The sequence below is a fragment of the Dermacentor albipictus genome, unplaced genomic scaffold (assembly GCF_038994185.2).
Source record: "Dermacentor albipictus isolate Rhodes 1998 colony unplaced genomic scaffold, USDA_Dalb.pri_finalv2 scaffold_31, whole genome shotgun sequence".
Taxonomy (NCBI): domain Eukaryota; kingdom Metazoa; phylum Arthropoda; class Arachnida; order Ixodida; family Ixodidae; genus Dermacentor; species Dermacentor albipictus.
This window is the reverse complement of record NW_027225585.1, coordinates 2935751-3214367: the sequence shown is the minus strand read 5'-3', so window position 1 is coordinate 3214367 and position 278617 is coordinate 2935751. Positions and strand designations below refer to the sequence as shown.

The window sequence follows — 278617 nt, the reverse complement described above, 5'->3', positions numbered from 1 at the left end:
GTTGTTCTTGTAACTGATGAAATATGGCATCAACTTCTATGGTGGCATCCTTTTGAGTGGCCATGCTGTTTTGATGTACTTGGCCACCAACTGTAGCGTCTCATCTACAGCTGTTGCCACTTGCACCTGCTCTTTGGTGATGCAAGATGAAACAAATGAAATCACTTGCTCTTCTATATCAGGTGGTGTGGCTAATATTGTAGATAACCTAAACAATGTGTATGCCATAACATTGCCACACGCTGATTGCGACACTCTTTGATAGAAAATGTCGAAGTTATAGTACCGCAATCTGGCTGACCATCTTACGGTACGCAATGGCTTCCTCCCATTGCCTCTTGATGAAAACAGGGTCACAAGTGCTTGGTGGTCAGTCCTGAAAATAAATCGTCTCCCAGAGGTACACTTGCTAGCGTTTGGAGGCAAAAAAAACACACCAGTGCCTCTTCCTCCCCAGCAGAGTACTTCCTTTCTGCAGCTGTAAGTGATCTGGATGCGAAAGCAATCATCCGCAGCTGCTCTCCAGCTGGCCGCTGTAAGACAGTGCCCAGGCCGGTGTCAGAAGCACCTGTTGTTACCACCACTGCAATCTGTGGATCAAACAAATGGATCACTTCACATGACAACAACGAGCGCTTGACCTGCTCAAAGCTCCTTTGTGCATCGTCATTCCAATTTAATGCTTGCCCTTGACGTAGCGGTTTCCCAAGGGGTTCCACCACCCCAGCATAATGTGGCACAAAATGAGAGTAATACCCTGCGAGTCCCAGGAATGAGCGAAGTGCTATCACGTCCTTTGGCATGGGTGTTGGTTCAATAGCTTTCACCTTCGAATGAATAAGAGTAAGGCCTTCCTTGCTCGCTACATGTTCTAGGAAAGTCAACTGGTCAACGCCAAACACACACTTGTCATTTAGCTTCAGCCCGGCATTAGAGATGTGCTGCAGAACCTTTTTAAATTCTCGTCATGCTCACTGACCATTCTTCTCCACACGATGATATCACCAATGTAACAAAGAACTCCTCTGCATCCCTGCAGAATAGCACGCATCATCTTCTGGAAGGCTGCTGGCAATGAAGCGAGCCCAAAACAAATGCGCTTGAATCTAAAGAGACCATCGTGTGTGATGAACGTGGTGAATTGACAACTTTCAATTGTCAGCTCCAGCTGGTGTTATGCCGCTTTCAAATCCAGCTTCTAAAATCTTGTTGCCCCTGCCAACTGGTGCAAAACTTCCGAGTGCGGGAGTTACCATCTCCAACAATTGGTTTGTTGACTTCTCATAAATCAACATACAGGCATATTGTACCATTTCCTTTTTTTGCACAAGCATGATGGGAGATTACTACTCAGCAGTGTCCATGCGTTCAATGATGCTGCTCTGTTCCAGGTGCTTGAGCTCCTACGACAGCTTGTTTCATAATGCAAACAGCAGCCTACGTAGTTTTGCAATGACAGGTTTGCTGAATGGACCAGTCTTGTTTTGATGCACAAAACCTTTGGCCAGGCCTACTCCTCCAGAGAAGAGAGATGCGAGAGCTTGTGCAGTCTGGCTGGCAGTAGTGTCCGTGATTGCCCATTGATCTGAAGACAGCCGAGTGTGTCGCCTTGAATTCGATACACTCAGCTGTCGACATGCCTCGAATTGAATGTGTTGCCGACACTCCTCCAAGGCATGGAGAACAGTCAGCCTCTTGCCACATCTACTACAGTCGCCGCCAGTCAGCAGGTAAGAATACGTACCGTATGCCTATTCTCAGTCGATAGAACATGGCATCAGTCTGTTGTGCTTCTAATACTGAAGGACAATTTCGTAGGTATGGCTTCATTAAATGAAGTTTATTCGAGCTTTCAGTGTCCAAGATGGATTGCCAAAAGTTTCTCAGCTTTTTGTGCAAGAAAGGCTTCAAGTCTGCGGGAGCGATAGTTATGGTAAAGTTACAGGCTCCTGTTGTTATGGATGTAGCAAATTTGCCTTCAAGCAAATTGCCCACTATGCCTCTGTGCCCTGGCACCCAACATATTACGGTATGTTTCACATATGTTGGTGCACAAAACCTTTGGCCAGGCCTATGTTGGTTAGATATGTTAGACACATGCATAGTACATAGAGATGAGTGGAGGTCATTGTCTGCTGGATTGTTATGTCTGTGTAGAAACACTAGAGCTCTTACTACGCTATAGAAAGTCTGTAAATAAACAGCCTTTTATAGTTTTAATGTCTTTATAGGTTTTACAGCCAAGAGCAACACATAAGCCTCTGCTGTAAAGATGCTCATCTCTGCGTGCAGAACATTGCATTCTGAGAAGGATGGCCCAACTGCCGCGTGAGATACGCCAACATGTGACTTTGATGCGTCAATGTAAAATTTGGGACCAGAGTACTTCGGCTGGAGTACCAAAAAGTGCATACGGATGTGCATCTCTGGAGCATGTTTTGTGACTTCGACAAATGACGTGTCACATTCTGTGAGCTGCCACAGTCATGGTGGTAACAGCCTTGTGAGAACCATCACTATACGCATATGTAGTGGAACATTCATTTCATCACTCAGCTTCCTCGCATCTAGTCAGAAAGATTCTCTTATTGAAGGTCGATATTGAAATAATGTAACAGACATGAAATCGTTAACGGTTTTATAACACAGGGGTTCAGGATTAGGGTGCACGTTGAGGAAATATGTGAAGCTGATATATGTTCTTTGCAGGTGGAGTGACCACTCATTGGATTCTACGTATAAACTTTGTGTAGGATGCAGGCACATACCCAGGATTTTTTTGGGGGTGGGGGAGGCAACCCAAGGTAACTTTTCTATGCAAATGGGAGAGGAAGTGGGGGGGGTACCTTTAATTACTAGTACAAATGTGAATAATGCCCACCGCAAAAAAGAAATAAACTAAGGTGTATCTCACAGGTACGCCTGTGAGATACACCGCACCTTTACTTGTCAAACAAGCAACCACATCAAGTGGACTCGTGCAGGAAAGAAACGCAGTAAGAACACTGCCAAGAACAAGTAAACAAGCGAAATTGTAAAATGAAGATTTCTGTAGTAGCATTTTTTTAATTTGCTCTGGAAGGATTATAGAGAAATATATATTTGCGGTACAATCACTTTTTTTTTATCCCTCGTTGGCTGCTCTACCAAGTGAAGTGCCAAAACTGACCTGTAATGTTATTTGGGAAGTTGCGTAACGATGCGTGGCTGCCACTCCCCTACAACCGAGTAGAGTGCAGGACACTGTGGTTCTGGACGTACTGCACCCAACCACGTAAGGTTAGAAAAACACCCACATTAGCACAGCAAAGAAGGCTACGTCAGGCGGCTCGACTGATAATTGTAGAAGCGTCATTCGAAACGCACGGAATCATTCTCCACTTCAGGCGTCTTTTCTCTTCTTCCTTTTTAAATAAAAAGATGTTGATCCATAAATATTTTCACAAACAATGGTTAAATTTGTTAATTTTCACTTTTCCTTCCTGTTTGGCTGTTGCCTCAGCTCTCTTCCTTAGTAGATCGCTTAATTTCTCAGCTCCTTGCGGCTCTTGTTTCCAGTTGCCAATTTTGCATAAAAAGTGCAGTTAGGAAAAGACCAGACGAGGTAATGGGTGACATTCATATTGCTTATGGGTTTAACGGTTATTGCAGGGTTTGATGATGGACACTGTTTTGCATGATTTTATTTTCCACCATATCACGGGTATGTGGTTCCGAGGATCTGCCAGCATCGTGGTGAGCTGTCACTCAAGGAAATAATGAAGCAAAAGGAAAAGTTAAACACAACTGGTATTTTCTTTGGCCACAACTCATTCCACGAGCATACAGACCAGCTCACTATGAACTGAATCCCTTTCCTTGTCTCTGGATTCATCTAAACAAAGAAGGTTGAACTAACGACACAACAGTGATGCGCATGACTGTTGCAATAGATGGTGACAACTGAACACATCTCGAGTTAATTGCGCGGGCACCCAATTGATGAGAAAACTGGCCTTCACACCCCGGGAGATGCTGATAACTACCGCCTTCCAAAAGTAGTGAAAAAGGCAGCAAAATGTTAACCACCAAATAGCTGTCAAGTCTCAAGATTGATTTGGCAGTGCTTTAGGAATGTGTGAGGAGTGGTGGCGTGGGCAGGGGAGGGGGGTGGCATGCCACTTAATTTCGGGGGAGGGGGAGAGAGACATGCAAAAGGATAGACAGCTGGGCGAGTTGGTACGGTAACATGATATTGGCTTCTAGCGCGAAGTGAAACACGGACACAGAAAGGAGCAGACAGGACGAGCGCTAACTCTCAACTAAATTTTTATTGAAACGAAGAACATATATATAGGTGATTGCAAAAACCGTAGCATCAGAACATGACAATGTAAAAGCGTCAGTTAAACATGTCAGTGGGTAAGGAAGTCAAAGAACAAAATGAAAAATTATTTCAGATTCGTACACGTATTGCGAAGGTACTGGAATTCGCAATCTAACAGAGACAACGAAGCATGACTGACACAAGTGTCTCCTAATCTTTTTATGTGGAAAGCTTCGATAATTTCCCTCGTGATTTGGCATCTGTGTGTAGAAAGAATTTTTGTGTCTTTAAAGAAAGGCTTGCATCCACAATCGAAACAATGTGCGGCTAAATGTGATGCGTTAGGGTTGTTTAGTGAATGTTTGTGTTCTTTTAGTCTAATGTTAATGCATCTACCACTCTGTCCAATGTAAGCTTTCCCACATTCGAGTGGAATCTGATAAACTATGCCCGTGCTGCAAGGCACTAAAGGGGACACATGTTTAACTCTGCAATCATCTTTTCTTTTTTTGCCTTCCTGTTCAAGTCTCCTATTTATCAAAGGGCACATGCTAGCCAACTTTCGTGGGGCCGAGAAAACGGTACTGACGTCATACCTATTGGCCACATTCCTTAGACCATGTGATAATCTATGAACGTAGGGTACTACAGCAAACTTTGTATCTTTTTTCTGTTTTTCTTGTTTCTTACCAGGGCTTTTAACCCATTTTACAAGTTTTTCGCAGGTTAGTGATAATAGATGCACGGGATAGCTAGCCTTTCCAAGCCTTTCTATCTGTTGTGAAAAACTTTGTTGCATATTGTGCGGACATGATTTAGTAATGGCAGACCTAAGAGTTGAATAAGTTATCCCCTGTTTTACAAGTTTAGAATGGCAAGAAGAAAATTCAAGCAGTGGCTTCTTGGCCCTAGGCGAATAATGCCAACAGACATGCTCATCCTGGAACGTTAAGCACAGATCTAGAAATTGTAATTTGTTTCCCTGGATAATTTCTAGCGTGAAACCTAGACCCCCACCACATTCCCTAAAAACCTTTAAAATTCTCCTTTCTGTGTCCGTGTTTCACTTCGCGCTAGAAGCCAATATCATGTTACCGTACCAACTCGCCCAGCTGTCTATCCTTTTGCATTACATTTCTTGTACACAGGGCTCTTTTCAATGTGAACGTCTTAACCTTTCTAGTGAAGCCAATGTTGCTTCTTTGATTGCACTAACTGTTTGCAAAGCCAGAACTGTGGCATGGTACAGCAGAACCGGCATTTGTCCTCCGGATATTCAAGCAGTCTTTGGAAGCATGAAACCTTCAACAGGACACTCCAGAAGGATGGCCCGGATCCTGAATTCGGAACTCTGGCGGCAGGTCCGTTTCTTCAGGGACAGGCTACTGGTTTTGTGCGGGAGAGCGCCATCTCCGGAAGGCCAACGACGATGTTTTCGAGAATGGATTAAGATCGCAGAGCAGGCCACGGAATTCCTATGGGCCCATGCTCGTCTGTCGTTACCGAAGAAGGATAAGACTACACGGGACCAAGGAAAAGTGCTTGTGCTCGGCGGTCAACAACTCCCAGCTAACATCGAAAGCACTCTGCGCAAGGGACCAAAGTTTGCCTGTGAACCTGAACTGTCACCTCCGGAAAAGGTCAGCTTGTCTAGATCCATTTCTCGTTGGGTCACTGAAGACTTTCGACCAAGGTGTGTGACTGAGTGCGTTGATGTGATCGCGAGGACTGTACCTCAGCCCTGTAAGTCAGACAACCTAACTGGTGTGTCGCGTTTTTTCATCAAGCACGAGCTTACGTTGGTTACTGCGGACAAAGAAGGTTTCTTTGTTGTTGTTCCTGAAGGCTTGTACGCACAAAAAGCTAAAACCGCTATTGACAAAAACTTTGTTCCAAAAATTGCCAATTTAAAGAAAGTGAAAAAAACTGCAATTGATTTGCTTGAGAAATTTGGACTGGAGCGCCTCGCGTCGGGAGTTAAACGTTCCAAGGGTCTGCACCTCGAAATATTTTTTAGTGCCAAGACACATAAGCCGGAAGTTCCCTTTCGAGCCATTATTTCTGAAAAGGGAACTTGGCAGTACGCTGTCTCAACTTTTTTGCTTAATGTATTATCTTCAGTTCGTCTTAACGACCCCTTCCTGATAAGACATTCGGAAGAAATTGTGGCCTTTCTAACAGAAAATAATCCAGGTAAATGCTCAGCGATCAGTGTTGATGTTAAAGACCTTTTTTATTCGCTTCCGCAATCTGAACTACTGTGTAGTGTTAAAGAAGCACTGACGCTCAACAATGATGAGTTCCGGTTTACTCAGGACTGTGGAATGCCTGTGGAATCTTTTTTAGAACTGTTGTTGTTTTACATAGGGAATACTGTTGTAAAATGGGGTAGTTCTATATACGTACAAAAATCGGGAGTTTGTATTGGTTCTAAAGTTGCGCCTGTTTTGAGTGACATTTACCTAAGTCGCGTTAATAGAAAACTACAAAACAATATTAAGGAATTGGCCGTGCATGTGTTTAGATACGTAGACGACTATCTGGTGTTTTGTTCTCGCGATAACTATACCAAGAAAGCAACGAATTTTAAAGGTTTTTAGGGAATGTGGTGGGGGTCTAGGTTTCACGCTAGAAATTATCCAGGGAAACAAATTACAATTTCTAGATCTGTGCTTAACGTTCCAGGATGAGCATGTCTGTTGGCATTATTCGCCTAGGGCCAAGAAGCCACTGCTTGAATTTTCTTCTTGCCATTCTAAACTTGTAAAACAGGGGATAACTTATTCAACTCTTAGGTCTGCCATTACTAAATCATGTCCGCACAATATGCAACAAAGTTTTTCACAACAGATAGAAAGGCTTGGAAAGGCTAGCTATCCCGTGCATCTATTATCACTAACCTGCGAAAAACTTGTAAAATGGGTTAAAAGCCCTGGTAAGAAACAAGAAAAACAGAAAAAAGATACAAAGTTTGCTGTAGTACCCTACGTTCATAGATTATCACATGGTCTAAGGAATGTGGCCAATAGGTATGACGTCAGTACCGTTTTCTCGGCCCCACGAAAGTTGGCTAGCATGTGCCCTTTGATAAATAGGAGACTTGAACAGGAAGGCAAAAAAAGAAAAGATGATTGCGGAGTTAAACATGTGTCCCCTTTAGTGCCTTGCAGCACGGGCATAGTTTATCAGATTCCACTCGAATGTGGGAAAGCTTACATTGGACAGAGTGGTAGATGCATTAACATTAGACTAAAAGAACACAAACATTCACTAAACAACCCTAACGCATCACATTTAGCCGCACATTGTTTCGATTGTGGATGCAAGCCTTTCTTTAAAGACACAAAAATTCTTTCTAGACACAGATGCCAAATCACGAGGGAAATTATCGAAGCTTTCCACATAAAAAGATTAGGAGACACTTGTGTCAGTCATGCTTCGTTGTCTCTGTTAGATTGCGAATTCCAGTACCTTCGCAATACGTGTACTAATCTGAAATAATTTTTCTTTTTGTTCTTTGACTTCCTTACCCACTGACATGTTTAACTGACGCTTTTACATTGTCATGTTCTGATGCTACGGTTTTTGCAATCACCTATATATATGTTCTTCGTTTCAATAAAAATTTAGTTGAGAGTTAGCGCACGTCCTGTCTGCTCCTTTCTGTGTCCGTGTTTCACTTCGCGCTAGAAGCCAATATCAGGAGAGAGACATGCCTGGTAGGACACTTTCTAAAGGCACCTGTGGCCAGGTGCCTTCAACCTAAATGGTGAATGCGATCCAAAATCTTGAATGCACTTGAAGCGGCAGAGTGAAACACCACGGAACCATAATACAAACATGACCATACGAGGCTCCTGTGCAGGTACGTTAAACAACATCTGTCACTGCCCCATGTTGTGTGGCCACGAATTCTAAGAATTTTCATTGTTTTCAGGCATTTAGTTTTCAGATACTTCAGATGTGGAATGAATGTAAGCTTAAAGTTACGTATGAAATTTATGCTGCGTGCTCAAAGGTAGGCACTGACCATGGAGCTGGATACTCAGCTCTGGGACAAGGTAGCTCTTCCTTGTAAAGAGGACACAGGAGCTTTTCTTGGGATACAGCTTAAAGCCATTCTCATTTGCCCATGTTGACACTTTGTTCAGCCCAAGCTGAACATGTCGCTCACGGGCTGCAATGCTACATGATTTAAATTCAATAAGCACGTCATCGACATATACAGAATAAAACATACTTTGTGGAACACACAAACGTAGATTGTTCATTTTAACAATAAAAAGGGTACAACTAAGTACTCCACCCTGTGGTACCCCAGTTTCCTGTGTAAATGATCTTGACAGAGCATTACCAATTCTAACACGAAAAGTATGGTGTGAGAGATAGCTTTCAATTATGCTAAGCATGTTGCAACTGATATCTATTTCCAATTGATCTCTTGTAATACCATAACACCATGTGGTGTCACAGGTCTTTTCCATATCTAGAAAAACTGACAGAAAGTATTGTGTATGGGCAAATTCATGGCGAATGTTAGCCTCAATGTGCACAAGATGGTCGGTAGTAGACTGGCTTTCTCGAAAAGCACATTGGTAGGGATCAAGCATTTTGTTTCATTCTAGGAAATGCAAAAGACGGCGATTTATCGTCATCTCGAAAAGCTTACATAGGCAGCTTCTGAGCTAGCACTATTGGACTAAGGATGGATCTTTACACAGTTGCTAAATTAGGACAATGAGCTTCTTCCCATGAAGCTGGAAGGTGTATGGCTGCCCAAATGTTAAAATGTGTGACCAACGTAATTTGTGTGTCCGTGGGCATGTTCTTCATCATGTGGTACATAATCCTGTCTCCTCCCGGCGCAGAGCTTTTGTAGACTTTAAATACTGCTCTAAGCTCAGCAAAGTTGAAAGGACAGAGATTGTTTCCTCTGCATTTGCAGTCCAGTGCCTTGCATTCTTCTATTTCTTCAGGGAATGTCTGTAAATAGTGCACGGAGCTAGATACATACCCAAAATGTTTGCCCAGAGCGTCTGCCTAGTCTTGCAACCTGTTTCCTTGATTATTTACCAAGGGCAGTGAATGCGGTCGCTGCCCCTTTATCCCTCCAAGCATATTCCACCTCTCCCAGCTTGCTCTCCTAGCCTGCCGTCGTGTGTGCCTTCCCTGTGATTTACTTTGCTTAAATTTAACAATAGTTTCTGCAGTTGTGTATCGGCACAGAATGTCTCATGCTTTGTTTTGCTTCTTTCGAGCTTCTTTGCACTTAGGTCGCTCGACAAGCGTCAAGCTTTTCGAGGGAGACACGCTACCCGATCGGGCTATGTGAGACACCCGGTGCATCCTTATGTGCCCCAACCGCTGCAGTGTCACAAGTACCTAAAGCTAGGCCATGTCAGCGCTCTCTGCACAGTCCAGATGGCATGCCTCTGCTGTGCCGGTAGCCATGATGTATCTTCATGCACAGTAAAAGAAATGAAATGCTCGAATTGCGATGGACCCCACAAGGCCAATTTCAAGCATTGTCCTAAACAGAAAAAGGAGAAAAAAATGCTGAACCAAATGAGCAGGACAAATATGTCCAGCAAGGAGGCGGCAGCGTCAGTGCAACACCGGAGGAAACGAACACGTCGTCGGGGTGGACAAGCTGTAAATCCAAACGAGAGCCTCCTGGCTCCAATTCCGCAGGTCCAGCATAAGGTAGCTAAATCGACATAGAAAGATCTATCCAAACCATTGCTTCAAGTCAGCCGCGCAAGCCTGAAATCGAATGTATGTCCACGCTTGCCGCTGCACACAGACTGTCAGCGCGAGCAAGGCCAGTGCACTCAGATATCACCACAGGACTCTGTTATCAAAGCCATGCTGCAACAAATAATCGAGGCCCTGCAGCTGCTACTGTCCGGTTTGAATACGCCAGTGGCGCTAACAGCGGTCTCCTAGCTACACTGCAGTAACTTGCACCTTTGTCCGCAAAGATGACTGCGCTGTGTTGTGAAGTGTATACACGTACGCATTGCACAGAAACAGTATGCTGTGCAGCCCTCATCATATTCACCATACCACCACCCTCCTTCCTCTTCACATTCTACCTCCATTATTCTCCAGACCCCTTCCCCAGCGTAGAGTAGCAGGCTAGAGGCACTTCACTCAGGCCGACAGCTCCACCCTTCTGCCATTATCTCTCAACTAGATGTGTTCCCTGAACACACAGCACATTCGGGGTAACTTATACAAGATTTCTCTGCTATCGTCGAGGTTGTAGAGAAGTCCTCTGACATTCCATCGCAATATCTGTGTGGCCATGATGCAGAAGATGTTTGTGCTGTGTGTGTCAAGTATAAGAAGACTAATTTACAGAGCTCCTGTAATCTCCTGCAACATTAATTATACACTTATAAGAATTTCCAGCACATGTGGAACCTCACAAATCCGAACGTGTCATATGGAAAATAATAGATTGACGATTTTACAGGCAAAACTATAATCTCATTATGAGGCATGCCGTAGTTTGGAAATTCCGGGTTAGTTTGAAGCGCCTGGGGGTCCTTTGACATTCACCCAAGGCAGAGCGCATGGGAGTTTTTGCGTTCCGCCCCCAACGGAATGTGGCCGCCGCTGCCGGGAGTGAACTCGCGACCTCGTCAGTTGGTTCGATCTTTATTCTATGACCTCGTGCGCAGCAGCACAGCACCCTATAGCCGCTGAGTTGTTGCCTCAAAATTTATATTTCACTCTATAGCATAGGAAACACAACGCAATGTGATAGTAGTGTTATTGATATTCTGGAGCAACTTTCAGTTGTGGAGTGTTCAGAAAATGTATTACTAAATAATTATTTATTAGCCTAATTTTAAACTTTTGTATTATTTCATTATTTTCTATATTATTTTATATAGTATATTATTTGTGGGCAGAAATAAAGGCGAAGAAGTTCTAGTTTTTCTTGATTTAGCTTTAGCTTTTGGGGGATATGGAAGCTAAAGCAAATCCCGTACTTCATCCACTCACTTTAACCTCTGCGCAAAGCATCAGCCTTAATTTTGCCAACATTTTCGCGAAATTTAACCTCGGTGGGTGTTGTATTTCCACAAAAGAAGCCGGCTAAACAATGCGTCATTTGCAAAACATTTGAGTTGGTCCAATTCATATGTGTGTGCACCATGTACGTTGTTTGCGCTGAGACTGGTCAGTGCCAGCTACCTCAATTTAGCATTTCTAATTTCACTACAATGGCTTCCAGCACCATGCTGTCTTGTTTCAGTGCCCTAGAATAAGCCGATGCCGAAGGTTGTTTTGGATCGAGTTGGCTCTCCGTTGTCCACGTCAGTACAAATATAATAGGCTTCATTTCTCGCAATTGTAGGCAGTGCAGTTACAAAAGTCATAACGATTTTCATATGGTGGACGCTGAATACTCCAGTCTCGGAGCTTATGCAAAGCCAAATAGAATCAGAACCACGAATTCCAGCCCCCAAAGGCAACAAAGCGCTAAATGCTAATATGTAGCAATTAGTTGGCGTTGGCTCCGCATGCAGAACTGACCCTCATTGAGAATTATGGCAGAGAAACATTGTTGGTCCATTATGCTAAAGATTAAGGCGGATGACATGTCCGTCGTAGGGCAATTAGAGCGCGGCTTAGGTACGAAAAAATGCGCTGCCTCAAACAGTTCTAGCTGTTGCGAGAAAGCCAAGAGATAAAGCAGCATGACCTAACTATAGTCAAGTTCACTGTGAAGCATGGCATGCTAATATGTTGGAATATATCCCGTGAAAGAAACACCTGTGTTCTTCCAACACATGCCCCAGCGCAGCCAACCAGCACTTCGGCAGCAGAAGAAATGGACATGTCCACAGTGTAGACACTTACAAAAATACCCCCTCACCTCACCTCTACTTAGGCGACAGCCAACACAGGGGGGCAATGGCATGTCACAGTGTAGGGCTGTGCATGGCACAGTACACAATTTGACCCCCTTATATACCCTCACCATTTATAACGATGTAGAAAGCAGATGCTGCCGGCATGGGCACCACTGCTCTTATGAGTAAATATGCAATTTGAAGGAAATAGTTTTTATTTGGCACACAGACAAATACAGAAAAAGCACACTTTGGAGCAAAACTTTTGCATCTCCTTTTGCAAATTCACCGGATCGACTTCCACAGGTGATGCTCTTGGTGTACTGCAAACACACTCACACAAAAAAAAAGGTAGTGAAGGCACTTCAGCTGCTGGCTGACGAAGGTACTGGTGGCTTAACAAGCAGGATCCTGGCTCATGGCAGGTTGCTAGCCAAAACAGCAGCAGCAGTACACGCCCCATGTAGCCTTATGTGGTTAGTTGCTGGGCTTAAAGAGGGGAGACATGATGTGCAGCGCACATTTAGCAAGGCTGTTGTGAATGATCACAATCTGTCGTTGGCCTGTGGTCAACAGGTCCCTGCGTGGACAAAAATCGAGCATTAGCCATCATCGCGACCAAAGCTGAATACAAACGCTTTTACAGACACTGCACAGAATGCATTCTAGAAGGGGGTGCTGCACACTCCCACCCAGTCCATTTGCAGTGATCAATGCATTATACTGCAACCTTGCGCTGCTCATTAGCGAAGACAGTACAGCTTCATCAAATATTACAACAGATTGCGTGAGCTCTGAGCAAATTGATACTATAACTTTCAATAGAATAAGCGCCAAAAAGTGACAGCACACAAGAAGAAAAACGGACAGGACAAGGCGCTACTTGCAACTGTTTATTGAAATGACAAGTGGCTAATTTTATAGCCATGAGGATAGGAGAATGAAAAAAGAGGGACACTGAATATCTGAATGCGCACGTGCGAGAACACTGAAGGTGTGTGTGTGTGTGTGTGTGTGTGTGTGTGTGTGTGTGTGTGTGTGTGTGTGTGTGTGTGTGTGTGTGTGTGTGTGTGTGTGTGTCACTTTTTGGCACTTATTCTATTGAAAGCTATGCACCAACTAGCCCCACAACATGTTTTACTGATACTATAAACTCAACAAGCCCACCTTTTGTGATGGACATTTCAGCTACAAATGTCTTGAGAGACAAACTAGCTGTCAGTACAAGGTTTAATTTTTTTTTTCATTTCTCCTGCAGTCGCTGGCCATTTCTTTTTGTTTTTAGCCATGGCATTCTAAAGCAAATGTTGGTTTATTGGGACTGCAAGCACTGCCTCTGTTTTCTGAATTCACAACTGATTTATGATGTCAGAGATTGTCAAAAAGCAAAAGCTTCATGAACAAGTTTCACAATAAACAACTCGGTCATCTCGTATAGTAGTGAAGTTATGGCTTCTATTTTGTTCACCATATTATATTTTGCCACAAGATGCAAAACGCTGGCATTAAATGCATATGCAAAACTTCAATAGTGCCTATACATTGTGCATGGAATTAGCAGGCCTGCCTTTTGCTGAAAGAATGCCACCACAGTTTGCGAATAAATCCTTGCCTTTTACAGCATACACAGTTTAAACCAGTTTCCATGAACAATGCAGTTGCTTGTTTTTTATTCCCCAAAGTAGAAAACCTTTTCCTCTATGCACATTGCTTGTGTCAATCCTTGTCATATTGTTTCTGCCATGGATATAGCTTGCACGTGTTTATTGAGAGCTTGCTTGAAATAGTGCTTGATAAATTGAAAGTTCCTACTGCATGAACCTTTAGTGCCCTCTTACCCCTGATACATGGGAACGTTAAAGTCTTGAAGCAAACCGTCTTTCTGATCCTTATATTTAAGTGCTGCTGACACATGAGGAAATGATGGCACTGCATGCTTCTTTAAAAGGAAACTGACATAGTGGAATATTATATGGTCAGTGCAAAATAAAAGGAAATAAGAGGATAATTTTAGGCCTGCCAGCATTGTGTGCACATAGTATTTGCTAAAAGTCACTTTTTCTTCGTAGCAAAATAATTTGGTTTTAAAAAAATGGGCATGGGTATTTGGTGTCCGTACGATATGCCACTAGGTGTAAATCTTTTCTGTCTGTGTGTTGCTGGATTTGATGCATCCCTCCTGCAAATCAACTGCCCACGTGATGAAACAGAAAACTAGACCAAATGAATCACTGCACAACCCCGACAAAGCTAGAAAGTAACTACACTGCCGGAGGCTATCAGTGACCATAGTGCCGAAAGCTATGACAGTGCCATTAGGAGCAAAGCTCCAGCAGATATAGTGCATTATAGCAAGGAAGGCTGGTCTCTATGCCATCAGAATATATGTACTACCATTCAAAATGCATGTGGGAGCCAAAGGGGTAAGAATCATGAAGTGAGGAGTGCAGTCCTATTGAAAAAATCATCCATGCCTCTTTTGGATGGCTTCCTGCAAGGCTTGCTGTGTGCCACTGAGCCCCGATCAACAGGCAGAAAAATGGAGAAATTACAAAGGGCAATGTGGCTCACCTTGGAAATGCCGTCTGCACCCTTACGTGGCATTCTGAGCCCTTTATGTGCCCCGCGAGGGCAGGTCCGAAACGACTAAGATTGCACTCCGAGGCAGGGGGGCATTCTTGCTTAATTGCAGAGTTGGCTTTCTGGTCTAGATTGGCCTATTGTGGCTGCCTTCTAACCTGTCCATCGCATACGACTTGATGGACAATCCAAGGAGAGGCATGCGGGAGGTCGCCACAGAGGCGTCGCGGAGAATGGCTCGAGCCTAGCGACAGTGACCAATTGCAACCTCAGCCTGTTGCATATATGCCTTTGCGGTAAACAAGATCATCTAAGTAGAACTTTTTAGATAAAGTTTCAGCAGTGCCTTAATTGTTTTTGGACCCTTGGACTCTGTGGCAAACCAAGGCCAAACCAGCAGCCAATCAGTGGACCAGAGTGCTCACCGTCTCTCCACGAGAGGTGAGCAGAAGAACCTTGTATTTTACTGCTTCTCGTACTTCATACTAGAGAAGCATGAAACAGTTCATACCGAAGCTACTGCACCATCCTCATGGTGATAGACCACATAGTTTCCAACAAAAATTACAACAGGGAACACTGGCAGTGCAATCACTGAGCTACCACGGGAATTACTGGTAGTTCATACATTTGTACTAGTATCTTCGAGCTTATGGCTGCAGAGATCCTGTTACCTTTATTACGCTTTATTTTTCTAAACACGTGTAAATTTCACGAACTGTTACATTTATATAATGCCATGTTTCATTGAAAATGACGAATTTGCAAAGTCGCAAAGCTATTTAGAGCCAGACAGTCAAACTATCAGCAAATCCATGCATACAACTCACCATTACCACGCTGGCTGTACTGTCATACCTGCAGCTCCTGCAGACACTAGCAACAGAGTTCGCTCTAGTATTTTTGTAGGACCACTGTGGCCACAGACCACCCTCCTATTCATATCCTTCACAAAGGGGAGTTTACACTGATAAAACACTGGCGCATATTCCATGAACCCATGTATGTATGGCAGTCAAATTTAATTGGGTCTGTCTCAATGTGATCATCACTAACATGAAACGAATTTACAATCATCAGCTCTCTCTGGTCATGCACTCATTCTATAACTAAGCACTGATCCATTACCTTTTGCACTGCTAATTGCTCAAATGGCAAGTCCACTTATACAAGCTAGCACTTGGCAAATGATCGACTAACTTTAATAAGCTAATGCTTTAATTGCAATCAACTGGTTTAGGTCACAAGAGAAGTGAGATTAATTGGATTAATCAGGTTAAACTCCTTATTTATTGACCAGCCTTAAAGGGAAGCTGAAAGTTTTTCCAGAAAAAATGAGTGAACATCTGTACATAATGGTTTTCAACCCTCCGAATTCGAATATCGTATCGGAATTGAGCGAAAGAAAGCGCAAATATATTTTATTTCGACGAAAAGTGCAGCAGCGGACACGCCCAGCTCGCGCGTCTCGTTTCCGCCTGTGACTGGTCGGGCGCCTCGTGACGTCAACACTAGTGTTCGTCCGAACCGACCGCTGCCGCTACACATGAAGCGCGGTGCCAGGTAGTTTGGTGCTGTTTTTCTGAGACTGTAATGGAAAATTTAGAGAGACTGCGTTTTTCTGAGGAGTTCGGCGTTACTCCCTACATGTACGAGCCGATTGCGAAGAGCCGGCCTCTCGAAGAAGCAAACGATGCTGGTGCGAGCAGTGCTTTCGACGCGAACGAAAGCGAAGTCTTGGGATCTCCTCGTGTTGGAAATGCTCTTTGGTGAACATGTTTTTTGCAAAGCGATCTAGTGATCTCGCCGATCTTTCGCCGATCTAGTGAGCTCGTTTCCGGTCAAACAAATGTAGTGTTGTGTTCCTGCATGCCTCCTCGTGGAACGTAAGCGGGGATGCGATCGTCGGGATTTGTGCGCTGTCCACAGCTGTCGGTAATCTACAAAGGCGGTTTAAACGCGTGAAAAGCTTCCCGGTTCATACAGTACGTGTAGTGACCTTCATCTGTGCGCCATCCGCACACTACTCGTAACCGAAGTCGTAAAGGCGGCGAATTCCGTCGGTTTCTCGCTGTGCGCGAGAGAAGGGGGTAGCGTAGCGTCCTGGCGTGTGCCGGCGTTCCAGCACATGCTAACTCTACATTTGCATTGCGTTATGGTAGCTGCATGCAGGCTGTTTTACAACACGCGTGCAAATAGAAAATTCACGGCGCTTTGCAACGAAACCTGCGTCAAGGGCGGGAGATAAACATGCACCTTCCGTTCAGCGTGCTAACACGAAGGAGCTCGCAGTAAATAAAAATCCAGGTTTGGGCGAGTTCGTGTATTCATAAGGCCTTTCAACACCCGTTATCATCAGTCAGTCCGCACACTGACGGCACTGCAATGGTCCTTAGACAAGCCGACTTGACTGGCAAACCCAACGCACACATTAATGATAAATTCTGGTGATAATCCTTGTCACGGAAGTGGTTGGACCACAGCACTGTTGTTCTTGAGGGCTTGAAATTCTTTCGCTTCACAGCAGCCTCCCACTTCGTTAAAAGCTTCTTGTCTTGTGGGAAGTAATGGAAGACAACATCGTCGCGGCGGCTGGTGTTCGTGCAACCGTAGGCTGCACAGAAAGGCGGCATGATCGGCCCAGCACTTCAGTTGATGCTGCGCACATTGACTACCATTCTACATACACGCAGACGCACCAACAAAGAAATGCAGGGTCGATCGAAGCAGATTACGATGGCACGCACGCAGAAACAAGCATGGTCAGGCATGGTCGCGGAGGCTGCGAAGGAACGGAACGCTAGTGTTGACGTCACAACACCGCGGTTTGACGTCACAACACCGCTCGCATCGTCAACGTCAGCAGCAGCGCGTGGCATTCGACGGGGGGGCGGAGCTACAGCGCAATTTTAACCGACGATTACGTCGCTCGTAATTGAAAAAAAAACCAAATTTTACCTACATAGTTTATAAGGTTCCCGCATCCGTATACGAGAGTCTTATTGAATTCGACAGACTCTTCAGCTTCCCTTTAACACCACAAACTCAGATGTATCATCTTTGGTACGCCGAGTTTAAGAGCTCGAAATTTTAACTTGCGTGCAAGAAACTCGGTGCAAAGCTCACAATGCCATTTCTGATACATTGCAGCAAATTTTCAGCTGTTGATACTTCAGCTAATTCCTACCTAAATATTAAAATAATTTTTGCTCCAGTATGTTTTTGGTCAGAAATAAAGTTAGCAAATTGTCATAATTATCTATGATGTGGAATTATGATTAGGCTTTATGGGATTAATACAAACTCTGATGGCAAATGCATTTTGTCCCCCAAGAGAGTGTTGCACTCAGGCGAAATTTTAATGCAACGAGAATACCAACTTAGATACAATATTTATACGTAGCAAGCAGAGGAGGCAATTGATGCCACGAATCTCACCTGTTTTCAGGTCCCGTGATGTACTGCTGCATTTCAGCCGCATCAACTCGCCAGATTTTTTCTGCTTGCATGCCCTGAAAACAAGAAAAAAAGATGGCAGGATCCCATGCTGTCTATTTGAATTTATCCCTCCAAGCTTGGCACATGCAAAAGATTGGCTTCAATGTTGTGACATTCGTTAAAATGGGCACAACTTTATTTCTTGTTCATGTGGTTTGTACAACAACGCAATCGGGCAGAAAACAAACAGAAGGGAACATTTTGTTTTGTGCATTACGATGAAAGTCTCTATGTGGCAGTGCTCATGCTGCAGTTGTGTTAAATTGTTTTTGCAGCCACCTAAAAGAAAGCAAATTAATTGAAGTATACCTCTGCATTTGCAGCTCCACAGTGACCACATTTAATGTATATTTTGCAGAACTGAGACAATGCATTGAAGTGGTACTCTTTTTTTCTGTTATTGCTTCATCAGAGGAGGTATTCGGTAAGAGTCCACCTAGTGGACATGTCCATTTCGTCTGCTGTTGATGTTTTTTATTGGCTAGGCTGGGATGGGCGCTTCCGCAGCAGCGAGCCAATCAGCACTTCAGCAGCTAACGAAATGGACATGTCCGCTGGGTGGACTCCTACAGAATACCTCCTCAGGTGTCAGAGTGATGCTCCATCTACACTATCGCCAACATCAGCTGGTCATGAGCGGTGAACAATTAAGGGAAAGGAACCGAGTGAAAAAGAATCTTTATAATATACATTACAGTGACCTGGCTTCCCACAATGCTGCCAGAAATTGGTGCACATATTCAAACAGAATAATTTCTCATATACAGAAGCCTGAATGGCACCATGTGGGTACGCAAGACCAGCCTACCTGACAAAAGCTTATTAAAAGCGCAAAACGCAGACGTGTGTGTGGACATCACACACCACATGCACCTTTGCACTATACAGCGAGGCAGAGCGACAAGCTAAAAAAGAGTGGACATAAGACCATACCTCATGACGAAGAGTGTTTAGGAGCTCAACGAGAGCCTCAATCAAAGCTTCACCCAGGCCGGACACGTTGGGTTCATGTTTGTCGAGCTCAATCACCAGGCTGCAGAGGGAATTAATGGGCAACAGTAAAGCACTTGCACGGCACAGCATCTAGCTTTGTGCGACCTGCACCTGTGAGAAAATCTCTTCAAAGTACAGAAGGCATTCTAAAAGTGTAACTTCTAGAGACAGGCAGGAATCACTTGCTTCATTTTCTTGTGTGCAATGCAAATTTCCACGTGACAACTCAAACAAGACATTTTGAATATAAATATGCTTTCCGGTATAATGTTAATGCTGGTAGTTTTATGGAAACTGCACTGGGCAATGTGCACCACAGAACAATTAACATTCAAAGGTAAACATGCAAAAACCATTTGCCAATTATCAGCTGTAATACAAATTAATAAAACCAAAATGTAATGTCTATAGCACGTGAACAAGGATTGCAAAATTTATACATTTCCTCAGAAAGTTTGTAACTCCATTTTGGCCTGCGCCCAGGACTGGATCTGTGCTTTTTCAGAGGTCTCGATGATAATGTATTCTGCCCTTCTACATCATTTGGAACATTCGGAGAGAACGGCATTTTTTTCTAAGAATATACCTCTCTGATCTGGATAAAGCAGCTGCACAAAGCTGCAAGTGGAACACCTACTGTCATATGTTGTGGTGCATCACTAGTAAACAGATTGCATACATTCAGATTGTGCGAAACACCCAGAGACAAGTAGGAGATGAAAGTGCTCAATTTATGCTCCTTGTTTCAGGGTGTTTCACGTGGCGTGTTGCATGTGAGTTCACCCTTGACACCACAAAGTACAGCCACAGTCTGCAGGTGCAATTGCTTGCTGGTTTGTACACTTTAAACATTTTTTGCAGTACCCTGGCATAGAGTAATGGCCCCTGCACTACATCTATATTGGCATGGTGACAGAGATCCAGTGACCCTATAAACCATTCATTCAGCTGCGATACAATTTCGTTGATTCGGTGCAACTCCTTTTATAGGAAACATTCTTATACAGTCTTACTTGTATATAAACTAACTAGGCCAGTCTCTGGTTTATTTCAGTGGGGTATTCTCCCACTATAACGAAACCAAAGATGTGGGGTTGGGCACTGTACCGGTTATAGTGAAGCAAATTTTCTTTCGACAGCAATTATATGAACACTCCAAGCAAATTTGCGCCGCTGTCATTGGCGTCGCTGTGGGACTATGCATGTATTTAGGTATATGTATGCTATATGCTCATACATGCTATATATGTGGGAGATATTTCTACACTTTTCAGTCGCTAAAGTTGCTCATACCAGGTCTTACGTTCTTGATTAAATTATTCCTCAGAATTTTGAGAATTGCAGCCCACAAACAAATGTCATGAAATGTAACACTCGCAGCACATGCCTTGTATCTTAAATCTTCTCAGGCTATTAAATATTAAAAGTGCTAAACAATATCAGTGCTCAAACCTAGAAGACCTGTAATTTCACTGGTGCAGCTCTTTAAAGGCAGCATAGTGGCGTGTCCATGTTAGTTGGACCCGAGTTTATTTAGAACACCGTTCGAGAAGTTCAAGCGCTACACTAAACCTTGCTATCGCAGTCAGTGCTTCGCCCTTCGGGTTGAACTGCAATTTTTTATTTGTCTGCATGTAGCCTGTAACAGATATTCTGCAGCTAAAAAGTAAAATACAGTGTCATCAGAATTTTTCAAAATATTGCACTTATGTGGACTTGGCACCTCTGCATTTCCCTAGAACCAATGTATAGCAGGAACCGAAATTTTGGACACCGATCAACTTTATATATACGTATATGCGCGATGCTGCAAACATGTGGTTGTAAACAAAGTTGTCACCACGTTGACTCAGCGCTCAACCGCAGCTTTTTGTCACCAGCTCCCGACGAAGAGCTGCTAGTTGCAGTACTATGGCTGATGAAGATTTTCAGATGGCCGGCAGAATGGCTGATCAATTAGCCGTCGCTGGAAGCTTGCCATCAATATGTTCTTATCAGCATCATCAGTAATCTAGTGCGAGATAGCACACATGGGTAGACTGACGACGGTAGTAGGAAAGCCGTGTCCAGAAAATAGGCAACTGTAGTAAGCAGGAGCAGTCTGAAATGACACATGCTGGACATGCATGAGCGTTTTAATAAGCGGTATTGCTTGGCTGGATGACAACCGGCAAGCCATTGTGGTCATCCCACGTAATCACATTGATCGCATGGTTGCATATTAGCGGCAGTGCAAACGTGTACACAATTTATTCTTCCTGTGCTACATATCGGCATAGCAGGCTGCCAATGGGCCATCAAAATCTACAGGAGCCCCTTTTGGCACTTTGGAGGTATAGCTTATTTTGCACAAGCCTTGTGTATGCTTATAGCGAATATTGAATACATACAATTATTTGATCAGTATTTGTCAGATATGCGACTGTTATAGCGAGCTGCTTCAGCTGTATAGCAAAACAAAAAACAGTAGTTACGCAAAAGCTTTGGCCATTATGTGAAAAACGTTAAGTGAAAGCCCGCTGGCTGAAGATACGACATGGACGAGTTGTGCATCCGTGAATGGAGACTTCATTTTGCAAAGATTAGAGTGCTGTTGTATGCAGTTGTTTCTGCGAGTTATACGTGCAGATAATTTTTTTTTCTTTCCGGGCTGCTGTAATTGAGGGTGTGGGTTATATGTGAAAAAATATGGTATTTATAAAGAGCGTACCTGTACTAATAGATTCAATCCTCACAACAGTAAGTAGTGAATAAAACAAAGAAATTCTTGAAGTACTTGAAATGCTTCACTGGCACTGTTATAAAGGCCAGAAATTGCAACAACTTTATACGCTTAAAATGGCATTAATAAAAAAATATATATATTTATGCGAACTTCAGCATGTTCTTTGTCCTCATGAATGAGGACAACAAGCGCACTCTGTCTACCTTCTAGCAGCCATTTCTTTTTTGTCCTTTGTGAATTTCTGTGCTGATATAGCTACTAAAGACAGCAAGCTTTACAGGTCAATTATCAGTTGCCCATAAAGTCAGTGTAGCCATGCAACGCTTCTATTTACCCGCCGTGGTTGCTCAGTGGCTATAGTGTTGGGCTGCTGAGCACGAGGTTGCGGGATCGAATCCCGGCTGCGGCGGCCGCATTTTGATGAGGGTGAAGTATGAAAACACCCATGTACTTAGATTTAGGTGCACGTCAAAGAACCCCAGGTGGTCGAAATTTCCGGACTCCTCCACAACGGCGTGCCTCATAATCAGAAAGTGGTTTTGGCACAATAAAGCCCATAATTTAATTTTTAACGCTTCTGTTTGAAGTGCTACTCTGTGCCCATTTGCTTGACACCATGCTTAATTCATGTATCTTTACTTTTGCTTGCACAGCACTGTAGGTCAAGCTTCTGTCCAATGTGTTCTCTGCCACCCAAAATTTTGTTTTACCGGACTGGTATAGACAGCAGTAGATTACATAGTAGTATTTTAGCACTTACGCATTCATGTAGTCCATGACACGCACAACAAGTCCATAAACCTTGCGCACAGTTGCACGGTTGACACGGTAAGCAGATCGCATGACGTAGGGGAACTCATGGGTCTTCCCCACCTTGAAGCACAAAAATCCACTGCAAAAATAAAAATTTATGTTTCAGCTCACAGGAATGAACTTGCACATATTGCTATATTCCCCTCAAAATAATATCCGTGCACTAAGGGGGCATGCACATAAAAAGAATACTGAACATCCTGGCTTTTGCAAACCAAGAGGTGAATTTTTAACTGTAATGTTACGGTAACATTCAAAACACTTTCTGAATGAAGTTAAGAAAATTGTCTGTAGAAAATGCTGTCCTGAACATACGAGCCAAATATAGATCCGTGACACGCAGAAGGGAGCTTACGATCTCGCAGAACAGAATTCATTGCTCTCTCCTGCAACTTCAGTCTATTGCTCTTTTCTGGCATATGTTACGTCGGTGATGACGACCTACAATGTTCCATAGATGTCAGCCACTGGGCGATTTTTCATTACCACGAATTACAGGCAAAAGCTCTCACATGCATATATGGTCTGCCCTTCCAGATCCTCTAGGAAATGGGCAGACACTTGTGCATCACGCCCATCCTGTCATGACTACTCTGTTACGCTCGGGTGCCTTTTCCAGAAGCCAGCCAAAGAAAGGAGTGGTAGGAACGCTACGCTACGAAAGGAAAGGAGTGGTGTGTGCGTGTGTACGTGCGTGTGCGTGTGTGTGCGCACGTGCGTGCGTGCATGCGTTCGTGTGTGTTTGTGTATGTTGGGGGGAGTGAGTGAGTGAAAACTTTATTTGGTCCACTTAAGACGTAAGCAAACTCAACGTCACCTAGCTGGCTAGGCCCACTTGGGGACCATCAGGTGAAACCTAACTGCTCTCTCGCGAGCCCTCTGGACTGCCAGGATTTGAGAGCTCTGATCCTGGGCCCTAATTAGCCTCATCATTTCCTCTTGGGTGAAAGGGGGACCGGCAGAGGCGCAGCCCCACAGGACATGTTCGAAGTCCGCATAATCACCACAAAGGGCAATTATGTTGGGGGGGGGCGGTGAGGAAAAAAACATGGTGAAAGCATTATAGCTGCCAAAGAGTTCTTGGAATGAATCAGCCAAAGAACAGAAGAAATATGTTATAAGGACATACAACAGCATGCAAGTCTTTGCCTAACAAATCTGTTTCATAAAGTCAGCACTGTCTGGCATTTATGGGACCAAGGCAGCTTCGAGAGTTGGCTACCAGTCTTTAGCACATTCAATATGTGCGGGCATCAACATTGCAGAAAAGCTAATTTTCCATAGCATTTGACAACAAGGGTGAAAAACAGCTTAACTGAGTCTAACTACACAACAAATTAAAGATCAAATTACGATTGTAACTTATTTTTTTTAATGATGGTTGTGTCTCACATGAGTTCTAAAACAAAGAGCACCCAGAGGTGATCTATCTGGTAACACCTGCCCAAACAGATTAGAATTACACTTGATCCCACAGCCGATATTTCTAGTTAAATTGCATAGACGGCCTGGTTTATATGCACCCTAATGTTAAAACGCCTGAACAAAAACAGCGTGGTTTTCATCCTAGAAGGAAACAACTACAGCAATGAATTATGCTTACTCGAGTACTAGCGTCAGGGCAAGCTTGCATGTGTGCTGCATGCATTCTTATGCGGGCAGCAGTCTTCACAACTGCTTAACAAGCATATGTTATAAAAAGCTTAGTCCTCTACCATTAACGCACAAAGACATACCTTGCCATTTGCTGCAGAATCAATGCAAGTGCGATATTTCTCCCGTATGACTTCAGCTGGGAATTGCTGTTTATATACAACGAAGCTGGGCTGAAGCTATTTCATATTTGTCGTTTGGTGAAGGAAGTCGTACAGGAGGTTATATATATATAGCTTTCATTGATTACGAGAAAGCGTTTGATTAAGTCGAAACCTCATCAGTCATGTAGACATTACGGAATCAGGGTGTAGACGAGCCATATATAAAAATACTGAATATCTATAGCGGCTATAGATACGATCTCTATAATGCTATTCACAGCGTGTTTACAGGAGGTATTCAGAGACCTGGATTGGGAAGAATTGGGGATAAGAGTTAATGAAGAATACCTTAGTAACTTGCAATTCGCCGATGATATAGCCTTGCTTAGTAACTCAGGGCACCAATTGCAATGCATGCTCACTGACCTGGACACGCAAAGCAGAAGGGTGGGTCTAAAAATTATTCTGCACAAAACTAAAGTTATTTTTAACAGTCTCGGAAGAGAACAGCAGTTTACGATAGGTAGCGAGGCACTGGAAGTGGTAAAGGAATACATCTACTTAGGGCAGGTAGTGACCGCGGATCTGGATCATGAGACTGAAATAATCAGAAGAATAAGAATGGGCTGAGGTGCGTTTGGCAGGCATTCTCAGATCATGAAGAGCAGGTTGCCATTATCCCTCAAGAGAGAAGTGTATAACAGCTGTCTTGCCAGTACTCACGTGCATGGCAGAAACCTGGAGGCTCGCGAAAAGGGTTCTACTTAAATAGAGGACAACACGAGTTATGGAGAGAAGAATGATGGGTGTGACATTAAAGGATAAGAAAAGAGCAGATTGGGTGAGGGAAGAAACACGAGTTAATGACACCTTAGTTGAAATCAAGAAAAAGAAATGGGCATGGGCAGGACATGTAATAAGAAGGGAAGATAACCGATATTCATTAAGGGTTACAGACTGGATTCCAGGGAAGGGAAGCGTAGCAGGAGGCGGCAGAAAGTTAGGTGGGCGGATGAGATTAAGAAGTTTGCAGGGACAACATGGCCACAATTAGTACATGACCGGGGTAGTTGGAGAAGTATGGGAGAGGACTTTGCCCTGCAGTGAGCATAGCCAGCATGATGATGATGATGATGATGGTGATGATGATGATGATGAAGAAAGTCAGCTGTTTGATTTCAAGCACCATACTGACATAGGTGGCAAAAGCATCAGCACAGCTGAGGAGAAAAAATATATAATCTGGGCAGTAGCCAAGCTTATTGCCTCCAATGTGCACAGTTGTAAAGAAAGCTGATGGAGCATATTTCATCATTAATAGAACATGCTTCAGTGGCCGCTTGCGAGTATGTGCCACTGTAAAACAGGATCGTCAATAACAGCTCACCGAAACATGGTGAATACGACTGCCAATCTGTAGACATTGCTGCTGTGAACATGTGGGCCAAATACAATTAAGCCTCAACATAACGAAGTTGGTAAAACCTGTAATTTGCTTCTTTATCTATGGAAATTTTGTTATATTGAAATTCAATTTTTTATGAAAATAAGTATATTCGCCGGTGGATTTTTTTTTACATGGAAGAGGCCACAAGATTTTGTGAATAATTGGCCAATCGGAGAAAACAAACTTGAATTAGAAGGAAGTCATTTTGATGAATTTGGGAGTCTGCAATGAAAGATCTGGTTTCATGCCGTGTCGAAGATATCTTCAATGACGACGCAAAGCCAGCCACGCTTTCATATCTGCTTCGCTCCCGCGGCTGATTGCTCCACATGCAGTGGGACGACGCTACCATGAAAAGTGCTGGCATCGGGGAGCAATACGCTTCATCTACCTCTCAATTCAACTACTCAAAAGTGTCCGCTAAACTTGAGATTACGCAACCTCCAGCAGTAACCATGCGGGAAGACTGCACGGTGCTGCACAATATTTGCTCACCCGTCTTTGCACACGCAGCACATAACCCGTAAAACAGGGCACACGGGCAGCGTGTGCACTCAGCGACACTGATATATCCATGCCCAACCACGACTGCTCTAGGATGGGAGACGCACGCCATGGAGGAAGGAGGAGGTGCACAACCTTGACGCGCATCAATCTACTCCCCACTCCCGTCCCCGCCTTCGCATGCACTTGATCGTATTACTGTGATCAAATGCCTTGAATCACTTTACACATTTTGAAGCCTAAAGGTGATAAGCATGGCAGGAGCAATTGCCGTCACTATTTACGATTTATTTCGGAAATGATGTGCGTGGAAAGAAAAAGCTAAGCGAAGATATCTGCAATGCATTTGAAACAGTGATCAATGGTCTCTGGTTACGAGTGTGTTTCAGTGTTGCTAACCGTATGTTAATTACCCTGCTGTACGTTATTTTCAGCATTTGACCTTCTAGGAGAACTTGCTCCAAGAAATTTTTCCGGTTCTCAACCATCCAAAAGCAAGTGCAGCGAAACATCACACAAAATGCACAGCGATAATAAAAAAGATGTACTGGCGAACACCCAGACTCGCCAGCTCATAGCAATGATGATAAAATCAAAGTTCTCATGTTTTCTTGGTGAAGGTATTGACATTTCTAGCACTAAGCTCCTCTGCTGTGTTTTGCAGCACTTCTCAATAAAAAAAATTGAGGCACTCTTTCAAATTGGTTCTCTTCGACTCCACTAGTTGTTCTGCAGAGTTGCTTGCAGCAGCAGTTCATAACTGCTTCAAAACTCCTTAAAACATAGTTGGCTGTGTCTCTGGCAATGCCAGCCTAGTGATCTGCCAACACGTACAATTATTTGAAGCAGATATTGTTGGAAAAGGCAGATCGAAGTTTTGTGGTCACACACTGCAGGTGCCACTCGGCCCATATCACTGAGTAAGCTGCAATGAATATGCCTAAGTATGTTGAAGATTGCCTGCACAGTATTGCCAGTTACTTCAGCCATAGCAGCAAGCTGCAAGCTCCGCTAGCTGCTTTTAAGGAATATACCTGAACGGCAAAAGGAACAATTCTGCCTTTTAGTGAGACACCATGGCTTGTCCTAAATTCACAAATGCATTGAGCATCTATTAAAAGAAAGGGATACGCTGAGATGTCTATTCTAGGAAAAAGCTATCCATAATCGTGTTGTCACGGCTGAGCAGATTCCAAACTACATGAACTGTGTCACCAAGGCCTATTTAAGCTTCACTATGATCTGAGAGGCACACATGAACACCCGCCGTGGTTGCTTAGTGGCTATGGTGTTGGGCTGCTGCACACGATGTCGCGGGATCAAATCCCGGCCACGGCGGCCGCATTTCAATGGGGGCAAAATGTGAAAACACCTGTGTACTTAACTTAGATTTAGGTGCACGTTAAAGAACCCCAGGTGGTCCAAATTTCCGGAGTCTCCCACTACGGCGTGCCTCATAATCAGAAAGTGGTTTCAGCACGTAAAACGAAAATTTTTTTAATCAGACAGCTGACATCCAGATTTTTTTTTAAAGTTCGTTTCTAGCCTGCTTTTTCACGCAGTCAAGTTCATAGTGCAAGCCACTGCTCTCAGTATGGAGACCAGAATAGAGTTGTTAGTCCTGCATGCTTTTCAGAAGCATTATACTCACTTGCTGCAAGACCCATGAAAGAAGAATGGAACAGGTGTGGTAAAGTCTACATCTTTACATTACCAGCTACGAAAGAGCGACACTAGAAGAAAAAAAATCAGGCCATTCTGGCACAGAAATTGGAGATATAACAAATGTTAATGCTTGGCCTTTCGTGCAAAGCATCAATTGCAATAGCAAATTATTAGACAGCTATACGAAGATAGTAGATTTATCAGCTGCATAAACTTGTAAAACATTCGCTTGCTAAATCAGAATTAACAAGCACACTGTCACGCATGCACGGGCGAACACAAATACGTCTCACTCAATGACCGCAGACTATGGCTGCCAAAACACTGGCGTGAGGAAGAGCGGCAGCAGCTGCGAGCAAACTGCCCTTTGTGCTGCATCTCGCTACAACTTCAACTAAGAGGCAAGAACACAGCGCACACAATGCCATCAGCCATCTGCGCTCCTAGACTCTGTACCCACCGCACCTCGCTTTCAAATAGGGTCCGCACGGCCGTGGTCCGCCGCGTCATGTGCAGCTGCCACTGAAGTAGAGTGCCCCTGCTGCCTTGAGCACGATGGAAGACGGCACGCTTCCTCCCTATCTTCTTTCCTTGCGCGCGTGAGATCGAGCCACCATCCGGCACACCCTCGCACGCTTTCACTCGCACCCACAGCATACGACACGAGGGCGCGATTTTATCGCACTTGGACTTTATATGGAACATCATGGCGATGACGACGGCAGAAATTCACCTGGAGTATCCGTATAATTGATATCGCAATGAAACATGATATTGCACGCAGGAGTTCGAGCATGCCTCAACATTCGCCCAGTCCAAATCATTGCGGTAGCAATTATGTGGACACTCCAGGCGCATTCTGTCCCCGTCGCCATGAGGTTCGTCGCTGCGAGCCGTATGCTGTATGTGCGAGTGAAGCATGGGAAGATGAGGCCGGCGAACACCGCTCAATCTCGCGTGTGCGAGCGAGGAAGGCGGGCCGGAAGCGCGCTCTCCCCTTTCGCGCGCGAGGCACAAGGGTGAGGCAAGGGAGGGGGGTGGTCCTGTGGTCCGGCGGATGCTGCGGCGTGGCTAAAGCAGGGGGCGGACACTTCGTATACATCCCATTGGCCGTTTTCGAGCAGACGCTCTTTCGACGCTAGCGCCAAGGTCCCCTTCAGTTACGGCCCTAACCAACGGGCGACACATTAGGCAAAATGGCGGCGCACATGATTGTTTACGTTGTCATGGCAACAGCAACAGCAGCGGCGCGGCACCTCCTCTCCCAAACGTTTTTTTTCCTTTTTGTTTTTATTATGCCGACCCGCTCCACTCCCTTTCCCCCTTTCCCCCATGCCGCGCGCGCCGCTCACTTTTTTTTTGTTTTTACCCATAAGCGGCGCGTTTTTTCTTCTTTTTTATTGCGCGCTTGTTACCGCGTGCCACGCGCCAGCTCGCAAGCAATGCGCGCGCTACGCCACGCATTGGCATTGCTTGCGAGCTGGCGCATGGTGCACCGTGGGCTATGCGTTGGCAGGCACGCAGTCTTGCCCATACATATATTATACCAGCATGTGCCGGAACATAAAAAAAATTCCACTTCCAGCACAACAGATGTTTAGTCTCGCTTTATTGACTTCGTTTCCGAAAAGCGATTTTTCTTACAACGTGGTGTGATACACGCTCAAAAAACGAGCAAAAGTGAGAGGTGCATGACATATACAAGAGTACTAAAGACAAAAGTTCACAGATGGTGAAATAACAAAAGAAAGCGCTAGAAAACGCGAAGGCCATTTCATGTACACACATATAAAAACAAGATTTTTATATAACGTCTTCAAGACCTAAATGTAGACGAGCTCCTGATATGTGCACTAAGATATTGCACAAAATTGGGCGACGTGTATGACATAGTCATGACAACTATAAAAAGGGAAAACTCACTAGTAATGGCAAAAACAATGACACGCAAAATACCTGAAAGATAGAATAAAATGCTAACATGGTTTGATTGAGAGCCATACCGAAAGAAAGCTTACTTATAAATCTGCACGAAAGTATATGAAATGCTTGACATGTTCATTACTGCTGAACAAATTGAAAAAAAAAACATGGCAGAAAAAAATAACATTGTACTAAAAACTGAAACACACATTATCACATTTTGCACTTGGCCACAACTTGAGTAACGGTGGCAAGGCGAACAAAAGATAGTCGGCTTTTGCAGCAACACATAGAAAACATTCGCAGAAAGGCTTATTCCTCAATCAAAGACCAGGTAAAACAAGCCAACACGACTTTTCTTTCTACCCGAATGCAATGCTTAGCAATAAAATGACGTCACTTAATGCACTAAGTCGTACCTACTGGCCTCTCCCTTGTATAATAAACACGAACTGCAAAAATCTGCATGCAGGACCCTTGCAATGCTCATGCTTTCCAGAGGAAAAAAAAAAGCGTATCATGCCTACACATGAAGGTTGTTCGCGCGGTTTTCCCATCGGGCGTTACTGAGATAGTACACAAACACTAACAGTAATTTATTCAGCTGTTAGTTGGTTTGTAGAACGCGATACACAGAAAAAGCACTGAGGGCGGTATGGAAAGCTGCGCAAGTTACTGAAGTTGCAGAATGAGACTTGCCACAGAAAAACACAAGTCACAGACCAGGTGACAATGAGGAGGAACATCTATTTGTCAGCTTTCTCTACCGGGAAGAGGCAAGTGTAGCACAATCAAGGCGCAACGACGTCCGGAGCCTCATGGAGTACACAAATGGACAGGGCTGTGTTCGTGTACATGCGCATTCTGATGTCCTTAGGTCTGAGCGCTCACCTGTTGTCTTTAGACACCCGGAACAACCTTGCAGAACTTGTTTTTGAGGTATTTGTGCACTACTGCACGATGCACGAGCGGTACGAGTCGTGAAACGGGTGAAACATCGCGGAGCACAAGCACACAGGTACCGAGGACCACAGAACTGACGAAACTAACCACGTCGGTCAACGCACAGCAGCGCACGCATCTCGATGACAGTAGATAACAAAAATAAAGCATTACGTAGCGGACTAAGCAGCAGCCGGGCCGGCGGGGATGGCACGGCGGCGCGGGCGCGTAGACAGTCGAAGGTGAGGGAGTTGAGAGGGTGTTACGAGAGAGGGCGTAGGGAGAGGAGTTGAGCGGGGGGAAGGGCTTGGCCACCTGGATCGGCGCGCGTGCGCGCGACGATCTACGAGGCCATGCAAGGGAAACGGATTTTCGCGTCGCCCGTTACAGAGATGGCGCCAATTTCCTGTGCCACCGGAACCGGGGAGTGTCCCCCCCTGGCTAAAGTGCGCGCCCGCGCGGGCATCTTCAAAGCGATCTGCGATGTTTGCAGAATGCACGTAGTGCAGGTAGCTTCGTACATGTGCTTGCGACGTTTCGTTCGCGATGAAGCGAGAGATGCACGAACGTCAATTCGATCGCTGCTGCTGCCGCGATTCCTCCCTCCAGCATTTTGACAGTGAGTTTCCGCGCACACCGAGCAAGACCGTGTTCATGTTTATGTGCGCGCGCGTGACACATGCCGTGCTTATTTAGTCAAGACACGGCGGGCTAGTTGGTTTAAATCCATGACAGAATGTGTAAGCGCGCCTGAACGAAGACTTAGAAAGAATAGACACAAAGAGATAGCGCTGTCTTTGTGTGTGTTTCTTTCTACGTCCCCTCGTTCAGTCGCGCTTACATATTATATCAATGTTAATTTAGTTAGTAAGCGAATGTTTACAAGTTCATACAGCCGATAAAGCTGCTATCCTTACTTCGCATAGCTATCCAATAATTTGCTATAGCAATCGGTGCTATCGGTGTTATAGCAATCGGTGGAAACGAAAGCAGAATAGACCTGGAACTTTAGCAGTGACTGTGTAAACATTAGTGTCGAAGAACGACCAATTGAACTAGATTTGAAAGGAAATGTACTGAACCGAGCCATTTCATGGTGTAATGAAGATCTTAAACCGATGTTTTCGATTTCGTTGTCCGTGTTCGTTAGCTGTGCAAGACAGCACAATAAATTATCTATCCGGGGGCTCTGTCACTTGTTACCATACCAAAAAAACTATTCGTCTGTACTCGTGTATTACAATGTACAACAAAACATTTAATGCATTACCTTGCAACGGTTTCTTCACAAGTTCAATTTCAGCTACGAAAGATTCTTAAGCGTACACGTGGCATATACGTTACATAAAACTCCTTCAGATGAATTGGTTGTATCAATTATTTTATGGTTTATATATACTGGCGCCCCTTTATTTGTTTTTAGCATTAGTCTTACTTTAAGATGTATTTGAACACGAAATTGATGCGTAGGGTGAAACTTTGGTCATGGCGAATCCGCGAAGGCTAATATAGGGTATTTTCAGCCGCCCTGTAGGGTCTTTTTAAAAATTTGTCTGGCAACACCGGTGTGTTTCTCGTGCTTTACCTGTGGTGATGACCACTCATGCATGGGTATACTTCCCAATATTTGGCAACAGCCTCAGCTTATTAAGTGTATTGGTTTGATAATTTGTAGAAATAAAGTACTTGGAAGGGAAAAGAGCTGTACACGCACGAGGCATTCGTAGCAGCTTATTGCTCAGTCGAGTATTCAGCATTCATAGAAGCCCTTGTAGAGCGCAGCTGGTAACCGAGCGAACGAGCACTGGAGAAATATGAAAGCGAACGCGTGAAAGAAAGAAACGCGTGAAAGGTGAAAGAGCGCGCGAGGACGAAACTGGATGAGGAGGCTACAGGGAAAGCATGAGTGGAGGAGGGGCGGAGGGGTAGCGGCCTGCGCATGCGCTGAGTCGCCGGCTGCACCGGCATTCGCCACCGCGTGGGCGATCTCATCTGAGCTCCCGAGGGAGGGGGGGGGGGGTTGCGGCAGAGTGGTGTGAGGTGGGAAGGGCGACGCTCGTCATGGCTGGTCCGTGGCGTCAGCTAGCTGAGCTGAGATCAGTCCACGGTACCAGCGGGTGTGACGTGTGTCGCTGCATGGCGAGTGGCTATGTGACGCTCCCTTGGGTGTTGTCGCCACTGACACTAGTCGCACGATTTCCCGGCGACGAAGGGCCGCTCTCCTCGTTGGTGGAAAGAAAGCGTGAGAAGGGTAGTGCCGGGTGCAATGTGCGGCGACGATACGATATGGCGCCAGAGTAGCGCGCGTCGCATGTATGGAAACAAAGCGCGCTCACAGCGTTCTCTTCCTGATATAAACCGTGTAATCATAACACAACATATTGACACACGAAATGAAAACACGTATATAGAGCTGCGCTCAAATTTCGCATTATGGAGTATCGTATATCAATCGGCAGTAAATTTTTTTCATATCTCACTCCAGCCATTTCTTGAATGTTTAGAGCACTGCGTATTCGCAGCACCCAGTCATTTTGCAGCAGTCACAGCAAGGCATACGACGACTACCGATTTGAAAATGGCGGGGCATGCCGGGGCAGTGCCTCCTCTAAAGAAGCGGAGGCACTGGCTGGTGAAACTTGTTTTTGAGGGGGTTATTCTAGTGCTAGGGGTAAGTGGTGGTGCCGCTGGCAATTGCGAATAATCGCACCATTCCATAAATTAGGGCATTTGAAAAATCGGTCGGCGATTGTACATTTTTGTTACCGGAACATATATTTTGAGGCCCCTGCAAAAAAAAAATTGCTTTTGCTATCCGATACCGAGTTGGGTTCCACATTTACGATTTATTTATAGCACTAGAATACTTAATTGAAATAAAGCATGGCCAAACAAATTTTATGTTACAGCGAAGCTGTTTATGGCTGGGGTTCCGTGCGTTTTTGTTATCCGTGTGCAAATTAAAGCTGTGGGCCGATCCCGAAGATTGCGATATATACCGGGCCAACCCGCGGCGGAGGTGAATCAGGCTTCAAGTACTCCACCAACTTGCAAAAATGTTTAATACCTAGGGTCCAAATAGAACCCTTATCAGATATTAAGCTGATATGAACTGATACTACACTTTGAGCCACGTCGGCAATGTCTACGTTCGCACCGTCCTCTCTTTGTCGACATATACCAAGCATTTGTGTATCTAGTTTCTTTTCCTTCCACTCTGCCGTGGTGGCGGTCCCGTCATCCACGTGAATACATATATATATATAAAAACCTGTGTTGTGAGCCACACAGTTTCGCTGGTCATCCACCTTCACAGTGGAATGGCTCGATGACTTCGTTTTTTACTTCGATCGTTACATCCGTGTTCGTCATATCGAGGTTCGACTGTACAGCAACGAGCGCTAGCAGATAGCAGATACCGCGATTAACGATACACGTCTAAGGCAATTATGCTGAGTGAAAAATGCTTGAATCATTTTCAAAAAATCTTCCGTGCTTTGCGGTCAGAATCATGAGAAGTCATCACAAACCAGTGGAACATCTAATGGGCCTAATACTAACATCTTATAGATATCAAAGAGCCGATGTGTCTTATTAAGGTTCATTATACTTTGGCAGTACACTGTTTATGGACATTATATAATAATGTTGTAAAGATGTATGTGCTACGCTAAGTTGGTTGGCTACGTGTTTATTTTAAAAGTTTTCTTGATGTATTTCAGATGTCATTTCGGTTGGTCTACTAAGATTTTCTCGTGAAATTTTCAAGCAACTTGATCTTTGAAAACACTTATTTCGCCGAGCTTTTCTGCGCACGAAATGCAATTTGCAATGAATGTGGTACTTAAATTTTGGAGAAGTAAAATGCGGAACCATAGGCTCAGGTTATAGAGTGAAGGCTCGTATAAAATGTAAGCATTTTCGTTTCCAACTGTGGATAGCCAGTGACTATATATAGCACTGCACTGCTGATAAATACGCTTTTTTCGGACCACACATCAATAAATGTCCTCCAATAGACCTTTTTTTCCAATTTCCCTATGACAGAATTATGCTTTCTCATTCATTCGAATCATAATTAAAAACTATCCTTTCTGCTTCATATGTGTACATCTATAGACTGTTTATTTTCGGGTACAGTTTACTTTTACAACTTTTGTTAATTTAGTATCCTAATTGTGCCGGGCGGTAGGTCCAGGAGAGTGAGTACACTGGGCTTCCTCGACTCTGACATGTGCATGCACTTACGCTTAGACATGACATATCTAATGTAGTTGTACCTGCCACGACATCACATTCAATGCAGCGAACACTCTGCTAAAGGCGATGATATACCAGGCAGTCACGCAAGATTTCATTTTTCTCAGCAAGCTTTGAGATTTCATGTGTAATGCACAATCAACCAATAAAAAGACATACTATTCTCACACATTAAGCGTAATGTACAAAATTTTATCTTGGCAACGTATTATAATATCTATTCATGGTTATATGTCCCATCAGCTTCCTTGTGCAACGTACCTGCAATACAACATGGCGGAGCTTTCTATAGTTGTGAGTACGTCGATTATTGGTAATCTCTTATAAATAGACAGAATGTCCAGGATAATTGTGCCATAACTGTCGAGACAATATTTGTGGTTTACTGGGAATGTGCATTTATGTTGCTTAATGAAGCGAAAATCCACTATGTATCGTAAAAAATCAGCTAAAATACCAGTACGGTCCTCATGTTGATTCGTTTTATTTTTACACCCCAAAATTATACTTATTTAACATACTAGCAAAGGGCATCTTGGCCGGGATCATGATGATCAGATTTGTTATGCAACATAGTTAGTGGAAGGCTCCAAATTTAGGCTGAACAAAATCTTGTGCTCAGCAGCAAAATGCCACACCGCATTAGCTATCGCAGATATGTTTGAAACCAGTCTCCTCATAGGACAATACTTTACTGACTTTATGAACTGTACTCTATCGGATGGCACTTCAGCAGCTAGGGCAAGCTAGATCAAGTCCTTAACTTGTCCCAGCTAGTAGCAGCTGAAAGGACAAAATTGCAGTACATGACATGTATGACATGCACAGGTTTAAAGGGAGAAATGGCAACACTGACCAGTAGTCATTGACGACACTCCATGACTCCTGGAACAGTACTACAGGGAGAGTCTTCGGCGGGGGTGGGGGCGGGGGAAGCGGCAGAGGTTTCTGCCGAAGCAGCTCTAGACGGCGCTTCACTGCTTCCATGGGTGGGCGCAGGGGAAACCGGTTGATGATGTGCGGACGGCCGGGTGGGATGTGGGGCGGCAATGGAGCATCAGGATTCCGCTTCCGCTCTTCTTCAGCGCGGTATTCAGCTTGGTACCGAGCCTCATTTATCGATGCCATCAGAATCACGTGTGGTGGGCGGTGTACGTAGTCCACAGTGGGCTCTTTATTAAGGTTGACAAGCCTATGGTTCATGGGCATCCAGCCGCCTGGGTTGCGTAATGAAGGGGGACGTGGGCGAACCGATGGTTCCTCCTCACTGCAAGAAGAGCAAAGAAACAAACTGTGATGCAGTTCTCAATGTTCATAAAACAAACAAAAGCTTGAGTGGCAAAACAACTTAGTGAATTTCGGATCTATGTTCTGCTGTTGAGCTAGTACGCGAATCATAAACGAACAGTCTCTGCAAACACACATAGAGGAAGAAGTACCGACGAGGTGATCACTTTGCACGGTCTTTCAGTGTGTGTCTCTTTGCAATACTGACACGAGTCAAACCACAATATTTGATCTGATAGCGCTCACGTCACTCATGTCAAGACATTTCTGTCACCAGAGGGCTCTTAACATGGCAACTTTTAAATGCATGGACATTTCTGCAAGCATTACATAACACAATTTTTAGCCGCAGCACAAATTCTCATTAGCAAGTGCTTATTTGCCCGACTCCATCGATTATTTCAAAACCGTTCCCTGAACACACCAAGAGAGCAGAAGTGACAAAGCACGAATATAGTAAAAGTGTTTGACGTATAAACATGCACAAGTTTTGCAGCAATTATGGTTTATGGCTGTGAAAAAAAAAGAGCTTTTCTCAACGCAGCCTGTTTCCTCCATATATGGAAAATTTAATGAAGGAAGAAAGAATTAAAGTTCACTGTCCCAGTGCTTCGAATTCATTCGGCCTCGCATTGAAATCTGCAAGCCTCCTAGTTGACTCGCATGTTAGAACCGCCCCGTAAAATGTTGGTCTAGGGTTCAATCCCTCAACCATTACAAATTTTTCTCCAACTGCAAAGTTTTTCTTTTTGATCGCAAAACCCATATGGGTTTCCTTGGTAGCTTCGTGCTAGTCACGTGGACAACTCTTCCTTTCATGCATGGTATTTGTCGCAATGTTCTACATGAGAAGATCGACATCCTGGAGCTGTTGTGCTCAGGCCACAAAAATATATGGCACGAATGGAATTTCTGAACAATACGCAGACGAGTAAAACCAAGCCTACATTTCTGTTTGTAAGACACGTACCAGCAGCCTAAAAGTTTTGTAGCAACACTCAGAGTTAACAGATCACAACCTCTGTCACGATTCCTTTGCTCACTTCCACCACACTAACATTGACGAGGCACAATATCTGTGCGGACTGATTATACTGCTGTGACAACTAAAGTTGTACGCACTAGCCCAAAACGAAGTGCCACTCAAACACCAACTGCAACGAAATGCTGGATAGCGGAAAAGCCTAGTTTCAGATACTGTACATGTAGAGAAGCCTCGGTTGAGATTTGAAATACGAACGGATGCGTCACGAAAAGCTCGTCACTAAATACACGTTTTGTTGCCAACCCCCCACTGATGGCAAAACCCGAGCGTGCCAGAAATCGACCGTGTCCATGTATGGCTCCACGTTTAAACGATGGTGCCGTCTGCCACTTGTAAATTTTCTGTTTAAAGCCGTTATCCTTTCGGCCTTACCTAGCAGGTGGCGGTCGTTCCGACAGCCGGGCAGGTTGACGCTTATCACAGCCGCTCGACACACTGTCAGCACGCGTGATCTTGGTAATGCTACGCCTTTTATTGCAATAGCAATTATATGGACACTCCTGGAGCATTTCTGCCGGCGTCGTCGGCGTGAGGTTCGGCATAAAGCCCAAGGGCGATAAAATCGTCGCCACGCGCCGTACGCTGTATGTGCGAGTGAAAGCGTGCGAGGGTGAGCCGGCGATCGCGGCTGAACTCGCGCACGCAAGCAGGGAAAATGGAGAGGCAGCGCACAGTCTTCCGTCGCGCGCGAGGCTCCTGCGGAAAGTAGGGGGCGGATTCTACTCCGGGCAGCAGCGCGCATCCACCCGAGCCGCTGTATCTTGAAAGCCATCCATAGAGAAAGAGCCATCTGCGACGGGGACAGAGTCCGCCCGGGCGCCGTGTTTCCGCGGCTTAGTTCGCGTTGACGCGAGATGCAGCACGAAGGCCAATTCGCTCATTGCTGCTGCCACGCTTCCTCACTCCAGCGTTCTTGCAGCGAGTTTCCGCCGTCGTGGAGTGAGATGTGCTATGTTTGCTTGTGCGCGCGTGACACCATGCTTGTTAATTTAGTTAGTGTGCCTATGTTTAGAAGTTTATACCGCCGCTAAACCTACTATTCTTACATCGTGCACTTGTACATGTGCACTGATTTGCTATCGCAATCGAATTTCTTCGGCTTTCAGGCGGAACTGCGACCTTTTTGATACCAAAGCTGAAGGAAAAAACGTTGGAAGGCTAGTAGCGATTATCCTCTCGACAGAAATGGTCACTACGCTTCATTGACACTCTAGAGGAATTCTTGAGAAGTGTAGCGTCTTCTTCAGTCGTGGGGCTGCGCTGTGCTCAACTCGGTGAAGCGGAGGCCTCAAGAGCTTAGAGTCTATCATTCGAGAATACGGGAAGAATGCCTTTCTTAGCGCGTTGGGGGTGACAGTGGGGTGTGAACCATGTAATTTATTTTAGATACCCGCAGCATCTCAAACTACGACGCCTGCGTCTTCGACCAGGAGGTGCAGCACCTCAAAACGCTAGCTGTTGAATGCGAAAATGCTCCCCCCAAAAATACCGCCACTACCACTGCATGCTACACAGGTACCACCGACCGCACGGTGATACCATCAGTCCTAATACCACCGACCGCACGGTGATACCATCAGTCCTAATACCGCCGGTACCGCCGCAGTGGTATCACTGGCACCGATGCCACAGGACCGATACCCACGGCACCAAATCTATATATATCTTCGGGATCGGCCAAAGAAAGAGGCTAGAAACTTGCATAACAGATTCGGAAAAGTGGGAGTATAGCTCCCAAAGAAAGCCTTCATCTTCAAAAAAAAAAAAAACAGACGTCATTACCGTTCGCTGGAAGCTACGCACGACCGAGAACGCACGGTTCCTCGGCATGAACTACGAGATTAGGCCGGGCCCTCAGCTGCACGCGGTGGATTGAAAAGCCTCGAAGGCGACGTGCTGTGGCGTCATATACGCTAAATACAAAGTGCACGCATCGTCTGCTTAGGTGCTGCTTAAAGGATAAAAATTATCTAATCCCCAGACCTGCAGCTTCACCAAGATTGCTTCAGTAGCATAAACTACTCACCTGTAAACAATTCAGCCAGACCGAAATTTTGTTGCAGTTCGAATACATGAAAGAGTGCTTGATCGAGTGCTTAAGTCGATCAACAAAGTGGTGACAGCAGTTCACTCTTTCAGGTTTCACCACAGCCAATGCCAGGTGCACGCCCACCACATAGTCCTATACATAGTTTAAAACTATGCCAAGGAGGGGCTATTTCATTCGCAATGAAGCTTGAGTTAACTACACGCGACAACGCACTCACGTAGTATCAGCCCTATCAGCGTCAAATGAAACGTTAACAGCGGAGCGCGTGGCCCAAGCATAAGTGGGAGTTGTAGTGCGCGCCGTCCAGTGACAAGCGCACACATCCGATTTGGCACGCACGGCGCTCGTTTGGGAGTCAAAGAAACGGCCACGCGCGCTCGACACGCCCACGCCGGCCACCGTCGCGGCTGCCAGCCATACCGCGCTGTGAAAATTTGCCGATTGAAAGAATGAATGTGGCGCACAAGCGGCAAACCGCATGAGCGAATCTATAATGACGGCGCAAACTGCACTACGCGCGCCGCTGTTAGCGCCGATAACGGTTTCGGCGACCTGCGCTACAATACTCGCCGCAAACTGCAAAATTTCAGCTTTTATTTCATTTTTATTTTCTCCCTTTTAAATATAAGAACCAGAACAGAAGCGAAAATATCGCGCGCTGCTGCCAAACCGGATGTGCGTGCCTGTCAATGGTGATGACTGGACTACACCTTCACTTATGCTTGGACCACGCGCTCCGCTGTTCACGGTTCATTTGACGCTGACAGTACAACTGTATGGGTAGTGACCACAGCCTTAACTGCGTATTACCGCATCCAAGGTTGCAGATTGCAAGAATATATTTTTTTTTAGTAAGCTTCAGCATTCTCACTGGCAAACAGCCTTGAATGAAAAGGCTGTCGCTCATTGTGACAGTGGAACACGAACACAGGCACTGACACAAAAGGCAAATATTAAGTCAACGTGGACTGTTAAATTCCATTCTAGAAACCTCGCAGCGCTTGTTTCGTGCAAGGACTTATATTAAGCGAAAATTGCGTCTGAATTAACGCTCCGCATACAGCGCCATTCAAATCGCCCGCTTACGAACGGGGAATCGTGACGTTGCATACGACGGCGGTCGACAGCCGGCGCTACGGTTTCTTGCGCAAAACGCAGAAACGCTGCCAGAAACCGAGCCAGGACAGAGCCGACAGTGCGAAAGGGAAAGCGCGCGCCGTACCATAAACACAATCTTCGACGCTCGTCGCGATGGGCCTCGTTCTCTGCTACTTGCAGTTTTGAGTTCGCAAAACCTGCGCAGCACTACGCGATAACGAAACTACTTTAATGCGAAAGCGCGGACGGCGCAGAGTCGAGCGAAAACGAAACCTTTCGTCTACCCGCGTCGTTGTCAAAGGTAAAGTCAAAAAGTTTTTTTTTTTCCCAAGAATCGAATGGAATTGAGCAGGATGCGTTGTTGGGCAAGTTGGTTCATTGTAATTGGAAACATTGGTTGCGCTTTCTAGACAATCAATGTCCTGTCTTCTTACATGTGATTGTCTAGAAAGCGCAACCAATGTTTCCAATCGAATGGAAGTAGACAAATAGCATTTTCTTCCTTCTCATAATGCAATGCAGTTATATTTTTATTATGACTGGTTGAGTACTAGTGGCAGAATTATGACGAGGCGCTATGTCATCGGGCTAGTACTAGAATGTCCCGGTGGAGTTTGAAATCGTGTCCTGCATTTACCTCAATTTCTCAATAGAGCTCTGGCCTCGGTAATACTGACGCCTCGTGCACTAGTATATCACCTAAATTTAGCTTGACAATATTTGCCTTTAGTGTAAAACTAAAAGGACATGCACTTTGGCACTGCTGTCCGATGCGCACCAATTCTCAGTGAAAACACTGAGTCCGCATAAATATAACATCGAAATAATGTGTCCCAATGTCCGTGCACAAGACAAACAAGACATCCGCCATAAGTCTAATTTTGGATATCCTACCACGGACGTCCCAAGGGCAATGCACATGACATTTTTCAGTTTACACATGAATAGTGGTCTTCCAAGATGAAGGCTTTGTTCGAGTTTTCTATGAAAAAAAATTGTCTTCTCGTATTTTCTCATTACAATCCGAAGCTATCAAGTCTGTGGCTTCTTATTCTGACGCAATTTACTTTGAAAACATCAGTATATCACGCCACTTCTGCCCGGTGTAATTAAGGCCTAGAAGAAAGAATTAGGCACACAGTACGTGCACGCGCGCGTGTACACGCGATGTGTATGATCTTGTTGTATGGGCTTTATGTCCACTGCATATCTGTCACAGAGCATACTGTGCAAAAAGGCCCTGACGTGTCCACGAAATGTACGCAGCATGTTTCCAGACGCACTGCACTAAGGAACGCAGCTGCGTACGCGGCTCGTACAGCGATGGTAAGCAAAAGCTATCGAGAAAACTGGGCACGTATTATAAATACCGTGACGCATGTAACCTTGCTTTTCAAATAACGCCAAGTACGTACTGCGCCACAGATCATGTAGCGCGTAGTGCCGGCTCAACACCATTGTTCGCTACGACACCGACAGGCCGATCGTGGTGACAACAGCGGAAATAAATAATAACAATAATTATTAAATTTAAAAAGTCGCAGTTTGGCCCGAAAGGCGAAGCATCGATAGCTTATTAGTAGACAGCTATACGAAATAAGGATAGTAGTATTAAAGGCCGTATAAACTTGTAAACATTCGCTTACTAACTAAATTAAGCATGGCGTCACGCTGGAGTGAGAAAGCGCGGCAGCGGGCGAATTGACCTTCGTGCTGCCTCTCGCTTCAAAGCAAACTAAGCGGCGATAATACAGTGCACACAAAGCTATCAGCACTCCGCGCACTCTGTCCCGATGGCAGATCGCTCTCAATATAGGGCCCGCGCGGCGCCATACGCCGTCGCCGCCTCCCCCCGGTGCCTTGCGCGCGACGAAAGACGGCGCGCTTCCTCCCCATTTTCTTCCCTTGCGCGCGCGAGATGGCGCCACCATCGTCGGCTCACCGTCGCACGCTTTTACTCGCGCATACGGCGCACGGCGACGACGTTATCGCCCTTAGACTTTATACGGACTATCACAGCGACTGCGACGGCAGAAATGCGCCTGGAGTGTTCTATAATGGCTATTCCAATAAAAGGCGTTAACACCACAGCATGCGCGGTAACAGTAATGTGTCGGGCGGCTGCGATAAGTGCCATCCTTCCAGGCTGTTGGAACGACCATCACCTGCTACGTAAGGCCGAAAGCATAGCGGCCCCATCGTTTAAACGTGATCAGAGCCATACATGGACGCGGTCGATTTCTGGCACGCGCGGTTCGCGCCATCAGTGGGGGGGTTGGCGACCGTTTCTTGATTGAGGGCACGTCCTCGACAGTGCTTGTGCCCAAAATATGATCGCATAATGAGCGCTTACGATTAGACGAGAGTAAAAACAGACGGCGCTCACATGGCAACCCGTGCTCGACTCACCCAATAAATGGAACCTTGGTTAGCGTTTAATCGAGGACACGTCCAAGACTGCGCTTCGACGAAAAAACATGATCGCATGACGCGTGATCATGATCTCGTTATTGAGAGGACAACGCGAAGCTCGACAAAGCACCCGTAGCGACAAACCTAAAACAGAAATCGTAGACGCTACGGAGTGGCTCGCAAAGGTCACGACCCGTGCGATCAAACTTGCAACGCCGCTCAACGTCTCATGTAGAGTACGCGTGCTGTAAAGTGATTTTGCGATGTCCGGACATATAATTCGGGCAGCAACGGAGCTCGCGACGAAGGCAATATGGGGCGTAAAAGTGCACGAAGTCCCATCAGGGCTACCGCGACCATGCGTCGACCAATTTCGAGCGTCCGATTTGAATAAGCTATGTGCCGACGCAACAGCTGAAAAAGAGACCATACCTCACGCTGGGTTCCTCTTGGAGTTTCTTTCCGTCCATGACAAAAGGGCAAGGGCAGCAAGGGGACCAAAGCGCTGAGCTCGAGCTAGGAGGACGACTCCCGATACGTCCGCCTCGATCACCAGCCAGATTCGAATGTCGACGGGGACGGAAATTTTAATGCCAGGGCAGCTGCAACCACGAGCAGCTCGTGCCGAGCGCGAGCTGTTGCTGATGATGATCTCAAGCATTGGTACACAACCACAAGGGCAGATTGACCGAGAAGCGGGTGATAGAACAATAAGAAAGACGCGATAAAGGGCGGGGTAATAGTAGCATAGTAGAATGAGAATCATAAAGCTAAAAACTCTTGATATATTGTAACCTATGAAATGAACTTATTTACAATGCGATTATGGTCAGCGTAGCGCAAGAGACACGACGGTCAGCCAGGCAGTGGCCAGCTCCTCACGCGCCATTCCATTCTACTTCCTCTTCTGCGTCGGCGTGCAGCGCGGCCTCTACTCCGAGAGCAAACGAAGCTCTCCGACTGAGCGGCAGCCGTACAGCGAAGTGACCAATCAGCGACCGAGGAGTGGTCACTCTGGCGTAGAGACTCTGGCACCGACGGCAGCCACACTGCCGCTGATCGATTTTCGCCTTTAAAATCACTCGCACACGGCGGCACCGAAATCGTCGCTAAGCTTCTCCGGTGCACTTCAAAGCTGAAGCTGACGGCGCTTACACGCCGCAATATTTTCTTACCGTTGTCGTCGCTCTTGGCGATAATTATACACAAAAAAGAAAATACGCAAACACTGGCGGCGCCGTCGGCTGCGATGCGAGCACAGCCGAGCCGCGGTCGCCTGCCGTCGGTATCCGTGCACTGCAGCTGAGCTCGACAACTATCGGAGCTCTCGTTAGTGTTTAACGTTTGACAGTGGCTACTGTTTTTCACAAAATATACGATTTGCACATCACTTTAAGAAGGGGAAATTATTTTTCTCGGAACAGAAGCTGCAGCCTACGTCCCCCCCCCCCCCTTTTCATAAAATGTACAACCTACGCAATCACTTTATCTAGCGGAACTTAGGTTGCTTGCAACAGAAGCTGCAGCTTATGTTTGCGTCGCCGGTGGCGGAGGCGCGCACCTTCGCGGCCGTCGATTGTCCCGTCGGTCGTGTGGTGGGCGGTGCGCCAGCCGAACTGCTGTCTATACTTTGGACACCTCTCGCGCAGCAGACGTTCTACGGCACTGAAGGCCGGTTCGCAGTTACATGTTTGCCGCTATCGTGGACGTGCCTTTACATAGCCCGATGGTGGTACAGTTTGTCGGATAATGTGCACGACTTGTATTTTACGTGACCACCGGTTGTGAGAGGTCGCTCTGGCGATGACGTACGTCACGTCACTCAAGCGTGAGTATGACGTATCTACGGGTCTGTGTATCTTTAAAAAATCGCAGTTTTAGAAGGCGAAGCATCGATTCTGATAGCAAATTAGCAAATACGAAGTAAAGATGTATAGTAGTTTTATTGGCAGTATATACTTGCAAACATACACATACTAACTAAACTAGCAAGCGTGGTGTCACGCGCGCGCAAACCAACATGAACACCTCTCACTCGATGACCGCGGAAACTCGCTGTCAAAACGCTGCAATGAGGAAACGCGGCAGTAGCGGCGAGCGAACTGACCTTCGTGCAGCCGCTCGCGTCAACGCGAACTACGCCGCGAAAACACATCGCATCGCGCACTCTGTGCCCGTCGTAGATGGCTTGCAAGATACAGCGGCCCGGCCGGGCGCGCGTGGCCGCCCTGGAGGACATTCTTAAGAGGAAGCTTTAGCTCTGGTGTTCCTATCTTAATACTTGTGAAAGGATAATTCGTTTTTCTCGGCAACCACTGCACCAAATTTGACGAATTTTGTTGCACTTAAAGGAAAAACTTAAAATCTAGTGACTGTTGGTTTCGGATTTTTCATTGAAGTCGTCAATGTTTTATTAAAAACTGGCAAAATAAATCAGAAAACAAAACTACGAAGTTTACAACTCTCCAACTCAGCAAGGAAAAATGATACAATTCTGTGAATTGTATCTCATAGTACATCTAAAGCGGACAAAACTGATACGTTACACATTAACCTAAAAAAATTAGTACTATGGAAATACAGCTTTTGCAGAATGCTTGTACAGAACGTAACAAATTCACGTCAGATATAAATTGACATATAGAATTTGTCCGCTTTGAATGATCTAATGGATGTTCGTCGTCTATATTTTTTCAAACTTCCGAATTTTTGAAAATCCCTTTCATAAAATTCAGGCCCTAAATTGAAATTCCGGCGCCAACAGTCACTACAATTTAACTTTCTCTCTTAAATACAACAAATTTCATTAAAATCGGTCCAGGGGTTATCTCAAAAAAGCGTTTTACATGCATTTGAATAGGCCGCGTCGGAGTTGGGCCCGAGCTAAAGCTTCCTCTTAATGGAAGAGGGAAGTGAAAAGATTGGATAAGTGCAGGGCAGTAACTGTCCCTCAGGAGAGGACACCTAAAGACTGTACAGGGGGCAACGGGAGTGAAAAGAGGGGGGAGAGAGCCGCCCCAGACGCCCGGTGTAGAACGCGCCCCCTTCCCTGCCCTCCCCCGAAACCTTGCGCACGACGGAAGGCGGCGCGCTTCCTCCCCGCTTTCCGCCGTTACGTGCGCGAGATTGATCCGCGATCGCCGGCTCACCCTCGCAGATGCAGCATACGGCACGCTGAGACGCCGACGGCAGATATGCGCCAGAAGTATCCATATAATTGCTATCGCAATAAAAGAATTCGTGTAAAGCCCTTTTTTTCGAGCTGCTGTCCAAGGCCAAAGTCCTAGAAGCAAATGTGACGCGCATATGTCGAGCGTCATAACGAACCTGGGCACAAACTTGTTAGGAAAGAATGCCGAGGCTGGTCAGTTGACACGCTTCCTCGGCACGACATAAAGACTGTACTATAGAGTCTTTGGCGATCAGGGGAGGGTATCGATAAAGCTTTGGGGATGGGAACCGTAAAGAAAGGCGCATAGCCTGTGACTTCTTGCTTGGTCGTGTGCGTACGTAACAAATGGTAAATAAAATTCCAATTTTTCTACCTGTGGACACATGGCGTGGTATGCATGTTGGTCGGGGTATAATTCGTGCGCTCAGCGAGGCCATCTGTGTGCGGGTGGGAAGGTGTTGAGCGCCGATAATCAGGTCCACACAGACGCATATAGTAGTTCCTCGACGTAAATGTGTCGGTCACTGTAGCCATTTGGTTGTTCCTCAGTGAACTGGCACAAACCACTATGTAGCAGGGCAGTGAAAAGCTCTTCGCGCGCCCTTCTACTTCCTCTTTTTTCGACTCCACCGTGCAGCGTGACAATATTATTACGGCGAAAGCCTTAAATCTCCATGTTAACACGATAGCGTTAAGGGCCCCGTGTCACAGAAAATCCAGCGTTGGCTTACCGCGTCCAGCGTCGACTCGGCAAAAATAATCCCTAACCACGCATACCCAATCACACAGACCCTCCGTGTAGCGCAAAGTTATTGAACTATTTGAATATCTCGAAGTAAAATACGTCAGAGAAATCGTAAAGTACGACTGACAACCTACAAACATGATGACGTCGGATTGTGATTTTAATATACGAGAAAACAATTCTGTTACGCAGAAACTGAAACACAAGCCCCTTCTTCAGCGTTTCTACCATGCATAGACATGCCACGACGTCCGAGATTTGCGCCCGCCGGCGCGCGCAAATCTCGGCGGTCACGGAGCAGCGATTCCGGTTCCTGGGGTTCGCCTCTGCCGCATCGCCGCCCACGCAAGAGGCCGCGTTGCTGCCAGAAAGCTCACCTTTGTGCATAGCGTGCGCCGCCAGCGCCTCCCGGTAAACATTACGGTTACATAAGCTGCAGTTGCCGGGAAACGTGAGAAGCTGTCCGGGATCTTTGAATACTATCGCGTTCCACTCTTAAAGGGGAAGCTTAAGTGTCCTCCAGTTTTTTTTTCAAGGTGGCGTTGTGAAGTAGAGAAAAATATTACGTGACTCAAGGAAGGCCAGGAGCGAAGCAAGGCATGTCCAGCCATGTATAAGAGATGATTAATGCTTAGCAAAGTTCATGATTGTTTAGTGATTTGATTAAGGTCGATTAGGGTGGATGAAGATATATTAAGGTCGATTAAAGAGGATTAGGGTTGAATAAGGTGGATTAAGGTCAATTAAGGTGGATTAAGATGGCTGAAGGATTGAGGTCGGTTAAGGTGGATTGTAATCTACCATAATGCAACCATATAAAACACGGCACCCCAACCTCTGCTTTGGTGCTTGGAACTCCCTTCAGCGGCGTCATGTAACCCAGCCACCAGCGTAGAAAACGCAGGGTGAACTGGTGAGACTTCCGCTTCCGAATAAACATTCTATGTTTTGCCTGATGTTGCAACGAGCTCGTAGCACTCTCACGCAGATGCAATGACGACTCAAACGAAAGAGACAATCAACCAAGTGCCGACGTTAAAGAAGACAACGTCGATGTGCACTCGGCCACAAGATATTGCGGGGCGCGCGAGCGCTGGGCGGTCACTGGAGAAATTTTCGAAATTTTTTCCAGCGACTCTAGGCGAAAATAAAGTTCATTATCAAGGAGCTTTAAGCGAAAACGGCCCTCCGCGCCTTCTACCGGCGCACCCTAAAAGGGACCTTAGCGCACCCTAGGCCTGTTGTCGAGACAGACGCCGGCGCGCATGCGCGTCCCTCTGCAAGGGTGCGTTTCCGCGCTTTCTCCTTGCGATAGCCGAGTGCAGCCGCGAGATGCCCCTCTTGCGATTGGCGCTGTGGTGGCTTCGACGGGCAAAATTTGGTTCATGCAACGGAAATCAAGAGTTCATTATTTTCGTCTTGCCTGTCTTTCCTGCCACGCTCTTCAGCGAGAGAACACCCCGTACGTGAAAAGAAAGGAAGAACGAAGATTGACCACGAAAAGGCGCAACGCAGAAAAAAAGCCACGACGCGTTCGCGACCGGGCCCTATGCGTCCGCGCTCGTGACTCGACGAAAAGCGGCTGCTGCGGCGCACGCCAGACCACGCCTCACATAGTTTTGCCCGTCGAATCCGCCACAGCGCCAATCGCAAGAGACGCACCTCGCGGCTACACTCGGATATCGCCGGCGCGCAAGGAGGAAGCGCGGAAACATGCGCGCAGGCGACGGTCTCGACACCGCTAGAAGGGGAGGAGGGCTGTTTCGACATTCGCCCCGCAGTATTTTGTGGCAGAGTGCACATACATGGTGGTTCAAATTATTCGATAAATGGTGATTATCTCTCTCTTCTTTTTTTCATGCTCATTATTCACTCATTCTTATATTTGTATCGTATTTCACGGAGACAGTGAAGTATATGGTGGAATGGTGTTAATCTTCGAGTATAATGGGGCTAATTACACCCTCACCGTTAACTTTACCCACGCTACGACTGATTCTCGCTTCTTGTGGGCACCAGCAAGGCCGCCTTCCAGACACCGTTGCCTCGCACGAGCCCTGCTTAGTCCAAGCGAACTCGCTCCATTTCCTCAATAGTGCCCTACGGCCGCTTCGCCTCAACACGTTCGTATCTATGGCGGTGCACACTTTACAGGAGTACACTGCAATGTGGTTAATTTTCGACTATATTGACGCTAATCTGGTCAGCACTGTTAATATCACGTACTCCGCGTCTAATTCTCTCCTGTGTCATCGAGACCTACATTTTTTCGCACCGCTTGCAACTCGCTACGACGCTCTAAAGAAGCAAAACGGCAGTTTTTTTTTTTCTTTCTGGAAGTGGCTTCGAGATAACCAGATACTCCAAACACGCGTTTGAAGTCCTCTAAGATGACGGTATCTTCCATGAGATACCGCACTTTCGTCCTATATTTGGGACAACTTTCGTGGCGTTTTACATCGCTGGGAACAGCCAGACGGAATGACTCCTGTACCGGATGATCATATTAAAGGTTTACAGAAATCTTAAGAACCATCTGTGCCAGATAGCACAGGTCTAGTCCCTGAGCTGGATTATTCAGGGGCTGGAATTACGTACACGAGAAATCGAAACATAACGGACAAATTTTAAAAGTTCACCAATTAACTTTAATGCACACGTTGCACACTGCACATGCACACATTGCAATTTGCGAATTGCAGGCGGTCTGCTGGCAAGGTATATAGACTTAGAAATGAATGCCCAGACTGACACGTTTCGAGATATTGCCAAAGCGTGCGAGACAAATTACACGGGCGTTCCAGTTTTGTGCGTAAATGCATGAAATCGCAATTTGTAAACTGCAACAACTGCATTTTTACCGCTAGTTCGATGGCCTACGTGTAGAAACCCATGCCATCCTCAAAATTCTTACGAAGTGGCTATGCCTTACAAATTACCCGTCAACAAATCGTAAATTTCAATATGCAACAAAAATTAATTGGTGAATTTTCGCAAATTGTTTCAATTCCTCGTGCAAGCAATATGACCACCTCTGAATAACCCATCTCACAGACTAGAAATATGCCATCTGCCACAGGCGGTATTTAGAAATTACGTAACTGAAAAAAATGATCACATCGCATAAGTGTGCCCATATATACCAGAATGCATCACAGATACATGACGAGACGAAATTTCCGATAATTCTACAAACATAAACACTGCGTTCATTGAAGCTGCTGCTGAACGTGTCCACAACATACCAGCATAAGCCAATTGACCGTCCGCTACATTTCTCGCTCTTCACGCAAAAGGTCGCGACTCGCTATTGGACGCGGTTTCATTGCAAAGCCGGCAGCAGTAACCACAACACTTACCCAGGAAGAAAAATTCAAGGGCCATTTCAAATATTAAGTTTGCTTGGATATTTAGCCCTAGAAAAACTTATCAAGCTTCGAGCTTTTATTTTGCACAACTATATATTTTATTGAATGATATCGCAGGCCTCCATCCACTTCTGATATCGAGTGGGCTCTGTGGTAATCAAGCATAGTTGGAAAGGTCACAAAAAAAAAAAAAACGTCGTGCCCTTCCACTCTGTGAAGGGTGTTCAGCGAAGCTGTCTATGTGGGCCCCTTTATGGCGAATTGCACCTCCACCGCGAGTCGACCCGGCATTACACTATCTCCGGGATCGGCCCACGAAAATTTTCTTGGATGGTAGACGTATACACGATGTAAAATTCAGATTCACTGGCCTTTTGTCATAACCAAAACGTACACTGCAGCCTCTGTAGTGGAGGGCAATGACGTTGAGCGTGGTGCATGTGCACTTCTGCATTTTAAACCCATAACATACATAATAACGTAGACAGCAAATGCTGTCAACATGGGCTAACCTTTGACACTACAGCTCTCGCAAAGAATCTGCACAGGCAACAGGAGGGTGACTGTTCTTTATTTAGCACACAAACACACACGCAAAAAAAAGTACACTGAACAAAATTTTTAAATCTCACAAATTTGCCGGATTGACTTAAAAGACGAGGCACTTGGCCCACTGCAAACGCCGCTTGAGAAGGCACTTCATCTACCGACAAAGGAACTGCTGGCTTCACAGGATCCTGGACTACTGCAAGCCAAAGCAGCAGCAGCACATGCACCATTGTAGCCTTATGTAGTCAGGGGGAGGGTTTAAAGTTAGGAGACATGATGTCCAGTGCACACTGAGCCAGACTGTTGTGAAGTGTCATAATCTGTAGTTTGCCCACAGCCAGCAAGTTCCTGCATGGACAAAGACAAGAGCATTAGCCACCACAACCAGAAATGAATACGAACATTTTTGCAGACACTTCAAAGAATGTAGTTTAGAGGTGACCTGACACCCCCAACTGGTGTCTGTGGTTATCAAGAAGGCATTATAATGATACCATGCACTGCACATTAACGTATTCAGTACACCTTCACCAAAATACAAAACCTGCATGCGCGGTTTTAACCAAGGGACACGCAAGCAATGAGAAGGAATTGACAACAGATCGCAAGAGCTTTGAGCAAGCGATGCAATCAACTCCAACCACAGTGGTTAATTTTGTATTTAAATTTTCAAGCCCACCTTGTATGATTGACATTTCAGCACCAAAGTCCTTTAGAGAGACCAAGCAGCTGTCTGCGAAACATTTTAATTTCTTTAATTTCTTCTGCAGCCTCTGGCCATTGTGACTGCAGGCACCGTCTCTAGCTCTGCTTTCTCAATTCACACCTGATTTACAATGTCAGAAGTTGTCAAAAGACAAAGGCTTCACAATGAAGCCTATCAAATACCGCTAACAAATATCACAGGTGCATTAACAGCGTAATCTCATACAGTAGTGAAGTTGTGGCTTCTATTTTTGTTCCGCATATTACGTTTCTGTCACAAGATGCAAAACACTGGCATTACATGCATATGCAAAATTTCATTAGTGCCTGTACATTGTGCACAGAATCAGCAGGCCTGCCTTTCGCTGCAAGACTGCTGTCACAGTTTGTGAATAAATCATTGCCTTTTACAGTATACACAGCTTCGACCAGTTGCATGAACAATGCAGTTGGTTTGTTTTCCTTCTCCAAAGTAGAGAACCGTTTCCTCTTCGCACATTGTTTGCGTCACTCTTCTTTAGTCATGGATATAGATTGTGTACATTTACCAAGAAATTGTGCTTGATAAATTGTAAGTTCCTACTTCTTGGCCCTTCAGTGCCCTAATATCCCTGATACATGGGAACAACAAAGTCTTGAAGCACACCCATTTCTGCACCCTTATCTTTAAATGCTGCTGACACATGGGGAAAATGATGGCATTAATTTTTATAACAGAAATTGACTTGACTGAGATATTAAACAGTCAGTGCAAATTTTAGAATGCAAGGACCTCAAAGGTCCCTGGCCAGGGCTGCGTGCCACATGACCAACAGTGCAACAAACATTTCTAGAACTAAAACTATTGCTTGCCTCGCATTATGAACAAATTAAGTGGCAAACTAATTAATAGCTACATAAACTAATGGTTATTTCACTAGCGGTTACTTAGCATGAACTGGTTTCTGTCAAGCATCTGAAGGGCCTACCACAAACCAAATGTCTGCTAGCTGCTGAGAGTAACAAGACCGAGTGGTCAGCCATGATCATCTGAATTAAACTTGAAAAAAAAAAAAAAAGTCGCAGTCTTGCGTTATGGATATTTCAGCACTAAATGCTGGTCTATTGACACTGCTGCTAGAGCTCATGATGTGACTGTCTTTTTAAAGTGGCCACTTTTTTAACATACTATAAGAAAACAAACATGTTAGCCTGCAAGTTAAATATTATTGAACTGCATGCATAAGGGCATTTACAATCTCATGCGAACAGCAGTGAAAAATCACTTGCTATCTCCTTTGTAATGTCATAATTCAGCGTCATTGCAAGCAGCGGAGCCCACAACAGCTATGGGCCAATTCGTGACCACGAGGCCGTTCTCGGTAACACAATTAGTGCCCATTGGAGATAAGTGAAAAACATATGTCCGCGATCTCAAAAACGCAGAAAAGCCATTTCATCTTTGCACTGCCGGTCTACCCACACGAGAGTTGCGCATAGCTGCACCTGCTACGTGCGCCTCCGAGATGAAAAGCACGGCATAGATATTGCAGATCCCACGCAGTGCTTCCACGAGCCATCTCGCCGCCTAGAGATCTAACCTTTGGGCGGAGCCAGTGGGGCATTGCTCCATTGTGCCTCCTTGCCACCTTTCCCTGGGAAGCTTTCAGCACTAGTGTAAACAAAAGGAGAAAGCCGCTCATCGGTCTGATAGTAACTACCGTATTTACTCGCATAACTTTGTAAAAAAAATTGACGCAAATTCAGGGGTGCGATCATTACGTGTGTTAAATTTCCCACGAAAAGAACATTTTATTTTTTCATCCCACATTTGCTGCGGGATGACAAGCAGGCAGCTGCTGCTGTCAGTGCGGGACACCAAAACAAAAATGGCGGTCGGCGGAGCAAGTTGAACGCACCGAACAATTATTTTTCTTCTCGTGAGTACATTACGCGCACTGAAACATTTTCTTCCGTATCAGTAACGAATAATATCGTTAATATCGGCGAGTTTGCAACAATGACGTAGCCACGTCCACTTTGAGGGGACAGAAACGGAGACGGGGGCACTTAGCTGCCAATGACATAGAAACACATGGCGGGCATGCTGCGGCAACTGCGGCATTTGTCTTCACTGCCATCCTAATATGGCACGTTTCCACTAAGAGTGGGCGAATATCTTAGCTGCGTTACAAGCGTCGGCGTATGAATAGGGTACACTTCTAACGTATCAGCCTAAACGTGGCCACTATTGTTGCCGGTCGTGATTTGCTGCGTGCCGAGTGCAGACGAGAAGAATCGAAAGGCGCCCTTTATATTGTTGTTGATCAAAACCATTATGAAGCTTACAAATAATAAAGCTGAGGCAAGTTTGGTTGTAGCTTTTTTTTATGGAAGTGCGGAAAGGAATGAAATGGGGCATCTGCTTAAGTATGTTGGGTGGGGTGCGTGCAGACTGCTTGGTATGTCTTCAAAAGTCGTTCGCGTAGCATTCGACAGATGGTAAGCGCAATCATCATTACCTAGATTTGGCACACAACATATCGCCACGATAAGTTCAGGGTGTGATCATTACACAGGAAAGAAAAAAAGTTGAATTTTGACAACAAAATTCAGGCATGTGATCATTTCGAGAGTAGAAACGGTATGTCCAAGTATGATTAGAAAAACTTTTGCAGCAGGAAATTCATGAGGCTACAATTTAATAGTGATGTCATTCTATGATTAGTTAGAAAAGTGTTTCAGGGCCCCTTTAATTCATACCCAATGTTCTATCAGGGAGTGTCAGAAGGTAAGCAGGTGCTTCACGGAGTTTCACAACAAAGCAAGGCCTATAATATACTTCTAACGAGTCGCTTGCACAATTGGTGCTTTCTGGATGAATCAGCCGAGGCATCTAGAGAAGCAGCAAAATTTTCGCTTAATTTTTTTTTTCATATTATGCCTTTGCCACAAGCAGTGCAGCTATTCAAACGATTGCCGAAACGCCAGCATTACACAAATGTGCACAACTTAAATAGCATCTACTCTTCACGAAACTAGCAGGCCTGCCTTTTGCTGCAAACTGCTACAGCTTAGCTTCAACCTGTTGCTAGGAACAGCATGCAGTTCATTCCTTCATATTCCTTTGATATTAGCGTTTATTCCTTAATACTGCATCTGCATTATCTCCCTTACTGCTCCGTCGTCGCACTGCCAGCCTATCGTTATTTCCCAAATTGTTTCATAGCCCTATGCGCATCGCACCTTATATCGTTCCCCCGACACGCATATCTTGCCGAACCAGCCATCAGCTACAGGTTGGCCGTTCACGCTCAGGCACTGTCATGTTTTCAAATTCTTATTTTTCCTCGCACCACTGCAGACTGGAATGGCCTTCCTAACGACATTGCTGTCATCATGTGCCCAAAAAACACACGGACAAGGAAGAGCACAAGACCAGCGCTGACTGCCAACATCTTTAATGAAGCCTGCGCATATACGTACTCTATTCGCAACGGGCTGAAAGAGAAAGGAAGATAGGGAAGGAGAGTCATTGTCAACTCCTGCTGTGCATGCGTCAAGCGTAAAACTACACAAATATGAAATACAGTTAAGCAGCTTCGATTGTGTACATATGTACACAATCGAAACTGCTTAACTTCTAAGGAACTTAAATCGCAAAGAGCTATAGAAGGGGCACTTGCGCAAGTGGCTCCTAACTCGCAAATTGAAGGGACCTCAACGATTAGAAATCTGGCTGCTGTATCTTCTCAGCACACGTGTGTTTTAGGCGGGGTGAACAGCCACACTTCTTTGCACATGGAACAGCTAGTTTACTACCAGTCTTATCTTTACACAGTATGAATGCTCATGTAAACGTTCAATTAAGCATCCTGTTTGCCCTATGAAGTGCAGTTGCAAAAGGTGGGAATGGCATAAACTACATTAGTATTACTACTTTACTACATTATAAATCTATGGGCTTGGTGGTACGTCCCTTACTACACAGTCCAGGCGTTTGTGCAAAAAAGTCAATGATAGCAAGCAACCTTCCAACTTGTGAAGAAGCCAAGACCATAGATTGTAATACTAGTGTAGTTTCGATTGTGTACATATTGTGTATTTTACATTTGTATAGTTTTATGTTTGACGCATGCACAGCAGGAGTTGATTGACAATGACTTGCCTTCCCCTTCTTCCTTTCTCTTTCAGCCCGTTGCGAAGAGAGTACATATATGTGCGGGCTTCAATAAAGATGTTGGCAGTCAGCGCTGGTCTTGTGCTCTTCCTTGTCTGTTTTTTTGGTGCTGTTTAAAATGAATGACCCATACCTACTAGCTCACACCCAAACCCCTCTAAGTAATTATTTTAGACCTGCCACAGCATTATGTGTGCATAGTATTTGCTAAACGTCACTTTCATTGGAGCAAAATAATTTGGTTCAAAATCAATGGTCATGGTTGTTCGGGTGTGTACAATCTTCCACTGGGTGCACCATCTTTTCTGTCTGCGTACAGCTATGCGTCCACGCTACACATGCAACTGCCCACATGAAGAAAGAAAACTACGCCAAATAAATCATTATACTCTAACGAAGTCAGAACTGGGCACAGCCAGAAAGAAGCAGCCAGAGGCCAATACAGATAACAATATATCGGATATAACAATGAGTCGTGGATGCACGGTTAACTTATGTATATGCGCGATGGCAAAGTAAACCTCTTACTACGTACAATGTTCCCATGCTGCATTGTCAGTTATAATGAAATCTGGCTACGAACGATACGTGATGCATACGCGGCTGCTGCATGTGCACGTATCCGATTTTGGCGTGCGTATGTAGGAGCCTTGCATGCTGCTCTCGTGGTTCTTACTTGTTCAAGAGAGCACAAGACAAAAGTTTCCCAGAATAGAAGCATCGAAGGCGACTAGCGGTAGGCTGTACTTTTCAAGGGCCTACAATTTGGCTTTGCTGCGTGAAGTAAACGCGCAGAAGCCATTCCCGGATCCTGCACGGTGGGAATGCATAGCAAAAATAGCAACTTTGTTTTTGAGAAAGTGCTCAGTGTGTGCTGTTTTTGCAAAAGGCTCGACTAGCTTTTGGCGCAGTTCGTCGCAAATGACTGTGCCAGCTTCAGAAAGCAAGTACTTGGCTTTTATTTTGCTCGATACGATTCATGTATTTCATCTGTATTGAAAGTAGAGTCTCTTAAAGGCCTAAATATAGTTCGACGAAGCGGGAACATGCCCACACATTACTTCACGTTAGCGAGATCAACAGCGTCTAGTGCGACCGGGGGTTCGACATACTGGCGGACGCGGCCAATGTGCTGGAAATGCCACCTAGGAAAGTATGGAAATGCCACCTAGGTGGACAGAACCAAGGTAATGTTTGACGTCGCTTGGAAATACTTAAGATTATTTTTTTCATTCCGCCTAAGATAATTAGTTATAATTATCTAAGCTCGTGAATACACACCAAGTTCCTCGAGTGGCCAGTCGCACGTATTTGCAGGCTTCTTTCACGTTCGGAAATACACTTATGCAGCATGTATTGAGCAACAGAAAGTTGTATCGGGAGTTTTTCATGTCACTCATGTCATCGCCACTTTTCATTTAATTATATATTTGAGAAGCAATTAAGAGTAATTATCTATTAAGGCAGAATGAAAATAATCCTAGTATCTCCAAGCGACGGAAAACATCACCTTGGTTCTGTCCAGCTACTTGGCATTGGCATATTTTTAATGTTTGGCTGAAGTTACACGGGACACCCTGCATAAGAGAAACTGCGAGGTAAATGTTCAAGACTGAATATTATATCAAATAACATAGCGTGTACCTATTAACTATCTTTCTTTCATATGTGAATTGCAACTCTTTTGGTAACGGATGTGAACAGTGAGATAAGTATCTAAGAGGCTTTGCAACGTCGCCTCCAACGTACATCACGAAGTATACTAGTTACAGTAAAAGCTCGTTAATTCGAGAATTCTGATAATTCGGACAGCTCTACTGGTCCCGGCCACAGTGCATGTTATTCTATGGGACCAAACCTTCGTTAATTCGCGAGAATTCGGCCCCACACCGCATAATTCGGACAAATGCTGACGGCTGCCGCTACATGAAAGCGTGGTAAAGCAGCGCTGGCACCACTGGAGTGAAACCAAAACCCGAGTGGCATAGCCATCGTCATCGATTAGTGGGGGCGATCGCACCGTCATCGAACTTCGGTGTCTTCTTTCTTCCCTCCACTGCGCCTTCGATGCCATTTTCTCTTGTGTTGTCGTGTCGGCATCATCTCTTCTTGAGGAGTTTTCTTTTTTCGTTGTGACCATGTTTTGAATGCCACCACCATCATGTGCTACAGTGATGGCAACATTGGCAAAGCGGCAGAAGTATGAAGCCAGGAACTTCGCGACTAAGGTGGAAATTTTGCAGGCTTTGAAGGACGGCGAATCGCGACAGCACGTTATGACCAAGTACAATGTGAAGCAGAGCACGTTGGGAACGTACGTGAAAAATGAACATTCTTCAAACCTTCGAAAGCAAGAAGTTTCATGCATCAAGAAAGTGGTTGCGAACCGCAGCTCATCCCCAGCTCGAAAAAGCACGAAGCAACGCGCATCTGCCTTTGAGCGGACCTCTCATCATGGCACAAGGCGAGAAGTACACTGCAATGATGAGCACTGAATTGTGCAGAACTTCAGAAGGGTGGTTTGGAGGTTTTGGGGAGACACGAACTTGTCTTCAGAAGTGTGTGCGGTGAAAAGGCCAGCGTTGACGAAAGCGGGACCACCCAGTGGAAAAATGCGAAGCTGCTTGAGCACGTCGCCGCATATGAACCAAGTGACGTGTTCAATGCAGATGAAACTGCTCTATTTTTCAGAGCTCTGCCTGACAAGACCGACTTTCAAAGGGGACCCTGCATTGGTGGCAAGAAGAGCAAGCAAAGGATAACTGCTTTTTGCTGCCAATATGACTGGCATGGAGCGCTTGCCACTTGTTATCGGGAAGGTGCATAAGCCACGTTGTTTTAAGAACATCAAAAGCCTTCCTGTCGAGCACAGAGAGAACAGGAAGGCTTGGTTGACCACGGACATTTTTCGAGGTTGGCTGCAGCAGTTAGACTGGCACTTCACGTCCGAGGACTGCAAGATAATTATGGTTGTTGACAACTGCAGTGCACATAACTGTACAATAGAACTGAAGAGCATCAAGGTAGTTTTTTTTGGCGCCGAACACTACATGCGCCCTTCAGCCGATGGACCAGGGTATCAGTCACTACGAGAAGTCGAAGTACCGAAAGCACCTGCTAAAGCGAATGATCTTATGCTCAGAAGTTGGAAAGCTGTATGAAGTGGACTTACTTGGCGCAGTGCACATCATCGCCCACATGTGGAAAAATACACCTCCGCAAGTCATTGCCAACTGTTTTCGGCACAGCGGTTTTGTGAGGCCCGAGCATGCGGCAGTAGCCGACTAGGTGCCAGCCGAGTCCACCGATGATGACTGTCTGATCTTCGATGCTGTCCTTCCCACAGATGTGACCCTTCAGGACTACATCCCGACTGATGATTGTGTCGCCACGACTGGTCTCCTGACCGATGAAATTATTAATGATGTCACGAGTGCCCGGGAAGACCATGATTCAGACGAACAGTCATGCGAGGGGGTGCAGCCACTACCTCATCGCACCTCACGAGAAGTCACGGAGGCGCTTTTGATATTGGAGGACGCTTGCCTGAGCACTTCCGACAGTTTGCGGGCTGTTGGCCACTTGGAAGAGTTAAGAAAAATTGTGATGTAATCTGGAATCTGTGCGAAAAAGCAGACAACTATTGCAAAATAATTCAGTAAATAAAGGTATGCTTCTCCAACTTGATTTTAATATTTTTCCTGTGAAATATTTTGTCCCGTGAAATCTGAATCAACGAGCTTTTACTGTAGTGGCTATGACGCAAGTCCTAACACATTGCCTTCAAGCTTTTTCAGTGCGTCACGGCACTGCCTAATCTCCGAGCTTGTGCCGAGGAGACGCATTCTAGTTCACGGGTCACTTCTGACAAGTGGTAGTGGCTGTTTTTAAGCTTCCACTCTTACTTCAAATGGAAAATTTTACACGAAGGCTTCCCTACATGTACACCATCTTAAACTACGCTTTTTACACTAGCAAAAATGAAGTTGCAGAAGCCTTTAATTGCAGTCAATGAAAAATTAGGTCGATCATATTAAGCTCCCTATTCAATGCCCAGCCTTAACCACACAAAGCCTAACAATTCCAAGGCAGCAGCACAGGGAAAATGACACAAGAAGCCTAAAACAGTATGGTGCTTGTGGAGCCAGTTATGTTTTTTGCTTTCTCATCTTCCTTGCAGTGCTGCCTCAGTGTGTTGAACCAACTAGCCAATCAACTCCTGCCTAAGGTTTCATTTGTGCTAGACTGCTGGAACAGAAAAGGTTAACATGCTTTTCTACTCCAGCCATGGTTGTGCATGGCATGGCTGAGTGCTGCCGTACACATCTTGCAATTTGTAGTGGGTGCAAAGGTTAGGCAGCCCGAGATAGCCGACGACTTCATGTGTGCTTCGTTCTCACTGAAGCGAACGGCAGCACAATTTGCTTGCCGCTGCTACCGCTCTTCATGTCGGCATCGTGACAGCAAGTGTCTGCACTCATTGAATGAGATTTGCTCATGTTTGCCTCTGCGCACGACACTACGCTTGTCAATTTCATTAGCGATTGAATGTTTTATTATGGCCAATAAAACTACTACCCGAAATTCGTATATTTGTACAGTAAAACCTTGTTTTTTGATCCCGTGAAATCCAAAAGAACATGTCCACCAAATGATGAATTATCGAGGGTATCGAGGCAATAAGCAATCGCTTACTACATCAGCACACATTTACTGGAACAGCAGATCCTGTTTCTATTTTGCACAAAAGCAGCGTGGAAGCTGCAATTCTTGTCATCTCGTGACTTCCTTCATGCAGCTGCGGCATAAGGCCCACATTTTCACCCTACACATGCTTTCACTATCTCGCGCACATTGAGTGAGCCGAGTCAGCAACAGATCCATCCATCGCGATGTAGCTGGCGGGTGAAATCACTCTTTATATTCAACAGCATCCACAATGTTTGTGACACTGTGCAGGCAATGCTCTTCAAGATGTCAGCACTCCTAGTCGCAATCGCTGCAATCGAAACCGTGGTTGCATCGACATGATCAGAGATGGCGACTGTGCAGTTCTGAAGGCACGTGGCCAATGCACACCCAGTCAAAACGAAACTACTGTTTGCTGTAATCGCAGCTACTATCGACACGATCATGGATGGCAAGTACACAGTTCTGAAGGCACGCGTCCTGTGCACCTGTAAACGCAGGAATAACGGTAACAAAGGCACAAATAGGCATGATGCACTCCTGCGTTCCCGTCATTCTCATGGACGACTATGCATTCCTGCCAACCTGGCGAGATCACAAATCGGGAGACTTCTTATTCGCGTCAAAGGGGGGGGGCATTCACTGTTTCAACTTCCGGTGGGACCGGGGGGTGGGGGGAGTTTCAAACTTTCAGGCAGTGTTCGATGAGCCCTTTTGCAGGGACCTTGCAGTAGCAGGCTTTGCTCACTTCAAAAATTTGTCCGAGTAGCTTAGCTCAAAACATGGTTTAGACTTCACTAGCAGCAAGTGTTGGAGGGTTGTGTTGCACATTGATGAGCGGAATTCAGTCCTAGTTTTTCACGCCGTGCTAAAATCCTCTCACACTCTGCCTTGCTATGCGGTATCACGAGTAAATCGAGCGTCGCCTTGGCAACTTGGTGAAACATGTTTTCCCTCAGTGTTTCATTTTTCCAACCATAGACCACTGCACGTCCCACCTTTCTTCATTCAGAATGTGCTCTTGAAGACTGTATGCCTGTAGTGTGGCAAACTCAGCTTCGAGAGCATCTAAAGCGTCTTCAGCAGATTCATTGGTATCTCGGGGCAGCAGCTGAAGGAAACTCCGAATAAAAAAATGAAGGCTTGAGAGCAATACCTGCGAAATGAATTTCAGGTTGGCTACCTGCACATTCTTCCGAGTTGCGTTTCAGAGTTGCGTCGACATCCATAACGCTTCGTCTCGTCACATTTCCGAAACATTTTCCATGGTCGCCGACACTAAGGGGCAGGTTGTGTTCGACGAGGAATCCTGTAAACAGGCACTCCACACGTATTACACTGCCGTCGCCGTTGTTCCGGAGAAAGTTGACTATGTTTTCTTGCTGCTCAGCGGTGCGCCATAAAAACGCACAATTTCAAGTTGCCTTTGCCACCGTGTGCTGACGTCGCATCCACAAGTTGTACAAAATGCATAAGGTTCTCCTTTTCTTGATGTCAAAAAGCACCGAAATTCAGAAGCATAAGATCGCAAAAACTTCTGCAAATACCTTTTCTTGGGCTTTGATAGCGCCATGGCATCAAGCACACGAGGATTGTAGCTTTACACAGTGCACGGCCTACACACGGCCTAGCCAACACTAATCATACACAAGCAGCAACGCCTTGCAAGCAGCAGCAACAAGATGCACCATGGAGGAAGGCCTGCATGAAATGCAAGAGCTACATTGGCTCTGGCTTTGGTCGGCTTACTAGGCACCGTGGCCGGCTGCTTAGTCGATGATACCGATGGTGCCAGTGCGGCTATGGTGCGACAGCTGTTAGTGACGCTGACAATTGCGATGTGGCTTTTGATTTCGCAGTGCCGGTTTCGCAAAAACTATTATTGCACGAACAGAGACCACTTTTCGGGAGGTATAAGGCAGTGATCGTACAATCGGAAAGTTCAGTCAAAAATTGGGAGTCTCCCGGGCGAATCGGGAGGGTTGGCAGGTACGACAATGGCAATGTGGACTCCATCGCTTCGTTTCAGTTGAAAACTAGCTCCGCTTTTGCTCCTTTCCGTCACACATTTGCAGTGCATTCTATGCTCGACGTACTCCAAGGGCTGTCCGAATTCACTGGCATACAGCCAAATATGTCTGAATTAAATTAAATTAAATGAGTTAAATTAACCCCTTTTCCAAATTAAAGAGGGTCGAATTAAAGAGGTTTTACTGTATAACAATTTATTATTGCAACCAATGCTTTGCCTTTCGGGCAAAGCTGTGACTTTATGCAAGAGTCTGCTCTCTGGGTAAAAATAAAGGTGGGCCAGTTGTGGGACAGCGTTCTTCGTAGACACCAACAAAAGACTCGTTTAAGCCGATACACACTGGATCAGTACATTTTGTTCTCTAACTTTCTGCAATATGGAATGATGTTTGGGCTTTGAAGGATTAATACAAAATCTGATGGCACACATTTTGTGCCACAAGGGAGTGTTGCACAGAGGCTAAATTTTGCTGCAGCATATACACCAGCCTAGATGAGATTACCTATACTTTTGTGTAAAGGCCACGCTTGTTTCTTTTTCATAAATTTGGCTCCAAATTTTCAAGTGCAGCCCATACACGACCAATAACAGTATTGAAAAGTGAAACTTGCCAAGGTTGACGACTGGGCGTGTTGGTATAGCATATTGGAGGTTGGAATGCGCAACAGTTTGACGATACACACAGAAGAGACACACACCACGTGAATGCCTGCCACCCACGGTTAGCCAATATTTGCTGGTAAAAGGGAAACTGCATGTTAGGGGTGGGGGGGGGGGGGGTGGCTGTGACAAGTACTGTATGTGAATATTGTATATAGTCGCATAATGAATGACCCTTGTAATAAATGCACCCCTGACTTTTTTCTCGATAACTTTTATTTGTTTTCCCCTGCATAATAATTTCACCCCCAACATTAGTCCGGTGCAGTCCCACAATCAAAGGCTATGCATAGTTTTCTTTTGAGAAACTGCAATCCTTTTACTCTCACCACATGTGTCAGAGCAATCTCACTTAATCTCGAAGCCCGTTGCTTTGTTAGAAATAAACTTCATTGATACGTTCCTGTTTCGCACTATTTCCCGGCCCCAACGTTGGCAATCGAGGGCACCAAAAATGACGCACTACGGTTATGCTGCTTTCTTACCGCATACTATGTTCCTGGAAAGCGCACTTTTTCGGCACTAACGTTCCCTAGATCGCCAAACTGATTTTATGAGAGGTTTTTCAGCGACCAGATCCCACGTAATATAGAAAAGGCTCTATCGCGCCCCATGGCTCCATTGCTTGAAGCAGCTGCCCGCACCGGTAGCTTCGCCACATTACTTGCGTCCCGTGTCATGTGGGAACGCTGGTGCATTCTCGGGCTCGTAATATTGTTGTGAATCTTGCGGCGCATCACATGTCGGATTCATTGCAGTTGCTCTCTTGCGTTTGTGTGTCAAGAGCTACGGTCATGGCGTCGAGGAAGCGCAAACCTCTGACCCCCAAGGAGAAGCCCAATGTACTTACAGTCACTGATCAGAACCGTACGAAAAAGCGGACGGATATAGCCAGTGAGCTTGGCTTGCTGGCCTCAACTGTTAACGCAATCGTATCAGAGCACAAGGAAATCAAAGCAAATGCCTTAGCGTTCAGCGCCGGGAGAAAGTAAGCCCATGGAGCAAGGCACGGGCAACTTGAAGCACAACTGAAAAACAACTCGCCGCAGGAGGGGAACGATCCGACAACCTTCGGTGGGATCGTTTCCCACCTGCGGCGAGTTGTGTTTTTTTCATCCACTTTCATTTCCATTATTTTTTCGTTTCTTTATTTCATTTATTAAGCACAAGTAATTTCCCCTATGTTGTCCTTGGTGTCAGTGTTTGTTGGCTTCTTATGATATGACTAATAAAAATCGGGCCCCTCAGGTAACCCCCTTCTTATTTAACACGAAGGCATGCATGACGCAAGACATCTTCGAACAGATCCTTCGATAACTCGATGGACGACTGGGGTGCAAAGGGCATGAAGGTGTTTTTTGTAGGTAACTGCTCAGCTCATCCAAAATACATGTCGTTTCTCCATAATCCGTAAACACGACAAGCCGGTTGCAACCACTGGATGCAGGTGTTATAATGTACATCTGTAGGAAGAGCATCGTGCGTCACTTGCTTGCGTGTCCAGGGGCGAGGATCCTGGAAAGCTATCACTGTTGGATGCAATGCATTATCTCAAGCAGTCATGGGAGAGCGTAAACCGTGGAACGGTTCAGTATAACCCAGCTGAAGTGCAGCCCCGCATTATCGACTACACGCTTGAAGATGAAATAGAAATAGAAGTTCTGTTGCACTGACAACAAAGGCGTGCTTGATTTTGTTACAGTAGACGACAATATCCCAACATGCGAGCCAAAAAGCATGGCAGAGATTGTGGAGGAGATAAAAGTCAACGAAGCACAATTGCCAGAAAACAATGACAAGGACGATTGCTTGCATCTGCTGGTTACTTTTGTCAAAGCCCTCGCCGGACTAGATGAAGTGCGCAGGTTCTTTCGTGCCACGGACAACGAAAATTCAGAAAAAGGTCTGCAGTGTGTTGGAAAGGAACTTCTCCTTTTTAAAGGTCAGGTATTGCACCAGCAGAACATTCCAAATTTGTTTAGCAAGAAATAAATGCCCTCGCATCTGAAGTCTTCTTGTTCTGTTGCAATTCTTTCGATTTTTCCTGAATTTGGATCGTACGTTTTCCTGGATAGTACGTTTTTTTCTCATCTTCTTTTAGGATACCATAAAAGCCCGCATATATTACGAGGTTTTTTTCCCCCTATTATTAGCGTCCCAAACTTCCGCCTCGTACTATATGCGGATCCGAACAAAAACTTCGGTCAGAAAGTTGGGTTTGAAGTTTTGGTTTCGTTATTGCTGCGTGGTGTTAGGAATGGCCGTACGGGGTGACAATGTGCCAGCTATTTCAGCCCGCTGCACGTGCTCCTGTCCAACCGTACGGGGCACACTTCAGAGAACTGCGAATAAACCGGCAGCCATGTGGCGCGGGGTCAGCTCAGGAATGTGGTACTCGGCCGCGCCACCCGGGACAAAGCAGAGTTCTACAAAGCCCTCTGTCGTCGGCTTCGGACCTTTACACCTTTGTGTGTGTGCAACACAAGTATGTGAGCCTGCCTCTTCCAAAAGGGCGGGTCATCTTCGGTGACGTCGAATGATGACTGGACGAACGTTTCTGTTCGATTGGAATCAAGGGGGGGACAAAGTGCTTATAAGCAGCGGTTGCCGGCTGCTAGGGTGTGCTCGTCGTCGGGAGCTTAGTGCTCATTTTCATGCTAGAAATGTACTAGTGAGCTGTGTGCTCGTAAGCTGTTTGCTGTATGTTGGTCTTGCGGGATCCATATGGGAGTCACGCTAGACTGTCGACATGTCTTGTCTAAGATGTAAATAATGTAAATAAATCCTGTTCACCGAGTTCCTCTCTACGACCTTCAACTCCTTCAAATGGTGGCAGCGGCGAGATCGTCCGACGACTCCTACATCTGGTTGACAGCGGTGGGATCGTCTGACAACTCTTACAGTGGCTATTGCATCCTTTATTGAATGTGCACCTTGGCAGCACACATGAAAACTATGCTTCACGATGTGCATCTTTTTTATTCCGCAGTGAAGGATCAAGATGTCAGGCAACAGAAACAGTACTCTGCCGGTTTCAAGAGAAAAGTAATTTTAGCCGCACAGAACGTCGGCAACAATGCGGTAGGGAGGCAGTTTGATGTCAACGAGGGAAGCATTCGCAGATGGTGATGACAGAAGGAAGCCCTATTCGCGTGCAGCGGAATGCCAAGAAGCTTTCCCGGCCTGAAGAAGGGGACATTCCTTGAAATTGAACTCGCCCTGGAGGAGTTCGTACGCCATCAGCGAGCTGCACAAAAGCTAGTGAGCTTGCAAGAAAAAAATGGCTACCGACCTCCGCCTTCAAAGCGAGCAAGCACTGCATTTATCTCTACATGTGTCGTGCTGGATTTTCCTTACGCCGCCGAACTTTGATTTCGCAAAAGCTGCCCGAATGGTTCAAAGAGCTGCTTGTAGCTTTCCAGCACCACATTATTTCGCTGTGCCAGTCGAAGAACTTCCAGTCAGAGCAATTCAGCAATGCTGACCAAACGGCGGTTTATTTGTACATGGCCTCGCTTCTTGCCGTACACAGAAGGGCTCTAAACAAGTTTATGTCCAGTCCACTGGCAACGAGAAGATGCGAGATACTGTCATATTGTCGTGCGCGGCAGAAGGCTGAGAGCTCCTGCCCTATGTCGTCTTCAAGTGCAAGATGGTGCCTAAAGGTGAGGAGCTGCCAAAAAATGTTGTGAGATGCCATGAGAAAGGCTGGATGAACGAGGATCTTCTACTCGACTGGATAAAGTCCGTGTGGTGTAGGCGGCCCGGTGCACTGTTGTCGTTCCCGCCCATCCTCGTACTGGACGCATTTCATTGCCATTTAGCCGACTCAGTGAAGAGGCTGTAGCGCGAATCCGGTACTGAACTCGTTATCCCGAGTGGGACGACGTCTCAGCTGCAGCCTCTAGATGTTTACGTTAACAAGCCATTCAAGGACTTGGTCAAGTGGTGCTACACAGAGTGGATATGCTCAGGTGAGCTTGCATTGATGTCGACCAGGCGGCTGAAGCAGGCACTGCCAGCCACTCCATGCAAGTGGATTGTGGACGCATGGGCAAGCATACCAGAAGACCTTGTGCGTCGCGTTTTCAAGAAGTGCGGCATCTCGAACGCGCTCGATGGCACAGAGGATGAGTACATCTGGGAAGATATGTCTGACAAGACACTATCCGAAGAGAGTGTAGCGAGGAAGACAGTGATTGAAGTGTGGAATGCAATTCAAAGAAATGTTTTTCCTCGAGTTTTCCACACTTGTATTATACGCGGATAAGACTTTTTTTCATTTTGCGTTCCAAAAATTTCCCATCATATTTGTTCTGTATCGGCCAGGTGGTCTGAAAAGATTGTACCGCGAATGACGTGTGCCTGACCGGCATGCAGCGTTATCTATAAAAGTACGCTGCTGCCTTGAATAAAGAGCTTTTTGCGTTGCTGCCACCGAAGCGTCTGTCTGCTGCTTAAAATAGAACATCTGGCGACGAGGATGGGATCCGGCGCGCAGCAAACCACCGCCGGCCAGCAGCAGTCACGAGGCTGAACCGCCTACGGTGCAAGGCGACACGGAGCCCTTGCAGCCACGACTTCATCGACTGGAGCAGCGCAAGAACGTCAAGAAGCAAGGCGTCACGGAGCCCTTGCATGGACTTCAGCGGCTGGCTGGAGCAACCGAACAAGAACCGACACTACGGACAAGGCACACCAAGGAACACGACTGGGCAGATAAGTGAAAATTGCTCATTATGGCAGAACCGGGACGTGGTCCGAAGCTCTGCAGAATGACAGAATATGACCAAAAAATCGAAAACATACGCTCGTATTTTGAACGCTTCGAGAACTACGTAGACATAAATGATGTCCCTGCAGACAAGAAACTCAAGTTGTTTCTGAACGTACTCGGTGCGCAAGCGTATGAAGAGCTAAAGAAGATAACTGTTCCTCATTTACCTTCTCAGAAGACTTTCGAGGAAATTAAACAGCTTCTGGAAGCTCATTTCAGCCCAGCTCACTCAATTATCACAGAGCGCTGTAAATTTAATCGCCGAATGCAGCAAGAAAATGAAAGTGTCAAGGATTTCATCACTGAACTGAAGCATCTCGCTAGAGATTGCAATTACGGCACGTTCTTAAATGATGCCTTAAGGGACAGACTAGTGGCTGGTTTGCGTGACGAGGAAACGCAACGGGCTCTTTTTGCACAAGCTGACTTGACGTTCGAACTGGCGTGCAAAACAGCGCTAGAAAAAGAGCTAGCTGCGCAACAGGCGAAGCAAATGCATGAGTTTGACACAAAACCATGCAGCGTCAGCGTCATTTAGGGCGAACGTCACCATGATAAGCAAAAGAAATCGACGACGGTTGCGTGGTCGAAAGATAAGCGAGAGGGAGAGCAAAGAAGTGCGTGCAGGCACTGCGGAAAGCGTCATGCGCGAGAAAAATGTTGGTATCGGAACCACACTTGCAGAAATTGTAAGAAAAAAGGGCATTTGCAAGCCGTTTGCAAAAGAGGAGAAAAAGCTGTCGGATATGTTGACACCACGGACGACGAATCTGAAGACGAATTGTCACACTGTGTTTTACTCGGGCAAAAGTTCAAGGGGCTACAGCGTCGACCTAAACATTGAAGGGAAGACTGTTTCGCTGATAATTGACACCGGTGCAGCGGTCACGATCGTACCAGAGCAGTTGTATAAGCAGTATTTCCCGCATGTAAGATGTGTGGAATCAAAGGTGTCGTTGCGCACCTATACAGGAGAAAAGCTAAAGGTACTTGGAACAGCAAACGTATTAGTCAAACAGGAAGGAAGCGAGATCTCTTTGCCCATAGTGGTAGTGCAGGGAAATGGAACGCCGATGCCCGCTCTCATGGGAAGAGACTGGCTGGAAAAACTCCAGATAAACTGGAAAGCAGTATACAGTCTGTCCACGGATAAGACACCGGAGCAGAGGGTCGAAGCTTTACGGAAGAAGTATCCCGAGGTTTTCAAGAGCACCCCGGGTGTCGTCAAAAACTTCGAAGCTCGCATCTTTGTTAAGGAAGGGGCTCAACCAGTATTCTCAAAAGCACGGCCAATACCGTTTGCTATCAAAGACGAAGTAGCAAAGGAGTTGGAAAAGCTCGAGCAAGCCGGAATACTAAAGAGGGTCACGAAAAGTGACTGGGCAACGCCTCTGGTGGTGGTCGCGAAGAAAGGCGGCACAGGATTAAGGTTATGCGGTGACTACAAGGTCACGGTTATTCCTGTTCTAAAAACAGACCATTACCCTTTGCCATTGCCGGAAGATTTGTACTCCATGCTCGCGGGAGGCAAAATCTTTTGCGTCTTGGTTCTATCGCAAGCCTATCAACAAGTGCCGCTTGCTGAGGAAAGCAAAGCGTTGCTAACGGTGAACACTCATCTCGGATTATTTCAGTATCAGCGCCTTCCATTTGGTATCTCTAGCGCACCCGCTATCTTTCAGTCTTTAATGGACAAAGTCTTAAAAGGGATTCCAAAAGTGGGTTGCTATATCGACGACGTCATCGTCGTAGGCGACAACATAGACGACTGTCAAGAAACGGTGGAAAAGGTGCTTCAACGACTGTCACAGCACGATATTACCCTGAAACAACAGAAGTGTGAATTTTTCAAACCATCCGTTGTTTATCTGGGACACAAAGTGACATCAGATGGCATTTTTCCAACCGCAACAAAGATAAAGGCAATCACGGAAGCACCTCAGCCAAGCAACGCAATTGAACTGCGAGCCTTTTTGGGCCTGCTGAATTTCTATGCAAAATTTATCAAAGATTTAGCCACAGTAGCTGCACCAATGTATGACTTGCTCAAGAAGGACACGACTTGGGTGTGGACGGACGCATGCTTAAGATCATTCGCGGAAGCCAAGCAGCGCCTCATCGACAGTCAAGTATTGACTTTTTACGACGTGAAAAAGCCAATCGGGTTAAGCTGCGACGCGTCGGCCTACGGTCTTGGGACCGTAATTTTTCACGTCATGCCCGATGGCTCAGAAAGACCCATCGCATTTGCCTCCAGAACATTAAGTGCAGCGGAGCGCAACTATGCGCAAGGCAAGAAGGAAGCCCTGGCCCCAATTTTTGGTCTAAGCAGGTTTCATAGATACTTATACGGGCGCAAATTCATGCTGTATACAGACCACCAACCGCTGTTGGGGATTTTGGCATCGGATAAACCAATTCCTTCTTTGGCCGCAGATTCAGCGTTGGGCTATCACCTTAGCAGCTTATCAGTACACACTGCGCTACAGAAACGGCAAAAACATGGAAGTTGCCGACGCACTTTCAAGGCTTCCACTTTTGGTCAAGCATAAAGACGACACTGAAGAATGTCTTGCAGTGTTTGAGGCAACGCCTCTCACTGCGAGCCAAGTTGCTGCTGCGACTAAACGGGACTGCCTGCTTTCCAAAGTCGTGCAGTTCACCTTATCTGGCTGGCCCGCGCACTACGATGATAAATTTCAGCCCTTTTACGTTCGTCGCAACGAACTATCGTACGAGCAAGGCTGTCTCACGTGGGGCCAGCGAGTGATCATTCCGGACGAACTTAAAGAAGCAGTATTGACATTGCTGCATGAAGAGCACCCTGGAATGCAAAGAATGAAAATGCTTGCTAGGTCGTTTGTTTGGTGGCCATCGATTGACAAGAACATTGAAGACACTGTCCGTCGATGTACAGTGTGCCAAACGACCATGCCTGCGAAGGCACCAGGGCCATTGCATCCATGGACTTATCCAACCCGCGTTTGGCAGAGAGTCCATGTTGATTTCGCCATGAAGGATGGTTACAACTTGTTCCTTCTAGTAGACTCTTACTCAAAGTGGATAGAAGCAAAATGCCTCCGCACTACAACGACGTCAAAAACAATCGAGTGTCTCAAGGAGATATTTGCAGCGTATGGCTACCCAGAGGAACTGATCAGCGACAACGGACCTCAGTTTACTGCGCAGGAGTTCGCCAATTTCACCTCTTCTCACGGGATTCGACACACACGTACGCCACCGTACCATGCTTCATCGAACGGGGCAGCAGAAAGGCTAGTCCAAACGACAAAAGCCACTCTACTCAAGCAAGTGCTTCACGATAACCTAACAGGCCAAAACAGAACTCTGCATCAACGACTTAACGACTTCTTGCTTGCTTACAGGAACACCCCGAATTCCGTAACAGGAAGAACGCCGGCTGAGCTGTTCCTGAAACGACAACCTCGAGTGAAGCTTTCACTCCTAAAGCCAAGTTTTGTGCAGGATATGCGCAGCCGTCAAGACAGAGACACCACCCATCGCAACGAGGGCCGAGCAAGGGACCCGTAGATGGAAGCCGGTGACACAGTTCTCGTCAAGACTACGAGAGGGGAAACCCTGTCGTGGGAGGAAGCTGTCGTAGTGCAACGCGTTAGCGACTCTACTTTTGTAGTCAAAGTCGGTGACCATTTTCGTTTTGTGCATATCGACCACTTGAGACCCAGCTGGATTACGGGATCAAAGACTTCATTCCATCCGGACGCCGCAAAAAAAGCGCATCCTGAGTCCACTCCAAGTGCCTGTATTCAACGAGATTTTCTACCAACACCCTCCGAAGAAAACACCCCTGCTGACTCCATGATTGGTGCTCCTACTGCGGACCAGCTTGAGGATGTTCGCTTAGATGACTCTACTTCAACTAAGGAACCGGCATCGCAGCCTGAGGCAAGACACTCAGCAGCGCAGCCTGCAAGTATCACCCCATCAACCATGGCATCACCTGAAGAGGTCCATCTGCGAAGAAGTAATCGCGCAAGGCGTCCTCCTGATCGCTATCAAGCCTCCAACTATGAGCGCGGAAAGAAACGCGTGTAGCTTTAATTAAGGAGGAAGGAATGTTCTGTATCGGCCAGGCGGTCTGATAAGATTGTACCGCGAATGACGTGTGCCTGACCGGCATGCAGCGTTATATATAAAAGTACGCTGCTGCCTTGAATAAAGAGCTTTTTGCGTTGCTGCCACCGAAGCGTCTGTCTGCTGCTTAAAATAGAACAATATTATATGCGGGTTCGTGTTTTATGTGGTTTTTTTTGGGTATGCATCAACAAGGTTCTAGTATGTGAGAAACAACGTCACGTCACCGAAATTTACAGCAGACTTATGTAGGCTGCACATTCACACTAGTGAAACATGCTGTGCTGGCCCACTGGTAGGAGGTGGTATGACTAGAGCTGACAGCGAAGCCATGACTAGAGAACACTGGTGGCCGGCATGCGGTAGGAACAGTCTGTGCATTATCACAGTTGCTCGGGGCCCAACGGAAAGAGCGACCACGGTAATCCTAAACCTGTTATTAGCTCCTGCTTGCCATCAGTGCTGGCGTAAAGGCACCTGGAAGACTCAACAGGGCAGACACACAACTGCTCTCCGCAACAGCAACTTTACTCCAACGTAATAGCCGTGGCCAGACATGACGCCTGGGAGAGTCCAAGTAAAGCAGGGGCAGGCAGCACTTGGTCGGTTAGTGTCGCATTCGCGTGCCTGTAGCTCACTTTTCTAGCTGTCTTTGGTTCCGCTGTGTGCAATGGGCTGCAAGTCAAGTTATACAGCTCCTGCGACAGTTTATCTGCTCAGAAAATGGGAACGCTGATCACACCGATAAACTGACATGTCGACGAGCAGGATGGTCGAGGAAGAAGGCTTAACGATCTGGACGACAGGTCTAGCAATTCCGATACAGAGAGAGATGCAATTAAAGTGTTACGATTTGCAAATAGTGCACATTCATTTTTACTGCAAAGTTATCCAACGCATTTTTCAAATCATTACCGTGTTTAATGTATATTAGAATTTTGGCTGTTTTAAAAAAGTTTGCATAAAATTTAGCCCACATAATTTTTCAGGACAAGTGCGTTCATTACAGGAGTGTATAAGGTATAGAAACAAAATGGACCAAAATAGTGCTGATACCTCGAGTGGAAAATTTTCACAGTTCAAATTTATTGGTAGGCTTCTAGAAAATTTTGAACTTTAATATAAAAAATTAAGGGCAGCATGTAAAGCATATAGCCCGCTAAGCATAGTTTTTTGTATTCCGGGATTGTGTAGGGGCAGAGGTAAGAACAACATGGGTTAATTCTGGTCATGTGGCCCAAACTGGTAGTGCCAGCTCATGCCTGAAGCACCGTCAGTGGGTGGTCGCCGAGAAGACTTATCACAGAAGCAGAAGTGTTGCTTGAACTCATAGAAGAAAGCTCTGAAGAAAGAGTGGACCACTCAGTCAGTTAAGACAGTTTCCCAACAGTGAACAGTACTACTGTATTTACACAGGTAACGAATGCATTTCTCCACTAAAAAACGGAAGCAAAGTTGGGGGTGTGTTTATGCAGGGTAAATTTTATGGGAGCTTTTATGAAACAGCAAAAATTGAAAAGCAAGATGGTAATTTGAAAAATGCATTACATAGCTTATCCTTGCGGTAAAATTACACATGTACTATTTGCAAACCATAACAGCATTTCTATTACATTTCACTCCGTATCGGAACCACCAAACCGTGATCTGCCGTGATCGCAAACATCCTGTTGAACTGCTGCTTTTCGGCCCGTTATTTTGAAGAGCACACTGTGTGTGCCTCTTTCCTCGACCATCCTGCTCAGTGGCATAGCAGTTTATCGGTGTAATCACCGTTTCCGTTTTGCGAGCAGATAAATTTCGTCTAGCAGAAGGCATACAAATTGACTTGGGCCGATCACACAGGCAGCAAAATGAGCTACAGACATGCAAATTCGACAGAACACCAGACTATGCCGACTACGCTCCCATGAGCTGTGCTTCCACGCCCGCTCTCTCTCCTATTATGTCAGAGTATGAAGTCCGTAAACTGTAGAAAGTTGCTTTTGCAGAGAGCCAGTTGCTGTTTCTCTCTCTCTCTCTCGAGTATGAGAGGCACCTGTGCGCCAGCACTGGCGGCAACAGGCCGAGTGTTATTAAGTCGCTCTTTCCGTGAGGTCCCAACTGATTGTGATGATGCACGGCGTGTTATTACAGAATGCTTGCCACCAGTGTTCTCTCGTCATTACTTTGCCATCAGCTTCTCAGTCATGCAACCCAGCACCCCTGCGGGTCTGCCACCAAAGCTACTAGAGTGGATGTGCAGCCTACCCAAGTTACCTGTACCATTTCCTTGATGTGGGCTTGGCGTTTCGCACATGGCATCATTACTGAATATTTCCAACACAGCGACGGAATTCGAAATTAGGTGCACTTGCTTTAAACACGTGTATGAATAAAAGGTTCTAGTCATTCAAAAAAAAACTACAGCACAGCAGGCTAACTGACAAACTATCAATATGTTCGTATCAGCAGACCTCTTCAGCTATTGAGTACAAGATCACAACAGGCTAGAACAATGGCTGTAGTAACCTTCTTAACCATTAGCATTGTCATGAAATTCGAGAAACGAACACTGCAATGACGCTTGCAGTTGAAGTAAACGAGCTTCCACAGCAAGATGATCAGCTGCGATTACTAACGAAGGGACCGTTAGACATCTGTGTACCAGCTGCATCGGTATCGTGTAGATACCATGTGGAGATTCTGCTGAATGGCAGTGTCTGACGAGATGTATGCATGGGAAAAAGGGGCCGCAGCCGCATATTCCAATAATTTTTTGTCTGGAAATACTTCAGCCCAAACTTAGTGTTATACGCAAGAATACAGTCCACATAGAAAGCAGAGAAGGAAATATGATGCCACAAAGCTCACTTGTGACGAGGCTCCATCAGGAAGTCCAGCATTTCATCCAAGTCAACTCTCCAGGTTTTATCCGCTGGTATGCTCTGCAAAAAACGAGGGGAAAAAAGAAAAACATGGCAAGATCCCATGCTGTTAACAATTAATCCTTCCAAGTTTGGCTCATGCAGCAGCTGTGCTTCAATGTTGCGACATTCATTAATATGGACAGTTTAAAATGACTGCACTCCTTGTTTATCTTGTCTTAACACTAACCCATTCAGGAAAAAAAAAATGCAAGAATTTTGTGCATTATGATCGAAGTGTATGTGACAGATTTCATGCTGCGTCTGTGCTAAACAGCCTCTGTAAACACCTCACAAACAGTTTTAGCACTGACAGGCACAGACATAGAAAGGAGGGTACAGGATACACTACTCTGTATCCTTTCACCCACCTTTTCGTGTCAGTGTGCCACTGCAAAAACCATTTCGCAAGCCATAACCAACTCATCCTAATCGCCACTCTGACACCTAAAAGAAAGCAAACGGACTGAAAGTTCAACTCTGTGTGCACAGCTGTGCAGTGAACCCATGTAATGTACAGTCAACAGCAAAAGTTTACGGGACGCAGGATCTGCCAAGAAGCTGAATTCTCACGAAGCGGGGTCACACAGCCTCAAATTAAACGTTCCAGCATGTAGTAGCCTTCGCCACCTATGCAGTGATTCATTGAATACAAAGTGTCATGGTTTAACAGTGCAGGAATTCACCTTTTAAGGGGAAACCGCATCCCGTAAACTTTTGCTGTTGACGTACATTTTGCAGGACCGGGACAATGCAGAGAAGTTGTCCGAGTGGTGCTCCACCTACGCTATCACGAACAGCAGCCGGTCACAGAGGTGGACAATGAGAAGGAAATAAAACTCGAGTGAAAAAAAATCGTTACATTATGCCAACCTGGATTTCCACAACACTGCCAGAAATTGGTGCACACATTCACAGAGGACAATTCCTCACTGATAGAAACCCGAGTGGACTTGTGTGTTTACGCAAGACAAGGCTAGCTGACGAAAGCACAGAAACAGCACAAAAGAACGTGTGTAGACACCATACATAACATGCACCTTTGCACCATACAGCGAGGCAGAGTTGCAAGCTAAAAGAGCGGAAAAAAGACCATACCTCATGACGAAGAGTCCTCAGAAGTTCAGTGAGAGCCTCAATCAAAGCCTCCGCTAGACCGACAAGGTTCTCTCGACCTTTGTCAAGCTCGTTCAACAGGCTGCAGAGAGAATGGGCAACAGTAAAACACTCAGAAGCACTGGTATGGCACAGCATCTAGTGCCATTGCACCTAAACCAGTGAAAAAGCTCTCTTTAAAGCTTCGAAGGCATTCCAAACGTACCATCTAGAGACACGCAGAAAGCACTTGCTTCATCGTCATGTGTGCGATGCACATTTCCACATGATAACTGACCAAGACATTTCGCATATAAATGTACTTTCTGGCATAAGGTTACTGTTTGTAACCTAAGGAAACTACACTGTACAATGTTTGCGAAACATTCAAAAACCACCACAAGAGAAAGCTGCAGCAGGAATTGAAATCAAATTGTAAAGTCTACACAGCAGGAGCAAGAATTGCTGAATATATAGATCATATATATATCTCCGATCTGGATAAATAGCCCGAGAATGGTTTAATAAGCCGCAGCTGCAAGTAGAACAACCAGTGCCATACGTTGTAGTACCTCAGTAGTAAACTAACACAGCACATGTTCAGGTTATGTGAAACACTCAAGGCCAGTACAATATGCATGCACCATTTTTACTGCTCAGAGCTTTTTAGTGCACAAGCTCGCTACAAAACAGTTGCAATTGTTAGCAACCCTTGATGGTTTGTACAAATTTAACACTTTCTGGTCCAAGGATTCCTGCAGGAATCTCAACACTTTGTGACAATATCTGACATGAAGAAAAACAAACACCAAGGCTAATTTTAAGCATTGGAAACACTAATCATCGTATTTACTTGCATAATGCTTGCACACAACCCCCTTAAAATTCCCATAGAAAGCTATGGATTATGTTTCACTGGCACTGCCCAAAAAGCCAGAAAATAGATTAAGAAACTTATACAATAGAGTTTGCATAATGAAAATGCAAACCTTAGCCTCAGCAGGATAATAAGCTTCATGGTGCAACTATCGCTGGCCCATCAAAACCAGTGCCATGCAGTGCTCCTTCCCTGTGCTACTCTGTGCCCAATCACTGGACATGATGCCTTAATACCTGTACTTCTGCTTGCACAGCACTGTATGTCAAGCCTCTGTTCAATGGGTGGTCTGGCGCCCTAAATTTTTGACAAAACTGGTAGACAATGGATTACAGCAGGGGTTCCCAGACTTTCTGACCTTGGGGAACAGCACGCGCCTTCCCAGAGTGCGAGGTCCTGCAGAACCCAGTTTCGGAGTGCCCAGATTAGACAATGGCATAGTAGCACTTACACAGTCATGTAATCTGTGACATGTACAACAAGTCGGTACACCTTGCGCACGACTGCACGGTCAATCTTGTATGCGGCCCGCACAGTGTAGGGGAACTCGTGAGTCATCTCAGTCTTGGAGCACAGAAATCCACTACGAAAAGAGAACACATCGCCTTTAAGCTTACAGGTACAAACTTGCACCACATCACTCTATTCCCCTCAACTTAACCATTCTCTCTCTCTCTCTCTCTCTCTCACACACACACACACAAGAAATGCTGAAACTCAAGGGTTAGAAAATCGGGATGCACGTTTTTCAACATACATGATATTGTCCCATGTAACTTGAGCCAAACATTAAAAATAGGCAAATACCACGTAGCTGCACAGAACCAAGGTAGTGTGTTTGCCGTCGCTTGGAGATACTCAGATTTCTTTCATTCTGCCTAATTAAATAATGTCTTAATCAACTTCTCAAATGCTATAATTACATGAAAAGTATCAATGAGAAAATTGTACAGCGACATAAGAAACTCTTGATACAGCTTTCTATTGCTAGATACGCACTACATAAAAGTTTTTCCGAGTGTGTAAGAAGCCCGCAAATACATGTAAAATAGCCGCATGACTGGCCATTCGAGGTACTTTGCGTGTATTCGCGGGCTTCTTTCACACCCGTAAAAACACTTATGTAGCACGTATCGAGCAACAGAAAGCTGTATCGCGGGTTTTTCATGTTGCCCTACAATTTTCCCAGTGACACTTTTCATCCAATTATAATATTTCAGAAGTTGATTACATAAAGATTATCTAATTAGGCTGAATGAAAAATAATCTGAGTATCTCCAACCAACGCCAAACAACCTTACTTTAGTTCTGTGCAGCTCCATGGCATTTGCATATTTTTAATGTTTGGCTTAAGCTAGGTGGGACACCCTGTATAAGACGCACACAGATTCAAAGGGAAATGGCGTCACTGACCAGTAGTCATTGATGACACTCCATGAGTCCTGGAACAGTGCCACAGGTGGAGTGTTCTCTGGTGGGGGCGGGGGCAGCGGCAGAGGTTGCTGCCGATGCAGCTCCAGACGGCGCTTCACTGCCTCCATGGGCGGGCGCAGGGGAAACCGGTTGATGATGTGCGGACGACCGGGAGGAATGTGGGGTGGCAGTGGAGCATCAGGATTCCGCTTGCGCTCTTCTTCAGCGCGGTACTCAGCCTGGTACCGAGCCTCATTTATCGATGCCATAAGAATCACATGTGGAGGGCGGTGTACGTAGTCCACAGTGGGCTCTTTATTAAGGTTGACAAGCCTATGGTTTATTGGCATTGAACGGCCTGGGTTGCGCAGAGGAGGGGGGCGAGGGCGAGCCGAGGTTTCTTTCTTGCTGCGAGCAGAGCATGGAAACAAACCGATACAGTTCGCAATGTTGTCAAAACAAAGAGAAGTTTGTGCGGCAAAAGACCGCAGTGAATTTCGGATCTATGTTCTGTTGTTGAGCTAGTACGCGAATCATTTATAAACGGACAGCCTCCGCAGAAACACATAAAAAAGCGCCGACGAGGTGATCACTTTGTACGGTCTTTCAGTGTGTGCATCCCTTTTCAATGCTCACATGAACCAAACCACAATATTTGATTTGGATGGGCTTGTGTTTCCAAGATTTTGCTGCCACCAGGCGACTCTTTAACATTGCACCTTTCAGGGTATTTCTTTGAGCACTCCCAAATACAATCTTTAACTGCTGCAGAAGTTCTCATGACAGTGTTTATTCGCCCGGCTCAATCGATTATTTCAATGCAGCACATCTTTTTTTACATTTTCAAGTTTTAGCAGGAGTCTTTTTCACCACACGTAAACACAAGAAGCGCTGAAAACCATTAGCATCAGAGAAGGGCATTGCAACAAAGTTGCGGCCCTTGTTAAGTCACAGAAGTATATGGGAAACAGTAATGGTGACAGTTATCTTGACTTCAAAGTTTGTAGACTGAAGAGTTTTTCGCTGAATCTTCTTCGAAATATTGCAATTCTTGTTCTAGGGTTGACAGCAGTAAGCATTGTGAAACATAGTTCCAGCGCACATTTGAACAAGGACGAGGCGAGAAAGACAACACAAACGCCGGACTTCAACTGAGTTTTATTCATTGGAAACAGGGCTTTATGTACACAGGGGGAGGGGGTGGGGAACTGCTACTGCGCAGGACCACTCAAAAATATTTCCTTGGTCTAGGCAAGGTCATCACAGGTGTCAAAAAAAAGAGAAACTTTTCCCTCTTTTTTTTCCCTTCTATTTACGTCACACAGTGCAATCTTGTTCATGTCCCGCCCTGCCTAGCTGATTCGACACATCCGTTTGCCCTTAGATAGTCAATTTCTTTTGTCCCGAGTGCAACAGAAGGAGCACTGACACAGTTCTCGTTTGCATTGGAAATACAACACGCCTCAAATATTTCCCGGTGTTTCTGATCGCTATATTTGCGCAACACGCGTGTTCGTTCGAAAAAAGCCTCGCATGCTGGCTTGTGCGAGCAACGGCGTATGTGGTCGGCTAAATGACCAGCGCCACTTAGTGATGTAGCATTCCTGCGATGCTCTAGCAAGCGTTCATTCAGACAGCGCCCGGTTTGGCCGATATAGCATTTCCCACAGGCGAGGGGAATACTGTACACAACGCCGACGTCACATTCAACGAGGGCTTTGGTGTGCTTAATTTTGCAGGCTGGTTTCTTCTGGGATTGGTTTACAAGGCGACACATTCGTCCCAGCTTTTCCGGTGCTGAAAACACAACACGCACCCCGCACCTGTCGGCAACCTTCTTGAGGCGGTGAGACACCTGGTGCCAATAAGGCACTACGACAGGGCGCTTTTGCGGGCGTGCGTCTTTTTTCTGCCTGCGCCTCCCACCAGCCTTTGCCTCGCGAATCTGGCTCTCTACCACCGAGGCCACGATTTCTCCGTGGAACCCAGCCTTCTCCAGACGCCTTAGCTGGGCGTCGACGCTGTCACGAACTTGATGTTCGCATGACTTGTCTAGTGCAGAGTGGATGCAGTTTTTTGCTATAGCTCTTTATACGAGCTTGGAGTGGGCCGATTGATAATTCAGAATTTGTTTTTTCGACCGTGGCTTGTACTGCCAGCACACGCGCGCTCCGTGAAAAATCAGACACAAGTCGAGGTACTGGATGCGACCATCATGCGGCAGTTCGTGCGTGAACTTCATTCCAAAGGCGTTCCTAGCAAAAATATCGAGAATGTTGTTTATACTATTGCTTTTATCCTGAGCATCAGTCGTATTCATTACCACGAGGTAATCGTCGACATATCTAAAAACTTTCTGCACGCCTGCGTTGTAAAGGGACGCTTGAATGCGCTTGTCAATACTTGCTAAAAAAATATTGCTTAAAAGTGGAGCTAGGCAAGAGCCGATGCACACTCCTTCTTTTTGGATAAAACAGCTATCATTAAAAGTGATAATGGTGGATGAGAGATAAAAGGAAATTAGTTCTAAAAAATTGTCGGTTGATAACCCAGTCATGTTTTGGAAAGCCACTGGTGCCATGTCTTCAACGTGGCTTCTAACCGCGCTGAAAAGCTCAGGATGAGGCAATGAGTAAAACAAATCTTCTACATCGATAGAAAATGCAAACCTGTTTTGACAAGAGGTTTCACAGCCAGAAAAGTATTCGATAACCTCTGTAGAATTTTTTACCAGGAAAGGGTCTTCTAACGGAATGGTACTAAGGTGCTTCTGCAGATACCTTGACAAGATGCCCTGCCAAGAGCACTTCTCAGTGACAATAGCCCTGAATGGAACAGATTCCTTGTGGGTCTTTACAGTGAAGAAAACACTTAAAGACAAAATGTCAGCAGCGTTGATGCTCTTTCTTAATTTTTCTAGGTTGAGCTCTTCACATAAAGCAAGTGGGCCGATTGAATTATCAATCGGCCCACTCCAAGCTCGTAAAAAGAGCTATAGCAAAAAACTGCATCCGCTCTGCACTAGACAAGTCATGCGAACATCAAGTTCGTGACAGCGTCGACGCCCAGCTAAGGCGTCTGGAGAAGGCTGGGTTCCACGGAGAAATCGTGGCCTCAGTGGTAGAGAGCCAGATTCGCGAGGCAAAGGCTGGTGGGAGGCGCAGGCAGAAAAAAGACGCACGCCCTCAAAAGCGCCCTGTCGTAGTGCCTTATTGGCACCAGGTGTCTCACCGCCTCAAGAAGGTTGGTGACAGGTGCGGGATGCGTGTTGTGTTTTCAGCACCGGAAAAGCTGGGACGAATGTGCCGCCTTGTAAACCAATCCCAGAAGAAACCAGCCTGCAAAATTAAGCACACCAAAGCCCTCGTTGAATGTGACGTCGGCGTTGTGTACAGTATTCCCCTCGCCTGTGGGAAATGCTATATCGGCCAAACCAGGCGCTGTCTGAATGAACGCTTGCTAGAGCATCGCAGGAATGCTACATCACTAAGTGGCGCTGGTCATTTAGCCGACCACATACGCCGTTGCTCGCACAAGCCAGCATGCGAGGCTTTTTTCGAACGAACACGCGTGTTGCGCAAATATAGCGATCAGAAACACCGGGAAATATTTGAGGCGTGTTGTATTTCCAATGCAAACGAGAACTGTGTCAGTGCTCCTTCTGTTGCACTCGGGACAAAAGAAATTGACTATCTAAGGGCAAACGGATGTGTCGAATCAGCTAGGCAGGGCGGGACATGAACAAGATTGCACTGTGTGACGTAAATAGAAGGGAAAAAAAAGAGGGAAAAGTTTCTCTTTTTTTTGACACCTGTGATGACCTTGCCTAGACCAAGGAAATATTTTTGAGTGGTCCTGCGCAGTAGCAGTTCCCCACCCCCTCCCCCTGTGTACATAAAGCCCTGTTTACAATGAATAAAACTCAGTTGAAGTCCGGCGTTTGTGTTGTTTTTCTCGCCTCGTCCTTGTTCAAATGTGCGCTGGAACTATGTTTCACAATGCTAATCATAACCAACTAGCCCAGCTGTCCATACTTAGCGACAGCAGTAAGGTTGGTTCTCAACTGACAACTGAATTTTAAGAATTTTGCGATATGAGCAATCTCCTAAGAAACAGGAGTCGCAGCACCAGCAACACTGAGAAGCAAGAACTACCTCACAAATTGAGAAAGCAGAATGGCGGGTGGCTTTTGCAGGAGTCAGTGCAACTTTCATGAACCATCTGCATTTTGACTTTTTTGCCCCGTCAGAAAATAAAATGCTGCAATTAAGGTGCTGCATCTGTGGCTACAGCCAATTCTAGTGCTAGCTAGTAACAATTCATGGCCCTTTTTTGGCCGTGAGCACGAGTTCTGGGAGTGCTGCAATGGCTTCAGAGAATGGGCTACAGCACGAACAGGCTTCCCGCAGGGCGCACCCCTCGTCACTAGGTTCGAGCGTTGTAATCAGGCAAGCAAGGCACATAGCTAACACAGCGGCAGTCAAAATTGATGGCAATCATGCCTGCAAAGTATCAAACGGCTCGACACTGTGAAAATAGATGAAATCTCAAACAGAAGCCTGTGCACCCTTCCTCTCGAGGGAGCCTTACAGTCAGAGTCTAGGCCACACACAAATGCCTCTACATAAGACGCACTACCTGCAATGACATCCACTATAGCACATGACCTCAGTAAATTGGCCATGCAGAACATGCCATACTGCCACTGGGAGGGTGCCACAGCAAAAAAAGGAAGAAAAAAATTCAATGGCGATTTAGCAGTAAATGAAAGAGAAATGTGTTAGAATTACGTTGCACCTCTTTGTGGTACCAGAACCACAATTTAAACCATGTTCGCTACATTTCAAAGTGTTGCTCAGGAGCTCACTCCACACACGTCCTGCCCCTAAAGGAGCGAAGTGCAACTGACGGTGGTCCAGAGCAGACCACTCAGGCATGTGCACACAGCCACACAGACATTCTCTTTTAAGCCCTCCTATCCAATATCTACCTCTACCACATAACCAGCTGCCCACACTGTTTTTTTTTTATTTCGACACTCCTAAAGGTAACGCATTAAAAAAATGGAGGCAGGGCTTATTATGTAAACGTGATGTGGTCCATCAGCTTCGATATGGGAGAAGGCACGGAAGAAATGTCGGCTTTCTGATGGTGGTCAAAATGGAAGGCGAGTATGCTGGTAGTGAAACTCGCCTACTGGCAGCATACAACACTGCATTACAATTTTTTCCATCTCCTCTGATAATGAGCAGACTAGAAAAATTGTAGTAAAATATTTCTTGACGGTGCTTTACAACTTTCACCGTATAATCTAAACTTTCAACGAGGCCTGCTGAGGGGCCCTTTAAACGAAGACATTCATTCGCGCTTCACCTCCACGGACATACCTCTGCACCCAAAATTTTACAACTATGCACCACAATCTAGGTGCGGTGTAGAGGTGCAAATAGTGACATTATATTCAGCTGGCATTTCTCAATGCATAAAAAGATCATGTGCAAGGTAGTTGGTCTCTTCACAGCATACCCAGCACTCTTGAATATGACCTGTTTGTATATCCATTCTTTACGCAAACAAGGCACATGTAAACACAAGTATTGTTTGTCGGTTCTAAATCAGTGCCTGTGCCTTCTGCTGCTGCCCTCAGACCAAGTTTAAGGCCCGTCAAGTTGCTGCGAGCAACTTTTACCTTAAATCCCCCATAAATTGTACGTTTATGGAAATAAAGGCATTTGTATAACATCAACAACTTTTAAGGTAATTGGTTGATACGTTAGTCTCATCCAACCATGACATGCTCAAGTACTGCTATCTATGCCACAGCATAGCAGAACACATCACTATGGAAACAGTACCCATCTGACGGGCATGCGAAGGGGTGCACATGCCATGTTTTACAAGCAGAACCATGCTCAGACTTTCTTAAACAACTGCATTCGACTGCAAGTGTCAAATCTAACATCAACATTCCAGCACACTACCAACAACAGCGCCCATATGTTTTACAATAACCACTGGCACATTGTGCAATCAGTGAGGGCACGATGAGTGTGTACTGCAAAATTTAGGTGGCTGTCTTGTGGCTGCTATCATCTTGCAAAGGTCATGAGTCATGGTTGCTACATACAACCCCTATATCCCAGGCACAGTCTACTTGAGAGATGAAGCCAGCCATGTCACAGGCTCATTTGCATCTAACCTCCCTACCTTTCCTTTATCATTTGCTCTCTCTCTCTTAATGAAGAGACTTGGCACAACACTGTAGGCTATGTGGTGTTATGTTGCTATAACACACGTGAGTTCTATAAACACGTACAGGAGACAAGGAACTGCCTGAAGTTTCAGCGCTCAGCAAACCAAAAAGTAGCCACATACAAACTCTCAACACTTACACAAGTAGGGCCAAGCCTACATGGCTGATTGCAAGACACTAGCAGCTAAAATTTGCAACAGTTCCCTAGCAACATTTGGACTTTGCATTAGGATCATGCCAGAGGTTGTGGCCCTCTGGCAAGATTCCTTTATTCACTTCCACTCCACAAGCATTTAAGAGATATCTGCAGATGGATGCCACCCAGTTCTAACAATGAAATTTTCCACTCATCCAAGATGAAGTGCCACTTAGGTTAGTATAGACTGCTTCACTGGCACAGAAAAGACTTTTGGCTAGCTCAGTGCTTGAAAATTTATGACAACTATTCACAATGTTTCATGTCTGACCACAGCCATCCCGAGGCACATTACTTGCAACTGAGGGTTAACTGCATGCGATAGCACACTCGCAGCTATGAACAGTTGCAACCATAGCCTGAACAAAGCTTTAATGCAGCGCGTTCTTAAATCTTGCCCGCAGCCTTAACTGAATTTGTTGCTACATCCAAGGTCACAGACTGCACCAACATTTTTAACTTTCTAAGCAACATCAGTATGCACAGTGGCAAACAAAAGATTGTATGCAAAGGCTGATTCACTGTGAAACTAGCACAGAAGCACTGGCACTTGCTTAAACCTACAAGGCACTGTGTATACAGTTGTGTATATGCCAACAGCAAAAGCATTGACGAAAGTAATGGCATTTAAAAAGTGTTGCATACATCTTGAAACACTTCCGATTGGAATTGTGCTACAATTTTTAATAAAATTCGGAAAATGTTTTCAATAAAACAAATGGTAAAGTAGTCGAGTGGTTTCACTTCTTTCATTGTTTTTCAGAATGCGCTTCACCAGGTGCAATTTTTCCAGTGACTGGACAGGAGCTTTTCAAGTCTGCTAGGCATGATATGTCCTCGTATGTGGTGTTCCTGTAGCGAGTTTTTGCATGGAGTCCACATTCTGTAATTATGACAAAACTCTGTAAAGAATTGAAAATCCTTACTCTATTCTGCAGCTGTAAGGAATGAGGTGAAATTAAGTTAGATCAACACAATTAATTAGCGCCTTAGAAGTACAGTTGAAGGAGAAACGCCAGCTGACCACTGCTGCCTAATAATGGCTGCGTGCATGAATGCGCACAAGTTCCTTGTGCCGCTACAGTCACGACCAATGAGCATGCTTCGCCGGCCTCGACAAGTGTCCAGTCACTGCAGTAGGCGATGCGGCTGGTTCAACGGTACACAAACCTCCCGAGAAAACGAGACGCCGTACCGCGACGCAAATAACCCTACTTTTCAATTAAAGCCAAGGAAGTACAGCGCGAAAGATCGCGTGACGCGCAGTGCAGATCGTGGATAGAACGACGTAAATAAATATACATAAATGAAAGTCACAGCACCGACAAGAGCCCGACAGCCTGGTAGCAGTCGTGCGGCTGCGATAAGCGCCAGCATGCCCAGACTGTCGGAGCGACAGCTAAGATCGGAAGGCCCAAAGACACGATCGCGGGGAGTCTGGAAATGAACAATTCATGAAAAAAGGCCGCGAAGCTTGAAGTTGCGTTCCGTCGAGTTCGGAACTGAATGATCCCCGTGTACTAATTTACAGCGCAAGAGAAAATGTAGTTGTGGCAAACGGCGGCACCTTTTAAACGCGATCAGAGCCATGAACGCTATCGGTGGGAACGTGTGTGGCTCGAATGGTTGTGGGTCCTGGCGCGCTCGGCTCGCGCCATGAATGAAACGTAAGCGTTTAATTATCCAAGGCGGCGCTTGCGCAAAAATTCGATCGCATAACGATAGATTACGATTGCATTGAAGTAATAAACCTAAAGATTATTCTCAATCCTTCTGCAAAATGGCCGGCGGCTACACAGCGATGCGCACTCGCCTCGCGCCATCAAGGAAACATTGGTTAGCGTTTCACGATTGAGGTCAAGACTGCGCTTCGACGAAAACACGATCGCACGACGTGTGATCATGATCTTGTTATTCGAAGTTCGACATAAGAGTGGCTCGCAACGGTCGCGACCCGCACGACCAAATTTGCAACGCCGGTCAACTTTTTAAACGGAGGACGCGTCCTCGAACGTGCTTTGCGACTTCCAGACATTTAATTCGAGCAGCCACGGCGAAGCTCGTGACAAAGGCAATATAGGGTGTATAAATAAGTGCACGAACGAAGCTCCATCAGAGCTACCGCGACTATGCGTCGACCGATGCCGAGCGTCCGATTAGGACAAGCAGGAGACGAACAGTTGCGAAGGCGACCATACCTGACGTCGGGCTGCTTGGAGCGCTCTTCTCCGTCCATGATAAGCGGGCCAGGGGACCAACACGCTAACGGGAAGCTACGACGGCTACCGGTACACTTCACCTTCCAGGGAGGAACGATGGCTAACACTACTAACACTCCGAATCGCCGACAATGTCAGCAGCGAAAACAGCTACCTGAGAACAGACCTCACCGAGCTCGAGCTAATTGCTTCTGTTACCAGCTAGCCAATCCGGCTACTCACATGCAAAGATGGCGACCAATGGGGAACGGCGCACAGCACCGATTCGAGGAAACCTTAGCGCGACGTGGCACAGATAGCGCGAACAGAGTTGAGGCCCGATCATTGGCCGCACGAACCCAGCACAGTGCCGGTTGATCGAACTATAGCGAATGCTGTGTCACGCTGATAACGCGTAAGCTGGTGCAAGCCATGAATGAAGGAAATAGGAGGGAGCATGCCGCAACGCGATGGAAGCCGATGTGGCGGCCCAACACTTGGTAAAAACCATAGAGATTCCTACAAAATTTTGTAGGAAACTATGGTAAAAAAATCAGGGCGCGCGGTAGGTTTTAATACTCCCGGCTGATTTTTTTTTCTCGATACACATTCGAAACCATTTAAAACTTAACATGGCTACCACAGCGGCACTTTCGTTAAAGGGACCCTGAAACGCTTTTGACGATTTTCTACAGACGTACTGAGTCGTTAGAGTAGGTCCTTCTGATCATTAATTGACACATATAAGTGCTCCGCGTAAAGCATGTAATTTATTATGAGGTTTTAAAAAAATGCACATCGCTGCCGATCGCAGAGCACTGCTCGGCGGAATTTTTAGCCGCCCCTACCCATATGACCGAAATCACCCATATGACGTCAGTGGGGCGAGCTATCCGATTGGCTCACCAGGGCGCGTGATCGATAATTTTTCCAACTTTATGATAAACAAATGATCTTCGTAATAGTTGGAATGTTTGTTAATTTGTTTTTATAAAAAGAAAGTAACGTAAAGAGAATGCACAAGAACAATTTTCAGTACACTTAAGCACTTCCGGCAAACAGCAATGGTCGTCTGCTTGTGTACAACGTACTCCATTTTGACGAGAGCTCCGCGGTCAGAGTCGGTCTCAGTCTTTTCGCGAGCACTATGATTCGACTTTGTTGCCTTGTGGACTGCAAACGTAGCGACTGGCAATATGTCAAGCAGTGACATTGTGTCCCTCTGCAAGGCAGCGTACGAGCGAACTGGCTGCTGCGCATCGGACTGCCGCTATCCGATCGGCGCCAGGATTTGCGCGTTTGTGGCCGTCACTTTACACCGGAAGATTACTAAAGCAATAGCGTTTCGCGAGTCCGGTATTAGGGCAAGCGCAAGGGGACAGGGCCTGCCGCTTGACTGTGCCGTAACAGGATGAGCCATGAGATGAGCAGAAGGGCAAATGTGAATAGTCTGCACGGTGCAGCCACCTGGCGGCACAGAGCTCAACCATACACAGTAGCAGCAACGAAGCGCATTCTTCTTTGCTGCTGGTGTGTACTTTTCGCAGGAGTGTAATCATCAACACGTTGTTTTTATAAATGTTTAAAATGTTTTACACTTGGTTAGAGCAATATTAGCGCTTTGTTTCGCTGGTTAAGCGCTGCGCCAACAAGTGTATGGACCGTGCAGACCGATCAGGCCGCTCACGTACAGGCTCGTTCAAAATATGTGCGAACACGGCGAAGCGTGGCCGCGCTCCGCGGAGCGCCAGCGCATCCGGAGCGCTCGCGCATCGAAACAATGTGGCGCAGGCGCACAGGAGTCTGAAGGCGGTGCTTCGTGTCGTCTGCTACAGCGCGGAAGCGCACCTGGGTGCTGGCAGCGCCCTGACGTGCCGAGATGGCATTGTCGCATTTTACTGACTGCAGCGCGTTGTTGTTGGTTCCGCATACGGCAACTCAGCAGCGTGTGTTTGCAGTGCAGCGTTCTCGGTTGAATACAGGTGTTGTTTCAAATTTCTCAGCTCTAGTGTGGATTAGTTTATGCTGTTAAATGCTCAAAAGTGACTCACGCTTTGGGAGGCGTCGACGTATTAGAGGGATCTGGATCATTTCGACCCTCGGTGATTCTTACCATGCACAGATATAGCACATTAAATGACCGTCTTTCCTTTCGCCTCCATCAAACCAGGGCCGCAGTTGCCGAGATCGAACTTGGTTCCCCCGACAGTGAAGTGAGGCGCTCCCCACAGAGCTGGCGCAGCGAAACATTCTCAGCACTTGGCCGCACTCTACAGGCGGCGTGATGTAACGGAGCACAGCTTTGTTTTCTGTGCGTTTTTCCTAATTCGAATTAGATGTTTTACAGCAAGAGCTGCTAAACTGATATTACTGTTAGCAGTTTTTTTTTTGTACCGTTTCACAGTCAAGTTCATCGCGTTGAAAAGAAGTATTTTTTTAGTTCTCCATCACGAGATTGCTTAGTTTTGCGGATTAAAATACCAGGTGCTAATGTCTTGCGGGGATGTGAAAACGTACAAAATGCGAGAACACATAGAAATGGAACTCCCAAATACCAATAATTAGTAAACAATCGAAAGAGAGTGAAATGAATTGCAATTTCAAAGAAGCGCATTACGCATCGTACTACAAAAGCGATGCTCTGTCTTACTTGGCTGAATATTGCTGTATCAAAACGTAAATGATGAAAAACCCCACTCACAACCCTACTCTGCATAGCGAACTAAGGCTCCCACTCAAGCACTGCACCGGTTGCCTTTGACTTTCTGCTGCCATCTTTCTTTTTCACTTAGTTTACCCTGAACCCTACGCAGTGTGTCCGGAAATATTATTTACTACTTTCGTCATAAGACAGAATAACATCCTACGTGCCTCACGCTCCCAGAAAAATGTGCGCATTCAGTTTGCACACAGTTGCGTTCATAGCGCGCCAAAAGTTTAGATTGTATCCTGCTATAGACGCTGAAGGTGCCGGTGCTCCTCATCGGACATTTTACACGTAGTAGGAATACGGTACGCATTTAAATATCGCCAACATGACGAAACAAGCAACCATCTATCAGAACGGACAACTGGCGGGAGAACTACAACCCCGCACACCAGGTATACTTTCATGGACAAAAAAAATTTGACATCAAGATAAAGCATCTGATTGAGAACGCAGAACTGATTGTAGGAAATAAAATTCATTATCCACCCGGTCCGTTGAGGGTTTGCTCAGGCGTGGAGTTTTATTTTCTCGAATGTGTTGCTCTTCAACGAGTTCCATGACCAAGATCAGTAGCAGGTCGGGTCGCCTCCTGCGTTTATGACGGCTTTCATCCTGTTCTGGAGGGACCTGTATAGGGATCTACAAAGGCTCGCATCGGACCTCAGCCGCTCCCACTCCTCTTGAACAACAATCCATAGTGCGTCCGCTGAGAGGCCGTGGAGCTGTCGGCTGGTCATAGCACTCTTCATGATGCCCCACACGTTCTCAATAACATTTAGGTCAGGAGACTGAGCAGGCCATTCCAGCACTGCGATATCGCGGAGCTCAAGAAATGCAGCAACTCTTTTCGATTTGTGTATTGGGGAGTTATCATGCTGCAGAATGAAGTCGCCGTCCGGAAATGGTCCTCCTAGAAGGTACGGGAAGAGCACATCGTCCAGGATTGAGCAGTAGGCCTCTCCATTGAAGCGGCTCTCAATGCGAACCAGGGGTCCCAGGCCTTCGATGGTCACAGCGCCCCAAACATTCACAGCGGACCGGCGGCTGGCAGCGACTTGTTGCATGTACTCAGGCATATACCTGCAGAAAACGGAAAAGAATTGTTAGCGTTGGTAAAAATTGCAGGTGCAACCGGCAAGCTAGAAGGAACAAAAATATCAATTACTATCTTTTAGGATTGTCTAAAGGTCATTACCGGGTAACCTAACACAATCATACAAAAAATTGCGAACGAGGCCATTCTTTTATGAATTCAGTTGTTTTGAGGGATCATCGAATATTCCGAGACTGAGGCAAAGCATGATTCCTACGTATGCCATAGTGTAAAAATTGGCTCTCTATCGGCACCTATTTCTTGATGAATGAATGAATGAATGAATGAATGAATGAATGAATGAATGAATGAATGAATGAATGAACTTTATTTCCTCATAATGGGGCCTCACGGTCGGGGGGCAGCAATTAGGAGGCGGTGCCTCTGAGCCGGCTCTCAGCACCGGAGACCGCGGAGACAGTCTTCTAGTAAGCTGTCTCCGCCTGACCGATGATGAGTCTTTGCTGATCCGGGTCCTGGCTCCGGATCAGCTCTTCCCAGGTGGCAAGGTCTGGGATGCTTTGTGATTTAGCTCCAGGAAAATCCTGACACTCCCAAATTAAGTGATTTTGCGAATTCATTCTGTGGGAGCTACTGCAGAGCTCAGGCTCCCCAGCGTCTTCATCGTGCAGTATAGAGTACGGAAAGAATCTGCTGACCTGAAGCCTCCTTCAGGCCCTGCACTCCTTTGGAGTGAGTGACCCATCCGGAAGTGAGAGTGTTCTTCTATCCAATCTAGGTGTTTCGGTTATTTCTCCATACGCCATGAGAGGGTCTTTATTCCCACTCAGGGGCACTTCCACATCAGCTCGGACGTATAATTATCGAGCGAGGCTGTGAGCAGCCTCATTCGCCGGAATGCCCTCATGAGCAGGAACCCATATGAGGGAGACCTCCCTGCTTGAGGGGTATCTTCTTAGTAATTTGTCGGTTTGACTGCAGACCACCCCCTTACAAAAGTTCTGAACAGCTGCCTTACTGTCGGACAAGATGATCTTGTCTTTGGTACTGACGCACGCTAAGGCAATAGCAGCCTCCTTTCCTACTAACGTATTCCTAATATTAATCGATGCTACAGTCACTTTTTCCTCATTCCCATATTTCTTGTTGAAAAATATGCTCTGCGCAATTTAAATGTTCGCGCCAGCTTATAACATTCAATGTTAATAGATTTCAGCCGTGACTGACATAAACTCTGAAACTCCAGTTATTATGGTTGCAGCGTTCGTCACTAATTATAGCTTTGCCGTAATTATAGAGAATTTTTTAATTTTTCTTGAAGTTTAACATGACATTTTGCTTATTGTACGCGCTTTGCAAAACTGCAGTTGTTAGGCCACAGCAAAAATTATTCTAGATACTTTTTAGAACAAGCATATTAACGTTTAAAGCTTAATACCACTAAATACTAGTGCCTAAAATGATCCTTCATTTTAGGATACAATTGCTTAAATGATTGCACTTACCGGCAGTTTTCAGGCCGCCAGACTCGCTGACGTTGGTCCCATCTGGTCGTGAAAGCAGATTCGTCAGTAAAGACGACCTTTCCCCAGTGCTCCTCTGTCCATTGCTCATGATCTCGGGCAAATGCCAGGCGCGTCCCCTTGTTCTTCACGCTCACAAGTGGCTTCTGTGCAGCTATTCTTGACCTGAGGCCAGCCGCGTGCAGGCGACGCTTCACTGTTGCGTTCGACACACTGAGAAGCCCGACAGTGTTCTTAATTTCAGTCGCAGTGGCATTTGGCTTGTCCACAGCGGCCGCAACGATGTTCATGTCGTCGTCTTCATTGGTGACTTTGGGACGGCCTGTCCGCGGACGATCCTTGATTCTTCGCTCCTTTCGGTATGCCTGAACGATCCGGTTCACGGTCGAAAGTGGCCGATTTGTTAGCATTGATATCTTCCTCTGAGAGTATTCTTGGCACCCGCCGTGGTTGCTCAGTGGCTATGGTGTTGGGCTGCTGAGCACGAGGTCGCGGGATCGAATCCCGGCCACGGCGGCCGCATTTCGATGGGGGCGAAATGCGAAAACACCCGTGTGCTTAGATTTAGGTGCACGTTAAAGAACCCCAGGTGGTCAAAATTTCCGGAGTCCTCCACTACGGCGTGCCTCATAATCAGAAAGTGGTTTTGGCACGTAAAACCCCAAATATTAAAAAAAAAAGTATTCTTGGCGGCTTAGCTCTACAATTCGCCATCTTTCGCTATCCGGAACACGAGACATCGCTTGCTCTACCAAGATTCGGCGAAAAATGAACACTACTCAACTGTTACACCGCTTTTATTACTGAGGCAGCATAAGAAACAAGGAAGAAAAGAAAGAAGTGGCATCACTACTTTTAAAACTGACAGCTTGACGTTCGTAAGCCGATAAACATAAAGAATGTGCTGTGGATCGTGCTTTGACAAGTCATCCGAGAACCATTCACTAGTACAGAGCAGTCGCTTAGCTTGGCACTTATCTGCAGCAGCTTATCAGCCGCGCCAGAGGATAAGAGATTGCCCTGCCCAAGCTAGCTCCCTCTGCCAGTTGATACCCTTCCATAGGACTGAACTACGCGCTGCAATCAGTAACATGCGACAGTGCCATCTCGGCACGTCTGGGCGCTGCCACCACAGAGTTAGGTGCGCTTCCCAGCAAAGCAAGCACGGTGCGCTTCCGCACTGTAGCAGACGACACGAAGCACCGCCTCCAGACTCCTGTGCGCCTGCGCCACATTGTTTCGATGCGCGCCCGCGCCGGATGAGCTGACGCTCCGCGGAGCGCGGCCACGCTTCGCAGCGTTCGCACATATTTTGAACGAGCCTGTACGTCTACGCTAAAGTTCCTTCATCAGCTTGAGTTTATGCCTCCAGTCATTTGCCGAAATGATCAACTTGCCTGTGGTTACCGGAATACCAGACACGTTCGGCGCTACGACAGATTGCTCGCAACGCACGCTGCTTCGATGGGGCTCTTGCAATGCCCAGAGGGCGCTGCGAAAAAGGTGCTGAAAAGCGCCCTCTGTCCTAAAATGGGTCGTACCAAGCTCAGTCGTCTGCTTCGGAAAGCACGTTTACAATATGGACCCCCCACTTTCGTTTGTGTTGTATCACGGCCTGCAGCGAATATCGGGCGCCGAAGATTTTTTCAGGGGTGGCACGCTGCGTAAAGGCAAGAAATTATGCACTGCCGATTACGTGTACGCCGTTCAAGAATTAAGCGGCGAAGTTTTAGCGTGGTGTCAATGGCAAGTGAAGCGAGTCGCGTACGAAGTAGAACTTCAGGTAAGGTTTGCACGCTGCTAGATTCAGGCGCACAAACGCGAGGAAATGCTCGCTATAAATGAATCCACAGCAGCGATAAGCAGACATCATGTGTACGGAACTGCTCGAGCACACGACAGTAATCGCCGCGACGTACGAACTGCTCGAGCGCACGATCGTACGCGCCGTGACGGCAGCGGTCTTTCGACATGCCGCGAAACGGCGGGCCTCCTGCAATCTTTGTTGACTGCATGCCGCTAAACTGATGCAATGCATGTGAGCTCGCACGTACGTGCGAATCGCGCTGCAGCGCGAGCTCGTGCGCTGCTCGCTTGATGTAGCTTTTAATGATAGCGCTCGAACATCGATCTGCTTTCATCAATACTACCTTGCTGCGCCGCCTTAACATGCTGGTTGGAGGTCAAGTATGGTCACATTTAACTCTCTAACCTGTGCTGCTCGTAGTGGGGTAGTGAATTTTCACCGAATCGGCCCGGCCATTTGTGGTCATTTGCACACACCCTGTGGTCACTTCACCACTTCGCATCTGCCGAATTGTTAATTGTCGCTATGGCCGCGTCTCCAATCGTGAATCACCAGCCATGCCTGCTGCTATATATGTCGGTCTGCTGTCGGGACTGTAGGTGCAAAAGACCGAATTATTAAGAACAAAGATAATCAAGCAAGCTTCAAGACAGGCGAAGCAGTCAGCATGGCGCGAAGTTTCGCTTACTCAGCGCGACGAACTGCAGCTGCAGCGCGCCCGTCGCTCCACTTCGTGAGGCCTTGAAGAAAAACGGTAGAATCTGATGTTGGGATTCAGGCCTTCTTGTTCATAGCAGCCCACGACGCAGAAGTAATGACGGTGACGCCTTTTCGAGGCTGGGCTAGGTCTCTCCGGATCGGCGTCACCGATTCCTTCTGCTCCCAGCATTACGTCCCAAGGCACACGGAGAGTCCGTTTTCGTTAAACTATAGGCTGCGGCGAGCTCGCAGCGTGGTCAGTATAGTCTGTGAGAAGTGACGAGCCTTTTCGCACTCGCGACAGGGCAGAAATAAGTGCGAATCGACGCAAAACTCGGCCTGGAAACGTGCTTCGCCACAGTCAGGGCTCAATACGACCCAAGCTGGTACGACCCAGATGTCGCTTGCCGCGCCGCCACCAGGCGCCGCTGCTATACCTCAAACTCCAGCGCAAGACGCCCATAGCTCCGCTTGGGGTCGACGGCCAAGCGCACGGAGGAAGGAAAGTAAGGAGAGGCCCTACCCCTTCCGCGCGCTAGGTGAAAAGTGTGGCGGAAATGACGTATAGACAAGAACGGCACCGAGAGCGGCGCTGCTGCGCCGGCGTTGAGAGCGCCGCATGCGAAGCAAAATTCTATTAGCGGGTGGTACCCCTCTCCCATCTCTCGTTCGCGCCGCCTTGATTTCCTCCTGCACTGCGCGTGTTTGGGCACGTTTCGCGCCGCGCGCGGTGTGTGCGCGTGGACATTTCCTTCGAAGGGCGGTGTACAGTGTTCACATTTAAGGCCCGTTTATAGTCCGACGTTATCGGCGCGCGGGCGAGCGTCGTTCGCGGTCAGTCACGCTACGTCGGTTGCGCTGCGCCAGCCGGGAGGCCATCCCCTCTATACTTCAACGCTCGCGCCGCAGGCTGCTATCTTCGGAGCATGCGCAGAACTTTCGCCAAGTCGCGCGCCGTCCGCAAAAACCGTCTGCGGAGTTGTGTTGGCGCCTTTTTCTTCACGCGCAATGCATTGTGGGTTGACGCAGTCGGCGGCGCCGGCGTGCGAATGGAGCAGGAGCCAAATCTGCGCCGGGCCCGTCGGGGCGCGCTGGCAGCCGCCGGTTACGTCGGCGCTGCAGTGCGTCGGACTGTAGAAGGAGTTGTTTTCGCCATCGTAACGTAGCGTGCGCGAGCGTGCGCAAGCGCGCGTGTTACGTCGGACTATAAACGGCCCTTTAGGGGAAAACTCGAAGCGCATTGCATCGCGATGCGGCGAGCGCTTGACTCAGGCGGCGGCAGCAGCTCGCGCAGATGCTCGAGGGGCGGGATCTTGAACGGCGTCGTCTGCTACGGCGGCGCGCGCTGGCCGCATTGTCGAGAAACGTTCTACTGTCAGGTGCAGGGCGCCGATCACATCGTTACTGCGTGAAATGAGCCGGAATTCTTTGCTAAGCGTTGCGCGACGCCCACTGATACACCTCGAATGTAAGTTCATCGCTGCATGGCAGTCATAGACGACGTACTGATTCCATACATTCTTGACGGCCCGTTTCTGGAAGGCGACTATATATTCTAACGCGATAGGACGCCGATCCACACTGCTCGTGCTGTGCAAGAACTGCTAGAAGAGCGCGCAGTCACTCTCTTGGAGCGGCCGCCTCAATCCCCGGGCGCCAACATCATTTAAAATGTCTGGGGCTCATTGAAAGTATCGCTGGCGCAACATCCCCTCTATCAGTAGCCCGAGGATAGGCTTCGATCCACCACCGTCAGCGACTGAGACGTGCAGCGAATGAACACATCCCTGATCAAGTCATTCTACACTACACTGCCTTCCAGGATGAGCGCTGTCATCGCTGCCGCTGGGGACATGACGAGATACTAACTGAAGTTCCGAGCGTGACGTGTCCAATTCCCCACCGGCGGGCAGGGTCTGTCTGGTGTAGCGAATGATTGTCGAGAAAAATCACTTCCAGCTCATTGTCTGAACCTAAAACGTTCATTTAATCGTGTCCGTTTGTTTCACCGTGTTCGACTCCCATTGTTGAGTGCTTTGTTTTCCTTTCGAGTCAAACAAAGACTGAGCACGTTGCGCGCACATCTTGGTGCGTTTTCTCGCTGCTCATTACGGTAGCACACACAGTGAAGAAATATACGTGCACACGCTCAGTACTCCGGCCTTTCGAAAGAACAAATGAACCATGTTGTCAAAAGAAGTTTGTGGAACTCCATTATCGCCAATGAAGGATCAGAGTGTGGCGACGCACAATGTTTAGTAAAGAATATCAGCTCAGTTCCCGCAGTACCGATGAAATCGGTGCACTGCCCCTGACAGTACCACGCTTCCCGAAAATGCGGCCAGCGCGCGCCGCCGTAGCAGACGACGCTACAGTGTACTAGAACGACGCAGTACACTGTAACGACGCAGATCACGACACTGCCCCTCAAGCGTGTGCGCCTGCTCGAGCTGCTGCCACCGCACGACTCCATTGCTTGCCGCATCGCGACGCAATACGTTCCGAGTTTTCCCCTTAGTGTGAAACAAACTGCACACTCTATATTTGCCTTTAAGAAAATCGGTACGCTTGACGATTATTTTTATGGCTGCAATGCGGCGAAAGGGCAGCGTCTGCTTAACCACGAAGGGACGCTGCATGAGCAGGTAATTGGAAACGACATCGTATGTGCCGCCGGAAAAATCGTCAGCACATACGATGCGGCACATACATACGGCACCTACGAGCTAAAGTCATTTTTGCAGTTTCTCACATTATGTTTGCTACAAATCCGTGTTGTCTCTGATGGCGACAACGGACTTCTATCGACACTGTGCGGAAATAAACAAGATATATCGCTGCATAGCACAAGTACGACATGCGCACACAACTTTAACTAGTACGTCCCCTACAATATGGAATAGAGGCAGCAATGTAGACAGCTTGGTCATTTTTTAACAATACTCAAGAGACGGAAGTTGAAAGTATTATTAATCATTCCTGCTTCAGCAATGCCGGCGCGACCAAGACGCGGGTGTGTATCGTCCAGTAACCCGATCGATCGGTGCAGTGGTGAAGCGGGAATGAACTCCGGTCATGTTCAATGCATCATGCACATATTCAATTTCTCGGCACGCGTGAACTTCGGCCACTGCTAGCGCATACAACAGACGTGGTTTCCATTCTTAGACAGCGCACACACAAACGAAACACGAGAAAGAAGGCAGGACAAGCGCTCGTTGAACTTAAAGTTTTTATATGAATAAAAGGATTATGTACCGAGTAATTATTAATTTCACGTGGGTTACATATAGAAACCGTCATACACTCAGGAGTGACCAATGAACGAGCTCGCTTCGTTTGCCAGATGTTTACTTCGCTCGGCGCACCGCAGTAATCCATGTCTGTCGTCTGCTTCTTTCGTACCATTTTCTTGTGAATCGGCCGAATTTCACTGGTGGCATCAACCTTTTCATGTTTACATTGCTGTCGTGACAGTTAACAACACAATAATAATTTCCGGTCATCCGAAGAGGCGCCGTCGCAAACAAGAGACGTTTCGCGCGCAGCGCGTACTAAACGCGGGCGCGACCGCGAAGGGAAGCCACAGAACACCTATACAAACATAGAGAAGGGAAACTGTACCTTCCACAGTGCTACGGAAATAAGCGTAGCGGTGGCGTCGTGAACTAAAGTATGTGACCACGGGTGGCGCTGTACAACAGGAAACGGAGCTAGTGCTTACAAATTTAAACTGGAAGAAAGCGGAAGAGAAAATTCCTAAGCGCACAGCCACAGGGCTAGACGAGGTTCCCGTTAGGCTGATAAATGAACTGGGACCAAAAAGTAAGGAAGCTCTCGTGAAAGCAGTTGAAAAAACTTTAAAAGATAGACGAATACCAGACAGTTGGCGACAAAGTAGAATGAATTTAATTTATAAAGGTAAGGGGGAGAAAGACAGAATTCACTCGTATAGACCGTTGACCATTACATCGGTAATATACAGGCTAGCAATGCAGCCAATCAAATTAAAGCTTCAAGCATGGGCAGAAAATAATGACATTTTGAGAGAGCTTCAGAATGGCTTTAGAATAGGTAGGCGTTTGGATGATAACTTGTTTGTTCTTACTCAGTGTATTGAAATATCAAAAGCAGAAAGCAGACCGTTGTATGTGGCCTTTTTGGACATTACAGGAGCATACGACAACGTAGACCGCAGCATTTTGTGGGATATTCTGGAAGGGGAAGGCTTAGGTAACGATTGTATACAGCTTTTGAGAGAGATTTACCTAGAAAATACTGTTTGCGTTGAATGGGAAGGGATGAGGAGCGCGGAGAAAGTTCATATCAACAAGGGACTGAGGCAGGGGTGCCCTTTATCCCCGCTGCTGTTTATGATGTACATGGTGAGGATGGAGAGGGCGCTAGAAGGAAGTAATATCGGGTTTAATCTCTCATACAAACAGGCAGGTACATTAATAGAGCAGCAACTCCCAGGTTTATTTTATGCGGACGACATTGTGTTGCTCGCAAACAAGCAAAGTGGTTTGCAACGTCTGGCTAATATCTGTGGACAGGAAGGCAACAATTTAGGTTTGAAATTTAGTGTTAGAAAATCAGGATTTATTGTATTCAATGAAAACAGTGAACAGACAGTGGAGATACAGGGCCAAGAAATACCTCGGGTAACAGAATATAAATACCTTGGTATATGGATAAACGAAGGCAACGGATATATGGAAACACAGGAAAAAACCATAACAGTCAAGGGGAAGAGAAATGCAGCCATAATGAAGCACAGAGCGCTATGGGGATACAATAGGTACGAGGTCCTCCGAGGTATGTGGAAAGGGGTAATGGTTCCAGGACTTACTTTTGCAAATGCGGTTGTTTGCTTTAAATCAGGGGTACAATCAGGACTCGACGGGAACCAAAGGTCAGTGGGTCGCCTCGCGTTGGGCGCTCACGGGAAGACTACAAATGAAGCTGTGCAAGGGGATATGGGCTGGACTAGTTTTGAAGTGAGGGAAGCTCGCAGTAAAATTGAGTATGAAGAACGGCTGAGGAATATGGAGGAAAGTAAATGGGCTGGGAGAGTGTTCAGGTATCTGTACAGGCAAAACATTGATTCACAGTGGAGGAAAAGAACTAGGAAGCTTACCAGCAAGTATGCGGCCTGTGGGGTGGGCAACACAACAACAAAGAAGGTCAAGCGGAAAGTCAGAGAGGCTGAATTAATCTCATGGGTGGCGGCAATGGAAAAGAAACCTGCCATGAGTAACTACTTAAGGGGAAAAAACGAAATTAGGAAAGAAACCATTTATGATAACTCAAAGGGAAGCTCATTACTTTTCGAAGCGAGATCGGGATGCCTTAGAACACGCACGTATAAAGCGAGATATAAGAAGGAAGAAGAAGCATGTGCTTGCTGCGGTAATGCTAGGGAAACGACGGAGCATATTTTATTAGAATGTGAAGACATCTATCCAGCGGTCGATTTAGGCACCACTGGCCTCCTTGAAGCCCTTGGGTTCAGCGGGAGCAGTGGTAAAGCAAACAGGTCCGCAATAGACATCAGTAAGAGGCGATTGGAGCTAGGATTGGTGGAAGAAAAGTAGGGAAACGACAAAGGACGGAGACGTACAAAAGCACAGTTCGCAATAGGGTATCAGAAAATTTGGACGTGGTAGTTCATAGTATGTTTTTTTTTTCTCATTGGTTAACCTAGGTAGGATATTAGGCAGCATAGTAGCAAGAGCTTGGTGGCGCAAGCCACCGCCCCGTTCCAAAGGGGACGCTCATAACATCCATCCATCGGAAACGGGGTTTTGCACACGCTTTACCAGGTGTTCTGTGGCTTTACTGGGTTTCTGGCTGCTGCGCCTCGATCGTGCTCCCGCCAGTTTGGTTGCTGTGTGGCAAAAGTAGCGCCTACATTATATAGGCGCTACGTTTGCTACACAGCAACTAAACGGGCGGGAGCACGATCGAGGCGCAGAATACATGTAGCGCTGAGTCATATCGAGTTAAGGCAAACTCTGAACTGACTTTTAAGGGCATCCCGAGCGGTTTTTCGTTTATTACGCCGCCGTTACGCCGAGTTGTGCCGCCGCGCTCCAGCTGTTGCATTTCGTGTAGGGCTACTGACAAAATGCGGTTTCCAGGTGGCACGATGGCCTCGACTGGAATAAACGCACACGACACCAAAGATTGAGTAAGCCTGAAAATATTTTATTTGCATTTTGCAAGTACAACAAAAAGCACACGTCTGCACATCCACACAAACGCGGTTACATAGTCAAGAACATAGGCAAGAAATGGCTCATTAATAATGGTAGCACAAACGCACAAGAAAGAAGACCTAAGCTACAAAACGTACGGTCGGCTGCTAAGTATAATAATTTCCCTGTCACCGCGTGTCACTTTTATACAGCATCTTTACAGCACTACCAGGCCGGGTAGTTTGGCGGAAAGAACGCAACAGCTTACGGCCGTCAGCTGCCTCTCCGCATCAACGTCGTGCAAGTCCGCATACAGGCATCTGTATCTGAACCATATATGTGCCAGCTTAATACATGTGTAGTGAAATTATGACAACCACTGCGTCTTATCAAACGTATTGGTTTTGCAAATGCGCATTACAGCTGACGGAACGAGATACTGTAAGTGAAGCACAAGAGCACAAGGACAAAAGGAGGATACAACACTTGAAGAAATGAAGAATTAGTAGGCGTACAGCAAACAAGCGATGACGGAGAACACACAATAATGATGCATCGGGTGTTCTGTGACATCGGTTTGCGTACTCACGGTGTTATGGAGATCAATGGCATAAAAACGTACCTTCAAGCGTACTCCCTCAACCTCCGCCGCATTCATTATGATAATCAACGCCTAAACAAAATGAGGCACTATCTTTTGCCAAGAGTAGACCTCTTCACAGCAAGTCAATGTAATGACTCGCAGACGAAACCAGCATGCTTTCGAAAATGTTTTACCGCCGTAGTATTCGAACGCCAACGGCCAGGAAACACATCGATGCCAATAGGCTGTCGGTGGTTAATCAAGTACAGAAACCTTGACGCTATTAGTAAAAAGCAGCTTCAACAATCGAATAAAAAAAAATCAACTGCCTATTTGCCTGAGGTAACAAAACATCCTTAGACACCTCGATTGTTTATGTCAATGGTTTGTGTAAAGTAAAAAATTTAGCATGTTCAGCGCCCCTAGCAGAAAAAGCACAAATTAAAGTATTCGACCAAATTACAGTATCTCCACTTGCGCGCTTACACTGAAACACGCCTCGATTGATTTTTCGCCCTCTGTGGCCATTTGTTGAACTTGAGAGTGTACGGGGCCTGGGAAAGCGGCGACGGAAACCTACACCCGTTGGAGATGAAATCGCGCCGCCAGGGGAGAAACGAGCGCTGGCGTCTAGGATGAAACTTGGCGTGCGGTCGTCTATAGGTTCTCATTTTGTTTGCTGCTTTTTTTATTTCTTTTGCTCCATGGCCACGCCTTTTGGGCCACAATGGCGGCGTTGTTCTGATTTTTTGAGCGCTCACACGTGTTGCTCTGGTAGGTTTCGTGCCGTGGCAAAGGCGCTGTGTGGGCGGGTTTGCGTTAGTCACCGTGTCTTGTTGCGCTGTGTTACCTGCACCGTGCTCTGCCGGATGTTGCGCGTGCGCGCGCGCTCGGAGCGCGAAACCACGCGCAGCGCGGCGTGGTTTCGCGAAAGATGTAAACAAGCGAGGAGGGTGGCACAAAAGGCGGAGCATCGCCATGAGCAACGCCAACTTCCGGCTTCACTTTTGCTTCACAAAGAGTGACGTAAGGGCCTCTCCTTAGTTTCGTTCCTCCGTGGCCAAGCGGCTAGCGGAAAGGTCTCGCGCGGGCGGGGGCGGGCTCCAAAAGAACCGGAAGTGGACGATGTGACGTCGCATCGTGACGTCGAACCAGTGAAGGCGGAGCTTAGCCCCGCTCGCTCGGCGAACGAGTTGAGGAGGAAAAGCATGGCTAGGGAGGAGGGTAACTTCTAATCGCTTGTAGCTCCATTAATACGTAACGCTTCACTTAAATTGTGGTGCGAATGTCCTACTAAAGCTGTACCCTACGCGTCTACAAAATTTGTCCGAACCGTTTCAGGGGCCCTTTAATGCCGCGCTCAAGTTTCTGGGTTGTGGCATCGAATCGCGGTGTTGCGCTAAGCGTGTCCGTTCGGTGAGCCGCATCAGACGAAGAGCCTCTCAAGCGTGTCGGAAGTTGAAGACAAATGTTGCAGGCCTCTCCAAAAGGTACGCGGCGTTCAGTGGCGTAGCCAGAAATTTCGTTCGTGGGGGGCTCACTTTGCCGCTCGGCCTCCTCCTTACAGAATTAGTCGAGGGATCTATATATATATATATATATATATATATATATATATATATATATATATATATATATATATATATATATATATATATATATATATATATATACCAGAAAAAAAGCAGTTCTGGGTCCGGGTAAATATTCACAGTCAAGTAGACGCGCGTATGAAGCGGTTTATTGACGTTTCGGCCGGGGTCCGGCCTTCATCATCTGATGAAGGCCGGACCCCGGCCGAAACGTCAATATATATATATATATATATATATATATATATATATATATATATATATATCATTCAACAACCTTGTTTACATTTTCGTACATATGCAACGACAAGGGAAAATCTCAATGACGCTGTCCTTTGTTAGAATGTATGTTAATGTATTGCGCAGGAGCAGCTGTCACCGCTCGTGTATTGCGAGCAATTGCTCCGAAATTATAGTCGCAACAGAGAGCACATGTAAAAAAGCAGGAGTTCTGCAAAATATACGAGGGCAAGTCAAATGAGAGTGAGCCAATGCGAATATATGATAAACGGGGTACTTTATTTAAAAGCAGTCACCATGAGTATTTAGACACTTGTCCTACTAACGAGTCGCGTAATTCCCGTCTCATAAAACTCCTTGGGTTGCTGCCTCAAAAATCTGTAAATGACTACACGTCATCTTCCGACACGAATCTGGTTCCCTTGAGCAGTTTTTTAAAATTTTACCAAATGTGGAAGACGCAAGGAAACAGGTCTGGGCTGCATGAGGAATGTTGCAACGTTTCGCACTTGAACTTTGCCAGTTTCGTATTAATCAAATCAGCGACGTAGGAACGGGCAATGTTGTGAAGCAACATGTTCCCAATGCTCAATTTTCCACGTCGTTTGTTCTTGATTGCGACACGCAGCCGATCCGACCTTTCACAATATCTGAAACGATTTAGAGTCTCTCCAGGTTTAGAAAATTCGATAAATAATGGCCCCTAACCATCTAAAAAGAAGTCAACACTTTTCCGGCAGAAATGACGGCTTTATTTTCCTTGGGAGTGGTGAATCCAAATGCTTCCACTGTAAGCTTTGCCGTAGTGTTTCAGGCTAGTAGTAGCGGCACCATGAGTCATCCTCGGTCACAATTGCAGACAAAATGTCGTCACCCTCATCTGGGTTTCTGAAGTGAAGGCGCTAAAATGACGGAGGACAAAGAAGAAACACACACACACACAGGGCGCCAGGGTGTGTGTGTGTTTCTTCTTTGTCCTCCGTCATTTTAGCGCCTTCACTTCAGAAATCATGCTTAACCAACACGCCCAACTATCCATCCTAACCTCATCTGGTGTTCTTTGACGTGCACTTAAATCTAAGTACGCGGGTGTTTTCGCATTTTGCCTCCATCGAAATGCAGCCGCCTTGACCGGGATTCGATCCCACGACCTCGTGCTCAGCAGCCCAACACCATAGCCACTGAGCAACCACGGCCTTTTCAATTGTGTTGGGGATGATTGCACGGTGGCTTTGGCCCGGCCATGGATCGTCTTTGTAACTTTCATGTCCTTCTTTGAACAGTTTGCTACAATGCTTCACAGTGGCCAATGAAACGCAATGTCCAACGCATACGGCAGCCATATGGCGAATAATTTCTTTTTGGGAAACATCTTCATTTGTCAAAAACCTCACGACACCAAGCTGTTCAACTTTTGGAGTGTCCATTATGTCACGTAACCCTGCTCAACCCAGTGTATGAGAACATTAAAGAACATTTAACCTCACCTCTGCATGTCACTTGTAAATGAGATGCGTGTGTGCTACGCGCATGCCTCGAAAATAATGAACCGAACCATTATTGCGCGTGGCGGGTTGTCTCACTTTCATTTGACTCGCCTTTGTACATTAGGAATGCGAAGATACAATGGAATATACATATGTGAAGATACAGCGTGATACAGGGCAAAAATTGGCACTGGAAACGAAGTTCACGGCGCATATACAGAAAACCTCGCAACAAGATGTTTAAATATACGTATAAGTCTCCAATAAATCTACGTACCCAAGAAAAAGTCACTATATATAATGCGTCAAACAAGGCAAATAAACAGGTTGCGCAACCACAGATTCACAGATCACAGCACCGCCCCCCCTTCCCTCCACTCCCCAAATGTATCGCGTGCGACAGAAGGCGGCGCGCTTCCTCACCGCTTTTATCCCTTGCGCACACAAGCGAACGCGTTGCAATCCGTCGAGTCCCCGCAATGCTGGTGGCGAGCGACTATGCATTGTTTCTTTTTCTCGTCTGCTAGCCAGAAAGCGTCCAAAACTCTGCCAGGTGAAAAGGCAGTCGGCCAGAGAAAAACGAACGCGCATCCAAGTGCGCCGCGCGCACTTGGATGCAGCACGAGAAAAACGCATGCGCTCTGGCTGGATTGGCAGCTCGCGGGTTGCGAGAAAAAAAATAATATGAGAAAGAGGCTTAATGTATCCTCGCGAATAAAAGTCTAGGTAGAAAAATAAATAAGAACTTAGTTACAATGTTGGCTTTAGTGTCTTGACATGGATGCTTTGGCGCAGGTGAAAAAAAATTCATATTCTTTTCTGCGACCTTATGGCACAAATGAACCACCACAACGCTTTGTCTCATCGGACCTCGCTGCGTGCTTTGTCAACTTGTCTGATAGTATGTTGATTTGGCTTGTCTCGTTGTATAGCCCGATGTACGACTTCAGAAAGGTCGATGCACCTTTGGCGTCAAGTGTTTACAACAGCATTAAACCCACAAAATTCCGGAATCGAAAATCTAAAGCACGACTTTGGAAATGTCAATGCACCTTTCGTATCAAAATGTTATGAGAACTTTATACCCACAAAGTTTCAGAATTGAAATCCAAGCGCTCGGTAGATTCCGCGGCCTCCACGAGATGCCGAGACGAGCCTGCTCGCCATCAAAACGCCCTTGAAATTTTGTGCTCGGTGGGGCTCCTTGCGTTACGGTATGTGACTCCCGATGCATGGGCGTTTCCGCGAAATCCAGCCCGATTTCGCTATGTTCGAGCAAAAATGTCTTTTCGAGCATGAATTCAGGACATTCTAGACAAAATCGAGCATGATTTCCGGCGCCGGGGGTTGTTTTGGTCGGCGGCGCATGACAGCGCGAAAAAATTTCGGGGGGGGGGGGGCTCAAGCCCCATAAGCCCCCTCCCCTGGCTACGCCCCTGGCGGCGTTGCTACACCACCGAGTGCTTTTTGCGGGAAGAGTACGCTGCGGTTTGTGTTGCAGTAAATTGCATAGTAATGTCTTGTCATTTCAGAAGCTAAGCACGCATATCCTTCACTTATACAGGGAGGCTAAAAATTGTTTGCAAACTGGTCAGTTCTCGTGTGAGGGATAAAGCGAAGTTTAGTTTACGAGTTGGGGTGCACCTTTCTCTTTCGTTCACCGATACATGTTTTACCCGCCGTGGTTGCTTAGTGGCTATGGTGTTGGGCTGCTAGGCACGAGATTGCGAGATCGAATCCCGACCACGGCGGCCGCATTTCGACGGGGGCGACATGTTAAAGCAGCCGTGTACTAGATTTAGGTGCACGTTAGTGGCCCAAATTATTCTGGAGTCCTACACTACAGCGTGCCTCATAATGAGGTTGTGGCACGTAAAACCCCATAACTTTTTGTAATAAGATCGTATACGTCCAATGAACTACTACTTGTTCGTGTTAGCAGCAGGGTTAGTGCTTAAGAACATAGCGGAGACCGCATGATGCGGCCGTATATGGGTCTCAAAACTCCAAAAGCTGGAACAAGCGTTGTTTGCAATTGGTGCTGCTTTCCTCGGGAGCAGATAAATTGACAACGTACTGCGTTTCACAAGAAAACAGCATAGCACGTACGTAGCATATGCAATTCTCACCGTTTCTTGCGGTAGTCAGAGTCATCCGAGGCAATAAGCTCCACAGCGTTTGGCCTGCAAGGATGACTCCGCTCCCGCAATGCGATCAATCGTATGCATGCAAACCCTCATGCGTAAGATGCCACTGATTCAGCGACAATGCAAATCAATGAAGCTCGCATAACAGGGCAAAGTACACACGGGCAAAACCTCGGTCAAAAACGTGACGAATACATATGGCTAATTATCGCTCACAACGGTCTGTTTACTCCGCCCGAAGTACTGGCCTCGAGCTCCACCACTGGAAAAGCTGGCGCTACCGTCGGCGTGACGTGCTATTAGGGATCACGTGGGCATAGCGGCCGCGCCGTCTGCTTCGGGAGCGCCGAAGCGACCTGAAAACGAGTTTAAATTCCCTCGTACGCTGCGGTCCTCATTTAGTGGCGAGATTTTCCCGCTTCGTGTGTCTCCTTTACAACGCTTGAAAGCACCACAATAGGTAGTGGCTGCCTTTGAAGGCGCGCAACATGGTAGACTACTGCTCGGCGCCGCAGTGCCGGACGTACGCAACGGAGCCCGGTGTCAGCCTTATTCACACGTAGCGGCACGACAAGAGGCTGCGTGAAGCGTGGCTCGCGAAAGATAAAACCGGCAGTCATCGGCTAAACTCGGGTATGCAGCACGCACAGACTCGAGGAAGATTTCTGTTACGGCGCCGGGTCTGCGATGTTCGGAAAACGCGCTCTGAGACGCTCGCCCGAGTCCGCTGCCCGACTAATATCATGACGGTTTGGTCTATGAACTTGTCGATGCTATAGATACTGGCAAGTTCACTGGAGTGGAAAGGGAGCGGCAAGAAGCACATTAAAATAAAGCATGGCATATGGTCATGTTTGTGTTATGAATTAATGCACTGAATTAAAAAAAAAAAAGCAGCGGGAAATCGCACGCTGCGAACACGATAAACATACAGTGCGACGCAACTCGAGAAATAATATTGAAACGTCCAAGAATTTAGAAGAAAAAAAAAAGATTGAATCGTCGCGACGGCACATCGAAGTCTCTATAGAATAAAATTATTTTTCAACAGCTCTGATAGCGCCCACGCAACAATGGTTGCTTGTATACTGTCAAATGCTCATATTCTGCAGCTTGAAGCTCATGGCACGGTGCGAAAACGCGCACGCGGCGAAAGCGAAACAGTGCGCGGACAAGCATGCAGACGCGCAGTCGGTCGCTGCGAATCTGTGCGATCACTGCACTGAGGCTTCAGTCTATTACGCTCCATTTAGATATACAAAAACACTATAAGAACATATTTCACATAGTTTGTTCCCAGCGTTTACCTGCCTATCACGCAAGAAGCCGGTTCGGGAGACTCCATCGCGGCGACCGCGCGCAGTGGCGTTCACTGTACGTATTCGGTAAAGAGATAGCGTCTGTAAACGATTGTGCGCTTTCAGTTTGCCCAAGATTATTATTTAGACAGTAAAAAACTTCTCTCGTTTCGAAAGTACTTACAGAAGTGTCCGGGAGAGCTCGCGCGTGGTGTTTTCACTGAGCGCTGACAGCAAACCTATGAGGAGCGCGCCGCGTGATCCCTCACAATACGCCAGCGAGGCGCTTCCAATAGATGGCGACACCTTAACTCCTCGCCGCCAATACCTGTAGCCTAAAAGCGCTGACGTTGAATTGAGGACCTGTCACAACTCGCCCAAAGTGCCTTGCAGGAAACGACCGAAGTGGAACAAGCATTCAGAGAAAAATGTGACCAGAGATACAGGAAAAGCAGCTGAGTAGCCATGGAGGCCTCGATCTGAGCAGCTAGCAGCTGCCGGCCGAGCGCGCACCGAATAAAAACTAACGGTAACCGAACGTCTCGGCAAATCTCGAATTTCCTCCGTGATCTCGACGCGAGAGGTGACGTGTCGGGCCACCACTGCCGCTTCACGGAGCGTTCGCTTGCAAAGGCTGGCTGCGTGACGTAATGCTCCCTCCTATATTTTTCCTTCCTCTAGATAGCCCCTTTTCGGTGAAAAGAAAAGTTCATTCATTCCATGGTGCAAGCAGTTCGTGACTTGGAAGTACTGGACTCGAACGTTAAAGAAAGGAAATACGGGCAAGATGATCATTGTTGTGGAACAAGATACGACCCAAAGGGTGTGGACTTTTTATGAGTGCATATATTAACTTTCATGATTGCGTATTTGACTTCCGGATGAACACCATGATCATCCGTCTGTTTATGGTGTTACACGATACGCTCCGTACAGTCGAGCATGCAGTCGAGTTTGCGGCTACCCTGGCGCCATCTGCTGCTGCGATGCGACAGGGAAGGCGACTCTGCGGCTCGATCGACACTACTCGGCGTCGGCCGCGGTCGTTCCCTCCCCCTTCGGATGCGTCTTGCGACAGTGCAATGGCATGCGCTTCGTGGACAAGCGTCGAAATTACGGAGGTGCGAAAGAGAACAAGTGGAACCGGCGATACTGCTGCGTAAGACACACACAGCCACGAACGCCAGCCCGGGATAACTTCCCTGGCAGGTCTTACAAACTATAGAACGGCGAAAGAAATGGATCGAAGCTGTGAGGGGAGTTAAGTCAGCTTCTGTCATATTTGTGAAAAGGGTTTGTTTTGTAAATCGTGGTACACGTGCGCGTTTCGCAGCTGGTGCGACGCAGGCGGTCATGGCCGGGTCAGCTGCGCAACATTTAAAAGACGTCACGTCTGTGCTTATTTGACGAGTGCTTAGTGTAGTCTTAGCGTTTGATATGATCAGGATCGTGTGGGATGGGCAATATTTTATGCCGGGGAAGCTTATTTTATTCTGGCGAGCGCTAATTCATAGACGATACTCGTTTCGGCTGCTGGCCTCAGAGGCGCAGTTTCACATGGGATTTTTCTTGCGACTTTACATTTGCGAAATCGCCTTGCAAAAGCAAAGCGTATATAGCATGCAAACGAATTCGCAAGCGAAATCGGATCTTGTGAAAAGGGCATAATGAACCTCGATCATTGTGCATGATGAAAAACGAGCATTCGCGTCATAAATTCTGATCTCGTAGTTAATAAATCTCATTGTTCAGCTGCAGATGCCTTCGAATGGGTCCCAAATTAAATTATGGGGTTTTACGTGCGAAAAACCACTTTCTGATTATGAGGCACGCCGTAGTGGGACTCCGGAAATTTTGGCCACCTGGGGTTCTTTAATATGCAACTAAACCTAAGTACACGGGTGTTTTCGCATTTCGCCCCCATCGAAACGTGGCCGCCGTGGCCGGGATTCGATCCCGCGACCTCGTGTTAGCAGCCCAACACCATAGCCACTGAGCAACCACGGCGTGTTAGGGTCCGAAATTAATCAACCAGGTCATGCTCAAATCATTTCGTCAATGGAGAAAAAAAAAAAGCCCAATCGAAAGTCATCCCGACAACAACCCGACACTTTTTCCGGACGTTTACAAACTGCGGCAAGCTGACGAGAATAATTTGAGGAATAAAAAGCCCAGATATATAAGGGCTCGTTTATCTCACTTGCCGCGAAGCGACTCGTAGTTGCGCCGATTACATATAGCAAGTAGGTGCTGCGGTTCTGTGTTCAGCAGTGAGCCATAACAGACCGCTTACAGCTGCTTCGAAACCGCAAAAACGTTCGTTTGGCGCAGTGCCAGACGACGAAGCACAGAGAACGTTGGAGTACCGCGTGGTGCCACACAATCAAGATAGCGCGCGACCGGATCACATTTCTCAATTTTGATCAAGCATTGTCACTGCTGCACGGTCCAACAATTCGAATCGAGTTTAGCTCACTCGGCATGTAGGTGCTGACGACGGCCTACGATCGCGAGGCCCGAACTCAATGCGCGGATCGCGATCGACTGAATAAATATCGAGCAAAATCTCGATCCAATGTGACCATGCCAGATCTAACTGTATGGCGATCTAAAGTAACAATGTGACATGGGCATCAGATACGCCGTGGTTTCCAACGCGCAGGTGCGCAATGAGGCATGCATCGTCAACAGCGAGGCGTCGATTAAATATCGGTCAACCTATTAGAAGCACAACGTTTTCAGGGCGTCAGTTTAGTGACATCAATGTTAGCATCACAGTAGGCTTCATCGACGTGCAGGATGACTTCGTAAAATTGTTTTCCCTGCTGCGAACGGCACTGTGTGAAGTATACGTACAGCTCTCCGCTGTTTAACGCCAGCAGCGTGAAAGTATACTCTCCTATTCCTTTAATACGCCTAAACTCGCAAAAAGTATTTGCAACATCAGCGAGGACCACGCTTACAACTTCATGTACACAAAAACGGCGAATCACGGATATACGTACGCGGCTTTCATCGACATTTGCGTCATTGCACGCAGTTTAAATTTCGCGGACTGACCACCTTCCTATGTGTCGCGCCGCTCGCCACAGGCGGCGCTGAGCAGCGCGGCACCGTAGAGTTACTGTATATGCTACCGTAGGTACCTGCGGTAGCACATACAGTAACTCTACGGCACCGCTAAACGGCACCGCTGCTGCTCAGTGGCGCCGCCTCTTCACTGGATAACTACAACGTTCGCTAAGATCAACGGCGAGCAAGAGCGCAAGGACAGTTCATTTTTGTGTATCCTTCACTTGGGCCGCTATCTTGTACAGCCGCGGCCACGTCTGTGTAGAGCACGCGAGCAGACGGCCTTGCTCTGCGGGGCGGCACCGTGCGACAGGTGCGGGATTTGACGCACTGTGCCCAGGAGCATGCGCGGCCTAATAGACATGCAGGTCGGTTCACGCTGCTTTAAACCCGAAATTATGTTGGTAAACGCACGTGTTTTGCCGGTGGTGCGCATTACCCGAGGGCGCCACCTTACTACGCGCGATGACAAGGGAATTGCGCACGTGGGTGATAGCGTGTGCGATTCTGTCAGGGCACTTGATATGAAAAACTAAGTCTTCACCAATCCCAGATAATGTTATCGACCAATCAAATGACAACATCGCACGTGTGCTGCCTATATTAGACATAGAAGTCAAACCTTTTCGCAGAATTCATTCGCACTGGCTCCCCGACTCACAGCGGATGAGCGACGCGCAATTGCTATTAGAGAGTTTTAGCACAGCGGGTTTACGGCCAGCGGAGCGGAGCAGTCTCCACCGTTGCGCCAGCGGAGCGGCTCGCGAAAAAAGAATTTTAGCCCAGCGGATCACCCGCTCGAGCGGGGTAAAGAGCGGGGCGCTCTGCTGCCCCACCTAGTAGTCCCAATAGGAGTTACTGAGAAATGAAATTGAATTACGCTTGCTTTTATTATGCAAGAAATGTTGAATAAAGATATATTACATGTTCTCAGTGCATTATTTGTTAATAATGTACTGAGTACTAATGTACGGGTCAGCGCGGCAGTCGCCGTCTTCGATGCAGAACTGCCGGCGTTCATGTTCGCGGCTGCCGTCTTGCATTTCCCATACACGCCCGCGCGCCCTTACGCACGCTCGCGCGCTGCGTATACCCTCCGCTGGGGAGTGCTTTCCAGCGGGCGTAAACGCTGCTCCGTAAAACCGCTGGCCGCCTCAGCGTGGTGCGCATGCGCAGTCGCGTCTCCGCTCGCCCGCTCCGCTCCGCTGGCCGTAAACCCGCTGGGCTAAAACTCTCTATTATGGGGCGCACAATAGAGAGTTTTAGCCCAGCGGGTTTACGGCCAGCGGAGCGGAGCGGGCGAGCGGAGACGCGACTGCGCATGCGCACCACGCTGAGGCGGCCAGCGGTTTTACGGAGCAGCGTTTACGCCCGCTGGAAAGCACTCCCCAGCGGAGGGTATACGCAGCGCGCGAGCGTGCGTAAGGGCGCGCGGGCGTGTATGGGAAATGCAAGACGGCAGCCGCGAACATGAACGCCGGCAGTTCTGCATCGAAGACGGCGACTGCCGCGCTGACCCGTACATTAGTACTCAGTACATTATTAACAAATAATGCACTGAGAACATGTAATATATCTTTATTCAACATTTCTTGCATAATAAAAGCAAGCGTAATTCAATTTCATTTCTCAGTAACTCCCATTCGAACCACTAGGTGGGGCAGCAGAGCGCCCCACTCTTTACCCCGCTCGAGCGGGTGATCCGCTGGGCTAAAATTCTTTTTTCGCGAGCCGCTCCGCTGGCGTAACGGTAGAGACCGCTCCGCTCCGCTGGCCGTAAACCCGCTGGGCTAAAACTCTCTAATGACGCTGTTGTTGGCGTTATCATTTTTTCTTATCACCGCGTAATCGGAACGGCCTGAGAGCACGCATAATTTGCCGTGAGAGTCGGGCGCGTGTTATCAGTTGAAACGCGTAATCTTTTGGCATGGCGATACCGAGAGCGCCCTGAGGAAGCGTACATATTCGGTTAAACAACTGCCCGTTTCAACGTTGCCACTCGTGCAATGCAGTTCTGCCATGGTTCTGCATGTATATTAGGCCGCGCATGCTCCTGGGCACAGTGCGTCAGACCCCGCAACTGCCGCACGGTGTCGCCCCGCAGAGCAAGGCCATCTGTTCGCGCTCTCTACACAGACGTGGCCGCGGCTGTACACGTTCGAAAAGCCGACGTTCGATTTCGCCTCGCGCGATTGTCCAGGCTGCGCCGATATCGCGGCCTTGGTCAATGTAGTCGAATTGTGTGAGGCGAAATCGAACGTCGGTTTTTCGAACGTGTACAAGATAGCGGCCCTGGTCTTTCGCGGTATTTATGCCTCCCCCTACCGCGCTCTCTATGTTCAAACAAGGGTCCCTGCCGCTTGAGGCTACCCTAGATCTGACCCTGCTGAAGCCATACCGACCACAGGTATCAGGATTGTCCCACGCTGTAACGCTGGTACAACAATCGACGATCCAGATAGGTATCCCATCAAATACTGGAGAAATTACACGCGAAATGTCCCAGGCCCCAAAGCAGCCATAGTCGATGCTACTGACGAAAGAAGAAAGTGCTAGTTGGCGAGTGAGGTTGCACCCAAGTATTATCGAAAAAAAAAATTTCGGGACGTAAGCGCTCTTTCAAGCTTCCGCGATGGCGAAGTTGGTTGCAGGTATTTTTTTTAATCATGTGTGAAACTAGGTCAAGTGACAAATCTTATTTTAGAATATTCTACTGGCGTGGTTCTTTAATGCGACGTCATAGGTAAACATGAAATTTTCGGTGTTTATATGGCTCAATAAGAAAGCGAAAAAATGCATGCGTTTAGAAAGTTTTGCACAAACATCGTTAATGTTTCATTCACAATGGTTTCACGATCTTTTCTAGTCATGTTAAAAATCTTCGCCCATAATATGAAGTACTTTTCCAGAAAATTCCGCATTTGCTAAAAAGTCGCTCTCTGATGATGTTCAGGCCTACGTTAACCATTAAGGCCCTCCAAATAAATATGCGCGAGATTGCCCATTATGGGCACCAACCTTTGCGATCCAGAAATTTAAATTCAGGGAAATCTTGTTTGAGGTGAGAAAACGTCCACAGCCAATCTCACCGGTATAGGCACTCCCGAACTGCCTTCACAGCAGAGCCCGCATGCAGTGCCGGCTATTATTGCGACAGCAATTACATCAGCAATTACATCGACACTCGAGGCAAATTTTCGTCGCCGTCCCTGCGATGTTCCGTATAAAGTCGAAGTGCAATGTCATCGCGGCCGCGCGCGTCTCGGAGGCAATTAGCGCTAGGTTCGAAGGCTAGCTGATGGCTTCGTGTGCGCTGCGTTCCCGCACGCCTACACCACGCTCGCGGTGGAGAGGCAGCACGAAGGGAAATTGGCTCGCTGCTGCTGCCGCTCTTCATACGCCAGCGTTTTGACAGCGAGTGCCCGCAGTCATCGAGTTACACGCGTTCGTGTTTGCGCGCGTGACAGTTAATTCAGTTAGTAAGCGAATGTTTACAGCAGTTTATGCAGCTGATAAAACGACTAACCTTACTTCGTATAGCTGTCTAATTTGCTATCGTAAGAAATGCTTCGCCTTTCGGGCAAAACTGACTTTCTAATTCATACTCTACTGATGCCGCTGCCGACACAACATTTTGCTATAGTTTTGCCCGGCGCAACGCCATGGCGCTTGGCAAACCGAGCGCACACGTCGAGCCTCCGGCGACGCTGTGCTATACATACACACGCACTCGGGCCATGCATGGCGACCGAAGTGCCCAAGCACATGCACAGCCACAGATTGGTTCCGGGTTAGAGTAGGGGCTAAGCTTCGCAAAGTATACTCACGTTTCTTTGTCGTCTGCGGCCATCGACACGCCAAATGCTTCTGCCGGTCGCCGCCCTGCGGTACACAGCGGCGAGCACACGAGCTCCGAATGGACGCCGTCCGCACCGTTGCCGGGGCAACGACAGCACTTTTCCGACGCGAAAGGCATGGATGGCGTTGGAAGAACGAAGACGCGCTGATCCGAAGCACGCAGCTAACCGGCCGCTCGTTGCGCGGTCGAGTGCGGCCGAAGAGGTTGATGCGCCGCGCGACGGTATTTCCCTCCGACTCGTATCACTCATCGAATGTGATCTCGCGGATAACGCGGCGAAGGAATGAACGCGCGAAAGCAGCGCCGGAAGATCGCGCCCAGATTTTCGGGACGCGTCGCTCGACCGTCTCGAACTTCCTTTAAAAGAGAAAAATCATAGTAATTTACTATACGTTGCTCAATTTGTCATTTTCCAAAAGGTTTGGGTAGAGAAAAACAAATGCTCGTCACGTGACGCTCTTTCGAAAGTTCGCTTACGCACGTGAAACGTGGTTCCGCAATAAAATTGTTACAAAAGTTATTTTGCTATCCTCGCCTGCTGAGTATACAAAAAAAATTCGTCTTCAGCATGCCTGCATATAGAAGAAACAACGCCCTGGTATGCCTAAGAAGCATATCTTGCACGTGGGAAATTCTTAGGGTTCTATATTCCGCCTGGTGAAGCAAGCGGCGAGCGTTCGTGGCCTGTAACGACGAAGCGAAAAAAAAAAAACGTCTGTGGCCGATTGATTATAATTTACTACCAAAAAATTCGGTCGGAAACAGTGACAGAAATCTGACAAATTGACAATCTTTTAATGCCAAGCCTGCTATTGATTTGCTTACTGTATAATTATTTTACTGCATGAACCGTCCTATAAATCTGTACTTTAAAGCATTTCTTTTGTTTGCGTCAACATTGTTTAGATATTCTAGGGGGGGGGGGGGGGGTGCACGTAAAAGTATGGAGCAAAGTATACATCTTTGTGTCCGTCTGAGTCGCGCTGCGCTATTGCAATATATCCATGAACCAATTCGCCCAAATCTGTTTTACTACATTAAAAGGGCCGGTTTTGTTTTGGTTTGTTTTTGCGTTTCACTTGCGCCGTCATCTCATTTGGATTATTTCAAGTGCGATATCTCGTTTTAGTTGTCCCCATGCGTCACGCTCGCGCATAATTTTCGTGCCGCACAAGCGCGATGGTGCTCGTGTGCTTCAGACAGGACGAGCACAGCGTGAGACGCGAACTTCCTCAGCACCCGAGGGCATCGACTGTCTCGCACAGTCCCAAGAAACAGTTGTGGGAGTTGTCTTCTCTCTGTCTCGGCCTCCTGCTGTAGCTGCCAGAGCGTTTGCCCGAGGCCGGCAGCACATTGGGCGTAGGGCTCTCGGTTGAGTTCGCTTCTTTTATCGCTTCCCGTCTCTTACACGTTCCTATGCACCTCGCGAATATCAAAACGCATGCCATGAGCGCGCACGCAAGAGCAGACTAGGTAACAGTACGCTCCGAGTATTCGGTAATCCGGGGATGAGGAGTACAGGTACGAGGAGCGTCTGCAATCAACAGCTGATGAGAATGCGCGCCAATGAGAAGGCGAGTCTCTCTAAGTCGCATCGAGGTGTTCCTACACCAACAACCGAACTGTGAAGTGGCTCTGTAGAGAAAAAAAAAAACAAAAAAAAAACGGCTTCAAATATCGAATCTCCATAAGGAGTCAAGTTCGAGCTTCCAAGTCCGCAGTTGGTTGAATGAAATGAGGAAATTTGCTGTCCTATATACATATCGTGCTGGTTTCGCACATGACGCGATCCTTTGGAGGCGGCAATGGGATACAGGCATTCGTACGCACTGCTTTTGCACACAACACACAGGCAAACAATGACGACAGTGGCGATGATTCTCGAAATGTCCTAAATGCGAGATTTGGAATTTAATTCGCCCGACGACAGCGCGATTCGCCTATAGCTGCCCATACGCATCCGCGCCTTGGATAATCTTTTTTTATCGCAGCCGCCCGTGCAAGAACTGGCCGCGGCACGGCTTCACCGCTTCGCATTGCACACTCCTTAAAGGAGTACTGACACAAAAAAAATCCATGTGGTTTTTTCTGCTTTAATAAGTAGTTAATGACCCAGTAATCACGGCACGAGACCTCATTTACTTCAGAGCGCGACAGGTAATTATCTGCAGTCTTTTTTGTAGCGACCAGTCCAAGTTCCGGTTTCAGAGAGCAACGAAACGGTCCACCGGGAGTGTAAACAAAGTGGTCACGTGTTCGCAAAAAGCCATGACGTATGCTCTGCCGCGCAGCCAGCGTGCAGCGCGCCGGCACGCGAGCTTGTGTTGCTAGTCGTCTGCTACGCCTGCACGTGGTTTGCCATGTCCTCGCCATCATCGTCGTCCTCGTTTTCGTCGTCCAGCGGCGACGATTTCCTGCATGTGGGAGTCGCCGCCATATTAGACGTGGCCAATCACTTTCAATTTGACCCACTGGAGAGCAGCGACTCGGATATTGCGGCCGGCGACGGCGAGCACGTGTAAAGCAGGAGACACACGGTACGATTCGGCGTCCGATCCGACGTGCGGCGCCGCATGCTCCGGCATGCGGCATACGATGATTCGGGACACACGGTGCGTGCATCCGAAAGATTGAGCGGCGCGTAAGCTCCGCCCAGATCCAGCCCTCCAGCTTGACTTCAGAGCCACGTCGAGAAACGCAATATAAACAACTCTCCACAACACTGCGTCGCTTTACGCGAACACTGCCCATAACGTAATGCCCCTGCGAGTGACAGAACACTTCACGACGGCGCGTCGTACACTGACGACTCCGCTAACAGCCAGCGATAGGGCAGGTAGGCCTAGCTAGGCAGACGGCACTTACGATCCAACCCGAGCTCTTCTAAGAGCGCTTATGTTTGCCAAAACAATTAACACTGTGCACTTAGGTCGCCCGTAATTAAATACAATTGGTTTACTCGACGCAGTCGTTGCGAAGGGCAAACGTGCAAGCAAAGCGAGCAGCCTCGCTCAGACGGTCGGTGTGTGCTGTCTGCCCGCGAAATGCCCTCGCGTCGCGTCTCCTGATCACGCCAGTAGCTTAGTCCTAGTGTACTAGGCGTTGCTTTGAATAACAGGCACACGTCGAGATAATTTTACTGAACTGGTAACTATTCCGTGTCGGAAACAAACTGCAGCAGGCAAGGAAAAAAAAAAAAACTGCGAGAAACCGGCCAGCCAGCGCCGCCTCCGTGAAGGGAACGTCACATGCCAGCCGCGCTGTCATTGGCTGCGGCCAGACGACGGTGCGGTTGTCGGTCGCGTCGGACGAGGAAAATCTGCCCGGTTTGTCGCACGTCGGACGTCCGATCTGGCGCTTCGGCACGGCAAAACACCTCGATTCCGGCTGCCGTTCCGGCGCGTCGGACGCCGGATCGGACACCAAATCGGACCGTGTGTCTCCCGCTGTATAGCCGCATGGCAGCCAACGAAAATTCGTGACGTAGCCACATGACGTAGCGTTTTCTTGGCTATTTACAGACCCGGGTGATGTCAATATCGCGAGGTGCTCTGTTTTACGGTTGGCTGCGCGCACGTACCTTAAAATTGATTTTAAATATGTTCTAAGCGATATTCGCCGCTGATATTTTACACACGATGTGTGTGTGACCCACTAAATCGACCTCACAAGTTATCTCGACTTCAAATTTTTGTGTCAGTACTCCTTTAATGCAGGATGACTGAATACTCGCAGCGCACTATGTAGAGTCTTCCGGATAGAGTGCGCATGCGCTCAGGTGTGCGCTTTTGATGTTTACGACAGGCTGAATGAAGGAACGTCGGAGATAAATGGAAGCGAACTCCCGAGAGTTCTAGTCCGCAGTATTCTCCCGGCCTCTGGCACGCTCTGACAAAAAACTTTTTTTTTTTTTTTGTACTGGTTCGTAAAACAGGCCACCACAGTCGAGCCCCGAGGTGCTGCGGAAATTCGCGTCTCACGCTGCGCGCGCCGACTGTCGCCAGAGCGGGTTTGAAATGCGCGCGGCACAGAACTGTACTTGCCAAGCGTGAAGAAGAGGCCTAAATGTTTAAAAAAAAATGATATCACTCTTGAATCGAAATTCAAACTGCGATAACGGCTAAAATTAAACGCAAGGAACTTAGGTATACCTTATGGACTTTGCGTCTTTCTTTTTTTTACGTAGACCACCTCAATGCGCAAACCAGTGCTGAAGGTGGACAATGACCGACACGTGTTACGGTTTCCTTTCTCAGAAAATACAATGTTGGCGCACAGAAATACAGTGAAAGCTCGTTAATTCGAACTTCAATAATTCGAATTTATGGATAATTCGAACTGTACTATTTGGTCCGGCCAAGCTCCACAGAAGTCTATGTATAAAAAAGTCCGTTAATTCGAATGCCAGAAGGTTCCCTCACGGATAATTCGAACTACGCTCGCCTGGCACACGGCCAGAGAAACGCGCCTACTGCCTACACACAAGGCTGTATTGCCTCTGAAACGGAGAGAACGGCGAGAGAAGGCAAAATCGGAAAAAAATCTAACCGACGCGGGGTCAGCCAGAAGGCAGCGGCGGCTGCCGCCTCCCCGTTCTACGCAACCTCTGAGATTGCTTGGCCGTTGCGAATCTCGGAGGCTTCGCAAATCTTGTACTGCTGCTAATGTTGTGCGGAGATGGTACTGCAAGCTCCAAAACACAGCGAATCAAGTACGTCGCAGCTGCGCTTGCAATCAAGAACCAACGAATCAGGGCTTTCGCCACCTTCACATGTTCAGCGTCTTTGTCTCGGCAGTCTTCATCGGTTGTACACCTCTGTTTTCAGCGTAGGAGGTATCGGCCGTCGCGATTAACCCTTTCGCTGTCGGACCTTTCTGGCCGTGATGCACCCCCAGTGTCGGGTTGGTTTCAGGGAACGAGCATAACAGGGAATGAACATAGCAATTTATTTTTGATTATAATTGGTATACAAATAACATAGTCAATGCAATATGCACATTTCAGTGTTCTGCAGCTGTTGTTAGTAAACATCATCATCATCATCAGCCTGACTATAAAATCCGTTCAACATCCGAATCTGACGATGCAGAACCCTCTTCCTCACATGCGACTCTGTCCGAGTTCGAATCTGAGCTCGGCTCGTATTCTGAATCGGAATTGAGCCACCGCTCCAATGAGCAGACGAAGGTCCCGCGCGCTCAGCCATCCGAAAGTAACCGCGCGCAGGGAGGAGGATGCGCTTTCAGTCGCCCGCACAAGAGAAATGGGACGTTGCGTGAACAAGACAGAGGGAGATGGAAAAAGGCTAAACAAAGTTCGAAGGGCTTTATGTTTACTGCTGCAAGTCGGAAGCGAGGGTGCGGCGAGAGAGTGAAAGCAGCAATCGAGTCACTCGTTTCGGAGAGGCAACGGCACGTGCGCCTGAACTTGACGCGCCGTAGCAGACACACCAACAGAAGAAAAATAAAAACCTTCAAACCAGCGGAGAAGGCAGAACAACCCTTGAACCCATAACCACACGCGCGCGACGCATGATCCAGCGAACGCGGAGCCACCGCGCCACTCAGCAAAGAGAAAGTGGGGAGTGGCAGTCGCACCGTACTCTTCAATACATGTATTTGGACAGGTCGGGGCGAATATACGAACTTGTAGAAAGAGTCAACAGATAGCGTGGCCAATCCAAGAGCGCCAGCTTTGCGCTCAGGCGCGAAATTTTGAACGCACGATAGAGAACGTACCGGTACGTCAGTGACACTGTAGGGGGGGAAGCGTGATGACGTACCCGTACGTCCGTGACAGTGAAAGGGTTAATTGTGATGGTGTTAAGCCTCGGCTAACGTTCGTTTCGGTGGACATCGGTGGCGCCATCATTTTCTGACACGCCAAATTTCTGACATGCCCTACTGCTTCCAAATCGCAGTGTACTGTTGCCCTCCTTCACTTTCGTTAGTTCGAACTTTCGTTAATTCGAACTGAAGCGGCTTCCCCTTGCGGTTCGAATTAACGAGCTTTTACTGTAATAATATTTGGGGTTTTACGTGCCAAAACCACTTTCTGATTATGAGGCACGCCGTAGTGGAGGACTCCGGAAATTTTGACCACCTGGGGTTCTTTAACGTGCACCCAAATCTAAGCACACGGGTGTTTTCGCATTTCGCTCCCATCGAAATGCGGCCGCCGTGGCCGGGATTCGATCCCGCGACCTCGTGCTCAGCAGCCCAACACCATAGCCACTGAGCAACCACGGCGGGTTGGCGCACAGAAAAAAAAAAAGGATTCTGTAAAGTACAGCTGAAGCACAGAGCAGCGAAATAACTACAATAAACAAATCAATAGCAGTCTCGACAGCCATAAATGATCAATTTGTCAGATGTCTTTTTTAATTTTTTTATTTTACCCGCGCTGGTTGCTTAGTGGCGTTGGGCTGCTGAGCACGAGGTCGCGGGGTCAAATCCCGGCCACGGTGGCCGCATTTCGACCGGGGCGAAATGCGAATTAGGTGCTCGTTCCCAGGTAGTCGAAATTATTCCGCAGTGCCCCACTATACGGCGTGCCTCATAATCAGATCGTGTTCTTGGCACATAAAACCTCATAATTTAATTTGGATGATTTTTTGACAAATGTTTTTGGGACTCTTAGGGAAGGTTTTCCGACAAAACTTGGTAATAACGTTCACTGTCATATTGTCAAAGATTGATGGTGGGGTAGTTCGCACTCTCCGAACAGGAGGGGATGGGGCGACAACAAACCCACCCCGCGTGCGTCTAGTGAGGGTTCGACTGCTGACCGGCGATAAGGTCCACGCCTGATCGACTGTGAACCAGAGGCATGAGACGGGAGGCGACGTTCGACACACACACTCAATTTAATACAATGAAATCATGTCCGAGACATACTCGAAAAACATACAAATTACCAGTAGCGGGGCCTAGTTCGCGGAGAGCGTGCGGGTCACACAGCACACGCCCTGACGCCACTCGCGCGACGCTAAGCCCACCACGTGGGAACCATTAACACTCGCGAAATACAAATAAAATACGCGACACAAATGAAAAATACACGCGACAATAAATACGGCAAACACTACACTAACAGAACATATAAGAAACAACACTCGATGGATGATTAAATGAAAGATTAAACGCGATTAAAAAAGAGTCCGGCGGAAAGTTTGAGAGATGCGGAAACACGTGGCGTGGGCTTATCTGCGTAGTGACGAGTAGGGCGTCCGAGCTGGGGAGGCGCCGGGCTGCTGGGTCCGTCGTAGCCGCACGTCGCTGCCGAAGATCGGGGCTGACTCGGGGCCCGTCTAGGGAGGCTCCGGCTACAGGAACTCAGGCCGCCGTCCTCACGCCTGCCTGACGCCCAATTCACCTGCCGCTTGCCTCGCTGGTCCAGCAACTCTGCCCGCTTGTCGCAGGTCGCGATAAGCGGGCAGAGTTGCTACAGAGTTGCTACATTAAATCCTACAGGCCAATAACTATCACATCAGTCATATACAGAGTAGCAATGCAGATGGCGAAGGAGAGAATGGAGGAATGGGCAGAACGAGAAGAGATCTTGGGAGAACTGCAGAATGGATTTAGAAGGAACAGAAGGCTAGATGATAATTTATTTGTTATAACACAGTGCATAGAGATAGCGACAGCCAGGCAGAAACCACTATGGATAGCCTTTTTAGACATTAGAGGAGCTTATGATAATGTAAACCGAGAAAAGTTATGGAGCCAGTTGAGGGAATATGGTCTAGAGAGAAAGATGATAGAGTTCCTACAACAAGTTTATACAGATAATGAGGTAGAGATAACATGGGAGGAGGAAACTACAAAGCCAGCTAAAATAAGAAGCGGTCTCAGACAGGGCTGTCCATTGTCACCTCTGCTTTTTATGATCTACATGAGCCAAATGGAAAAGAGACTAGAACAGAGCACAATATAGGAACCGACATAAGCTATATGCTGGAAGGGCAGAAGGTAGTTCAAGTACTAGCCGGACTGATGTATGCAGATGATATAGTACTGCTTGCTGACACCCGAGTAGGACTACAGGAACTAATGAGCATATGTGGAGAGGAGGGAGAAAAATTGGGACTCCAATTCAGTAGAGAGAAGTCTGGGGTAATAGTATACAATGAAGAAAGGGGGGAACCATTGGAAATACAAAGCACTAAGATTGATCATGTTGAAAAATACAAGTATTTGGGCATATGGCTAAACGAGGGCAAAAAGTACTTGGAAGAACAGGAAAAAACTATGATTGAAAAAGTGAAAAGGAACTCGGCTGTAATGAAACACAAGGCACTTTGGAACTATAATAGGTACGAGGTGGTTAGGGGCGTATGGAAAGGGGCTATGGTACCTGGCCTCACATTCGGAAATTCAGTACTGTGCATGAAATCGGAAGTTCAGGCATGCATGGAAACGAGACAGAGAAGTGTAGGCAGGTTGGCCTTAGGAGCACACGGGAACACCCCTAATGAGGGAGTGCAGGGGGACGTGGGATGGACGTCATTTGAAGGTAGAGAGGCAATAAGTAAAATAAAATTTGAACAGAGACTCAGCACTGGAGGAAAAAAGGTGGGCAGGAAAAGTGTACAAATTGTACATGAAAAGTTTGAACACAAAGTGGACACTCAGAACGAGGAAGCTGAGGAATAGATACACAGCCGAGGGAGGAGGTCCAAAGTGGTTCTAGTGTGGGAAAGGAGGTGAAGGAGACGGAAAGAAAAATGTGGGAAGAAAGAATGCTCGGAAAGCCATCGCTATCAATGTATAGGTCACAAAAACAGGAGATTAAGAGAGAGCTCTTATTTGATAACTCGCGGGGCAGCTCACTATTATTCGAGGCTAGGACGGGGGTTTTGAGGACGAAAACATACAGGGCTAAATTTGAATACGTGGACCTTCGGTGCGCAGCTTGCGGAGCCGAAATGGAGACCACTGAACATATAGTGCTGAGATGCACAGCCCTTCGCCCGACCCTGGCAGAGGGAACAGTGGCTGATATGGAAGGGGCATTAGGTTTTCCCGGGGAACGAGGGCAAATAGACGAGAAAAGAGTGGCAGTAACGAAGGGGAGGCTAGAGGATTGGTGGAGGAAGTCAAGGGATAGATAATAACATAAATCGGGGACAAAATGTTTCCTCTACTGTTTTAGATAGTTATCTTGGGGGGGGGGAGTAAAAACTAGGTTGAGAAAAAAAAAGAGAATATAAAGATAGAAAAACAAGAATAATAATAAAATAGGAGGGGGGAGCAAAAGGCTAGGTGGCGCCAGCCGCCGCCCGTTACAAAGGGTATAGCCGCCATCCATCCATCCATCCATCCATCCATCCATCCATCGCTCCACCTCGTTCTCCTCTCTCCTCTCCCCCCGCGCCGGCTGTGACGTGAGGAACCGGTTTGGGTGCCGGCGGGATCTAGGGAGAGCGCTCCCCGCGCCGGGCACGCCGCGGCGGGAGCTGTTGGTGGCGGTGGGCGACGCCGAGGGGTACACGCACTTTGTGACACATATACGCGTTGACGAATTTTGATAGGTTAATCGGGCGAGATTGAGCAGCGCTAAACACCAAAATAACTTTCGCAATAGTTTTCTTGTCGATCAAACCACGTTTTCACGCACATATGAACGAGCAAATTTTGAAAGCGCGCGTCACACGACGAGATTTTTTTTTCAGTAAAAAGGTGTAATTTTTTTTCTTTTCAAGAGTATCTGAGATGGTCGAGAGGACGTCCATAACGCTTCGTGGAATGCAGTAACGCTCGAGTTTACCTATGGCAAGATCGCCAGGTGGTCATGATTAGCCCGGGGAATTAAGACCTCCCGTAATTTCGGCGACCCTCCCACTGCGCAGCTAGGGTTGATGAATCGACTTACGCGTCAACTTTGAAGTATATAGAAAAGGACGTCGCGAACAATTACCCAAGTTTTGTCCGAGCATCTCGGATACGGCACCTTTTGTACGATAACCACGGTCGGTACGGGTCACGCACTATACTTGCGCCGCTCTGGGCGGGATACAGCCTGTCGACGGCGTTTAAAGGGACACTAAAGGTTAATATTAAGTCAAGGTGGACTGTTGAAATAGTATCCCAGAAACCTCGAAACGCTTGTTTTGTGCGAAGAAGAGACTTATTTTAAGAGAAAATGCGTTCTGAAGCGTCCGCGTACCTGTAGCGCAGTTCAAATCACCCGCCCTCCGATCGAGGAGTGGAGACGTCATGGTCTCATAGTGACCTTGCGCCGTCGGTGAGTAAAACGGCGCCCGCAGACGGTGCTACGACTTTTCTGCGCCAAACGCAAACGCGTGGCCAGAAACAGAGCCAAGACAGAGCCAACAGCAGCGCGAAAGCGGGACTACGGTGGCTAGCGGAAGGGGAAGCGCGCGACGATAAGCTGGTTCTTTATTTTATGACGCCAACTTTGACGCTCGTTGCAATGGACGACCCTGACAACGACACATTGGCTCGCGATGCTGGGTTCGACTTCAGCGATTTAAGCACTCATGAACGTGACAGCAAGGGAAGGGAAGCGTAGCAGGGGGCGGCAGAAAGTTAGGTGGGCGGATGAGATTAAGAAGTTTGCAGGGACGACATGGCCACAATTAGTACATGACCGGAGTTGTTGGAGAAGTATGGGAGAGGCCTTTGCCCTGCAGTGGGCGTAACCAGGCTGATGATGATGATGATGATCGTGACCTGCATGGTGCTGAGGGCTCGCGCTGCCAGCGTCGTTGCATACTACTACGACGGCAACTGTATGTCATGGCTGTACATATTCGCACATTTGTAGCTTTTCCTTCGTGAAAACCAAATGCCGCACTCACCGCGCCCGTCTTCGACCTGCAGTTTTCCTTGCGCTTCGGAGAATGCAGGCAAGACCGACGGAACAACGCTACGGAAGGCATTGCTTTGAAAGGCACTCTACACTGCAGTAAGTCGGCGTTGAACTGCTAATCCTCTGAACAAAAGTGCAGTGAGCACACTATGCGATTTTTCGGCTCTTTGCCAACGCGCTGTGGCAGAGGTGCGGTACTTAACCACTTCGAACGGAGAGGTTCACTCGTTGGCACACAGTGATAACATGCTAACGGTATTGCTGTGGAGCGCGCGGGTCCGAGCAGCACGGTTGCGCGCAGCGCGGTGTGGTTTCGCGAGAAATGTAAACAAGAGAGGAGAGCTGGCCCGATAGGCGGAGCAACGCCATGAGCAACGCCAACTTCCGGCTTCACTTTAGCTTCACAAAGAGTGACGTCAGGGCCTCTCCTTAGTTTCCTTCCTCCGTGAAGAGGCCCAACTGGATGGACGACACGTGATAAAGCACAAGCGAGGCGGGGGGAAGGGTAGGAGGAACTCTTCTATTACACTAGAGCAGCGAGTGCGTGCTACTGGTCCTACTGTGATCAAGCGCGCATCTCCTGCGCTAGCCGGCCTTGGCTGCCGAAGAGATAGCAGAAGCGTTCACTCCCATCTGTTTGCGCTCTTCACGCCAGCGTTTAGTAGCGAGCGTTCGCACTGACTGAGTGAGATCTGTTCATGTTTGACTGCGCGCGCGACACCATGCTATTAATTTGACCAGTACGCCTATGTTTACTGTGCAGCGGCACGCCGGACCGCTCCTCCGCTGACGCTCATCTAATAAATGTGGTCGCGGTCGCCTTCACTGGCGACATCCACGACTGCAATCTAGACGACCGATAAAACTACTAACTTTACTTCGCTTAGTTGTCTTTGCTATTGCTACCAATGCTTTGCCTTTCGGGCAAAACTGACTTTCTCTCGGCCTGTCAAGCAGAGAGGTGCGGCGAACACTTGGGGGCCGTATTTTGCGATATTTTTTTTTTCCAGTCAACTCGTTTCTTATCCACCACGGCGATTGGCCGATCACGGCGACAACGGAGGTGTGGTATCATGCGAGCCAATGACGAGAACTAAAACGAAAATGAAAATAATCGTCATAAAATACAGCTCCTGATTAGATTGCATAGATCTGATAATATTATTATTAATCACTTTGTCTTTAAAGAATAATTTGGGGGAGAAGGCACAAGTGGCAACTGTGGATTCGAGAGCAAATTTGTTCAGTATATTTACTGTGGTCACACACAGGCCAAGAATGCAGGAGAGGCTCCTCCCACACAAGCACGCTAGCTGTGTCTGCTCTTCGCCTCTGCACGTGCAAAGGGCATACACCCCAGTGGCTCAGCTCGGCGACAATAAGCCTGCCATGCCCACACACTGAGAAACTTAAAACTCGATTAGGAGAGGAATCATGCCTTGACCTCCCTGTAAGGGTAACCCATCTCCTTGTCACCTGCCCCCACTTTACCGCCTTTCATGATGCAGGCAATGAATCAACGAATGTACAGCCTCCCATAGAACCCGTAGCAGTGCAGTTAATGCTATGGGTCATAGACTTTCCATTTGTTGCAAGAGCACTTTAACACAAATTTACACTAAAAGAAAAATGTCATGCCCGTGATTACCTGAGAGCACGGTGTGGCATTGCTACGTTGTTAGCCACTGAATGCCATGCAGCTTTAAAGCCTCAGATCAAAATGTGAACACCAGAAATAGTACTCCCACTGGCAAACACATTAAATCCAAGGTGCATTCTATATTCTTTTAACTTGCGTTCCTAACTTATGCAATAAGTCCTTTGATAGCAGTGGAACTTACAATCAGCATAACTCTTCATAGCTGTGCATTGTTTGTTTACTTGCAGGATTTAGTTTCTTTTCCACTGTCTCCACAATGCAATTGCCTTCACAGCATCGTTTGGGATTTAGTCTCTGCGTGTCAAAAAAAAAAAATGAATTGCTACAAATAAAACAAAGAAATAAAAGGGTCTCTTGAAGACTCCTCAAAATCAGCACTAGCGACATAAGACTTTTACTGCTGCCAATACAGTAACGTTAAGAGCATTTATAAGCATTTACATTGACCTGATAACCCTTTTTCAGCTTGACAATGATGACTTAATGTAAATGCTACTTGTTTTTCTAATATACTAAGTCTCGCAGTCCCAAAAGAGGAGCACGTATGATAATGCACTTAAGCTAATGGGAGCTTAAGCTAATGGGCTGCATTTAGATGTTTCGCAACCAGTTACTTGCTAGAAATCATGGTCATCTTTCACTCACAACAATCACATCTGAAACAACAGTTACAACAGGATCATTGGCTCTATGGTAGCCTAATACCCTGCTTTGTTCCGTTGACAGGTTCCTTATGGGAAAGGTGAACCTTCTAATGGTGTGCACAGCTGCAAAAAATCAGTGTAGAAGTCGGCCTTTGGTGATAAATGCACCCATTAATGGGGAAAAAAAGCAACGGTTATGCAGTATGATTTCCTTGAATAATGGCAGATGTAATATATTTAAAAAATGGGGGGGGCGTTCACGTGACTGGCACATTTTGCTGATGTTAACAGAAGGGCACTCAGCAGAGAGACAATGATCTGGGTCAGTAAACATTCAACCAAACTGGAAATCAAAGTGCAGCCGAAACATTGCACTGTTCGTATCACAGTTCTGTGTCACCATATACAGGGTATTTCATGTAACTTGAACAAAGGATTTTTAAAAAGTGGTTAACCGCAGATGAATGAAACCACTGTCATATGGTTTGCCATTATGTGGTGCTCCCTAGAGTATTTCTTATATTCCTCTTAATTAACTAGGTAAGATGAATTGTGCAAAATTTTTAACATTCACCTTAGGGCCAAGTGCATTTCGTTGTGTTGTAGAGGGGATTCAGAAACAACCTATCTAATGTTTCGTGGCGATGTACATGCTGCATGGCGATTTTTTTCTTATGTTTAAAGAAAGCCCTGCAAAATATGAAATAAAATCATGTGACTGCGCTCGTGCGCTATCGTGTTGCAGTGCTCTCAACCACGCTTTATGCGAAAGAACCGTGCACGCAGACCGTGGTGAACAGAGTGGCCACGGCTCCAGGCATTGGCTTCACAGTGCGTCAGCATCTTTGGCGGTGGCATGCGGACAGGAAGCATCGCCGTTCCTGATAAGCAACAGGCTTGAAGCACGGTTGAGAGCGCTGTAACACGATAGCACGCGAGCACACTCATGTGGTTTTACTTTATATTTCGCAGGGCTTTCTTCAAACGCCGAAAAATATCGCCACGCAGCATGTACGTTGCCATAGAAAATTGGACTGGTTGTTTTGAAATGCCCCCTACAATGTAACGAAACACATTTGACCCTAAAGGGAATATTAAGCATATTGCATAATTCATCTTAGTTAAGTAACGAATTAAGCATAATATAAAAAATACTCTAAGGGGCACCACACTATGGCAAACTGAATGCCGGTGGCTTCATTCAGCTGCGGCTAATCACTTCTTTAAATCCTTGGTTCAAGTTATATGAAACACGCTGTACAGTCATGAACATGAACGAGATGTGCTTTCAAGATAATGCACAATAAAAAAAGGAAGAGCCCATGTACTCGCATGTGTTTGCTCACCGCTGAGAGATTTTCACACATGTGCAGCTGAAAATGCCATAAGCAAAAAAAAAAAGAACGAAACCGTCAGTAATGAGGAATGTGGTGTGCCCCATCTTTAACAATGTAAATTTGCTTATCTCTAACAGAATGGCTGTTTGACTGACTGATTTATTGGTTGATTGATGAAGGGTTTGACATCTAAAAGCAATGCAGGAGATTCACGAGGGTTCTAAGCTGTGCTAGTTGATTTGCATTCCATGTGGCGAATAGTGCAGGCAATGGGACAAGCGACACGAACAGGTCAGAACTCTTGACTATCAACCAATTTTTATTAGGACTCATACAGTATGTAAAGATGATGACACAAAAGCTTGACGCTATCTATGGGTTGCTTGGTTGGCCAGCACAGTAAAACTGTGAAACCAGTCATCAGAGCACAAGGTCACCCTGCACTCCATATTTAGTATAGTAATATACTTCATAAATGGCTTGCTGAACTAGTCACAGCAGAAAATTTCCTACAGTGTAACGAAAACACTACTATGGGCTCTGCGCTAATTGTACAGTGCTTATGTCAGAATTCTGAGGTATCTAAATCGGCTTACACTGTATTTTGTGGCGTTAAAAAAGCAAGGTCGAAACTCTGTAATGAGAATTATCGTGAATGTGTCAAGCTTGTGCTTGATGGCAAGACTAGTGGACTGCCATTTGTTGTGCGCTGCTTTACTGAGTGACTTGGATGCAACGCTCACTCTCCTCGGCCGCGCCTCTTTTCTCTCCGCAAAAGCTGCCTTTACACACATCACGGCAGCTCGCTTATCACGTGACACCACGTACGCATGCGTAGCACCGCCACCTGCTGCCTTCAAGACTGTCGCAGCACCATGTCGACTATAAGAGGCCACAGTGGAGAGCTCTCGATAACCTTCAACCACCCGAGGTTCATTGCACAAGCATTTTAATCACATTAATTACACAAGCAGTTTTGCATTCCTGCTCCAATGGAATGTGGCTGCCATGGCTGGGAATCAAACCCACAACCTCGTTCTCAGTGGCAGAGAAATGGGGTTCTTATGCTCACGCACTCGCTTTTTTTAATTTTCTGTATTGACAATAAAGAAGGTGTTAAGATTCACAAAAACAAACCTACCAACCTGTTAACCGTAAAATTTATAAAAATTCCATGGACATTAAAATAGGGGGGGTGTATGACTTCTTCTGAAGTTTACTTTTAGTATCCACCTTTTGTAGGATACGCCATTGCGATGATTTACCTTTAGATGCAGCACACGAGCTGCAGCAAACTAGGAACACCAAGGACTGAAAGTAACACACCGTTTTTAGATCAGAGTGCCTTGTTCAGCAACTTTTCTGTGACTGATCTTACCTTCTTCTGCAACTTATCTGAATAAACTTGTAAAGTTGCTCGAAGCAGATAACCACATATGGCATTTTGCGCTGCCACAGCAGGGCGACTTTGGTGCCATCACAATTCTTTCCTGTATGCATTCTGTTCGATCTTGCACAGTGCCACCCTCTAACGCCTTTGAAACTCCTTCTCGAAGAAGGCTTTTGCGGAACTGAACATTCGTAAAATTGCAGAACAGGCCCAAATCCACACACTTTACTAAAAATTTTGGAGAGTTGACAGGTATGTAAAAACATGGTACTAATCAGTATTTTAGATGACCGAAAATTGGCTTATCCAGTTTTGCTACGGTTCCTTTTTCTAATGGCGTGTTTCTGTCCAAGGGCGTTGGAAGTCCTTGGCAGCCGGGGAAGTGGGGGTTGTGCGAAGAATAAGAGAAGTGGTCACTTGCTGCTTGCCACTGTGCTGAGTATCTGCAATGGCAGTCATCCCATAGCCTGGGTGGGTGCAGCCATGCCCTGCCTCGCCACTTTCAACGAGACAGTTTTTATCACATTCCACCACACGCGATGCCAGTCAGGAGTAATCCCACAGGATGCGAGGGTTTGCCACCTTATGTTGCGCATCACTCTTCCAAAGCAACCATTCCAACACCCTCCAGAAAGCAGGCATCGTATTGCGGAGCAGGGTGCTTTGTGAAAGTGCTTGCAGAAACATATTCCAGATTGAAGCAGGAACTAGAAGACTTGAGACAGCGTAACAGCGTACCACACTTTTCACTATGATTTTGTCGAGACGGAATCTACTATAGTACAACTGTGGAATGAGCCACACCTCCATGAAAAAAATACTATTCTCACTATATAAAAAGTAAATAGAAAATATTTGTTTTTATTTTCTCCGAGGCTAAAAGCTTTGCGTATGAACTGCCGATGAAGCCGCCTCCCCTACTTACACCATTGCCCGTTTGTGCACACTGGCTATCGCTAAAAAGCCGACATATCACTACTTGCAACAGTACGAGATTCACAATGGTTGCTTTGTGCACAGCTTTGCCCTGTGAAACTAGCTGTAAAAAAGTGTTGATGGAAAACCCTCAATGACATGGTCCCATTACACAGCCATTAACCCTCCTCCATTCATGCTCTTATGTTTTTCACTACATTCCCATCCACGATGTGATTTGCAAGCAAAGACAAGAATATGGGAATCCATAAAATGGGCATGTTTGTACACTCAACTTCACCATTTCTATGAGAGATTGCAGTCTTGTTGTGGTGGTAAAAAGTGGCACAGCATGGTTTTATCAGCGGTATTGCACAAGCAGATGTCTTTCCTTTTATCCGATGAGGTGTAACCATTTATGCCACGTGAGAAACGAAAGGCTGGCACCGGCGAATGCGAGAAAATAAAGATGCAATACGCCATGCCAACACAATCAGATTTTGTTTTCCACCAGCTTGAGTGCAGGTATTGCCTTTTTGCACGGATTCATTATCAATGTGAGGCCATTACGTGCCTTATGCAAGAAGCGTTGTACGTGCACTCTCCACATCTGGGAAAAATAGCCAATAATTTCCCGTTTTATGATACACAGGGCACAAACACTGGCATAACACATGCCTATATACAAGGTCTGTTATCTCATTTCCATAAAAAAATTTTTCACATGTTTGTGTATATATTTATCATACTCTTAAATATGCTCAGCGATATGCAAAATACACCAGTTAATCATTTACATTTCATGTTGTACAGGTGTCTTTCTATGTACCCTGCATGTCTTAAAGCACAGAACAACAGGATTGAATAGATGAATAAGCAGGGCCGACATTTTGTAACGATCCATTTAACCTTTTCTATTATTTTCTTTACACGCATCATGTCAACTAGGCGATAACAGGCATAATAACAGCATTAGAGTCAATGACAAAGAGCAAAGATTTAAAAAAATTGAAATGGACTGTTAGAAAATACGACCCCCAGTGCTTGGCTCTTCCCACAAAAGGCAACATGAACATGCCAGAGGCTCACCCATCTGAATCATGCCGTCGAGCAGCACTGCCTGCAGCTGCTGCTTGCTGCAATCCCAGGAGATCCCCACTCAGCTTTTCAAGCCGTGCCACATCTTCAGCCAGCTGGGGGTAGTGACACTGCATCTCGGAGCACAGCTGGATGGCCAAGTCGGTGATTTGGAGAACCTCTGCACACAAGGAGACCTTGCTGACAAAATGGCCAAGGAGCGCAAGCACCACTTGGCTTCTGTATAGCAGCCGCAGCTGGGTGAAGAACCTAGAATGTCGGCCAATTTATGGAGCTTAAATGCCAAGTGCAAGGAAATTTTGCATAGTGCCAAAAGGTTATACAGTAAAACCTCGTTAATTTGACCCTCATTAACTTAAAAAGCCGGATAATTCGAACCCGCCCTTTGGTCCTGGTAGGCGTATGCATTATTTAATGCAACGATACTCTTGTTAATTGGCCACACATCGGTTAATTCGGACAACTCTCGGGACTCGACAAGCGCGCAGCGCCGCAAATGTGCGATGCAAAAGAGCAAAAACAGCGTTAGCGTCCACAGAAACGAAGCAGTGGATTTCGCATCGCCATAGTCGTCAGTGGAAATTGTGTGCGAACGACAGTAACGTCAGAATGCTTTGTGCCTATTTGTGCCTTTAAAGTCTTGATTCTTGCATTTACCACGGCGCATAGCACTGCATTGGCCGCGTGCCTACATGACTGCACAGTCGCCATCCAAGATCACGTCGACAGCGGCCATGATTTCGTCTGCAGTTGCAGCAGTCGGTAGTTTCGTTTTCACTCAATGCACAGCTGTCAAAGGTGAAGAGCACCGCTTCACATCACGATGGGCAGCAACCTGGCAACACTGACAAAAAAAATAATCGGGATGTGTGCGCAGCAGTGAAAAGCGTGTCTCAGATCACACGCGCTGCGACCGTGCTACAAAAGAAGTTGTGAGGCCTCTGCCGCTGCGAGCGCTAATCGGCCACAAGATGACGAGAATTGCAGCGTCCGCACTGCTTTTTTGCAAAATAGAAAACAGGATTTGCTGATTCATTCAGTAAATAAAAGTGTTGATGTAGTAAGCATTCCTTTATTGTTTTCTCGATACCCTTGATAATTTGACATTTGGTTAATTCGGACTCTTTTTTTTTTGCCCGTGAAATCCGAATTACTGAGGTTATATATATATATATACTATATGCTCAATTTCATACATAGCAGGCAATCACAGTAAAGCTAGAAAGACTTCTTTCCCTGCTTGCACCCGAGGGCAACAACATAGGGCATTGTACATGACAGAATGACAGACAAAGAACTTTATTGACAAGGTCCCGAGAAGCCCCTGCCATGAAAAAAATTAAATTATGCAGATCCTACACACATGCTGAAATCAATGTGAAGTGCAGCTTTCATGAATTGATTACTGAAATGCTATAAATGTGCCCATTTTGTTCCTTTGTGTTTGGCATCAGGGAAACTGGCGCGCACATGTACTCTCACTCACCCATGCTACACAATGTGACTGTGATGACCCTATTATGGGGGCAAAGGTTCATGCACTGAAATGTTTGAACGGTTCTCTTAGGCGGAGCCTCCGAGAACCCAATTGAGGACAAAGCCGTTGGTTTGAAGACACATACAAACTTTTAATGGAACAAAAAGAAAGGCTTAATATAAATAGAAGAAAATAGAAAACATAAAAGAAACACTCACATGGACATAATCGCAGAAAGAAACACACTTGGGGCTAGTATGGAGCTAAATAGTGCGCGAGTCCGGGCTTGCCACGACGGCAGGGACACACAACAGTCTCAACGCGGCGACAAGCTGACAAAAGGAGTGGCGCCGGTGTCACCAAAGGTCGTGGTGTAAGTTGTTTGACCAGGCGACCGGAGCTGGCCAGCTCTGGCTTGGAGAGGTAAAGCAGGCGGCTTGGTGGCACGAGTAGACAGCGGCGGCGTTCTGGTCGGGCAGCTGGGTGTAGAGCTCGGGCCCGTAGCCCGACTGCTCTTGTCCTGCCCACGGGCACAGAAGCTCGAACGCCGGCCTCTGGCAGCAGGCGGCACGACAGACGGGGGCGGCGTTCTGGCCGGGCAGCTGGCGTAGAACTCGGGCCTGTAGCCCTACTGTTCTTGTCGTACCCATGAGCACAGAAGCTCACCGGCCTTGAGGAGCTGGCGGCACGCTCGGGTAGACGGGCGACGCACAGGAACAGGTTGGCAGGAGGCCCCGGTCGGGTTCCGGGCCCGAGCCACCAGGACTTCACGGATAGCTGACCGAGGGTCTGGATGGAGTGCCTCATTCAGCGTGAATCCTCACAGTTTAATGCCGGGATTCAATGAAAGCCGGGACGACTTGGATGCCTATTTAAAAAGGTTCGAAAGCGTCGCCACCGGACAAGAATGGCCTAGAGACAAATGGGCCACGGCTCTAAGTTTATGGTTAAGCGGAGAAGCTCTGAAAGTCTTTGGACGTCTGTCTCCGGAAGACTCCCTCGACTACAATAAAGCCAAGTTGGCGTTGCTCCAGCGTTTTCGTTTTACGGCGGAAGGCTACCGGGAGAAGTTCCGACAAAGCAAACGCAAAGATGGCGAAACTTGAAAGCAGTACGCAACTAGGCTACTGAGTTTCTTCGATCGGTGGGTGGAAATGTCCAAAACCGAAAAGGAGTATTTGGCACTTCGCAACCTAGTGGTGACGGAACAGTTTCTGAACAACTGTCATCATTGGTTAGGACTTTTCCAGCGTGAGAAGAGCTACCGCCAGCTAGATGACATGGCCGAAGCTGCCGATAATTTCTTAGAGGCTCAGAGACAGCCCAATTTGTTAGTGTTCCGGCAGAAATCGGAACATTAACTCTACAGAAAAAACCGGAAGCTCATCCGAGAGAGTTCCAATGCGATGCTTCGTATGTGGAAAGCTGGGTCATGGGGCATCGGACTGCCGATCTAGGCTGAGGCAACCGTACTGCGGATATTGCCGTAAGCCCGGGCATGATGTCAAAGCCTGCACCAAGAAATATGGTCCACCAAAGGAGACGTCTTGCCTATTGTCACCAGAAGAGCGCCTGGAAGATTCCAACGCAGTAATCATTGAACAAGAAGACATAGCTAGCACGGTGAAGACCCCCACAAGGACTGTGGCATGCGAGATGCCAGTGTTCAAGGGCGTCATCTTCGGACAGACCGCATCAGTCTTGCGAGATACGGGAAGCAATACGCTGGTCGTGCGTCGTTCCCTCGTACCAGACAAGGCTCTGACAGGTACTACCGCTAAGCTTGTCCTGGCGGATGGCAGCAGCATTGAAGTTCCCGAGGCTAAAGTTGAAATTCATTCACCTTATTTTTCTGATACGTCGATTGTCAAGTGTATGACAGCTCCTTTATATGATGTTATAGGAAATGTACCAGGATCACGAGAAGCTCATGATCCAGATAAAACCTGGACAGAAAGGCTGAAGAAGCCCATCGAAGATGGTATAGCAAGTGGGAAAAGAACCAAGGGAGAAGACCATTCCCCGGATGCTTTGCTGGTCGGCATCAAGAGCCGAGACCAACAGCCGAAAACATCCACGATCAATATCAGCGCCTTGAAAATAACCAGGAAGGATCTTACAACGGCCCAGAACGAAGATAAGACTTTAGAGTCTTGCAGGAACAAAGTGGGTCAAGTGTTCCAAGGCAAAAGATTGGCATCCTACTCATTCGAAGCAGTAAAGGGAGTGCCGTATCGTCATTGCCGGCTACCCTCGGGCAAAACGACCCAACAAGTGGTAGTACCCCAAAAATTGCGTGGCCAAGTGCTCACTTTGGCACACGAAAGTCTGATGCCAGGGCACCAAGGAATCAAGAGAACGATCGATCGTGTTCTAGAATCCTTCTACTGGCCAGGAGTCCAAGAAGCAGTGAGAAAATACATACGCTCTTGTGACACTTGCCAGCGAACGTATCCTAAGAGCAAGGTGGGCAAGGCACCTCTTGGTCGCATGCCTTTAATAGACACTCCAGTTGAAAGAGTGGCGGTGGACATAATTGGACCCTTAAAGCCTACGTCAAATAAGGGTAACCGATACATACTGACCCTGGTGGACTTTGCTACACGATATCCAGACGCCGTAGCTTTGCCATCGATCGATTCGGCTACGGTGGCCGAAGGACTGATAGAAATGTTTTCTCACATTGGATTTCCACGTGAGATACTGTGCGATCAGGCCTCCTGTTTCACATCGGACCTAATGAGAGAGGTAAATGACTTGCTGGCTATCAAACATCTAAGCTCGACGCCGTACCATCCCATGTGTAATGGTCTGGTGGAGCAATTTAATGGCACGTTGAAACAAATGCTACGCAAGATGTTCGAAGGTGGCCGAAGGACTGATAGAAATGTTTTCTCACATTGGATTTCCACGTGAGATACTGTGCGATCAGGCCTCCTGTTTCACATCGGACCTAATGAGAGAGGTAAATGACTTGCTGGCTATCAAACATCTAAGCTCGACGCCGTACCATCCCATGTGTAATGGTCTGGTGGAGCAATTTAATGGCACGTTGAAACAAATGCTACGCAAGATGTTCCAAGAAGAGCCAAAGTCATGGAACATTACTAGCACCCCTCTTGTTTGCGTATCGTGAAGTGCCTCAAGCCAGCATGGGGTTTTCTCCTTTCGAGTTGATCTACGGTCGACACGTCCGAGGCCCACTCAGTCTACTTAAGGAACTATGGACAGGAGACCACCTATGCGAAGAAATCAAGACCACATACGGGTATGTCTTGGATCACCAAGATCGTCTGGAAAAGACGCTGCGGTTGGTACAAGAGAACTTGTCGCGATCTAAAAAGACTCAGAAAAATTACTACGACCGAGGAAGCAAGATACGCCAGCTGAAAGTTGGTGACCGTGCCCTTATCCTGCTTCCAGCAATGGCAAACAAACTGTTGATGCACTGGAAAGGGCCTTTCTTGGTCACAGGAAGAAAAAGCAACTTTGATTACTGGTTAGACTTGGGACATACTAGCAAGCTGTTCCATATCAACATGCTGAAGCGCTATGAAGAGCATGTACCTGAAAGTTCTCCACAGTCAGTATCATTCATCGTGGTGGAGGAGGAGACGGACAGCCCTATACCTACCTTCACAACAAATGAGGGCTCGGGTGTAGAAGCAATTGAACTCGGCGATGACCTTCAAGAAAGCCAACGTGCGGAACTTCGTAGGGCGGACTACATGAGTAGAATACAGGGAGGGCTGCAACCCTACGCCTCTTGATGTTACCGTTACTATAGCAAGCTTGTGCCATCGCAATGCCATGCTATTAGTCTTTGAGACTAGTTTTTTTTTCCTTTTCACTTGCTGTTCACTTGCTGTGCTTTCTTTGAATTAGTGTTTTCCTTTAATGTTTTTTTTTTTTTCTGTGTGCTCAGTGAACTGTGCCATGGAAGCATACAGTAAGTTCTTGTGAACGGACCATGAGTGTAGTGTTCGAGCATGCGTGAACTATGTCACACACTGAGCGGCAGTTTTTCTTCTGAAAAACTTGTTAAAAAAGGGGCTTATATTGGGTTACGTTTCCTCATTTCTTATTTATTTATTTTAAATGTACTGGCTGCTTTTTGGGCGATCACCCGTTGTGTGTATGTGCCCACTGTATGGAAATCATCACCATCATCAACAAGCGGTAATGATGTGCCTCCCGCTTCTAGGTCAATCCCTCGTTATGGGTATGTGGCATAGTATAGAAATCATCATCATAATTAACACGTGGACAGGCTCCTTGGCCAATCCTGCATTGTGGGTATGTGTCATAATATGAAAATCAATCATCATCAACGCATGGTGATTATCTCGGAGATAGCTGGTGTTGTCACAATATGAACCGCCCACTTGGCCAATCTGCTGTTGTGGGCATGTGCCATTGTACTGCCCACTTCTTAGGTATGTGCCCCACCCCCCCCATTGTATGGAAACAATAATAATATAATCATCATTATCACAAGTGGACACACTTCTTGGCCGATCCCTCATTGACATTATGTGCCAGTGTAGGAAATCATAATTACCATCAAGACAGCGGCAGTCATCTCAAATGGTTACTCAGTGGCACGATATGTAGCACTCGCTTCTTCACCAATCCCCTATTTGGGTAATTGCCCATAGCATGGAAATCATCGTAATCAACACGGGGCGACCACCTGATGGAGCTAGTTGGCATTGCCACGAGAGAAATGTTCATCCGCTGGCAGCCCGACGTTCTAATCCTGGCACTGACAGCATTTTTTTCTTTAAGTGAGGTTGAATCTACTCGGCAAGCACAGGCACGTACCCAGGATTTCTTTTCAGGAGGGGCAACCCAAGGTAACTCTTCCTATGCGAATGAGGGAGGGAGGGAGGTAGCTTTACTAGTACAAATGTGAAGAATGCCCACCATTTGCCATAAAGACACAAAAACCCGCAAAAGAGAATTGAAATAAGGGGTATCTCACAGGTACGCTTGTGTGATACACCTCTCCTTTACTTGGCAAACAAGGAACCACATCAAATGGACTCGCACATGACAGAAGCGCAGGAAGAATGCTGCCAAGAGCAAGTAAACAAGCGAAAGTATAAAATAAAAATTTATAGTAGCGTTTTTTTAATTAGCCCTAGAAGAATTACAGAGACATATATATGTTTGCGGAACAATCACAGTTCTTTTGGATCCCTCGTTTACTGCTCTACCAATTTAAGTGCCAAAACTGACTCGTGTTGTTATTTGGGAAGTTGCGTAATGATGTGTGGTCACCAGTCCCGTACAACCGCGTAGGGCGCAGGACGCTGCGGTTCTAGACGTACTGCGCCCACCGCAGAAGGTTAGAAAAACACTCACATTAGCACAGCAGAGAAGTGGCTATGTCAGGTGGCTTGACTGATTGACAACGATTCACGACGAGCCACAAACAACGGTTAAATTTGTTAATTTTCGCTTTTCCTTCCGGTTTGGCTGTTGCCTTGGCTCTTTCCCTTAGTAGACCGCTTAATTCCTCAACTCCTTGCGGCACTTCTTTCCAGTTGCCAATTTTGCACGAAAAGTGATGTACAATTAGAGAAAAGCCAGACGAGGTAATGGGTGACAATCATATTGCTTATGGTTTTAACGGTTATTGCAGGGTCTGACGATGAACACTGATTTGCATTATCTTATTTTCCACCTTACCTAACCCATATTGCGGGTATACGCTTCCAAGGATCTGCCAGTGTTGTGGCGAGCCGTCACTCGAGGAAATAATGAAGCAAAAGGAAAAGTTTAACGCAACTGGTGTTTTCTCCGGCCGCAACTCGCTCCACTAGCATACAGACCAGCTGACTACGAACCGAATCCCTTTCCTGGTCCCTGGATCAGTCTAAACCAAGGTTGAACTAACAAAGCAACAGCGATGTGCGTGATCATTGAATAGATGGTGACAGAAAGTGAGAGAGGCATAAAGGAGAGATGCCTCAACCCGCAAATAGATGGTGACAACTGAACTCATCTCGAGTTAATCGCGCTGGCACCGAATCGATGAGGAAACTGGCCGTCACAGCCCAGGAGATGCGGATAACTACCGCCATCCAAAAGGAGCGAAAAAATTGACAACCATTCCACTCTGTGAAGATGGAATGGCAGTGAGAGCTGACGACAGTCAAAGCTCTCAAACGAAAAGCAAAGTGCTTCACCTCCGCCGCAGGTTGGCCCGACGGTAGTGGACACTGCCGGGCCGACCCCCCGCGGAGGTGAAGCAGGCATTAAGCACTCCCCCTACGTGGGCCAAACCCGAAGATAGTGCAATACTGGACCCACGCGCGGCGGAGATGAAGCAGCCGTTGAATGCTCCGCATACGTGGGTCCATCCAAAGGCAATGCAATGCCGGGCTGACCTGCGGCGGACGTGAAGCAGGCGTTAAGCACTCCCCATATGTGGGCCCATCCTGAAGATTTCGAAGGGCGCGTTACAGGTTCCCGAGCCCACAGGGTTATGTGCCATTGAGCTTGGTCCCTTTTTGCACTATCACCAGGATCGACCCACATGATGATTTTTTCTGTTGACAGATAGCGAAAAAAAACTATGCAAGGTTAGTCATACAGCTCTTGCTGTAAAAGGCAGCAAAATGTTGACCGCTGAATAGATTGATTTGTCAGCGCTTTAGGAATGTGTGCGAGGAGTGGTGGTGTAAGTGGGGGCAGGGGGGGGGCTGCACCCCCTCCCCCCCTGGGTACGTGCGTGGGCGAGAACCTAACTAGCAACCGACTGACTCACAGATCAAGCAACCGACCCAGGCCACAGCACGGGATGGTAGGAAAATAAAGCTTGGTTTTGAAAAAGACACTAGTACGTGTCAGCAAAACGAGAACAAGGTAAAAGCAGGAGCCAATGTTTCGACAAGTGGATTCTTTTTCAAGGCGACATGCTTTCCTCGCCACAGTATGTACAGGTAGGGTTCTTCTAAAGGGGAGAGGGGGTAAGACGGGTGGACAAGGCAATGACCGAGGGTGTGTTAGTGGCAAGGGTGTAGAATTGAAAAGAAAGGTGTGCTATTCAATGACAGTGAAGGAATGTGAGAGAGTGCCTTGTGTGTCAGCCAGGTGACGTGTCACTGCAGGTTCCTTTTTTTGCGGATGGGCCCAGACGATGGGGGGGGGGGAGAAGGGGGGGATTATTTGTTCCCCTGCTGGAGGTCAGTTAACTATCGTCTCTCCGCAGGAGAGAATAAAAGAAGTGGCAGAAAATGGTGCTCGTGGAAAAATAAAATAAAATGTAACGTATAAGTAAAAGAACAATAGAAAGGGAGGAAAGAAAAATAACTAAGTGCTGTTGCCTACAGCTTGAATGGGAAGAAAGGGGGTTAACCGAAGGGCCCGATTTTTATTAATCTTAAGAAGTCAACATACAATGACACTGACACTTAGTAACTGAGTTAAAGAAATGATAAACTAATGAAACTGAAATTTGATGAAAAATCAACATGTTGCAGGTGGGGAACGATCCCACGTCTTCGCATTATGCATGCCGTGCTCTTACCAGTTGAGCTACTGTGGCTCCGTTTTTCTATGCACTTTCTTGGGTATTTACAATACGTTCTACTACTACAACTAACCCTGGGAGTGTTAACAAGCGCCACTGCTCAGAAACATAGGCGGCAGATGTGGAACATCCTTTCTGCCCTAGGCATCATGAGTATGTGATCTACTGTATTTAGGTGACGGCAACTAGTCAATAAACTCACACATGCTACCTGAAGGCATCAGTGCTACCGGATTCTAGACCCTCGTAATGTAATGAAAGTGAAGAAAGTGGGTTAACCGAGGTCTTCTGATGTTGCCTGTAGCTTGAAATTTAGCACAGTGAATAGATGCTAAAGCTCCCTTTGAAGCATTTACGCCTGTTGGTTGCAACGTCTTGAACTTATGGATGAGGTATGATTCTCTGTATTTTCTGTCTCGTGCAGAACAACAATTTGACTGTAGGATGTAGAGTTTAAGCTCATCAAAGTTATGGCCTGGTTGGTTGAAATGCTCGGCGACGGCTTTGAGAAGCTTTTCAGCTGTGTCCGCACAATGTCTGTTTAACCTGACATTAGCGGAGCTCCTGTTCGGGGAGCTAATCACGCAATCTGACTATCGCTTCACGATGCCCAAGAACAAAGAAGCAGGCCATTTTTATCTTCTTCCTAAAATACATAAAGTTCCTGTTGAAGAAATATTTACAGCAGAAATCCCAGGTCGGCCTATAGTGTCTAATAAGAACACACCTACCGAGTCACTACCTAAATTCTTAAATTACTTAAATTACCACCTGTCAAACATTCTCACCACTATCCCATATTTTGTTCAACACATGCCCCTTCCTTCGAATTATCGACGGCATCAACGCCAACCAAATCCTTTCCGACCACGCTATTCTAGTCACTTTAGATGTTTCTGCCCTTTGCTCTAACATACCCACGAGTGAAGGAATTGACGCTGTATCGACGTCTTTCGCAGTCAATCCCCAAGCGCACACTCCTGAAGTTTGCCTGTCACTCCTTAGGTTAGTTCTCACACTCAACTATTTCGAATTCTACTCTATTCACTACGTGCAAAATTTAGGCACTAGCATGGGGACACCATTCACTCCCACGTATGCCAATAGTTTCAGGAGACAGCTTGAAGCAGACCTGTTGAAATCCTACCCTTTAAAACCTTACACCTATCTGCGTTACATTGACGACATATTTATAATATGGGAACACGGCACAGCCGCGCTAACCGACCTAATTAGCCATTTCAATCACTTTCACCAGAGTAACAAATTTACTGCTCACCATTCTCCTAGTCAAATTAACTTCCTTGACACGACGGTCTACATAGAAAATGGAAAACTGAGAACGACACTTTACCGGAAGCCTACAGATAGCCAACAATATTCATACTATACCAGTCATTACCCGCGACACAGCAAGCGAGGAATATTTGTTGGACAAGCGAAACAAACAAAAAGAATCTACAGCAAAGACAACGATTATATCCACCACCTAAATGACCTTAAAGCAACGCTAGCAGAATAGCGGAAAGAAACTACCCACAAGTTCCTCAAGTTCCTTTCGAATGAGCTCGAATGCAGAGGCAGTCGGAATTACCTGAGAAACGGCCTACACCAAAATCTGACAGACCACAAGCCTTTACAACAAAATATTCTAATTCCCTTCCAAACATAAACAGCATCCTACGAAAATACCACCCAATATTATCGGTGCTTAGTCAAGCTGCAGTATCCGCAGATTTTTCGCCATCTCCTCTTTTTCACAGATGTTTTTGTTTGGTGAAAACAAAACACTGACTGACTGAAAAGTAACAAGTGTCTGAGAAAAGCGTTCCCAGATGTACCAAGGGTTACCTATCACCGAAACAGAAACATTAAACACATGTTAGTGCACGCAAAAGTTGGCCAACATCATTCCACCGTAATAAAAGCATGTTGTCACTCCAGGTGCAAAACCTGCAGGCACCATCAAAGTGACATTAAAATTAAAAGCACCGGAAAAGTTTACACACAAAGTGAAACCTAGCTTTACTTGCATAGCTTCCCGTAGCATTGTACTGTTAAGTATGAAATGAAGTAGTATAGCTTCAGGTAGTGGAGATATGGGACAGCCTTGTGCAAAATTTTACGCTTACAATTTTACAATGCAAGTGAATGCATTACAAAAAGCTAGCAAAAATAGCCACCTCTGATGTTGAAAAAATGTTTTTTAAATTTGTGTTTGCCGCAAGTGACGCAAAACCTGTGCACTATCTCTGGGATTGGGCAGTATCAATGGTGCACTGAAAATCTCGGAGGGATGTGCTCGGATTTACGTCACACCTGCTTCCAATTGAGTGCCTGCGTCACTTGCTAAAGAACTATTTAAAGGCTTCTCTGAAGAAAGAAAAATTAGGCAATTGCCAGCCTTGCAGCTTTCCCAAGATTGCTTCAACAGGATACACTACTCCTTTATAACCAAATTATCAAGAAAAAATTGTAGTTAGCCTTTAACATGAGACATGTTTAAAGAGATGTTTAACGTGAGAGATGATGGTCATGAGGCATGCCATATTGGAGGACTCCGGATTATTCTGACCACTCGGGATTCTTCAATGTGCGCCCACTGCTCATGTGAACATTTCTTGCATTCCATCCCCACTGAATGCTATTCAATACCGTGACCAGGTATTGAACCCGCTATGTTGTACCCAGCAGCAAACCCCTGCTGCCAAGCTACTGAGCCACTGTTTTAATTGCCTGTGCAATCAATTGCTAACGATTATGCATTTGTTATACAATAAGTGTTGTTTCAGGCATACAATTTTTTTCTGAAGGTAGCAAACATACAACCTTTGTCCGTAAAATTTCAAGACTGAATTATTTTCTTCTCTAGAAATGACTCCCCAAAACAAATGTTGGTGCGTATGTGTAGCGCCATCTTTTCGGGCTAACCCGAGCCATTGATGTTAATTGCTGTGGCAGCCGCTAGATGGTACTACATGTAGAAAAGTACGTTGTCACTAGTCGTCTGCACATTCTACTGTGAGTGAATGTGGAGAGATGGACGTCCACCTTTAACAGCGCATAAACATAAAATTCTATGTGAAGCTTGGCAAGACAGCCACACAGACGTATGAGTTCCTTTGTGACGCTTACGACAACAAAACATTATCGCGGGCGCGAGTTTTCGAGTGGTGCAAGAGGTTTGTTTCGGGGAGAACGTCCGTGGAAGACGACACAAGGCAGGGGCGCCCTGCAACCTCACGGAATGAAAACAATGTGGCTCGGATCAGGGAGATCGTACAGCAAGACCACACCATTACAGTGCGCATGCTATTGGATGCTCTCAACATTAGTAAAACATGCCACCAAATTTTGCATGAGAACTTGAGGAAACGAAAGCTGAATGCCAGACTTGTGCTGCACTCCCTCACACAAGACCAGAAGGACATGCGGGCATCAGTGAGCGCTGATTTGCTCTCCGAGGCAAAGAAGGATGCTGCATTCATTGATAGCATCATTGCTGAAGACAAAACACGGTGTTTTCAATACGATCCTCAAACAAAGAGGCAGAGCACCAAATTGTGCTCCACAAGCTCTCCGGCGCTGAGAAAGGTGCGACGACAGAAGACCAAAACAAAGACAATGCCGATAGTTTTTTTGATGCCAGAGGTGTCATACACCACAAGTTCGTCCCACAAGGGCAGACGGTGAATCAGGAGTTTTATATCTGCGTGCTCCAACACATGCCTGATGCACTGCAATACCGTCGCCCTGACTTGTGGGCATGTAGACAATGGAGCCTTCTCCACAATAACGCAAGGCGCGCGCACACTGCTCTCAGCGTGACAAAATTTCTCGCCAAGCATAGCCTTACTGTACTTCCCCATCCGCCATACTTGCCTGACCTCTCCCCATGCAATTTTTTCCTGTTTCCTCGTGTGAAGAGAGCCCTAAAAGGTCGCTGGATGGGGAGCGTGGAGGCCATTCAAGATGCCACGACAAAGGAGCTGACAGCCTTACCAAAAGAAGCGTTTTCCAACTGTTTTCAAGACCTCAAGAAGCGTTAAAAGCTGTGTATAGACTGCAAGGGAGACTATTTCAAAGGGGTGCTGCACAAATGATTTCAATGTTAAATGCATTTTTTTTGTTGGACTCGGTCTCGAAACTTTACGAACAAAGGTTGTATGAAATAAAAAAAAATTTTGCACTTGTAGCTGCTTTTTTTTTACACTAGTCCCTAATAAAAAATATTTTTAAAATTTACAAACATGGTGCATTCATGTAATCATCAGCGTAAACTTAAACATGAACAGAAAATCAGAATGCCTGTTATGCATAATTAATGGGATTGATTGCGAAGTATAATCGTTCTGTAACCCATTTCTAAGCATGGTGTAGTCTCAAGTGTACCTTTTGTAGTTGTGGGGCCTGATGTGGGATTCTCACCCCGTACTCTTGGGACAAAGGAACGACAACACAGTAGTGCAAACAATCACAAGGGCATTTATTGCACCTTTCATAGATCAATGCCCGCTAGCCGAGTTGCTATCCACAAAACATGCCGATGGGCGCGCGACAAATCTAGAAGTCCGACTCACCGCGACCGGAAGCGAGCGAATATGTTCGCCCCATGCTGGATCCCAACGCCTGGTCGTTCGCGTGTATAGTCACGCGAATCGTGGCGCGTTCGAGGGCGGCCACGCGAGGCGGTCTCGCAGAAGCATGGGTCGGCGCGCATGCGGGAGACGTCCCCGCCGTGCGCCGACCTGCCGGGAAAGAGGGTCGCTGCACGTGCGGCACGGCACGTCCGTCCCGCTTGCTGTCTCGAACCCGAGAGAGAGCCTTGTCTCTCCCGCACCCAAGTAACCCCGCAGCAGCGCAACACTAGCGCCATCTCTCGCACTGCGCCTGTACCACTCCGACCGACGCGTGCGCGGCGAAGCCGCACTACAGGAGACGCGCTATGCGGGAAAAACATCAGGGGAGGCGTGAGGGTCGCGCATCCTCACATAGTCAGAATCAAGCCACTGTTTAGTCCCAATTGTATGCTTTCGAGTATTATGAATTAAGCTTCTGCTACAAATGCAGGTGAACCTGGAAACGAAACAATGCATTGGAGTGTAATAATTGCATGGATCGCAATTTATGCCAATAGTACATTAGGGTTAGTTTGCATCTGATTTCACAAGACCAGGAATGCACTGAAATGTGAATCATGACACCAGTGCACAAAATGTTCAAAAGGTGCCGGTGCTGTGTACTGCATGTGTTCTTTTAAGAGTGCTAAGGTGCAGGCTTTACATCTGCATGACCTGCTTGCTCACTAAGCCCGGTGCTCATGGCCCCTTTTCCGATGCAATGCGAGTTTTCAGTCCATTATTTTACTGCATACTTAGAAAATTTCTGCGGCACTGTGCCATTAATGTTACTCTAGAGTGAATAATCAAACCTGACAAACAATGGAAAACATACCATATTTACCCGATTCTAACGTGCACTCAATATTTTTGCGGGTGGCGTTAGATTCGGGGCAAGAAAATAAAAGTGCAGCCGAGCTGAACAGGCCCATAGTGGCAAAACTGAACCGTCGTGACAATTTACTTCAAGCACTCGTACCAACTACACATTAAATGCCATTTCTGTGGCACACCCTTCTCGTGACCAAAATTTCACTAAAAGGTAAGTTGGCCACCAAAAATTTAGAACAAACAAGTAATTACCTACATAGATTTCTTCCTAAAACTGCACAAATACATGCATAAAGTGTTCCTATCATTCCATGAAAACCGCATGACGCGTGTCAATACCTATGAAGTCAGAGCAACGACTGCAGCCTACTTATCTAGCCTTATCAAACGATGTTCTGCACTCACTTCTCAGCTCTGTTCTCCTTGGTGCTGAACCTAAGCAGATGGCTAGCCTGCTCAAGCCTGTCACTGGGCTGCCTGCACAGGATGTATTGTGAATGGATTTCCCACAGGTACCTACTGGATTCTTCTACCTAATCACTGGCAGCAGCACCTCCAACAAACCTTGCCAACTGATTGGCTTATATCGATGTCACATTGGCATTTGCTATCGTGATCAAGCCCGACTGGGATTGAGTTTCACAATCAAGATTGGCTTTCTTATGCTAACTGAAGAATTAAGCCTATCGAGGAGAAGTTCTATTCCGGTAGGGCTTCACTGTGATTTAAAGTGCCACATATGACTGGGGTATTAAAGGGGCCCTAAACGAGCTTGGGAAACTTGGGAGACTACCTGCACACCTTCTCTGTGGCAACAGTGCCGAAGAACTAAGCACCCCCCTTTGATGTCTGCTGCAGAGCACTTCTGCTTGTCAAAGAAACTCACAGGAGGTGACACAAGCGACTGCCACAGTTGAGAGAGTTGCCTCAACATTAAACAAAAATAAAGGGAACAACAAGCTGTGATGTGCATCCCTTACTCACACTAACGTCCCTTACAAAGACCTGCGAAGGCAGGGCAGGTGCTTGCAGGGAAAGGTGTGAGAGGGGCAGGTGCATGCCGAGAACAGTGATACACGAGTACAAGAGAAACGCCTGTCAATTGCACATGGTGCAAGCTTGTTTGGGGTGCCTCTGAGAGCAAAGAATGGTGCCATTAAAGGGGGTCTTGAATCAATCAGCTTCAGAACCAGCATCGCCGAACAAAGATCAATCTGTGGCATCTGTGTGCCGGTGTGTGACGACGAGCAAAGCTTTTTTTTTTTTTTTTCGTAGCTGTCTTGCTCGTCATTGGCATGGTGCTGTGGGAATTCTGTCAAACTTTTTCTTTCGCTACATCCGACTCGTGAAGTGCTTGCAAGTGTTTGGCAGAAGTGCCAAATAAAGCACGCAGTGACCTGCAATGCAAGCCAAAAGCACAGACAAGGATGATAAAGAATTGTTGCAGCAGGAGCACTACAGAATGTCCAACATGGCAAACAATGCAGGCAATGGGATGAGCAAATGAACAGAACAGATGCACAAACAATTAAATTTTATTCAGTCTCATAGTATATAAAGCAGGTATATTGCCTGTACTTTCAGATAAATCTCTTTCATTGGCTTGAAAGGCCGACATTACAAAAAACATGCCTGTCATAACCAACGTCATTCTTGTGCTTTAGCTCTTCTTCCAAGCTTAAATGGAAAAAAAGCTTACAAGGAAAAAAAATTAAAGCAAAAATGCAAGCAAGCTACGCACCACTTGATCCAGGGTTTTTTGAAAGCTTCGACAGCAGGGCGGAGATGATGGGCTTCAGAGTGGACTTGGAAAATGCAGTGCCTGTTAACGATATCCAGTGCCTGCATGACAAGACGACATTCAATTCTGTGGTTGCCAAGAAAACCAAAGTGCAAAGATTGTTCAGCTGGTTCAAACTGCCTCAGGAGAGAAAGCACAGAAAACTGCAACCAAATCAAGAAACACGGCTTCATATGGTTGTTACTGGCAAAAAAATTGCGCTGCTCGGTTGCCGCAATTATTTCTGCTCATTGCACAGCAAATGTCTCAACTCTGGCAGCGTTCATGTCTTCAAGGGAACATACTGCTCCTAAATTCATATGTACTAGGTGATGCCTCTGGTTGATAGAATGCTCCACACCCATCGCTGTGGTCATGAGCAGTGCTGGCTAACCAATCCCAGGGCTAGGTTTACTACACGTATACAGTTACTCAAACAGGGCAGGGCAGCTGCCACCACAGCTCTGTTGGCAGAGCATTGCACACATTGTGCGGGGCGTTGTGAATTTGGCTCCCGCCAATGGCATGTTGTCTTTTCATTCCCTTTTATTTCTCATTTTATTATTATTTCTACATTTCAATTAAACAATGCTTTTAATTTACCTTACGCTTTACTTGGCTTCATTGTCTGTTTGCTTCATATTGCTGTTACAAGAAACTGAGCCCCTCAGTTTCCTTAATTCTTGCTGTCAGCTGATCTCTGTCCTCTTTGCCCTAGGATGCTTTTTTTCCACTGTTTTTCATCAAGTGAGCAATGGGACTCTTGCTTCCTTGATTATCCTGCCTGGTCAAACTGCTTGGTAAAGATTTCATAAATTGTCACACAAAAAAGAAGTAGAATTCTTTTTAAAATTTTAGCTATAAAATGCACACTGACATGCGCACTTGTTTATTTTTCTCAGGTGAGTGCTCTTCACCAGCAATGTTTATGTGTAAGTGAACACGTTACTTTCAGATGCCGCATTTTCCAGTTCACAGTCTTTATGGATTCAGTGTGTACTAGTCCTGCAGGTGCAAAACTTGAGCCAAATACTTTTTTTTTTTCGTTTTCTTCAAACATTCTATAACATGAACCCCTCCATCAAGTTTCCTATTTTTTATATTTTCTTATTTCTTTCTCTGCAGAAGATTTTTTTTTTTTTTTCAGCTACATTGCACAATTAATGGCATGATGTGGTGGCCCAGCAAGTGACACTGACATTTCAACTGTGTAGTACACAGAGTCACAGCAGGTCTGCTTGGCTGTGAGAAACAATGCAGGAAGTTTTTACTGCATACAGTCTGCACCCATGGATAGTCCACAGCGTGCAAATTTTGAATGTTTACAGAAGCACACACTACAGAATGCAGGTTCATTCAATTTGCCTGCACTTCCTGAACTAATTGATGAAAAGCTGCTCCTCACTATTTATTTCACCAGTGCAACATGGCAATGTCTGCATGTCATCATTTGCTCCACCTGGTGCAGGCACTGTGCCAAAACAAGTTCCCAATGTTTTCCACACTTGCGGAAGTGCTGGTGCCGGGCATTGTGCAGCAGTTGCTGGGCTAGTCCTGCACGAGCATGGAACTGGCAGTGAACCGCAATCAAGTAGTTCGTGAAGTGCAGAGTGAATAGCATGGACCTTAAGAACTTGAAAACGCACCAGTTAAGGTATAACGAAACAGTGCAAATGGACCACACACAAAGATGAAGGCAAAGGGACAAACGACCAACATTTGTCCCATTACCTTTTTCATCCTTGTGTCTTGTTCATTTGAACTGTTTCATTATAAAGTTTCACCAACTCACCCAGCTCTCCATCTTATTGCGATAAAGGTAGTCGAAATGGCAGCACCAATCTTGTACCAGTGTACCATGCCAAGCAGTCACAGTGGAAATTGTCGTTATCATCATCAGCCTTATTTTATGTCCACTGCAGGACAAAGGCCTCTCCCAGCAATCTCCAATTACCCCTGCCTTGCGCCAGCTCATTCCAAGTTATGTCTGTAAATTTTCTCATTTCAACACACCATCTAATTCTCTGCCATCCTGGACTGTGCTTCCCTTATCCGGCATCCATTTTGTAACTAATATATATCACCGGTTATCTGTTCTACATATTACATGGCCTGCCCAGATCCACTTTTATGCGAAGCATATTACTAGGGCTCAACCCAGCTCCTCAGGCGCGGCGGTGTCGCCTTCAATACCACGTGACACCGTGACGTCACGACAGAGGAGAAACGGGGCTCCAACTCGCGCCGTCGCTCGCGGCGTCGCGGCGGTATATAAGCAGCTGCGCTTACCTCTGCTAGACACTCACGAGGTGAGATGCCTCCTGGAGACAGAGCTGCTCGTTGGAATGAGAAGCGAAGGTTGCGGCATGCTACAGAGACTGTTTCTAGGTGGCTTTGCTACGGCGCAGCGACTACGCGCCCCGCATCGGACGCGGTGAGCATCGAGCAACGCAGCGTTCGGCGTGACAAAGAAATGTGCGCCTGAGCAAGCGCCGCACGCCTGAGCAGACGCCGACGACACCGGCTTTTCTGCAACACGAGCTCCTTAACGCTGTCGCGTTAAAATAAGGGCTGGTATGCTTTGCATCCTGGGCTTAACCTTAGCTAAGCCACAGCCATTTTTTCCCCTCTTAATGTCACCTACAATACCTACCATTTACCTGGTTACTCTCTAATCCATACCGTCATCTTCCTGTCTCTTTATGTTACGCCTGGCATTTTATATTCCATTGCTTGTTGAGTGGTCCTTCAACTTCTTCTCGAGCTTCTTTGTTAAACTACAACTTTCTGCCCCATATGCTAGCAATGGTAGATTGCAACTATTTTTATGGAGTATTTCAGAAGTTTGGGTCACTTCGTGGTTGTGATTCATGTAGTATTTCGGTGTCATACAGAAGACAAGATATTTGAAAGACAAAAACAAGCATGGTGTGCTAAATGACTTTAAAAAAAAATGACACAAACTTCATGATGCACTATCGTATTTACTTGCTTAATGCTCACATTTGCATAAAGCTCCCACCCCCCTCATTGGCCATCAAAAAAAACTTTTTTTCCCTCGAGTAATCATTGCACCCTCAAAAATTGCTGCAGTGACAATTATGTGCTTGTTCTGGCATCAGTGTTGGCACTGACTCTGGATAAGTTGGGCCAGAGTCACTTTATTTATCCGTTTAGTGACTAGTTCAGTTTAGTTTAGCCAGTGTCTGAAAATAAAGTGCCTTCATAGTCCCTACTTGTGCAGAACCCATGTTCTGGTTACAAAACGGACGTGCTCATAGGAAGTAATATATTTTGTTTGAGTTTGACTCCCAATTGCCATCCCATAGAACTCCATGCACATGCATACTGCTTACAGTGGCAGCTGCGTGAGATGAAAAACCGTTTATAATATGGCTTTCCCGGCAAAAGCCTACAGGCTGTAGCGAGCGAGCTTCACAACTAGGTGCGCCAGCCAATGGGAGGGGAAAGCAACGTGGGTGATATGGAGGAGGGGGGAAGACACAGAGTGAACGAACAAGAAACTGGGAAAAAAAGAAAGCAGCGGCAGTGCGATGCAGGCACGCGGTGGTTACCTAGGCGACTGAATGCTGCTTCAGTTTGTGAACAGTACACTATAGTTTGCATGCACCCGTCATGAAATGCAGATGTCGCGCATGCAACCTTGCCTGCTGCTGGTTTAAGCAGTGTTCAGCAATTTTAGTTCAAAGCATTTCGGCTTTATGTCCACATGCGAGCTTCTGCCATTCCTACCAGTACGTGCACATACAAGCTTGGTAGGCATTTAAATAGTTGCCGCGGCTGATCACCCAAGAAACCAAACTGTTCACATGCGCTGCTGTCAGTTGAGCGTGTATGCATGATCGCACGCCCAATCTCTGTGTAATCGTCTACGGGTACAGACGTATCAAGGGTGAGCTTGCTGCAACGACATGCAGCCCAAAACCCCTGCCGGCTAGGCCTAATCGGCGCACCCCATTGCAACCAAGTTGTAGTTTGCTACCAAGTCAACGAAATGCATCGTAGTAGCTGTACAGCATTTGGAAAGCAGAGGAACCACCTTGCTAATGGAAGTGAGGGCATGAGTGGCACAGGCAATGTTCGAATGGCAACAACTTGGTCCACGGCTGCCACGTTATCGACATCACGTGCATGCCGATCAGTCCGATAAATCAAACAACACACGGCATGATGTCCAAAATTTCTGTCACCGTTCTACATTAGTTATGTGGAGTTGATGGCAGCAGTGAAAATTTGGAATAATCTAGCAAATTTTTTCCTATGTCAGGTTTCTTTTATTCTTTGTTTCATCCGAACACCGCATATCTTCAGGCATTAACCTTTCAACGTTCATATATTTAAACAGATGCATACATCCTGGTAGTATGCTTTGATTTTTGGACATGCACGGCTGCTTAGTCTACATGTTTTGCACATATGCAGCCTTTGAAAAATATTGCTTTGGTTATAGTATAGTACTGCAAATAGTGCAGATATTCGTGACTCCAATGACTTTCGTTGCAAGCGGTCTATGCTGTAGCACTGAAAACATTCTATCAGAAAATTTTCCCCACATATTATCGCGCCCTTCCAACTTCACATCAATTTTCCATGAAAGAAGTGCAAGCATTATGCAAGTAAATACAGTATATAATTTCACATCATTTTGCAATAAAATGAACTGGAGGTTAGCACACCTGCTTGCAAGTTCTGTCTTTTTTGTCCCTTCTCCCATGTTAGGCGCTATAAGACAATATGGGCCCAGTGGAAGCTTTGTAAGGTCTTGGGAGTGGTGCCCAGAGCAATGAGAATTGCTCGTAATGTTAGCAAATTCTAAAGAAAAGCTCAATCTGAAGGCTTTATTCTCTTATGTGTCAATTTTGCATGGAATTCCTTGAAGTCACATGCATCTTAACAGTCTTGAATTGGCCTATTGATGGCAGTGGCTTTGATAAATTACATAGATAACCTAGAGGGTAAAAAAAATCCATCACGTTAGTTTTCTGTTTTAATTGATCTGGTTTACTTCACCACAACAGTACTTAATATAATGCACCCTAGTGGCAAGAATAATGAGGTAAAATTTGCCTTCTAGCAGCACGACTAGCCCTGCCACAACCAAACAAAGGCAGCAACAAGACAGATGGTGCTGGATAATTTCTGCATTAGAGAACAGTATACATAACAAATACTACTAACCATTACTTGAGAAATATTAGTTATATATTAAGCTAAGTTAGGTTGCTATTAGGATGGCATGAGGTACCAGGCACCTGCCAGATATTACTTATTGGGCACTTATTAACACTTAATGGGCATGCAACCAACGTTTGAACATGGCATAAGCCCTGAAAAGCGGCATGTGGCATCGAGAACCCACCTGAGGATACACTGCAGGGCAGACTCTTCAGTCCAAGGTGGCTTGATTTCAACGACCCGAAGCCTTTGTATAGCAAAGCACAGCAGCATTGGCAATAAAGAAAGAGGGATGGTTACACACTCGCATTTCACCTGATGCCCAAGCAAACATAAAATTGACCTCACATAGCAAAAAAAAAAAATATGGCAAAGCAGGTTTGAAGCAGTTCATCTTAACTTAGAGAAAGAGAAAAGAAACCCAAGGCGGCTACCAACTTTATTAAAACTTCTTTCTGGACGAGTTGGTGCATAATTGACATAAAAATTGTAACAGCGCAAACACATGCAACCACAAAGTACGAAGGACGAGACACAACTGCTGTCCTTCATACTTTGTGGTTACATGTGTTTGCGCTGTTACAATTTTTATGTCAAGTATGCATCAACTCGTCCAGAAAGAAGTTTTAATGAAGTACCTTTCTTGTTCAGTGGGCCCTTCCTTTTGTGTTCTCAGCGCTTGCGTCTCGTCCTTCGTACTTTGTGGTTGCATGTGTTTGCGCTGTTACAATTTTTATGTTAAGGCTACCAACTTTGTCTGCAGTAAGTAAATTTTATATAGTGTGCAAAAAGAAAACAATTATAATGCCTCCCTTCCAACATGCAGCTGCACCTCCTACTTTACATTGAACACTAGTATGAGGTTGCAAAGACCCGCCATGGTAGCTACGACGGTGTGCTGCTGAGCTCAAGGTCACGAGTTCAATCTCTGCCACAGAAACTGCAGTTCAATGGGGATGAAATGCAAGAAAGCTCGTGTACTTGTAGTTAGGTGCACATTGAAGAACCCCAGTTGCTCAAAATTGCCTCATAAATATGATTCATAATAGGATAAAACCCCAGAATAAAAACAAGGTTGCAAAGGACCTTCACACAAAGGCAGCTGAAACACACAAGGACATGTAGGCCATGCAGCCTCACATTCAACCAAGAAAGTGCTTTTACGTTTGTTAAACTCAGTGTTAGCATACAGGACTGCATGCAGCAGCCAATGCTACATTAGAGGGGCCTACAACACTTTATGAACATGGTAAATAAACCTTCCTAATAGCTAGAGATTGCTCTTATGGAGCCCCGAGCCGAAAAATATGCAGAATGGACAGCACAGTTTTTCTCAAAAGACGACATGCCTTTTGCTTTAGCTACTATATGCTCATTCATATTTAAAACAGCGCCAAAGAACACGGACAAGGGAGGAAACAGGACGAGCGCTGACTGCCAACACCACCTTTATTGAAGCCTGCGCAAATAATACAATTCGCAACGGGCATAAAGAGAGTGAAAGAAGGAAGGGAAGGAGAGTCATGGTCGGTTAACTCCTGCTGCGCATGCGTCAATAACATTAAACAATACAAACGTAACCATACACATAGTGGACACCGGCCAAAGTGATTAACTTCTAAGGAACTTAAGTTCTTTATCACAAAAAGCTATGGAAGGGGAGCTAACACAGGTGGCTCCTAACTGACACATAGAAAATGCCTCAAAGATTTCTCTGGCCATCTGATTTCTGTACCTTTTCAACACACGTGTGTCATCCAGGAGTGGTGAAACAATGAATAGCCAGATTACTGCCAGTCTTACTTACTGCCAGGTACAGCAATCTTAATTACTGCCAGATGGCCAGAGAAATCAGATGGCCAGAGAAATCTTTGAGGCATTTTCTATGTATCAGTTAGGAGCCACCTGTGTTAGTTCCCCTTCCATAGCTCTTTCTGATAAAGAACTTAAGTTCCTTAGAAGTTAATCACTTTGGCCGGTGTCCACTATGTGTAGGGTTACATTTGTATTGTTTAATGTTATTGACGCATGCGCAGTAGGAGTTGACCGACGATGACTTGCCTTCTCTTCCTTCTTTCACTCTCTTTATGCCCATTGCGAATTGTATATATTTGCGCAGGCTTCAATAAAGGTGTTGTTGGCAGTCGGCGCTCGTCCTGTTTCCTCCCTTGTCCGTGTTTTTTGGCGCTGTTTTAAATATGAATGATCCGTACCAACTACAGTGGAATCTCGATGATACGATCACGGCTGATACGAATTTCTGGATGATACGAATTTTTCTGTGGTCCCGGCCGAGCCCCATTACTTCGCAACGTGTTAGAGAATGGTTGTTACGAATCAATTTTCGACCCGCGTCGGTTGATACGAAAATTACCGAAGACATTGGAAATTTGAAAGTGTGCTTGGCGAAAGCCAGACGCTGCTGCCATCTGCGCTCCAATTCATTCGCTTTGGTGTTCGGCGATATCGCCTGTCGCTGCTGCCGCTTTCGTTCTGCTTCCCTGCTTTTGGTACCCGGCGATCTAATCAGTCACTGTTGGCGTTTCTTTTCTGCCTCCCTTGCTTTCGCATCTGGTGACATGTTCATTCGTGGCATGCGCATTCGCTCCTTGTTCTTCTGGCGTTTGGTGTTGGGGGAATCCGGCGTCCGCTGGCGCTTCTCCGAACCGTATGGCGCGCAACACGGGCCTCTCACTCGACTGCAACGAAACGGCTGGCGAAGGAGCGGCGGTGCCACCGCCGACGCACGCGCGCCAGTTCTACCGCTACTGTGTGACGTCACGGTTGCTATGCGCAGCTGCGCCCCTGACCGGCGCGCCGGTTGCTAAGGAGGGGAGGAGGTTGCGCCGCTGCGCGGAGGAGAGACCACAGTTGGCACGATTCCAGCACACGGATGGACGCGACCGCGAGCATGAGCCCCACCGATGGCAGTGAAAGAGAACAGCGCGCAGTTACGCGATTTGTCCCTCTCTCTTTTGGTGCGGAGGCGCGGATGCGGCGCCGGACAGCGCGGAGGCCGCGACTGGGCGCGAAGAGTTTGAAGCGGTGGCACTTGTGTTGCTTTTGTGCTTTTCTTCATTTTCCGCGTGCCATTGGACGGAGTGGCTGCTGTGCTTCGGGCCGCGTTCTTTGTGTTAGACGTGGGCGACGGCGAAGGACCCACCACCGGCGGCTGAAACGCTGCATGCGCGCTCGGCGAAGGACCCACCACCGGCGGCTGAAACGCTGCATGCGCGCTAAGTTCTGAGGCGTGCGCGAACGAAATCAGCGACGACACGTGCGCGCGTTTTTATGGATTTGAACAAAGCCTGCTAATTGACCTGACAAAGAATAAGAGGCAGAGGACATTAGAGAATTTTCTACAAGAAATAAATCCTTTTTACATACGTGTGTCTGAGTGAGTTCACCACTGACTCTTTGATTTAGCTAGTTTTAATTGTTTCGATGATACGAATTTCGGTTGATACGAATATTTTTCGTGACCCCGTGAGATTCATATCATCGAGATTCCACTGTAGCTCGCACCCAAACCCTTCTGACTATATGCTATCTTATAAGCTTATCGTAAGCCCTATCAGTGTTATGGAAAGACACATTACGGTCATGAGGCACATATTTAAGGCATGATGCGATACATACGAAAACTGCATGAGCATATGGGCATGTCTATATGAAATAAACAAAAACCCTTTCAGTGTGAGTTGATGCCGCATATGTTCACACTTGCGGAACGCACAAACAGGCATGCTTCAGTGCATGCTTGAGGCCAAATGAAGAATAGCTAGCATCAAAAGTTTACAAACCATGGGATATGACAAAAAAAAGCTGAATATTTCCGAGCTGGTATTCAAATTTCCAGCCGGTGCAAGCACATGCAAATCACATAGCACTACGATTTTACAGGCTATGGTAGCAAGCTGCTTGGATAATCAACATTTTCTTGGATCCGGTGGTGCATAAACTTTTGACATCAAGTGTACATCATGACATGAGCTAGCTACAACAGGTTTTAGTTTCATCGTTTCCTTGCACCATAAGCATGGTTAGTAGAGTAACAGCGCTAACTTACAGGCCCATCTCCTGTATCAACCCCCTACCCAACTCCGTGCGCACAAGGTGAGGTGGTTACAACACTTGCTCACCAAAGGGTCCCAAATGCACTTTCCAGTTCGCTCTTGAGAGTCAGGTTCAGGCTTTCCCGCAGGATTTCACGAACTTCCATCAAAATGGTGTCTCTAACAGGTACTTGTGGTGATACATCGCACTGGTAGCACAACAATGAAAGAAAAAAAAAAGGAAGCTACTAGAGCAAGGGACAACTCACCCCAAAAAAAAATTTTTACTAAAAGCAAAAGAAGGTAACACAAACAGAATCAAATATTTCATAAAAGTATGGTACACACACAATTTCATTCATGCTTTCCCAATAAAACCTTTGATATGGCAACTACAATGCTATTTGATGTCAATTCATCCTCCAATAGCAAAAGTGCCATGGGACACTTTTCCCTCAAGAAAGCTTGTCAGATTTTTGAGCCTTCACAATCACTATCAGCAACATCAATGCAGTTATGACTTTTTGCTTGGCTCTTTATTCTAAATGCAGCACAGCAAACTCCAGTGGCCTCCAGGAAAGCATGCCAGTGTAGTGTGCATAATATTACACAATGCACAACCATCATGCATTGAAGGAGAGAATTTTCATCTTGGCCTTCTCCACAAGCAACCTACATATATGGAAGTGGATAGCATCACTACAACTTCTTGCTAACAGGGCCTTCTCGTTCTCCCCCATTTCACTAACAATCTGTTGATTACTGAGCATAAATGCCATGCAATGTCAAAGATTACATAAAAGTTCATGGCGGCAGGAATATTTTCTTTGTCTACTCTGCCTTCACTTTCAGCAAACTTAAAAAAATATGCATGAGCTCCCAAAGCTCCTCTGCACTTATGTTCATTATTAGCCTACATACTTTTTTGCACTGTTTATCTGCTGTCGTTATACACACTGAGTGAGAATTTGTAAGAACCGTGGCCTTTCTCTGCACAATCACTGTGAAATGAATGTGACAGGGATGGCCATACATGAATAATGGTGTTTGTGATCATGCCACTCTGTTCTGACAGGTAAGTGCCACGGGTGGTGAAGTGACCCGGAATGATTAAAGGATCTTAATAAAGTATATCACAGCTGTTCTTTTCTTTTTTTTTTGGCAACTTCGTTCTGCATTCTTGCCCATTTTCACATGGCTAGTCGACACCATTTCGCAGGCTAATCGGCACTGTTGGAGAAAAATAAAGTATCTTCTGCGCAGTTGCTCACCAAAATGATGCTCACTCTCAAAATCTGCCACTGAGACAATGAACAAGACTGAATTCTAGGAGCAGCCAAATCAACCCCAAGTGCCCCTTCCTACAACTGTGAACTGTAAACTCGCACAACCATTTGTCTTGACCATCCTGCCAATCCTCCAAAGGGGTCTCACTTCTGCCATTTATCAAAATCAAGACTGTAGCAGACATTTTCCACTCCTCTGCCAGAATAAGCATGCATTTCAAGCTGGGATAAACACCCTAGATGCATGGCAATTGTTTCAGAATGGCCAAAATGACTTGACCCATAATTTCAATGAGCTACACGGTGGCTCTTTGCAAAGGAGTCATTAGACATGTTCTAGGGACTAACATAGATGATGCTTTAACACATTTATTATAGTGGGGGTCGAATTGTAGCCAATAATCCTTCGATGCAACAGTAAATGTTCAGGTCTTTTCCATAGTGTAGAAGTGTTAACTTCAGGAATGCATTTATGTGGGCTGGTCAGTACATGACTTACTAAGAAAAAAAAGTGTGAAGACGAGACAAGAGTGAATGAGCCACACAATGAATACATTGTTTTCTAGTAAGTGCTACCTGAGCAAAAAAATTAATAAAACTTGGTGAGATTCCTATTGAATCCTTATGCAAATGACACGAAGAAGCTCTAGCCAAGTAAAGGTTGCGACAGACCAGTTGCCTACTATGCACTAAGCGAAAATGTGTGCACCATGCTCAGGGAAGGAGAGCAGCATGGGTGACCTCGGTGCCATATCAGATTTAAAAAAAATAACTTCCACACAGCACCATCCTGTTGTTCTGAATGAACAAATAATGAAAAATTATGCTTTCCACAACTAAAACATGGCTACAAAAAGCACACACTGCAGAGACTGTAACACCATGTCTGCCCATGGAAGGGGAGTCCCTTGCAGTAGAGGAAAGTAACAGTCAAGTCAATTGCCAGGCATGCTTGCATGAATGTGTGGATTATCCCATTGCGTTGGTTGAAGGAAAGATGGCTGCAAGTACTCTGTTTTGAGAAAGGTTTCCACTTCCTTTTCAGGTGGCCATCCATATGAGAATATGGAGAATCATGAGAAGTGTGCATCCACACTGCAGACAAACCAGAAAGCAAAGTTTGAAAGAGTAGTTCTGTGCACCAATTAGCGCCAGCAGGTGACCAGAGGAAACCACGTGTGAAGCAGAGAAAGCAGTCATTCATTTCTGCACTTGTGCACAGAAATTCATTTGTGCATGCCACATCCAAACACTGGGAATGAGGGAAGGCCACTGGATCACCTGCATTCTGAAAACACTCTAGGGGGATCAGGATGGAAACCTCCAGACATCCAATTTCCAAGTGGTCAATTTCAGCCCCAAATTAGCACTCTACAAGAGATATGTCCGAAAAGTGCCACAAAAGCAACATCTGTGTTTGTTAATGGCCCAGGCTGATACAATTCCCTGGAGCATCACCTGGCGAGGCCCAGAGATAACTTGGTGTTTTTCAAGCATGCCTGCTGATATATAGCAAGGATAGTGGTGCCATTTCTCTGAAGGCTGAGAAAGGAGCAAAGATGCATCACCCTATGAAGCAGGGATGTTAAAAAATGCCGCTGTAGTGAATGTGTTGATTTTAATTTGAGCGTTACAGCTTGTCCAACTATTCGACCGAAATGTGCACTTGTTGAAAGCCCACGTGTGAGTAAGCAGCAGGTGTTGGGAGAGGGAGGCAAGCATGACACAGTTCCTGAAGACCATTCGAAAGCTGCTAGTGCTCCTTTGAAGTCAGGAGGAAATGGCCTCCTTCAGTACAGATTTAACCAGCAAAGGCCACGTACAGCAGAAGTGTTCGATGTGGCTGACGCTTCCTTGGAAGCATCCTTCTGTTTCTGCAAGACATCTGTAACACAAATCAAAGATGGTAAGAAGGTCACCAATTAGTTATAAACTCAGTGCATCACAGCCTAATGAAGTACTGACACTTGACAATTTATAGAAAACAATGAAGTATATCTAAAACTAGATAAGACCAGGTTGCGAATATATGCTTATAATAAAGGCATTTTGTGTTGGATGCGAGTTCATTATAACGAGGTTTGACTAGCATTTTAATTTGACACTGAAGTTGGTTCTGAAATGCCTGACCTGTTATCATCAACATCATTGTGACGTTGTGACAGAGGAAAATTTGTTAGCATTGTGTTGCAATGAGGCTAGGTATGAAGGTGTTGCTCACAAAATAAACAAATGAGAGTGCTGTTCATGTTTTTTCTGTCTATGCTTGCAAGTGGTAGCCACAATAATCATTGGAATGAAGCAAGCCAATGTATCATGGTGTAATGACACATCCCAAAACGAAATGATTTATAGAAAAAAGTGTATATCACAGTTAATTACTTACGGTACTGCGACACTTGCCAGCATTCTTTCCTAGAGGCCTTAATTTACGGCAAAAAAAAATTAACGAGTTGAAATTGTCATTTGAGCATTCATTTAACTGCAACAAGACACATCTAGCACTTCACACGAAGAAAATGAAAAAAAAAAAGGAAACTGCATGAATGGCCAAACATCACATACACCTTCCCCCCTCCCCAACATCACCTCTTTCTTTGTAAGCGTGTGAACAAATATAGTACTCCTCTCTGATCCCCGCTATGTAGCTGGATTTCACTTAGCCAGAACAGGGCATGCACTGAATCATTAGAGGCAGTATATATTGCGGCAACCAGAGTGCTCGAGCCAAGACTCAATAAACTAAAATTTCAATGGAAGCAACACTTAAATGAAATGAAGACCCATTTCGTGGCCTGCCCCTTCTTGACCGCTCCAAACCACAGTAAGAAATATAAAGATAATCTAGTGGAATTCTAGTCTTACTGTCATTGCACATTTGTCAACATGCCCTCAGCAACTGGACATTAATTTTCACATCATACTGCCACATGCATATAATGTGGCTGTATTAAAGAAAACAAAAAGCAGCACAAAGCAGCTTTTTCTTTATTATTCCATTTCCAGATCATTAAAGATGGCAACTCCGGAGTGCAAAGGCAACAGTAAAAGTAATTAAATGTCTCTGTTTAAAGAGATTGTGTATACCTTGAACCTGTGAATGCGATTATGTGCAATCCACACAAGACCCAGGAAGGTGAAGAATGACCTAAGTGATCAACAGTGGCCTGGAGCCAAAAGCCTGGAGCCAAAATTTTGACAAGGATCCCTCCTCTGAATCACTCTTCCAGTTCCCTCACCCAATCCTTTCACACTCACTCACAACTCCTCACCAAAGGAGGGAGAGTGGGCTGTGTGCACAAACACTGCCAAGAAAAGCAGTTGTTGCCTTAACAAAGACAAGTCCCCTTGTCTACATATGTTGGCTCCAGCCTGTAGCTTGCCTTAAGGGAGTTCGATTACTGATGATCATTCATATGTAATGAGAAAAATTAGCTTCCATATAGCTTTCATTTCACTTTCCAGCTCCTAGTGTCAAAAAAATATATATTACATTCGAAACCATTCCTTTTTTTTTTCACACAGATTTGATTCAATTGCAAGATTTTCACATTTTGAACATTGTTGGTAAAACCACAGTGCCTGTAGACAAGCAACTGGTGCCAAGTTAACTGTACCGGGAGGCAGGGGCAACTTCTGGCTCGACCGGCTGCTAAATTTACAGGGTCTGAGCTCCAACTGCTGCGACAATAGTGCGCTGGGCTTCTGCTGCTCGATGGACGACTTGGGCGATGGCGTCTGTTTGTGACCCTCTTTGGTAGTGGGCGGACCAAGTTTCTTCTCTATTTGGTCAGCTGACATTGTGTCAATGCTGTTAATCATGGCCTTGTTGCGGAGGTTGCAATCATTGCTCAGCAGGAGCACCTTGTTACCTGCAGAAAGAAAAAAAGGAGCAAAAGCTTAAAACTCATCGCTTAACTTTGGGACACCTTGATAACTGTGCAGAAGGCAATTTTCGTGGAAACGAGTCCTCACTAACTTGTCTAAAGGCAGCCCAGAAGCACTTCTTGAATGTGGTAAATAAGCATGCAGACATGCACACATGCTCCGTCTTTGTTTTGCTGCCTGAGCTGTTCACCATGCTATTCATAAACCAGCTGGCTCAATTTCGTACTATCGAGAGGTAAAATAAACCTGCCCAATTGCCACTGCACAAGGATGATGTACGAAGTAGTTAAGAAAACCACAACTACTAAAAACTACAACAAAGCTGACTAGTTTAGTAACTACAGTAAAAGCTTGTTAGCTCGAATTTCGCGGGGATGCTACAAAAATTCGGATTACACAAAATTAGAACTGATGAAAGTCAGAAAAAATGCTCGGTTAAATTAGTAGATAGCTATATGAAGTGAGGATAGTAGTTTTATCGGCCGTATAAACTTGTAAACATTCACTTACAAACTAAATTAACAAGTACGGTGCCACGCGCACACAAGTAAACACAAACACATCTCACTCGATGACCGCGGAAACTCGCCGAAAAACGCTGGCCTGAGGAATTGCAGCAGTAGCAGCAAGCGAATCGACCTTCCTACAGCTCTCGCTTCAAAACGAAAAAAACGTAGAAAGCACATCGCATACGAAGCTACTGGCATTACGCGCACTCTGCAAACATCCTAGATCGCTTTGAAGATGAGGCCCACGCGGCCCCGCACTTTGGCAACATCAGAGATCGCTTTCAAGATACGGTGCTCACATGGCCGCGCAGTAAGCAGCAGCCGCCGGAGAAGAACGCCCACCTCCCCCATCCTCCTCCTCACCCTCGTGACGCACGTGCGACAGGAGAGGGTGCGCAGCCACCCGCCTTCCTCGCACGCGAGATTGAGTTATGGTGGCTAGAGGGGGAGGTGTCAGCATCGGCTGGGCTGCGCCGCGTATGGCGGTGCGGCATTTTTTCATGACAGCGACAGGTGGCGCGCTCATCGTCTCCGAGATAAAGTCTCTCAATCATATAGAGGGACCTTACTCCGAGATGCCTAGCGTGATGTATTTGAGCAATCTCTCCGGCTCCAAGCGTGCGTCGTGAAGTCTGTGCTGAAGTTAGCTTCACCTGCCCCGCTTTTGTTTGCTTGTCATAAGGAGTTCTGAGTAGCCTTCTTGACCCACGCCACTGGAAAAATTTGGTCGGTATGCAGAGTCAGCTGGATGATCTCCTGGATGTGGGCCACCTAAATGAAGTTCACGAGATGGTGAAGCATTGTGATGCGATGCCAGATCATCGTGAAATGGTGGGATCAAATAGCGACTCTCGCATACCCTACTACGTTAGCGGGTATGTTACCAGGAAAATGCTAATGAGAACAAAGTACGAAGGGTGTTCTCTAGCTGTTGCTTCAAGCAAAAGACTCGCGCTTGCTTCCGGAAAAGTCGTGCAATTACCAACCACATGCATAGAGGCGGCTTACTTTACCCATCTCAGGCACTAAACGACTTGGTTGCTGCGATGGAAGATGCCTTCACGCATTGTTTCAGCTTTAACAAGTTGAAGGCTGACAGCATCATGGGCCTTATTTCCTGCCTGTCAATAAATAAGCTGGATATGGCTGGCTGTACGCAGCATAGCGTAGAAATCACCAACCAAGTGATACGGTTTTTTGTCATTACGAGGTTGCACGTCCTTGTCGCAGGAGAGAACGCATCGAAGCAAGGGAAGCGAGAAAAAATGAAGTACCTCAAGTTGAGGCGCACAACATAACTGCATAACTGCAATGTTTATATCAGCAAGACCAACATAAAGCTTCTGCATATGTAAAACAGGAATTGTTCAAATCACGTGTATGCCCAGAAATATCTGCATATCTGAACAGAATTTCCCACCCGACAAATTATTGTTTGCACTGCACCTTGTTCACCGTTTCTGGGTATATACCTCCATTATATATTGGATTTGCGCTCGATTTCATGTCATATTGTTTGTTCGAGAGCTAACAACCATGTTAACAATAAATATTCTTTTTTTAAGGCATTTTTGGCATTATTTGAGCGGTACTAAATACGCGAACTTAGTTCTTTGCAGGTTTCTAATATTGTAAACCAAATTTCCCTTAACGCTCCCATTATGCTGAGTTTTGACCATTGGTTCTACAGTTCTACCACAGTTCTACCTTTCATTGCAAAATTGAATAAACTTGAAATAATCATGGTTCACTCGAGCGGCGGCCCATTTCAACTGAGGCGCGCACCAACCAGTAGACGATTAGGACAAGCGCTAGCTCAAGGCGCTGATAAAGTCACGCCAGACAGAACTGCATACGGCACCCCATAATAGTCCCTTAAAATGTTGAAGCGGCACTGGCAAACTGCAAACAACCGCCTACTGCGGAAGCCTTCTGTTTGGTGCAATTATGAGTTTCACAAGTGTTGCACTGAGCGCGAAGCTAAAGCGCGGCGATAAAATGACCAAATTTAGTGTTATAGTTTGTTAACGAAGCTTTCCCTCAAGTCTAAATATTTTAAGGCAGTTTTCCTAGTCTCTAAAGCCGCTCGAGTTCACGCTGCTCCTCTGGCGGCCATTTTTCCAAGAAATTATGCCTTCCAACCACTCAGAATCAGCAAAAATCGACTGTCGCGGACAACATCAGTCCCTTTCCACATAAGTATGAGGCTCGGAGCAGGAGCTATGGCGCTTGAAAGTAACCGGTGGCTTGACGAACCAGCCGACTCAGCTACCTTTCCGGGCAACATTGAAGGGTCACGAGTTCGAATCACATATTATGTTCCTTTTTTTCTTTCTTTTTTTTAATGTCTTTTCCTTCATTTTATCACTTTACGGAAACCCTCCTAAAAAAAAAAATTATGTCCTCAATTATGTGTGGCCACACATGTGCAGGTCATAAATACCAGGTTCTCTAGCCGAGTGCCATCCATGCGGTATAACCGAGCTCAGATTCGTCCACCTTGACTGATCAAATAGGGCACCACTGTAGGTTAAATGAGGCGTACAACTCCTGCGGGACCCACCGTGGTTGCTCAGTGGTTATGGTGTTAGAGTGCTGAGCACGAGGTCGCGGGATCGGACCCCGGTCACGGCAGCCGCATTTCGATGGGGGCGAAATGTGAAAACACCCGTGTACTTAGAATTAGGTGCACGTTAAAGAACCCCAGGTGGTCGAAATTTTCGGAGTCCTCCACTACGGCGTGCATAATCAGAAAGTGGTTTTGTCACGTAAAACCCCATAATTTAATTAATTTAACTCCTGCGGGGACGGTAGAGTATCCGTCTCCAGTGCAAAAGGAAAGTGATTCAAATCCCGGTGCCGCGCAATTCTCCACCGGAAAATACAAAACAAAAAACCCGTGTGTTGAGAAAATTGCACAAACAGGCCTGGAGTGCGGCCTGATCCCGGCAACCAGAACCGGTAACGCACTCTCTCACCAGAGCAGGATTGGACACCCTGGTGCAGTACTTGGCCACAACCTCCCATATGAATACAACAATCAAACCCCGGCCCTCAGTCCCCAGCAGCCGCAAAGCAACTGACCACGGCGGCAGTCAGATCTGTGACGCTGCAGAGGGTGCTAAGAATACCTGGCTCCGGACAGGCCGCCATAGGAATCTGAACCTGGCAACGTTTAACGTTAGAACGCTATCTAGTGAGGCGAGTCTAGCAGTGTTATTGGAGGAATTAGAGGGTAGTAAATGGGATATAATAGGGCTCAGTGAGGTTAGGAGGACAAAAGAAGCATATACAGTGCTAAAAAGCGGGCATGTACTGTGTTACTGGGGCTTAGCGGAGAGACGAGAACTAGGAGTCGGATTCCTGATTAATAAGGAAATAGCTGGTAACATACAGGAATTCTATAGCATTAACGAGAGGGTGGCAGGTCTTGTTGTGAAACTTAATAAGAGGTACAAATTGAAGGTGGTACAAGTCTATGCCCCTACATGCAGTCATGATGACCAGGAAGTCGAAAGCTTTTATGAAGACGTAGAATCGGCGATGGGTAAAGTCAAAACAAAATACACTATACTGATGGGCGACTTCAATGCCAGGGTAGGCAAGAAGCAGGCTGGAGACAAGTCAGTGGGGGAATATGGCATAGGCTCTAGGAATAGCAGAGGAGAATTATTAGTAGAGTTTGCAGAACAGAATAATATGTGGATAATGAATACCTTTTTCCGCAAGCGGGTTAGTCGAAAGTGGACGTGGAGGAGCCCGAATGGTGAGACTAGAAATGAAATCGACTTCATACTCTGCGCGAACCCTGGCATCATACAAGATGTAGAAGCGCTCGGCAAGGTACGCTGCAGTGACCATAGGATGGTAAGAACTCGAATTAGCCTAGACTTGAGGAGGGAACGGAAGAAACTGGTACACAAGAAGCCAATCAATGAGTTAGCGGTAAGAGGGAAACTAGAGGAATTCCGGATCAAGCTACAGAACAGGTATTCGGCTTTAACTCAGGAAGAGGACCTTAGTGTTGAAGCAATGAACGACAATCTCATGGGCATCCTTAAGGAGTGCGCAATAGAAGTCGGTGGTAACGCCGTTAGACAGGAAACCAGTAAGCTATCGCAGGAGACGAAAGATCCGATCAAGAAACGCCAATGTATGAAAGCCTCTAACCCTACAGCTAGAATAGAACTGGCAGAAGCGTAAGACAGCGGACATCAGGAACTATAATATGGATAGATTTGAACAGGCTCTCAGGAACGGAGGAAGCCTAAAAACAGTGAAGAAGAAACTAGGAATAGGCAAGAATCAGATGTGTGCGTTAAGAGACAAAGCCGGCAATATCGTTACTAATATGGATGAGATAGTTCAAGTGGCTGAGGAGTTCTATAGAGATTTATACAGTACCAGTGGCACCCACGACGATAGTGGAAGAGAGAATAGCCTAGAGGAATTCGAAATCCCACAGGTAACGCCAGAAGAAGTAAAGAAAGCCTTAGGAGCTATGCAAAGGGGGAAGGCAGCTGGGGAGGATCAGGTAACAGCAGATTTGTTGAAGGATGGTGGTCAGATTGTTCTAGAGAAACTGGCCACCCTGTATACGCAATGCCTCATAACCTCGAGCGTACCGGAATCTTGGAAGAACGCTAACATAATCCTAATCCATAAGAAAGGGGACACCAAAGACTTGAAAAATTATAGACCGATCAGCTTACTGTCACTTGCCTACAAAGTATTTACTAAGGTAATCGCAAAGAGAATCAGGAACACCTTAGACTTCTGTCAACCAAAGGACCAGGCAGGATTCTGTAAAGGCTACTCAACAATAGACCATATTCACACTATCAATCAAGTGATAGAGAAATGTGCAGAATATAACCAACCCTTATATATAGCTTTCATTGATTACGAGAAAGCGTTTGATTCAGTCGAAACCTCAGCAGTCATGGAGGCATTACGGAATCAGGGTGTAGATGAGCCATATGTAAAAATACTGGAAGATATCTATAGCGGCTCCACAGCAACCGTAGTCCTCCACAAAGAAAGCAACAAAATCCCTATAAAGAAAGGTGTCAGACAGGGAGATACGATATCTCCAATGCTATTCACAGCATGTTTACAGGAGGTAATCAGAGGCCTGGAGTGGGAAGAATTGGGCATAAAAGTTGATGGAGAATACCTTAGCAACTTGCGATTCGCTGATGATATTGCCTTGCTTAGTAACTCAGGAGACCAATTGCAATGCATGCTCACTGACCTGGAGAGGCAAAGCAGAAGGGTGGGTCTGAAAATTAATCTGCAGACAACTAAAGTATTGTTTAACAGTCTCGGAAGAGAACAGCAGTTTACAATAGGTAGCGAAGCACTGGAAGTGGTAAGGGAATACATCTACTTAGGGCAGGTAGTGACCACGGATCCGGATCATGAGACTGAAATAGCCAGAAGAATAAGAATGGGTTGGGGTGCGTTTGGCAGGCATTCTCAAATCATGAACAGCAGGTTGCCACTATCCCTCAAAAGGAAAGTGTATAACAGCTGTGTGTTACCAGTACTCACATATGCGGCAGAAACCTGGAGGCTTACGAAAAGGGTTCTGCTGAAATTGAGGACGACGCAACGAGCTATGGAAAGAAGAATGATGGGTGTAAGGTTAAGGGATAAGAAAAGAGCAGATTGGGTGAGGCAACAAATGCGGGTAAACGACATCTTAGTCGAAATCAAGAAAAAGAAATGGGCATGGGCCGGACATGTAATGAGGAGGGAAGATAACCGATGGTCACTAAGGGTTACGAACTGGATTCCAAGGGAAGGGAAGCGTAGCAGGGGGCGGCAGAAAGTTAGGTGGGCGGATGACATTAAGACGTTTGCAGGGACAACATGGCCACAATTAGTACATGACCGGGGTAGTTGGAGAAGTATGGGCCTTTGCCCTGCAGTGGGCATAACTAGGCTGATGATGATGATGAAGTTAGGCCAGCTGCAGTGATAAAGTCGCCTAGCCTTTAAAATGATTTCCGATGCGCGTATTGCGCCCCAAGAAAAATCACTTCACAGCGGAACCAAATAACCGCAGCGGACCTTAGCCAGCGTACGGGAGGCATCTCGAAGCCGACACCAGCGCCGCCGCATCGTCCAGAAAAAATGCTGCCTCTCCAGCGCTCCGATGCCGACACCTCCCCCTCTAGCCACCATAATTGAGTCGCATTCGCCGGCTCACCCTCGCACGCTTTCTCTCGCACATACAGCATACAGCGCACGGTGACTATTTTAGTGAGCTTTATACAGGACCTCATGAGAGAGAAGCAACCTGCAACAGAGGCGTTGGCCATGCCATCCAGTCAGGCCTAACGTGTCTCTCTCTAGTCAAGCAGTCACCAGGCCTCATCATCCTACCCAACGCATCTTAATTCGCACCGATAGCCAAGATGCGTGCCGCATGTTTCGCGACAACTTGCTACCTGAGCATATACACAGCCTACTTAAATGTCACTTGGATGCACACCCTTCGCTCTGTGTTACCTTGCAGTGGATACCTGGGCACCAAGGCATGGCGGGGAACTCCTGAGCTCATGAGCTCACCCGCGTGGTTAGTTTTCCGGGTCCCCCGTGCCTATGGCCATCCGAATTTAACCCAAGGGAACACAAAGACTTTGCACAAGGAGCACACATCACTTTTAAAGCAACTTCGCGCCAATGCCGTCGCCTTTATTACTCCCCCTGCTAACCTCTCGCGAGAAGACAGCGCTATTCTCCGAAGACTTCAAACAAACTCAATAGTGACTCCTCTTTTCCGTCACTATATTCAAGGCCTACCTGGGCCACCGAAACGCCCAAACTGCATGGAATATCCGTCCCTAGAGCATTGTCTATGGCATTGCCCTCACACTCAACCCAAACTGCAGTCAGCCCTCTCTAACATTCCCACTAACATCAAGCCACGGTCATGGACGGACTGGCTCACTCCACCACCCCATGCAACTAACATTCTCCTGCCGGTGCTTATCCAGCACGTCAGAGATGTGTTGGGTGAGGACTGGTAGCTGACCCACCAGGGTTGAGCGCCGGACGCTGGCGTAAAAATAAAGGTTTTTTCTCTCTCTCTCTAATCAGGCCTAAACAAACAGCTGCAGTGGGAAAAAGCAAAGCTGCGCCGACTGCATGGCGACGCCATAATCGCCAACGTGCTCCAGCACACTAGCACTCTCCCCATCCACGATGGCATGGAGTTCGAATTGTCAGTGGCGGTGCAGATTTCAGTGTGAATTAGCGGGATGTGTTACATGTTGCTTTCAATGCATTGCTGGATGGACCACGGCTGCTACTTTGAATTATCCAAAATTTTTAATTAACGAGTTGTGAATTAACGAGCTTTTGCTGTATAAACTACAGCATTTTCCTTGAAAATTTCCTTTCCAGGCCTCCTAATACAGAAACTAACTGAAACATGTCTGCTACGAAAGCAAATGACCAAACAGACAAACATATTCCAGCTCGCACTGTTGCGTGTAACTCAAAGGTACTCTGGTATAATGTATGCATATATATTAAAATATTATTAGTCCACTAATCATTCTTCCAACAACATTTGCTGGGTGGCTCACCAGCATGCTGACAACTATGTAAATGCTCTCAAAACAGCTAAAGTCTCACCTTCCTAACAGTTTGCCAACCATACTTACCTTTTCTGATACAGCTAATTTCCTCTGACATGAACAATGCTATTCTATTCTTAATGAGGCGTTTGTGCACAATTTTTGCCATACGGAAAACATATCACTGCCTCCCTCATATGACAACTATCTGACTGGAAGATTGGGAAAGTGATTACACTTAATAAATCATGCAATAAACATTCTGCTACCAATCACAGCCCCACTTCGCATACCAGAACTTTTTTTAGAACCTTCGAACACATTTTATCACAATCTTTTCGAAATATAACTCATTTTTTAACTCCACCACAAAGAGCACACTTGGGTCTTGATCTATGTCATCCTCTTTGCTCGTGTCAAATTGTCTGATCTGAAGCTACATCAACGAGCCCAGTAGCACGTCCAGAATGCCCACGACACCTCGCAACAAAGGGGTGTGCCCACCTTGCTTTTTGAACTCCAGGCACCAGTGCAGGAAATGGTCATCGTTAATGCTGCATCCATCTTTGGGCAGGACGTCATCCTTGCGTCGTGCCTGCACCAAGAACCATAGGGTAATGCGCATCATGTAGAAACTGCTAGCAATCATTTTTCTGTCGGGTCTTCCTTGGGCACCTTCCTGTAGGTTGGTCCTCTGCCCCGCTATAAATTACAGTCTGCATGTGCAAAGCTCTCATGGGCCTTCGCCACACGAGTGCCAAAGTGAAAAAAAAAAGAAAGAGAAACAATCAGGAAAAAAAAAAAAGAGTAGAAGACATGCTGATCAGTTGACATTGAAAAAGAGGCTGCAGGTAAGTGGAAATTAAAAGGCAGCACTCAAACAAATGTCAATAGCAGAAAGCACAAAGAATTGGAGAAAACTCACACGTGTTCGTTTGATACGGCTAAGCAGGTTTCAAAGCTGCCTGGTCTCCTCTGCAACTTCCGAGGAGAGGCGTGCGAGCTATCATCCCTAAATTCAGGCACCAGTCCCCACGCACTAGCACTTGGTACCAGAAAGGCACCATTTATGATCACAGTGATTAAAAGAATGCTGAACATATTTACTGAGAACGGCAACAAAAGTTAGCGGATCTCACACACACATTGGAATTGTTTATACGCAAAGCTTTTTCAGACACCTGCTGAAATGTCTTCTTCAGTTCTGAGTAGCTCAACACTCCTCACTCAGTGCACGCTCTGGTCCCATTCTGTTCACCTCACTTCTCCACACTCGACTGTTGCTGACTTATTCACTTCTGCCTAGCCAACTTCTTTAATTTTCTATTGACTACTTGCCTATTGTTCTGCCTGTCTCTTTGAGAACCCACTCAGTAGCCATTACCCATTCGGGGGCATTGGCCATGACTGTTCACATATTCAGTGGCACATGCCCAGTTGCACATATGCAGCGGCTCAAGCTATCTAGATATGCCAATAACCAGGGGCCCAAGTTGTTGTACAATTGGCAAGACAGCAGCAACTGGCACCCACAAGAGGACGATGCAAAGAAATGTTGACTTAAAACACACACTGTGGGGATCGATTAAGCCTTCTGTGCTGTTTGCTTTGATTGGAGATAATTAGTGGTGATGTTGACCGCGAATGTTTAATTTCTTCAATGTGTAGTCCAACACAAGAGTGGTGAGTTGATGTTAAACGTCAGCTTGCTTGCACCCCTGCTGTCTGTCTGCATAGTACACAGAACACACAGGGGAAGATGTTTGCTTTAAGCGTTGTGTGCCGCACTTCGCAACCTCTGACAGAGTTGAGCATATTCATTGCTTTGCATGGCACATTGCATTGTGGCAGAAGTATTAAACTTTAATTGAATTATGGGGCTGTACGTGCCAAAACCACAATCGGATCACGAGGCCCGTCATGGTGGTGGACTCTGGATTAATGTTGACACCGTGGGGTTCTTTAACGTGTTCCTTAATCTAAGTGCATGAGCGTTCTTTATTTTAACCCCGTTGAAATGCAGCTGCCGCGATCGGGATCAAACTCGCGACCTTGAGCAATGCCATAGCCACAAAGCTACCGCTGTGGGCACAGAAGCGTTGATTTCCAAGTGACCGCTTTCGTAGTGTTGCCTAGTGCAGCGCGCTTCAATGCGGCTCTGCTTCTGCATGCCCTGTGGAAGCTGCCCGCTTCACAAGTTTGCATGGTATTTATTTTTCAGAAATAGTAACATACTGTACCCTACCTTAAATTTGAATTTATCCCATTTGCCCGCAACCGCTGTCATATCTATAGTAGTAGCGTTTCCTTGCATTCTCACGTCACCTTCTCCTTCTACCCCATTCTCTGCCTCTTCTCCCCCTCCTCTCTAACATTCTATCTAGCTTCTCGTTGGACTTGCACGTTATAGGTAAGTGCTGCAATTTCTACAATGCTTTTGCAAGGGGTCGCGGATAATTACAGCTGTCAAGAGGCTAAAATGGCAATGTGCAGAGAGTGCCAGAGGGCATTGTGCTTGTTTGACACAGTGCAAAAATCTGAACGAGCTTCTTGCGTCAACTTTCCTGTCTGCCTCTGCCTCGCTCCTGTCAGGTACACACATGCTTTGAACCCCCCCCCTCCCCGACGCGGTGTGCCATACAGCAGCAACAGCAACAGTGGAAAAGTCGAAAAAAGAGGCAAAGAAAGCTTCACTTTAAAAGCTCATTATGGGGTTTAACACCCCAAAGCAACACACAGGCTATGAGAGCGGCTGTGGTGGTAGGGCTCCAAATTAATTTCAACCACCTGTGGTTCTGTCATTATCATCAGATTAATTTATGCCCCCTGCAGGACGAAGGCCTCTCTGAGTGATCTCTAACTGCCCCTGTCTGGTGTCGCCCGACTCAATCTCGTACGAATAGATTTCCTCATTTCATCACACCACAGAGTTCTCTACCGCCCTCAACTGCGCTTCCCTTCCCTTGGCACTAACTCTAATAGACCGCCATTTATAAGCCCTGCTCATTACATGGCCTGCACAGCGCCATTTATTTCTCTCAATGTCAACTACAATATTGTCCTACGCACATTTGTTCTCTAATCAATACCTGTTTCTTTACTATCTGTTAACATTACGACTAAAACTTCTTGTTTGATTGCTCGTTGCACAGTCCTAAAATTTTTCCTAAGCATCTTTGTTACCTGCCAAGTTTCTGCCCGTGGCCTGGTATTTGTTTGTACTGGCAGAACGCACATATTTCACACTCTTCCTTTCAAGGGAACCAGTAAACTGCCAATCATGAATTCGTAATGCTTGGCTTATTTCCACTCTAACCCATTTTTATTATTTTCTAAGTTTTCTTCTCATTGATCATGGTTCCCTGCAAGTAATTGGACTCCTGCACAGATTCTCGAGGCTGACTACCAACCATAAATCCTTGTTCTCTTGCCATGCTATTTAACATCAGCTTTGTCTTCTACATACAAGAAGAATCAAGAAGTCTTTATTGAGTAACACAAACAAAATGTATACACAGATATTTGGACCGATAGCCAATGAGGCTAGTAAGCGGTCCAATACAAAATAACATATAGGACAGCAATCACAAACACATTGAAGAAAAACTAACTCTGTAGCCTTGCTTCCATTCCCAAAAAATGTTTCTTGCATGTCAGTTTGAAATTCCTACAGTTGACTTCCATTAATTCGACCTTGACAGGTCAGATTAAATTGAATTATCCAGCATGTCCAATTAAACAAGACGCAGAAAAAACACCACAGCACACCGCCAATTCATTTGGCAGTATTTGCCCAATTTTAACATTCTCGAATCAAACGCACACCCACTTTCTGTGTGTCCCAAGCAGAAAACTAATAAAAAATGACATTAAAGCTCGCTCCTAAACAACGTACAAATCTAATGCGCACCCAATGTTTTAGCAAGGAAAAAGGGCAAGGGTCTAATATGTGTTGCACCATGGTGGCCAAGTTTCTAAAGTCAGCTTCGCCGCAGATTTTTAAGTAGGCTTTGCCGCAATACAGCTCCATTTTAAGGTAAAGCATACAAACGCCGTGAAGGCAGTTCTGTTTTCATGTCCGATTGCATCGCGCAGGCAATTTCTGACCCAATTTTATTTTTTAAAAATGAAAGGCACATAATCAGAAATTGTGAGCTATATTTCTTTCTTTCTTTCTTTCTTTATTATTTCCTCAGACACAGTCTAAGAGGGGGCGGAGGCTAAAGGCGACAGAGCGCCTGACAAGGGCCCCGGCTCCCTTGCACAATAAACACAGACCAAATACATCAACAAAGTTCAGTCAGACAGACAGACATAGGTTCAGACCGAAAGTAGGCATAGGCCGAAAGTAGGCGTTTGCGACGAGAGATGATGCCATGTATTCACTTAATACACATTCATTATTCATTAATACAAATTCTCTGTCCACTAAGCTCCACTGAGACATGCGAGGATCGCTATTGGGGTCAACACAGGGGTCAGGACCATGCATGGTAACTGGTCAAGTCTGAATTCTCCAGCGAAGGCCTCATATAGAATTGGAATAACGAAAGTATGTGCCCATATAAATGTGTGGGCACCAGCTGGGACCTCCAGTCGGTATCTAATTAACCAAAAAATCAAGCTAATCGAGGTCGAAATAACAAAAGTACCCCGCATTAATCTTCAACCCTGCTCTTACACTAGCCAAGGTGCTCAATCATTTCTTGCAATTCATCCTCATCGTTGTTGAGCGGGACAATGCCATCAGAAAACTGTAGGTTGCCGAGATATACGCCCTTGGTCCTCATTCCCAATTGACCCTACCCAGTCCAACAGCTTGGAATACTTCTAAGCATGCAGCATGCATTGGAGAGATTATCTCCCCTTGTCTGACCTCTTTTTTGCTAGGCATTTTTGCACTTTTCTTGAGGAGAATTAAAGCAGCTGTAAAGTCTACATAGATATTTACATATGCTTCTTACATTCCTTGACAATGCAATGCCTCCATGACTGCATGTATTTCTACTGAATCAAATGCCCTTTCATAATCTATGAAAGCCATATGGAGACGTTCTATTGGAAACTGCCCTGGTGAAAATTTTTACATTGGAGCTGTTAGAACCTCCTGGGTTTCTCATTGCGTCCTCAGCTTCACCGAGTTGGGGGAGAGAGCTGAGAGAGAGTGAAAATAGAGTATAAGAATGCATCGCGCAGCATAGCAACACAGTGAGGGTGGGTGGAGCCTAGTGAGGAAGGAGCGGCGCACACGTGAGCGAGGAACGGGGCCCGGGTGCGTGCCCTCTCCTGAGGCCCGCAAGGCAGGAGGATCAGGCGAGGGAGAAGGGTCGTTCTTCTCCAGCAGCTGCTAGGGTTTCTCGATGTCCTGCTAGGGTTTCTCGAAGACAACCGCGGCATCTACTATGGTGGCTATAAGGGGGCAGTTTATCTGTGCTATGCGAGAGAGAGGCACGATGAGCTATAAAATTTCCCGGCATCGCTAGGGGTGCTGAAACGCGCTGGTGTGCCAGGACAAGCTGCGACGTGGCCCTTGCCAGTGTAGCATTAGCGTGGTCTGCTGGGTAAGCGTAGGCATGTTGACCGCGCTTTTATGCGAAGCATATTACTAGAGCTCAACCCAGCTCCTCAGGCGCGGCGGTGTCGCCTTCAATACCACGTGACACCGTGACGTCACGACAGAGGAGAAACGGGGTTCCAACTCGCGCCGTCACTCGCGGCGTCGCCTTCAAGGCTGACCACGTGACACCGTGACATCACGACAGAGGAGAAACGGGGCTCCAACTCGCGCCGTCACTCGCGGCGTCGCGGCGGTATATAAGCAGCTGCGCTTGCCTCTGCTAGACACTCACGAGGCGAGATGCCTCCTGGAGACAGAGCTGCTCGTTGGAATGAGAAGCGAAGGTTGCGGCGTGCTACAGAGACTGTTTCTAGGTGGCTTTGCTACGGCGCAGCGACTACGCGCCCCACATCGGACGCGGTGAGCGTCGAGCAACGCAGCGTTCGGCGCGACAACGAAATGTGCGCCTGAGCAAGCGCCGCATGCCTGAGCCGACGCCGACGACACTGGCTTTTCTGCGACACGAGCTCCTTAACGCTGTCGTGTTAAAATAAAGGCTAGTATGCTTCGCATCCTGGGCTTAACCTTAGCTAAGCCACAGCCAGTTTTTTTTGCATGTCAATCGTGATCACTTGGAAGCTGGGAAGTGTTGCACATGTGCCACTGATTATTTTGAGGTGCCTAGTACATGATATTGAGCTGTTCCTGTGTTATGTGTTATGTATTAGATAACATGGTGTGTACTCATGGCGTCAGAAGTGCAAACATGTCTTGTACTTGGATGCAGAAGCAGGTACAGAACGTGCAAAGCCAAGGCCTCCCTTTTCAGACAGCCTAAGATGCAGCTCGGCGTGAATTGTGGTCGCGAAACATCAAACATGCAGACAAGGAGTTGACAACAGAGTGTGTCGTTTGCAAACGGCACTTCGAATGGAAGTACATCGAAAGGGCCTTTCGGCACGTGATAAATGGAGAAGTAGTCAAAATTCCATGTGATCATTTGCGGCTGACTGACGACGCTATTCCTACTGTCTTTCCAGATGTCTTTCCTATGTCCTCTCTGATATCCGACAAGAGTTCCCAATGGGCCACCCACCATGGTTGCTTAGTGGCTATGGTGTTGGGCTGGTAAGCACGAAGCTGCGGGATCAAATCCAGGCCAGGGCAGCTCATCGAAATGTGAAAACACCCATGTGCTTAGATTTAGGTGCACATTAAAGAACCCCAGGTGGTCCAAATTATTCCGGAGTCTCGCACTACGGCATGCCTCAATCAGATTGTTGTTTTGGCATGTAAAACCCCATAAATTAGTTCCCAGTGGTAAAAATGTTGAAAACCTAAATTTGCATTCTAAGCCGCTTACCTTTGAAGACACGCTGAAATCTCGCATAGTAATTGCCTACTGTGATGTGTATCAAATAAAATTTCATCTAGTACACCTCTTTACTTGGTTGATTTAATATAATAATAATATTTGGGGTTTTACGTGCCAAAACTACTTTCTGATTATGAGGCACGCCGTAGTGGAGGACTCCGGAAATTTTGACCACCTGGGGTTCTTTAACGTGCACCTAAATCTAAGCACACAGATGTTTTCGCATTTCGCCCCCATCGAAATGCGGCCGCCGTGGCCGGGATTCGATCCCCCGACCTCGTGCTCAGCAGCCCAACACCATAGCCACTGAGCAACCACAGCGGGTTACTTGGTTGATTTGCTCACTCACTTGGAAAACTGGCCATGACTAGAAACAACGACACCTGAAAGGCCTACTATGCACCATCAGCAATATGCCTGCAGTCGAGTGTGCCTGGCCACAGCTACGACATCAAATAATTTTTTTGTACACAACTGTGACATAAAGGGTTACAAAGCAAAATGGAAGGGGTGTGACATGAAAAACAAGTCTGACTTAATTATCAAACTCGGTCATCACGTACCTGCTCAAGCAGTGTCAATGAAACCCAACAGGTGCACCACGAAGCGACTCCTCGGCACACCACTTCCCAATTATTGCGTTTTAAGACCAATCAAATTACCACACAATCTTGCATGAAGAACTTGCCCATTACATCATGACTGTAGAGAGCATTTACAAAGCCAAGCCGGCTTGCAGTGCCCATTTGAACTTCATCACCACCATCAGCCTGGTTACGCCCACTGCAGGGCAGAGGCCTCTCCCATATTTCTCCAACAACCCCGGTCATGTACTAATTGTGGCCATGCCGTCCCTGCAAACTTCTTAATCTCATCCGCCCACCTAACTTTCTGCCGCCCTCTGCTACGCTTCCCTTCCCTTGGAATCCATTCTGTAACTCTTAATGACCATCGGTTATCTTCCCTCCTCATTACGTGTCCTGCCCATGCCCATTTCTTTTTCTTGATTGAACTTCATGCTGATCCACAAACACAGGTCTGCCTACCTCCACAACTGTCTGTCCACGGAGCCTGGGGTTCTTGGTCGAGAGGGCCTGGTAGATGAACATGATTGCAGATGCAGCGCTGCTGGACAGCTGCAGCAGAAAGACAGCGGCTCAAGAAAATGTGTCACACAGGTTAACAGCAGGGCAAAGCAGCGTGCCGACAAAAAAAAAGCAACCAAGCATGCAATCAAATTTCAAGAAAACGCACCCATTCTAGTTGCACACTTCATGAAGCAATTTAGGGTTATGGCCCACGACTACAGTGTGTGCAAAACAGTCTGCATTATGAACCACCACTGCTCACTTCACTTGGCTGTGGTTAGGAGTGCACCCATGCCACCAACCAGTTGTCCACGGCATGCAGCAGTGTTGGACATTTAACAGCTTTGCGTGTGCTGCTATCCATGCACCGCACCATCATTCTCATGCCAGACGAACAGCCATACTGATGGCACATGCTGGTACTAGCACTACAATTCTCTCTAGTCTCCCGATATTCAAACACAGCTATGGGTCATTATCACCTTTCAAGCTGGTTTTTATTGCCTACTGATATGTTACGAATGTGAAATGCACCTTTATTTTATTTGAATATCATGGTCAGATGCCAAAAGCTGCCTCTCCATGTACCTGGAAGAAGTTACCATCTCCTCATGTTTGCTATGGTAAAAACTGCATTTCATTGCCTTAACACAGAGATAAAGATGGAACTATGTGTAGTACATTGCCATGTTGCTGCTGTATCCCAGATTTTCAAACCAACCCACAGAATTCAAAGCACACTTCAAGCTTGCTTTCCATTGTCTGTGACAACACAGAGGTCTAAATCAAATCGGTGACAAGTTTCCCGAAAGCAGATGACAAAAATATGAGTAAACCACTTCTGTACAGTCCCACAGGCACCAGACTTCATATCCAGTACGACTATTTTGAGTAATTGCTTCCGACTTAATCTTCAAAAGTAGGGGTCTGAGGAAGCTAGTATTGTTATCATAAAGCTCTACACTGTATAAGTCAGTGGCTATAAAAACGTTAGTGGAACAGCTGGCACCAGATATTACAAACAGGGTGACTGGCTGGTTCATCCATGGAGTTTAATGTCTCAAAGCAACACTGGGCCTATGAGATAGACTGTAGTAGAGGGCTCCAAAATTTTGACCTCCTGGAGTTTTTTTTAACATGTACCTAAATCTAAGTCCACAGGAGTGTTCTTGCATTACACCCCCCATCAAAATTAGGCTAAATTAAACTAAATTAGGCTAATTAAACAAGGAAAGCAACGCCGCACAGAGTTTGGCCTATCAGGTATGAATACGTGTTTCGTTCAATGTAGCTGTACATTTTGCAATGTGTTCTCACTGAAGTATCACTATGTTCAGAAATTGCCCAACTTGACATTTTTCTATTATCAAGGCAGGCATCTTTTATGACTAAGTTTGACAACATACAACTTTGCTCAAAAATGGCCTAAAACAACAATTTATAGCTTACAACCCGCTATGAACATTCAGCATCAATTCCGTGTGCTGCATATTGCCATGCAAGTTGCTGTTAATTAGCTAATTAGGCACGAAGAAAAGGACATCCTCTTTTGGAAGTCATAAAAAATATTTATCATAGGAAACAAATAACTGTATTTCTGAAATCAGCTGGTAAAAATACATTAACAGTGCAAACTTCATTAAAATCGTTTAAGAAAATAAGAAGGTAGCTCATAGCCTCATAACCACTTAAAGAAGCATTCAATTTGTCAGAGCAAAAAAAGCTGTCGAGCTTGATGTCTAAGGCTGCTTCTCTACTTCCAAACGAATCACAAACAGGCATTTCACATTTTTCACCCCCTGGAACTGAATTTTAACACCCAATTAAAGGTATACAAAAAAGTTATTCCAAATAATTTTCACCCAAAACCTATAGAAATAAGGAATCACTTAACTTGCATTTCATTTTAGGCTAGGGTGCTGCTGAATCGGTGCCATAATGACAAGTAATTATAAACTTTTGCGATTTGATGCCTCACGTACATCATTCTAAAATGCCTGCATTTCCCAAAAACTAGGCCCTCCCACCTGAACATTGCTTAAACTTTGATGCCTCAGCCCCATCAGTGGGCCTTTAACACGAATACATAGTCGAGTTCGAAAGTGCTCGACTCCTTCCCACAGCTCTTCCTTGTAGTATCGCTCATCTGTGTAGTCTGCCTTATAGACAGCAATGTGGCATGCATCATCACAGACTTTGATGCAGAGTGTTGAGTTGAGTTGGGGTGGGGTTAATGGCACATAAGCAGCTTAGGCTATCATGCGCCAAACACTAGGTATGGATTCTTTTAATAAGTTGGGACACCTCAGTGAGTCCTTGTCTGGGCAAGAGCCCGGAAAGTCCCAACAAGTTAACTAAGGACCTCGGCCTTCTCAGGGATGAGAAGGTGGATGAGGTGCTCTGTAATACGTAGTTAATATGTAGTTAAGTTAGGTTTTAAAGTTTTAAGAGAACTCCAGCTTCTTTTAAAAAGCTAAAAACACATGATACTTCAACAAGCCCATCTTCTCCTAAAATCAAGGCTGGGTGAAAAGGGATATGTTCTTTGTAGAATATGGTAAAAGACTTCTTCCTCAGTGGTTCAAGTTTTCTGCATGAAAATAGGATATGGTTAATTGTTAGTTCATCTCCACATAGTTCACAGTGGGGTTTGTCTTGCTTTGTTAGAATGAAGTTGTGTGTTAGGTGTGTGTGTCCTATGCGAAGACGGCACAGAACCACTTCTTTGAAACGTTCCTGGTGTGTACAAGATTTCCATTCGCCTAACACAGGTTTTAGCAGGTGTAATTTGTTGTTTGCTTCATTATTCCAAGCGGACTGCCATTTTTTCCTTAGTTTATAATGTATTAACTTCATGCAGTCGTTAGGAGGTATCTTTACTTTTGTGATTTCTTTGTGCCGGGCTTGTGCCGCGCATGCATCTGCTCTCTCATTGCCACTAATTCCGACGTGGCTCGGAACCCAGCATAATTTAATGTTCAGTCCTTGTGTGGTGGCTTTTAATAAATTGTGTATAATGTCTCCTATTAATGGTGTGACTGCATTTCTGGCATGAAGAGCTGTGAGTGCACTTAGGCAGTCTGTTTATATGATACTATTTGCGAGGTTCTCCTTTATTATTTTGTCTGGCTATAGAAATGGCATAACATTCAGCAGTGAAAATGGATGTGCACTGCGGAAGTCTTATTGTTTCTTCCCAGTTCCCCTGTACAACTGCGCTACCAACATGTTCATTTGTTTTCGAACCATCAGTATAAAAGTTTGTGAAGCTGCTGTATTTTTCTTCTAGTGCAAGGAATTCCTGAATTATGTGTTGTGGCGGCGTTTGTGCTTTACGGAACTGTGTTAAAGTGAGATCGCAAACTGTGGGAAAGGTGAACCATGGGGGTAGTGGATTCTGTCTGTGGGTAATGCCAGGTAATGTGTCCGCTATGCCAAGATTCCGACACATCTCTTCAAATCGCATGAGCAGTGGTCTTGTAGTTTGTGGTTTGTTGTTGAAAAGTACTCGGGAAAGGTATTTTGTTACAAGTGGGTAGCAAATGTGTTTTGGTAGAGATTGTATCTTGAGAATATATGCACAGGTTAGAGCGGCTCTTCTAGTTTCTAGTGGGGGTTAGTTTGTTTCTACGTAAAGACTGGTTATAGGAGACGTACGGTATGCACCACATGAAATACGCAAGCCTGAGTTATGTACTGGGTCTAATTTTTTAAGGTATGTCGGTCTTGCTGAGCCATACACTATGCAGCCATAATCTAAGGAGGAACGCACTAAGTAACGATAAATGTGTAGAAGACATGTTCTGTCAGAACCCCAATGTTTATAAGACAGTACTTTGAGTATATTTAGTGACTGGGAAGCTTTCTTTTTCAGGGTGGTTATGTGTGGTAGGAATGTGAGCTTTTTGTCAAACATTATGCCTAAAAATTTGTGTTCATTCTTTACTGGAAGTACGGTTTCATTTAGGTGTAGGGTGGGGTCAACCTGTAGGCCTCTTTTGAGTGAAAAGAGGACAGCAACTGTTTTTTTGGGTGAAAATTTAAACCAGTTTTTTTCTGCCCAAATCGAGAGTTTGTTCAGTGTGAGTTGTATCTGTCTCTCGCATGTTGGTAAGCTGGAGGATGTGCATGCTATTTGAAGGTCATCAACATATACAGAATACATAATGGACCTAGGAATTATTTTTGCTATGGAGTTCATTTTTACTATGAAAAGTGTCGTACTTAAAATACAGCCCTGCGGCACTCCATTCTCCTGGACGAATTTCTTCGACAGAGTTGCACCAAGGCGTACATGAAATGAACGGTCGGAGATGAAATCTTTCAAGCAGTTCAGCATCCTACCACGAATACCAAGTTCTGCTAGGTCGCGAAGAATACCAAACCTCCAGGCGGTATCGTAAGCCTTATCGATATCGAAAAAGACTGCTAAACAGTGTTGCTTGTGTACGAATGCTTCTCGCACTGTATTTTCTAGGCAAACGAGATGATCAGTCGTTGAACACATTTTTTTAAATCCGCACTGGTGGATGTCAAGGAGTTCACGTGACTGAAGAGTGAACGTCAGCCTAACGTTCAGGATACTTTCGAATGATTTTGCCAGGCAACTTGTGAGGGCTATAGGCCTATAACTACTAGGTGTGGTTGGTGGTTTTGCAGGTTTCAGGAACGGTACAATCACGGCTTTTTTCCAAGCCTCCGGAATTTTACCCGATACCCATATTTTATTGAAGAATTGCAGAAGTGCGTTTACAGCAGCATCTGAGAGGTGAGCGAGCATTTCATAATGTATTTCATCAGGGCCGGGTGCCGTCTGTTTACCTGCCGACAGTACTTTTTGGATTTCGTGAAATGTGATTAATGCATTATAGGGCTCATTTGTAGAGCCACTTGTAGGAAGTTTCTGTTTTTCGGTTGTATGTTTGTGCTTCAGGAATGATGGAGTGTAGTGTGAGGAACTTTAAACATGAGAAAAATGTTCCCCTAGTACTTCTGCCTGTTCCCCTATACTTGTTTGTGTGCCAGGAGCTGTTAATAACGGAATTGTGAAAGGGGAGAAGCTGCCATTTAATTTATGGACTTGTTCCCACATTTTTTTGGATGTGGTTGAGCTGTTAATAGATGATATGTAGTTCTTCCAGGAAGTTTTCTCAGCGTCTCGACGGATGCGGCGTGCGTTGGATTTCGCCTTTTTAAAATTTACAAGATTATCATGGGTTGGGTATCTACGGAATATGCCCCATGCTTTGTTTTGTTTCGTTTTTGCTACCCTACATTCTTGCGTGTACCAGAGTTTATGATTATGTCGAGCCACTCCTGAGGACTGAGGAATAGCTAGCCGCGCGGCATTAATAATACAGGTTGTGAACATTTTGTTTTGATCGTCGACATTTAAATCTTTCGAGAAAACTTTTTCCAGGCTGGCCTGTTCTTGAAACAGTGCCCAGTTTGCTAAGTGTAGCTTCCAACGACGTGGTTTGCTTGGGATGATTTGTGGTGGGGATGATAAGTTAATTTTTACAGGAAGGTGATCACTTCCATAGGGGTTGTCAACGACATCCCATTTAAAATCTGTAAAAAGTGATGGAGAGCACAGTGACAGATCTAGGCAACTCATAGCTCCTGAGCTTGGGCAACAGTAAGTTGCTGCACCAGAGTTTAATAGGCATATGTCGTTGGTTAGAATAAAATTTTCAAGTGTTTGGCCCCTGGTGTCAGTAGTTTTACTACCCCATAACGTGTTATGTGAATTAAAATCACCACCTATTAAAAATGGTTCAGGTAGCTGCTCTAAAATTATCTCTAGATCTCTTACGGTAAAATGTGAATGTGGTGGAATGTACATTGAACAAATGGCGATAGTTTTGTGAGCTAAAACGGTGACAGCAACGGCTTCTATGTGAGTGTTAATGGGAATTTCTCTGGCTGCTATACCAACTGGCAGAACAATGGCTACACCACCTGACAGCCGGTTCGCCTGAGTACGGTCGCGCCGTACAACAGTGAAACCTTTTAAAAAGTTCTTGCGTTTTTCGCCTAGGTTGGTTTCCTGTAAGCACAGGGCCACAGGAGAGAAGTTTATTAACAGGTCTTTTATGTCACCTAAGTTATGAATGAGACCTCTACAATTCCAATGGATCATGAAAGCCATTATGAAATTGAAAGGCAAAAATGATATTGACGAGTGAATGGGAGATAAGAAAGATGTTAGGTGACATGGATCTGAAGAAGGCAGATACAAACAGAGCGATAACCCTTAGGTTATCGCCTTCTTATTTTGAGTTGTTATTGGGATTTTGTCCCTCTTACCGCGCTCGAGGGAGCGCTTGTCCTTCGGTGTCGAGGACACCGGGGCTTTTGTTTCGACCTCCATTGCTCTCTCTGAGGCGCTGGAGGACCGAGAGTTTGGCGCCGAGACACGTGTCTCGGGCCTTGGAGTTCGCTTGATCTTAGGACCCTGCGGGACTGGTGTCTGCAGGGCCGTTGAAGAGGGCGGAGCAGTACTGACTGCTTCCACCACGGGGGCGGGAGGAGTCACTGCGGCACCACTGCGCGTGGGCTCCGAGGACTCCGGAAGCCTCTGTGACGCTGCCCCTGCCTGCGTCACATCGGCATAACTGCGTCGCGGAAGGTACGACAGCCGTTTTCGGGCTTCAAAGAACGATATTTTTTCTTTGACAGTTAGTGCTATTACTTCTTTTTCTTTTTTCCAGCATGGGCAAGACCGCGAGTAGGCTGGATGGTCTCCTTTGCAGTTAGTACAATGTGGGGAAGAAGTGCAGTTTTCAGATTGATGATCAGTTGAGCTGCATTTAGCACAGGTTGTTTGGCCTCGACATGCATGTGAAGCATGTCCGAACCTTTGACACTTGAAACACCGTCTTGGGTTCGGGATATATGGTCTGACGTTTACTTTTACGTACCCTGCATCCAGAGAGGTAGGCATTACGCTTGTACCAAATGTAAGTATGACATGTTTGGTGGGGATTTCTTGGTCGTTTCTACGGATTACTATTCTTTGTACCTTTGTCACATTTTGTTCCTGGAAACCTTCCAGCAGTTCCTCGTCACTTAAGCCAATAAAGTCTTCAGATATTACTTCCCTGCTTGTATTAAGTGTTCTGTGGGCTGAAACAGTCACTGTCGCGTCGCCAATACTGGTAAGTTCAGAGAGCTTATCTGCTTGATCTTTGTTATTCAGTTCTAGGAGCAGGTCCCCGCTAGACATTTTGGATGCTTTGTATGTTGGTCCGATTTTGTCTTTCAGACACTTCGCTACCAGGAAAGGAGAGAGTTTCCTTACCGGAATGTTGCTCTCACTATGCACTACATAGTACTTTTGAAATGTTGGGGCGTTGCTTTGAAAGGAAAATTGAAATGGTACTTCGGTGCGGCATCTCTTCAGACGCCGATCATAAACAATAGAGGCTTGCGCTGCCATAGGAAAAAGTGTATGTTCGGCAACAGCGCCGACCGCCCACCACGGAGCCCAATGAGGGGACGTGGCACAGCTTGTGTACAAGCCTGCACGACGCCAACCGTACGCTATCACTATAACCCAATATGGTGTACCCAAGGTAGGATATCCACACAAGGTTAACCCTTGCCGCCGTGGAGAAAGGAAGTAAATGGAAGAGAAAAGAAGACAGGAAAGATGTAAAGTGAGAGATAAAGACGAAGGTTTGAGAAGAGGGAGATAGGAAGAGGCGACTACCGATTTCCCCCGGGTGGGTCAGTCCGGGGGTGCCGTCTACGTGAAGCAGAGGCCAAAGAGGAGTGTTGCCTCCGCCGGGGGGCCTTAAAGGGAAGCTGAAACACTTTTCGAAAAAAAATGAGTTCTCTGCGGCATTCTACAGTTTTGAGTCCCCTGAACACGAATATCTCGTTCAAAAAGGGCAGAAACAAGCGCAAGCGGCTGTTTTTTCATGAAAACGCGCACCAGCGCCTCAGGGTATCGCGCGAACGCCGCTGTTGCCCGTGATTGGTCGGAGCCGCTGTGACGTCAGTGGCGGCAGTCGCCGGTCGGCGCCGCCGTTTGAGAGCGTAGCACGCCGTTCTGTTCTGGCTGCATAGCTGAGTTGTAAGCATTATAGAACGTTCTCGCTGTCTCGGACAGCTTGTATTTTCGCCGTACATGTTCGAACCGACAGTCGATACGGAAAACGATGGCGGCAACGGCAGCAACGACGATGTTGAGTGTGCCAAAAGCGAGAGCGATGTGTACACCTTCTCGCGCGCTGGAACTCTTAGCTGTTACGTATGCTTTTTTTTTTTTCATTTAGCTGCACGTTCCAATGACGGGAGAAAAAATGCGCTAAAGTGTCACTGGGAACTTGCTGCTGGAAGAATACCGAAGCACTAACTTCTCATTAGATTGTAAACACGGGTACAATTCCGCGATGTCAAGCACCTTGCCGCTGCTTGTCTGAAGTCCCGTGGTTTTCTGAGCGTTGATACACGATCGCGAACATAAGTGCCAGGTTTCAAAGTGCGCACATGCAGTGCTGCGAGGTACAGTCATGGAAGTTGCTGATCATACACATCCAGATCGAGATGGTCAGGGGGATTATATGTGCAATATTCAGAATATGGTTCGACAACTTTGCGATTGTGGCTCGATCAAGAATCGGTATGCGCGCTCCATGCTAGTGTTGACATAAAGATATTAGGCAGTTTTAGCACCGCCGTGTGGTAAACATGATAACTGCAACCGTACGTCGAATGTCACTAGGCAAGCTTATACTCCAATTTATACCTCAGGTGCAACGCTGTGGAAGCTACGCACGAAGTCCGGTTACCAAAATTTATTACTGCGCGCGTTTCCGTCTATGGTTCGCAGCGTGCCAGCGGCATTTGCTCGCGCGAGCATGCACGTGAAGCTGCCGCAACGGGCTGCAATTAAAGAATGCCGAAAAGAAAATTGATTTAAAAGAACGTGTTAGCAGCCGTATAAGTACACGGATTGTTTCTATGGGTAAATTCTTTTTTTTTTTCATTCAGAACTGAGCTTATATATGAAAAGTTTTCTCAAAAATCGGGTCAAGAACCACCGAACTTTTTCTAAGTGCGAACGCAGCCACTGCAAGAAGTATCTCAAGCCTCCACAGCGTTGCACCTGATGTATGAAACGGAGTATAGCAACGCTAGCAACAATGCGTTTCCGCATTTGTCGTAAGGCTATCCGGCTATCGCGGAAATGGTCCGAGCACAGCACAGTTGATTTCGTCGGCACGAACTTATCTCTCCTCACCACACTGCGCTGCAAGCTTCTTGTGCTTCGGGAACCTGTGAAACACCACATCGTCTCACCCGCGTGTGTTCGCGCAGCCGAATGTTGCACAGAACGAGGGCATGTTGGGCGCCCTTGGCTGTAGGCACTCACGCAGCACAGAAGGAAAGAACAGTTTACGAAAATCGCAAAACAAACGTGAGTGGCGGCGGCGGCAAATCTGTCGTAGCGTCGTTCAGTAAAGCGCAGGACGGAAAGAGGCATGCCAGCGCATGCCAGCACGCCGGTCCGGCAGCTCGGTCCCCGCCAGTGACGTCACTCTCACCGGTTCTCTCCTCTGGTAACCTCCTCACCCGGCGCTCCGGGAAGCGATGGGGGCGTGTCCGCGGGGGTGATTTAGAAAGCGATTTCCGCCCCTTATATTAACAAAACGAAGAAAAAAATTTCGGAACTGTAAATTATTAGGTCTGTTCTTCCCAATCCCAGCAATTCATGGAAATTGAAAACCGCTTCAGCTTCCCTTTAAAGGTCCGATCACCCAACATCGGCTCAACCTCCAGGATCCCCCTTTCCCCGGACACGGCTAAGCCGCGCACGACTACACGCGGGAGGGTCCAACCCTCGTGTGCTCGGGTCCGTGGTGTCGCAACACACCAAACGCCTGCTGACGCAGACGCCCCTGCGGGGTTTGATGCAGAGTGGTTCATTGTTTCTCTTCTGTGGTCTGTGTAAGGACGGGAACAGAACTTAAAAATGGTGGCTATCCGGTGATGAAGGCAAAGCAGGTGTATCAGCTAAGGATCTAAAATGTACCCTATGGTCGCAACATTTTCAGTGCCTGTCACTGCATTCCGATTCCTTCAAGGGGTTGGTCGTCCCAAAGCAGCAGTGGGGCTATGAGCAATGCTGTAGTGGAGGGCTTTGAATGAATTTTTCACCACTTGTGATTTTTTTAAAGCGGCACTAAACAGAAACATATCCTGCTACAATTTCCAAAAGAGACACTCTTACCAAGGCTTGGTAAGTGCGACAAATATGCAAAAACGAAAAATTAGTGGCGATGTCGCCTTCGAACTTCTCGCTCCAGCTAGCCGTGCCATCATCGGTTTTGATGTCACGGCGTGACATGATTTTGACGATTTTTATCGGTAAGTATCATTAACTACACTGTATTCTAAAACAGCCAAACACTGAAAATAGCAAATTTCAAGAACTTTTACTACGCAACAATGGCTCAAATGCAAAAAAAAAAAGCTTTGAAATCAATAATGCTGCCCTGAGGTATCAATGCTGAACTTTCAGCACAAGATTTTTAAAAAATCTAACACTGACCTTCATGTTCTCTTCTGATAATTAAGCTGTTACTGCACAATTAATGACAATAAAGTTTCAAGAGAATACCTTACCAGTCTAAACTGCAACAAGGCTGAAAGTGTGGCAAGTTGGTTTACATTCAATGTGAAAAGCAGCGCAATTGGAACACACAGACAGACAGATGAAAAATGTGCTCGTGTTTCTTCTGTCCACCTGTGTTCAAACTGCACTGCTTTTGACAATGAACAGTCTAATTTGACTTGGTGTTTCTCTTTAGTGGCCCTCTAATGTGCCCACAAGCATTTTTTGCATTTCGTCCCTACTGAAATGCAGTCACCAGGACTCGAACCCGTGACCTCGTGCTCACCAGCAGAACAGAACACCACAGCCACTGCACCACTGTGGCGAGTTTGCCTGCATTCTATGCAATGCTTGCAAAAAACTTGCTTTGATTACAAGCCCTGTTGCACTTTGCGTTTACTTGCATACAATTTCTTTCACAAAATAACATACTGGGCCTTTCTTTTTGGTCTTAATGCTGTCCAGCTCTTGAATTGCCATCCACGAGACACACAATACCATGTCTTCATTGCCTGCATTGATAGGTAAAGAAAGAGGCACAGTCAATACGATAGGAAATAATATTGTCACTCACAAAAATTTTCATTTTGAAATGCACAATGAAAAAAAAAAAAACTTTTTAGTTGTAAAAAGAAGCATGGCTACTAAACAGCACACTGGGAATACGACTTGCCTGAAGACAGGGGCATGTGTTAAATACCCCTTTGTGCATGTGTTTTGAATACATCTGGATGCATTTGCCCAGATGGTCCCCACATATACGAGAAATGGGATTAATTCCATTTCAGAGTTCTTTTTAGGTAATAGGCACAAATTTATCATTTGTAAGGCCCACTGTTAAACAGCCTTATTGTTTTCAGTACTGCATACCCTCCAATGGGCTTTGAATGAATCTTTTCTACCTTTGTTCATTCTATACACATTGGATTTTGATATTTCTGACATGTGCATCTTTTTTAAAATTTCCTTTAGGTTTAGAGGGAACATGCTGATCAAAAATGGCATTTTTCTTTTAAAAATCAGTTTTTCAGATTCTGACTGACTGAAAGGACTCGTGTATGTTTGAGCCACCTTTGTTCGGGGCAAGTTTCAAAGCTTACAAGGCCGAGTTTTTGGTTGCTTCAGAGTGCGATGTAATCTGTGTCTATCAATAAACTAGCCTCGACCAAACACCAACCAAATCTCGTGACAGCATGAGCAGCACAAGCTTAAGGGAACCTCAAGCACATCTTTTGTTGTTGCATCTCTTCAAGCTTACCTCTGCCCACAGTAACAGAGACGTTTCTACTACCATTCCTTAAGTTTGATTCACCGATGCAGCCTAACGTAACATACTTTGTTACAGTGTACCTTGAAGAGTTCATTACAATGCTTTCATTACAATTACATCACCACCTCTGGGATAAGCCCAGTGCACGGGCCTTGGGAACGGCCTGGAGGACTGCCTAGTGGGGATGTACAGGATGTGTCTGTCACTTTGTGCGTTTTTGTCCCCTATTTGCACACACAAATATAGATCACAGTTGCCAAATCATCCAAACCAGTACCCTACACAGGATGGGGAGATATCCAAAAGGCCTGTGTTTAAGGGAGGACGCGGGGCTACAAATCTAGATTTTCCCCAGGAAAACACACTTTCTCGTTTTGTTTATTTTGGATTCCTAGACATTCATAAAGAAGCTCACTACCAAGTTTGGTTGCAATCTGCGTTGTAGAAAAGAAGAAAATGAATTCTCTTCTCGTGACGGTGGCATACACTATCCATCGAGAGCGCCCATGAATGCTGTATTCAAGACACGGCAACGGAGTGGGCAAAAAACCAAACACGGAATGAATGCCCGCATTAGAAAGCTTATTTTTCATGCGTTTTAATCACAGGAGACCTTTTATCGAGAGTACAGCAGACCAAAAAGAAAGAAATAATTCTGGCTGCAGCACCCTTGTCTATGAGGGCAGACAGTGCTGGACTGCTCTAAAGCCGAAAAAAAAAAAGCGAAGACGACTTTAAGCGATTGCCAGTGAGCAGGTACGAATCGAAGAGGAGGGTCAAACCTGTGGAGCAGAGCACATTGATTGTTTTTGGTCTTAAAATAAACTAGCATGTTCCGAAACATTTGAGCTCATTTTTCTCAGTTTGCACTTTTTGGCCAAACCAAACCTTTCGGGAAACTCACTTCCAAACGGCTTCGCTAAAACCTGCTTTCAAAGTAGTTTCTGGGCTGAAATTTTGTCAGGAACAAGATTAGGTACTTTTTATATTTGTAACATTTTATGAACACCAAAAATCATTACGTATCTGGCATATAATGAGAACAAAAAAAAATTGACCTCAGCCTAGAAGTGACGACACTATTACAGAAATGCAATGAAACACACGTGACTGGCCTTATCCTGCCCTAGAACTCTTCTAGAAGGTATCTAACAAAAACAGTATGCCTTCATCATTTCTGAAATTATGGTTTTCCTAAGGTGACATGCCTGCTTGGTCCGTATGACAGCCATAACTTTTTTATTTGCTCTGTATTATTGAAATTTAGAATATGCACTTAAAGCAAGAAGATGCATGAAGCTATAGATATTTTAATATATCAATGCAACGCTTTAACAGTAAATTTTCAGCCCCACATCTCCCCTAACAAAGCTTCTCCAAATCCCTAGCAAATTTCTTGCACATTTAGCTGATTAAAATATAAAAAGAAGTATTTCAATAAAGGCACATGGGATGGTAGAGCAGTGAGAGTATTTGTATACCATGTGCTCAAAACGGAAAAAGCCAACATTTTTAATCCTACAAGTGAATGCAAAAAATCTGAAAATGCTTTCAGAAAATTATATTTCCTTTTATGGCACACCTGGATAGGAATTTTTTGCACATTCGAAATATATATGACATGGGGGTAGTAAATTTACAACTTGTGTCTGAATATGCACACATTTAAAATGAGGAGGCGCTGGCTAAAAGGTTCCGTCCATCTAATTTCATTCACTACTGCGCCGTGACAAATTGTCGTCATAGTCAGCAACATCAGAGTCACTGAATGTGTGTATAGCTCAGAGAAAAACTTCAATCACTGTCAATGTTTTCATGCAGAAGCGAATCATCTTCGGAGCTTGATGACTCAATCAAATGAAATACATGCTTACGCGACGGGCACGGCAACATGCGAATGGCAGCACCATTTTCTACCGATTGAACATAGGGTGCGTTCCAATTCTGACAAGCTTCAGAGACCGTCTACGTAGACAGCTAAAGAGCGCAGTGAGCAGATGTCTATCGACAACAGAGACAGGTTCGAGGCAACGTAATGGAATGCATTTCAAGCCATCCGGAAGACATATGGAAGATGCTTCTGCGACATGACGCCACCTTGTGGCAACAAGAAAAAGTTGAGAAAAACACATTTTCTGTATTTTAAGTCTTTGCACTTGCGAACCTAAGAAAAACACGAGGCAGTTTACATTAGGCACATGGGATAGCTTGTCTATGTTTTCTTGTGCAAAGACAACACTCCTGTCGGCTTTCCAAGCATCCCGCTCAGCCGCCATCTTGTTTAGACAGGAAAGTAGTCTGCATCGTTTTTTACTTCAATGCTGTCTTTGCGAAGCTGTCTACTTTGACGTCTTTGTGAGAAGTGGAACGAGACTTAAGATGGCTGCAGTCCGTTTAGCCGTGTACTTAGTCGTCTATGGTGAGTATTGGAACACAGTCATAGTCGAACGGAGACTGTTCGCCCCCTAGCGGCCAAATAGAGAACTTGTCAGAATGTCATAATGGACTGCACCAACTTGCCGATCACTGGCACTCAGAAAGAGGACCCAAGCACGTGGACACGACAGACTCGTCCATGGCACTAATTGCAAAACTGAGTAAGACTTGTACACACCCCTTCAAGGGACCGACAACCAATTTTCAAGCATTCCCTTTTCCTTGGCCCAATGGAAAGTCCACTATTTGAAGTATATATACCCACAGCAGTTGATTCGGGAAATCTCTGAAAATATTTTAAATTAAATTTTTCGATCTGCAAAACCTCTTCTACTTACTGTGTATGGAGGCTGGCAACAATGACAGCTGATATCGATGGTGACAGCACGTGACAGAAACGTGCAGGTTAGGCGACAGAGCAGCTGTTTTATCAAATGCTGCAACTGAGCCATAAAAACAGCCGGAACAATGTTATATTAATGTATGGATGTCACGGACATTTTTCTGTTTTTGCAAAACTTCCCGCCGGCAAAAGAAAAGTAGTCTAAGACATGGCAGTGATGATGCGTTTCCTGGTCTGCAGTCGCTTTTGATGCAATAGCATAGCCTTCAAGATCTGTTTCTGCTACTCGGAGCCAACCGCAGCAACGCTCCATCAAGGAATGGCTCCACTTGCTTGTGTGCAGTCAACACCGCTTTTTGGTAAAACTATCTTCACACTTTGAATACGCAGGTAAATAGACATAATTTGCAATATAACGAAACAAAAGTTTCTGTAGATTGATAGATATTGCATGTGAAATGAACAGAGACCTATGCATTTACTTAGAATTGGACATGGTTTTCAACCACGTTTCAGCACATAGCATCACCGAGCATCATTCTTTCATGAGTTTCGCCACCGATTTAAAAATATAATTCTATTTTTAAGGGGTAAAATGATGCTTGCTCCTATCATTGCGAGTCACAATCTTTCCATTGGCACAATAATCTAAAGGCACATTCTGGGCGATTGTCGATCCCTTCACAAGGTTTTAAACACAGTGGAATGGAGATAACATACATTATTGTGTACTGCATTGCTAGCCACAAGGAATGTCAATAAATGTGTGACAATCACTCATTTGACTAATCAAGCACACCAATTAAATTGCTTTAAGGCAGATGTTGCAATTTCAAAATTGGAAGTAGCGCTGTTAAACAGGCTAGTTGGTTGCGCGATTCTTGATTCATATTTAAGGTGTCTGCATCTCCTCTTTGAGTTGGTTTCTATTGGGCAGGTAAAATGAATCAAGAATCTTGCTGAATTGAAGCCAGTCAAGTTTCAGGGGAATTAGCACCTGGCAGGGATCTTGAAACTAGTACCGGCTTCTAGATGTTAGTCTCCAAACTCTTATCACAAAATGCATCGATGGTCCGCTTAGGCTTTGTCCCACATTGCACAAGCGAGGATTTCGGGGGTAAATATCTTGCAATGCCAGTGCAGTTCTTCAAAAGATTGGGGAGGGATATCTCAAAACTGGTGTTAAGCCTGAGGATTCCAACTCAGTGGGCATGCCGATTTCACAATTCAAATAGTGTCTTATATTAATTAAAAAGGTTATGTACGATAGCTTAAGCAAGTAAATAATCAGTGATTATCCCACTTTACCTTATCCTATTATCATTACAAATACATTGTAAGCTAATGAGACAGAGACATCACTATTACATTGCCTTTAGACATTTTGGCTGCTCTTATTTGAAGCACATGGTATCAGAGTCGAACCTGAATACAAAGAATTATCCAATATATATCCATGTAAACCTAATATGGATCTTGCAAATGTCAGTGTAACTAGGGTTCCTGCCATGATGGGCGGCGGGAGAACTGCCACCCACAACGCTGGTTGACAGCCCGCCTCTTTGAAGGGGGGACTACATAATTAGAATGGTTGATTTGGTCAAAGTGTTTGACTCTTTTCTTTTCCTCCGATTCTAAGGCATCTTTTTATTATGTGGAGAGAGATTACAAAGAAATCTGAAGGTGAAGCTGAGAAAGTCATTCATTTCCAGTGTGCTGACGACAGAAATCAGGTAGAAAAGCTGGCTTCGGGAGGTGCAAACCGCAAACCACGTGGCTTCCTGTTGATGCAACGCTACCATCTTGGCACCATCGTAAAGAGGACAGATAGGAGCTTCAGTTTACCCCCAATGCTGCATTTCATTGCACAATAGTAAAAGAAAAAGAAGCAAGCAAAATAGTGGGAAAACTGGCGTTCTGATTCGTTACTGCTGCCACGTGTGCACAGGAAGCACTCCTAATGGCTGAAAGATTTTAATCGCTTGCATGCGCATTGCGTGCATCCTTACAGTGGTGAGCTGTGCATTTCTTTATGCTGGCAACATCTGGCTGCGTCACTGGATCACATTTCTTTGCTAATTCAAACAGTAAATGCAAAATGGTTGGGTTTACCATTCAAAATAATGGTTGTATCGAAGAAAAAAAAGTAATAAAAAGTTTATTAGCATGTATACCGCCCTTCCCCCATGTCTGATGTCCACCCCTCGAAATTTCCTGATGAGAACCCTGTGTGCACCGAATATATCTGCTTATAACATGCATTGGATATAACAAAGCTATATAACAAAGCTATTTTTGTGTCAGGTGTGACTTCGTTGTAATGAGGTTCAACTGCATAGCATACAACAGCACTGCACCTTTAGCTCCTCACAAATAAGTGTACAGGACTAGGAACGAAACAGTAACTGCTATTTGCTATCTTTAACTAAGTGCAGACATGAACACAAATATACAGGTTCTTTTGATTCTGACCCCACTGAAGCCTACTTGCTGCAGATGAGAGTCAAACTTGCCACCTTGTGCTCTATAGGTAAGCACTACAGCCGCCAAGCCAAACCACAAGTGGGTTTCTTAATTATAGCCAGCTCTAGCACTCACTGCTCACAGGAATATGTTGTGCGAAAAAGAGGCAGCATGCTAATAGCTCCATCAGGCAGGAATCATGCAATATAAGTTATTTATTAGTATTCTAGTAGCAACAAAGGAATTATACAGGAGAGAAGTGGGGGAGGAGACCGTAGATGGTCCTCGAGCCTAAAAAATTCTGACTGAGATTGGTACATATTACTTGGCACATTACGGACAAGGACACTAGAAAGAATGATACACACAAGACGCGCTGTGTGCATATAATGTGTGTGCCTTTCTGGTATCATTGTCCGTAATGTGCTACATCATCTGTGCTACTGTCATGCCAGTATGTCCCCCCCTGGTGAGTATCCACACTACATAGGAGCAATACTTCAGGTCTGTATGGCACTGTTAAATTCATCCCTCTTCATACATGCCATCAAAATGCATAACAAAGGCCCACCGGTTACCAGTGTTTTAGATCAGCCAACTAAATCCCTGAAAACCACCACAAAGCCCTAACACTTTTCCACATCATGCAAGGATAATTTAAAAGCAACAGTATTCATAGTAAAATATTCTTGCGCGCACAATTGACAAGGACACAGTGAAGGGGACACACGAGCGCTACTCACAACTATTTTATTTTCGGAAAGATACAGAACATATATACCTTAGCTATCAGCGCTGAGCATGTGCAAGAAGAGTGGTCAGTAAAGCATAAACAGATTAAACACAGATTAAGAAGGTTCAACCAGTATTTAAGAAAGCGAATTCATTTTCAGTGATTACAACCGATGGTTGGCTTATGCATCTTTCAGCGCACTTTTTGATATGGAATGCTTCTGCGATTTCACGTGTTAGTTTATTATTATCTGAAAACAAAATGTCAGTGTTAAAAAATATCGGATCACAATGACATAGAATGCAGTGGTTCGACAAGTGCGAATGATTTTCTTTACCAAGGGAACGCTCATGTTCTTTTAGACGGGTGTTTATGCACCGACCGGTTTGTCCTATGTACATGCAGCCACAGGTCAATGGAAGCCGGTACACAACACCTATTCTGCATTTTGTGAATTTTTTATCGTCTTTTATACCGCAGCTGCATTTTTTTACCTTATTGTCTAATTTTCTGGAAATAGCTTGACACAGTTTTTGCACCTTGTTAGGAGCGCTGAAAACTACTTCAACGCCATACCGGCTGGCAACATTCTTTAGCCCATGGGAAAAATAATGTACGTAAGGTACAACTGCAAGACGTTTTTTGTTTGTGCTAAGACTGTTCCTTGAATCTGTATGTTGTACACCCTTTACTATTCTTATTACTTTTTCGGCCGCTCTGACTATAATGTGTTCCGGGAATCCCACCGAGGCTAGTCTAGCTACCTGATTAGCAAAGCTTTCTTTTAGTCGGTGGCAACAAGATTTTACCAACGCTGCCTGAAAGATGCATAAGCCAACCATCGGTTGTAATCACTGAAAATGAATTCGCTTTCTTAAATACTGGTTGAACCTTCTTAATCTGTGTTTAATCTGTTTATGCTTTACTGACCACTCTTCTTGCACATGCTCAGCGCTGATAGCTAAGGTATATATGTTCTGTATCTTTCCGAAAATAAAATAGTTGTGAGTAGCGCTCGTGTGTCCCCTTCACTGTGTCCTTGTCAATTGTGCGCGCAAGAATATTTTACTATGAATTCGTACCAACTCGCCCAACTATCAGTTCTGTTAAAAGCAACAGTTCGATCACCTTTATTTCTGGCCATGGAGGGAATATTTGTACCAGAAATACAATGAAATGATGTTTGAGGTAAAACTTAATAAGTATAGTAATCAATTATGTAGTAAATGGTTTTCTAAACAATCATCAACTGAAACTTCACTCCAGTGTATAAAAACACCACTATGGGCTTTGTGCTAAGTTTCTGGCACTTAAATTATGATTTCTGAGGCCTCCATCTGTACACATCAAAAATTATATGCTTGGCATTACAGGGTTATGGAAGGTCATGCCCTTGAGGGAGGATTTTGCCTCTAGATTTGCAGTCATCTTGACGCAAAAATGTACATTAATAAAAAAACAATGCAACACCACAGTCACCTGTATCAGGCAACAATATCCTCTTGAGCAAGCTGAGGTTGCTAAGGAAGATGTTGGTATCGGTGACCACATAGGTACCCTACACGGAAGAGACCAGAAGAGCATCACATACAACGGTTCAAATCGAAATGAACAAATTTTTTTTGTTGAGTGAAAATACTACTAGGCAAGCTGAATCTCGAAATGTGCCTTCCAATAATTTTACAAGAATATCTGCCTGACGATAAGTTAAAATTTGCCATATCCACAGAAATGACGAATTGCATACATGAAGGCACAAATAAAAGGGCCTAAAAGTATTTTTAAGGAAGCCTAGTACATGTGAACACAAATAAATCCACACTTGACTGTTTGCAAGAGTCGCCAGCAGAAACGAGGTCACAGACTTTGTTACCAAGAATCTGAAGGGGGCGGGATGGCACAAATCAGATTAAGATTCAAGCAAGTAAGCCTAGGAAGCCCACTTCATCCTGTTCAATAAGTTCAGTAAACTGCATCACACTTGCCGGTTTTGCAAATGCCTAAATCTGGTGAAACTCCCTTTAACGAGTTTTTCAGCAACTGGTGCAAAATTTATGATGTCCACCAGAACAAATATGTCGTCAAACAAACAACCAAGTTAGCTTCACTGCACTGTTAAGAATTATTTGAAATATTCACTGAAACACTCAGCACATGTAATGGTGTTTCAATGCAAGTGTTCCTCCAAATACAACATTGCGTAGTGCCTCACCACGTCTGTTGTTCAACATGTTCGCTTCCTGATAGTTTGTTGCAGCTAGACTAACAACTCTGGCTTAAACTATCCGAGGTGTTTACAACACAGTTTATATTCATAGCTGTGCTGGCTAAAACGAAAACGATGAACTCACCTTGTAGTCTGTGAGAGGCCCTTGTTCGTTCAAGCTTTCATCAAAAGCATCCGTCAACTGCAAGTAGAAAAAAAAAACTAACTTGCATGAACCACAGGGGGTTATACATAGCAGTGTGAAGACATCACAGTTTTCAACTCCATGGTACCATTTCAATATCTATAACTGCACTTAACTAAATAGAGAAAAAGCCAAACATTCTAAAGATGACTGACATACTACACATTATGCAATAGAGCTGAGGACATGCTGCAAAGGCTGTCCTGACCCAAGACAGCTTTTTTTTTTTTCTTCTATCATGTAATTACACCTAAATATGCATTGAGAGAAAGGTCACTAACACGATTTTATGGTTGTCAGTGGTATCCAAAACTGTTTGGCACTATGCAAAATATGGCAGGCTTTTCCTTACCCCAAGCAAGGCACAACCAATACTGCAATGTGAACAGTCAGAACAGCACTAATACAGTGCATTTCATAGTCAAAGGCCAGACGCACGTCTGGTTAACCTCCCTGCCTTCTCTCTCTATCTCTCTCGCACAAGTGCGCACACATTCAAAGGAAGCACCTTGTCAGTAGCCCATCCTTAATAACAGCTTTACTAAACCAACAGGTCTGCAGCGCAGCCTTAATAAGTACCTACACAGCACCACATTGATTGATACTACTGTTAATTGGGCATAGTGCCCAAATTAATCCAAAGCAGTGTACCCACGGGGTTCTATGGCATGTACCAAAACCAATAACGCGACTATAGGTGAGCTAGTTGGTACATGATTTGGAAGCAAACAGGTGCTAAAATGGGACAAAACGAGAAATCAATGTACAAAGCAGAAAGACTCAGCAAGTGTGCCGACTACCAATGAAAGGTTTATTTCGTGAAAAGTGGCTCATAAATCTTAGAAGGACAAACTGTACCAAAAGATCAACACACAGGCATTTTTTTACACCACACCCCTAATCAGAATGAAGCAGCCACAGTCAGGAGTCCAACCTGTGGCCCCATTGCTCAGCGGCAGAGTGCCATGGTTACCGAGTTACCGTGGGAGGTAACACGCCGACTCCGTCTGCCGTAATACGGAAAATTTGCCCGCATACTTCATATGGTGCTCCCACTAAGTGTGGCAGGCATTGTAGCCTCTGTGGAGAAAAAACAAAGTGGCCACAGGGCCATTGCCAGAAAAGGTTGGCTGGCCTCCACAATTTTTTAGGCAGGGTTCATCTACCAGCAATGGCATGCTTGAAGACAGCAAACGTGGTGCAAAATAACATGCTCCTGGCTTCAACATTTTGGGAGAAAAAAAAATTTAGTGAAGAGTAAAGTAGTCTCAAAATATGTAATCTGGGTGAACATCCAAAGCTTTCCGGTTGACCCCCGTTCCTAAGCAATTACAATTATTCAAACAATTCAGCTGAGTGGAATAATAATTTGAGAATAATTCTACTTACAAACGTAACTATCAATTACAGTGCCACCGTAGTTTCTCCTTTCGTCAGCACCCTCTCGCCCTTTCCTGGCGCACAATTTTTTTTCTTGTTCTCCATGTCTGTCTTCCCTAATCAAATGCAGCATAGCAATTAACAACTCCTTGCAAAAAAAGGGCACTAGGATCCCCTTCAGTAGGAGTGCGAGAATACTAGAAACTTTTGAATAATGAATCGAATATTGTCCTATTCCGATTTGTGGTTCGAATTAAATAGTCACTATTAGAAAATTCGAATAGCTTTTGAATAGTTTTCAAATACTTTACGTTGTTGACTGTACACAATCAAACATCAAATTAAAGCCCAAAAATGTGACAACTTTAATCTAACTCAAAGTGCACATTCACAGTGTACAGTGAACAGTGGACAGCATGCTACGTCACTCAGACAGCCAGACCTTTCAGGCTAAACACGATCAATCACAATAATACGTTTTGACAAGGAGTATTGGATGGTACTACAGATGCAGCAAGTGTGTCTTTTTATCGAATTAAGAAAGAATACACTTCCTTGCAACATAATTTATACAATAGTGGCACCATCTGCCACGATCATTCGAACAAGGGAAAAGGCCCTTTTTTCACTCTGCCAACACTGCAGACTGCATGCATTTCTCATTTGGTCACAAAGGTATGCACAGATGTTCATTGGCCAACAAGGCTGCTTTTATAAACTTAAAGTGATAATGCATGACTACATATTCTCTGACGAGCCCTAAGTTTGCAAACAAACTGTCCAGCTAATTGCTCATAATGCTTGCTTTGTGCTTTTAATAAAGCATGCTTTATAATGTGCAGTTTGATGGTAGAAACTTTCTAATGTAGTGAATAACATGTGAAAATTGTTTGGGTAGAGGGTAGAACTAGCATATGAAAACTATTCAATATTCAATTCAATTTGCTTCTGGCACTATTTGATTCAATTCGCTTCAGGCCCTATTTAATTTGTATTCAATTCGGCCACAAAAACTATTCGCACACCCCTACCATTCAACATCACCAATTACCAGTTCAATCATATAACAATATAAACCAAGATTTGAGATGCCTTCAATGGAATTTTTCACGTGCACACTTGTCACTAATACATTTGCTTTATGTACATCTAATCCACTCAAAACTTGAACACACTGTATCAGCTTGGGAAACGAACCATAAGGCTTCAAATATTATACCCTTGTCACACGGAAAAACTTAATGTCATTCGAATCTAATGGAATTCGCATATCATCTCACTAATCGGGATTTACACAGGAAAATTTAATGTCATTCAAATGAAATGACATTTGCCATCGAATGAGTTAGGGGAACTCATTCGCATTCGATTTTGAACCAAATGTATACTCTTGACCCCAGATAGATAACAGCAACACGCAACGTGAAAAAATAATGCGTGCATCAGCAAAGTCAGAAGATATTTTTTTTAGACTTATAAAAAAGAATAACTATTTTTACCGCGATGATATTTTCATCACGGGCTGTGCTCAAGCGCTATTACTTTTTGCACCAGGAGTCTGTCACGGCGGTCGGCCATATTGGATCTGTTTGTTTAGCAACGGCTGCAGTGGTGTTGTGTACTCTCGTGATGGTTCGTTGGTGTTTGACGTGCGGTGCCATGGCTACAGCTGCAGTGGCTGCGGACTCGAAAGAAAAAACCACACTGGAGCCCTGCAAAGACATTCCAGGGTGTCTACCAAGTTGACATTTCCAAATTCCCTGAGTTTTCCAGGTTTTCCCTGAGCACCTTTGCGAAATTCCCTGAATGAGCCAGAACTTTGTTTTATGTCAAGACAGGCCGACACCACGTTGCCCGATGCTGTCACTCTCTAGTAAGCATACTGAAACAAAAAAAAAAGACTTAATCCAGTTTGAATAGTAAGGAGTAATATCTATTTTATTTAAAAAGAAAACAGAAGGAAGGTGTAAAATGCACAGAGAAAGAAATGGTAAAGCCCATTCCAAATTGAGTCGAACATTTTCAAATACGAATGAAAAGGAGATGCATACATAAGTAAATATTTTTTTAATATCAGCTATTTCCATCAACTGATAGCAAGCTCATCTGTATGAGGTCCTGAACTTTGTCACAACTAATTATTAAGGTTCTCTCTCAGCAGCTGGAAAGTCAACCTCAACTGTCCTGACATACTCTCAGCCCGTACACAACATCTCAGTGTTGGGTTTCACTGCTTGAACAATTTATTTTGGTTTGGATGAGGGTCACCTGTGTCTCAGCGTCAGGCAACACTTAGTTATTTTAGCTCAAGCTCCTTCAAAAAGGCGCCGGTAATTCCTTTCCCGTTAATTCCTCAGTGCGTCGGTCCTTTCTGTTCTCATCCTCCTTCTACCACGCTTTCACCACATGGATCATCTGAAGCATCCTCTTGGTCAGATGTACAGTCAACATTTGACTTTTCGGATTTCCGAGGGGCCGCAAAAAAAAAACGAAAAAAAAAACGGGCAGTCTGAAAAAAATTAATGCATGTCTTTAACTGCCTTTAAGGGCTAAGATTACCGCAGGCAAGTCTGAAAAAGCTCTGAAGGCCTGCCAGTACGCTTATTAGGCATATCAGGGCTTGTACTGTGACAGGAGACGGGGTGCACGCATGTGTAATTAAGGAATACATACTATGTCCCGTGACAATTGCCCCCTTCCCACGCTTGTTATGCTTCACCGCCTAACACTAGTGTACTGAGGCGAAGCTAACTTTCGGAGACTGGCATTACGCAACGCGCTGTGCTCTGCGAGTTTCAAAGCCAATCGCGAGGATTACAAAGGCGGAGTCGGTGCCATTGGTGATAGCGGCGAATTCTTTCAATGAAAAACACGGCACCGCATGGCAAGAAGCTTAATAGCGAACATAGAAGCAGCTAGGCCTAACGTTGCCGCTGTGGTGGTTACGGCTTCCAGCGGATCTGCCTGCGAGAGTGCCGGTTCGAGGCGGCGAGCAGGGGCGTAGCCAGGGGGGGGGCTTATGGGGCTTCAGCCCCCCCCGAAATTTTTTCGTGCTGTCCACGCACCGCCGACCAAAGCGACCCCCGGCGCAGGAAATCACTCTGGATTTTGTCTAGAATGTCTTTTTGACGCTCGAAAAGACATTTAACCGCGAAGATTGTGAACTCGGGCTGGATTTCGTGGCAACGCCCATACACTGGCAGTCACATAACGCCAAGCAGTCCCATCCGAGCACAATGTTTCAAGGGCGCTTTGATGGTGAGCGGGTGCGCCGCGACATCTCACTGAGGCCACGGAATCTATGGAGCGAATGGATATCAATTGCGAAACTTTATGGGTATAAATCTCACAATCTCTTGATGTGAAACGTGCATTGACATTTCCAAAGTTGTGCTTTAAATTTTCAATTGCGGAACTTTGTGGGTTTAATGTTGTTATAAACATTTGACGCCAAAGGTACATTGACTTTTCTAAAGTCTTACATCGGAACATACAACAAGACAAGCCAAATCAACACACTAGCAGACGAGTTGACAAAGCACGCAGCGAGGTCCAATGAGACGATGTGTTGGGGTGGTTCATTTGTGCCGTCATGTCACATAAAAAAATATTAACACTTTTTTAACCTACGCCAGAACAACCATGTCAAGACACTAAAGCCAGCCAAAGTAACTACGCTCTTATTTATTTTTTTTCTACTTTGACTTTTATTCGCCGAGAACACATTGAGCCTCTTCAATTTTTTTTTGTTCTCGCTACCCTACCCGCGGGCTGCCAGAGCGAGCCAGAGCGCATATGTTTTTCTCGTATGGCCCCGACCACCGCGCGGTGCACTTCGGTGGGCGTTCGGTTTGCTCTGGCCGAGTGGATTTTCACCTGACAGAGTTTTGGAAGCTTTCTGGCTAGCAGACGAGAAAAAAAACAATGGTCGCTCGCCGCCATCACTGTGGGGACTCGAAGGATTGCACCGCGTTCCTTGAGCGCAACCTTTCCGGAAAGTCTTCTTTCGCCGGTGTAGGATACTAAGCAATATGCGTATGGTTCTCAGTGGGCCAATCGTCTCATGTTTTCTTCGGTATTAATTCTGTAGCCCCATTAGGTGCCCGATGTAGGCATTCGATTCTGGCCAACATACTTTCCTATGCGTTTTTTTTTTCCATTTCGGTGCCTCCGCCCCACAGAAAAAAAATACATTGTTGCGGCGCAGCGAATTGTCGCATGGTGAAAGTTCGATTTTGATATTTCTTTTGCGGAACGTAATGGGTGACGGGACGCTTCAGTTGCCGGATACGTTTATTATATTATTGCGAAAGCAATTATATGGACCCTCCAGGCGCATTCCTGCCATCGCCCTCATGTTTCGTATAAAGTCCAAGGCTGATAAAATCGTGACCACGCGCTGCATGCTGTATGTGTGAGTGAAAGCGTAGGGGTGGAGGTGGAATGGCTGAGCCGACGATGGTGGCTCAGTCTTGTGTGCGCAAAGGAGAAAAGCGGGGAGCAAGCGCGCCGCCTTCCATCGCGCGCAATACATCGGGGGGAGTGGATGGAATGGGGGCGGAATCTAGGATTCTGTGAATCTATGAATGTGCAACATGTTTATTTGCCTTGTTTGACGCATTACATACAGTTACTTTTTCTTACATACATAGACTCATTGGAGACTTATACGTATACTTAAATATCTTGTTGCGATGTTTTGTGTATACATGCAGTGAACTATGTTTCCGGTGACATTTGTTTTCCTTTATCAAGCCGTATTTTCACATTTGTATATCCCATTGTATCTTTGGATTTCTAATGTACGAGGGCGAGTCAAATGAAAGTGCGCCCACCCTAACCTCGCAATAATGGTTCGGTTCATTATCTGCGAGGCATGCGCGTAGGAGAACGGCATGTCTCATTTACAAAAGTGACACGCAGGTGTGAAGATAAATGTTCTTTAATGCTCTCATACACTGGGTTGAATATGGTTGCGTCACATAATGGACACTTCAAAAGTTGAACAGCTCGGTGTCGCGAAGTTTTTGACAGCTAAAGGTGTTTCCGAAACAGAAATTAATCGCCGTATGGCTGCCGTTTACGTTTAACACGGCATTTCATTGACCACTGTGAAGCGTTGGAGCAAACGGTTGAAAGGACGTTGTAAAGACATTCCAAGACCGGGCCAAAACCATCGTGCAATCACCCCCCACACAATTTCAAAGGTTCATGAGCCGATGAAACAAGAACGGAGGATAAGCATCGATGAACTGGCAGACCGTCTGAACATCAGTCACGGTTCGGTTCACGCCTTAATTCATGAGCTTCTCGGTTATCGGCTCTTTGGTGCGCAATGGATCCCCAAGATTTTGATCCATAGCGAGAAGACGGAGAAGTTTCGCGCTGCCTTGACTCATCTGATCGGATATCACAATGAGGATGACGACTTCATGTTTTAATTGTGATCGGGGACGAACCTTGGTGCCACTACTACGAGCCTGAAACACGACGGCAAAGCTTACAGTGGAAACATTCGAATTTACCGCGCCCAAAGAACGCAAAGGCCATCATTTCCGCTGGAAAGGTGTTGTTGACTTTTCTTTCGGTCGTCAGGGTCTATTACTGATAGAATTTGCTAAATCTTGAGAGGCTATCAATTGTTTCCGATATTGTGAAACGCCAGAACGGCAGTGTGTCGCAATCAAGAACGAACAACGTGGAAAATTGACGAATGGGGTCATCTTGTTCCACGACAATGCCTGTCCCCACGTCGCTTATGTGGTTAATACAAAACTGGCAAAGTTCAAGTGGAAAACGCTGCAGCATCCGCAATACAGCTCAGACCTGTCACCTTGCGACTTCTACATTTTGGGGCAACTGAAAAAACAGATCAAGGGAACCAGATACAGATTTTTGAAGCAGCAACCCAAGGAGTTTTATAAGACGGGAATGACGCGACTCGTTAGTCAATGGGACAAATGTCTAAATTCTCATGAAGACTACTTTTAAAAGAAGTACCCCGTTGTTGGCTCACATTCATTTGACTTGCCCTCGTATATCTTGCAGAATTCCTGCTTTTTATACGTGCCCTCTGTTGCGACTGATTTCGGTGCAATTACTCACGATACACGACCGGTGGCATCTGCTTCTGCGTAATACATTAAAACAAATTACAGCGTCATTGAGATTTTTCACTGGCCATCGCATATGTACAAGAATGTAAGCATGGTTCTTGAATGACAAAGTTTCATCAACATATTTGTCCTCAACTTGTCCACTTCATTGCCTTTTAATTTTTCATATCAGTGGCATGCACTGCTTTCCTGGTTTCGGACTGATATAGTTCTAAAGTTCGTGTGATATTTTCTTTACTTAAATAGACAAAAATATGGAAGCATTGATATCAGTTATTTTGGGCAATATTTTTGGCACATACGAGTATATTCTTTTATGAAAAAATACATATTTTATTGCTTTGACTGTGCGTAGCGTTCAAGAATTCGTTTGCAGCATCTTTGGTAATGACAATGCAGTTATTATTCATGGATTTGATCCCTTGACAAATTGTTTAAGAGGAAGCTTTAGCTCGGGCCCAATCCGACGCGGCCTATTCGAATACTTGTAAAACGCAGAAACCCTTTTCTTAGATAATCCTGCGAATCGCTTTTATTGAAATTCGTTGCATTCGAGAGAGAAAGTTAAATCCTAGTTCTGTTGGAAACAAAACTTCGATTTAGGGCCTGAATGTTGTTTAAAATATTTTGAAAAATTCGAAAGCTTGAAAATATAGGAGCACGACGTTTACAAACTAATAGCTATGCATGAATAACAGACATTGCGGTTCTGTAAACGGCATCTATTATAACAGTCAAAGCGGACAAGTTTGCTATATCAATTTGTATCTTACGTGAATTGGTTACGTTGTGTACAAGGGTTCTGCACAAGCCGTATTTCCACAATACTAATTTTTTTTTGAGATTCATGTGTAACATATCCATTTTGTCCGCTGTAGATGTACTATTAGATGCAATTCACAGAATTGTGATATCATTTTTCATTGTTGAGTCACGGAGTTTTAAACTTGATAGTTTCGTTTTCAGAAAATTTTCGATTTGGCCAATTTTTAATAAATAATTGACCACCTAAATAAAAAATTTGAAACCAGTAGTCACTGGAATTAAACTTTTGCTTTTAAATGCAACAACAAAATTTCTGGCTACGCCACTGGCCCCATGTGGTGTGTGTGTATATATATATATATATATATATATATATATATATATATATATACACACACACCACATGGGGCCAGTGGCGTAGCCCCCCCCGAACAAAATTTCTGGCTACGCCACTGGCGGCGAGATAATCAAAATAGCGGCGGTGGCGGCTTTGATTAATGCCATTTCAGACCTGCAGTCAGGGCAATATACATTGACTGTATGGAGTGCGTGGTGGTGCCACAAAACCGTCCGAATTATCGGGCATGTCCGAAAAATCGGGCGTCTAGAAAATCGGTCGTTAACTACTCTGGCAATACATCGTGCCGATGACACGGCGTCAATGACGATTCGTTGCGATTCCTCTGTTACTGGAGCCAGCATTAACACGACTTTCGTTCCCTTTCAATAAAGTTACAGCTAATTTTCCCTGATGGAAGCACAAATTCCCTGAGTTTTCCCTGAGTTTTTCCAGACTGTTCAAATTCCCTGAGAATTCCCGGTTTTACCGGTTTTCCCGGTTGGTAGACACCCTGCATTCGCCCTTATTAAAACATGGGAAGACCATCTCCATGACTTGCGTTGGCTTTGGTTGTGGCTTGGCTTGTGATGATCGAAGTGCTTTTAGTTGTGAATAATTGGCATCAAAATGTTTTTGTCGGTTTTAAAAGTACTCGCAAAAGTTCTTAAACGTGTTTAATAGGCACAAATTTCTTTGAATTTCACAAATTTTGTTCCAGATCGTCATCGCTATCATTTATGAATGCCATTATACGTTACTGTCATCATCATCATCATCAGCCTGGTTACGCCCACTGCAGGGCAAAGGCCTCTCCCATACTTCTCCAACGACCCCGGTCATGTACTAATTGTGGCCATGCCATCCCTGCAAACTTCTTAATCTCATCCGCCCACCTAGTTTTCTGTCGCCCCCTGCTACGCTTCCCTTCCCTTGGGATCCAGTCCGTAACCCTTAATGACCATCGGTTATCTTCCCTCCTCATTACATGTCCTGCCCATGCCCATTTCTTTTTCTTGATTTCAACTAAAATGTCATTAACTCGCGTTTGTTCCCTCACCCAATCTGCTCTTTTCTTATCCATTAACGTTACACCCATCATTCTTCTTTCCATAGCTCGTTGCGTCGTCCTCAATTTGAGTAGAACCCTTTTCGTAAGCCTCCAGGTTTCTGCCCCGTAGGTGAGTACGGGTAAGACACAGCTATTATATACTTTTCTCTTGAGGGATAATGGCAACCTGCTGTTCATGATCTGAGAAAGCCTGCCAAACGCACCCCAGCCCATTCTTATTCTTCTGATTATTTCCGTCTCATGATCCGGATCCGCCGTCACTACCTGCCCTAAGTAGACGTATTCCCTTACGACTTCCAGTGCCTCACTGCCTATTGTAAATTGCTGTTCTCTTCCGAGAGTGTTAAACATTACTTTAGTTTTCTGCAGATTAATTTTTAGACCCACTCTTCTGCTTTGCCTCTCCAGGTCAGTGAGCATGTATTGCAATTGGTCCCCTGAGTTACTAAGCAAGGCAATATCATCAGCGAATCGCAAGTTACTAAGGTATTCTCCATTAACTTTTATCCCCAATGTTTCCCAATCCAGGTCTCTGAATACCTCCTGTAAACACGCTGTGAATAGCATTGGAGAGATCGCATCTCCCTGCCTGACAGCTTTCTTTATTGGGATTTTGTTGCTTGCTTTATGGAGGACTACGGTGGCTGTGGAGCCGCTATAGATATCTTCCAGTATTTTTACATATGGCTCATCTACACCCTGATTCCGTAATGCCTCCATGACTGCTGAGGTTTCGACAGAATCAAACGCTTTCTCGTAATCAATGAAAGCTATATAGAAGGGTTGGTTATATTCCGCACATTTCTCTATCACCTGATTGATAGTGTGAATATGATCTATTGTTGGGTAGCCTTTACGGAATCCTGCCTGGTCCTTTGCTTGACAGAAGTCTAAGGTGTTCCTGATTCTATTTGCGATTACCTTAGTAAACAGTTTGTAGGCAACGGACAGTAAGCTGATCGGTCTATAATTTTTCAAGTCTTTGGCGTCCCGTTTCTTATGGATTAGGATTATGTTAGCGCTCTTCCAAGATTCCGGTACGCTCGAGGTCATGAGGCATTGCATATACAGGGTGGCCAGTTTCTCTAGAACAATCTGTCCACCATCCTTCAACAAATCTGCTGTTACCGGATCCTCCCCAGCTGCCTTCCCCCTTTGCATATCTCCCAAGACTTTCTTTACTTCTTCCGGCGTTACCTTCGGGATTTCGAATTCCTCTAGACTATTTTCTCTTCCATTATCGTCGTGGGTGCCACTGGTACTGTATAAATCTCTATAGAACTCCTCAGCCACTTGAACTATCTCATCCATATTAGTAATGATATTGCCGGCTTTGTCTCTTAATGCATACATCTGATTCTTGCCAATTCCTAGTTTCTTCTTCACTGTTTTTAGGCTTCCTCCGTTCCTGAGAGCATGTTCAATTCTATCCATATTATACTTCCTTATGTCAGCTGTCTTACGCTTGTTGATTAACTTCGAAAGTTCTGCCAGTTCTATTCTAGCTGTAGGGTTAGAGGCTTTCATACATTGGCGTTTCTTGATCAGATCTTTCGTCTCCTGCGATAGTTTGTTGGTATCCTGCCTAACGGAATTACCACCAACTTCCATTGCGCACTCCTTAATGATGCCCACAAGATTGTTGTTCATTGCTTCAACACTAAGGTCCTCTTCCTGAGTTAAAGCCGAATACCTGTTCTGTAGCTTGATCTGGAATTCCTCTATTTTCCCTCTTACCGCTAACTCATTAATCGGCTTCTTATGTACCAGTTTGTTCCATTCCCTCCTCAGGTCTAGGCTAATTCGAGTTCTTACCATCCTGTGGTCACTGCAGCGCACCTTGCCGAGCACGTCCACATCTTGTATGATGCCAGGGTTAGCACAGAGTATGAAGTCTATTTCATTTCTAGTCTCGCCATTCGGGCTCCTCCACGTCCACTTTCGGCTAGCCCGCTTGCGGAAGAAGGTATTCATTATCCTCATATTATTCTGTTCCGCAAACTCTACTAATAACTCTCCCCTGCTATTCCTAGTGCCTATGCCATATTCCCCCACTGCCTTGTCTCCAGGCTGCTTCTTGCCTACCTTGGCATTAAGGTTGCCCATTAGTATAGTGTATTTAGTTTTCACTCTACCCATCGCCGATTCCACGTCTTCATAGAAGCTTTCGACTTCCTGGTCATCATGACTGGATGTAGGGGCGTAGACCTGTACAATCTTCATTTTGTACCTCTTATTAAGTTTCACAACAAGACCTGCCACCCTCTCGTTAATGCTATAGAATTCCTGTATGTTACCAGCTATATTCTTATTAATCAGGAATCCGACTCCTAGTTCTCTTCTCTCCGCTAAGCCCCGGTAGCACAGGACGTGCCTGCTTTTTCACACTGTATATGCTTCTTTTGGCCTGCTAAGTTCACGGAGCCCTATTATATCCCATTTACTGCCCTCTAATTCCTCCAATAGCACTGCTAGACTCGCCTCACTAGATAACGGTCTAGCGTTAAACGTTGCCAGGTTCATATTCCAATGGCGGCCTGTCCGGAGCCAGTGATTTTTAGCACCCTCTGCTGCGTCGCAGTTCTGACCGCCGCCATGGTCAGTTGCTTCGCAGCTGCTTGGGACTGAGGGCCGGGGTTTGATTGTCGTGTTCATATAGGAGGTTGTGGCCAAGTGCTGCACCAGGGTGGCCAATCCTGCTCTGGTGAGGGAGTGCGTTACCGGTTCTGGTCACCGGGATCAGGCCACACTCCAGGCCTGTTTGTGCAATTTTATCAACACGCGGATTTTTTAAAAAATCCGGTGGAAAATTGCCGGCACCGGGATTCGAACCACGGACCTCTTGCACGCGAGGCGGGTGTTCTACCTCTACGCCACCGCTGCAATTTTACTGTGTAGCACCGCAAAAAACCGAATGGCATTCGATGCATCGAATGCCATTCGATTCGAATGACATTAAATCTTCCCGTGTGACAGGGGTATTAGAAATGATCCACAACAACCCCAGAACTACCAGCATAAGCTGCACGAGATCTAGACTTGGCCTATCATCATCAGCATAACATTGTATAATCCTTGATCTCTGCCTTTTCAACACACATTTCATCATCCCTCTCTATGCAATGAAGTAACTTTACCTATCTGTTGTGTCATCTAGGGTAGATCATCGTCGCAAGTGTGGAATAGGAATTGTATCATGCAGAACACTTTCTTTCAGCTAGTCCTACCAGAAACATCTGAAGAGTGGAGGATCGCCTTCCTGCACATATTGCCACCCCAGCTGACCATGAACGTTTCGTTAATTTCTTAGCCAAGATTGTAGGTTGAAGTAATATTTACTGTATGCTAGCTGTTACTCCTGTTTGTTATTTATGTTTGTACTGACTATAATTACATCACTCTTATAATACCTCTTGGACATGTAAGTAAATCAAATTTACCGGCCCAAAACAAAGAAAAGCTAACAATTAACATACCTTTTATGGACTATTCATATAGCCAAGCAGTCTCTTATGAACCTGAAAAGCCTATTGTTTGACCAAATGGCATTGGTACATGCGCATAGTAGTATCCTCATGTTCGGCTTAAGTAAAAAAGTTACATTGCTTACCTAAAAACCCGGACAAAGCTAACTGCATCACAACTGTCTCACATAAAGTAATACTCATTCTATGCGTAACTCGTGGCAGCGAGATGACTAAATCAGTGATATAAGGAGCCAGTGCTGGCCAGAGGGCATGACAGCAATTTGAATGTGCACCAAAGTAAACCGATGCCATCCGATAGGGAAGCCACAAAAAGGGCATGACATTTTGAGCAATAATGAGCAATAACCGATACACGCCTGTATCAACATTTTCTTTAGCCTCGATGCATACAGCCAGACTGTGTCCATGACTATGCGCATTGTGAGGTGTGCAAGCGCTCTTATGTTCTAATACACCAGTGCTCACTCTGGTGAGAAGCTCGACACGTGTGCCTCAAGGTGGATTTGCTGATGCGAAATTGCAGCATGTGCTGCTGAAAACCATCCCCTCATGCATGCTAGACTGCATGTTATAGCACTGAAGGTCGCACACAACGTTTCAATGCTGGTTGGCCATATGGTGTCGAATGCATATACAGCTTCAAGCTATCTTATCGCTTCTGATTCAATTATGAAAATGATAAAAGGTGATGTCCACGAGGAGGACGAACATAGGGTCTTAGGAGGGGACTGGCACCCTACACAAGGAACGTTGTGGAAATGCGACATGGGCGCACTCACATGGTACTATAAACTCATCAAGGTCAACAAGTGCCAAAATATGCCATCACTGCCACGTGACACAAGCAGTATGCTATGTGAACCACAGAGTTTCATAATGAAATTACTAGCAGAAACCCCTGCACTATCGACCCACTACCACAGCAAAATGAAGGTTAGTACAGAACGTGTACTAATCTTCAGTACTACTGAAGCAGTACTGCAGTACTACTGCGTATCACCAGGAAACTAAATCCTAGCCAGTTCTGTTATTCTCTTAGAAACAATAGCATCTCGATTGTAGGCAAATATAAGTACTTAGGTGTCACCCTCGCAAGCAACTTAACTTGGTCAACCCACATTTCTGATATCAGCATATCTATGCTACGTAAGTTATGGTTCCTTAAAAGAAAGCTGAAATTTGCACCTTCGCAAACAAAGCTTTTAGCCTATAATACCTGTGTTCATTCTAAGCTTGAGTATGCTCATTTGGGATCCCTATTTAAAAAAAGATATCATGCAAGTTGAACGTATTAACAGAAAGGCTGTTAGGTTTATATTTAGCAAATATCGTAGACTTGATTCCCCATCCAACCTAATGCAATTAAACTGTATTTATACTTTAGAAGCCCGCAGAAAGTTTAGTCGCCTTTCATTTCTTTATAATTGTGTTTGGTAACATAAAAATAGATCTGCCTGACGGTATAAAACCACTAACAACACAACGCGCACGCCATGGCCATGAATTTGCACTAACCCCAATCTTTGCCCGATCAAAATCTTTCAAATTCAGTTATTTTCCTAGAACTGTGGAAGATTGGAATTCATTGGCATCTGATATTTTTTGTTCCAATAATTTTCTCGCTTTCTTTTTCTTTCTTTACTTCTTTCTTTCTTTCTTTCTTTACTTTCTTTTTCCTTTTTTTCTTTCTTGCTTTTTGTTGTCTGTTGTTTTGTACATTTATGTTGGATGTAACCCACACCTGCTTGGGCCACCACATTGGCCTGCAGTATTTTGAAATAAATAAATGTCTGATCTTCATGCTTGTGGCTTCAGATATTTCAGCTTTATTTACTACACTTTCTCTGCATTTGATGGCCTAAATTTAGAAATCCCAATTTTTCAATTTGCAGAAGGCACTACGACTCTGCACAAATGCACAATCACTACGAAATGTTGTACTACAGTGCAGCAGGTGGGGTCCAAATTCACACCCCAGTGACAGACACTAATCTTAAAGGTAATACTTCTGTTCACTGTATGTCCTGGAAGCAATTGCAGCCGGAAATGCATCATAGATGCGGTGTTTTGAACACTGTTTAATGTTGATGAAAATGATCAGTTTGAGAGGTCACAAAGCCATTTGAGGCCAGAAGCACAAAGATTAGACGAATCCATGTATGTATTATGCAAAAATCTCACACTGGTGGAAGCACCTCATGTAGACACTAGTGCCAGAGTTCCCTCTAGTAAGTTTTGTAGGAAACTCCACAGTGTGAACCAGTCACTGACAATCAGTTTATGTCCAGGGACAGTTACGACTTATTCTTGAGCACAAGCACATGTTAATCAGTCTGACGGCAATATGACAGACTTTCCATGAGACACACAACACTCCCCTGCAGCTAGTCTTGTGTGCTACTAAACTGGGGTGCCATTACTTTGCAGCGTGTTCAAAATCACGGTTAAGTATTTGTGTAGCACTTTGTGCAGTGCGGGAGAAAAAAAAAAGGAGGAACTCACATCTTCCATTTCCACATCTTCAACAATCAGCTCGCCTTGCAAGGGTGAAACACCATCTTGGCTGGAGGTGCCACTCTCTGCTGGTGGGGCTGGCCAAGAATGAGTTCTGACATTATTGATGCGGCACAGATGATGCAACACTTAGGTAGTGCACATTCAGTGCGATTACCAGAGACTACAATTCACGGATGAGAAAAGCATCATGCGACAGATTTAAGGCAAAGCTTTCTTTGAGTCCCCCCTCCTCTTTGCATGGACGACTTTCTGGCAGAGTAAACTAGGCCAATCCATGAGACAGCTTAATCAAAGGTAGTGACTTGGTAGGCTGATCCTGACACCAGTGCACAATACATGTTCTCGCAAGGGTTTTACAGAAGTATGTAACACACACTGATCCTAGAGGCAGTGCAACATCACAGTGCCCACAACTTTCCTTGCATTAACAAAGAGAGCTGACCAGTAAGTGTCCCAAGCAGCATATATCAGCAGGTCTACAGAGAAGCTACCACTTGACTATGACAATGACTATGACAATGATGGTTTCTTAAAAAAAATTAAATTAAATTATGGGGTTTTACGTGCCAAAACCACTTTCTGATTATGAGGCATGCCGTAGTGGAGGACTCCAGAAATTTCGACCACCTGGGGATCTTTAAGGTGCACCTAAATCTAAGTACACAGGTGTTTTCGCATTTCGCCCCCATCGAAATGCGGCCGCCATGGCCGGGATTCGATCCCGCAACCTCTTGCTCAGCAGCCCAACACCATAGCCACTGAGCAACCACGGCGGGTAACGATGGTTTCTGGCTAATATATTTAATCTAATATCCGAAAATAACGGAAAATTTTCGGGCCACCTCACGCAAAAATGTTGTAAGACACTGCAAGATTTTCTAAAATGAGTCAGAACAGCCTTGCTTATTATGCCCTAATCTGCAGTAGACATTATCACGTCTTCAACTTTTCTCCCCATTTCAAAGGTTTCTTTCTTCATCTCTTTCCGATAACCCATGAGGACCACTCAAAGTTGGCAAAAATCGATTCTTCTACGAGTGAACTGCTTACTGCAATAAACTTGTTGCAGGTGATAGTTACAATGGTTGGAGCCATAGAAACATCTCGACAGGAGTGTTGGTATGGTTCGCACAACCTCCTTATTAACCACTGGAATATACTTCTTGTTATTATTACTCCTTATCTTGAGTTGTTCTTCTGTTTTCTGATAGCTGACTCAATTTTTTTAATACTCAGCATAAACTGAGCACAAATTTGAATGATTGCATGAGCAATGCTCAGTAATCCTTTATTTAAAGGTTAGAAGTGACACAAGGGGAATGAAAAGAACAACGTAAATTCCCTTTTAATTTTTCTTGCAGCCTAGTCTTTGACGCCTAACCTCTCAAACCATGAATCCTCACCATATCATTCGGCTTTCTGTCATTGCTCTCAGCATTTTAACACAACTGATGACTGCTGTGAGGTGCCGTACTAAAGAAAAATAATACTGAACACCTTTAAAAGCCCATGCAGCTGAGGTAGCATTGTCTTGTTTGGGTGTTCAACACTGTGTTGGCATTACATAAGTTTCACACTGCTGAAATAAAAAGACTACTGACTTCACATGTGCTAGGAGGACACAGCACAACAATACGAGCCACAGGAACTGGATTGCGTAAGGACTCCTTTCCGCAGACTCTATTCTTATGACCCATTGCTGTGCAATAAAATGTGCTGGTTTGTGGAGTCAGCGCAGTACATCCACTTCAGGCAGAATGCACAGTACGGTTCACTGTTTAAGGGGACACCTAACCAATAATAAGGCCAACATCACTGGAACCTGTGTTCACCTTTATAGGAAAGAAACGGCTGCTACAATCAACTACATTCCATTTCATACTTAGCAGGCCACGCTGCAGAAGCTACACAAATAGTATGGTCATAGAAGTCTTGCTCCACATTTTGCGGTGCAACAGATTGTCATTTGCAAGGCTTTTCACAGAACAACTATTTCATCTATTACAACTGGTGGACACAAGGTCACACCAAAATTGTGCATTATTTTCGCACTAAGGTGGTTCTAATGTGCAACTAACGATGTTTTGGTCGCGAGCACAAGCTGCACACTGTGCTCGCTGGTCACGGAAATGTGTCACTCTGCTCTTTTAGTGGCAAATGGGTGCACATCACCAATGCCTTGTGCCATATTTTACGACATAAAAGTATGAGCCTTATGGTCACATTGGCTTACATGATACAACCTATAGCTTTCTTTCACATATTATGCACAATTTTTGGGTTGTAATGTGAGCAGTGAAAGAAGTCTCTCTTGCCTTTGGTAACATTGCCTGTTATGTATGTGTGTATATGTGTGTGTGTGTATATATATATATATATATATATATATATATACAGACACACACACACACACACACACACACACATAGATGTACAATTGTAGATAAAATATTAGCCTGTGCGACTGTCATATTTCCGATACAAAGGCGTAATACGAACTGCACATTTGCACACCAACACACGTGGAGCCGTAACTAGTTTTTGCTTATACCCCTGTCAGAGAAGCAAATTTAGCGTCACTTAGTGAAGTCACACTTTCTTTCACTGACTGCCACTTTGCCGCCTCAGCTCTACGTGGCAAAATAAAGTGTCATTTGAAATCAATCACACTGGCACAACAAAAATTACATTAAAAAACCTGCATACTATTCAAGTATACAAACAGACAAAATGACATCAAACGGGTTCATTGAAGAGCGGCACGTACACACTCACGGGAATCGCCCACATTTTTAGACTGGACCAGCTTCAGGATTAGCCCATATTTTTGGTTAGGTTAGATAGCCCAAAACGAACTGGTCTGACAATGCCAAGAATGCTATTTGCATTAGTAAATATTAGTATTAGGAAAGCTGTCATTAATGTTACCTTTGTATTATGAAAAAAAAAATCTTAAATTGAGAAACTGCTCAAACAGCAACACCAATGTGCACCTGAGCGATTTTGCGATGTGACATTCAGGGTATCCAAGCTATCGCGCATCACGTTTTTAAAACATATGGGCCATTCCACTCAGAGATAACCAAGTGCATATTGTTCACAGTCGAGTAGAGCAGCGAACAGTAATTTTTTTTGTTGATGCCATTCAATTTATTAATTGAAATTAACTATTCTCTAAGTTACTGCCCTGAATGGCGTGCTGTCAATGAAGAATTTATAGGAAATTGAAAGAAACTTAAAACTGGCATGTTTTCAGCCAGGTACTTCCTGCCCATTTATTTTCCCCGGCTGATAAAAAAAGCCCATGAAAAATGAAAAATATCACGCGACTACACTTCCGCCTGCATCAACAAGCAGCGCCCTCAATCGCACCCCACAGGAGCTAATGAGCGCACTCTTTCCGTGACGCATCAGTGATTGGCACTCTTTCCCCATCAACAGCAATGTGCCACACTGTCGCAGGCAGAGCATGCCAGATGAAGTGCTAGCTCTGCTGCCACTAACTGCTATGGAGCTTGTTTGAGGGCACTGCTTTTTGATATGGGTTAGTCACATCATATTTTTCATGAATTTTTTTTTATTAGCAAAAAAATAAATAAATAAACGGGCAAAGAGTACCACACTGAAAACATGCCAGCTTGAAGTTTCTTTCAATTTCCTACAAATTATTCATTCACAGCACAGCATTCAGAGCAGTAATAGAAAAAGTTCATTCGTTTATGGGGTTTTACATGCCAAAACCAGTTTCTGACTATGAGGCACGCCGTAGTGGAGGAGTCTGAAAATTTCGAACACCTGGGGTTCTTTAACGTGCACCTAAATCTAAGTACACCACTGTTTTCGCATTTCGCCCCCATTGAAATGCAGCTGCCGTGGCCGGGTTTTGATCCCGCGATCTCATGCTCAAGCAGGCCAACACCACAGCCACTGAGCAACCACGGGGGGTAATAATATAAAAAAAATATTAACTAATTGCAATTAATTATTAAATTGAATGGCATCAATAAAATATTACTGGCAGCTACTCCACTCAAGTGCGAACAATATGCACTTCGTCTTTGCGTGGAATGGCCAGTCTTTAAGAGGGTTATAGCGCCGAAAAAACACAACACACAGCAAGCGAGACGGGACAGGCGCAACTTCCAACTGTTTATTCACCGCGTATGCGAATGAATATAAGGACAAAGATGGGCAGCAAGAACCACACATGCGCACGAGGTTTTTACATAAAGCGGATAAAGATAGGTTAAGTACACACGTATCTCACGCCCGTGTATCTAAAAAAGCAGTTTCATTCTTATAAATGGAGATAGATGGGGCGCTAACACAATCGCTACAGTTTCTTTTAATATAGTAGGCCTCCAACAGTTCACGGGCAGTCTGGTCCTTACTTCTGTTTAAAACCTTTGCTTCTTTCAGCCTTGCCACACACTTGATCTTCCTTTCTTCTCCGCAGGCTTTACAATGATGCGGCAGATGGGAACCAGTGCCATTTTTTAAATCGCGATTATGTTCCGCTAATCGGTCATTAATACAACGGCCGGTTTGTCCGATGTACTTCTTTCCACATGTGAGAGGTATCTGATATACAACACCCACGGCACACTTAACAAACGGAAGATCAAGTGTGTGGCAAGGCTGAAAGAAGCAAAGGTTTTAAACAGAAGTAAGGACCAGACTGCCCGTGAACTGTTGGAGGCCTACTATATTAAAAGAAACTGTAGCGATTGTGTTAGCGCCCCATCTATCTCCATTTATAAGAATGAAACTGCTTTTTTAGATACACGGGCGTGAGATACGTGTGTACTTAACCTATCTTTATCCGCTTTATGTAAAAACCTCGTGCGCATGTGTGGTTCTTGCTGCCCATCTTTGTCCTTATATTCATTCGCATACGCGGTGAATAAACAGTTGGAAGTTGCGCCTGTCCCGTCTCGCTTGCTGTGTGTTGTGTTTTTTCGGCGCTATAACCCTCTTCTGGAAACATGCACCAACTAGCCCCCCAACAAGTATTACTCAGTTACCTTTCTTCTACAGTGGGCCCCTTTCTTTGTGTTCCTTCTGCAAGACCACCGCCTCTTTCAGTGTTAGTCAGCCATATCGCCCTCATCTCCTGCCGCGCTAGGAAGATGGGATTCTGCATAAGAAAAGGCCTGGTCCCACACGAGATCTCCTGCCTGTTTGGTTCTACCAGACCTTCACTTGGCCACGTCAAGAGGATATGCCGAATTTTACGCGCGGAACTGTGGCGTCAGGTACGTCTTCTGTACGATTGGCTGCAATGGATATGTTTTTCCCAGAATTCTGCGAACATTGCAGGCGTGAAACTTCTGTCCTTCAGGCGGCTGGCCGCCCAAACTAGTGAATTCTTGTGGAAAAAGACATTGCCGGTACTATCAAAATGTGGTGAAAGAAGAAACCAAGACAGCAGTATGGCGCTCAGGGTTCTGGGGGGTACTAGTATTCCGGATGACGTAGTTGCCATCCTTAGGAAGGGCCCGAAGTACAGCATCGAGCCTAGGATTCAAGGGCATGAGCTACTTTCCTTGAACCGAAGGATTGCCGGTAAAGCTGACCCAGAGGACCAGGAAAGGTGCTTGCTAGATGGCGTGGACAGCCTCAACAGGACAGCGCCCATCAACAGAGCTAGACATGAGTCGACCACCAAAAGAGTCGTCGAGTTCTTCGCCAACCAGAAGCTGCGACTCACCCAAGCGGACAAGCAGGGCGGATTCGTCATCATTCCGTCTGGTATGTTCAACGAGAAGGCTCATGAAGCTGTGCACAAGAATTTCCGGAAGACCGTGGTTAATCTGGGAAAGCTGAAATCTAATGCGGTTTCACTGTGTGAAAGTATTGGCTTGGACAGAATTGCTAAAGGTATTCGGCTTTGTAAAGGAAACAGCTTACATGTTTTTTTCACTGCAAAAACACATAAGGAACGAATCCCATTCAGATGTATCGTGAGTGAAAGAGGGGCTTGGCAGAGCCATGTTAGTGGTTTCCTTCTAAGGCAACTTAATGGGTTAGATGTCGAAGATCCATTTTCTTGCAGGAACTCTCCTGATGTTGTCAAATTTTTGAATGACAATAAGTCTTCAGGTTATATGTTTTCCATTGACGTTGTTGACCTTTTCTATTCTATCCCACAGACTGAGTTGTTAGCCGCTGTACAGTCGTGCATTGAAATGAATGGGGCGATTTCCTTCCAGAACTCTGCCGGTGTTTCTGTTGCGAATTTCATGGCATTGTTAGAATATTACTTGTCTTGCACGGTGGTTTTATTTGAAGACCGGCTGTTTGTTCAGAAAAAAGGAATTTGCATTGGTTCCTGCGTCGCTCCAGTGCTATGTAACATCTTTCTCGCGCAGATGGACAAGTCACTGGCGGATACTTTCGACGAAGCCAAAGTGCTGAAAACTTTTAGATACGTTGACGATTTTTTAATTATTTTAAAGAAACAGGTTTCCTCATCTTACCCACAAATAGTGGAAGAAGTTTTATCTGGTTTTAAACTACTTGGAAAAGGTTTGGACTTCACCTACGAGCTTGCCCAAGGCAACAGATTGCAGTTTTTAGACATTGACATTACCCTTAATGACCAAAGCTTTTGCTGGATGTATCACCCTCGCGCACAAAAAGAACTAATGCCATATGATTCCTCCCATTCAAAGACAGTAAAACGCGCCATTGCTCAGATGTGCCTGGAAGCGTCACTGAAGAAATCTTGTTGCCATAAGGCAGAGGAAAGCTTTCACACCCAGATTCGTAAGTTGGAAAAAGCAGGCTTTCCAACCTCGATCTTAACCGGAGTAGCGGAAGCCTTGCTGCGAAAAATAAAAAAAGAAAGTACAAAGAAGGGCGACCAAGATGTCGTCCCCAAAAGCAAAAGTAGACCGGTTGTCATCCCGTACACCCATAAGGTAGCGCACAATTTGAAGCATGTAGCGGCAAAATATAAGGTTCCTGTGGTTTTTTCCGCCCCAAAGAAACTGGCTGGTTTGTGCGTTAAAACTGACCCCGACAATGTAAACAAAACTGACTGCAAAAAGAGACATGCAGCCCCGTTTGTTAAGTGTGCCGTGGGTGTTGTATATCAGATACCTCTCACATGTGGAAAGAAGTACATCGGACAAACCGGCCGTTGTATTAATGACCGATTAGCGGAACATAATCGCGATTTAAAAAATGGCACTGGTTCCCATCTGCCGCATCATTGTAAAGCCTGCGGAGAAGAAAGGAAGATCAAGTGTGTGGCAAGGCTGAAAGAAGCAAAGGTTTTAAACAGAAGTAAGGACCAGACTGCCCGTGAACTGTTGGAGGCCTACTATATTAAAAGAAACTGTAGCGATTGTGTTAGCGCCCCATCTATCTCCATTTATAAGAATGAAACTGCTTTTTTAGATACACGGGCGTGAGATACGTGTGTACTTAACCTATCTTTATCCGCTTTATGTAAAAACCTCGTGCGCATGTGTGGTTCTTGCTGCCCATCTTTGTCCTTATATTCATTCGCATACGCGGTGAATAAACAGTTGGAAGTTGCGCCTGTCCCGTCTCGCTTGCTGTGTGTTGTGTTTTTTCGGCGCTATAACCCTCTTCTGGAAACATGCACCAACTAGCCCCCCAACAAGTATTACCCAGTCTTTAACTTGATGCATGATAGCTGGGTCACCCTGTATACAGGAAGAGTGAAATGGGATAGCAACAGCCACTGCAACTTAGAACTGGAAATGCAAGACAGTTTGTACTGTTGATTGAAACAAAAGAAGTTGGAATATTACTGGGTGGGGCAAAAATGCCAAATATGCCTTTAATAGAGCAGGACAAGTGAAGTGAATTTGCCAAATGCACTGGGCAGCGACCATCGCTGAACTTTCTTGTGCAATGCCTCCCGATGACACTAATGCCAAGTGTACTCACTCAATGTGACACTGAATTTGCCTGTCAGACAAGGGTATTATTCTGTGCAGTGGGAGTAAAGACAGGGGCAACCGGAGGGGGCGAGTATAGGTTTCACTGCAGGGGGGACACTGCTCCTCCAACCCTGAGGGCAGAGCTCCCCTTGTATAGTAAAATAAGCCTTGGTTAAAAAAAAAAAGGAAGTCTTCATAGGCAGCATGAAACCCTGCTCCTGCCTCCCCCACTCAGTATACACTTCCAGAACTCCTGGGTAAAGAAGGAAGTGCAAAAATAGTGTGGAATGTCTGTGTGCATGCTCTGCTAATGAAAAGTGGAACTATGCATGTGCTTCATTACTAGGCTGGAGTATTTTGGAACACCACTGTTAAAGAAAAGTGACTACCAAATTTGATGGGGAATATTAATGCACTTCACAGAAATGCTGCCAACAGGTGTTCCTTCTTGTGTCAGAATGTCTCACACTGATCAATAACTCTCCGACATCTGCTTTCAACAGACATCTTGTTTCTTTTTGCCAAACAGCAGAGCATCTCTAGCAGTACAGCATCCAGAATGAATAATTACTGTTTCAACAAAGCATGCAGCGGTTCATTATATGGCACAGATGAGTGATGCACTAGTGCACATTTTCAGGAAACATGACGTGCATGTAGCGCATGCGCCGAGCACTAAGCTGAGACAAGGGCCGCTATCTTGTACGCATTTGAAAAGCCGACGTTCAGTTTCGCCTCACGCGATTGCCCAAGCCACGCCGATATCGCGGCCCAGGCCAATCATGTGAGGCAAAACCGAATGTTGGCTCTTCGAATGCGTACAAGATAGCGGCCAAGATCTCAATGTGACTGACACTCTGCTTCGATGCATGTTTCCTGGTGTGATATACAATATACCATGCAGATATTTCAGAGCAGTCTACATTGGCGAGACCGGAAATCTAGATAGATGTTTGAAAAAGCACCAGAACGACAGCAAGAAGGAAAAGAGGTGAACAAATGCCTCAGCGGAGGCATCTGGACACACCATCACACGGAACGGCGCAAGCATTTTGGCGACAGACCGAAATGTGTCATCGCAGTTTCATTTAGAATCACTCATCATTAAAACTACTGGCAACACCCTTAACAGAATGGATGGAAATCTTCACATCTATGCGAAGTCACTTATTTAAGAGTACATAAGCTGTTTAAGCGATGACCATTTTCCTCATCTGTTTTGTGATCAAGGTGCCTGTACGGGCACCAAAACACAAATTTTGTCATTATACTGGTCAGCGACAAGACTTATAATTGCTGCACTATAATCTCTGTTTGGAATTAAGCGCAAACCTCATGCATGACAGTGATTTAGTGCACGACGGCTTTGAGTGATGAAATGGGTCGTTGCATGAGCAGATCGCTCGTCGTCCGGAAGTTCTATGAGCAACTAGCCAATAGCGCAAAGCCGGAACTGGATGTACATCAGTCAAGTACTACCGATTGTTGCATGGAATGAGCAAACAACTTATTTGATATGTGCAGTATAAGAACATACTGCAAGACTTTAAGAAATATTTTATGCTGCTCTTTACAGTAAAACATATTCAATTAATAAAGCATGTGTCACGCCAGTTTCGGCACGTATTTGCTGCCCTCATACCAGCAACACCGGGGAGGCGTCGCTCACGTGAAGTACGGCTTGTAGGCGACCAGCAATATTTAAACGCGACAGCCTACAATTGTGTTGTAGGCTATTGTGTTGTTTGTTGCCATTGCATGCAAAATCACTTGCATGGGGTTTATACTTTGTTTGACCAGAAATTGCTTAAATAGTCGTTTTACGACTCGCAATTTTTTTTCTGTGCAGACACACAGGACTGCATTTCTATGAAAAAAATAACGAATTAGCAATTACTAGATTTATGAATGCTTGGTCATCACATGTGAGGATATATGTGCAGACAGCATAACTGCCGCGCATCATGCAGACATTCGTTATTATGAGACGTAAAATTAAAAAAAAATGTCTCGGCCCGCACCATAAAAATATAGCAGGCGTGTCACGCAGATAGTGTACCTAGAAAACACCAAGATGGTCCAGGGCCACCTCTGGGCATCCCCGAGCCTGGCGTGGCTTGCTGCCAGTAGTGGGTAGCGCCGGAAGCTGACGGACCATGGAAGCCCGTCGCTGGACGCTTGGACGGTCTGGGTGCCTGCGACGGTCCAGTTTCAATGCTATCAGAAACCGCAGGCAGGCCACCGAAGAGACTGCCAGGGCCTTGTAGGTTCTGTTCACGGCTGCCACGCGGCCTCTTGGCCACCAGCGGCTCGACAGAGCCACGGCTGGTGGACGGCATCGGTGCGGCCGTCGCGGTGTCACGCGCAGCAGCAGATAACCCAGAGCCGCCGAACAGTGCCATCATTTTGGACAAAAGCGCCTCTTTTAACGACTTTCGTGGTTTCTCGGCGTCGCCTTGCTGGTGTTCGCCGGTGGTTGTGTCTTTGGAAGGCGCTTCCTTGGCTGGCGCTCTTCGGACGAGTCGCTCGACAATGGGTTCAGCGGTTGATGTGGAAATTATAGAACCCAAAACATTGTACGACGACGACGGCGTCGATGTGGCGGGCGGATTTTTGCCTTCTGCTTCGGGAGCAACCGATTCGAACTGCTGAGAATTCCGACACATCGGCGACGGATCGCGTACGCCTGGGGACAAACTCGGCAGGAGACGTCTGACCGCGGTCTTGACGCTGCGCTTGCCCACAGTCTTACAGTCTTCGCAAGGAGACTGTTCATCCGCTTTACCGGCGGCGGCCAAACCACCCACCGCGGCACTGTCTTTGGCCGGCACACGTCGTGTCTCGTGCGGAACACCTTTCGACGCTTCTTTCTGAGCCATCTTAGCATCGTCCCAGTCAAGCAAGCGTGTTCCTGACACCAAGCGCGAGAAATGCTACAAGCGAACTGTAGCGTCGCTTAACAGAGAGAGTCACAATGCTATTATGGGTAGTTTAACCATCACACGGCTTTCAGACTGTTCAAGGGTGGCGCCGGGAAATACTCAAAGCGCACACTACACAGCTTGCACGGTCCCACATGCGCAATAGCTTCCAGATTACGCTAGTTCAACAGTGACATCGCCTAAATGAGGTAGCCACAAGCTTATTGGTAGCTTTTCAAGCTACCATTGTTGAGGGCTGCACCATGGCTGCACCTTTAGGTTCGAAAATAAGCAGCGGCAGCGCATGGAACTTACCTAGGTGGACGCCAGATAACGCTGCTAAAACAGGAAGCGGAAATGCGCGTTTTTATTTTTTTAGAGCATTATCAAATATGGCCGCTTTTCGCCCGTCGTGTACGCTCGTACGCGCCGTATTCGCCCCGCCGGCTATGCGGCATGCCTCGATACCTCGGCTGCCGCGCAGCCGGTGCGTTGTAATTGCCGGGAGACCAAAGAGCCTCTACTGACGCCCATACAAACAAGCCACAAGTGAGTGAACAGAACGTGCGACTTTATTGGCAGAAGACAAGCAGTGCACATTCTCGTGCAATGGTAGAAATAAAATGTGTATGTCGAGATACGCTGGAATCTTTGACGCGAGCTCGTAAACGGCTCGGCGTTGTCGCACATGGCGGTCTAGTAACGAGCGACAACCAGCGGCGCAAGCAGATTGGACAGAGTGTCCCGCCTGTTTGCAGCGGCAGTCGCCGTTAAAGATGAGCAACTTGCATTGCGAAGCAATCAGGTGAACAAGGCATCTGCTGCCGCAGCCAACATAGCGACATGGACTACTCGGCATTTTTGCCTTAGCTCCTTACCAACCTGCACGTTACTTTTCTTTCGCGGGCCGCTAATGTGTGGCTCGCACTTGGTGTCCCACATTGTATCAATATGGACAAGTCGCTTTCGTGGGCATCACCTTCATCAGCCACTTTTGCGGGCCTTTGCACCCAACTTCACACACGTCGAACCATGTAAGGACGTATGCCGGTCTCCGTTCGTGCTTAATCGCGGCCGAGAAAGGCTGAACGGGGAGCACGAATCACGGTGTGTAAATTGGGAGTCCATGTCGCTGTGCAGGTTGCAGGAGCAAATGCTTACTTCGAGAGACTGCTTTCCAATACAACTGACCAGGCCGCCACATCCGATAAGTATAACACGGCGACCCTAACCAAGTGAGATAACAGCAAAAATAAACGGCAATCATTCACCACATAGTGTTCAGACAATACATTATACATTGGCTACGAACCATATGACAACAGTGAGCATTCACATACACGGGTCTCTTAGGATACATTCAGCCGCCTACTTACAGGCATAATACTTGCTTTCGTTGCATGTGGTGGTCTGGTAACGAGCGACAACCAGCAGCAGAAACAGATTGGACAGTGTAGCCCACGTGTTTGCAGGGACAGTCGCCATGAATGATGAGCAACTTGCATTGCGAAACAATTGGGTGACGCAGGCATCTGCTGCTGCAGCCTACACAGCTACATGGACTAGCCGGCATTTTAGCGTTGACTTCTTTCCAACCTGCACATTTCTTTTCTTTCGGGGGCCGCTAATGTGTGGCTCACACTTGGTGTCCCACATTGTCTCAATAGTATGGACAAGTCGCTTTCGCGGGCATCACCTTCATCAGCCACTTTTGCGAGCCTTTCCACCCAACTTCATACACGTCGGACCATGTAAGCACATGTGCTAGTCTCCGTTCGTGCTTAATCGCAGCCGGGAAAGGCCACAGGCACAATTTGTCCATGGCTGCAGCAGGAAAGGCTGAACAGGGAGCACGAATCACGGTGTGTGTAAATTAGGAGCCACTGTCGCTGTGTGGGCTAGAGGAGCAAATGCTTACTTCAAGGGACTGCTTCCCAATGCAACTGACCTGGCTGCCATATTCGAAAAACATAACACGGCAACCGTAACCAAGTAAGATGACAGCGAAATTAAGCAGCAATTTAAAAAAATTAAATTATGGGGTTTAACGTGCCGAAACCACTTTCCGATTATGAAGCACGCCGTAGTGGAGGACTCCAGAAATTTCGACCACCTGGGGTTCTTTAACGTGCACCTAAATCTAAGTACATGGGTGTTTTCGCATTTCACCCCCATCGAAATGCGGCCGCGGCTGCCGGGATTCGATCCCGCGACCTCGTGCTCGGCAGCCCAACATGATAGCCACTGAGCAACCATAGCAGGTGAAGCAGCAATCAATCAATGCATGAGGTTCAGAGAATACATTATACATTGGCTACGAACCATATGGCAACAGTGAGCATTCACAAACATGGGTCTCTTAGGATACATTCAGCCGCCTACTTACAGGCATAATACTTGCCTTCGTCGCATGTGGTGGTCTGGTAACGAGCGACAGCCAGCAGTACAAACAGATTGGACAGAGCATTGCACCTGTTTTAACCAACAGTTGCCGTTGAAGATGAGCAACTTCCATTGCGAAGCAATCAGGTGATGCAGGCATCTGCTGCCGCTTCCAACACAGCGAAATGGACAATCCGGCATTTTAGCGTTAACTCCTTTCCAACCTGCACGTTTCTTTTTTGTCGAGGGCCGCTAATGTGTGGCTCACATTTGGTGTCCCACTTTGTCTCAATATGGACAAGTCGCTTTCGTGAGCATCACCTTCGGCAGCCATTTTTGCGGGCCTTTCCCCCCATGTGACTATCAACTTCAAACACGTTGGACCATGTAAGCACATATGCTGGTCTCCGTTCTAAACAAATCATGGCCGAGGCAGGCCACAAGTACAATTTGCCTATGGCTGTGGCAGGAAAGAACGAACGGGAGCACCAGTTACGGTGCGTGTATACTGGGAGTCTATGTCGCTGTGCGGACTGCAGGAGCAAATGCTTACCTCGAGAGACTGTTACCAATGCAACTGACCAGGCCCCCACATCCTAGAAATGTAACACGGCAACCACAACCAAGTGGGGCAGCAAAACCAGATTCTGCAATGAATCATTCAGCGTAGCTTGCGCAAAGACCCAGGCTATCGAGGAAGATGAGCAATCATCAATGAGACTAGGAATATGGAAAATGAGAAAGCTTGCATTCAAGAGAGAAGCCACTCTGCTCTGCAAGCATTGAAGCCCAAAAACATCAAGAAAAGTAAAATGGTCCATAGCAAATGGTGCGTAGGTTAATGCAAGACACATGTCGATGTTGCATCAGCTATTTCAGGAGAGGAATCGTGCATGACAACATACACTAAAAGGTACTGCTACAGATATGTTATGGTACTAGACAGTGACTGGTATTAAGTATCAGCGAAGAATCGGTTGACCTCTATGTTTGGATGAGGATGAATGATCTCTAACGAGAATGGGCAATGAAGAAGCTTGCATTTATAGAAGAAAAATTACACTTGGCACAAATGGAATTGACATGGCCAGGAAGCTGATTAAGGGCAAACTGATGGAGCTCTTTTGGCCAGCGTCGTCCGTGCTTGATAAGAAGTTGCAGGTGCATCTGAAGATGAAGAATTTCTATAAAGTCCTTTTTGAGTTACCTGGATGACTCAGCCAATTTGTCCATGCTGGTGGAATGGTAGCTGAAGCTCTTTTCAGTCTTGACACAGTGATCTGCAGACTTGATACCTCATGCAAATTCTTCTGCATGCTCTTCTTTGTTCGTGGTGTAAAAGCCTTGCAAATTCGGCTCCAGCCCCTTTCTGTTGGTGTGGATAGGAGCTCCTGTGATGACCAAGATATGCTTGGCATGGACTCTGTTGGGGCAGAACGGTGACACATGAGATACAGCACAGATTAGCCAAACTCTTGTGTGTTTTCTTTTATGTTCGAACCAATTATACTGAACCATAAATGTGAACAAACATTCATATCTGCTGCGAACAGCAAGCCAATACAGCATATATGAAACATATTTATTTCGGAACCATGTGTTGTTTACCTTGTAGTAGTAGCCAACGTTCACACAATGACCTTGTTGTAGCAGGCAGCAGCTTCTGTTTAGTGCGTGGAGTGTGTTGCTTTATACTGGTGCCGTCCTCATTGCTGCATGTCTGGAACAGAAATTTTGACTGAATCAGAAATCGAAAAAGCAAAATTTTGCAATATGAAATGAAAAATGTGTGACATATATATTGTAATGGTTTGCGACTACAGAACACATGCAAATGTACCCTGTCTGTTCTAGGGTGCTTAAGCCGCACGTCAAATAAATACTGCTGTTGTCCATAAATTTATGTCTGCCTTACTATACAATGCATGTAAACAGCTTAAGTATTATAAGATCAGAAATGAGAACATTTGTGCGTTCATTTATACACTGGAAGAGATCACACTGCTGGCTCCACAAGCAAATGCATGAAAGTCATGAAGCTATTAGAACTGACGCATTATTTTTCTCCACAGACGTGATGCACCGCTTCACTACTGCAAAAATAAATGCCCTACGGTAAACCAAACTGAACAGCAAGAACATTTGTAACCAACAAATACGAAATATGAGATAATTATCAGGTTTGCAACTGTTTAATACATTAAATTGTGTACATTCACATCATGTTACCAAAGAATTATTCGGTTTTGTGGACGAAAGAAGTTGCCGGCGGACTCGAAAAAACGTTGTATGTGTATATTGTAGGCTACCCAGTCACCTATGGCCACGGCTACAATAAGATGAAAAAGGAGACGCGCGTTCCGATATCGCTCTTTCTTTCCCGATTGTGTGTGTATAAAGACAGCCTCGCAAGTAACGGTTTATTTAGGAAGCAGCAACGGAGGATCTCAACATCCATATGTTGTGCAGGATCTAGTTCGTTAACTTGTTTCCGCCTGTTGGTTAATGAGACGAATATTATATAACGATTCAAGCAGCTGTGTTAAACGACTCACCGTTGCCGTTGTCAGCCGCACCAGAATCCAGCTCCCGTTTTGATACAGACGTGTTTCGAATGGCTCTAGCAAAAAAGAAGGAACCAGTCTGAGTGCACGAAGGAATGAATCCGTGCCGCTATGCACTCGAAAATACCGGTAAAAATTTTAAAGGGACACTAAAGGGAAACAATAAATCAGTTTAGACTAATAAAGCATTGTTTGAGAACCCTGCAGGCAGTCATTTCAAGAAAATAGTTTGAATATTAGATGAGAAAATGAAGGTACAAGTATCAGTATTTGAATTTCGCGCCGAAACGCCAGCGCCGGTACGTCAGCGTGACGTCAGGGATTCCAAAGTTTGTTTTCGCATTTGGGCCGCGTTGGCTGAATAAAGGTTCCTGAAACTTGGCATGTTTAATATTTGGTTCCTTTAGAACACAGTGTAGTCAATCTGTACCACTATATATAATTAGTAGGCCCTAGAAGATGCCAACAAAATCCATGACGTCACAGCCCCCACGTGCGGGAACGTACGTAGGCGTCGCCACCCGTATTTGGTTCTTGCGCTTTTTCTGGCTTACCAAACGTCTTATCGTTGTAAGAGTGGTGTTTTTGGTGTTGTAGAACGGTGATTTACTGATGCAGAAGAAATCACTTTTCACTTTAGTGTCCCTTGAAATTCAGGTCAGAGGTCACGTGAAAGATCGATGATGCTGAACGCTATTTGCGTTTATAGTGACAAACAAACAAACTTACTTACAAAGAGTACAATATCTAATTGGCAATGATAATTTCGCCCTCTTTTTTATGTAATAAAGATGCTTCGGTAATTGTAAGAGAAAGTTTATAAGATAAAAGGATGGATGGATGGATGGATGGATGGATGGATGGATGGATGGATGGATGGATGTTATGTGCGTCCCCTTTGGAACGGGGCGGTGGCTTGCGCCACCAAGCTCTTGCTACTATATGCTGCCTAATATCCTACCTAGGCCATAGAGTTTCTCACTACATTACCTAGAGGGAAATCTGGCGCTGCTGCGCTGTGGTATGCATGGGAATGCTGGTATATTGTGGATTCGGATTGGCATTGTTCTCGTAGACACAGGACACCTTGAAGACGCGCTTGGCAAGCACCGCTCCGTCTGTCACAATGATTCATTTTCTACTAGATAAGCACGTGAAAAGCTGTTTTAGCTTTATTATTACGCGAAAACATGTTTTGTTTAACTATGAGAAGTTGTTATTGTGTGTACGACTACATGTTACGTAAAAAGTATCAGCGGGCCGCTAAAGTTGGAGGACAGACGACAAGGTTCGCGCTCGCTTTGAAACAGTTGGTCGTCTGTTCTTGCTTTTCTTCGCTTGGTCATGCATCGTGGGTGAGTAAAGATGTAATATGCGTGAATGGAAACATTTTATGAAGATTTTACTTTGAGAACGCGTTATTTGCGTAGCCATATCCACGTTTTAGACGAAGCCTCTTACAACACCAGCCAACACGAGCCTCGCAGACACATATACTGTACACACGGAGGAAGGAGAGGCCCTACCCCCTCCGCGCGCTAGGAGAAAAGTGTGGCGGAAATGACGTATAGGTTCTCATTTTTTTTGCTGCTTTTTTATTTTGTTAGCTGCATGGCCACGCCTTTTGGGCCACAATGGCGGCGTTGTTCTGATTTTTTGAGCGCTCACACGTGTTGCTCTGGTAGGTTTCGTGTCGTGGCAAAGGCGCTGTGTGGGCGGGTTTGCGTTAGTCACCGTGTCTTGTTGCGCTGTGTTACCTGCACCGTGCTCTGCCGGATGTTGCGCGAGCGCGCGCGCTCCGCGCGCGAGACCACGCGCAGCGCGGCGTGGTTTCGCGAAAGATGTAAACAAGAGAGGAGGGTGGCACAAAAGGCGGAGCATCGCCATGAGCAACGCCAACTTCCGGCTTCACTTTTGCTTCACAAAGAGTGACGTCAGGGCCTCTCCTTAGTTTCCTTCCTCCGTGACTGTACATATACCGTCATTCCCATGACGGCACGGTGCCCCTTTAAGAAACTCCCATTGACGGTGGCGCCAGATTACCCTCTAGGTGTTATAGTGAGAAACTCTATGACCTAGGCTAACCAATGAAAAAAAAAAACACTATGAACTTCCACGTCCAAATTTTCTGATACCCTATTGCGCTTTTTACGGCGCCTCTAGCGGAAAATGTTCAAACTAACCTAAGCATCCCGAAGTGATTCTACTATGGTGGTTTTGTTAGCAGCAGCGCGCGGTCGATTTTTTTGCCCTCTGTGGCCATTTGTTGAACTTGAGAGTGTACGGGGCCGCCGAGCGCATATAGACCAGAACACGCTAGTCTCGCACCCAGACTAACCGAACGCATACTCTCGCACCCGGGTTGCCCGGTCGACCGGCGCTATATTGTACTGGGCTGCCAAAGTGTGTTCGCCCAGGCCCCGTACACTCTCAAGTTCAACTAATGGCCACAGAGGGCGAAAAAATCGACCGCGCGCCGCTGCTAACAAAGCCGACCTAGTAGCATCACCTCGGGATTCGTTCGTTAGTTCCAACATTTCCCGGTAGAGGCGTCGTAATAAGCGCAATTTTATCTTACAAACTTTCTCTTACAATTACCGAAGCATTTTCTTTTACATAAAAACAGGGCAAAATTATCATTGCTAATTAGATATTGTACTCTTTGTTAGTAAGTTTATTGTTTCTTCGCCATTATGAACGCAAATAGCGTTCAGCATCATCGATCTTTCACGTGACCTCTGGCCTGGATTTAAAATTTTTACCGGTATTTCCGAGTGCACGGCGGCACGGATTCATTCGTTCGTACACTCAAGACTGGTTGCTTCTTTGTTTCTAAAACTAGTTTCTTGCGCTTCTATGTAACTTGGGGTGAAGTTACGTGTTTGCAAGCGGACATGTAAGCCCGGCAGTTGGGTTTCGGTCGTGAGCCATTCGGAACAGGTCTGCATCGAAACGGGAGCTGGATTTTGCTGCGGCTGACAACGGCAATAACGGTGAGTCGTTTAACACCGCTGCTTCAATCGTTATATAATATCTGTCTCATTACCTTCCAGGCGGGCACAAGTTAACGAACTAGATCCTGCATTACATATGGGCAGTGAGGATCTCAGTTGCTGTTTCCTAAATAAACCTTTACTTGCGAGGCTGTCGTTTGGTTTACACACACAACCAGGAAAGAAAGAGCGATATCGGAACGCGCGTCTCATTTTTCATGTTATTGTAGCCGTGGTTGTAGGTGACTGAGTAGCCTTATCAATATACAGATTAAACTTTTTTTCGAGTCGGCCGGCAACGTCTTTCGTCCACAAAACCGAATAATCCTTTGGTAAAATGAAGTGAAAGTACAGAATTTAATGTATTAAACAGTTGCAAGCATGATACCCATATTTCGTACTTGTTGGTTCCAAATGTTCTTGCTGTTCAGATTGGTTTACCGTAGGGCATTTATTTTTGCAGTAGTGAAGCGGTGCATCACGTTCGTGGAGAAAAATAATGCATCAGTTCTAATAGCTTCATGACTTTCATGCATTTGCTTGAGTAACTAGCAGTGTGATCACTTCTAGAGCATAAATGAACCCACAAATGTTCTCATTTGTGATCTTAATAGTACTTGCGCTGTTGACATGCATTGTAGTTAGGCAGACATCAATTTTATGGGCAATAGCAATATTTATTTAACATGCTGCTTAAGCACCCTAGAATAGACAGTGTACATTTGCATGTGTTCTGTAGTCGCAAATCATTACAACATATATGTCACACCTTTTTGCATTTCATATTGCAAAACTTTGCTTTTTCAATTTCTGATTCAGTCAAAATTTCTGTTCCAGACATGCAGTAATGAGGACGGCACCAGTATAAAGCAACACACTCCACGCACTAAACAGAAGCTGCTGCCTGCTACGACAAGGTCATTGTGTGGACATTGGCTACTACTACAAGGTAAACAACATATGGTTCAGAAATAAATATGTTTGATCTATGCTGTATTGGCTTGCCGTTTGCAGCAGATATGAATGTTTGTTCATATATATGGTTCAGTATAATTGGTTCGAACATATAAAACCCACATAAATTTGGCTAATCTGTGCTATATCTCACGTGTCACCGTTTTGCCCCAACAGAGTCTATGCCAAGCACATCTTGGTCATCACAGGAGCTCCTATCTGCACCAACAGGAAGGGGCTGGAGCCGAATTTGCAAGGCTTTTACACCAAGAACAAAGAAGCACATGCACAAGAATATGGATGAGATATCAAGTCTGCAAAGGACTGTGTTAAGACTGCAAAGAGCTTCAGCCACCATTCCACCAGCACGGACATTTGGCTGAGTCATCCAAGTAACTCAAAAAGGACTTTCTAGAAATTCTTCGTCTTCAGATGCACCTGCAACATCTGACCAAGCACGGACGACGCTGGCCGAAAGATTGAGTTTCATCAGTTCGTCCTTAATCAGCTTCCAAGCCATGTTAATTCCGTTTGTGCGAAGTGTAATTTTTCTTCTATAAATGCAAGCTTTCTCATTGCCCATTTTTGTTAGAGGTTATTCATCCTCATCCAAATATAAAGGTCAACCTTTATATTTGGATATTTCGCTGATACTTAATACCAGTCACTGTCTAGCAGCCTAACATATCTGTAGCAGTATCTTCTAGTGTATGTTGTCATGCGCAATTACTCTCCTGAAATAGCTGATGCAGCATCGGCATGCGTCTTGCATTAACCTATGCACATGTGCTATGCACCATTTTACTTTTCTTGGTGTTTTTAGCCTTCAATGCTTGCAGAGCAGAGTGGCTTCTCTCTTGAATGCAAGCTTTCTCATTTTCCATATTCCTAGTCTCGTTGATGATTGCTCCTCTTCCTTGATAGCCTGGGTCTTTGTGCAAGCTACAGTGAAGTGATTGATTGCAGAATCTGGTTTTGCTGCCACACTTGGTTGTGGTAACTGTGTTACAGATGTGGGGGCCTGGTCAGTTGCATTGGTAAGCAGTCCCTCGAGGTAAGCATTTGCTCCTGCAGTCCGCAAAGCGACATAGACTCCCAGTATACGCACACCGTAACTGGTGCGCCCCGTTCGTTCTGGCCTGCTGCAGCCATGGGCAAATTGTGCTTGTGGCCTACCTCGGCCATGATTTGCTCAAAACGGAGACCAGCATATGTGCTTACATGGTTCGAAGTGTATGAAGTTGATAGCCATATGGGTGGAAAGGCCCGCAAGAATGGCTGCCGAAGGTGATGCCCACAAAAGCGACTTGTCCACATTGTGACAAAGTGGGACACAAAGTGTGAGCCACACATAGCGGCCCCCGAAAGAAAATAAATGTGCAGGTTGGAAAGGAGTTAACGCTAAAATGCCGGGTAGTCCATGTCGCTGTGTTGGTTGCGGCAGCAGATGCCTGCGTCACCTGATTGCTTCGCAATGGAAGTTGCTCATCTTCAACGGCAACTGTTGGTTCAAACAGGTGCAAGGCTCTGTCCAATCTGTTTGTACCGCAGGTTGTCGCTCGTTACCAGACCACCACATGTGACAAAGGCAAGCATTATGCCTGTAAGATGGTTCGTAGCCAATGTATAATGTATTGTCAACCTCAAGCGGTGACTGATTGCCATTTAATTTTGCTGTTATGTCACTTGGTTACGGTCGCAGTTTTATGTTTTTCGAATATTGCTGCCTGGTCGGTTGCACTGGGAAGCAGCCTCTCGAAGTAAGAATTTGATCCTGCAGTCTGCACAGCGACATAGACTCCCAATTTACGCACACCGTGATTCGTGCTCCCCGTTCACCCTTTCCTGCTGCAGCCATGGGCAAATTGTGCCTCTGGCCTTTCTCGGCCGCGATTAGGCATGAACGGAGACCAGCATAAGTGCTTACATGGTCGGACGTGTATGAAGTTGAGTGGAAAGGCCCGCAAAAGTGGCCGATGAAGGTGATGCCCACGAAAGCGACTTGTCCATATTGAGACAATGTGGGACACCAAGTGTGAGCCACACATTAGCGGCCTCCAAAAGAAAAGAAACATGCAGGCTGGAAAGGAGTCAATGCTAAAATGATGGGTAGTCCATGTCGCTGTGTAGGCTGCGGCAGCAGATGCCTGCGTCACCCGACTGCTTTGCACTGCAAGTTGCTCATCTTTAACAGCGACTGTCGCCGCAAACAGGTGGGACACTCTGTCCAATCTGTTTCTGCTGCTGGTTGTTGCTCGTTAGTAGACCACCACGTGCGACGAAGTCGGGCACTACGCCTGTAGGTAGGCAGCTCAATGTACCCTAAGAGACCCGTGTATGTGAATGCTCACTGTTGCCATATGGTTCGTCGCCAATGTATGATGTATTGTCTGAACCTCATGCGGTGACTGATTGCTGTTTAATTTTGCTGTTATGTCACTTGATTATGGTCGCAGTGTTATGTTTTTCGAATATTGCGGCCTGGTCGGTTGAACTGGGAAGCAGCCTCTCGAAGTAAGAATTTGATCCTGCAGTCTGCACAGCGACATAGACTCCCAATTTACGCACACCATGATTCGTGCTCCCCATTCACCCTTTCCTGCTGCAGCCATGGGCAAATTGTGCCTCTGGCCTTTCTCGGCCGCGATTAGGCATGAACGGAGACCAGCATAAGTGCTTACATGGTCGGACCTGTATGAAGTTGGGTGGAAAGGCCCGCAAAAGTGGCTGATGAAGGTGATGCCCACGAAAGCGACTTGTCCATATTGAGACAATGTGGGACACCAAGTGTGAGCCACACATTAGCGGCCTCCAAAAGAAAGAAACATGCAGGCTGGAAAGGTGTCAATGCTAAAATTATGGGTAGTCCATGTCACTGTGTAGGCTGCGGCAGCAGATGCCTGCGTCACCCGACTGCTTTGCACTGCAAATTGCTCATCTTTAACAGCGACTGTCGCCGCAAACAGGTGGGACACTCTGTCCAATCTGTTTCTGCTGCTGGTTGTTGCTCGTTAGTAGACCACCACGTGCGACGAAGTCGGGCACTACGCCTGTAGGTAGGCAGCTCAATGTACCCTAAGAGACCCGTGTATGTGAATGCTCACTGTTGCCATATAGTTCGTCGCCAATGTATAACGTATTGTATGAACCTCATGCGGTGACTGATTGCTGTTTAATTTTGCTGTTATGTCACTTGGTTATGGTCGCAGTGTTATGTTTTTAGAATATTGCGGCCTGGTCGGTTGCACTGGGAAGCAGTCTCTCGAAGTAAGCATTCGCTCCTGCAGCCTGCACAGCGACATAGACTCCAAATTTTCATGCACCGTGATTCGTGCTCCCCGTTCGCGCTTTCCTGCTGCAGCAATGGGCATATTGTGCCTCTGGCCTTTCTCGGCCGCGATTAGGCATGAACGGAGACCAGCATACGTGCTTACATAGTCCGATGCGTATGAAGTTGATAGCTACATGGGTGGAAAGGCCCGCAAAAGTAGCTGATGGAGGCGATGCCCACGAAAGCGACTTGTCCATAGCGAGACAATGTGAGACACCAAGTGTGAGCCACACATTAGCGGCCCCCGAATGAAAAGAAACGTGCAGGTTGGAAAGGAGTGAACGGCTAAAATCTGGGGTAGCCCATGTCGCTGTGTAGGCTGCGGCAGCAGATGCCTGCGTCTCCCGATTGCTTCGCAATGCAATTTGGGCATTTTTAACGGCGACTGTCGCTGCAAATAAGTGGCACACTCTGTCCAATATGTTTCCGCTGCTGGTTCTTGCTCGTTAACCTGACCACCACGTGCGACGACGACGGTGAGCCGTTTACGAGCTCGCGTCAATGATTCCAGCGTATCTCGACATGCAAATTTTATTTCTGCTATTGCACGAGGATGTACACTGCTTGTCTTCTGCCAATAAAGTCGCGCGTTCTGTTCACTCACTTGTGGCTTGTTTGTATGGGCGTCAGTAGAGGCTCTTGGCAATTAGAACGCACCAGCTAAGCGGCAGCGAAGGCATTGAGGCATGCCGCATAGCCTGCAGGGCAAGCACGGCACGTACCAGCGTACGCGACCGGCAAAAAACGGCCATATTGAATTTTGCGCTAAAAAAAAAAAGTTTGCACTTCCGCTTCCGGATTGAGCAACGTCATCTGGCGTTCCCGAAAGTTAGTTCCATGCGCTGCCGCTGCTTATTTTCGAACCACTGCCAAAGGTACAGTTTCCCTTCTCTAAAGTTGTTCTTTATTCTATGGTTCGCCGGCGACCAGTAGACATGGCAAGCGCCAGATCTAGGGCTCCAAAGTGCGGAAATGTTCCCGTTCACACGGATCCAAAGTAGAAGAAGTCATCTGGGCATCATTGCGTCGTGTTTGGATGCCAAAACAACCAGCGGAAAAGGAGCAGGTTGCTTAGCGCTGTTTGCGAAGAGCACAACACACGTAGGGAATCGTGCCGGTGCGGTGTTTTCAGCCTGCGCCGATTTCCATCCGCAACGAAGAATGCCAAGCTGCGCCACCGGTGGATAGCTGCAGTGAATAGGAAGAACTACCAACCCAGTGAAAATGCACGAGTGAGTATTCGATCTGTGTATATTTTGGTGCCATGTTCAACTTTGCACCCTACAAACGTAATACGCAGGTTTGCTCCGAGCACTTTCTGGGCAACAAGCCTACAGAGCAGAATCCCGCGCCGGTGCTTCGCTTTGGCTATAACAAAAAGGCAAGCCTTTTCGTGTTTTCATTCAAGCAGAGCTCCCGACGGTTAAGCGGAACAGTTGAGTTTGCGGTTAGCGATACTTGTAGCTGGTGCACGGAATGACCATTAAGCGTGAACGACAAGTTGTAGGCCTTGCTGATGAGCGTTATTGCTAATGAAAGTAAACCGAAGTCTGCTCGTCACGTAGCATGCGTCCACAAAAACGTAAACGACGACTACTCGTCGCCGAAGGTATTCTTGCAGCGCACCTACCTTTACGAGCTGGTGTTGCAGGTGCCATTCGTAACGAATTCATTTGAGCCTCCTGAGCTCTAAACTGCGTGCGGGCTGTTATGCGGGGCAAAGCGCAAAATATTTCCTTTCATATGGCGAGGAAAATAAGGTGCTTAATTATTCTTGTATTTTGTAACAAAATTTTGATCGTTCTCACAAGTTTTTTTTTACTGTTTTCTTTTCTAAGGGAGCGCCAACAATCCGATGGCCTCGCACAAGCGAAACAGGTCTGGTACCAGGTAGCTGCAGTTGTTGGGGCTAATTTCTTGGAATGCAGGTGCGGTTGTTGTCTTGTACCAAAGGGGTCCTGATGATGCAGCTTTAAGTAGGGATGGTAATTTTACGTGCCCTGTCATGGTTTGTGCAATTGTACAACACCTGCATCTGTCATGCTCGCCCTGTTATACGGGCTTTGACTGCACATGTAGTTGAACATTATAACTACTGTAGTACCTCATTTTCCAATGAGTGCAGGTTTAGCATCATATGCTGCTTGTTCGAGTGCTGTAGGCTTTTGTTCTGAATGTTGTACTCTTAAAGGGACCCTGAAACGATTTTGGCGATTTTCTACAAACGTACTGAATCGTTAGAGTAGGTCCTTCTGATCATTAATTGACACATCTAAGTGCTCTACGTAAAGCGTCTAATTTATTATAAGGTTTTAAAAATGCACATCGCTGTCGATCGCAGCGCAGTGCTCGGCAGAGTTTTAAGCCGCCCCTACCCATATGATGCAAATAACCCATATTACGTCACATGGGCGAGCTATCTGATTGGCTGACCAGGGCGCGTGGTCGATAATTTTTCCAACTTTATGGTAAACAAATCATCTTCGTAATAGTTGGAATGTTAGTTAATTTGTTTTTATAAAAAGAAAGTAGCATAAAGAGAATGCACAAGAACAATTTTTTAGTACACTTAAGCACTTCCGGCACACAGCAAGTGTCGTCTGCTTGCGTTACAACGTACTCCATTTTGACGAGAGCTCCGCGGTCAGAGTTGGTGTCAGTCTTTTCGCGAGCACTATGATTCGACTTTGTTGCCTTGTGGGCTGCAAACGTAGCGACTGGCAATATGTCAAGCTGCGACATCGTGTCCCTCTGCAAGGCAGCGTACGGGCGAACTGGCTGCTGCGCAGGATTTGCGCGTTTGTGGCCGTCACTTAACACCGGAAGATTACTAACGCAATAGCGTTTCGCGAGTCCCGCATTAAGGCAAACGTAAGCGCAAGGGGACAGGATCTGGCCGCTTGACTGTGCCGTAACGGGATGAGCCGAAATGAGCAGAAGGGCAAATGTGAATGGTCTGCACGGTGCAGCCACCTGGTGGCATAGAGCTCAACCATACACAGTAGCAGCAACGAAGCCTTTCCTTCTTTGCTGCTGGTGCGTACTTTTCGCAGGAGTGTAATCATCAACACGTTGTTTTTATAAATGTTTAAAATGTTTTACACTTCATTAGAGCAATATTAGCGCTTTGTTTGACTGGTTAAGCGCTGCGCCAACAAGTGTCTGGACCATGCAGACCGATCAGGCCGCTCACGTACGTCTACGCCAAAGTTCCGTCATCAGCTTGAGTTTATGCCTCCAGTCATTTGCCGAAATGACCAGCTTGCCTGTGGTTAACGGAATACCAGACACGTTCGGCGCTACGACAGAATGCTCGCAACGCACGCTGCTTCGATAGCTCTCGCTTGGGGTTGACAGCCAAGCAGCTAGCGGAGAGGTTTCGCGCGGGCTGGGGCGGGCTCCAAAACACCCGGAAGTCGACGATGTGACGTCGCATCATGACGCAGGACCAGTGAAGGCGGAGCTTAGCCCCGCTCGCTCGGCGGACGAGTTGAGAAGGAAAAGCATGGCTGGGGAGGAGGGTAACTTATAATCGCTTGTAGCTCCATTAATACGTAACGCTTCACTTAAATTGTGGTGCGAATGTTCTACTTAAGCTGTACCCTACGCGTCTACAAAATTTGTCCGAACCGTTTCAGGGGCCCTTTAAGTGGTTGCACGATACAATTGGCCTGGTGTATTTTCTATTTCATTTTGAGAGGACTTTATATCTTCGCAAAAGTGATGGCATGGGAAAGAACTACAGCCCTTCTTACTATAACATCTGTTTTGTTTTCAGTGTGCAGGTGGTGAAGGGCAGGCGTCTGCTAACCAGGCAGTCAAACGACCTCGCCAGTTGGTTGCCAAGCGCGGCCAACCCAGTAGAGACCATTACAAACAAGACCAAACTGAAAGTGCAGATGACAGTGTTCTGCGTGCTTTAATAATATATGGCACCAACACAGTGCTGTAAATTCCTTCACAGGTTACGTGCCAAAAAGCTCACAGGTGTTCTAGCATATAGCGCGTGGTTTGTACAAACGTAATAGCGTACCTACCCGATGTATTCGCTTCTGCAGTCTGCACAGCACTCAGTGTGTCCATTGTGGACTTGCACGAGGTCTTGAAGTTTGATTGAATCCAGACAGCGAAAATGACAGGTTAGAAAAAACGTGAAACACGCCTTCCGCCCAGCTAAAAAGCCCAAGTTTCGCTTTCGCGCCGGGTCGCATCTCCCGGCGTGGCAGCCCAGGCCTGCTACTTCGCGGCGCTTGGGATAGATGGCGCGACCGGCGCTCATCAATATGGCGGCGCCCTTTGAATTCACGGTGTTCTGGTGTATAGCAGCCGACACACACAACCACGGTAACCGCAGTCCACATGGTAAAGGCAAAAAAGTGGGAGGGGAACGTATTATTTTATTAATAATAAATATCCCTTTCTAAGGCATTTTTGGCATTATTTGAGCGGTACTATAAATACGCGAACTTAGTTCTTTGCAGGTTTCTAATATTGGAAACCAAATTTTCCTTAACGCTCTCATTATGCTGAGTTTCGACCATTGGTGCCTATAGTTCTACCTTTCGTTACAAAATTAAATAAACTTGAAATAATCATGGTTCACTCGAGCGGCCCGTTTTAACTGAGGCGCGCACTTCAATGAGGCGCGCACCAACCAGTACACGATTAGGACAAGCGCCTGTAGCTCAAGACACTCATAAAGTCACGCCAGACAGAACTGCATACGGCACCCCATAATAGTCCCTTAAAATGTTAAAGCGGCACTGGCAAACTGCAAACAACCGCCTACTGCGGAAGCTTTCTGTTTGGTGCAATTATGAGTTTCACAAGTGTTGCACTGAGCGCGAATTAGCTAAAGCGCGGCGATAAAATGACCAAAATTTAGTACATAGTACGTTAGGCCAGCTGCAGTGATAAAGTCGCCTAGCCTTTAAAATGATTTTCCGATGCGCGTATTGCGCCCCAAGAAGCCGCGGAGCGAGAAAGCACTTCACAGCGGAACCAAATAACCGCAGCGGACCTTAGCCAGCGTACGGGAGGCATCTCGGAGCCGACACCAGCGCCGCCGCATCGTCCTGAAAAAATGCTGCCTCTCCAGGGGCCGAATCTTATAACGGTTCGGTTGGGGAACCGTTCCTTTGGCCTCACCTGATTGGCCAAAATTTTGATTACGTCACAGGTCGTCAGAGGCAGCGGGGCGGTATACGCATCTGTCAATCATCTTCAAAGCGAACCGGTCGTAGGAACCGGCGAAGGGGTAGTCCGCTTTGGGTTCCGTTGCTGTGGCTTGGCTGTTGGCTTGCGACCCTGGCCGCGCGCGCTGGTCGCGCGTCCCCGGAGACACGCGGGCGTCGCGCGCGCGTGCGTTGGTTGCTTCGGAGGCTATTACTTGCCTTCGTCGTCTGCTTGGCGTTCCTCTTTCGGTGTCGACCACGGCTGGAAGCGCGATACGCGTTCGAAGAAGTGACGGATAATGAGTTGCACCGCCCTTGCTGGCTTTCTAAGTAAACCTTTTGCAGGCTACGCTATCAAATGTAGGGGACTCAGGTGCAAGCGTACGAGTGGCCATTCCACGCAGAGGAAGGAATATTGCGCGCTGCGGTTCATCGCCACTGGCCTGCAGCTCCCAGAGGTCGGTCGGACGTGAAGCATTCATCGGAATGACCTAGATCTCTGCTGCCGACACCGTCCACAAAGTTGCTCTCGCAATTACTGTGTTGGCCGGTTGAAGGGCTGGCTCAGCTTTCCCGTGACCTCAGCTTCAAAGCCAATGCCAAGGAGATATTTGCATGGTGAGATCGAATTCTCAGTGCTATCGCCAGCGTGAATAGCTTGTAGATCGCCGTTCAGCAGTCAGAAGGGTTCAGCCTAGGCTGGTTCAGCACTTCCATCGTTCGGCTGATAAAACTATACAGTCAGGACGGGAAGATATTGTGGAGATCTCTTATTTGGCTGCCTTTTTTTCTCTGGTTCGGGAGTGCCGCACTTTGTTACTCAATTTTACGGCACAGCGAGCACCGTCAGCACCACACTATTCGATTTGACTTCGCGCAGGCAATGCAGGGCCCGTGTATCGTAATGTTCGATTTCAAGTTCCATTGCTTTTATCACGCGACGCGCCGTGGGGCTTATCGCAGGGACAGCGGCAGCGCGGCGGCGAGCGAGTCATGTCCGAGCCGATGACGAAGGGCGAAAAAAGATGGAAAATTGATATAGTCGGCTAGTAAAGGTGTCCCTAAGAACCAGTTCACCGTTTTGTCGCGCTCGCTACTTGAGAAGTGCCGGCAGTGCGTTCCTGTTGCGTGCATCCTGCGAGCTCCTGGTAGCAGACGACATAGCGCTGCGCTATGCCAACTCATTTACGCTTGCCATACCGCCTGTCGGCTGAGAATAAAAAAGAATGACATTAATAAATTACTTCTGCATTGCGTAAACGCCCGGCACCACACGTTTATACTTCAGAACTTGGCGTATAATATTAAATTTATATTTTACGTTTATTTAGCAAGCCGAAACATTCTGCAATTCCTCAATTAGCTCGTCATATAATGACGTACACTTCAGAGGTGGCACCCTCTCATCTATTGGTCGCGTCCTCCCCTTCTTCCACCGCCGGCTTGGGAGTGGCACATCTAGTGACGTAAGCGGCGAAGCGAACGGTTCGTATTCCGAACCGGTATAAGATTCGGCCCCAGCGCTCCGATGCCGACACCCATAGAGTTTCTCAAAATACCCTAGAGGGAAATGTGGCGCTAGTGTCTACGGCGGTTCTCATGAGCGTCGCCTCAACCTACATGGGAATGACGGGAAGTACAGGCTTCGGATCGACTTCGGTCTTTAGACTAGTGGCGTTTGCTTCTGGCGCAGTAAACAATGCTATACTCAAATATTATCGCGTAAAATTGAATTCAATTTCCGCAGTATGTTATACAATGCACAACACGCTACATAAACTTTGCATGACTTTGAGATGGAAGCATGGTTTACTATCGTTTGTCAGCAGGACACACCAGGGTATGCATACTTGTGTGATTCTGTTCCCAATTTAACGCCAAAGAATAGTTATTTATTCATTTTTGCAACAGCAAAACAACCGTGCATGTACTTATATAAAAATACTCATCAAGTACTTCTGGAAATAAAAATGTTGTATTGTGACAAAGCGTTGCGCCCTTGAGAGGAATGCTACAAGTGTCGTCTGCTACGACGCCTGCTCGCTGCAAACGCAAGACTTTTCTCGCAGACGACAGGCACTTGCGAACTCTCTCGCTCTTGCGAAAGGTTGCGTCGGCTGTCACAATTGCTGAACGTCTTCAAGTACTTTTAAGCACATCTGCTGCAGTGCTAGCTAGGACGCTAGTGGCCTCCTACGAGTATGCTCCATCATATTTTATATTGGCGTACCGCTTCCGAAGCGTTACAGCATGGCTTTGCGGGTACCCATTGTGCGACACTAGACTACAGCTAGGAAACAGCTATCTTTCCTACCACAAGTAAGTTTGTGTTCTCTAAGTCCTAAAACACGCATTTCAATGAGCACATAAACGAGCACATAATGAAGCCCTCAATAAAATTTGATTGTCAAGCCACTACAAGTACAATTGTATATGTCTTGTATCAGTAGTGCCTTCTTTGTTCTATTCTGAAGTTTCATAAAGCACGTAACGCTACAGTGCCAACCTAACACACTTAACAAACAAAGGTCTAAACGCTCAAAACATGTTCTTTCAACGTTTACGATGCCGCCGCTTTCTCGTCACGGCTTCGACGCCACACCGCGACACAAGCATCGTCCCAGTCGCTGGCCCAGCGCGCTATCGCCACTCCGAGCAACATAACAAACGCAGAGAGCTTTGCGTTGCACTGTCCAGCTGCAGGTTATAGCAATTGCGCTTGGAGCGAAACCGAAACTTTTAAAAAAATACTTGTACACTAGTTCGCCAGTCAACAGAATGCCAATCCGAAGCCTGTACTTCCCATCATTCCCATGTAGGTTGAACGATCGCAGCGCCAGATTTGCCTCTAGGTATACTAATATGAAACTCTATGCCGACACCTCAATGACCTCCCCATAGAGTTAGTAGAACAACTCTAGAGGAAAAGCTGGGCCGGAAAAGTGGGAACCTCTAGGGCGCCGCCCTGTTGCTACTGGTCAATGTGGCCAGCGCAATTACTATTGAAAGAGCTGAGAACAAGTACAGGTCACCTTATGCTTTGTCACCTAAAAACGCATACCTGATGGCTTTATGAAGGTGGTACGTTAATATTAAGTTTACAGAAAGCGATCGCTAAGTCCGTGACTTATGTAAATCACGATGTACGCATTCATGCAATAAAGGATGACGCGAATTTCGGTTTCGAATCTGTTTTTTGGATGCGTAGTAGTTTCGTTTGACATGCGATCGCGCGTCGACATCGGACGCTATGACACACTCGTGCCTTATGTGCCACCGAAGCCCCGAAGTGGTCTGGCATATACCTTCACATGTAAGTAAACGAATTTATCTCTTTGTTGAGAATATCACGCGAGTAGGCAGCTCTTGTGGTACATCACAATCGTTTGAGAAGCGTCACAGTAGAGCATTTTTCTGCATGCGGAGCGGTGTTTTTATTTGCAGGTTTCCCTTCAGTAGGAAATTGCTGGACAGGCGGACCAGCGCACCGGAATTGTACTGACGAAGCCACAGGCAACTCAAAGAATCTGTTTAATTGTTGCACTTTGAACAATCATGCTTCTACAAAGGCCACAGCAGAAAAACAGCCTGATGACCGAGTATTTCTGTGCCACGAAGTAATCAAGAGGCGAGTGCCTAATGCGGACGAAATAGAGTGCATCGAGACTTAGAACGACAGAAAGCTGAGCTAGTTCGTAAGGATTCATTATGCAAAACAGAGGTGAGGCGTGCAGACAGGACACAAGAGTAGAGAAGTGGGCGGCGCGCGTGTTGTTTGCTTGTAAATACTCTACTCTTGTTTCCTGTCTGCACGCCTCACCTCCGTTTTGCATAACGAGTGCATCAAGCCACATATTAATAGCTTAGGCGTTTTATTAACTGTGCAATATTTTCAACACTTCCTTGCATGCCATTTCATGTGGCATATCTTTTCTGGTCACAAATTTGTGCAGCGAATCTATTTGCATGATCGACTTCGGGCCTGTGGGACCGTTCACTTGCACTTGATGCTGAGTCTTTTACATGTACCCATAAACTGCAGATATGCACATCAGATCCCTGCGAGCACTTTCAAAATTCAATTATTTTCGACAACAGGCACATATGCAATACTGACATAATCCGGAATACCACTAAGCAGCTGGGACACATTTTTGTTGACCATACTCGCAGGTAAAATAAGTACATCATGTGGACAGCTCCAGCTCATTTTCCTTAAGTCAGTGTGTACAAGGGTTATGCAAAAATAATTTTTTTCTCGCGCACCGATTATTTTGCTTTATAAGCAAGAGAACCCACCACGTTAGTGTAACGTATCTTGTGCATCACACTAATATGTGCTTTCATTTACCAAGTGAGATGAGTTACTTTTATGGCTCATTCAGTCATATCACACTGCAAGCTGCATTCATCAATCTTCAATGGGATTTTGCAAATGTTTAATGAAACATGTTTCCCTTTTATGCAGATATGCAATGGCAAGCCCTTCCGTGTGTTCCAAAGGTAAAATTTAAGCTCTAAATTAAAGAATGCATTTCTAGTCATAAACAAGCAAAAATAGTGAATGCAGAGTATTAGAAGCCCAAGGTACAGAAATTATGAGAAGTGTCGAATGATTTTAAGGAAAGAGTCGTATTTATAATGCAAGACCCTTTAGTGGAGGTCAAGCAAGTCAATATAGGTAGAATACTCTGCAAAATTATGCGAGTGAGGGGATGTCAAACAATGGGTCAGGAAATGCATTGTTTTTCTGCAAAACAAAAGCTGATTGCCATTACATAAGTCACTTTAGCATCATGATAAATTCAGAAATAAACCAAAAAACAAGACACGCAAAAATAAACAAAACATTTAATGATATTTCAGCAGAACTTTTTGTTGGGCTAGTTGGTGCATATTACTGAAGTACTATAGCGCCAAACAGACGACACAAAAAGAAGAGACACGGACATAAGCGCTCGTCCGTGTCTCTTCTTGTGTCGTCTGTTTGGCGCTATAGTACTTCAGCCATTTAATGATGCTCTCTCCACACTGGGATAAATAAAAACAAACACATCACATCTAATGTGGACATATCAGATGCCTTGTGAAACATAAAGGAACAATTCAGTTTCGAGCTATGGCACTTGCCGCATAGATGTGGGGGGGCCTTGCACCAATAGTGATAGTTACCACTGCATTTAGAAATTGAAAGCATTCGTGCAGACAAGGATGATTCTTTATATTTTTGGCTACCACTTCAAATGCCTCCACCAAGTGTTACAATGCTGCACGCAGCCATACTAAGGATCTCGCAACAACACCTGCAGGTAAAAAGCAGAAGCAGTCAAAGTGCTGGTGTGTTCTGGACACTATGTTTGAAAACTTTTAGGCAAGAAGAGTGCAAGAAGCAGACATAACTGCATTTATTTCCATAATTCCCCATTTAAATGGCCTTTTCTTTTTGCTTAGACAATGCCTACGCCTAGCCACAGCAGCTCCCTCATACAGACTCCGCAAACCAAGAGGCCGTGGAGGCAAATGCAGGTAAGAGGCAATAAGCAATAGCACTGGTATCGACATTCATCTAATTTCTTTTTATTTCGTTTAGGCAGCCAGCACACCTCGAACAGCCACCTTGACTGCGGGTGTGTCACCCTAGTCGCCAAGGAAACATTTGAGGGAAAGTGACAGGCAATGTGAACAGCCACTCCTCCATGTAAACAATACTCTTTCTCTCGGATGACTCCTACGCCTCACCACGCCAGCACACTTGTGCACAAAGATGCCGCAGAGGCACGTGCAGGTCAGAGGCAAGAAGCAGTGGCACTGGTGTCGACATTTACCCAATTTCTTTTTCTTACACTGAGGCAGCCAGCACACCTCGAACAGCCACCTCGACTGCGGGTGTGTTAGTTGATCCCTGTTGTACATATGCTCATAATAAACTTCAGTAAACTTCAACTTCATAATAAACTTGAAGGCAAATGGTACATTGATGCATTGTATTTTTGAACATTTATTGTACACATACAATGTATGTTATACTTTGCAGTGCTACAGAGCGTATTTTGAAGCTTCCCCCTATATTTTGCACCTTTAATTACGTATGTGTTGTGTGGCCCTCAATGCAGTTCATGTTGTAGCAGCTGCTTTGTCTGTGTATCGCACATTGGCTTAAGCTCGTGATATCCACATACTTCTCTCACATATACAAAATAAAGTTCTATGTAGTCCTCAGTGTTACAACAAAAAATGAAAGTAAACAATCCGATCGTGGAATTATGTTTATTACAGTGATTCCTACGACAGTTACTGACAAGTTGACAACTTGAACTGGTCAATCGGTCCATAGCCTCCTCTATTTTTCAAAAATAAAGGAGGCTATGATCCGTCATGGCAAGGAATTGTATGTATACATAAAAAAAGGGGGGTATGTGTGTGTTTGTAGTGGGGGTATAGGATTAGGGCGGTACGAAAAAATGTACCAACACCGTCCTCTAGACCCATTCCGTTGAGGTACCGTAACAAAACGTATTATGCATAAAGTTCATACAACCAACTCTGATATTACTACAGACGCCAGGCGACGCGAGCTACATTTGTCATGATGCATTCGCGACTGCACCGGATGCCCTCCACATTATTCTCGTTAATCGCGCTCACTGCGCCGAGGCAAAAGAAAGACCATGGGCGCAGGTGCCTTTAAAGTATCTCGACCTTGCGAGGCACGGCTGCGCGTGCCAGGGGAGCTGTCCGTGCGAACACTCCCTGGCACACACCTGCCTCGGCGGCCCCAACCTACGTACCGTTCTGCTTCGAGCTTTGATCCCCCCACTGTCCCTCGGGTGCCCTGGAGTTCCTGCGCCGCCTGCTCTACTACCATCTCAGGTGCTCTCCTGAGACTTCCGTTTGTCGGTTACATGTGCCCTACAGCTGGATCATTACTTATAATAATAAAAAACCCGATCTATCGTCACGACGATAGATCGCGAAAGCGGCTTTTGCAACATACCGCGCCCGTGCGAAGATAATTACGGAACGCCAACGAGGAATCTGACCACAGCTTCGAGCTCGTAACGTCGTCGAGTGACACTCCTGCAACAGGCGTGACCGCTGAAAACCGCATACCGCCAGAAGCTTGAACAGGATCATCCCTCGGTTGCATAACTGCCAGCTCTACGGCCAACATGGACCACACCCACACCATCCCGCAACATAGAATAAAGAACCGACTTATGAAGCCCAAACACACGGCTGCACGCACACATCACAACACTTCAAGCGAGACGCCATGCTGCTACGCTGCTACTGTTGCCGGATTAAAACTGACTACTGTCACCAAGTCTAGCAAGCGTCTCAGGAGCTGGCAACCTCGGCGCGTAGCAACATGGCGGCGCTCTTGAGGTTCCCGATTTTAATGCATGGGCCCTATGGGTAGCTTGTCCTCTAGAGTCAGTATAGTAACTCTATGGACCTCCCCTTCTAGCCACCATAGCGGGGTGGCACACTCTCAAGTTCAACAAATGGCCACAGAGGGCGAAAAAATCGACCGCGCGCCGCTGCTAACAAAGCCGACCTAGTAGCATCACCTCGGGATGCGTTCGTTAGTTCCAACATTTCCCGGTAGAGGCGTCGTAATAAGCGTAATTTTAAAGCTTCAAGCATGAGCAGAAAATATAATGACATTTTGGGAGAGCTTCAGAATGGCTTTAGAATAGGTAGGCGTTTGGATGATAACTTGTTTGTTCTTACTCAGTGTATTGAAATATCAAAAGCAGAAAGCAGACCGTTGTATGTGGCCTTTTTGGACATTACAGGAGCGTACGACAACGTAGACCGCAGCATTTTGTGGGATATTCTGGAAGGGGAAGGCTTAGGTAACGATTGCATCCAGCTTTTGAGAGAGATTTACCTAGAAAATACTGTTTGCGTTGAATGGGAAGGGATGAGGAGCGCGGAGAAAGTTCATATCAACAAGGGACTGAGGCAGGGGTGCCCTTTATCCCCGCTGCTGTTTATGATGTACATGGTGAGGATGGAGAGGGCGCTAGAAGGAAGTAATATCGGGTTTAATCTCTCATACAAACAGGCAGGTACAGTAATAGAGCAGCAACTCCCAGGTTTATTTTATGCGGACGACATTGTGTTGCTCGCAAACAAGCAAAGTGATTTGCAACGTCTGGCTAATATCTGTGGACAGGAAGGCAACAATTTAGGTTTGAAATTTAGTGTTAGAAAATCAGGTGTTATTGTATTCAATGAAAACAGTGAACAGACAGTGGAGATACAGGGCCAAGAAATACCTCGGGTAACAGAATATAAATACCTTGGTATATGGATAAACGAAGGCAACGGATATATGGAAACACAGGAAAAAACCATAACAGTCAAGGGGAAGAGAAATGCAGCCATAATGAAGCACAGAGCGCTACGGGGATACAATAGGTACGATCGAGGTCCTCCGAGGTATGTGGAAAGGGGTAATGGTTCCAGGACTTACTTTTGCAAATGCGGTTGTTTGCTTTAAATCAGGGGTACAATCAGGACTCGACGGGAACCAAAGGTCAGTGGGTCGCCTCGCATTGGGCGCTCACGGGAAGACTACAAATGAAGCTGTGCAAGGGGATATGGGCTGGACTAGTTTTGAAGTGAGGGAAGCTCGCAGTAAAATTGAGTATGAAGAACGGCTGAGGAATATGGAGGAAAGTAAATGGGCTGGGAGAGTGTTCAGGTATCTGTACAGGCAAAACATTGATTCACAGTGGAGGAAAAGAACTAGGAAGCTTACCAGCAAGTATGCGGCCTGTGGGGTGGGCAACACAACAACAAAGATAGGTCAAGCGGAAAGTCAGAGAGGCTGAATTAATCTCATGGGTGGCGGCAATGGAAAAGAAACCTGCCATGAGTAACTACTTAAGGGGAAAAAACGAAATTAGGAAAGAAACCATTTATGATAACTCAAAGGGAAGCTCATTACTTTTCGAAGCGAGATCGGGATGCCTTAGAACACGCACGTATAAAGCGAGATATAAGAAGGAAGAAGAAGCATGTGCTTGCTGCGGTAAAGCTAGGGAAACGACGGAGCATATTTTATTAGAATGTGAAGACATCTATCCAGCGGTCGATTTAGGCACCACTGGCCTCCTTGAAGCCCTTGGGTTCAGCGGGAGCAGTGGTAAAGCAAACAGGTCCGCAATAGACATCAGTAAGAGGCGATTGGAGGATTGGTGGAAGAAAAGTAGGGAAACGACAAAGGACGGAGACGTACAAAAGCACAGTTCGCAATAGGGTATCAGAAAATTTGGACGTGGTAGTTCATAGTATGTTTTTTTTTTCCTCATTGGTTAACCTAGGTAGGATATTAGGCAGCATAGTAGCAAGAGCTTGGTGGCGCAAGCCACCGCCCCGTTCCAAAGGGGACGCTCATAACATCCATCCATCCATCCATTTTATCTTACAAACTTTCTCTTACAATTACCGAAGCATTTTCTTTTACGTAAAAACAGGGCAAAATTATCATTGCTAATTAGATGTTGTACTCTTTGTTAGTAAGTTTATTGTTTCTTCGCCATTATAAACGCAAATAGCGTTCAGCATCATCGATCTTTCACGTGACCTCTGGCCTGGATTTAAAATTTTTACCGGTATTTCCGAGTGCACGGCGGCACGGATTCATTCGTTCGTACACTCAAGACTGGTTGCTTCTTCGTTTCTAAAACTAGTTTCTTGCGCTTCGATGTAACTTGGGGTGAAGTTACGTGTTTGCAAGCGGACATGTAAGCCCGGCAGTTGGGTTTCAGTCGTGAGGCATTCGGAACAGGTCTGCATCGAAACGGGAGCTGAATTTTGCTGCGGCTGACAACGGCGATAACGGTGAGTCGTTTAACACCGCTGCTTCAATCGTTATATAATATCCGTCTCATTACCTTCCAGGCGGGCACAAGTTAACGAACTAGATCCAGCATTACATATGGGCAGTGAGGATCTCAGTTGCTGTTTCCGAAATAAACCTTTACTTGCGAGGCTGTCGTTTGGTTTACACACACAACCAGGAAAGAAAGAGCGATATCGGAACGCGGGTCTCATTTTTCATGTTATTGTAGCCGTGGTTGTAGGTGACTGAGTAGCCTTATCAATATACATATTAAACTTTTTTTTTCGAGTCGGCCGGCAACGTCTTTCGTCCACAAAACCGAATAATCCTTTGGTAAAATGAAGTGAAAGTACAGAATTTAATGTATTGAACAGTTGCAAGCATGATAATTCACCCATATTTCGTACTTGTTGGTTCCAAATGTTCTTGCTGTTCAGATTGGTTTACCGTAGGGCATTTATTTTTGCAGTAGTGAAGCGGTGCATCACGTTCGTGCAGAAAAATAATGCATCAATTCTAATAGCTTCATGACTTTCTTGCATTTGCTTGTGGAACTAGCAGTGTGATCACTTCTAGTGTATAAATGAACCCACAAATGTTCTCATTTGTGATCTTAATAGTACTTGCGCTGTTGACATGCATTGTAGTTAGGCAGACATCAATTTTATGGACAATAGCAATATTTATTTAACATGCTGCTTAAGCACCCTAGAACAGACAGTGTACATTTGCATGTGTTCTGTAGTCGCAAATCAATACAACATATATGTCACACCTTTTTGCATTTCATATTGCAAAACTTTGCTTTTTCAATTTCTGATTCAGTCAAAATTTCTGTTCCAGACATGCAGTAGTAATGAGGACGGCACCAGTATAAAGCAACACACTCCACGCACTAAACAGAAGCTGCTGCCTGCTACAACAAGGTCATTGTGTGGACATTGGCTACCACTACAAGGTAAACAACACATGGTTCAGAAATAAATATGTTTGATCTATGCTGTATTGGCTTGCTGTTTGCAGCAGATATGAATGTTTGTGCATATTTATGGTTCAGTATAATTGGTTCGAACATATAAAACACCCATAAATTTGGCTAATCTGTGCTGTATCTCATGTGTCACCGTTTTGCCCCAACAGAGTCTATGCCAAGCACATCTTGGTCATCACAGGAGCTCCTATCTGCACCAACAGGAAGGGGCTGGAGCCGAATTTGCAAGGCTTTTACACCAAGAACAAAGAAGCACATGCACAAGAATATGGATGAGATATCAAGTCTGCAAAGGACTGTGTTAAGACTGCAAAGAGCTTCAGCCACCATTCCACCAGCACGGACATTTGGCTGAGTCATCCAGGTAACTCAAAAAGGACTTTCTAGAAATTCTTCGTCTTCAGATGCACCTGCAACATCTTACCAAGCACGGACGACGCTGGCCAAAAGATTGAGTTCCATCAGTTTGCCCTTAATCAGCTTCCTAGCCATGTTAATTCCGTTTGTGCCAAGTGTAATTTTTCTTCTATAAATGTAAGCTTTCTCACTGCCCATTTTTGTTAGAGGTCATTCATCCTCATCCAAATATAAAGGTCAACCGATTCCTCGCTGATACTTAATACCAGTCACTCTGTAGCAGCCTAACATATCTGTAGCAGTATCTTCTAGTGTATGTTGTCATGCGCAATTACTCTCATGAAATAGCTGATGCAGCATTGGCATGCGTCTTGCATTAACCTATGCACATGTGCTATGCACCATTTTACTTTTCTTGATGTTTTTAGCCTTCAATGCTTGCAGAGCAGAGTGGCTTCTCTCTTGAATGCAAGCTTTCTCATTTTCCATATTCCTAGTCTCGTTGATGATTGCTCCTCTTCCTTGATAGCCTGGGTCTTTGTGCAAGCTACAGTGAAGTGATTGATTGCAGAATCTGGTTTTGCTGCCACCCTTGGTTGTGGTAACTGTGTTACGTTTCTCAGATGTGGGGGCCTGGTCAGTTGCATTGGTAAGCAGTCCCTCGAGGTGAGCATTTGCTCCTGCAGTCCGCAAAGCGACATAGACTCCCAGTATACACACACCGTAACTGGTGCGCCCCGTTCGTTCTGGCCTGCTGCAGCCATGGGCAAATTGTGCTTGTGGCCTACCTCGGCCATGATTTGCTCAAACCGGAGACCAGCATATGTGCTTACATGGTTCGAAGTGTATGAAGTTGATAGCCGTATGGGTGGAAAGGCCCGCAAGAATGGCTGCCGAAGGTGATGCCCACAAAAGCGACTTGTCCACATTGCGACAAAGTGGGACACAAAGTGTGAGCCACACGTAGCGGCCCCCGAAAGAAAATAAATGTGCAGGTCGGAAAGGAGTTAACGCTAAAATGCCGGGTAGTCCATGTCGCTGTGTTGGTTGCGGCAGCAGATGCCTGCGTCACCTGATTGCTTCGCAATGGAAGTTGCTCATCTTCAACGGCAACTGTTGGTTCAAACAGGTGCAAGGCTCCAGTGGCGTAGCCAGAAATTTCGTTCGGGGGGGGCTCGCTTTGCAGCTCGGCCTGCTCCTTATAAAATTAGTCGAGGGATCTCTCTCTCTCTCTCTCTCTCTCTCTCTATATATATATATATATATATATATATATATATATAAATCTGTCACTCAACAACCTTGTTTACATTTTTGTACACATGGAACGACCAGGAGAAAATCTCAATGACACTTTCCTTTGTTAGAATGTATTGCGCAGGAGCGGCTGTCACCGGTTGTGCATTGCGAGTAATTGCTCCGAAATTATAGTCGCAACAGAGAGCACAAATAAAAAGCAGGAGTTCTGCAACATATACGAGGGCGAGTCAAATGAAAGTGAGCCAATGCGAATATATGACAAACGGGGTACCTTATTTAAATGTAGTCACCATGAGTATTTAGACACTTGTCCTACTAACGAGTCGCTTAATTCCCGTATCATAAAACTCCTTGGGTTGCCGCCTCGAAAATCTGTAAATGACTACACGTCATCTTCCGACACGAATCTGGTTCCCTTGAGCAGTTTCTTCAAATTTTACCAAATGTGGAAGACGCAAGGCAACAGGTCTGGGCTGCACGAGGGATGTTGCAGCGTTTCCCACTTGAACTTTGCCAGTTTTGTATTAACCACATCAGCGACGTGGGACCGGGAAATGTCGTGAAGCAAGATGTCCCCAATGCTGAATTTTCCACGTTATTTGCTCTTAATTGCGACACGCAGCCGATCCGATCTTTCACAATATCTGAAACGATTTAGAGTCTCTCCAGGTTTAGAAAATTCGATCAATAGTGACCCCTAACGATCTAAAAAGAAGTCAACGCTTTTCTGGCATAAATGACGGCCTTTGTTTTCCTTGGGAGTGGTGAATTCAAATGTTTCCACTGTAAGCTTTGCCGTAGTGTTTCAGGCTAGTAGTAGCGACACCATGAGTCATCCCCGGTCACAATTGCAGACAAAAAGTCGTCACCCTCATCTGGGGTTCTTTGACGTGCACTTAAATCTAAGTACACGGGTGTTTTCGCATTTCGCCTCCATCGATATGCAGCCGCCGTGACCGGAATTCTATTCGCCCGACCTCGTGCTCAGCAGCCGAACACCATGGCCACTGAGCAACCGCGGCCTTTTCAAGTGTGTTGGGGGTGATTGCACGGTGGCTTTGGCCCGGCCATGGATCGTCTTTGTAACTTTCATGTGCTTCTTTGAACAGTTTGCTACAACGCCTCACAGTGGCCAATGACGCGCAATGTTCAACGCATACGGCAGCCATACGGCGACTAATTTCTTTTTGGGAAACATCTTCATTTGTCAAAAACCTCACGACACCAAGCTGTTCAACTTTTGGAGTGTCCATTATGCCACGCAACCATGTTCAATCCCGTGTATGAGCGCATTAAAGAACATTTAACATCACCTCTGCATGTCACTTGTAAATGATATGCATATGTGCTACGCACATGTCTCGAAAATAATGAACTGAACCATTATTGCGCGGGGCGGCTTGTCTCACTTTCATTTGACTCGCTTTCGTACATTAGAAATGCGAAGATACAATGGAATATACAAATGTGAAGATAAAGCTTGATACAGGGCAGAAAATTGTCTCTGGAAACAATGTTTGCACAAAACCTCGCAACAAGATATTTAAATATACGCATAAGTCACCAATAAATCTACGTACCTAAGAAAAAGTCACTATATATAATGCGTCAAACAAGGCAAATAAACAGGTTCCGCAACCACAGATTCACAGATCACAGCACCCCCGCCCCTCCCTCCACTCCCAAAATGTATCGCGTGCGACGGAAGGCGGCGCGCTTCCTCCCCGCTTTTCTCCCTTGCGCACACAAGACTCAGCCACCATCGTCGGCTCACCCCCTCCCCTTCCCCCCTGCACGTTTTCACTCGCACATAGAGCATGCGGCGCGCGGTCACGATGGTATCGCCCTTGGCCGTTATTTATACGGAACATGAGGGCAACGACAGAAATGCGCCTGGATTCTTCATAGAGCTGCTATCGCAATAATAAAATAGTATCCGGCAACTGAAGCGTCCGGTCGCCCATTACTTTCCGCAAAAGAAGTAACAAAATCGAACTTTCACCATGCGAAAATTCGCTGCGCCGCAACAATGTCTTGTTTTTCTTCTTTTTTTTTGTGGGCGGGGGGCGGCGAAATAGAATAACGCAAATGAAAGCATGTTGGCTACAATCGAATGCCTACTTTGGGCACCTAGTGTGGCTACCGAAGGAATATCGAAGAAAACGTGTGACGCTTGGTCCACAGAAAACCATACGCGTACTGCTCGGTATCCTACACCGGTGAGACAAAATTTCCCGGAGAGGTTGCGCTCAAGCGAACGCGTTGCAATACATCGAGTCCCCGCAGCGCTGGCGGCGAGTGACTATGCATTGTTTCTTTTTCTCGTCTGCTAGCCAGAAAGCCTCCAAAACTCTGCCAGGCGAAAATGCAGTCGGCCAGAGAAAAACAAACGCGCATCCAAGAGTGGCCCGCGGTTATTGATGCAGCACGAGAAAAACGCATGCGCTCTGGCTGGATCGGCAGCCCGCGGGTTGCGAGAAAAAAAAAAGAAAAAGAAATGAGAAAGAGGCTCAATATATCCTCGCGAATAAAAGTCTAGGCAGAAAAATGAATAAGAACTTAGTTACAATGGTGGCTTTAGTGTCTTGACATGGATGCTTTGGCACAGGTGAAAAAAAATGTTTATATTCTTTTCTGTGACCTGACGGCACAAATGAACAACCACAACGCTTTGTCTCATCAGGCCTCGCTGCGTGCTTTGTCAACTTGTCTGATAGTATGTTGATTTGGCTTGTCTCGTTGTATGGCCCGATGTACGACTTTAGAAAAGTCGATGCACCTTTGGCGTCAAATGTTTACAACCGCATTAAACCCAAGAAGTTCCGGAATTGAAAATCTAAAGCACGACTTTGAAAATGTCAATGGACCTTTCGCATCAAAATGTTATGAGAACTTTATACCCACAACGTTTCAGAATTGAAATCCAAGCTCTCCGTAGATTTCGCGGCCTCCGCGAGATGCCGAGACGAGCCCGCTCGCCTTCAAAACGCCCTTGAAATTTTGTGCCCGGTGGGGCTCGATCCTTGCGTTACGATATGTGACTCCCGATGCATGGGCGTTGCCCCGAAATCCAGCCCTATTTAGCAATGTTCGCGCTAAAATGTCTTTTCGAGCGTGTATTAAGGACATTCTAGACAAAATCGAGCATGATTTCTGGCGCCGGGAGTTGTTTTGGTCGGCGGCACATGACAGCACGAAAAAATTTCGGGGGGGGGCTGAAGCCCCATAAGCCCCCCCCCTGGCTACGCCCCTGCAAGGCTCTGTCCAATCTGTTTGTACCGCAGGTTGTCGCTCGTTACCAGACCACCACATGTGACAAAGGCAAGCATTATGCCTGTAAGATGGTTCGTAGCCAATGTATAATGTATTGTCTGAACCTCATGCGGTGACTGATTGCCGTTTAATTTTGCTGTTATGTCACTTGGTTACGGTCGCAGTTTTATGTTTTTCGAATATTGCGTACTGGTCGGTTGCACTGGGAAGCAGCCTCTCGTAGTAAGCATTTGATCCTCCAGTCTGCACAGCGACATAGACTCCCAATTTACGCACACCGTGATTCGTGCTCCCCGTTCACCCTTTCCTGCTGCAGCCATGGGCAAATTGTGCCTCTGGCCTTTCTCGGCCGCGATTAGGCATGAACGGAGACCAGCATAACTGCTTACATGGTCGGACGTGAATGAAGTTGGGTGGAAAGGCCCGCAAAAGTGGCTGATGAAGGTGATGCCCACGAAAGCGACTTGTCCATATTGAGACAATGTGGGACACCAAGTGTGAGCCACACATTAGCGGCCTCCAAAAGAAAAGAAACATGCAGGATGGAAAGGAGTCAATGCTAAAATGATGGGTAGTCCATGTCGCTGTGTAGGCTGCGGCAGCAGATGCGTGTGTCACCCGACTGCTTTGCACTGCAAGTTGCTCATCTTTAACAGCGACTGTCACCGCAAACAGGTGGGACACTCTGTCCAATCTGTTTCTGCTGCTGGTTGTTGCTCATTAGTAGACCACTACGTGCGACGAAGTCGGGCACTACGCCTGTAGGTAGGCAGCTCAATGTACCCTAAGAGACCCGTGTATGTGAATGCTCACTGTTGCCATATGGTTCGTCGCCAATGTATAATGTAGTGTCTGAACCTCATGCGGTTACTGATTGCTGTTTAATTTTGCTGTTATGTCACTTGGTTATGGTCGCAGTGTTATGTTTTTCGAATAATGCGGCCTGGTCGGTTGCACTGGGAAGCAGCCTCTCGAAGTAAGAATTTGATCCTGCAGTCTGCACAGCGACATAGACTCCCAATTTACGCACACCGTGATTCGTGCTCCCCATTCACCCTTTCCTGCTGTGCAGCCATGGGCAAATTGTGCCTCTGGCCTTTCTCGGCCGCGATTAGGCATGAACGGAGACCAGCATAAGTGCTTACATGGTCGGACGTGTATGAAGTTGGGTGGAAAAGCCCGTAAAAGTGGCTGATAAAGGTGATGCCCACGAAAGCGACTTGTCCATATTGAGACAATGTGGGACACCAAGTGTGAGCCACACATTAGCGGCCTCCAAAAGAAAGAAACATGCAGGCTGGAAAGGAGTCAATGCTAAAATGATGGGTAGTCCATGTCACTGTGTAGGCTGCGGCAGCAGATGCCTGCGTCACCCGATTGCTTCGCACTGCAAGTTGCACATCTTTAACAGCGACTGTCGCCGCAAACAGGTGGGACACTCTGTCCAATCTGTTTCTGCTGCTGGTTGTTGCTCGTTAGTAGACCACCACGTGCGACGAAGGCAGGCACTACGCCTGTAGGTAGGCAGCTCAATGTACCCTAAGAGACCCGTGTATGTGAATGTTCACTGTTGCCATATGGTTCATCGCCAATGTATAATGTATTGTCTGAACCTCATGCGGTGACTGATTGCTGTTTAATTTTGCTGTTATGTCACTTGGTTATGGTCGCAGTGTTATGTCTTTAGAATATTGCGGCCTGGTCGGTTGCACTGGGAAGCAGTCTCTCGAAGTAAGCATTCGCTCCTGCAGCCTGCACAGCGACATAGATTCCCAATTTTCATGCACCGTGATTCGTGCTCCCCGTTCGCGCTTTCCTGCTGCAGCAATGGGCATATTGTGCCTGTGGCCTTTCTCGGCCGCGATTAGGCATGAACGGAGACCAGCATACGTGCTTATATAGTCCGATGCGTATGAAGTTGATAGCTAGATGGGTGGAAAGGCCCGCAAAAGTAGCTGATGGAGGCGACGCCCGCGAAAGCGACTTGTCCATAGCGAGACAATGTGAGACACCAAGTGTGAGCCACACATTAGCGGCCCTCAAAAGAAAAGAAACGTGCAGGTTGGAAAGGAGTGAACGGCTAAAATCTGGGGTAGCCCATGTCGCTGTGTAGGCTGCGGCAGCAGATGCCTGCGTCTCCCGATTGCTTCGCAATGCAATTTGGGCATTTTTAACGGCGACTGTCGCTGCAAATAAGTGGCACACTCTGTCCAATATGTTTCCGCTGCTGGTTCTTGCTCGTTAACCTGACCACCACGTGCGACGACGACGGTGAGCCGTTTATGAGCTCGCGTCAATGATTCCAGCGTATCTCGACATGCAAATTTTATTTCTGCTATTGCACGAGAATGTACAGGCGCTCCCAGAATAATTCGGAACGCAACACACGCGGCCGCTCGCCGGCGGAGCGCGCCCGTGGAAAAAGTAGTACCATGGTTTGCGCGTGCGCGGTCTCCCTAGCGAGCAAGGTTGGCTCCCTGGTGCATCTAGTTTGTGGTGCGTGTCTGCAAAACGGTAGCCCTAGGTGCCCCTTAACGTTTTGTCAAGGGAGGCTGGGCCAGTGGTGTCTGTGACAAGCTGTGTCTGCGCATGCACTCGCGTTGGAGCATAAGCACTCGTGTGTGCATGTTCGGGTGCTAGGGCGCCTTTTTTTTTCATTTTTCGTGCGGGCCATATTTATCATTTGCTCAAAATATTTACGGTAGGTGACCGTGACTAGCGCTGGCAAAGGGCGGTGTTTTTGTCTGATGCAACCGTGATGATATCGGCGGCTCGATTGATAAAGAGATACGAACACATTGAAACAATGACAGTTACGCGAAGTTCGCCCTATTCATATCGAGGCAACATGCCGAAAAAAGTGCCGATGAATGTGCGGAGAAATATAATTAAGTTCAGTTCACAAGGTATACCTCAACGTGAGATATGCCGCCTCACAGGAAAGTCTATAAGTGCGGTCAACCGAATGATCCAAGCATACAGGGATGAAGATGGCCGACTCAAAGATGCAGCATGATCGGGACGACACCGATGCACGTCGGAAGAGTCCGACTTCTCATTGTTGCTGCAGCCGTTGCAAATCCTTTTCAGAGCGCCCACCAGATCAAGACAGCCCTCAATGTGCAAGTCAGTGAGGAAACAATTAGACGGCGCGTACGAGCGGCTGGTCTTCGTGGATTTGTCGCGGCACAATAGCCACACCTTACGGAGCGCCAAAAACGCCGGCGCCTTGAGTTTGGCAGGGCATATGAGCGCTGGACGACTGAAGAATGGAAGGAAGTCATATTCTCAGATGAATCGACATTTTCATCTCGATGGGGTCAAGAGCGCCGCGTATGGAGACCATATATCTGCAGGTATTTTCATTTTCTTTCTGATCTTTTAAGCACAAATTCTTCGGACACGCAAAAGGTATTTCATCTGAAAAGATCATTATCTATTCCCTTCTTTTCGTGTAGATACGAGCCTGGGTATGTTTACGAAATCTACAGCAGCGGCCGCTGTACTATCAACGTTTGGGGAGCAATTAGCAAAGAGGGCCTCGGTCCGCTAATCCGACTGTCCGCATCGTTCACAGCTAAAGCTTACTGCGAAATTCTGGACTCCCACCTATTGCCATACGTTCTGGGAGGGCCATTTAAATATGGCTGCTACTTGTTCCAACAAGACCTGGGCTCGGTGCACACCGCCAGAGCTGTGGAAAAACTTCATCAAGGACGTGGTGTTCGCGTTCTTGACTGGCCTCCGAAAGGTGCAGACTTCAATGTTATGTAGAACGTGTTGGGCATGATGAAGGAAAGCTTATGCAAGCTGAAACTGGGAGGCGCCAGTGCCGACGAGCTCTGGCTCGCCATAGCGCGCGAGTGGAAGCGCCTTGGTGAGAGGAGGGACTTCGTAGATGCGCTCTATACGCGTCAATTCCACGCCGCGTACAAGCTGCGCTTCACGTGGACGGCGCATTCGTGAGATATTGATAGCGGAACATGCCAACAGCTTTAGACGAAATAGTTACGTTTCGATTCTTTTGTTTACTGTGGAAAAAATTAACCCAGTGTTCTGCCTGTCATTTAGATTTACTATCAGGGTGCGCACAGGTCCTTGTAAACCTTGAAAACCCTTGAATTTGAATATTTGGTTTTCAAGGCCCTTGAATATCCTGGACTTTTTGCTGCTCCTTGAAAATCCTTGAATTCCTAGCGTAGTACATGCAAATGACTATTAATAAAAAACGCAGTTAAAATATTTGTATTTTCAGTACCGTGTTTCAATATGTGCGTTTCAGGCGTAAAAAATCAGTGTGTGCTAATATAGCCAATATTGCGCGATGGTTAGTCACACTGGAGCCACTCGGCTCTGAAGCCAACTTGAGCCGATTCAATCCAATCTGATCTTGGCGCTTTGTTATGGTGGTTGACGGCATTGCATTCTGCCGTCGCTTCTGCACCCGACTTGTTGCGGCTGAAACATCTGAATACAAAGCAAATGCCTGGGAAAAGCAAATTTCAAGGCGCGTGGCTTCACAACGAGGCTTACAAAGACTGGATTGCACTAGATTCGACGAGTGAGCACCGTGCAAGATGCAGGCCTTGCGGAAAGACCTTCGATATCACCAACATGGGCGAGTCGGCGTTAAAGAGCCACATGAAGAGTGCTAAGCATGCTGGCGTCATGGAGATTGCAGCCAACAGTTCGGTGCGAAGGTACTTAGTTCCAAGTACGGGGAAACAGTCAGCCGTCCCACCTCCTTCGCAATCGGGAAATCTAGACGATGCTTGCAAGGCACACGAGCTGGTCACGAACGCGGAGATTCTGTGGACTTCGAAAGTTGTCACATCGCATTTCTCCTATCGGTCGTCGTCGGAAGCAGGCCAGCTATTCCAGCGTATGTTCCCGGACAGTGGCGTGGCCAAAGCATTTTCTTGCGGAGAGAAAAAATGTGCCTATGTGACGTGCCATGGTCTGAGGCCCTTCTTTTTATCTGCTCTGCAACGGGATATAAAAGATTGCGATTACTACGTGGTACTCTTCGACGAGTCCACAAACGACTATCTCCAGCGGGAACAATTGGATGTTCACATCCGGTTTGGATGTTCACAACAAACCGGATGTTGAACATCCAACATCCGGTTTGGATGTTGGATGTTCAATTGGATGTTCACGAGGTACTATACCTCAGTGTTTATGGGGCACTCAACATCCGAAGACATCCAAGGAACGCTGCTGACTGCGCTCGAGCCTTTCCCTCTTGAGAAAATTCTTCAGATTTCAATGGATGGTCCCAATGTTAACCTGAAGTTACTCAAGAATTTCCAAGAGCACCTGCATCAAACATACCAAGTTCAATGTCTGGACATTGGGACTTGTGGCCTCCACACCATGCACAATGCCTACAGGGCGGGTGTTACAGCAAGTGGGGACTTGACTGTCTGCTCTCCAGTCTGAGTGCGCTTTTCCATGGTTCTCCTGTAAGAAGGGAGGACTTCTCAGCAGTTACCGGTCAGGATACTTTTCCCCTGAACTTTGTTGCCCACCGGTGGTTGGAGAATGTGCCTGTGATAGAGAGAGCCTTGCTCTTGTGGTGTGACATTAAGAAGTTTATTGCAGCTGCAAGGAAGAAGGAAGTAAGCCCCCCAAAGTGTGGATCATTTCACAACTTGTGTGAGTTTGCCAGTGATGACCTACTGCTAGCAAAGCTTCAATTTGCACTGGGTGTGGCCATGAGCCTCAAGCCATTCCTCACTGAGTACCAAACGGATCAGCCCATGGTGTTCTTTCTTGCAAGGGACTTGGAAACTGTGGTCAGGAAGCTACTGACGAAGTTTCTGAAGTGCTCGGTCTTGTCTTCAGCAAAAGGAGCCACTGGTCTGCTGATGGTGGACATTGAAAGCACGGAGAACCACACTCCACTTGAAAAGGTGGATGTAGGCCATGCCGCTGAACAGACTGTCAGGAAAACTAAAGCAAGCCAAAAGGACGTGTTCCAGTTCCGCATGGAATGCAAACGCTTCTTGGTCAGTGTGACAAAGAAGGTGCTTGAGAGAAGTCCACTGAGATTCCCAATCGTGAGGAGTTTGTCCTCTCTGGACCCACGGCAAATGTGTACTAAACCAGATGAGTGCCTGGCCGGCTTCAGAAGAGTGTTGGATGTGCTCATTACAGCGGGCAGAATGTCTGAGCACCAAAGAGACACTGTACTAGGGGAGTACACCGAGTTCCTGCAGGAAGAGATGCATAACCTGCGAATGTTTGAGAAGAACGTAAACAGGTTGGACGAGTTCTTGACTGAGCTGATGCAGTTTAATTCATCATGTGGGGAACTGTGGAAGGTTGTCAAACTTTTGCTCGTGCTCAGCCATGGACAGGCCACTGTGGAGCGAGGGTTTAGCGTGAACCGCCAGGTTGCTGTAGAAAACCTGAAGGACCTATCGTACATTTCGCAACGTATTGTGTGCGATGCTGTGGACAAGGCAGGGGGCGTCCTTAACGTCCCTATTACAAAAGAGCTAAGGACTGCTGTATCAGCTGCCCGGCAGCAGTATGCTGCATATCTGGAAGCAGAAAAAAAGAAGCAATGTGATGATGTAAGGGAATCAAAGAGGCGCTGCATTGACGAAGAGATTGACGCAATGAAAAAAAAGAAACTCGAGGCACCAATAGCTGACCTCCAGGCTTCAGCGGATACCTATGCCGAAAAGGCAGAAGCAGCAAATGATCTGAAGTATGTGGTCAGATCAAATAGTCTGAGGAAGGCTGCACGAAGCAAGACTGAGGAACTGTGTAGCCTCAACCAGAAGTTTCAGGAAAAGCGGCAGCTCCCCTGAAGTTGCCATTAGCACTTTTGCAGAATGGATTGCTGTTCGACATTGGTGCAGTGCACTGCAGTGTGTTTTTCAAGACGGAACATATATTATGTTGGTTTAGTGCAATACAATCTGTTCCTTGAAATGTTTTTCTTCGACTTTGTTCAGTAATATTATGTTGGTTTAGTGCAATACAAGCTGTTCCTTTGAAATGTTTTTTTTTCGACTTTCTTCAGTAATATTATGTTGGTTTAGTGCAGTACAAGCTGTTCCTTGAAATAATTCTTTTTCGAATTTGTTCAGTAATATTATCTTGGTTTAGTGCAATATAAGCTGTTCCTTTAAGTGCTTTTCTTTTTCAACTTTGTTCAGTAAAATTTGTACCTGATATTGAAAACTGCTGCATGTAGCATTGTGTCGAGTCCTTGAAAATACTCCCACTGAGCCTTGAAATTCCTTGAATATCCTTGAATTTTCCCCTTTTGAGTCTGTACGAACCCTGACTATGTTCTCCTTACTATTATTTTTTTGTATTCAGCTCACACAGCCTACCCATGATTATCATTGTATATTTCCTCTGAGCGAAATAAAATGAGCATGAAAATGAGTATCTTCGCCAACAAACGCCGACAAGCGATCAATACGTAAGGATACTCGCTACCAATGGTCCAGATTTCGTGATTGATTGGCGCATAATATATGCGAACCACGTAACGGGGTGCGCCAATAAATTAGAGTCGTGAAGAGTTCATTAGAGTGCCCTTTGCATGAAGTGAGTTCTTGTGCGTGAAATTGGCCTTGATGAACGTGCCGCGTTATTTCATATTGTTAACTTTTTTATTGCCACTATCTAAGACACACCCGTTAAGAGGGGTCGTGTAATAGTGGTAATTGTCCTCGTATTACGAAGCTAGTAGTAACACTGATAGGGAGCTATTTTACTAAGAGCTAATACTTCGCAGGACAGGCTAACACGGTGGAAAAATAAGGCAGCGATGCCGTTGTAGCCAAGCCGCCTCACTAGCATGTAATCACGCAAACCATTGTTTTCTCCCAGACGGGATGTAGACCATGGCGAGAATACGCTGCAAGGAATCCACGAGCCTTCATTTATAGATTACGGTGCATGCATGCTGTGCTAGACATTCATTCGCCCGGGGCACCTAGCGCTACTTTCTTGGAGCAAGGCAACGCCAATCTAGATGCACTAGGGAGCGAAACTTGCTGGCTAGGGAGACCGCGCATGCGCAAATCCTGCCTGTATTTATCCGCCGGCGTGCTCCGCCGACGAGCAGCTGCGTGTCCGGCGTTCCGAATTATTCTGGGAGCGCCTGTACACCATAGAGAAAGTGTACACTGCTTGTCTTCTGCCAATAAAGTCGCGCGTTCTGTTCACTCACTTGTGGCTTGTTTGTAAGGGCGTCAGTAGAGGCTCTTGGCAATTAGAACGCACCAGCTACGCGGCAGCGAAGGCATTGAGGCATGCCGTATAGCCTACGGGGCAAGCACGGCGCGTACCAGCGTACGCGACCGGCAAAAAACGGCCATCATACAGAAAGGAATACAGTAAAAGAGCGGACACTCCCATAGAGCCCAGCGGCCGAATTGACTGCAGCGCACCAAGCCGTCGATGTTAAAACCTGAAGCACACTTCCAGTTTCGGTTTTGTGCGCGCGCGTTTTGAATTCTAGCTAGTGCGCGTCACGCCGGCTGTTTTTTTTTTTTTTGCTTTTGCAGCAAATATTTATTTACATATTTATTTTTTATTTATTACATATTTGCAAATTAATTTATTAAGTAAAATTGATTGCGAACGATCTTCACAAGCCTCCACTGAATATGTGCCACGTGCAATTTCATTAAGACGCAAGACACCTTGTGAAATGTGGAAAAATTAACGTTTATTTTATTCTTTGTAAATGCTCGTCGCGGGCTTTTTGTGCATTCATCCAGCGTTGTGGCACCAGGTAAGCAGCAGTAGTTTCCGCAGGAAGCTCCACCAGACGACGTGAGCTGAAAAAAATTACAAGCGTTATTTTGGTATTAACATCTAAGAATAATGCCTGTAGAGGCGAAGCGTGCGAAAGTGGCGAGTGGGCGGCATTACAAACAAAAGCAGCTCGTATTTACACACACGGCGTAGAAAATACCCGACTCATCCCAAGCAATACCGTACGTACCACAAACACATTCTAATTCCAAACATTCCCCTCTTCCCAATACTTATTTCCTGCACTTTAATGGCACGAATGCGCGGGCAACGGCGCGTTTCGCGAACTTGGCTACAACCGACGAGATAGTACGCTACGAATGCACAGAGGTGGCCACAACACAGGCTCTCAACCAGAGCATGCTGGACGCTCGCAGAATTCCTTCTACTCGCACTCAAGACAAAATTTTCGAGTTACTAGTTCCTGGCGTTTGAGCTCCTTGGCTTATCACTTCTGCGTTCTGCAGGCGCAAGCAATGCGCTCCCGTGTTATCACTCTTCACGATTGCTCGTCACGTTTTCGACAAGTGTGGGTACCGAAAGAAGGCTTAAATTGTTGCGGGGACATAAAAATTGCGACAAATTTGTCGGAGTAAGATTCAGTACGCGCCAAACTAACTGTCACCACGACAGAGCTGCTTTTCGCTGCGTCACAACAGGCGCGGCGAGCGGGCCTCATAACATATAAGTATCGAAAATAATTTTCAACAATGTTGAGCGTCAGAGAAAGAAAAGCGCCATGAACTTGTCAGTGCATTAAGGGCCAACTTACGCTCGAGCCGCCCATCGCCGCAAGCCGCACCGCACGCGTGCGGTCGCTCGAAAGATTGCACGTATTAAACACTTGCGCACAAATTTCGGTTTACAATGTGTAAGGTATGCACTGTGCACACAGTGTAAATGGTAATTTGTGCACAAGTGCTGGATACGTGCAATATTTCGCGCGACCGCAAGCGTGCGGTGCGGCTTGCGGCGATGGGCGGCTCGAGCGAAATCGGCCCTAAAGCGCGAAACCGCGCACCACGGCCGATCTGATTTTCGCTAAACGAGTCACAGCGCCAGGCGCACCCACTGTGCTCGAAAGGTGGCCCAAAAAGTAATGAAATTAGTTTCAATAATGTTGGCAGTCAGAGAAAGCGCCAAAACTTGTCGCAGTAAAATTCAGTACACGCGAAACTGCGTCACAGCACCCTGTGCGACTAGCGTGCCCAAAAACTACCGAAATTAGTTAAAAAAATATTGGGGCTTACAGGAAGCGTCGCAAACATCTCCCAGTGCGATTCTTTAATTCAAATTAACTGCTCCACGACGGCCACGCTGTTTTTCGTTAACTGCGTCACAAGTCTAGCCTAGTTGCCGGGCAGTAAGCCTAATTGCTTGAAGTGCGTCGCAGACTGTCGAACAAAGTTTCTCACCTTGCCGTAGTCCAATAGTGCAGTGCTGCCTTGTCGAAGTTCCGAATGAACGCAATCATTCGCCGGGAGGCCACCAAACCAGGCTAAATCCCAAAATAGAAAAACAGTCAGACGGGTGACAAAACAGGCCAATGCTCAGATGCGCGGCCGGCCGGCCGCTCTCGCTTCGGCGGTGAGTCTGACGAATGACGTAAACATTTGGCTCGTCATTCGCCAGTTCGCCTGTCGCTAGGCAACGAAAAAAAGCCGCAAAGTTTACCTTAATTTATACGCAGATATTTTTAATTTTGGGGGGAAATAATAAAACAAATAAAACAATTTCTGTTAATCTCATTTCACATTCTTCTTTTTCTCGATGTTCGCGGCCCCAATTCGTCGATGTTAAAAGTATAGCGTGACGTGTTTCCTGTTTCCAATTTTCGCCGAGTGTCCGCTCTTGTTCAATCCCTTTCTCTCGTAGAGTTTCCTACAAAATTAGTAGAGGGAACTCTGGCGCTGCAGTCTTTGTCCCATAGAGTTAGTAGAACAACTCTAGAGGAAAAGCTGGGCCGGAAAAGTGGGAACCTCTAGTACAGTGTACTAGATAGGGGCAGTGTGTTCAGACGGCGCCGCGCGCCATGCACAGCTTTGAAGCCGGGAGCGTAGACAGGTCCCGGATGTATGCGGCGGCGCTGCAGTCGCACGGGCTGTACGGACGCGTTCTCCGTGAGTTGCGGCCAGTTGCAGCGTGCTTGCCATGTGCTTGCTAAGGGCTCTGAAGGAATTCCTCGAGTTTCTGTCTCGTTGGGAGTCACATGCAAAAGGATTGCCATTTGTTGGGCATGTTGGTAGCCTGACTTGGAAATCATATTTAGCGCCAGCGAACTAGGACAGAAGGGAAACGACACCACAATGCGCTAACTTCAACTTCATTTTCAGTAAACACCCGCCTATTTAACCGTGCATGGGTTAAATAGGTGGGTGTTTCCTGAAAATCAAGCTGTTGAAGTTAGCGCACTGTGGTGTCGTCTCCCTTATGTCCTTCTTCGCTGGCGCTAAATATGCTTTCCATTGCAAAAGGACTTTGCGGCTTGAGCCAGTCGACGGCAGATAGGCTCCGTGTGAAATTGTGCAGCACTTTGGCTCTGTTAGAATACTTGGAAGGAGAGGGTTTTAAATACCTATTGACATCTAGACTAAGCCAATAAAAGTTGGAAAACTTCTTGTGTGGTAGTCGTGCGGATCCAACGATCACCCAACGCCGTCTCAATTTTTGATTGTTGTGAATTGCCTTTTTATATATTGGCGAAGGCGATTCAAACAGGGAATACAGAAGTCAGTAAATATTTGGTATCGCTACTTCACTCACCTGATAATTCTGACAAGGAAGGGGACGTTGCGTAACAATTGACAAGTTAGTTTAAGCTGGAAATCTGACGCTGGTAGAGCAAAGGCTAAACAATACTCCGGCAGAGCACCGGGTTTATGTGGAGGAAAGGAGTGATAACCGCCTCATCCATTATATATGGCAGGGTATGTCGCGCAGAAATTTTTTATTCGCTAGAAATGTGAGGACTGCCGCTCTCTTCTTTTGCAGAACTCTAGTGTCAGTAGCAGCCTCAAAATTCACGACATTTGTGACAGGGGTGGATTGCTGTATCCCTCCAAGTTGCTTTTCGAAGCACTAAAGAAACTTGAGGGAATAAATTTACAACCTTCTTCAACAAAAAGGAGCTTTGCAGCGACAGCATAGTTGATGTCATGATTCTAGTGAAAGCTTTAAAATTGGCTATATATATAGCTTAAAATTACATGCTGATAATTTCACATCAACAGTTGTGCGTCTTTATGTCCTAACAAGGCTGCACTTTCACGTTAAAGGTGTTAATCAGTGAAGAGAAGCACCACGAAAAAAGAAATTGCACTTTATAGTTAGCTACACTGTTCTTAGCAGGCTGGTGCAACATATGCATGCATGCGGACACTTCTTTGTGTTTTTCTTCCGAATGCACAACTTCTTCTGGTGCATTCAAAAAGCTAACTTTGTGAATATAATTAAAATGAATTAAGTAATTTATTTGCGCATTATAATTCCGCTGTAGGTCTCCGTTGTTTGGGTAGGAATGTACTTGCACTGTTTTTCTGTGTTTTGGCATGATGTGTGTAGTTTTGCAGAGATCCCTTTTACTTGGCGTCATTCCTACCTGTTTTATTCGTTCCATAGGAATGTAGGATGTCGGTGTGTCTCATACTCGCACATGAGCCTGACGTTCGGGAACACTTCATGAGGTAAATAAAAAAAATGTCACGAATAAACTGTGCAAATGTAGTTGCGGGGCGCTCGCGAAACCGAATGAAAGAACGAGGGACAAATGTTTATCGCGAAAGAAGGTAAATGACAAGCAGGGAAGCTCTTTGGCTTTGGGCTATGTACGTACATATTGTTTTGCCTTCTCTCCTACAACAGCGGCTGAGGAACTAAGCGCTTGACGTTGGCTCGCGGATGCCGCGGCCGCTTTTTTATGAATGCGAACCGCAAAAGAAAATGTGCGCACCTGGAATCCGAGTTAGTTGAAATCAATTCGATGTCCTTAACTACGGCGTTATTTGCAGCCGACTTTTCCGTTCGAATAATTTCTAGTTACGTGGCAGCGTGGCTCAAAACAAATTTAACGGCTTTACGCCACTACTTCGGTGTCTGCAGAACCTTTGCTGTTAGGTGAATAAATGTGTCTAATGGGCGTTGAGATGCGCTAGGAGTGCACATACAATTCATCTCTTATATGAAGTGAATTTCGGGGATGCATCTTAACACCCGCCGATGATTTGTACGTCTATTTGATTGCGACAGAAAATGATTATCAAAATATCAGCATGCAGTGCTGGCGCTGCGCCGTACGTTCCGTACAGCCCATGTTCCTACAGCGCCATCTCGTGCTATCTACATGAAGCGCCTCAGCGGCGAGGGCTTCCTGAACACACTGCCCCTATTCTAGTACACTGTACCTCTAGGGCGCCGCGGGCGCCGCCCTGTTGCTACTGGTCAATGTGGCCAGCGCAATTACTATTGAAAGAGCTGAGAACAAGTGCAGGTCACCTTATGCTTTGTCACCTAAAAACGCATACCTGATGGCTTTATGAAGGTGGTACGTTAATATTAAGTTTACAGAAAGCGATCACTAAGTCCGTGACTTATGTAAATCACGATGTACGCATTCATGCAATAAAGGATGACGCGAATTTCGGTTTCGAATCTGTTTTTTGGATGCGTAGTAGTTTCGTTTGACATGCGATCGCGCGTCGACATCGGACGCTATGATACACTCGTGCCTTATGTGCCACCGAAGCCCCGAAGTGGTCTGGCATATACCTTCACATGTAAGTAAACGAATGTATCTCCTTGTTGAGAATATCACGCGAGTAGGCAGCTCTTGTGGTACATCACAATCGTTCGAGAAGCGTCACAGTAGAGCATTTTTCTGCATGCGGAGCGGTGTTTTTATTTGCAGGTTTCCCTTCAGTAGGAAATTGCTGGACAGGCGGACCAGCGCACCGGAATTGTATTGGCGAAGCCACAAGCAACTCAAAGAATCTGTTTAATTGTTGCACTTTGAACAATCATGCTTCTACAAAGGCCACAGCAGAAAAACAGCCTGATGACCGAGTATTTCTGTGCCACGAAGTAATCAAGAGGCGAGTGCCTAATGCGGACGAAATAGAGTGCATGGAGACTTAGAACGACAGAAAGCTGAGCTAGTTCGTAAGGATTCATTATGCAAAACAGAGGTGAGGCGTGCAGACAGGACACAAGAGTAGAGAAGTGGGCGGCGCGCGTGTTGTTTGCTTGTAAATACTCTACTCTTGTTTCCTGTCTGCACGCCTCACCTCCGTTTTGCATAACGAGTGCATCAACCCACATATTAATAGCTTAGGCGTTTTATTAACTGTGGAATATTTTCAACACTTCCTTGCATGCCATTTCATGTCACAAATTTGTGCAGCGAATCTATTTGCATGATCGACTCCGGGCCTGTGGGACCGTTCACTTGCACTTGATGCTGAGTCTTTTACATGTATCCATAAACTGCAGATATGCACATCAGATCCCTGCGAGCACTTTCAAAATTCAATTATTTTCGACAACAGGCACATATGCAATACTGACATAATCTGGAATACCACTAAGCAGCTGGGACACATTTTTGTTGACCATACTCGCAGGTAAAATAAGTACATCATGTGGACAGCTCCAGCTCATTTTCCTTAAGTCAGTGTGTACAAGGGTTATGCAAAAATATTTTTTTTCTCGCGCACCGATTATTTTGCTGTATAAGTAAGAGAACCCACCACGTTAGTGTAACGTATCTTGTGCATCACACTAATATGTGCTTTCATTTACCAAGTGAGATGAGTTACTTTTATGGCTCATTCAGTCATATCACACTGCAAGCTGCATTCATCAATCTTCAATGGGATTTTGCAAATGTTTAATGAAACATGTTTCCCTTTTATGCAGATATGCAATGGCAAGCCCTTCCGTGTGTTCCAAAGGTAAAATTTAAGCTCTAAATTAAAGAAGACATTTCTAGTCAGAAACAAGCAAAAATAGTGAATGCAGAGTATCAGAAGCCCAAGGTACAGAAATTATGAGAAGTGTCGAATGATTTTAAGGAAAGAGTCGTATTTAAAAATGCAAGACCCTTTAGTGGAGGTCAAGCAAGTCAATATAGGTAGAATACTCTGCAAAATTATGCGAGTGAGGGGATGTCAAACAATGGGTCAGGAAATGCATTGTTTTTCTGCAAAACAAAAGCTGAGTGCCATTACATAAGTCACTTTAGCATCATGATAAATTCAGAAATAAACCAAAAAACAAGACACGCAAAAATAAACAAAACATTTAATGATATTTCAGCAGAACTTTTTGTTGGGCTAGTTGGTGCATATTACTGAAGTACTATAGCGCCAAACAGACGACACAAGAAGAAGAGACACGGACATAAGCGCTCGTCTGTGTCTCTTCTTCTTGTGTCGTCTGTTTGGCGCTATAGTACTTCAGCCATTTAATGATGCTCTCTCCACACTGGGATAAATAAAAACAAACACATCACATCTAATGTGGACATATCAGATGCCTTGTGAAACACTAAAGGAACAATTCAGTTTCGAGCTATGGCACTTGCCGCATAGATGTGGGGGGGCCTTGCACCAATAGTGATAGTTACCACTGCATTTAGAAATTGAAAGCATTCGTGCAGACAAGGATGATTCTTTATATTTTTGGCTACCACTTCAAATGCCTCCACCAAGTGTTACAATGCTGCATGCAGCCATACTAAGGATCTCGCAACAACACCTGCAGGTAAAAAGCAGAAGCAGTCAAAGTGCTGGTGTGTTCTGGACACTATGTTAGAAAACTTTTAGGCAAGAAGAGTGCAAGAAGCAGACATAACTGCATTTATTTCCATAATTCCCCATTTAAATGGCCTTTTCTTTTTTCTTAGACAATGCCTACGCCTAGCCACAGCAGCTCCCTCATACAGACTCCACAAACCAAGAGGCCGTGGAGCCAAATGCAGGTAAGAGACAATAAGCAATAGCACTGGTATCGACATTCATCTAATTTCTTTTTATTTCATTTAGGCTCAAGCACACCTCGAACAGCCACCTTGACTGCGGGTGTGTCACCCTAGTCGCCAAGGAAACATTTGAGGGAAAGTGACAGGCAATGTGAACAGCCACTTCTCCATGTAAACAATACTCTTTCTCTCGGATGACTCCTACGCCTCACCACGCCAGCACACTTGTGCACAAAGATGCCGCAGAGGCACGTGCAGGTCAGAGGCAAGAAGCAGTGGCACTGGTGTCGACATTTACCCAATTTCTTTTTCTTACACTGAGGCAGCCAGCACACCTCGAACAGCCACCTTGACTGCGGGTGTGTTAGTTGATTCCTGTTGTACATATGCTCATAATAAACTTCAGTAAACTTGAACTTCATAATAAACTTGAAGGCAAATGGGACATTGATGCATTGTATTTTTGAACATTTATTGTACACATACAATATATGTTATACTTTGCAGTGCTACCGAGCGTATTTTGAAGCTTCCCCCTATATTTTGCACCTTTAATTACGTATGTGTTGTGTGGCCCTCAATGCAGTTCATGTTGTAGCAGCTGCTTTGTCTGTGTATCGCACATTGGCTTAAGCTCGTGATATCCACATACTTCTCTCACATATACAAAATAAAGTTCTATGTAGTCCTCAGTGTTACAACAAAAAATGAAAGTAAACAATCCGATCGTGGAATTATGTTTATTACAGTGATTCCTACGACAGTTACTGACAAGTTGACAACTTGAACTGGTCAATCGGTCCATAGCCGCCTCTATTTTTCAAAAATAAAGGAGGCTATGATCCGTCATGCCAAGGAATTGTATGTATACATAAAAAAAGGGGGTATGTGTGTGTTTGTAGTGGGGGTATAGGATTAGGGCGGTACGAAAAAATGTACCAACACCGTCCTCTAGACCCATTCCGTTGAGGTACCGTAACAAAACGTATTATGCATAAAGTTCATACAACCAATTCTGATATTACTACAGACGCCAGGCGACGCGAGCTACATTTGTCATGATGCATTCGCGACTGCACCGGATGCCCTCCACATTATTCTCGTTAATCGTGCTCACTGCGCCGAGGCAAAAGAAAGACAATGGGCGCAGGTGCCTTTAAAGTATCTCGACCTTGCGAGGCACGGCTGCGCGTGCCTGGGGAGCTGTCCGTGCGAACACTCCCTGGCACACACCTGCCTCGGCGGCCCCAACCTACGTACCGTTCTGCTTCGAGCTTTGATCCCCCCACTGTCCGTCGGGTGCCCTGGAGTTCCTGCGCCGCCTGCTCTACTATCATCTCAGGTGCTCTCCTGAGACTTCCGTTTGTCGGTTACATGTGCCCTACAGCTGGATCATTACTTATAATAATAAAAAAACCCTAGCTATCGTCACGACGATAGATCGCGAAAGCGGCTTTTGCAACATACCGCGCCCGTGCGAAGATAATTACGGAACGCCAACGAGGAATCTGACCACAGCTTCGAGCTCGTAACGTCGTCGAGTGACACTCCTGCAACAGGCGTGACCGCTGAAAACCGCATACCGCCAGAAACTTGAACAGGATCATCCCTCGGTTGCATAACTGCCAGCTGTACGGCCAACATGGACCACACCCACACCATCCCGCAACATAGAATAAAGAACCGACTTATAAAGCCCAAACACACGGCTGCACGCACACATCACAACATCACAAGCGAGACGCCATGCTGCTACGCTGCTACTGTTGTCGGATTAAAACTGACTACTGTCACCAAGTCTAGCAAGCGTCTCAGGAGCTGGCAACCTCGGCGCGTAGCAACATGGCGGCGCTCTTGAGGTTCCCGATTTTACACTCTTAAAACGATTGCGCCCTTTGGGGTGTATATTTGTCCCACAACGATAATCGTCATCTGCCTTGCTTGCGTTTCCTTTCTTGAAAACTCGGCGCTCGCTACTTTCCTGTCGAGAATGCTGCGTCACACTGATAATGCGCATGCCGTTCGTGACTGGGAAGTACCGGGCTCGCAGCGTTAAAGAAAGGAAACGCGGGCAAGACAGATGACGATTATTGTTGTGGGACAGATATTAGCCCCGAGAAAGAGGAATGGCGCCCTCTCGCGAGTGACGTCACGGCCAGGACGCCGCTCGCTCCGGCTCGCTCGGCTGCCGCGCGCGCTCGTTCCCTTCGTGTATGCTTGGGGTATAGGTGGCTCGAGCCGTACGTATTGAAGAATGAGTCGGCTTCTTTCAGCTGCAATACCTTAACCACAGTTTCTTCTTCAAAAGCGTGTGAGTCGAGAAACTTTGCGACTTGGATATCGCAAGCTAAGTAGCGTTAAAGGGGTCTACAAATTTTTGCAATGCATATATGCGCCGTGTCTATCGGTAAATTTTGACTAAAAAGAGAATATCTGCAAATTCAACGCGCGAAGTTGTGTATGATGCTTCGCTAAACACTTAACATTCCTTTAGTATTTAGCTATGAGAGGTATTGCATTTTACGTGGAAGAAAAATTTGGTAATTGGCGTCAACATGTTATCCGATATTAGAAAGACACTGCCCAGCGAAGCTGTCATCATGATTCCTATTACTCTGTTGTGTTGTTCTATTCAAATATGGCCATTCATTAATGCGTAAAAAAATAGTTAGGCGCGCATTTCTTATGAAAATGTTTGCTGCTACTTTCATCCCGCTCTGAAACAGGCCTCCAAAAAAACGAATTGCTCATGGCTGCTAACACGACGGCGTGTCATGTAGAGTATTTACATAGTTAATTCACAAACACCATAGTAGCAATCACCTGAGAGAAAAGTTTCGTTGTTTAGATCGACAGCCACTCAATTGAAAGTGATGAAATGTATCATAGTGGCCCTCAGTAG

General features: G+C 46.0%; 2 protein-coding genes, 3 long non-coding RNA genes and 2 pseudogenes across 7 annotated transcripts; 3 read left to right on the top strand and 4 right to left on the bottom strand.

The window, feature by feature from the left end:
- Positions 1 to 12371: 12371 nt before the first annotated feature.
- LOC135909928 (uncharacterized) lies at positions 12372 to 43769 on the bottom strand. Of its 2 annotated transcripts, none has more exons than XM_065441938.1 (6): positions 43606 to 43769; positions 36138 to 36548; positions 22731 to 22862; positions 19186 to 19285; positions 18193 to 18266; positions 12372 to 12754 (listed from the first exon to the last, which is right to left on the bottom strand). In XM_065441938.1, exons 1-6 carry the CDS (start codon positions 43641 to 43643, stop codon positions 12652 to 12654), a joined length of 858 nt encoding a protein of 285 aa, XP_065298010.1. In that variant the 5' UTR covers positions 43644 to 43769; the 3' UTR covers positions 12372 to 12651. The 2 variants fall into 2 exon arrangements, with proteins under 2 accessions (XP_065298010.1, XP_065298011.1); XM_065441939.1 differs by lacking the exon at positions 43606 to 43769 and adding an exon at positions 39640 to 39895.
- On the bottom strand, positions 33985 to 34164 carry LOC135909930 (U2 spliceosomal RNA; annotated as a pseudogene).
- Positions 43770 to 51008: 7239 nt separating the features above from the next.
- On the bottom strand, positions 51009 to 227096 carry Swt1 (Swt1 RNA endoribonuclease). Of its 2 annotated transcripts, XM_065441935.1 has the most exons (18): positions 225956 to 227090; positions 215966 to 216054; positions 200246 to 200302; positions 199374 to 199452; positions 191082 to 191161; positions 179984 to 180073; positions 172510 to 172600; positions 163637 to 163891; positions 161843 to 161904; positions 158821 to 158942; positions 154863 to 154925; positions 149444 to 149544; positions 133227 to 133395; positions 78437 to 78844; positions 77475 to 77606; positions 76150 to 76249; positions 74999 to 75072; positions 51009 to 51355 (listed from the first exon to the last, which is right to left on the bottom strand). In XM_065441935.1, the coding sequence occupies exons 1-18, from the start codon at positions 226773 to 226775 to the stop codon at positions 51253 to 51255; spliced, it is 2895 nt and encodes a 964-aa protein (XP_065298007.1). In that variant the 5' UTR covers positions 226776 to 227090; the 3' UTR covers positions 51009 to 51252. The 2 variants fall into 2 exon arrangements, with proteins under 2 accessions (XP_065298007.1, XP_065298008.1); XM_065441936.1 differs by lacking the exon at positions 77475 to 77606 and having other exon boundaries at positions 225956 to 227096.
- A 12845-nt stretch (positions 227097 to 239941) lies between these two features.
- On the top strand, positions 239942 to 246204 carry LOC135909924 (uncharacterized). Its single transcript, XR_010566847.2, has 3 exons — positions 239942 to 240273; positions 240342 to 240422; positions 242820 to 246204. It is a non-coding gene; the product is annotated as an uncharacterized lncRNA (long non-coding RNA).
- A 1240-nt stretch (positions 246205 to 247444) lies between these two features.
- LOC139052739 (uncharacterized) lies at positions 247445 to 251647 on the top strand. Its single transcript, XR_011510039.1, has 4 exons — positions 247445 to 247528; positions 248684 to 248718; positions 249667 to 249741; positions 249806 to 251647. It is a non-coding gene; the product is annotated as an uncharacterized lncRNA (long non-coding RNA).
- A 12919-nt stretch (positions 251648 to 264566) lies between these two features.
- On the top strand, positions 264567 to 266773 carry LOC139052744 (uncharacterized; annotated as a pseudogene).
- Positions 266774 to 268636: 1863 nt separating this feature from the next.
- On the bottom strand, positions 268637 to 270308 carry LOC135909900 (uncharacterized). Its single transcript, XR_010566839.2, has 2 exons — positions 270158 to 270308; positions 268637 to 268765 (listed from the first exon to the last, which is right to left on the bottom strand). It is a non-coding gene; the product is annotated as an uncharacterized lncRNA (long non-coding RNA).
- Between the last annotated feature and the right edge of the window lie 8309 nt (positions 270309 to 278617).

Coding starts and splice junctions, on each gene's coding strand:
- LOC135909928 (XM_065441938.1), bottom strand. CDS start 43,643: ATGGACGGAAAGAAACTCCAAGAGGAACCCAGCGTGAG. Junction 22,863..36,137: donor AGTGTCGTCAATGACTACTG/GTCAGTGTTGCC, acceptor TTATTTTTGCAG/TGGATTTTTGTGCTTCAAGG. Junction 18,267..19,185: donor TAAACACTCTTCGTCATGAG/GTATGGTCTTAT, acceptor TCTTGTTTTCAG/GGCATGCAAGCAGAAAAAAT.
- Swt1 (XM_065441935.1), bottom strand. CDS start 226,775: ATGGCTCAGAAAGAAGCGTCGAAAGGTGTTCCGCACGAGACACGACGT. Junction 158,943..161,842: donor CCACATCGAACACTTCTGCT/GTACGTGGCCTT, acceptor TTGTGCTACCAG/TGCGATGTATCACCACAAGT. Junction 149,545..154,862: donor GCCCTGCAGTGTATCCTCAG/GTGGGTTCTCGA, acceptor CTTGTCATGCAG/GCACTGGATATCGTTAACAG.